This window comes from Lampris incognitus, chromosome 8 (assembly GCF_029633865.1).
Source record: "Lampris incognitus isolate fLamInc1 chromosome 8, fLamInc1.hap2, whole genome shotgun sequence".
In the NCBI taxonomy this organism is placed as follows: Eukaryota; Metazoa; Chordata; class Actinopteri; order Lampriformes; family Lampridae; genus Lampris; species Lampris incognitus.
In genome coordinates this window covers 3,728,494-3,991,543 of record NC_079218.1, presented here as the reverse complement: position 1 = coordinate 3,991,543, position 263,050 = coordinate 3,728,494, and the positions used below count along the sequence as shown (strand labels likewise).

General features: G+C 46.9%; 3 protein-coding genes across 3 annotated transcripts; 2 read left to right on the top strand and 1 right to left on the bottom strand.

Annotated features, from left to right (window-relative positions):
- Positions 1 to 5,227: 5,227 nt before the first annotated feature.
- tmem218 (transmembrane protein 218) lies at positions 5,228 to 18,473 on the bottom strand. Its single transcript, XM_056285505.1, has 3 exons — positions 18,091 to 18,473; positions 17,626 to 17,728; positions 5,228 to 5,808 (listed from the first exon to the last, which is right to left on the bottom strand). The coding sequence occupies exons 1-3, from the start codon at positions 18,198 to 18,200 to the stop codon at positions 5,674 to 5,676; spliced, it is 348 nt and encodes a 115-aa protein (XP_056141480.1). The 5' UTR covers positions 18,201 to 18,473; the 3' UTR covers positions 5,228 to 5,673.
- Positions 18,474 to 19,936: 1,463 nt separating this feature from the next.
- Positions 19,937 to 189,470, top strand: pknox2 (pbx/knotted 1 homeobox 2). The gene is made up of 12 exons (XM_056284506.1): positions 19,937 to 20,119; positions 51,102 to 51,183; positions 117,716 to 117,822; positions 125,166 to 125,302; positions 164,099 to 164,270; positions 170,200 to 170,385; positions 170,653 to 170,788; positions 173,499 to 173,596; positions 182,960 to 183,079; positions 186,123 to 186,199; positions 186,816 to 186,994; positions 187,234 to 189,470. Exons 3-12 carry the CDS (start codon positions 117,736 to 117,738, stop codon positions 187,488 to 187,490), a joined length of 1,449 nt encoding a protein of 482 aa, XP_056140481.1. The 5' UTR covers positions 19,937 to 20,119; positions 51,102 to 51,183; positions 117,716 to 117,735; the 3' UTR covers positions 187,491 to 189,470.
- Positions 189,471 to 206,466: 16,996 nt separating this feature from the next.
- Positions 206,467 to 223,542, top strand: panx3 (pannexin 3). The gene is made up of 5 exons (XM_056284507.1): positions 206,467 to 206,650; positions 214,236 to 214,378; positions 217,746 to 217,960; positions 222,220 to 222,971; positions 223,484 to 223,542. The coding sequence occupies exons 1-5, from the start codon at positions 206,467 to 206,469 to the stop codon at positions 223,540 to 223,542; spliced, it is 1,353 nt and encodes a 450-aa protein (XP_056140482.1).
- Positions 223,543 to 263,050: the final 39,508 nt, after the last annotated feature.

Genomic DNA, 263,050 nt, shown 5'->3' with positions numbered 1-263,050 from the left:
TGCATACCTCCACCTCTCCAGGCTCTCCTCCACCTGCACCCTACTCTCGCTACAGATCACAATGTCTATGCCCACATAGCAAAATTGCTGTGGCCCGGACCCGTCCCACACCCAACACCATCATCCGGCCCACATACCAGGTGGAATGATGGCACTTGGGCGGTCCACTCCTGTTTGCCAGATCTGGGCCAGAACCAAGCCACAGCAATGCTGCATGTGCCACATATTTGCCAAAGGTGGCCCATATTTGTTTTATGATATTTGGGCCATATTCACCATTTACCACACGGGCCACTTCAGGGTCACATCCAGATCACATGTTGCCCAGAGCACCGCATCTTTGCCAAAAAAGGCCCGCATTTGATTTGGCATATTTGGGCCATATTTGCTATTATGCATGTGGGCCACTTCAGGCTCACATCCAGTTTTTCAGGGCCAGAAGAAGACCACCAGTGCTGCACCACTGCCTGAAGTGGCCCACAACCAGATGCTATCTGGGAAAGAGCCTGTAAGTAGCCCAAAGTGTGCCCTAGCTCCATTTCCGTTTTAGTCCACTATATGTCCACTTCAGATTCACATCCATTTTGTCAGGGCCAGAAGAAGACCATCAGTGCCACATCAGTGCCTGAAGTGGCCCACATCCGGATGCGGGATATGGGTGGTCAGTCCCAGTCCCTTTTACAATAGTGGGACTCCCGCTATTGTAAAAGCCCCCTTTTGATCAACGTAGCCGCGGCCTCCCTACGCCTAACAGCTATTCGATCGCTTGTGCGGCACGGTCAGAACAGAACCCCCCATAGGGCCGCGTCCCAGCCCACAACGGGGCACCATGTCCAGGCAGCAAAAGGGCTATTGGCAAGCATCCTGACCTCTGAGCTGGTCCTACAATTTACCCCCGAGGAGATGAACCTCAGGGTAATTCCTCCCTGAGAGAGCTAAAAGGCCGAGGCAACACTTGCGCTTTGGATCTAAGATTTTACCCCCCCCCCCCCGCCCGGTGTGTGTTGTAGAGATAGCTCCCTCTGGCTTCTCACAAAGGGGCATAATGGAGTACGACAAGGCGGTGCTGAGAAAATCCACTCTTTTTTTTTGGCCTTAAAAATGCAGTTTGTTGCTAAGGCAACAGGGGCAAAAACTGCATTTTCACCTCCTGTCGGTTTCAACAGAACAGATCTTTAAAAGCTGTGAAGGTCAGCCACGTGACTCGTGGGGATTCTGCAGAACCTGACTTCTCGGCCAGTAAGCCCATGTTTCATTCAGGCTTGTAAGGAAGGGAAATCACCTCGAGTATTTTTGGCTGTGACCCCCGCAACGCCAAACGTTATTTTCCTACACACAAAATAGCAAAGGATATGCAAATAGCCCAGGATTCCCAAAACAGCAGAGGATATGATGCACTGAGCTGGGGCACCGCCAGCTGATCTGTTCAACATGAACAGAGCCGCATTTATTCGGGACGGACGCGGGACCTTTGGATACGATGTTGAGGCGATGATCGTTAACGGGATCGCCTGTTTGGCTACGGTGAGAGCTGAGGAGGTGTGTGTGTGTGTGTGTGTGTGTGTGTGTGTGTGTGTGTGTGTGTGTGTGTGTGTGTGTGTGTGTGTGTGTGTGTGTGTTGTTGTTGACTGCATCCATATCACAAACAGGGAGAGACGAGCGAGGATGTGAACGGCGAGGCAGGAGTTCTGCTTGAGTGGATCTCAATACGGGGGTCTCTACCGGGGGAGGAGCACGCCCCGTCCCCTCCTCTGCAGCTTCAAACCCGGGCACCCGCAGCATTTTGCTCACATCTCTTGGCCCTTGCATCTCTCCTTCTCTTTCTTTATCTCGCCCGCCCCCCATCTCTTTATACGTCCAGCTGGCTGCTCCACAAAGACCTGGGCTCTGAGCTCCAAATGATCCTCAAACCCCCACATGCTTTGTTCTGCCTATTTTCCCACTCCCCCCCCCCCCCAAAAAAAAGAGTTTAGTAGCAAAAATTAAAATGAGGAAGGGATAAAGTTGAGATAAGGAGAGAGGGAAGGATGGGGGAGTGAAGGAGATGGTGGAGTTGGGGGGGGGGTCAAAAGAATATACTGACATCTTTGGGAACCACGGGTTTGCTTGTGCCCGTCCCTGTACTGCAAGCCAGGGAGAAAGCCGACAGGGCTCGGACCCGGGCGAGCGTGCACGTCGTTTGCACGGGGACCTCGAGATACGACGTCTCGCAGAACACCGGAGCTAAAAATGTCCCGGTTTAAACCGTGACGGTGTCCGTTTGAACACGGCCCCCAAAGTTTCCTTACTCGTCAGGCCGCGCGGGGGCCGAGATCCTGTTCCTGCAAGTTATCACGCGGTCAATTACAGGCGTCAAGTTCCTGCAGGTTGAAAGGTTTCGGATCCCCCGATCCCACCCTGCCGAAACCCCCGCCTGGATCCCCAGTTTGTGTGAACTCATGCAACGGATTGTTGTGCAGAAAGAGGGCCGCTGTATGGAGATGTGGGCCGGAACTAATAGGATTGGTTTTGATTCATTAGATTCTCTTTCATCATCCTGGTTGGAATTCCACTCCACGTCTCCCGGGGCTTCACACTTTTAAAACGGAGGTGGGAAGGAGGGGGGTGGGGTGGTGCAAGTATTTATAATTGAGCCTCTAGTCTGCAAAGCCTTATTATTCTACATGGAATTATCTGTTTATTTATACACCATGGAATCGCCACCGCAGCCGCGTCAGCGCAGCAGTGTGTTTGAAGTCCAGGGAAGGACGACGTTCTCAGGGGAGATAAAGATTTGTTGTTTGGAGACGCTCACAACAGAAACGTACAAATGCAGAATATGACGATGCAACGGCTAACGGGCCCGTTGGTAAAATATCGGTGAGCAGACGGCAACTGTCGGTTAAAGGTTTTTAACTCCTTCTCTGTGAAGCAAATGGAGACATCTCCCCTTGCACGGCCGCTATGAAACACCGGGTCCTAAGAGGCGCACGGCGCTCCTGCAGAGCCCCAAATCCTCATCCGCACAACGGTCCCCAACACGACTTCCTCTAAAGGGGTCACTCTGCAGAGGTGGCTTCACCGATGCAACAGGTGGGTAACTAATTGCTTTTTTTTTCTGGGCGGGTAAGTCACATGTAAGACATCTGCAAAACACTGCAACCGCCAGCGGCTCTTTTTCCTTGAGAAGGAGCGAGCATATCATATGGTCCAGCTCACCCGGCAATCACACACACACACAGACGACTGTATGCACAACAGAAGGGGCGGCAACACCCACGTGGTAAAACGTCAGAAATGAGAAGTTTGGAAACCTCTTTACATGCCACCCAAATCTCCTAACGTCCTTCCATCATCCAAACCGCTCATCCTGCTCTCAGGGTCGTGGAGATGCTGGAGCCGATCCCAGCAGTCATTGGGCGGGAGGCGGCGAGACACCCTGGACAGGCAGCCAGGCCATCACACACACACACACACCCCTAGGGAAAATTTAGTACAGCTGATTCACCTGACCTACATGTCTTTGGACTGTGGGAGGAAACCAAAGCACCCGGAGGAAACCCACACAGACACGGGGAGAACATGCAAACTCCACACAGAGGACGACCCGGCATGACCCTCAAGGTTGGAGTATCCGGGGCTCGAACCCAGGACCTTCTTGCTGTGAGGCGACCGCGCTAACCACGGTGCCGCCTTGCTGCCCCGGAAGTAACAGTTTGACACATTTCAACGGGCTTCACCTCGACACCTGAAGCCGACTCCAGTCCTTGAAAACATCCATGTGCAGCGTTTTAGATATTCTTGATTATCCAGAGGGACAGTGACATGGTTTTATCCCTACAGCTGCAGATGAACAGGACGCATCAGGTGCTTTCTTAACATAAATCAAAGGGATGTTGGTCACAAACTCTCTGTTGGGGTGTTTGGAGACCTTAGCTGGGGCTTCAGGCAACTTGAATACCTGAGGACTGGCCAAACCGTGTGTGAGGGCTCATAAAATACTTGCAGGGCGTCAGTGTGTGCTGCCACAGTGCCTCTTAGCATTGCTCCCAATGGTTTGAATGGGATACTGTTGGTATATTAAAAAATATTATTTGAGACCTTGTGTAGCTGAATGCTTGCAAAAAAACAAAAACAAAAAGGATAACCAGACGGGTTAACTAGCGAAGCCAGAACGTGTGATAGAGAGCTAACCTGAGGAGTGAATCAGCTCATCTCTCTGGAAAGGCAGAAGCAGATGAGTGCTCCACATCTGGGTGACAGCCCACACTCATTCACTTCTTGTTGTCCCTCATATTTGATGCAACAACTGACAGTGGCAAATACGTTCTGGACTACCCGCCTTTAACAGACAAGCCTCTCCCCAGAGTCACGGAACCAAACACCGACTCAACATTCAAATCCTAGCTCAAGAACCATTTCTGACAGGACACGGAAGCGGGGCAGGCTAAGCTAACTGCTAGCCCATGCAGACCGGCAGTTCCGATAACACAGAGGGCGGTCTGGCGGCGGCGGCCTTGCCTGGCGTTGACTGTGGTGTTTTTGGTGTTGTCGTGTGGAGTGGGGGGAGGTGGGTCGAGGGTGTCTGGCTGGGAGAGCTAGTGCTGGATTGGTTGAGGGAGCCTGGTCTGCTGTGTCCGGTGGGCCCAAGGACCACGGCCCCTGCCTGGAGCCATGCCCGAGCAGGAAGCACCGAGGGCGGTCTGACAGGACACGGGAGCGGGGCGGGCTAAGCTAACTCATGCAGACCGGCAGTTCCGACAGTCATCCTGGCTGGCGTTCGCTCCCTTGGACAGTGATTTGTTGTTTAGTTTGGATATATGTGTTAGTATGTGTGTTCTTGAGGTTCTTGTAGTTTCGGATGCGTGGTTTTGTCTTTGTGTTGCACTGCTGTGGGCTGGGGAAACAACAAATAAAGTGTTCCTGATTTAGTGCACCTTACTATTCACCTTTACTGCTGTGACACCGGCTGACCTGCTCCGTTTCCTGCACTGAGAAGAAAAACCCAAATAAAAACCAAGAACAACGCGTGGGAAAAGTTCAGTTTCATTGATTAGACTGGTTTTAGCACAACATGGAGTGTATGGTCAAACCCTTACTTCGTGGGTACAGTACCTGTTTGGAGGATAGCTGACCAGCTGAGATGCATCAAGCACTGATGAAGGCCAACAGGCTGAAATGTTAGCACGTTTTGTTTTTTAGCAAGCAGTTCAAAATGAAAAGGGGGAAAATAATGCATCTTCCAGTTTGAAACTGTGTGAGCGCCTCCTTATGTTTTCTCTGTTGGGCTTCGTGTTTACCTTTTCAGTTCAGCAGCACTTTAAAGAAAGACTGGCGGATCTGGGGCTCACAATGCTCCAGAGATGACCCGTTGACACTGAATGAAGGATTTAAATGTCTAGAATTCATTGCTAACATCCCATTTTTACTCACACAACTCATAAAACCATAAAATATGTGTAAAAAAACAAAACAAACTGGCCTTGTTAGAGCTTTACCGTTAGCTGGAGACAGAAAACCTACAAAACAACAAACAACCCAAAAGGGAGGAACAAAACTGGATCTCCCCGTGTCGGAAACCATCTGTAATCCAGCCGAATGCGGGAGGGGGGGGGGGCGCTCTTGGTGGTGCTGCTCGTCTCAAACTGTCTACATCGATGACGCGGTCCCAGTGCCAACGTGACCCTGGCAGCTCTAGTGTGTTCTTACGGGCTTGGCGTAGACCGGCTCCAGGAAATGATGGGGGAGCAACATGAAGAGGGTCACCAGAAAGACGGCGCTCACCACCGACAGCAGCACGTAGCGTCCAATGAAGAATGTGTCCACTATCTGGGAAAAGGAAGACAGAACCCATTAAACCCACTGTACTGTTGCCGATCAGATGTGGGGTGTGTGCTGTTGAACATGTGTGTGTTGTGCTGCAGTTTAACGTGTACCGAAAACACATTCCACGAGCCTTGGTCATGTGGCTACTAAAACTATCTACTCTTAATTCCATCCATACGGTAACCATGACACCGACTGCAGAGTTAAGAGTTGTCATGTTTTCTCAACGTCCCCTAAAACAGTCAGCAAACTGTGTAGGGTAACGAACACGTTCACTCTACGTCGCCCACAGCCTGCAGGTCTTCCAGATCGCCCCGATTCAGGAATCATTCCACTTTTATCTGTTCACTTTACAGCTGAACATTTTGATAAAACCCCTTTAAAGCACAAATCTGTTTATGCCCCGCTATTTACCTGACCCCTTCACCCCCAATACACCCCGCGCACAATGTAGACCCGGTTAGATGCCGCTGGTCTTTCAGGGGTAATGTAACAGCCCTGCATGATTTCAGCTTGTCTCCATACGGCGCACACTTTTGAGAAATGCAGATGTGTAGACTGGAGAGTGATGCGGGAGAACGGGGCGCGTTTCTAAAACTGGCCATGTGGAGACGCACTTCTGACTCCTTGAAAATTTGTTTTTTTTTTTTAAGTTTCTGTCCACTGATGTCAGACTACCTCAAAATCCTCAGTGAAGCATCAGGGCTGGCAGTGTAGCAGGTGTGAACATTTCCACCGAAAGAGGGCAGCATTTATCAGTTTTCTTTTTCTCATTAAAAGTGGTCTGGTGCAGTTATTTTGGCCAGTGGATGGATGGATTGCATTTATATAGCACTTTTCTAGCTGCAACAGCCACTCAAGGGCTTTCTCGATGGGATAGGCGGTAAGCTTTACTAGCACCAGATCAGCATGCTCACAACAATAAATGGAACTGCACTATTCCAAAATGAAGGCTCTTAGAGAGATGTTTTTCTCAATAAATCAAACAATCCACATCAGGAAGTGCTCCTGCTTGGAGCCCAGTACAACGAGTTAACTGCTGGAAGAGTATTGCTGGGCTTTCCTCAGTTACGAGGCATATGCACATGTCTATATAAGCCCAACCGTCCAGGAAGTTGATTTGGGGCTTCATCGGGCCTACATTTTTAACTGTTCTTTGTTTTTGTTTTTGGGGCGGCACAGTGGTGCAGTCCTTAGCGCAGTCACCTCACAGCAAGAAGGTACTGGGTTCGAGCCCCGGGGTAGTCCAACCTTGGGGGTCGTCCCGGGTCGTCCTCTGTGTGGAGTTTGCATGTTCTCCCCGTGTCTGCGTGGGTTTCCTCTGGGTGCACCGGTTTCCTCCCACAGTTCAAAGACATGTAGGTCAGGAGACTCGGCCGTACTAAATTGTCCCTAGGTGTGTGTGTGTGTGTGTGTGTGGGGGGGGGGGGGGTTGTGTGATGGCCTGGTGGCCTGTCCAGGGTGTCTCCCCACCTACCGCCCGATGACTGCTGGGATAGGCTCCAGCATCCCCGTGACCCTGAGAGCAGGATAAGCGGTTTGGATGATGGATGTTTTTGTTGTTCCTTTTTTCTCATTTTTGTGCCTTCTGTTCATCTTTCTTGTCGTGATTTTTGAAAACGTAACTAAAAAACACTTTTCTAAGTTGTTTATTATTATCATTACAAAGTTCTTATTTACACGGTAAAAACGTGTATTTTGGGGAAACAATTCCTTCAGTTCGGCCTTTCCGGTTTGGGCCACTAGGTGTCATGAGAGAGCCGCTACAGAGCTTGATATGGGAGCAGCATGGGCTTCAGTAAGCCGTAGGAAAACCCAAGGCCACTTGTCACCTTGAAAGAGTAGTGAAAACGGTTCCAAAAGTAACTTGGTTAATTAGTTGTGATTATTTAAGTTATCTATACCCACTTGACTCCGCAGCCAACAGCTCGTATTTTCCAGGACGTAACTCCCGTTGATGGAATACACAGCAGTGAGTTCAGCCTCCATCCGCGAGGGGCGAATTCATATCGGCACACAGACAGGGGGTCTCAGAGGACACTGACTGACTGACTGTCTGGGACACAAGGTATTTCCATGCCTTCATGTAGCAAGAAATCACATCTCCCACTCACTCTCTGCTGCAGAATTTAAGCCAACTGACTGCCAGCTGGCAGAGTGACGGCGGGCCATACAGCATTACATCACATCAGTAGGACAGACGCATACATTAGCAGGCGGTGGGCTTCTTCCTCATTAGCATGCGACCGGCTTCCGACACTACCAACTATCAAACTTCCCCTGCAACAAACCGATGGATCCTGTCAGCACGCAGACAGAAAGAGTCTCAAGTACGGATGCGAAGTTACTGTGCGACTGAGAAGCGACTTGGGTTTTGGGGCTTTCGGGCGGTTCTGCAATGCTGCAGTTTTCTATTAAGTTTACGAGCCTGGTTCACTGAAAAGCCGCAGAGCCGTATATCCAAACCCGGTCAAAGGTGACCTTATTCTGCGACACGCAGAATTAAAAGCAATTAATGACTAATAAAGCGTTTTCGTGTTGAGTGTGGGAGGGTTGTGTGCAGCAGAAGGATAAAGGAGAGGAGAAAGACAGCTGCATTATTCATTCCACTTTCACTCACGGCCCGGCGCTCGCACTCAATTCAAAAAAAAAGAAAGAAAAAGCGAATACTAAAAGAAACTGGGTTCACATCCGACTGTCTTGACCTCCTTCGGGCAGATCAAAGGGGAACATAAACCCATCGCACGCTGTGACTTGTCCCAGTTGGCTTTAATGGATCTAATGAAAACAAGGAACCAGCTCATGACCCGGCCCAGAGGACGGCTGAGTCCCATCTTGTGCCTGGGTAACGGTTTTGTTTTTAGTCAAGACCCGTTTCTAGCGGTTACAGGCTTGCTTACAACGCATTTCATCCGATCACTCTGGGCCGGTGCACATGCTCATATGATTAGCCACTCTTGAAATAAAATGGTGGAGGAATACGGGGCAACTCAAACAACCCACACCGGGAGAAAAGCCCCTTTAAACCGCAAACAGCCGGACAAGCAGCGGTCCTTGTGCCAACTACAAACAAGAGCTTGCACAGGGAGTGTCATGGAATCTGAGCAGGTGTGTGTGTGTGTGTGTGTGTGTGTGTGTGTGTGTGTGTGTGTGTGTGTGTGTGTGTGTGTGTGTGTGACACATGCTGATGTACAAAGCAGTAGTGTGCAGTATAGCGTCTCTTATGGATGCATTTAACACATCTCACTTTATAATTTGCCAATTAGACAGCAAGCAGGAAGCCAGAGTGAGGCCATGTTTTATTAATGTGGCATTGAACGCCAGGCTGGGAGCAGGGTGGGAGCGGGCCAGACAGGCAGGGGGCTCTGTTACAAAACCTCCACCCTCCACCCCCCGTCTGGGACTGGCCTAATTGGCACTATGATATTTTACTTTTGTTAAACAGCACGGGGTTAGTTAGGTAGTTCTTACACAAATGAACGTGGGCATGTATGTACATGCAGGCGTGCACACACACACACACACACACACACACATACACACACACTGTAACAAAGACACACACACACACCCACCCACACACACACACACACACACACAAACACACACACACACACAGACACTGTAACAAAGACACACACACACACACACATGCAGACACTGTAACAAAGACACACACACACACACGCTCAAAAAGCAGGCAAACATATGCATACTGTATCCCCAGTAGTTTTTAATCAGGAATGCCTATCTGGTAACCATGCCAACTGCACAGCCAGCATCCTCCTTACATCCCCCTGCTAACCGGTACAGGCTAAAGCCTGGTGCAGTATCAATGGTTCATAAGCAGGTTCCCTGCACACTCAAACAGGACCTCAACAGGACAGACCTTCTGCGAGCACAGATGACTCCACCCACCATAAAGGACACGTCCGGCCTTCTTTACATACCGACCACACCGGCCGGGCCTGCTTAGATGCAGCTTCTGCATTATTACTTCCACAAAGGCTTTCTTTCAGGACATGAAAGGATCAAAATGCTGGGTGACCAAAAAAAAAAAAACCCAAAACCCAGCAGGAACTGAAGCCACAGTCCTGGCGATTACTGTTGGTTGATTTACTGACGCTTGTGGCGACAGACCACTGGTGACCGCACCGATGTCTGAACATCATATGTCAGAGACCCATTCCAAATAAGACATTCCTGATCACCACACCTAAACATGTAGCTACAAGGGGCGTCCTGGTAGCATGGTGGTGTATTCTGTTGCCTACCAACACGGGGAGCGCCGGTTCGAATCCCCGTTACCTCCGGCTTGGTCGGGCGTCCCTACAGATACAATTGGCCGTGTCTGCGGGTGGGAAGCCGGATGTGGGTATGTGTCCTGGTCGCTGCACTAGCGCCTCCTGTGGTCAGTCGGGGCGTCTGTTCAGGGGGGAGTGGGAACTGAGGGGAACGACATGACCCTACCACATGCTACATCCCCCTGGTGAAACTCCTCGCCGTCAGGTGAAAAGAAGCGGCTGGTGACTCCACATGTATGGGAGGAGGCATGTGGTAGTCTGCAGCCCTCCCCAGATTGGCAGCGGGGGTAATTGACCGGATATAATTAGGGAGAAAAGGGGGGGGGGCGTTACAATAGCCACAAAAACTGCTTCTTAAAACTGGCCAGTACAGCGTTTGTCTTGTTCATCCATATTTGGTTGCAGTGATAAGGAAGTAAAACTATGCACCACACATTTTTTACTGAGAAAGTCATACCAGACGCTAACCACAGAAATGGGCAAATACAGCAGCATTCCTGACTTGTGCACTTGAAAATTAGCAATGCTCTTGCACATACCAGTGACAGCAAGTATCAAACAGGATGTCGGTTTGCATGTGCATCTTCAGGTTGCAGCTTTAGAGACAGTGCATGATGTTGAACATTTTAAGGCATACAACTAAAATAAGACTTTCCTGTTTTCTAGTCTATGGACCTATGAGTACCTTTTCCAAGAAAGAACACTGGACTTAAAGCAAAACATTTGAATTTAATTGAAAGTAACGCCTTGAGATTAGATTTGGGCCTGACTGCCATCAGTTTGTCATCAGGCATGTATGTAGTAACCTGCTAATCTGTTTCAGCATCTCTGGTATATTCTCTGCACCATTGCACCTATCACCCCTCATTTCCCCTGTACAGGTCAACCCTCATGTATATACGTGAAGATTGTTGTGTTGTTATTCTATGTTAAGAACACTGAGAGAGCCACGAAACTGGAGCCACATTCCATGTACTATGTGCAAACCTGCATGGCCAATACACATGATTCTGATTTTTGAGTTTTAACTTCAAGCAAAGTATTGACCGTTTTCTGACTTTACCAGCTGGTGACGCTGATTAACTGCTAACAACGTGAACCTATCTTCGCTTGCTTGCCTTTTTTGGGGGGGGGGGGGCAGGATTTCTCCCTCTTTTTCTCCCCAGTTGTACCCAGCCAATTACCCCACTTGAATATAAACTCAGCAATGGCAATGAGTTTTTTTTCGCTAACACACGAGATAACTCTTGCATCACAAGTCATCCCCCCCCCCCCAATTGTACCTGGCCAATTACCCCCCTCTTCCGAGCCGTCCCGGTCTCTGCTCCACCCCCTCTGCTGATCCGGGGAGGGCTGCAGACTACCACGTGTCTCCTCCCATACATGTGGAGTCGCCAGCTGCTTCTTTTCACCCGTCAGTGAGGAGTTTCACCAGGGGGACGTAGCGAATGGAAGGATCACGCTATTCCTCCCAGTTCCCCCTCCCCCCCGAACAGGCGCCCCAACCGACCAGAGGAGGCGCTAGTGCAGCGACCAGGACACATACCCACATCCGGCTTCCCACCCGCAGACACGGCCAATTGTGTCTGTAGGGACGCCCGACCAAGCCGGAGGTAACACGGGGATTCAAACTGAAGATCCCTGTGTTGGTAGGCAACAGAACAGACCGCCACGCCACCCGGACGGCCTTGCTTGCTTTTTGAAGTACACAGATGTGTGTCACAGAAAAAGTGAATTCAAATCATGCCAAGTGAAATATATGATGAATTTGAACACGGAGATAAAATGTAACAAATGCAATAGAAGTTAAATTCAATTTCACACTACTACAATCAATTCCATGTTGTGAAACACTAATTTATATAATTGAGATTCTGGTGGTACGAACTTCCCAGTGACCACTTGTTTTGTTGCAGTTACACAACCGTTTTGAAAACAGGCTTGAATTGTTGATACAGGCATGATATAATTGTACCCAAAAGGCCTGCACAGAACCTGGGAAGACATGTTATCTTTCCCCCGAGTGTTCCTGTTTTTTCCTCTGCACAAAGGCTATAAAGCATAAGGTGGCCAGGACAAGGCTCTGCTGCCGTACTGCTTCTGTGGGGTGGCAGCCTGCCTGGCAGACCAGGCTGGCTTATTGGCACAACCTGGAGGCAGCATGGGGGTCTGTTTGTTCTGTGTCGCTGTTGGAGTAAGATAAAGCAGAGCAGGCCTGTACTACAAGCACCCACATGTGCACGCGCACACACACACACACGAAAGCCAACATTGCCATAGTTAACTTAACAAGCAACATAAGGTACAGAGTTCAAACATTTTACACCAACAATTTTCAACGACATTTCCATGGCGTTTCTGTGAAATTTAGCTCAGTTTTGATACCAGAAGAACCATTTTCTAGAGCTGCCACTGAAAAGGTGCGTTTTAACAATATACTTAAATACATATGTTAATTTCACAAGGCGTCACAGGGGTGCAGTGGTTAGCGCAGTTGCCTCACAGCAAGAAGGTTCTGGCTTTGAGCCCCGGGGTAGTCCAACCTTGGGGGGGGGGGGGTCGTCCCGGGTCGTCCTCTGCGTGGAGTTTGTATGTTCTCCCCGTGTCTGTGTGAGTTTCCTCCGGGTGCTCCAGTTTCCTCCCGCAGTCCAAAGACATGTAGGTCAGGTGAATCGGCCGTACTACATTGTCCCTAGGTGTGAATGTGTGAACGTGTGTGTGTGTGTGTGTGTGTGTGTGTGTGTGTGTGGGCCCTGTGATAGCCTGGCAGCCTGTCCAGGGTGTCTCCCCGCCTGCCACCCAATGGCTGCTGGGATAGGCTCCAGCATCCCCATGACTCTGAGAGCAGGATAAGCGGTTCATATAATGGATGGATGGATGGATGGATATTAATTTCCGCCTGTATGTCTATATTTCAAATACTGCTCTACTTTCAACTACTTACTTGTCCATTTGAAGACATCCATCCATCCATTCATTATCCATCCATTATCCAAACCGCTTATCCTGCTCTCAGGGTCGCGAGGATGCTGGAACCTATCCCAGCAGCCATTGGGCGGCAGGCGGGGAGACACCGTGGACAGGCCACCAGGCCATCACAGGGCCCACACACACACATTCACACCTAGGGGCAATTTAGTACTGCCAATTCACCTGACCTACATGTCTTTGGACTGCGGGAGGAAACCAGAGCACCCGGAGGAAACCCACACAGACATGGGTAGAACATGCAAACTCCACACAGAGGACGACCCCCAAGGCTGGACAACCCTGGGGCTCGAACCCAGGATCTTACTGCGAGGTGACTGTGCTAACCACTGCGCCACAGTGCCACCCCCAAGTGTCAGCTTTTACAAGCAAATTCTATTCAAAGGACAGAAATATTAAGTGCTCATGACGTATGAGCATATTTTGAATACTGCAGGGAAATAAGTAGGCTACTTTACGCTGGTGATCAGCTAACAGCACTCCATTACTGTGCAGTTTATGAGGGGCTAGTGTCACCAATGCCTTTTTTCTAGACATAGCAAAAAACCATGCCCGTCTGTTATGCATTTGAAGACAATGACTGTTGAAACTGCACTTGTCCGGTACACTGTAGACAAGCTAGCTAGCTAACTGACAGGAAAGAATGCCAGCAGAGACACATTTTCACAGACTGAGACAACCTGTTACATGAGCACACACAATGGAAATGATAAAACCTCACCACAATGGCTCAACCTGCTCTTTTGTTAAATTGGTCAACCAGTCTTTAAAACTGAGCTGATGCTGCTTTAGTTAGAGTTCCAAGACATTCACGAATTGTGATTTTCCAATACTTTTCCAGGGCCTGGAAATTTTGTTTTCAAATCAACTGTCTTTTCCAGGTTTTCCATGACTGTATGAACCCTGAGGGTGAAGAGAAACATGGCAATGAAACTGAATTGACAACATGAATGATCTTTGACAAGAAGACGTGCAGAGTTGCCAGCTCTCATGCACTGAGTGTGAGACCCGCACAAACGACTCCTTTCTCACGCCACACATAAACCCCGTGTCCCCCTCCTAAATTTATAATAATTACAACTTATGGCATCCGGGTAGCGTAGTGGTCCATTCCATTGCCTACCAAAATGGGGATCACTGGTTCGAATCCCTGTGTTACCTCTGGCTTTGTCAGGCGTCCCTACAGACACAATTGGCCGTGTCTGCGGGTGGGAAACCGGATGAGGGTATGTGTCCTGGTCGCTACACTAGCGCCTCCTCTGGTCAGTCGGGATACCTGTTTGGGGGGAGGGGGAATTGGGGGGAATAGCATGATCCTCCCACGCGCTACGCCCCCCTGGTGAAACTCCTCATTGTCAGGTGAAAAGAAGCAGCTGGCAACTCCACATGCATCGGAGGAGGCATGTGGTAGTCTGCAGCCCACTCCGAATCGGCAGAGGGGGTGGAGCAGCGACCAGGATGGCTCGGAAGAGTGGGGTAATTGGCCAGATACAAGGGGGGGGGGGGGGAAATAAAAATGAATAAATAAATACAACTTTATAATAATAATTCATAATAATCACATGTCCTGTGCTAATCTGTGGCTCCAAATTGCTTCACTGGACTTTGAGCGCACCAACAGGCTATGCAGGGAGTGCGACTCCTGCAAGCTGCTGCGTTGCCATGGTGACTAAATTCTGTGTGAGACGGTTCCTTGCTGGCGGGGAGTTGTGGGACTGGTGGGACACAGACAGCAACTGAATTCGGACTTTAGAACATAATGTTTGACGAGAGAAACTACATCCGGGGGGAGTACTATTATAACAGAGTTGCTTATCTACTAGTGACTACATACAATACAGCCTTATGCAATTTGGTCCTCTTGTACGCACTCATGCCACACTTTGCATTTGTTTCATTTCCAGAAACTACAAGGCCTAGTTTATCCCTGCTCACGTCTCCTGCCCAACTCCATTGCCATTAAAGGGGAAAGTTACCAATGGTTTTGTGTATGTGGAATCAGCACTGATGTGTAATGTGAAGGAATAAAATCCTTACCGCATACTATGTTGATGGAGAAATCGATGATCTCCTGCTCACAGGGTCTTTCCCACAGTGCCTACACGTACCAGAATGCACTGCATGTAAACCCCTGTATCGCCATCCATAAAATCCTCTGCGCTAATGTTGTGTGACCATCGAAAACATTGCTTGGTGGAGAGAATGAGGATGTGTTTTTTGAACAGCATGTTTAGAGCAATGTGGAAGCTCATTTTTGTTATAATCAAGGGCTTTCCTCCAGACAAGCAGGCACCGAGTTTCTGAGTGGCCACTTTACATAGCTGCTTTCTTGATTTGAGCCATATTGAGTTATCTGTCACTTGATAATTACTCCCTGGAGGATTCTTCCTCTCTCACCCTGTGAGACAATCGTCCTTTCTATATGCAAAGAACCCATATGCTAGCTACTCTTGTTTATGCAAAGAACGCTGGTCCATGTGCCAGGCCAAACCCAATGGCATTCAATGCTAATTCATTTACATTGTTTTCACCTTGCTGTTGGAGCCAGGAAGTCTATCATGCTATAGCGAATAGAACTGATACAACCCTGTGAATTTAAACTACGTCCTATGTGTATTTCTATTTGCTGTATAAAAAAGATTTTTCTACAGAAAATACATTTATACAGAAAGAACCAGTCCATCAGAACCACTGTAGCTACACCGCTGGTCTCCCTCGCCCGCAACTGCAAGATTAAAGCGAACTGAGCTTTTCACTCTACAAGCGTTGACTTGGAGAATTTATTTTGTTGTTGGAAAATTCTTCCACAGTAGATTAGAGTATTAGAAACCCTGCTAAACTGTAGTTTTTCTGGCTGCCAAATGACGGCACAACACGTCACTCGGAAGCCGGAAAAAATTCTGTTTCACTGCCGCCTCAGAGATGCAGGAAACAACTGCAGGTGTTTTTCATGTGCTGTCCATGTCGCAGATAGATGGAGTTAAGGTTGAGAATCAGTGAGTTTTCTCTTGAAGCGTTTGCAAAGGTGTGAGTTGTTGCTATGATTATGTTTAAAAAGAGCGCTTGTCTGTCAGAGCAATTCACCACAGGAACCTTTTGCTACACCGGAGACAGAATTTGACAGAAAGTAAAGAGGCAAGTTCACACCAGTAACTGTTCAAAGTTATACACATAATTAAAGATTCAGTGAAAGTTGCTTAGGAGAGAGAATATGCTCACCCCTTCCGCAACGGTAACCTGTAACCCCCCCCCCCCCCAAGAAATTTCACGCCAAGACATCCCTGGAAATTGGCAGCCCTGCAAGTACTGAGACCCATATATAATCACTTTGTCAATCAAGGACTTAAATTATTTACTATCTTTTTAAATGTACCATATTTTGTTGTCATTTAGTGCTGTATAACTCATTTTGTAATCATAGGTGACACTTCTTTTTAAGTGGAGGACATCTCATTTGTAGAGGAGTGGCTATTTCATTTGCTTTATAAAAAAGGATTAGGATGCCACGCTTGACTACTGGAAAGAAAATGCCACTCTGTTTTTACTCTCCACTATTTCCCAACAGGGATGTCGTACTTATCCTACTGGCCTTCCCTTGTATTATTTGAGACTGAAATTAATACTTTGTCAAATGAAAAATTGCTCCATAAATGACTAACACTCTCTCTCTCTCAAACCATATGAGCAATGAAATTCATGAGTACACATGCACAAGGTGGCTGTAAACTTCCAGATTGAGATTTTACGGTATATTTCTGTTATAGTGCATTACTCGGTTGTGAAAGATAGGCCTACACCATTTGTCCAACTTTAACCGTCTATGTGAAAGTGTTAAAACAATGTATATTGTATCATACCATCCCTGGTTATCCCATATGTGGCATAGAGACAGCAGAAGTTGCACCTCATTAAACTTGCAGCCTTTTTTGAAAGTAAAAATCTGAGGCATTTAATGACCATTCAGCTCAAGTTTGATTTTTCTTAGACTCTTTAATCAAAGGTCTTTGTGTCATGCCAACTGGCTTTTGTGACCTAAAATTGGATGTAAGCCTGCTCGCGTCATCAGTTATGTCCTGTTTCAGTTACCAATTATATGATGTTATTGAGATAATTCAGTTAATACCGTAATACGAAGCAATGTATTTATATCAATTTTAACGTAATATTTTGATATACAGGTTATCATTTGATTTGTAATTATCTGCCTGTAGTAAATAGTCTCATTGCCCTTTAGACTATTTTTACAGGTTGAACACCCCTCCCGGTCTTTTACTTACAGTTCAGGATAAGTGGAGAAAACCACTGCAGCGTCAGTGTACCAGCGTACATTGCTCTAGGTGAACCTATTCTTTCTCTGTGCTTTCTGAGGGTGTACAGAAGCTACACTGGACATGTGGTTTCAATGGCAGCATTCTTGTGCTTCATAGGTACACCAATAACACCTTGACCAGGCTAAGTGCTGGAAAAAACACAAGTGATGTGATGCGTATGCACATGTGTGTCCGTTTCATTTCTGCATAGGGCTCACCTCCATCTCTTTGAAGGGGGGGGTAGTCTCTGAACCGCGAGGGAAGAACACCAGTACCAGAGAAACGACGAGAGCCAGCAAGACAATGGGGACCACCCCAAACCTGGTAGGAAACAAGAAGGACATAAACAGAGATGAGGGCATGTTGCACGACTTGCTACCTTCAAATGTAGATTTTACTTCCTCTGGTAAAGACGACATAACGATTGGGGATGGCGACGGGGGTGGTTAATAACACCGTCCCCATTAAATGTCGCCTGTCCTGTCGAGCTGAGGGCAATTACAACCTAATCACCACCTCGGCGTGACAAGGGCTCCCAGAACAGTTAGATGGAGAAATCAGCCGGATCCTCGGAGACGTGAGTCAAGACAGGTGTAGTATGAAGTCGCTTTAGGGGAAACAAGGTGACTCTATTCTGACAGGAAACGGTGCAGGTCCAGTGTGCTGCAGCTCCTTCCACTCACTTTATCGGACCGGAAGCTCTCAGCAGTATTATCCCAAACACAAGAGCCAAAATCCAGACGAGCGCAACGAGGAACACGCCGGTGCCCACGCCCAGTACCGTGTTCGACATTTTAACAGCTTTGGGGGTGAGCCGCACATAGCCAGCTACTCACACAACGACGAGGGGCTAAGCCGGGCGGTGACGTCACCAGACTGAAAAACGCACAAAACGTCTGCAAACTTCCAGCTGTTAAGTGGTGGCGCGAACTCGGGACGCCAGTCCTCTCACACGCTGGCCGAGCGTGGGGAAGCTTCGGCGCTATCTTGTATGTTATGGGATAATGTACAGCTCAAAAACACAGTTTAACTACACGGCAGGGCATCGGCGCGGCTCAGCGGCGTCTCTCGGCTTCATGGCAACGACCGTTTCCGCATCGGCGACACAAAGCTACAATTTGATTGGGTGGCTGAGGCTCGACCAATCAAGCAGGCCCTTACTAAATTACGGGGCGGGTTCATGGGAACTCGAGTCCAAACGCGACGTCACGACCCGCGTGCGTCCTGCCTGAACGCCGTATCTCGGCGATTATCATTAATTTGATTAACAGCCTAATTAGAAACGTGAGCGCGCATTGTTTAGAAACCTCTCAAGTTTACCTTAGTTCCAGCTGTTTTCACTGAGGAGCCCAACGTAAGCCTGCTCACTGAGTAGATTAAAAACCCAATGCGTGGAGACGCCCACTGCACTGTATCTGTCATTAAAGAACATCACTCTATTCTGTTCTATTCTATTATGTTCTATTCTATTCTGTGGGAGATTTTTCTAATCTCATATTTTTGGCAATCGAGTATCTTCAGAGACAACGTTTCTCTCTGCCAACAGCCAGGAGACAGTATGTTTGGCCACAGTCACCGTCGCCTACACCCCGTTTACACTTGGTTTTAAAATGCGTTGTTTTTGTTTTGTTTTGTTTTTTTGCTATCGGGTCACAAGCGGACGGCGCTAAATACAAGCGTAAACCACCACCACCACAACGTTTTGTGAGCCGGTTTCTCAAACCACTTGCCGAGGCGGTCTGGGACGCATGTGACCACATGTCTTCTGTTGCGTAAACGCTAATGCGTCCTGACGCGTCCCCGACAAGGACGTAACAGGAAATACGTCATCAGCGCAGGATGTGGCGGTTGTTTTGGTACCAGCCGCCAACTTTGGGGAAAAAAATGGAGAGCGAGGAGAGTGTAGGTGGTTGGAGGACAAGTGAGACGAGATGGCTCATCTGCATCTGGGCAGAAGACTCGGTCCTGTCAGTCTGGAAGAGTCCGGACATGTGTATTAGTGCTGCTGGAAACGTCTTCAGACGCTAGCTATTGTTTCCACAGCTAGTCGGCAAATCTGGCGCTTGACTGAGGCCCTTTGACCCTGTAGCGGAAGTGACGTAAGAGGAACGCAACCTTTTCTTCTTCTGCTTCTTCTTCTTCTTCGGAGTAACGAAATCTGATCACAAGCGGTCAGCAGGGCGCATGTGGAGACGCACGACGGACACAGGCGTAAGCGGGATGTGTCCCGCTGGGAGCCCACCGCCCCGAACGCCTTCTAAAAGCCAGTGTAAATAGGCTGCTGTCCGTCACGCAGTCCTCGTCTGTGGCGCCGTCACGTTGGGGGGGGGGTGTAGTAATTCATGTGAACCGACAGGGGGCCGGCCAGCTCTACCTTTAAAGCGAGCGCGTCCGTGCGCGTCCGCTTATGTGCGCGTGTGCACCCCCCACCGATGCGTGAGCGCGTGTGTTTCGCGCGCGTGTGCGTGCGCGACGGGCGATGCCGCTGCCGGCGGCGCCGGTGCGCGTTTCTTAGCGGGGGACTCGAACCGGCGGCGCTCGCTGATTCTCTTCCTTTCTCCTTCCTCCCCCCCCCCCCCGCGAAACCACGGCGAGGGCGAGCGGAGGGGCTGGTGGTGGGAGGGGTCTGGCATGGCTGACGTCACCGCCCGTGTCGGGGAGTATAGGCTGTGCTGTCAGCCCGGTGTCAGTCTGATGAAGATTGGCATTCAGGTAAGCTGTCATTCATTTTCACTGTCAAGAGCGCGAGCGAGGGATAACGCTCCGGCGTCTTTTCCCCCCCGTTACAAAAGGCAGGCAGGGCATTATACACAGCCGGGCCGGGGAGAGAGAGAGGGGGGGGGAGGGAGAGAGGGAGGGAGGGAGAGAGAGAGAGAGAGAGAGAGAGAGGGAGAGAGAGGGAGAGAGGGAGGGGGTGTATGGAGGAGGAGGGGGGGGGAGGGAAAACGGAGGGGGAACGGAGAGGGGAAGCATTTTTGCTCCGGACCTGATAGCCCGCTGGATTTGGCTGCGGCGGCGCGGCGGCGGCGGCGGCGGCGGCGGCGGCGGGGGTAGTGCCGGTTATGGCAGGAGCGCCTCTTCCAGGGATGTATCCACAGCGGATGTTCCGCCGCAGCTTCCGCTTCGTCAGGGACCAACGCTGATTTGATCGGAGAGAATTTGTCTTAATTTTTTTTGTTTTTTTCGGCGCTCCGTTGACCCGTTCTGATGTCGCCCGCTTTTGGCAACATTGTAATTAATGCAGTCACGCCAATAAAGCGTCGTTGAATTGAACTGAACTCAGCTGAACTGAACTGAACTGAATAAACGAGCGCAATCAGGCGCTGTACGGGCTCGGCCAATTAGCGCCCGAACGGCACGCGCGCGAAGAGTCTTCTGTATCTGTGTTTTTTATTTAAATCAAGGAAAGCCGATAGAACCGCAGGGACGGCGGGACTCACGTTTACTGAGGAGAACTGTGAAGGAAAAAACAAACCGACCACCTACCTTCTGTTATAATACAGCCTATTGTCCCAGTTTGAGTTATTAAGAGCTCGACTGGACAAAAAAAACTTTTATTTTGTTAATTAATTGTGAAGCTGTCCCTTCAGCCTTGTTATCGTTTCGTTATAGCAACAATACTCGAACTGCAGTTTGACTGAGTGCTTTTCTTTCTTTTTTTGACCCAAAAAAAAAAACCTAATCGTTTGCTTGTGAGCGTGTGTCTCTGTGTTTGTGTAGGAGCGTGTGTCTCTGGGAGTGTGTTTGTGATAAAACAAACAGTCCCGACAATATCAGTTTAAGATGGAGGAATGTAATTGGTTAGAAAGTTTAAGTGGTTACATATAATAATCAGCTCCAGATTTCCAAACGCTCTTATTTATAGGAAAGACTATTCGGACCCAGGAGCGGTTTCCTACGGCAGGACACAACAGGGTTGAGTTATACACAAGACAGACAATTTGCAATTTATGACAGATATATCTGTCAAAAACCATGCATTTCCAACGTTTTATCTTATTTTGTGTCCACCTATCAGAGGGTTAGAGCAGGGTGTGTAAGTGCACAGTAATAAACGGTTGGGTCTGTACGATTCATTCGAGTGCTGCCCATTTGGAGTCGGTGAAAGCTGTTTGTAGCTTGAATGTTTACCTTCGGCCTCCCCTGCTCGGCAAGAGCTCCCCAGACTGTACACTGGCCCTCTTTGTTTGCCATTCACGTACCACCACCCTCTATTTCAGACGGCCGGGTTATCCCTCTATAGTATAAGCAAGTGTTTCACCGGGGGACGTTTGATTGGCATAAAACTGCATCAGTCTCATTACACCGACCCGCGTCTCTCGAGAAGCCTGTCTCGGGACACTTGGGGACTGTTTTCCTTTCAATTTAAGCGGGCACCGATTTAGAGGTCTTACGAGAGTTTTGTTAGTCATGACCCTTAACAAAAGCTAGCAAAGCCGCTCGGTCGCTGGAAGCCATTCCTTCCCCCTCGTCCGCTTCTGTTAAACGTCTCAAAACACAATTTTCCAAAGTCCTTAAAACACACTTGTGTGTAGAAATGGAAGAATCGGACATGTGACGCTTGAGAAAATGCAAAGCCTTTCTTTTTACTCTACTTTTCAAGTAGCCGACTAGCGCCAGACTAGAAGGAGCATTAGAACTGCAGCCTTGTTGTGCTGTATAATGTTACAGCGTGCACCGTAGACTGTACTTTACACCAAAGTGTGATGACATGTGACATCCAGCATGATGACGGTCTCAGTAGTGAGAGAACCTCATGTCCAAACCATTTATATGCTGTTCGCTATTCACCGGCTTCAGCGGGAAATTGCAATAATGATTCAGACTATTTTCACATTTCAAACATGCTGAATTGTCCCCCCCTGCAAAAATAAATGCAAATGCATTTAACGTCAGTGTGGCTGTCATTGGTTGCTGCAGGACCAAAACTAGGCCAATAATTTTAGGCTATTAAAATAATTATATATGCTTTTGTCATTGCTTATGGTGGTTAATTTAATTATGAAAGTGTATGGGAGATGCAGAAATGCACATGTGCTTACAAGTACACACACACACACACACACACACACACACACACACACTGACACTCAACATGTTCCTGAAAACATCCCCACCACGCATCCTGAGTGATGTTTGTACACCACACAGTTCTAAATATTACCGGGTAGGGATAACACCAATTTAGATGATCCCCAAACCCTGCTGAGATCTTAATTGATGATTTGTGTCATTGGACAAGAAGCCCGGGGGCATATTTGAGGCTGCAAAATACCCAGGCACTATTTGCATACTCCCATTTCTACTTTATGGGTAAATTACATTATGAGATGTAATGCTGTGCACTCCTGCAGCTTTTTGGGGATAATCACTAATAAAGTGATTCAGTCACACTAGATGGAGGGAGTAAACAGAGCGAGGCGAGCATATGTTGCAAACCAATTTAGGCATTTATGTATGACTATAAAGCAATTGAGGAAATTAAAGCACCAGTAAATGTCTTGCCGTTCCCTTTGCCTCTGCCTCTTAATACCACTCTTCACGGCGCTGAAGTAACAAATACATCATTTTTTGCTCAGAAGATGATCCAGGTTTCTGGGGGGTCTTGCACAACTAATAGGTCTAGTCTGCTGTTTCTTGGCAGTCAGATAGTGTGATCTTTAATTGTTTTCGGGGGCATTGCTTTCTTAATTCACCCTGGACAAGCGCACAAGTGTTTGGAATTATTCATAAGGCTTTAGTCTGCCGGTTATCCTCAGCGGAGTGCATCAAGGTCCTGATCCAGACCTGTGAGCAATGCAACGTGGGGCTGTTCCCTGATGCTCAATAGCACGGCGAGCCTTTACAAAACTGTGCATGTTACATGTGTTGGCTCTGTCTGGGCCATCACAGAGCATGTCCACTAAGCTCGGTTGATCCCTGTTGCTGTTAAGAGGAGCCAAGGAGACCTGTTTATGCCGACAGACAGCTCAGCTTAAGGACAGTCCTGCATGCTTACCCTTTGCTCATTCCACAGCCGCTGCTGCATTGGCATGGCTCTAAGTCAGCCACAAGGGACCGGGATTGGAGAGAGATGGATTGCCTTAATTTATGCTCCAAGACGAGCGCTTGGAAAAATTAACGATCCTCCGTACAACAGGCTTCACGTGTGACTGGCGAATCTGTCACTCCGAGAGGGCTTGGAGATGCCAGGCAAACACATTTTAGGCAGGGCTGTGCTGCAGAAGTTTCAAAAGTGCGGTCAGAGGCTGACGTGGATCGGCTTGAGATAACATTGCTACACCACCTGCCGAACATAATCAAACAAACATCACTTGTTTTGAGTTCAAACTGTAATATAACCCGAGAAACAGTCTGACTACATCATACGCTGAATGAGGACCACTAAGGTACATTTTAAGGAACATCAGGACAGCTGGTTTAGAGATAAGGATGCAAAAATGAGAGAAAAAAGAGAATTTTAGGACAGGGATTCTACTAATCAGTGCCCTAGAATTCTGTTGTAGCCCCCCCCCTCCCATCCATCCCTGTATGTTTGTGCTATGTTTATCTGTTGTCCTGTTTCACCCTGTTTATTGTAAAGCGACTTTGAGTGTTAGAAAAGCGCTATATAAGATTTATTTATTTATTATTATTACTAAATCATTATTAGCTGTGATTTCCCGGTTTGGGTCTTACAAGGACGTTCTTTATTTGACAGCTTATGTGCTGCACTCTGCAAATGAACTTTGCATTGAGTGATATTAATTGGTACAAATATAGCATGTTTGTGATGTGGTGGCCTGGCGGCCTGTCCAGGGTGTCTCCCCGCCTGCCGCCCAAAGACTGCTGGGATAGAATCCAGCATCCCCGCGACCCTGAGAGCAGGATAAGCGGTTTGGATAATGGATGGATGGAAATATAGCATGCTGCTTTCACAGTATACTCTTAAGAGGGTATTGCAGCACACTCATGCGTGGACTTGAAGACACACATACCTTGTGCTACAACCCATTTAGCCTCAATATGGCTTTGTCATCAGCGTATCTCCAAAATGTTTTGCATCGCAAAAATGTCTGGCTCCACGCGTATCTCGTTGATCGGGCTCGGCGCAACTGAAATTAATTGAACCCGTGTACCATTTTGTAATGAACTGAACATGATGCTGTTTGATCCGAGCCCGTTTTCCAGCAGGCGTTTTCCAAACAATAAGCAGAGATGACTGCCTGCATACGAGCCTGTTTAAGTGACGCCACAGCATGGGAGAAATCATACAAAGGCTTTAGTCATTAGGTAATGATTTTAGCATCAGCAAGCTGATTGCATTCCTCTTTTGAGGAAGAGGAAATGAAAACCCAGCGGGGAGACATTCCATAAACTATGTCGAAGTAATGGCACAGAATGGAACAGTCAAAGGCTTTAGTTACAACAACAGGCCGCGCAGGCGAACAGTACTTGCTACGAGGAGGAAGATTGCAGGGATGTGTGGAAAGCAGGGCTATTTTTGCACGGCGAAGCTCGCCCGATATTTGTTCAGCCTAAGCACGAGTTACTTTTGTCGTGATTATTTATTGCACCACAAACAATTAAAAAATATTATTTTTAGACATCTGAGGTTGTTATTCGAGGATCAAACACAAAATCAAATTAGCAACGGCTTATTATGAATTCTGCATTAAAGACCTCTAACAAGACGTTGAACCTCATTGTGCCTTTGGTTCTTATCTCTGGTGGAATGCAGATAATCCTAATAAATTAATACAGCTTCACACAGAGGAATATGAAGCCTGTCCGTAAATCCTGAATTTATTATGTTGGAGAGTCCTGGTAACAGCTGAGCTGGGGGGGGGGGGAGGAGTTCAAGATATTTTATTTGAATTCACCGGCAGATCAGAGCCGAGAAAATCCCACCAAGCACCGACTGGGCTGTGCATTTGCGCTTCCCTCTGAAATGAATAAATGTATGGGTCAAAATCTCTGGCAGTTTGACAGGCCTCGAAACTTTGTAAAGATTTGTGGCAACCAACAGAGGCTCATATTCACAGTTCCTGTATATCTGGCGGCGTGAAATGCCATTAAATTGCGTTTTGCTAAACAGGCCAACACATGGTGCCCCCCCCCACACCATGTATATATATATGTATAGTTATCATATCTAGACTGTTCCCAGATGTGACTCATCTACCTGGCATTTACAGCTTGTGTTATATGACCGAAGTACCACACTGGGGTGGATGAGCGCTCAAGCAAACTGTACTGCAGCATGCCGACTGTGCCACAGTTGTTGTTTTGACAGACGAATTAACGATCTCATCACAGTGTATATACACTTTTCTTTAATTTGATTTTTTCCCCCTTTAAAATCACCATACTAGGTGTCTGGGTAGCATAGCAGTCTATTGCATTACCTACCAACATGGGGATCGCTGGTTCGACTCCCTGTGTTACTTCTGGCTTGGTCGGCCATCCCTACAGACTCAACTGGCCGTGTCTGCGGGTGGGAAGCCGGATGTGGGTATGTGTCCTGGTCACTGCACTAGCGCCTCCTTTGGTCGGTTGGGGCATCTGTTCGGGGGGGAGGGGGAACTGGGGGGAATAGCGTGATCCTCCCTTGCGCTACGTCCCCCTGGTGAAACTCCTCACTGTCAGGTGAAAAGAAGCGGCTGGTGACTCCACATGTATGGGAGGAGGCATGTGGTAGTGTGCAGCCCTCCCCAGATTGGCAGAGGGGGTGGAGCAGAGACCGGGACGGCTTGGAAAATAGGGTAATTGGCTGTATACAGTTGGGGAGAAAAAGGGGGGAAAAATCAAGAAAAAAAAATCCCCATACTATGGAAAACAGGTGGTCTTTGGTGCCAGTGTGGTTGTCCGCAAGCTTCCGAAGAAGCCACTGCATGACTGCAATCTCCCCGTCCCTGACATGGGAAGACAACTTCACCAGCATCCAGAAGAAAGCTCACCAGAGACTCTTGGTTCTAAGGCAGCTTAGCAAATCTGGAGTGTTCAGGGTTGCAATGTCACAGTTCTGCAGCGTCGTAATAGGAAGTGGGCTGACTTTCTCAATAGCTGCATGGTTGGGCAGTTCCACAGCCCACGAGAAAAAAACTGCTGGACAGAGTCGTGCGCACAGCTTCCAAAATAATTGGCTGTGAACTCCCCACCATTTCTGAATTATACCATATCCGCATTCAGCGGAAAGGTTTTAAAGTTTTAAAGGACTCCTCACACCCGGCCAACCCCCTATTCAATCATCCCCCTTGGCGTAAAAGACTCCGCAGTATCAAGACCAGAACATCTCCCGTCCACAATAGCACTTACCCTGCAGCGAGCTGCACGCTAACTGCTTCACTGATTGCACAAGTAGAGTCTCCTTAAACACATGCACTTTAATTTGTCACTTTAAGGGCGTGAGACATATGGTTGCACTACCTGAATTATAGTTGTAACAGTATGTTTTTGTGGAGACCCCTTGTGTGTATTGTTAACTGCTGTTATCTTTGAGCCCACGGAAACAAATTCCAAATCAACTGTTAAGTTGATATGACAAATTGTTGAATCTTGCATCTTGGATCTTGTTGTACTTCTGGAGGTCAAAATAAACATGACGATGATTCAACCAAGCTAAAACCAATGCAAACACTGTTTGCAAAAGCGTCGGCTAATTTTAACTCCTTCTTATTCCAAGGTGGTTTTGCACTGAAAATGATTCCCACATCAGCTTAGGTATTGTTAGTGAGGACAAAGGATATACAGTTTGGGTGTGCAAAACCCACGGTACCAACTGTGAGTGGTGCCGTAAAGATGAGGACTATGCCCACTTTGTCAGAATGGTGGCGGATGGCTTTTGCCATCGCTTCACTTCTATTATCCGGAGGGAAGCCCATTGAAGTCTGCGACATGTGGAACGGAGATTCAAGGCCACGATGACGGCAACCCCTTGAACGTACCATTTATCGTTTTTCAAAGCTCCTCTTACGTGACATTGGGCAGGAGTGGGGCTCTTTCTTCCATTCACATCTTTTTTCAACACTTGGTGTTTTGCACTCCAGGAACAATTTGATTGACAGTTTTCTAATTCTCATCAACGCCGGTTCCCTTCCGTTCAAATCCACTTGTACATGTCGTATCATATCATATTGTGTTTATGGATGGAATTATGAAAAGCAAGCTAACAACTAAACAAGCATTTACAGCCTGCAAAATTGTATTTATTTATCTATGGGGGGGGGGTAAAACTATAGTTTGTCAAAAAAGCAACGTAAAGCAGTGTTTTGTGCATGCATTTTTAATCATCGTCTTTTTAACATCCGTAAACGGGTTGCTTCACGTAGTCTCTTCTGTTACTGTTTAAGTTCCTTTTTTTCTGACAACATATGGTTTATCTGAAGTGCATTTCAGGCTACACATTTTCCAGTGTTTTGTAACTTCTCTCCTTTAAAATTACTTTATTACGCTTTCATGGCTTTTGGCCTGTGCTCATTTGAGCTGCGTGTTGCTTTCCCGAGGCTCTGACATCTTAGACCGATTTCTGCTGAGATTTTGAACCGCGGAACAAGATATCATGTAACTCTTTAGCCAATAACCCTTAATTTAATAAGCTGCAAATGATGCATTAGAGCACGGATGCACATTTTACGTTCGTGATCAGGACATGATGTAGCATGTCAGCATGCACCTGGGGGCGCGTGTGGCGTATATATAATAGAATAGAATATTCAGCATAATGCAAGTCATATAAACCATCTCATGTGATCAGGTGAAAATAGTGCATATGTGCTGGTTCTACACTTCTTAAAAAGGTTTTTTTTTGTAAAATGTACTTGGGGTTGAGTGCCACATTTAGCTGTGGTAACCGTTGAAGAGTGAACTTTGTCAAGTTGAGATACTAGACGCAGTGAACTTGCTGCAGCTTGAGGTTCACTGCCTCACTCTTCTATTTTCCCTCTTGTCTGAGTCATATTTTTGTCAGCGTCGTTCCGTTGCATCCGCTGAACTCCACCGTTAATCTAGCGGAACACACGGATGTCTTTGCCTTATCTCAAGACAAATATCAAGCCAAACTGAATTTTGAGACATTCTTTTCCAGCATATTTTGTGTTTCTTCTGCTTCATGCTTGTCTTTTGCTGCACATTTATGCATCTCAGAGAAAAGTATGTTCAAATTGTTTTGGGTTTTTTTGTCCTTGTTATTTTTGTTTTTCTCATGTGACCCAGCCAGAGGTCCCCCGGTGCATATCACTGGCTGAATTATGATGCTGAGGAATTTTGGGATGCAAGGGAATGCTGGAGGTGAAGTCCTTGGATGAGCCCTAGCTGTCACTTGACTTTGTGTTTGAACTAAATAATTTTGACAATCTAATTTGTGTAGACACCCACAGTAAAGATGGCCATTAGCTGTCTGATCAGAATATATGAAACGCAATGGTTGCCATGTTGTCCGTATTTGTATTCCTCCTCTCCTCGCTTCATGAGGTCCAGATTGCAACGTTGGCCGTGTGCAGGAAAAAAAAGTGAATAAGAAACCAACGTTTAGCTTTAAAGTTCAAAGCAATAGCAGATCCCCATGCTCTAAGCTTGAGTAGCGGCTTGCTCCGTGGTTTTATTTACACTTACAACATGTGTTTAGTATGATCAGAGTACATAAATATGCATTTCCTCCAAGAAATTATGTTGTTGCTGTGCACCGTGTGAATTAAAGAAAAAAATCTGTCATTTTGTAAAGCAGTCTATGTTGGCATTGTTTTGTAGAGCTGGGCAGCAGTCTGGTAAATGTTGAAAAGAGCGAGTATGATGTAAATCCTTGCAGCCTAAGTGAGCTTTGCTTGCTTCTGCAAGTAATCACAAGTCCACCATGGCTGCTGCTGCTGCTGCTGCAGACAGAGAAGCCCGGGGTCCCGGGTGACGGGGGTCTCTGGGAGGGTTGTGAAGTTGCCCTGTATCAATCAAACCTTACTTTATTCAGACACACAGGTAGGTCCATATTAAAAAGAAAAATACAACACAGGGCAACAACACAAAAATATAGCTACAACAGCAGTTCACAAGTCCACAGTGATTAAAAGCTATACAGACATTTGTTCCAATGTTTCCAGAAACAAAAGAAGTACCTTGTGTCACTTTGCGTAGGCTCGGTTAAGAGCGTTATCGTTATATTTTTGGAGTCAATTAATCGACACATAAATTTGTACATAAATTCCACTTACTAGTCACATTACTAGTCACAAACACATGACTTGCACTTGTCCATCTTGGAAGCTTAAGCAAGACTCTGAATGCATCATTACATACATGCTACCTGCAGCTTTTTCAGTGTTGCTTGGCTGGGCTGTATAGAGGAGTACAGTAGGCCCTAAAAAGAGCAGTTTTAACATCGTTTGTACACATATGATATATACAGTGGTGGAAGAAGTATTCAGAACATTTACTTCAGTAAAAGTAGCAATACCAGTGTAAAAATATGTTGTTACAAGTAAAAGTCCTGCATTGAAAATCGTACTTAAGTAAAAGTACAAAAGTATTAGCATCAAAATATACTTAAAGTAGCAAAAGTGAAAGTACTCATTATGCAGAATGGCCCATTGCAGAGTCATATATCATATTATTGGACTATAATTATTGATGCAATAATGTGCCCATCACATTAATGTTGCAGCTGGTAAATGTGGCGCTAATTACAATTACTTTATATACTGCTGGGTAGCTTAACCTATAAAAATACATCATTATTAGTTGGTTCATAATTTGTATTAATAATGTAAATCTGCAAAGTAACTAGTAACTAAAGCTGCCAAATGTAGTGGAGTAAAAAGTACCATATTCCCCTCTGAGATGTAGTGGAGTGAAAGTGTAACGTAGCATAAAATGGAAATACTCAAGTAAAGTACAATTACCTCAAAATTGTACTTAAGTACAGTACTTGAGTAAATGTACTTAGTTACATTCCACCACTGGATATATAGCTATACTGCAGGGTCACTTTATACCTCCATTTCCTCACGTAGACATTTCCAAAAAGCGTCATTATGCAGTTTGTCCTTCTCAGCAAAACCCGTTCAAATCGCTGCGATTGAACTGCGCAAGGTTTAATTTGCAAAACCCAAGATGAAAATAGCTGTGGATACTGTGGGCCACCAGTCGTGTAGGCCCGGGTGGCGCCGCACAACTTGTCAACTCTAGTGGTGCTGCGTCGAGTATGTTTGTACAGTGTTTTTGGGCCTAACCACATGCCGGTTCTGATTTGAGAAATAATAATGTCTAACGACTGCCTCCCACTCGCAAAGTGCTCGATTCTTGCACACCACTCATTCATCTTAGTGTCCCTTTTCATTTGCTGCTTTCTGCTCGAGACCCGAGGCCTCGAGTCGTGTTGCCTTTCAAGTCGTAATGTAAACATGTCAGATTTCTCAGCTGTGTGAAGAGTCTTGGGGAATGTGTCTGTGTGTGTGTGTGTGTGTGTGTGTGTGTGTGTGTGTGTGCAGAATTATCATAGCAGACACATGATTGTAAATGGGATCTGCACACAAAGCAGTTGGGCTCAGCAGCATGGGCTGCACGGCATCGCAGGGATAATAGATTCGTTGTGTGTCTCGGTTTGACAGTTTTGTCATCTGTTTACCCATTTGCCATTTAATTCCCCCTTTAGTTCTCTCTTAACCTTCGAACCAAGGTTTCCATGTGGGTCGTCGTTTTATTTTTGCAAGCACTTTGCTGCAAAGGCCTCTGAAATAATGTAAGTCTTGATAACACTTTATAATAGCTACACACTCTGAAGCATTAGTTAAGTATTAGTAACTACTGAATTCAGCATTTGTAAAGTATTTGTAAAGCAAGACATGCACCAATGGTTAGTGTGTTAATAGATGTTTTATAAATACTTATACTGCAATTCATGATTAACTCAGGTAGTTCCTAGTTGTTATTTAGTGAGGACTATCTAGGCCTTACAAAGCATTTACACATGAGACTGAAAGGCCAGCAGCACCTCGAGACTCACAAAAGTCTAAAGGATCATAAGAGCCTTTACAAAGTGTAAGTACATGATTAACACACGACTTACATGTACATTTGTGCAGGAATTAATCATGAACTGCAGTATTAATAAGTATTTATAAAACATCTATTAACACACTCGCTAACCACTGGTGCTGTCTTGCTTTACAAATACTTTACATATGATGAATTCAGTAGTTACTAATACTTAACTAATGCCTCATAGTGTGTAGTTATTGTAAAGTGTAACTCAAGCCTTGGTAAAATAAACTAAAGCATTCATTTCTGTCATACTCTCCGGTTAATCAAGAAAATATTTCTGAAAATGATCTTGGAGTGCAGACATGATGCTACATGAAAACCACAGTTCTCCAAACTGACGGGAAAAGAAGAGGCGCGACCCCCCCCCTTCCCCGCCAAGATCTCTTTCTACTACAAAGAATAATTACTTCTCCCGACTCCTCTGCCCCATAATTGGTTACTACTCTTTTATCTTATCTGTGTGTGCATAATTATCACAGTCATCATATTAGATTATTTCATGCATAATAAATGAACTCAAACTGTGTGTGGGGTAATTAGCATGTTATGATATGTGCCACGATAAGAGGTTTGCTCTTCTAATGAATGCCTGCAATGACATTCCTGAAAAGTGAGAGATGTGAGGAGGAACTTCATCCCACTTAAAAGGGGGACGTGAGCATCACGTTAGTTCCAGGATATCCAGAATATTCTGTTTTAGCATGTTTCTTGAAGGGTCTGCGTCCTCCCCGATATGTGGCGATGCTGGTCCCGTGGCTTGGGTCCCGGGCTGTACCGGTGGCGTCTGTCCACTGCCTGGCATCCTGCACATTATATTCCCCATGAATTTTATAATTCTGTTCTCCTCTTTCAGTGTTGCATTGTGTAAATTGTGCGAGCGCAACATCGTTACACGTTGTCCATCTTGGGAGAGAGATCCCTCCTCTGTTGCTCTCCCTGAGGTGTCTTCCTATTTTTTCTCCCTGTTAAAGTTGTTTTTTATTTAGGGAGTTGTTCCTTATCCGATGCCAGGGTCTAAGGACTAGGTCTGTGTATTGGCAAGGATCTGGCGATGTGATGCATATCACGATACAGGGGTTACGATTCAATATACCGCCATATGTTGCCACACTGTAAGAAAGGTGATGTGTTGTGATTTCACAGGCCTGTGTTCTTCGTGCTTACGCTACTTCCTGTCTCAGTTTACCTTGCTGCGTTGGAGTGGAAGAGTAGTGAATTACAGCACTGCTATGTAGCGGTCATGGGGTTACACACAACACACAATGTTTGTCACGAACCTTTACATGTAAACAATTACAAATCGATGTGATAATAATAAATCAATCTTAAAGCGACTCAAAGTGGCTTTGCAATAAATGGGGTGAAACAAGACAACAGGTAAACATAACACACACATACAGGGCTGGATGGGAAGGGGGGCTACGAGAGGGATAGGGTGGGTTTGAGAATCGATACAGCATCACAAAAGATAATATCGCGATACTCGATTGTATCGATGTTTTCTTACACCCCCACTAAGGACAGGATATTGTGTTGCTGTGAAGCCCCTTGAGGCAAATTTATAATCTGTGATATTGGGCTATACAAATAAAATTGACTTGACTTGACTCATAAGCAAGAAAAATGCATCTTGCGCGAAATGATTTGCCTCACCACCTTCCTCTGCCTTCCATTTAGCCCTAGGAGAGCCCCTGTCTTACATGCCAAGGGGGGAGAGACCAGCAAGGCTTTAACACAGATGCTGATTACTTAGCTGGTGACTAGTTAGTTGGTGATTAGTCAGCTGGTGGTTAGTTAGCTGGTGATTAGTTAGTTGGTGGTTAGTTAGTGATTAGTCAGCTGGTGATTAGTTAGTTGGTGATTAGTTAGCTGGTGATTCGTTAGTTGGTGATTAGTCAGCTGGTGACTAGTTAATTGGTGGTTAGTCAGCTGGTGGTTAGTTAGTTGGTGATTAGTCAGCTGGTGGTTAGTTAGTTGGTGATTAGTTAGTTGGTGATTAGTTAGCTGGTGATTAGTTAGTTGGTGGTTAGTTAGTGATTAGTCAGTTGGTGATTAGTTAGCTGGTGATTAGTTAGTTGGTGATTAGTTAGCTGGTGATTCGTTGGTGATTAGTTAGCTGGTGATTTGTCAGCTAGTGATTAGTCAGCTGGTGATTAGTTGGCTGGTGATTAGTCAGCTGGTGATTAGTTAGTTGGTGATTAGTCAGCTGTGGTTAGTTAGTTGGTTATTAGTTAGCTGGCGATTAGTTAGCTGGTGGTTAGTTAGTTAGTTAGTTAGTGATTAGCAGCTGGTGATTAGTCAGCTGGTGATTAGTTAGTTGGTGATTAGTCAGATGTGGTTAGTTAGTTGGTTATTGGTTAGCTGGTGATTAGTTAGTTGGTGGTTAGTTAGTTAGTTAGTTATTAGCAGCTGGTGATTAGTCAGCTGGTGATTAGTCAGCTGGTGATTAGTTAGTTGGTGATTAGTCAGCTGGTGATTAGTCAGCTGGTGATTAGTTAGTTGGTGATTAGTCAGCTGGTGATTAGTCAGCTGGTGATTAGTTAGTTGGTGATTAGTCAGTTGGTGATTAGTCAGCTGGTGATTAGTCAGCTGGTGATTAGTTAGTTGGTGATTAGTTAGCTGGTGATTAATTGGTTGGTGGACTGTGCCTGCCGTCTGCTCGATAGATCAGGGCCATGTCATGTGAAAAATGTCCAACACTTCTGTCAGAAGAGCAGGCCTTGACTTTACATAGCATCACAGACGGAACACCGCTCGTCTTTGCAGGGACCCACCGTTGGTGAAAAGTCTAACCGGCCGCGGTGACGCTCGTCCGTCCTCACTTCACGGGTAATTCCGTGGCCTACCCAGAAGTTAATGATGAATTAGGAAATGAACTCCAGGCCCTGTGACTGACACTACAGTCACTCCAGTAATATAATGAGACTCTCCTGTATTTTTAGATTGTATTCATTGGACTTAATATAACTCCTATTCAAAGAAAATTGAAAATTAATAGACAGCAATGGCCCAACTAGCCATTAGCTCAAATCGGCTAAGAATTATGTCTATATTGATTGGACACAATAGGGTACATTGTTGGGCGTAATTTCATCACCAATTGCCAACATTATGATAATTAAAAAAGTGGACTTAACAAGTTGATTGATTTGATAATATAATAATTTCATATGTGTTGGCCCTGTGATGGCCTGGTGGCCTGGGGGCCTGTCCAGGGTGTCTGCCCGCCTGCCGCCCAATGACTGCTGGGATAGGCTCCAGTATCCCCGTGACCCCGACAGCAGGATAAGCGGTTTGAATAATGGATGGAGGGACTTTACGTAGCATTCAGTGTTCCAAGAAAACATCATGGCATTATTCTTGACTGGGAAAGTGGCGCTATTCAAAGTGGCTTACAATCCAAACCTATCAGGTGCTGGGGCTAATAAGTGCCAGATAGTTGTCTGTGGAGAGCAGAGAGAGGCTCGGAGATGGATCACGGTGAACACTCATGCACAGGAAGCATCACGTTGTAAATTGTCAGCTTACTTCCACAAAAAAAAGAAGAAAAAAGTCTGATGCCAAACGCTTCCCTTATTACAGTTTTTTTGGCCTTTGAGAATTATTGGCAGTAGTACTCTATCTTAGATGAGCCAAAAAAGGCTGTACAAAGTACAAACATAACGAGCTATAAATGTGAACATTTATTTATTTATTTATTTATTTATTTATTTATTCATTTCGACTTTCAAAGATGCTTGTGGGGAAAAAAACTGGAAAAAAAAATCAAATGGATGGTGGTAACTGCGATTTCTTTGATTCTAATTCATTGCACTTCTTTAATTATTAATTCTACAGTTCCTGGTTCGTATGCACTCACGGTACAATGATACAGTAGTGTAATGATCATTATAGGGAAAGATTCCCTCCACTTTTTATCTTTTCTGTTGATCGCAAGGTTAAAACTTTTAAGCTAGCCCTTTCCAAAGCTTGCATCTATCCCCTCACAGCAAGTCATCACAGGATAAAATGTTTGGCAAATGTTTTACCGTGGCCTGAATCTTGATATACATATGCATCCATGCATCATATAAACCACAAGTATTTCAGAGCAAAAAATAGAACTGTCGTAAAAATGACAGAAACTTTCTGTGATTTCCTTTCCTGGATTATTGAGCATGCATAAAGACATGTCTTAAAAATTCTCAATATCCCCTTCTTCATTCAAGGTTCAGAGTTTGCAGTAGAGGGTTGTACTAATTCTAGAGGGTTGTACTAGTTGTAGAGGGTTGCACTAGTTGTAGAGGGTTGTACTAGTTCTACTGGGTTGTACTAGTTCTACAGGGTTGTACTAGTTTCAGAGGGTTGTACTAGTTCTACATGGTTGTACTAGTTCTAGAGGGTTGTACTAGTTCTACATGGTTGTACTAGTTCTAGAGGGTTGTACTAGTTCTACATGGTTGTACTAGTTCTAGAGGGTTGTAGTAGCTCTACATGGTTGTACTAGTTCTAGAGGGTTGTAGTAGTTTCAGAGAGTTGTACTAGTGCTACATGGTTGTACTAGTTCTAGAGGGTTGTACTAATTCTAGAAGGTTGTACTAGTTCTACATGGTTGTCTAGTTCTAGAGGGTTGTACTAGTGCTACATGGTTATACTACTTCTAGAGGGTTGTACTAATTCTAGAAGGTTGTACTAGTTCTAGAGGGTTGTACTAGTTTGCATGTATTCAGCTTAATCACTGTCATCAATATTTGCTGCTCTTATAACAAACTTTAGAGGATATTCACTAGCTTTGTGGCCAAAGGTGCTATTTAGCCTTCAGGTTAGCGCTGAAGCATTTATACACCTTTTCTACGTTAAAAAATAATCACTCATGAATAAAAAGGGGTAAAAATATACATTTTGATAACATGTAATGTTCGTCACGGCTTCACACATGCTAACACGGGCAAGTAGCGCTGCAACTCCCTCCCGTATCTTCATAAATGTTCATCTCCAAAGGGCGATGACGGCCCTGTGCTAAAAGTGAGTTATAAACAGCTGCCAAACCGGGCACCCCCAAACCCACGGTGGGAGCAAATGTGACAGCATGGAGGTGATACTGTGCAACGTCTACCTCTGTGATGACAAGGTCTTTGCTGGGTGAGGAGAGAAATCTTTTTGCGATGGCAGCTGGTGCCGGCTGCCTCATGCCAGCGCTCCGTGTTCAAGGTCTGGATCGCGGCGTATAGCGTGTGCATGCCCACTTCCCTTAGCTGGCATGGGCTTGGCATTGCTGTGGTGTCAGTATGGTGTAAATGGATTCTGAAACCCGAGCGTGCGGCTGCTCCGGGGCCAGATTTGTTTGTTTAGTCTCAGCGGATAAGGTTCGAGGAGGGGCGAGGGGAAGCTTATCTGAGGGCAGGGCTGGGAGAGCTGTCAGTGGGACTATGAAGGTGAGACGTACCCTGGCAGGAGACGAGGCCCGACTCGCACCTGCCTCTTGACTCCCACTTCGTAAGAAATGTGTGTGTGTGTGTGAGAGAGACAGACAGACAGACAGACAGACAGACAGACAGACAGACAGACAGATGGAGACAGAGGGTAAGAAGGAGACAACATAATGAAAGTACTTAACGAATATTATCAACAGCATATGTGAGTCTTAAGCTTGTCCAGTGATTTGACCTCAAGACTTTGCGTGTATCTCTCTCTTTGTCTCTCTCTCCTCCCTCCCTCTCTCTGTCTCTCTCTCCCTCCCTCTCTCTCTCTGTCTCTGTCCCTCCCTCTCTCTCTGTCTCTCTTTCAAGTCTGTTTTCTGAACATTTTTTGTGAAATAAAGACTTGTTTTAGAAATTCAATTCTCTGTCTCTCTCTCTCTCTCTCTCTCTCTCTCTCGCTCTCTCCCCCTCCCCCTTCCCCCTCTCTTTGTCTGTCTCTCCCTCCCTCTGTCTCTCTCCCTCTCTTGCTTTTCCTCGCTGTCTCTCTGTCTTTCTCTCTGTCTCTCTCGCTCCCGCTCTCTCTCTCTCCCTTCCCCCTCTCTGTCTCTCTCTCTCCCTCCCTCTGTCTCTCTCCCTCCCTCTGTCTCTCTCCCTCTCTTGCTTTTTCTCGCTGTCTCTCTGTCTTTCTCTCTGTCTCTCTCGCTCTCTCTCTCTCTCCCTTCCCCCTCTCTGTCTCTGTCTCTCTCCCTTCCCCCTCTCTGTCTCTCTCTCTCTCCCTTCCCCCTCTCTGTCTCTCTCTCTCCCTCCATCTGTCTCTCTCTCCGTCCCCCCCCCATGTATGTGTGCCTGTCTGTGTCTGTCTGTGTCTGTGACTGAGCAGACTTCCCTGCAGTCAGTAATATTTATAATGCTGCTGACATGTAATGAAGATAAAGATAGCAGGCTTCCCAAACACATCTCTCTGTTCTTCAAGACGTCTTTGGACAAAGTCTTCTTTGTCTTTAACCGTCTGTGTGTGTGTGTGTGTGTGTGTGTGTGTGTGTGTGTGTGTGTGTGTGTGTGTGTGTGTGTGTGTGCGCCTGAAAACGAGTTGTTAAACAAGTGGGACCTTTGCGGCGTGCTGAAACACATGCTAGAAAAAAAAGTATAGGTAATTGCATTTAATTTTTTTTGTATTTTTGCATATATAACATATATAACACATATAACATATAAACTAAGAAACATACATAACCTATATAACATATAGCACATATACCCTATATAACATAGATAACATATAACCTATATAACATAGATAACATATAACATGGATAACCTGTATAACATAGATAACATAACATATAACATATGTAACATAGATAACATATAACATGGATAACCTATATAACATAGATAACATATAACCTATATAGCCTATATAACATATATAACATATAACATATATAACATATATAGCATGGATAACAGATAACATATAACATAGATAACCTATATAACATATATAACATATAACATGGATAACATAGATAACATAACATATATAACCTATATAACATAGATAACATATAACATGGATAACATAGATAACATATATAACCTATATAACATACATAACATATATAACATATAACGTGGATAACATAGATAACATATAACCTATATAACATAACATAGATAACTTATATAACATAGATAACATATAACATAGATAACATAGATGACATATAATATATAACCTATATAACATAGATAACATAACATAGATAACCTATATAACAGATAATATATAAAATGGATAACATAGATAACACATAACCTATATAACATACATAACATATACAACATATAACATGGATAACATATAACATAGATAACATAACATAGATAACCTATATAACATAGATAACATATAACATGGATAACATAGATAACATAGATGACATATAATATATAACCTATATAACATAGATAACATAACATAGATAACCTATATAACATAGATAACATATAACATGGATAACATAGATAACATAGATGACATATATAACATAACATATATAACCTATATAACAGATAATATATAAAATGGATAACATAGATAACCTATAACCTATATAACATATAACATGGATAACATAGATAACATATAACATATATAACCTATGTAACATAGATAACATAACATAGATAACCTATATAACATATAACATATATACCATAGATAACATATAACATGGATAACATAGATAACATAGATAACCTATATAACATATAACATATATAACCTATATAACATAGATAACACATAACATGGATAACATAGATAACATACAATATATAACCTATATAACATTGATAACATATAACATACATAACCTATATAACATAGATAAAATATAACCTATATAACATAGATAACAGATATAACATATATAACATACAACATATACAACACACAACATATGTAACATACAACATATACAACATATATACAATATATAATATACAACATATATAACAGATATATAACAGATATAACAGATATAACAAATAATGATTCACAGTCGTACCAGAGTCAACTCTACTTATGAGAAAGCAAAAACAAAACAGAATTGTGTGACAGACGGTGTTAAGCTGTGTAATGCTTCCACGTAACATTTCGGAGGAGCAAGCACAATGAGATGGAAGCGAGGCTCCCACACATCCGTCAAAGGGTTAACCTTTTCCCTCTCTGCTCGCAACAGGAGGGAAGAGGCAGCGAGAGGAGAGAGAGAGAGAGAGAGAAAGGTTAGCTTCATTTCAGACACTGACGGGGAATTCCTCGCTGTGTCTGAACTGCCTCGGCCCTTCTCTGCCAAGTCCATTGTGTTTCCTCCGGCCTGCCTCCCTCTCTGCTCTCCACGCTCCCCGGCTCTGATCTGGAAAATATCTGTCCTAATAAGGGATTTGGATTAGCTTGAATTCTTATAACAAGGAACATATCTGCCAGCGGGACGAGCTAATTCATTCAACAAGTTCCCATCACCTCCCACTGCTCCTTCTCCACTTGTTGTGCACAAACAAGAGTTTACTCCACACTATGCTACATGACTTGTTAAGGTGCACACTGGTGTGTGTGTGTGTGTGTGTGTGTGTACTGACAGCCCATTGTCGCCCATAAGATGTGAAACTGGTGTGTGTGTGTGTGTGTGTGTGTGTGTGTGTGTGTGTGTGTGTGTGTGTGTGTGTGTGTGTGTGTGTACAGCCTATTGTAGCCCATAAGATGTGAAACTGAATTGCATCTCGCCTGCTCGGAGAATGAAGGAAGGATTCCAGCGGGGAGGTGTTTTTAGTGTGTCCCTGGTGTGGATCAGTCCGTCTACACACAGCTATTATGCGATATCAAGACTTCCATCTTTCATATTTCTGTCACAGAGAAGAAATTAAATGTGTACTCAATGTCTTTTCCCTCCTCTTGACCTCGGATTGTGTGGATGTGAAGGTATACATTATACATATGGGTGCTTGCAGTGTGTGTGTGTGTGTGTGTGTGTTCACATGCATGGCTGACTGTATGTAGGACTGTGGCTGTAGGTGAAAGATGGGACAGCATCATGGTTGTGTGTGGTATTGATATGTGTATGCATGCTCTGTTAGCCTTGTGTTAAATAATGTAATTCACACTGTGAAAGAGGAGAGCCTCCTGTCCAGGGTCGGCGCCAGAGCATGAGGAACGGACGGGCAGCCAACTTTGACGGGGGTGGTGGGGTTTGTTCACCTCACATAGCTTTTAAGTGTATAATTAACATTATCGTGTTTCAGGAAATAAACTATGACAGAGAGGTAGGTGTGCTTGCACACTGTCACCACCTGCACAGAACCAGAGGTTATAAACTGAGATGCACAAGAGGAACCTCATCATACTGCTGGCCAACGTTTATATCCATCAGTGTAGGGTGTTAAAAATTAAACCCTCTTTTTGTACCTTTAAAAAGGAAGCAGAGGCCTACACTAGAGCATTATCTATGCCATGCAATAGAAAAGCTGTGAAAACCTTACATTTATGCTCCAAATGTAAACATATTAATATATATATATATATATATATATATATATATATATGTGTGTGTGTGTGTATATATATATATATATGTGTGTGTGTGTGTGTGTGTGTGTATATCTATATATATGTGTACATTGTGGTGACCCACATCTATGTAACGAGAGACATTCACCTAAGAGGACGGTGTACCTTTAAGGGAAGAGGCGAGGGGTCAGATAATGCACTTCCGCTTCCGGTTCACAGTTCAGTGTCATTGTCGAATGTATGACATGCTAAGTTGGAGCTAGTAAACTACCTCGACTACGTCTACTCTCACGTCTCTAACTCCACAACATATATATATATATATATATATATGTTGTGGAGTTCTCCCCAATTGTACTTGACCAATTACCCAACTCGTCACATCCGGCTTCCCGGCCAGTTGACCTTTCGCAAAGTCCCGCCCCCCCCTTAGTTACTGTTGCTATGCCCATCAAGCTTTTCCGAACCATCCAGGAAGTAGCTGGAAAACCCCAAAGCGTGAAGGAAGAAACCAGCGCATTCCCAGAGAAAACAAGTGATGGATTTGGAGTGATTCATCCTGAATATGGTCCCGTGAGAGGCAGGAGGGGTTACAGTACGCAGTAATGCATCACCGTACTGTAAGGTGCACGGATAAGAGGACACGCTGGCCGCCGGCTGGCGGGTCTGATTCTTTAGTCTAGCGGTTAGCGACGTCTCCTGCGGTGCGGGGGCGATACGGGTTCGCGTCCCGGCCGCGGCACTTCTGTGGTTGCGTCGTCCCCCGAATTCGCGATAGTACTATAGTGTTGATTTTGGCCAAGGTTCCCCATGGCCTTCTTTTATCCCGGCCTTTTCGGGGGTACTGTATGGGCTCCTGCGGGCCGGGAGAACCGCCCCATGATTTTTTTTTTGTACCTTCGGACCAGAACCGGTATTTTCAACAAAATAAGGCAAACGAGATGCCTCCGCGGGCGGGAGGACTTTTCCGAACGGCCGGTCCCCACCTGGAGCTCCCAGAGGGGGAGAAACCTTTAAAATAGGCCGGATATGAGGAGGTCAGACTAGCCAGACACCATCCCAGCCGAGCTTTCCCGCGGGTCTCGATGCTCTGAAATGAAAGGTGGAACCTGGCTAACCTGTGACTAGCATAACAAAGCTATGTTAGCGGGCTAGCTATCGTTAGCTTAATTGAGGTATCTCTGGCCACAGACTCAGCTGGTTCCGTTCATCAGGTACATTAACAATGTTATTTTGTTAGTCAGTAACACGTTGATATGTTGATAATGGTAATAATCATTGTGTGGGTAAAAGTAACAGTAATAACACGTTAGCTGTATGAGCTATCAATAATAGCTAGCAGCTAGCTTAGCTTGGAGCAGACAGGTATTTGTGTTGGTTTTGGGTGGATGAAGCTGGCCATGGGGTGGGTCTGCTATACTGCCAAATCCATTGCTCACATTGCGCTTCTTGTGTTGTGGGTTTGGGGAAGGGAAAGAAAACGACACCCCTCCAGACTTTTCAGAGGTCTAGAATCCGGTCTGCAGGTCCCATAGGCCCACCGTTCCAGCACTTTGCTGTCTGTCTGAGAGCTTTGTCTGAAAAGTGAGGGAAGACATGCAGGTGGCAGGTGTGACAGAGGAAGACGCAGAAGACAGGAGGAAATGGAAACGGATGATCCGCTGTGGCGCCCCCTAACGTCCTACTTTCACTTAAAGTTTCGTTCTCGTAAACGCAGATCAACAACGAGAACTTCAGTGTAAACAGTGGCTGCTAAGGCAAGCTGTCCTCCAACATGGCGGGGCTGTTCGTTGCCAATGAAAAAGTCACGTGATCGAGAAGAAGCCAAAGAAAGGCAGCGAGGGTACCGTTACCATGGAAAACGCCGGTTCCGGTTCCTTGACAGTACGCGCCGGAAGTCGCGCCCATAATTCACGCAAGGTATTGTAACGATCACGGATCAATAGGCTCGGTAGCCCTTGGCTAACGGGTCGAGCCCTTTAGTCGACTGGTTAACGTTGTCTCCCGTGGTGCGGGAGGCACGGGTTCGTATCCCGGCTGTGGCTGTTCTCGACTGCCCCCCCCCCCCCCCAGAGTTCGCTGCATTGGTGTCAGAAGTGGGATGCGCGCGAACGCGCTTCGGGAAGGCGGGGCGTAGTGTGCCGTGCATGGATAGGTACCCTTTAGTCGAGCGGTTAGCGATGTCGCACGCGGTGCTGGAGATACGGGTTCGCGTCCCGGCTGTGGCGGCGCTTCCAGCGCTGCCCCCCAAATTCATTGCAGTATCATGGGGGATAGGAATAAGGTGGATACTGCAAGAGGCAGTTCTACATAACGAATAAACCTTTACGTTGGGCCACCACCTTGACAGATTACACGACAAATTAAAGGATGAACAACATCCTTTAGGCCAGTGTTTCTCAACCGGGGGTCCGTGAAAATAAAATATCTTTAAAAAAAAGATCCTATGACATTTATAGAAATAGGATTATTTTACTCAAATGTGACTGAGACCTTTATCTACCTAAACTATAAAGGGTAACAGGACTTTTTTCTCTAATTACATCTGTTTCACAAGTGTAATTTATTGTATTTTAATAAGAGATCTCGCTCCTGTTTGCATTGTTAAAAGTTACTGCATAAAAACTCTGTCGTTACATATATCTGAAAGTTACTGAATACATATTCTGTTTTGTTACATATATCTGAGTTACTGAATACATATTCTGTTTTGTTACATATATCTGAAAGTTACTGAATACATATTCTGTTTTGTTACATATATCTGAAAGTTACTGCATAAGAATTCTGTTTTGTTAACTAAGTTACAACTGAAAGCTCTTATTTTTGCCCCAAAGAGTGAATAAATGCTATAATGCAATTTAAAATGCAGTTTCTACTGTTTCTACCAAATTGCAACCCCCCTCCCCCAAGATCAGGTGGAGGGGTCCTCAGGGTAGATCAAAAATACGCAGGGGGTCCAGGACCCCAAAAAGGTTGAGAACCACTGCTTTAGACCACACCAGGGACAGGTATGCATGACCATACAACCATATGCGTTCTCATCGAGAAAGTAGCCACAATTACAAAAGCGCAGACAATACCTCTCTTAAAAAGACAGTGTACAAAGCAGGGGGGACATTCTCCCATGGTGCATTAGTGGATTTATGAACTCACCACTAGAACAGCTTGCCAAGTTTGAGCTTTCTTTACCGCCAAGAAAATGTCCACATTAGTGCCGCCCGCCTACCGTCTCTACGTAACTATAACTTCAGTCTTGTAATGGTCGTGAAATGTGGATATGGTAGTTGTTTTTAATTGGCTAGGCGGGCGGGGGGGGGGGTATTGTTCTCATTATTATTATTTCTTTTTTTGGCAAGAAATGTTTTCTACCTAAATGCACGCTATCGTTGTTTTGTTCTTTATTTTGTATTACTGTTACTTTTTTCATGTCCAAATTGTATTAATAATTAATTAATTTAATTTATAGCTGTGAAAGGCAGTCTGACAGGATGCGGAAGCGGGGCAGGCTAAGCTAACTGCTAGCCCATGCCGACCAGAAGTTCCGACAGTCATCTTGGCTGGCATTCGTTCCCTTGGATGGTGATTTATTTTTTTTTTCTTTTAGTTTGGATATATGTGTTAGTTAGTGTGTTGTGTTCCTGAAGTTCTTGAAGTTTTTGGATATGTGTGTGCGTTTGTCTTTGTGCTGCACTGCTGTGGTCTGGGGGAAGCAATATTTCGTTCCATCTCGTGCACAGAAGTAGTACATGAAATGAAATGACTAATAAAGTCTTCCTGATTCCTGAAAAATATTCCAGTTTTATTTTTTTTGGGAGAGAATTCAGCTTAGGGAGGATAGTGACCTTATTGGATGAGCCTGGACCCCCCCCCCCCCCACACACACACAAGATGGGCCCATAACGGCGACGCCGTCCCTGTCATTGGTGACCCCCCCCTCTAAAGTGTCTAAATCACGAGTACGAGGACTGCTAGCTTGCATGAGGCCTATCTAACAGGTTAGATGTTTTTTTTTAATCACTTTTATTTTCAAATGAACATTCTCAAATTAGATGAACAATGTCGTTTTCACCTGAGGAGTGAGCTTGTTCAGTTCTCAACATCCAGACTACCTTATTTAGAACTGGAGCTTTCTATGAGGTTTTTTTTTTTCTTTTTCTGGCTCACCATTCATTTCTTGATCTGCTCACATGAAAGCCAGCCACATGGCCCGTTGTGGTAGTCACTGCTAAGTCCATTCGTGAGTCATAGAGAGGATAGTGTTTCCACCAGAAGGAGTGTAACCAACCTTTTCTGCTCTATTACACTTGTTTTGCAGTTAATGCATTTGACTGAGGCTTGTGCATGATCTCTGAGGTTGAGACTTTAGTCTTGGGCTTAGACTGAGGGCTTGCTAGGTCTACTCAAAAGCTAGGTCATCCTTTTGCTGTGTGTGTAAGTGAAAGACCATATGCATATAGAGACTCATTCTCACCAGAACCGAGGGGGCTAGAAGAGTGGCTGAGATTAGTTTTATATTGCATTTGGGATGTTTGAGCTGAAACTCAACAGCTGCACTGTGTGCAGTGATGAATCCAGTATAATGTGAAATAATGCAGAATTCTATTACACTTGGTGTTGTGACAAAGTGAAACGGTTGTGTCAAGATTGTTCATAGGAAAGCCTCAAGTCAAGTCAGTTGTATTTGTATAGCCCAATATCACTAACTACAAATTTGTCTCAAGGGGCTTTACAGCAACACAACATCCTGTCCTTAGACCCTCAGTATCCCTTAACAAATATGACAAAAACAGCATTGTTTATCATGAAAATGATTATTTTGTCACCAGTTCATATGTTATACTGAGGCTGAAAACAGCTAAGATACATGGCAAACATGGTCTACTACTACTACTTTCGTCTGCTCCCGTTAGGGGTCGCCACAGCGGATCATCCATTTCCATTTCTTGGCAAACATGGTAATGTGTCCAAACACTTGAAAATTACAAAACTTAAGACCAAGGTGATGCTAAAACCCACACCAGTCTAATCTGCTCCCAGAGTTTAGATGTAGGCTAAGCTAAACCATCCATTATCCAAACGGCTTATCCTGCTCTCAGGGTCGCAAGGATGCTGGAGCCTATCCCAGCAGTCATTAGGTGGCAGGCGGGGAGACACCCTGGACAGGCCGCCAGGCCATCACAGGGCTATACCCTTCTGCTAAAATAGGAAATGGTGACATGTCAAGTAACCGACCACACGTTGCTGGGATTAATAGATGGTTGCAGAGCATCAGGTCATATGCAGATCTAATGTGATGACAAGTTTGAGCTGATTCATCATTATGAGTTCTCAAATCAAATGGAAAAGACTGAAGCAATGACTTCATTTTGCACTGAGACGGGGTTATTCTGCCACGGTTTACAGAATGTATTTGGTTTTCTTCCTTAAAAGTGACCTCATACTAATTAATAATGTATTTTGGTTTTCATTCAGCTGCTTTCAGGCATTTATATATTCAGAAATAGAATTTAGGAACGTTCATCTGGACACTGAGTAAATGGCGTTGGCTGGCGTTGCAGAAAATAAAGACGTTGCACATCTCTGTTTGATGAAGTGAGGAATCCTCTGGTAGACTTGTTTACCATCTAAGGACTGAGATCTCTTTTCCAAGTCTTTACCAAAAAACCCAGAATAGAGGGTAAAAAAGAATGCTCTATTTTTGTGCGCGCTATCCATCTTGAGTCATCATTTGGGGGTTATTTTTAGGCTGAATTCATGGTCGGCTTTGCCCCTATTCACGAGGGGCGATCCTGTTCCACGATACGGGTGGAGATAATCGATGGTGGAAAAAACAGCCGACAGCGGAGTTGTCAGGAAACAAACCCAAAGTGTCTGGTACCAAGCTGGAAGATTAGGGCTGCTGGGAATGTGTGTGTGTGTGTGTGTGTGTGTGTGTGTCTTTGCAAGCGGCCAGATGTCTCAGGGAACGTGCTCATTTGCATATTTGTGCATACACTATGTGTGTAAGTTTAATGTGAGTCCTGTGCTTTGTCCACCACAGCTGCCTCTATCGGCTGCATGCTCATTAAATGCTGCACTTAAACCCGCTGTGACGCCATGCCGTCTCCAGTTACCCTTGTGGGAATACCTGCCATTGTCATCCTGAGCCCTTGTAATTCCCTGGAATTCAACAGTCGTTAGCTCCAAAGCACCCAGTTTAGGATTGGTTGGCCAAAAAGTGACCGCAAAGTACTGCGCTTAGAATAACTGTTAAGCACACACAGATATGAGGACCTTTGGCGTGTGCGTGGATTCTGAGTCGCTGCTCAGGTGTGTGATGATAGACGATGCAAACTAGGGGCGATGTGAAATATTATTAAGAGTCTGGAAGTGCATTCCTCTCTTTGGCTGTGATTAAAGGGATCTTTCTTTGGCACACTCTGTGCAATGTGCATGTTATTTAGACACGCACCACCCTGGCTGAGACCCCCGGTGTGGTAAGGGCCGGCTGACGCGCTCGTGTTCCACATCGTCGCATCGCCGCGTCGTCCTGTGTGCACAAAAGAGTGTAAGTCAGGTCGACTCAGCTTAGCCCCCGCATCGTAACGTGAAAATCCCTTTAGTGTCTGATTTGAATGTGGCCAAGTGACCTGATATCCTGTTTGTCCTGGGAGCAGGAATATTTCTAATTGTTACACATCCTGCCGGAGAGTGATCTGTGTCTCAGACAGCTGCCGGGCATGAAAACTTATTTAGCGCCTATTGTACGAGTCCGGAAGCACTCACTGTTTCTGAGGCAATTCTGGATCCGAGGGATCGTGTCTAGGTGTGAGACTGGTAGTTTATCAACTGCATGGGCGAATCCCCGAGTTTAGGGTGCATGTACTACACGCATTAATATGCAACATTAATTATTTGCCTCTTTTATGTTCTCTGAATCTTGGCGTCGTAAAAACCTAACTATGTTTTATGGAAATGACATTATGGTATAATGTCATTTTCGCTATTAGCACCCGGAGTCTGTGCATGTGAATTGGTCCTGCTGTTGTCATAGCAACGCAAAGCACTAAACCTCCACGCAGCTGTTGTTATGGAAGCCCTAGAACAGCTGGGGGGCTATAGCTGGTGGGGGATTGTGGGAAATGAGTCTTTTGGTCCTCCCTTCACACCTTGACCCCCAAGACTCCTGTATGCCAGAAGAGGAGCATTTGGGAATCCTGAAGGGGTCCATCTGGAGTCTTTGTGCTGCGCGGAGTCGCCATATGAATTGAGAAATTTGAGGGAATAAGCGGTGAATATTCATGTTCCTGCAGCTCCATTTTCCTCTAAACCTGTTGCCACGCATAGACGTGCTACAGCTGAACGGGAGAAATGAGCTGGATTCTCTCCTAGGGTTTGCCTGGAGCGTTCAAGCGTATCCCATTATTGATACGAGCAATTGTTGTACACGGGGCGATAATAAAATACTCCACTCACAAGACGCAAAACAACTTGTCATGGGAGCAGCACTCGCCGTGTCCAATTGCTTCAGCGTTAATAAAGTCAAAACGTAACCTGAGAGCAAGGCAGGCAGCCCGTTCCCCCACTATTTGATTTAAAGAAGGAATTATTGACTGAGTCTGGATGCATTGTGTGTACGTGAGTGTGTTAGTGTGTGTGTGTTTTAGGTGTTGTGCACATCTGTGTAATATCTGTTTGTGCAGCTATGTGAGAATGTGTGTGGGTGTGTGCATGTTTTTGTGCAGGTCTGTATGTGCACGGTTCAGCTGCCTCCGTTCTGCAGCGCCGTGTCCCTTATTGGGAGAAATTCAAGTTAGGGATCAGTTAAACGGAGAAAGAAAGTCCCTTTGTTTGGATGTGTACATGCATCTATACGTGTGTACACGCGTACATGCAGGGGGTTGCAGCATGAGTGGTGGTCTGTAGAAGCAGGAATGCTAATGCTTCCTTTGTGGGTTTTGTTAGGAACGCAGTGATTAGACCTCCAGCCCCCTGGGTGGAGCCCCTTGCTGAACCGGCCCGCTCTAATTCACTTTGACGTCAACAGGAAGGTTGGCCGGGTCCCAGAGGGGTCATGGAGAAATGTTTGGTCAGGGGGGTACTTTGGAAGGAGGCAGCAGAGACGCTACCCAAGGCTCCCAGATGGGCCTAAGGAACAGCCAAGGGAGGAAAGACCCGTAGAGCTTAGGGAGGGCTTCTGGAAGGATTACTGAGGAGCTAAAATGTTTTCTTTGTAGCTGGAAGAAACCTACAAAATGCTCTCAACCAAATCCCTCACGGTCTCGGAGGTATGATGTTTTAGAGGGAAACTTGGGCAAGGTCCCAGAGAGCTAAGACAGACTTTCTCTTACCTTTTTCATGTTTTTGCTCTCATCAACATACAATATTCTTCTGAGTTTGGAGGCCCCAAATCTCTTAAGGATACGAGCTGAGCTGGCTTGGTTGAGCTCCAACAACACTCCATTCATGTCCATACATTTTCACACAGATTAGAAAGATTCTGAATTAAAAGTGTTGTTTTTTTTCTCCCCAATTGTACTTGGCCAATTACCCCACTCTTCCCGAGCCGTCCCGGTCTCTGCTCCACCCCCTCTGCCGAACCGGGGAGGGCTGCAGACTACCACATGCCTCCTCCCATACATGTGGAGTCACCAGCCGCTTCTTTTCACCTGACAGTGAGGAGTTTCACCGGGGGGACGTAGAACATGGGAGGATCACGCTATTCCCCCCAGTCCCCCCTCCCCCCTGAACAGGCGCCCCGACCGACCAGAGGAGGCGCTAGTGCAGCGACCAGGACACATACCCACATCTGGCTTCCCACCCACAGATACGGCCAATTGTGTCTGTAGGGATGCCTGACCAAGCCGGAGGCAACACAGGGATTCGAACCGGCGATCTCCGTGTTGGTAGGGAACGGAATAGACCACTACGCTACCCGGACCCCCAAAAAAGTGTATGTGACAAATTCTCAGAACCCCATAGAACATTTGATTTCTGCAAAGCCAAGTTTTGGTTTGTTTTTTTGTTTTGTTTTTTTTGGGGGGGTGGGTATGGGGAAAAAATCGTTCAGTGACTACTGATTGACATGGATATATTGAATCAGTATTTTCCCCCCAAATTTAATTTAGAAGTAATAAAAGAATAAATACTTTGATGGTGTTTGGATCCAGTAAAAGCTTCCCGTGGAATATCTGTCCGGCATTGGTTCCCAGTGACAAATGAAATGTCACACTTCATACGGTGGTCTGCAGCACTTCATATATGGACTCTGCTTCATGTGGTCGATGAGCCACCTGTTTAGATTGTATTTCCATTAGTTAGCGTACGAGCATTTCTTCATTTTAGTCTTCAGACGGCATGAAAGAGGGCCAGCGCAAGCTGAGGAAAAGAAGGAGAAAACACTGCCAATTACCAGTCAGTTCCTGAATGCAGCTTTTTGACTCCCTTATTTTCTGGAATCACGCTAAGTCAGATTTTATTTTATTTTTGCAATGAGCTGTAAGCTCAGACGTCCGGACCCCAGGTTAGCTTGTAATATACGGTGTTATTATTGTCGCCGAACTTCAAGGAGAACACCAAGAAGAAGAGGGAATAAAAACAAAACAGATTTGAGTATTAAAACCACTCTCCACAGCTTTCCTTCCAGCCCTCCCATACGACCCCGAGCCCCTAGCAGTGCCTACCTACCTACCTACCACACACACACACACACACACACACGGCAGTCCCCACTGAGCCGTGCAGGGCTGGATAAATAGCTAACCTTCAGAGCCTGTGTGTTAGCAGATAGCTGGAGGTAGGGCGCCCGCTGTGAGGCCCTGCCACACTCCCACTGACTGCAGAGGGTTTAAGCGAAAGATCAGGTGTCCGGCCCTGAATGGCTGATTGAACTTAAATCTTTTACATGTGCGCCATAACTCCCCGACATTCAGGGCAGCTCAGGAAAGATGGCCAGCCCAGTCAACTGCTCAGAGGAATTTGAGTCACGGCAACTCCCTCAAGTCCCCGTTTTCACCCGTGTTGCTGTGGCTGGAAATTAAGATCAGACGCCTCTCGTACGCTGAAACCCTAAATTATTCCCTCGTACCGTATGTCAGATCAGTGTGTCACGAGGAAGCCCACCGTGCCTTAACTCGCGTCTCACGTATTGTCCTTTTTTTTTTCTTTTTTTTCTTTAATGTGTGTCTGGGACCTCGGTGAATTTGACAGCTAAAATAGCCTCTTCTGTGACCAGGTTTGGTGTGGAGAGCTGCACACGGGGCCTCGGAGCAGACGACAACACCCAAAGCTGCTGCGCTGCTGTGGGCAAGCCAACTGTAAGTTGTGTTATCTTCCTTTCAAACTGGAAACTGCTTGGATGAATCCCTTTGGCTCGTGTGTGTGTGTGTGTGTGTGTGTGTGTGTGTGTGTGTGACTATCAATGCTGGCCGCCTGGCCCACCTCTCGGTACTATCCAGGTGTGCATTTTGTCAGCACATGTACTCTGTCGTCATGCACTTGCAGCAGCGACACATCTTGCAGGCTGATGTGTCTCTGCAGCGGCGGTGTCAGTCTTTCATTCCACGTAACCACAACCAGTCAAACCAAGTCAAGTTAAGGAGGAATATGGCCCATTATGAGAAGAGGAAAGCTGAGGTGTGGGATATTTTTAAAAGTAGAACGGAAAGGGTGTCCAGTAGTGTAGCGGTCTATTCCGTTGCCTACCAACACGGGGATCGCTGGTTCGAATCCTCGTGTTACCTCCGGCTTGGTCAGGCATCCCTACAGACACGATTGGCCGTATCTGGGGGTGGGAAGCCGGATGTGGGCGTGTGTCCTGGTCACTGCACTAGCGCCTCCTCTGGTCAGTCGGGGCGCCTGTTCAGGGGGGAGGGGGAACTGGAGGGAACAGCGTGATCCTCCCATGTTCTAGGTCCCCCTGGTGAAACTCCTCACTGTCAGGTGAAAAGAAGCGGCTGATGACTCCACATGTATGGGAGGAGGCATGTGGTAGTCTGCAGCCCTCCCCGGCTCGGCAGAGGGGGTGGAGCAGCGATCGGGACGGCTCGGAAGAGTGGGGTAATTGGCCAAGTACAATTTGGGAGAAAAAGGGGAGAAAAAAGTGTAATGGAAAGAGATTTTAAGATGTTGTATAGTTATGTTAGAGAAGGAGAGTTTATTGGTGGAGTTGTGGAGGGGAGCACTTGTATTGTGTTTGGGGAAGGAGGGAGGGTGATGTTGGATTTTGGTTAAATAGTGTAGTGTGTGGGGTGAGATGTAGTGGAGATGGTATATGAATATTTTTTGTTTGATTTCTTTGAGGCGGCACGGTGGAGCAGTGGTTAGCGCGGTCGCCTCACAGCAAGAAGGTCCTGGGTTCGAGCCGTGGGGTAGTCCAACCTTGGTGGGTCATCCTGAGTCGTCCTCTGTGTGGAGTTTGCATGTTCTCCCCGTGTCCGCGTGGGTTTCCTCCAGGGGCCCCGGTTTCCTCCCACAGTCCAAAGACATGAATGTGTGTGTGTGTGTGTGTGTGGGGGCCCTGTGATGGCCTGGTGGCCTGTCCAGGGTGTCTCCCTGCCTGCTGCCCAATGACTGCTGGGATAGGCTCCAGCATCCCCGCGACCCTGAGAGCAGGATAAGGGGGTCGGATAATGGATGGATGGATGGATGGATGGATGGATGATGGACAGTCAAATCAAAATGCTATAAACAGGTTGCCATACCGGAATAAGGAATTTTTACATTCCCCCTGCTGCTGTTTGCTGAAGTCAGTCAAAACCAAATCATTTCAGTCATTTAAGCATTTTCTCACATCTCACCATTTTTCTCAGTCTATGATTTCATGTTGAGTTTCTTTTCTTTCAAAGATTTACGTGTGGAGCTTATTTTGCCTGTAATATTTTGATTACCGTTATATTCCCACTTCAGCTCGCTCGCTATTTTCATCTCGAGACGGGATGGAAATGAACGGGAGATGGTGGGAGATGAGAATAGAGGTTGCATGTTCGCCGCTGCAGACGCGAGGAGCAAAAGTCAAATTTCCCTTTGGTTCTCGGGGCCACAACTGGCTGCCATCATAACAGGGTTTTCTGGGAGTTTTCAGTGTCATTCAGTCTAATGCACTGATTATTATTATTATGCTTTCCGTAAATCTTTCAGCCATTCAAAATTGCAGAAGTGTTTTGTTGTGTGTTACTGCAGTTGTTTATTCAGAGAGCAGAAGATGGATTCACACAGGGACACTACATACTGCTTGTTGATATCTGCTGAATGAAGTACGCACTAGCTAAGGTACTACTACTACTACTACTACTACTACTACATTGTTATCTGACTATTATACTCTCACTCGATTATTACCGGTTTCAAGGCTAACATGTTCCAGTATACCTCTCACACATAAAAATGCAAACGCTGCTCATCAATAATTAGTCAATAACTTCAATTTATAAGGACACTAACACTGGAGACCATGTAGAGATGGGTTGTTAGATGGAATGAAAGTATGTTTTATATGCACGTTTGAGAAAACTAAATAGGTAGCTGTGTGTGTTGTGTGTGTGTGTTTATGGATTTGACCTGCTTTTTGACAATGACAATGGGAAAAATGTAACTTGGTATACTGATTAAATATTATTTTACCATTTTACCAGCAGTGAAATGAATCTATTAGGGCTGTTTTTAGCTAAAGGCCATGCAGTGTGTGTGTTTATGGATTTGACCTGCTTTTTGACAATGACAATGGGAAAAATGTAACTTGGTATACTGATTAAATATGATTTTACCAGCAGTGAAATGAATCTATTAGGGCTGTTTTTAGCTACATGCTACGCAGTAGTCACAATATAGAGTCTGGGGGACAGGTAACCGCCTCTCTGTTGCATTAAGGCCTGGTGCTGCTGCAGGCGGTGGTGTAATCTTGCCTAATGGATGGGCCAGCTGTGACTGGTTTTCTGAAGCAAACATAACATACAGCTAATTATAAATGGGTTGCATACTTTTGTGAAGGCCATATTTTCAACTCTAGGTCTCTTTTCAGCATGGAGCCGTTGGCCAAACAGCATGGGTTCACCAGCACCATTAAACCATTACTACATTATACGAACAAATATTTATAGTCAAGGTAGCTCATCCAAACACTCTGTGCTACCGGAAATCACTAGCTATTTGTTTTTTGAAAACCACATTTGGCAGAAATGCAAATATCAAAGCGGCAGTAGACAACTTTTTATGCTTTCATTTATCATTATGAAGTAAATGTTGATTACACAGTGGAACGGCCATAGAATAATGACGCCGTCGGCATTTATGCCCCTTTTCCACTACATGGTACCGGCTCGGCTCGACTCGTCCTGTTTTCGTTTTCCATTACTGGACAGTACCGGAATTTTGGTAACTGTTACCACGTTTTCGGTACCACCTTTGTTGAGGGTCCAAAAAAACCGGAGCGGGTACGACATCAATGCAGACCTCTGATTGGTCAGAGCAACGCCTCACTGCGTCGTTTTGCGTCATCAATGTGCGCATGGGATATCAGCCGGCCTTTTTAAATACCGAAGCGGTCAAAGCGGAGTTATCTTAAAAGTACATTTTGAAATTGAAAACAAGGCGTCGCCATGACGACCAGCCACACGGAGGGGGGGCTGTTACGGTCATGGAAAACGACACAGAAGCGAGTCGAGTTGAGCCGGTACCACGTAGTGGAAAGGGGGCATTAGACTTGCAAGCCTCGCTTTCACTGCGCAATTCTAAAGGCTGGATTTACGGCACAAAGGAAGTGCGTCAGCAATTACGCAACCAAAACAGGAAGAGGGTAGCGCTTTGTTTCCCCCGATGGCTATCGGTAGCTGTCCCCAGTAGCGGGGAAGACGGGCGGCCGGTGGAGCAACCGAAGTGACGGTGGAAACTCCACCCGGCAAGAGAGAACGAACCCCGAGGGAACAGGGAAAACGAGAGTAAACCTCGGACCGCTCCGGTGTTGCACCGAACGCTGTTTCCCCGTCGAGATCTGCCCCCCCCCCAGCCAGGCGAAAGTGTCCGCATTGAAACGGGTTAGCTATTGGTTACGGTTGGGGTAAGTTTAGGGCCTCTTTTATCAAAGCGGGGGCCGAGAGAAACTAGGAGCCACCAAGCCCACCCTTCCCACCAGTGAGGCACACACACACACACACACACACACACACACACACTGAATGTTTTCAATAAAAAAGAAAGAAATATTGAATAGTAATTTGGGGAAATTAAATGAATAATAAGAAAGAAAAAAATAGTAAAAGAAAGAGCTTGATGCATATTGCAAAGCACAAATGACGATGAATGTTTGGTTAATAAAAGAAAGAATATTGAATATAATACAAATGATTTGAAATGTCAGTTAAATTAATATTGCATTCATAAAAATAAGGAAATATCAAGAAGCTGTATGTTTGATTTTTTTATATTTGCCAGTGTAATTTAATTTTGTTAAGCCATGTCGCAATAGGGGGGGGGCAGCCAGAGGCCACGGCTATTAAGGGGTCCTTTGCATGGAAAGGTTTGGGAACCCCTGGCTTAGGGGTAGGCTGACGTTTGGTTAAGGTTAATCAAGCTTCCTGGTGAACAGAGCTCAACGGGGAAACAGAATTCGATACAACACCCGGGACGTTAGAGGGCTCCAAACCGACATTCAGCTGGCCTGCTTTCTACTGGATCGGTAAGTAACACATCCTGCCTACTTATTAAGGCTAGCCGATGTTTACTCTGCCTTTATCAGAGCGCCGAGATCAGGGCTTCTAGCCTTAATTAGGATTCTTACGGGGGTTTTCTGGCTTTGGACGGCAAGCAGGCTGCTAATGAACGGAAAGCGATCCGGTTGTCTTTGCGACAGCGGCGCAAACAATAACACTACTTGGGGGGGGGGTTTGAAAAACTGTCTGCAGCCACTTTAAGTGCAAGAGAAACGTCGAAATAAATCCAGAACAGAAATGTAAAGCTGGTGGTTATATTATCTACTGTTTGTATCGTGATGATAGTGAATCTCGTGTTTACTTGTCGTTAACTGGCTTTTTGTTGTTGTTAAATGGATGCTGCCTTTTGGACGTTAACAGACCACATCTTAACCAGTAACCCTCACAGGAAAATGAAAGGATAATTGGTGGGAATTGCTGTATGTGAGTGTATGTCTCTATGGTTCAAAACGAATTCGACAAAGTCAAGTGTATTTGTATAGCTCTACTATGCAATGCAACTTGATTGATTGATTGATTGATTGAGCCCAAATTCACGAGGTAGTCCCAAAAGGCTTTACAGTCAGTCCTTGTGACATACGACACCCTCTATCTTTGGACAAGAAAAACTTTATCAGGAGAAAAAGTATACGGGAGTAATCTCAGCAAGAGCAACAGAGGAGGGATCCCTCTTCCAGGATGGACAGACATGCAATCAGTGTCAAATGCGCAAAATGCACAAAAATAACAGAATTATATTGTGTTCTCTTGCATGCTCAATAATCCCGGTAAGAAAATATAAGAAGGTTGAATCAGTTCATCTGGACACAACGTTTATTGACAGATAGGTTTCACCATCATCTAAGGGACCTCTTCAGTCTCAGCTGACTGCAGGTGTCCCCCCCCCCTTGGAAACAACACAGGGGTATAACGACCGAAACCAACGATCGGCTTCATATGCAAATATGGGCGTGACCATTAACTGTCAGTATCAATGGCCATGTGTAGTATTCACAGAGGGTTTGGGAATGGTAAAGGCCATCTATGTTAGGAGGGAACGACTATCCTTGAACTGGGGGGGGGGGGTTAGAGTACATCTCTCGCCATCTTACAATGCTGTGATTGCAAACATTCCCAAATCTTCTGTGAATGGTACACATGGCCACTGTAACGCTAGTTAATGGTCACGTCCATATTTGCTTGCGAAACTGGTCGCTGGTTTCGGTCGTTATGCAACTGTATTTTTGTTTTTTTTTGAAGGGTAGGGATACCTGCAGTCAGTTGAGACTGACGAGGTCACTTATGTCCCTTCCCCACTACACGATACCGGCTCGACTCGACTCGCAGAGTGCCGTTTTCCATTCCCCTTTACGTCAAACTTATCCCATCCCTTGTAAATGTCCAGGCTCGCCCATTCATCACCAAAAGGCTGGCTGCATTGTGCAAAACACAAAATATGTCGAAGGCGCAGCCAGTTGTAGTATGAATGTATAGTTTAGCTGTGGACCAGCTACCTTTTGTTGGTTTGGGTCGTTATGCAACTTTATTGATTATAAGGGTGGGGATACTCGGAGTCAGTTTAGACCGAAGAGGCCACTTAGATGAGTGACGAAACGTACCTGTCAATAAACGTTGTGTCCAGATGAACTGATTCAACCTTGTTTGAACAGAATTATAACAACATCATAAACTGCACAGAGCGACGTAATGTAGAATACACACAGTTAAGGCATAAGATTTAGCAAATCGAAATGTGCCTGGTAATAAACTTGTAAAGAGAGTGCAAGGCAAAATTAGTGGGTCTGTGACCATCCAAGACAATGACAGGGACCCCACAGATGCACTCGAGCCGGCGGGACCCTGCGCCACAAGTCAGCTCCGCTCAGTGGGGCCCTGCAGAGAGAATAGACTTCGCATGCACACAAGAAGCCAGGTAGACTTCGACACAGAGAGGCATGTAGCACAGAGAGAGAGAGAGAGAGAGAGAAAGACAAAGAGAGAAGTGATGGGAGTGATGCAGTTGTCATCGCTAAAACAAATGTGATAAAAGAAATTTTAAACAAAAGCAGCACAGATGTTTGCATAAATCTCCAGGAGGGTGGGACTGTGACCAGGGGGAAAACCAGACGCATTACAGACGGGCTCCAAAGTCATCAGGCGGTTGAAAGAGTGAGAGAGAGGAGAGAGATGATCCATGGTCATCAGACAGTCCATAAAGGAAGGAAAATGGACTCCATGCACTCTGTTCTCCCTGCTTTGAATTAAGTGCAGATTGATTTAAATTTGAAAGAGCTATCGTCTCTGTTGGTGATTTTAAACATATTTTTTAAGGACATTTTTTTTCTGAGGTATGTGTGATGATCCCGTTGCGTGGCCCCTGGATTACGGACTTTTGAACTCATACAGTGATCACTGTCATTATCAAACTACAATCCCAAGTAGAATTCAACTCCAGTGTGTTCAGATTTTTCTGTCTTGAAAATAAGATCTTCAATTTCTGTGGGACTTCCTGGTTAGATGCATACTATGCACAAACTCTATTTTTTGCAGGCGGTGACAGGATAAAGTACACAGTAAAGTCAGTCTCTTTAACTGAGCATTGAAACGGCTGTATTTTGAATAATATGGGCCTTCTGAGCGGTCGCCCGTTCTTTTAACACTGGGTAGACTAGCTGAGTTGCCCATATCCACATCCCTTCAGCCCTTGAGTGTTCCTGACTCTCCCGTCAAGAACTATCAAAATCCCAACCAAGGATAGTTTTACACTTAATTTTGTTAGACCTAATGAGATTTCACTAATTAAATCTCGTCTTGGTTGGAGACCCCCCACTACATTTCTGCTAGGTCCCCTGTCCTTTACTCCTGGTGCATGGAGAGATTGCTTGTAGACTTGTTTTAGGAAAAATAAACATTTTCATTACAAGGGCTGGGGACAAAGGATTGCACAAGGAATGGTCTGTGTTTCCCTCCGGCCTTCCAATTTCGTGCCAAACTGCTCCGCTGCACTTACGATAGCCCTCAGGTTTTCACCTCGGAGAACCTCTCAAGTGTGTGAGGCCGGAAGCAGCCATCTGCATCTGGTTGCCTCTGTCCGAAGAAGTCAGCCAAAATCAGTAAATGGCTTCTCCCTCCTCCCGCCGTCACCTTAAACTGACTCGTTTTTCTTGTTATTGATGGAGGGGCAAACAGAAGACCTCAACAGGGGCTGTTTCTGGGCAGTGTTAAGTCACAGCAAAAAAACTGATTAAAGTTTAAAGGGGCAAGCTTTTTGGCTGGTTTGTCCCTTCTACAAGCACATCAAACCCCAATTACTGCTTTATTTGTCAATTAAGAAATGCTCTTGATTAATTATTACCATTTTATAATAAGCCATAAATTATAGAGGGTCAATACATGGTTACTGAATTCCTCAGTAAACCTTAATAACTCATTTATTAATGAGTTATAAATCAGTAATGAGATTTTATATCCCCTTAATAGAAATACTTTTAGCTTTTTGTGTTTTCCAGAAAAGTGTTTGTTAGTGATCAAACTGAGGGCGGCACAGTGGCGCAGTGGTTACCGCGGTCGCCTCACAGCAAGAAGGTCCGGGGTTCGAACCCCGGGGTAGTCCAACCTTGGGGGTCGTCCCGGGTCGTCCTCTGTGTGGAGTTTGCATGCTCTCCCCGTGTCTGCGTGGGTTTCCTCCGGGGGCTCCGGTTTCCTCCCACAGTCCAAAGACATGTAGGTCAGGTGAATCGGCCGTACTACATTGCCCCTAAGTGTGAATGTGTGTGTGTGTGTGTGTGTGTGTGTGTGGGCCCTGTGACGGCCTGGTGTATGTGGGCCCTGTGACGGCCTGGCAGCCTATCCAGGGTGTCTCCCCACCTGCCGCCCAATGACTGCTGGGATAGGCTCCACCATCCCTGCGACCCTGAGCAGGATCGGCGGTTTGGATAATGGATGGATGGAGGGATGAAATACTTCTTCAGTTGCCAGATTTGGAGCTCACATTATTTCAATAACAGAGAGTCTTCTTAGACATTCTCTCAGAAATCATGTGACTAGCGAGAACTCCCATCCTCGGAGAGTGGTTGCAAATAGCACGTCTGGAAAATGCCATGCAATGCATACGCAAAAGTCCATTTTCCCACCGCGGCGATGGCAACTACAGTTGCTGTCATATACAGTTATTAAGTCGTTAAGTTTTAGGATAAACTTTCGGTAGTGGTTAGCGAGGCTGCCATACAACGGTCAGGTTATCCTTGTGTAATCACGAGGTTTCCAAGAGAATATCTGGAGAGTCCCCACATGGGTTGCCAACCTGGAAACCCACAAATTATTTTTATTAATGTGTTATAACGCTTTATTACTGATTCACAATGCATTAACAAATTAGTTATTAACATGAATGTGATAATTAGTAACCACTTATTGACCCATTTAAAAAGAATGCCATATTGTAAACTGCTAGCAAATAAAGTTATCTGCATGGCATAGTGCTCAGGGCGAAATGACAGAATTAAAAGGGCAGGACTTCAATGACAAAACACATTTCAGTTTAAAATAGATATCCCTGATAATGATCCCTATATTAGGTGCATTGCGATGCTAAAGGGGAAGTGCTGATGGGTGGGGCTATCTGAGTTAAAACAGCAAGACCTTGGAGGTCATTGTTGACAGCAGCCGCTTGCCCTGCTATTGTGGATGACCCTCTGGGACGCTTTCCCTGACTATTGTGGGAGCTGGCCTCCTGTTTCCCGTTTGGGCCCTGCACACCCGTGCCAGCGCTAATGCTCGTTTCTTCAGCCAAAAGGTCCATTACCACCACCGCCCTCCCAACTCCCTTGCCCTGGCCCCTGCTCCATTGTAGCCTAAATCCCCCCCATTCCCTGCTGTATTTTTGCTACCCCACCACCACCACACACATGCACACACCCACCCACCAGTGCACACATACATACGCAATGTACCCGTCCTCAGAAGCCCCTGCCCTGTGGATGAGGGGTGGGTGGGTGGGTGGGCAGCATGCCCATCTCAGATGGTAGTGCTTCCTTGATGGAGGTCTGTGCAGCTCAGGTTTCTGCCACCTGTCAGTCAGCTTAGGAGGGAGGTAGAGGCAAGAGGGGAGTTGTCGAGGGTGGAGGTGGGGGTAAAACACTGGGGTAAAGAGAGGGTTAAGATGAGAAGGGCCACGGCAATCTGGCACCAACCCCAGGCCTGGTGTTGTTACTGTAGCTTCAGCGCCCGCATAGTCATCTTTAGTGCTCAGTTTAGAGATTTGAAAGTGGACTTTTCAGTTTATAAACTGTGGTAAACTTGAAGTAATTCAAGTTGACTCGCTCATTTATTTCTCAGCCAAGTGTTTTACCACTGTTCATACACCACATGTTTCGTTCAAAGAGAAACAGATAAGATTTTAAAATAGAGGGCAACAAATCATAAGACTACTTTCAGCAAAGTGTCGTGCTTCCTCTGCTATGGCTGCTTGTGTTAAATCCTCCCTGCTCAAACTGAATTTTCCAAGGTGAAAAGTAATGTTAACACCGGTCATTTTTTTTGGGGATTTTTCCCTTTTCTTCCCCAATTGTAACCGGCCAATTACCCCACTCTTCCGAGCCATCCCGGTTGCTGCTCCACCCCCTCTGCTGATCCGGGGAGGGCTGCAGACTACCACATGCCTCCTCCCATACATGTGGAGTCACCAGCCGCTTCTTTTCACCTGGCAGTGAGGAGTTTCACCAGGGGGACGTAGCGCATGGGAGGATCACACTATTCCCCCCAGTTCCCCCTCCCCCCGAACAAGTGCCCAGACCAGAGGAGGCGCTAGTGCGGTGACCAGGACACATCCAGCTTCCCACCCGCAGACACGGCCAATTGTGCCTGTAGAGACGCCCGACCAAGCCGGAGGTAACACGGGGATTCGAACCGGCGATCCCCATGTTAGTAGGCAACAGAATAGACCGCTACGCTACCCGGACGCCCTAACGGCATTCATATTTTGTGACATTAATTGTTCATAGTTATTGTTAAAAAATATAATTACACTATAAGACATAAACTCCCAAACCTAGATTTTTCCCCCCCTCAGCCGCTCCGTATTTGCATGAGTCACAACATTTTTTGCAAGAAATAGATTTTACAGTCTAGATAGTCCATTTTCCTGTTAGATTATTATTTTTTCATATCCATGTAAAATAACTGGTTTTGATTAGTTCATAACAAAAAGGTCAACTCACAATCATGGCTCGTTATTATAACACATGCCAGTCAGTTCTGGTAGAATACCATTAAGGGCCTTTAAGGATTTGCGAGTGGAATCCATGCTCCTTCTTGGCTCTTGGCAGACTGTCGTTGTTTTCTCATTTGGGATTTGAGTTTATATTCTCACCTCAGGTGCGTCTGACAGAAGTTAATAGTTTTGAAAAATTGTTTCCCTGCACAATGTTCGTGCAAGACGTGTTTTACATTAAGTGATGTTTCGGTTAAGCTCAAACTTCATCACAGTCCTCTGATGAATCGATGAAAACATGTCCTGTTAAGTTTACCATCTGCTCACCTTGTGTGATTCTAGCTGGTCCGGGACTCTATATCCAGGTGACAAAAAAAAAATCTTTATGTACTTAAATTTTCTGGAATATAAATCAGGCGTGCTTTATATTTTTAGCCAGTTGCCTAGATGCAGTTCTCCCTGGGATAGATAACCATAGGAAATGTGTAGCATTCTGCAGAACAGCGGTGCAGTGGTTAGCACGGTCATCTCACAGCAAGAAGGTCCTGAGTTCGAGCCCTGGGGTACTCCAACCTTGGGGTTCGTCCCGGGCCATCCTCTGTGTGGAGTTTGCATGTTCTTCCCGTGTCTGCGTGGGTTCTCTCTGGTTTTCTCCCAAAGACGTGCAGGTCAGATGAATCAGCCGTACTAGATTGTCCCTAGGTGCGAATGTGTCGGTGCTGTGAAGGACTGGCGGCCTGTCCAGGGTGTCTCCCTGCCTGCCACCCAGTGACTGCTGCGATAGGCTCCGGCATCCCCGTGACCCTGAGAGCAGGAGAAGTGGTTTGGATAATGGATGGATGGATGTAGCATTCTCATATTTACCACGGAAACAGTTAAACGTGTTTAGAAATCATGTGGGCTGCCATTTCCAATTTCCCCAGGGGAATAAGTGAAAACTGCAGTTTAACTCATTCGTCCTTTCCTGCCTCGGTAAATATCATATCATTTTGTAAGAACCTGTAAGGGTCCACAATCTGGCCTGGACTATTGAGTAATTTCAGCAGTGGCAGTTCTAGCTTGTATGGTGCCCTGGGCGAGGCCCCCCTTCAGTGCCCCCCTACGCCCCTGCACCAACAAAAGTCATGTGTCTGTTTAACCCCCACAAACAGAAAAAAGCATCACTCTGCACTAACAGTAATTTTTATTCAGACAGCTTGAACAACACAAATAAAGAATAACATTTAAAACTATATGAATATCAAAAATATACAAAAATATGTCATAAATATCAAAAATAAATAACAAAGAAAAATAGAAACAAATTGTAGCATATAAACACAAATAAAAAGAGAATCAAATTATTACGCTACTGCCCTATTGCTAACACACAAAACTACTTTACAAAAAACCTTATAGCACACGAATACACAAGTAGAATAACACACTAATAAAGAAAAGAATCTGAATGTCATACTATTGCACTCCAAACAAGTAACACACAAACTAAATTGCACGACTACCTTCTAAACCCTGACCTTTCTCCCTGACCTTTCTTGCCTTCCTTAGTGCAAAGTCATCAGTTACATCGTCATAAAAAATCTGCCCAGCTATCGCTGCTGTGCATAACTGTAGTCCACTGACTTCCGGTTTCTGCTGCAGCGGTCATACCAGTTTCCTGTTTGTTGGCGCGTGCTGTTGACAGTGGCATATTTTTTCGCGGTGCCTGCATGTTTTACCACGGATAAATGTCAACGACATGCACACAACTGCCGACAAACTTTCACCTGCGCCTGCCAGCAAACGGGTGAAAAGTTTCAAGTTGCACATATCAAGTTACGTCCACAATTATGGCAATTGTTGACAATTCTTTGCATGTGGCTGAGATTTATCCATGGTAAATCTTGCAGGCATCGCAACAAATATGCCATTGTTAATAGCACACACCAACAAACAGGAAACTGGTATGACCGTTGCAGTAGAACCTGAAGTCAGTTGACTACAGTTATGCACAGAGTGGATTGCATGGTTAATATCGATGACATGTTGTTGTGATATTGGGCTATACAAAAGAAATGGACTTGACTTGACATCATGGCCACTAAGGTGTTCCTGAGACATGGTGGACCTCAGGTACGATTTGATGAGCCTGGTAGCATTTGGTAGTGTGAATGATTTCCCTAATTGCATTAGTACTGTACAAAGTTAGAGGTGCGCTATTTGATAGATTCCCCCACTCCCCCTACCTCGGGCCTCCAGCGGGGAGCCCCGAGGTCACCCTACTCCCCCACTCCCCACTCCCATTTCGTTTGGCCAATTCATATAGAAAGCATTTTTAGAAGCGTTTTTGATGTCCATCACTTGTGGGTCTCACGGATACGTTTCCATTTAATTAAATCTATCAGTCCCATCCACACTGACTCCGTGAAATGCACGTCTTGCTTCGAGTCTATTGTTGTCACATTTAGTGAAGCATAATCTGCACAGACAGCTGTTTAAATCACACAAATATCCTACTTTCAGTATTTTGTGAACCTATGTACAACTAGCTATGATGTCCCTCCGTTTCATCACAGACTTTCTGGCTTTTCTCCAAGTGGGAATGGGAAGTAAAATAAGTAAAACAATACGTCAAAAAAAAAAAAGAGTTAATTTTCCTCCAGTAAGGGCTACCTGCCTTGAATTCTACTTGAATTGTTTTTGCTTGTTTTTTCTTTTTTCTCCTGTATGCTACTAGTGCTGCCTTGGAGATGCTTGTACGTTTGACAGGAAGTTATGTGGGAGCGAATCAGCGGTGCAAAGCATTTATCCCATATCGAGCGAGATGGACAACGTGGGTTAGGAATACAAACAAACATCTGTATTAACAGTATGTTGAATTGTGGGGCATCTGGGTGGCGTGGCAGTCTATTCCGTTGCCTACCAACACGGGGATCGGTGGTTCGAATCCCTGTGTTACCTCCGGCTTGGTCGGGCGTTCCTACAGACATAATCGGCCGTGTCTGCGGGTGGGAAGCCGCATGTGGGTATGTGTCCTGGTCACTGCACTAGCGCCTCCTCTGGTCGGGCGCCTGTTCGTGGGGGAGGGGGAACGGGGGGGAATAGCGTGATCCTCTCATGCACTATGCCCCCCTGGCAAAACTCCTCACTGTTGGGTGAAAGGAAGCGGCTGGCAACTCCAGATGTATGGGAGGAGGCATGTGGTAGTCTGCAGCCCTCCCCGGATCGGCAGAGGGGGTGGAGCAGAGACCGGGACGGCTCGGAAGAGTGGGGTAATTGGCCAAGTACAGTTGGGGAGAAAAAGGGGGAGAGAGAAAAAAAGATATGTTGAATCAAAATTTTACATTTATAGCAAGAATAAACAAAGCTTTACCATCTTTCCATGACGCTTCACTGCTAACAGTTGTACTTCCCAGAACAGTCGTCAGCATCCGGTTAGGTAGGTGTTTACGGAAGATGGAGTCAGTGTGGATTGGATGGCAGAATGCTTAAGGCCACTGCATCCCTCTGTGTAGCATCTATGCCATGGGTACAGCATTTGTACAGCGTAGCTGCGTACCCTATGCCATAGGCCAAAAGGCTGATTGGTCAGATTGGTCGCGTCGCATTTCCTCTTACGCATTTCCTCGTCCATGTCTCTCAGTCACCGGACGGGCACAGAAAATCCACCCTCAATCGGCCTCAGTTGGTTCAATGGTCGTACACTCCATCTCCTCCAACGTCTTCTCTCTTTTCTGCACTGCATGCATTTCAGTAAAACAACTGTTGTTCAACATTTATTCCCTCCAACTCCAACATGACTCGTTCAGTTTCAGTCGCCGTTGTTTGAAGTACGTAAAGAAACGTCTTCTGCTGTCTCAACACAGTGGCATAGAAACCCCAATGCCAGCTAGCCTTTTGGCGGTCTAATTGTACAGCAATGCAGATACACCAACTATCAAGTATGAATGCTCACAACAGCATAGGCCAGTTGCGTAGGCTACGGCATAGACTCTGCATAGATTCTACACAGAAGGATAAATCAAGCTTTACGCGCCGGCGACTCACGTCTGGTTTACATCTCACCTCCAGTGGGGCTTTCCAGTGAGTGGGAGACCTTCCCAGGCTGTAACCTGCCTAGCTCAAAAACTAGAATCAGTGCGCCCACTCCAACCAGCTCAATTGATCCACATGGTGACATGATATCATTGATGTGACTTGCAAATGAGCGGTAGAAAACTGATCACGCAAATGTCACCATTCCCCAATTTTTCTTGTGTGGGCACCCTGTGCCGCCCCCGGCAGGATGCCACCCTGGGCGGCTGCCCATGTCACCCATACCTAAATCCACCAGTGAATTTCAGGCTCTAATTTGTCAGCAGGATATAAAATTCAAATTTCAGCAAAAGAGAGGATGATAAATTGGGGCATGCCAGCATACATACCCCTTATGACCCTTCCTAGCTGTGATACAGTTTTGGGTTCATGCTTATGCCCTGTGTTATTAGCTTCAGTATCCTGTTCCACTTTTCCCTCCATCGTACCCGTGATAACTATCCCTAACCATCACCCACCAATCCATCTATATCCATTTCTCCCTCACCCCAGCGCTTTACCCCACCAACCCTAATTGTAATTATGTTGATTTAACTTAGACACATGCGGCTCCCTCCCTGCCATCTGAAGGGAAGCCTATTAGTTTGAATATTTTTTTTATATTTATTTATTCCCATTTCTCAGGGCCCCTGTCGGCATTTCCAATTACTCTTGTCGCACGGCTGTAATTGCCTCCATGCTAATGGCCGCCAGACAATCGTGCTAAATGAGGTGAGGCAGAGAGGCTAGGAGCCTGACTTCATTAAGAGCTAATGGGATTTTATAGGGGGGACTGAAGACCCAGCTCATCAAAAAGATGGAGATGGAAGGAAAACAAAACAGATGGAGGGGAAGAGCCAAATCCCTACTCTTCTAACTTAGGTTGCTCCTTTTACTAGCAGTCTGATTTTAAAATAAATAAATAAATAAATACAAGTAGAGCAGGTCACTCTTTTTGCTATACAGCTAGTGCCTCCTCCCTCTGACTAAGTTTTTGTGCAGGTAGAAAACAATCCAAAAAGTTGTAGTGACTTACAATTTAAAAAAAAAAAAGGTTACACCAATAACCATGAATGGTTACTCGGTTCATTAAAATTAACAAGAAATTAGGGGAATTACATGCATCCCAGACTTCTTTTTTTGGGGGGGGGGGTGGAATTTCCCCTTTTTCTCCCCAATTGTATCAGGCCAATTACCCCGCTCTTCTGCGCCGTCCCGGTCGCTGCTCCACCCCCTCTGCTGATCCGGAGAGGGCTGCAGACTACCACATGCCTCCTCCGATACATGTGGAGTCATCAGCCGCTCCTGGCGAAACTCCTCACCTGACAGTGAGGAGTTTCACCAGGGGGACGTAGCGTGTGGGAGGATCACGCTATTCCCGCCAGTTCCCCCTCCCCCCGAACAGGCGCCCCGACCAACCAAAAGAGGCGCTAGTGCAGCGACCAGGACACATACCCACACCCGGCTTCCCACCTGCAGACACGGCCAATTGTCTGTAGGGACGCCCAACCAAGCCGGAGGTAACACGGGGATTCGAACCGGCGACCCCCGTGTTGGTGGACAACGTAATAGACCTCCACGCCACCCGGACGTCCCTCGTCCCAGACTTCTAAGCACTTTTTACTTTAAGTGGAGTGTGAATGACTCCAAGTTTGCCTTATTTTCTCTCAACTTGTGTTTTGATGGTAAGGCACAGATGTGATTAATTAAGAATGACATATGTGAACATGAATTTATCCTACAAGTTACCGTTTAACATCTCTCAAAGGTCCTCTTGCTTTTTTTGTTGATCTTGTCTTTGTGGTTGTCTGCCAAATTGTACCAATTTTTGTCCAACATAGAGAACTTTAGAAATACAAATGATGCGGGAAAAATGTTCAGTTCTCATATTTGAAGTGAGAGGTATGGAAATAAGCGGGCAAGAGTGGCGCTATGTATGAAAAGCATTCCCACCGAATTACATTTAGATCACTAGCTGCTCTGCCACTGCTAGCAGCTTAGTTGATGTGGTTAGTTGTCTTTAAACGTTCTTCAGTGAATTTTTTTGCTCCTTTTTCAAGGAGGTAATAAATCATGATTCTGATAAAAACCAGTTCTACAGCAGCACTGAAACTGACCTCCACACACGGCCGTTGTTGTTTTCAAAGAATGACGCTGCTCATTGTTGTCATCATCAGGAATCAAGAACATTTATTTGTCATTTCATTCCATGCACCCGCGCTCATGAAATGAAATGAAATGCTGTTTCCCCCGGCCCACAGCAGCGCAACACAGACAAAAACACCTATCCAAACTGCAGGAACACATGGTATATCCATACTACAGAAAAACTACAAAAACACATATATCCAAATAAAAAAAAACATTTTTTTTTTAAAACATTTTTTTCACTGTCCAAGAGAGTGAATGCCAGGATGACTGTCGGAACTGCCGGTCTGCATAGGCTAGCAGTTAGCTTAGCCTGCCCCGCTTCCCTACTTCTTTGAATCCAAATGGATGCTTTTCAGACTAATATGTCATGTCGTGAAAACTGAAATGACAAGATTCGGGTTGGCTTCGCAGGGCTAAGGACCATCTCCTGATTGAGGGTGAATGAAGAATTTTCTTTCTCTTCATGTTCCAGTAGTATACGGTGCACTGTATAGTATAAGACTATGCTGCACAGAGACAAGAGAGCTTTAAATGCAACAATGCTAGTAGGAGATGATTTTTCAGATGATTTAGATCTGATCATTTCAGTTTGGGAGGATTTTAACCTGTTTGATAAAGGAGCTTAAATACCCTTTCAGGTGTCTCTGTTTGTTTCTCTGCATGTGTGCACATTTGCGTATATGTGTGGGTCCACAGTTGTGCTCGCTCACCTGTGTCTTCTATAAAATTCTGAGACACGGGCATCCGGGTAGTGTAGCGGTCTATTCCGTAGCCTACCAACATGGGGATCGCCGGTTCGAATCCCTGTGTTACCTCTGGCTTGGTCGGGCGTCCCTACAGACACAATTGGCCGTGTCTGCAGGTGGGACTCTGGGTGTGGGTAGGTGTCCTGGTCGCTGCGCTAGCGCCTCCTCTGGTCGGTCGGGGGGCCTTTTCGGGGGGGAGGGGGAACTGGGGGGAACAGCTTGATCCTCCCATGTGCTACGTCCCCCTGGTGAAACTCCTCACTGTCAGGTGAAAAGAAGCGGCCAGTGACTCCACATGTATGGGAGGAGGCATGTGGTAGTCTGCAGCCCTCCCCGGATCAGCAGAGGGGGTGGAGCAGAGACCGGGACGGCTCAGAACACAACCTAGCTTGTCTTCATTCAAACCATTCAGCTGACCCTGGTAAAAATAAATAAATAAATAATGATCCTACAGTGACCTACCTACCCTGGAAATACAGGGATTACAGGGCGTACATCTCAAGGAACCCCCTCTGTCCCCTACTGGAATAGTCACATTGTGTGCTCTGTGACTGCATATCAGTTGGCCATACTTTAATTTGCCGCGCCATCTTAAAGCTGACACGGTTTGTCTGCTGTGAGTTTTCAGCTCAATGGCCTTTTTGGCTCCTCTGAATGAGAACCCTGCCAAATTCTATTACACGCTGAATAAACCAGTGTGTTCACCTGTGAGTAGGAGTATTCGGAGTCAGTGGGGTAATGGATACTGTAAAGTAAGTGTGTCTGCTACTACCACGTCTCCACTTCGTACCCTGGCTGTCGAAAAACCTGCGGTCTTGTTTTCTGGGACCAGGGTGACTGGCAGGAAAGGTGCGGCCTCCTCAGAGTTGTCTGTTTGAATCAAGCCATTATAAGTATAGTATGTCTATTAGCCATTTTTGAGGTGCATTTAAGCATATTATATCAGAACACATCAGCCGTAATGATAATACTACGCTGGAAACCTGCAGGACAGTCAACTGAAGAACATTTTCCTGACCTTTTGTACTGACCTTGCTAGAATTCCTGATGGCTCTAGGGCCTCAGTATACAGCATTTCTTCTGTAGTTGTTTCATCATACATCTGATATTTTCTTAGCATGTTTCCTGTCATTTATACCTTTTTTTTCATGTAAGTGCTGTACAAAGAAAATCAAAGAAAATCTTAATTTAAGAGCCAGGTCAGTTATAAGGTCCATTGCATTATATGGACCTAAGAAAAGGTTAGCCTCGGCAGTACATGGCCCATTTTTCCACAGCAGGGCCAAAAGGGAAGTAATCCTCTCTTTTTTGAGACAACATATATAATTAAGAATCACAGTGCGGTTTCGACGGGAAACTCCGTGACATGAGAAACTAGTAAACACCGACATGGTTTGTTTGGCCCTCCAGTGGATATCCTCAAATCTGTTGCAGGCAATGAGCAATTTGTTCAAAGTTAGGGAGGGTTAGAGTAGGCAACGAAAAACTAGTTTTTCACGCACACTCACTCACACACACACACACACACACACACACACAAATTGTTATCCTTAACATCTATAGATAGCAACAGGGATGCATTTGATAAATTCGCTGGTGAGGTGTTTTTCTCTCTAGGCCTGATGAGGAGGTGGGGTGATGGATTTGAGACTCGGGCCTGGTCATAACAGCTGTCCTACAGCTGCCATCCCTCTCCTGCTGTGTGTGTGTGTGTGTGTGTTGGGGGGGTGGGGGGGGGGAGAAAAACAGTCCCAAACCTCCTGGGTCAGAGCCCTGGTATGGCGGTCTCCCTGGCAACTGGAGCTGAGTCTGTGTGGGGAGAACAATCTGGCCAGTGAGAAACAGAGAGCCGGGGCCAAGGGTATAGAACCGATCCACTCTCCACCCCCCACCCCCCTCCCCCTCTCCCTCTCTCTCCTAGCTCAACACAGGGGAATGTGGGGCTCCCCAAGCATGGTGAGACATTGAGAGAGAGGGGTGGTGGTGGGGGGGTGGGGGGGTTGATGCGGAATGTAAAAAGCAAAGAACGCTGAGACGGAGAAAGAAGGAAGAGGGGCGCGGTGGTGAGAACAAGAGGGAACGGCAGAGAAGATGGGGGGTGGAGAAAAGGGGGGCTCATGAGACGGGAGGAAAAGATGGGAGGAGAGCGGATGAGCAGAGTTTAGAGGATACGTGGAGATACTCAGGGCAGCGTGGAGGCTGTCATGCTAAACCAAACCCCCCCCCCCCCATATTTGTGTGCACGCACACACACACACGTTCTTATGAATTTTAGTAGTTAAGATTTATTTTATTACTCCGGTAAACAAATGAACTTTGCCTCTAACAGTATTTCTCCATTATAACTTCAAAATATTTATTTTAATGAAGGGTAATTGCGTTAAGTAAAATGTCACATTAAAATGCCCCCCTTGACTCCTGCACAGATTCACTCGGGGGGACGTATGAAAGTTAAGCGTAGTTCAGTTTTGCTGGGGGTTTTTTTTGTCTCAGTTCGGGTCCAGCTTGCCTGCTACTTGCCTGCCGACTTTTTGTACACAGAAAACTTGTGCAGCAGTTGGCAAGGTGAGCAATCAGCTGTTTCACTTATTTTCACCGAGAATACAATGACCCTCAAACTTACGCAAGAGCTGTTTCCAGGCTGAGGTACAGCGTGCATCCCAACACGCTTGCCAGATAACGGCACAGAAACAGGTGTTTTATGGGCCACGTGAGCAGTTACATTGGATGATGCTGGTGTCAGAAGATTGTTTGTGTGCATGTGTGTGTGCGTGTATAGAAAAACAGAAAAGGTGATTTTTCTTTTCTGCACTGTGTCTATTTGTATGTACAGCGCTAGCTGCATAATTAGCCGCGGGTATTTGGGCTGCAGCACATATTTTAATAGGTGTACAGTACAGGATGTGTCCTACCTGAAGAAAACAAAGAAATCAAGAGTTGTGTTCCCAAAATGAGATATCCTTTAGTCTCACCTGCTTTCTGTACAATAGTTGATAGGACATGCCAGAGTACAACAATCTTAACATTTTCTCAATTTAAGGAAGCTAAGCTAAGTAGGATAAATGACTTGGATAATGGATTGATGGATGGATGGAACTTAAGTCTTCTTCTTCTTCTTCTTCCAGCTTGTTCCCTGTTTCCCAGGGGTCGCCACAGTGGATTTTGATAGTTTCCATCGGTACCATGTGAGGGCACGGCACCGATGGCAGTCTTGTCAATCCCTATAATGATTTGGCAGTGATTTGGATGGAACTTAAGTAGTTTGGTCAAGTTATGTGACTTTTAAAGGCTGGGTTTTCTATTTTTTAACAGATATTTAACAATGAATTTTTTTGTTAATCAGTAAATTTTACGTAATGGAAATGGAAGCTCGGTTTGGATAACCCTCGGGTGACCGTGATGGGTTTATTGGGTTTATTGGATGACACTTGGTTGAGTTTAGCTCATTCAGTGAGCCCTCTACACAGCGCTCTGCATCACTTTCTTGCATTGAAACATAGAAAAAAAAATTGCAAGATTTCAAATTAAAGTAATGACTGTGGGCTCAAACCATTTACAAGAAAAACATTTTTCGAAAAGATTTGGATACACGGACAATAGCGAACGTCTTGCTGGTGCTACCCAAATAAAAGCTGGAATTATTAAAAATAATAATAAGAGTACAAATAAAATATTGAAACGTGCAGTGTTTTTCCTCGTGCTTACGAGTCAGACAGTTTTTTGGCTAACCAAGGTAAAAAAAGGCAAATGTTGAGGGCCCGGACATTGTTGCCATAGTAACAGACCTCATGCGAAAAGGTCACTGTCAGAGGTGTTGACGGGAAAAGGCACAAGGATTACGGCAGGGTGGTGGTGGAAGCGGGGGGTGATTCAGATGAGAGCTAGAAGGAAGAAAAAATAACAGTTTTACTCCCCATTTTTCCACATACTTTTATTTACCCACCCCCCCCTCCCGCAAATATTCTAATGATGATAAAAATGTTGGATTTAACTAGCGCAATTACATGGCTCCAAATGGTGAGAGGGCCCCTCTCTTATTATTATTACTTCTTTATTCTCTTTTGAAGTCAGAATTGAAAAGGGAGAGTGGTCGACAGCTCGCGCGATGCCTCAGCTTTGTGTTGGGTGCAGATACGACGCCCGCCTGCCCCCTCAATCACTGGCAGCGCCTTCCTCTCTCCCCTCCCTCTCAAGTCATTTTAATTAAGTCCGTCTCGCTGGCATGGCAGGCAAAGATAATTGGAGAGGGTTTTTGGATGCCATTTACTCTAAATGACGCCTGTTTCTTTCCATTCGCTTGCTTTTTATTTTTTTCTCTTCTCCCTCCAGACCCCCCAACCAACCCCCCCATCTCTCTCTCTCTCTTCATCTCCTTGCAGGAACTTACCTATCTCCCCCCCCCCCCTTCTCCATCTTATATTCAGACGTGAAATATGGATTAACCTCCTCTGTGTGGTTGGGGTACGGCTTCTTGTGAATTGCAAATTTTGGCCAACACTGCAATTTATTTGAAATGGCAAATCGGGCAAAGCAATTTACTCGAGATGTGTGGATTCTTTGAACTTTTACTTTCTCTGAAAAGTTTTTATTTCCTTATCAAATAGAAAGCAGTGACAAATTGTAGGATAGAATTGTGTATTGTACTTTCATGAGAATTGCCATTCCGGGGAAACAAGATGTAGTTTGATGAGCCTGTCTGTGTTTCTGGCTGGGGATGTATAAGACGGGGACGCTTTGATGATCGCAGCAGAGTGTTTTTCATGAACCGAAAAGTCTTGTGTTTGCCTTCATGTTATTTCAATTTGTCAAGTGTGGTTATACTTATATGCCAACCACTCCAGTTCACAAAGTTCACAGTTTGTATGTGTTGGTTAAAGTTCACAGTTTGTATGCGTTGGTGACTTTGCAGGCCGACGTGGCGGCACTGAAGTCATCAGTATAGTGTGTTCCTGAGATTGTAAGGATGAGAGACGTGTTGTGTGGTCCAGCTGTGGATTATCTATTTACCTACATGATGTTTATCAAGTATCCAGCATATATGTGTGTGTGTGTGTGTGTGTGTGTGTGTGTGTGTGTATATACATATATATATATATATATATATATATATATATATATATTTGGAGTGAGTCAAGTAAATTCCTTGTGAGACAGTACAAGCCTGTTTACTCTGGACTATTTTGCTCCTTATTTGTTGAGCACTCTCCCTGCCGTTGAGTGTTTCTTTAAAAAAGTGTTATATATATTATATTATGGGATGAAACATACCACTTATATACATTCTCTTAACAGTAAATAAAATCCATGTTGGCGTTTTAGTAGCACGTGTGCTTCAGAGATAGTGTGGTCGGTGTTAGCATGTCAGCTGTGGGATATACAGCTGTGTGTGTGGGGGAGCGCTAAGTGCATGTGTGTGGGGCTCCCCCCTATCAATCAGGTAGGACCGGGCCTGTCGCTGAAAGCGGGCTACAGCGGGCCACCCATCCAGCTAGCCGCTCTGGGGAGATCCAATGTCCTTAGTGCTTTAATGCACTCCAGATGTCCACACAGCCAAAGGGGAATGGAGACGGAGAACAAGCAGGCCGAGCTCTCGCTCATGCAGTTCTGGTTTGTCAGACTTGCTTTTGGACGAGAGCATTTAGTCACATTTATACTGGTGGAGGGGGTGAGGGGGTTGACCTGCGGGGTTTTTTTTGACACGTCGTATTTGATAAATACGGGAACTTCATCACAGCTTTTTCATTCATTCAGCCAAACATAGTTAACGTCTACACCGATCAGCCAAAACATTAAAACCACTGACAGGTAAGTGAATAACATTGAACTCGTTACCATGGCACCTGTCAAGGGGTGGGATATATTAGGCAGCAAGGGAACAGTCAGTTCTTGAAGTTGATGTGTTGGAAGCAGGAAAAATGGGCAAGCGTAAGGATCTGAGCGACTTTGACAGGGGGCAAAGCGTGATGGCTAGACAACTGGGTCAGAGCATCTCCAAAACGGCAGGTCTTGTAGGGTGTTCCCGGTATGCAGTGATCAGTATCTATCAAAAGTGGCCCAACTGATGAACCGGCAACAGGGGGAATGGCGCCTAAGGTTCATTGATGTATTTGGGGAGTGAAGGCTAGCCCGTATGGTCCGATCCCACAGCAGAACTACTGTAGCTCAACTTGCTGAAAAAGTTAATGCTGGCTATGATAGACAGGTGTCAGAACACACAGTACATCACAGCTTGCTGCATAGCCACAGACGGATCAGAGTGCCCATGATGACCCCTGTCCACTGTCGAAAGCACCTACAATAGACACGTGAGGGTCAGAACCGGACCATGGAGCAATGGAAGAAGGTGGCCTGGTCTGATGAATCATGTTTTCTTTTACATCATGTGGATGGCCGGGTGTGTGTGCATGGTTTACCTGGGGAAGAGATGGCATCAGGATGCACTATGGGAAGTTGGCAGGGAGGCAGTGTGATGCTCTGGGCAACGTTCTGCTGGGAACCGTTGGGTCCTGGCATTCATGTGGATGTTACTTTGACATGCACCACCTACCTAAACGTTGTTGTAGACCAGGTACACCCCAACTTTCAAGTTCACTTTATTGTCGTACATATAAAAAGTACCATGTAACTTCAAATGCAATGAAATGCATGTATGCCCTCAGTCTCTCAGCCCTTAAAACTATATATAAGGAAATAATAAATGATAACAGAAAATTAAATAAGAAATCAGAAATCCCACAAAATAATAAATCAGTGGCACCTACTGTTCATTATTCTGACCTCCTGGGGGTAAAACCTGCGTTTGAGGCGGCTGGTCAAAGCTCTGATGCTCTGTAAGCGTTGTGCTGAGGGAAGCAGGAGAACAGACCATGTGCTGGGTAGCTGCTGTCCCCCATTATACTTAGGGCCTTCCTCCTGCAGCGGGTGGTGTACATGTCCTGAGGCGGTGGCAGTGCTGTTCCCATGATGTTTGAAGTTGTTTTTATTGTCCTTCTCAGTTGTTTGTGGTCTTGTTCAGTCAGGTTGCCAAACCACACCAGTGTGCTTCCAGTAAGGATGCTCTCTATGGTAGTCTGGTAGAAATTGACCAGAGTTTTTGTGGACACTCGGAAATTTTTAAGACATCTCAGAAAGCATAGTTTCTGTTGTGCCTGCTTAATGACATAACTGGTGTTTAGAGATCAGGAGAGGGAGTCTGGGATATGAATGCCTAAAAATCTGAAGTTCTTCACAACTTCAACTGGGACGTCGTTGATGTGAACTGGTGTCTGAACCATGTTGGACTTCCTAAAATCAACAATTGTTTCCTTTGTTTTCTCAACATTTAGGAAGAGGTTGTTATCTTGACCCCATGTGGATAGGTCCCTCACCTCCATCCTTTAGGCATCTTCATTGTTGTCATTTATCAGTCCAATTACTGTGGCGTCATCTGCGAATGTCACTATGCGGCTATGTGTGAACATACTGTAAAATAAGGGACTTAGACAACAACCCTGCGGTGCTCCGGTGTGGAGAACTATGGTAGACGAGTAGCTGGTAACCGCTCTCTTTGTCTGAGGTCTGCCTGTCAGAAAGTCCTATAACCACTTACAGATGGAATTTCAAAGATCAAGGTCCGTAAGCTTTAACACCAATTTAAACAGTACAGTGGTATTAAATACAGAGCTATAGTCAATAAACAACATTCTGACATAGGTGTTTTTTCCCTTCAGGGTGTTTTAACACAGTATGCAGAGCCAACACAGCATCTTCCACACATCTATTTGACGGATGAGCAAACTAGCGGGTCAAGGTTTGCTGGAAAGTTAATATTTGTGTATGTCTAATTTTTCACAGCACTTCATTATTACTGAGGCCAAAGCAACAGGTCTGTAGTCATTAAGGCAGGATACAGGTGATTTTTTTTGGGTGCAGGAACAATAAGGGTTTTCTTAAAGCATATAGGAACCACACAGTGACAATGACTGGTTAAAAATGTCTGCAAAAAACATTCGATAGCTGACTAGAGCAGGTCTTAAGGACACGAGATGGGATACCATCTGGGCCGGCAGCTTTGCGTGCTTTGACAGATTTAAAAACCTTACACGTGTCTTCATGGCAACGGTATTCCCAGATGGCAGTGGCCTCTTTCAGCAGGATAATGCGCCCTGCCACACTGCAAAAATTGTTCAAGAATGTTTTGAGGAACATGACAAAGAGTTCAAGGTGTTGCCTTGGCCTCCAAATTCCCCGGATCTCAATCTGATCGAGCATCTGTGGGATGTGCTGGGAAAAAAAGTCCAATCCATGGAGGCCCCACCTCGCAACTTGCAGGACTTAAAGGATCTGCTGCTAACGGCTTGGTGCCAAATACCAGAGGACACCTTCAGAGGTCTTGTGGAGTCCATGCCTTGATGGGTCAGAGCTGTTTTGGTGACACGAGGGGAACCTACACAATATTAGTCAGCTGGTTTTATTGTTTTGGCTGTGTTTGTGTGTGTGTGTGTGTGTGTGTGTGTGTGTTGTGTTTGTGTGTGTGTGTGTGTGTGTGTGTGTGTGTGTGTGTGTGTGCTCTTGTACTTCTGTCTTTGTTATAACCAATTTGAGTTTTTAACCATCAGAGTAAGGCCATTATTGCAAAGTGAAGCCATTTTTGCTGGTCCTCTCTTCTTTAAGGATCTATTTTAGGGTTACGATCTGGGTTTATGGTTAGGGTTAGAATTAGGATTAGGGCAAAGTCAGGGTCAGGGTTAAGGTTAGGCATGTAGTCCTGATGGTTAAGGTTTAGGGCTAGGGAATGAATGTAGTCAATGAGCGGTCCTCACAAAGACAGTTTACAAGTGTGTGTGTGTCTGTGTGTGCGTATGTGTTCATGCTTGTGTATGCATGGCTATTCCTTGCTGTCAGGAATAATGTGTAAAGCCACCTCCCACTTTTTGGGGGGGATTTGTTCCCCCTTTTTCTTCCAATTGTATCTGGCCAATTACTCCACTCTTCTGTGTCGTCCCGGTCGCTGCTCCACCCCCTCTGCCGATCCAGGGAGGGCTGCAGACTACCACATGCCTCCTCCCATACATGTGGAGTCGCCAGCCACTTCTTTTCACCTGACAGCGAGGAGTTTCCCCAGGGGGTCATAGCACATGGGAGGATCATGCTATTCCCCCCAGTTCCCCCTCCCATCAGAATCAGAATCATAATGCCCCTTCTGCCTCGTGCTGCGCTATTAACCAAAATCTTCATTTAATTGTTGATGTTTGAAAAACTAATTGATCGAGATCATTTCAAATGTTAGAAACAGTGAGACTCATTTAAAGCGGCGGTAGGCAACTTTTTTACTATGACTTATTATGAAGTAAATGTTGATTGCACAGTGTAATGGCTATAGAATAATGACACCATCAGTGTTTAGATTGGTTCTCTGTAAGCCTCACTTTCACTATGCAATTCTGTCTGCTGCCACTGGGTACGATCTCGTGGGAAAATGAAGGCTCGATTTATAGCACAAAGGAAGTGTGTCCACCATCACGCAACCAAAATAGGAAGAGGATAGTGCTTTTGGTTTCCCTGGTAGCTATCGGTAGGTATCCCCAGTAGCGGAAATGATGGACGGTGGAACAAACGAAGTGGCAGTGGAAACTCCACCTGGCAAGAGAAAAAGAACCCCGTTGATGAAGGAGACGAAGAAGGTGAAGAAGGCATGATTCACTCAATGGAGCGAGCTCCGGTGTTGTATGGAACTCCGTTTCTCCATTGAGCTCTGTTTCCCCCTAGCCAGTGGAAAGTGTTAACATAGAAACAGGTTATCGACCGGTTATGATTAGGTTAAAGTAAGCGTTAGGTTAAGCTTAGGTTAGGTTGAAGTCTGGTTAAGGTTAATCAAGCATCCTGGTGAACAGAGCTCGACGGGGAAACAGAGTTTGATACAACACCCGGGACTTGAGAGGGCTCCAAACCGACATTCAGTTGGCCTTCTTTCTACTGGATCAGTAAGTAACACATCCTGCCTACTTATTAACACTAGCGGATGTTTTACGCTGCCTTTATTATAGCGCTGAGATCAGGGCTTCTACAAACCTCAATTCCAATGAAGTTGGGACGTTGTGTAAAACGTAAATAAAAACAATACAATGGTTTGCAAATCCTTTTCGACCTACTATATTTAATTGAATACACTACAAAGACAAGATATTTAATGTTCAAACTGATAAACTTTATTGTTTTTGCAAATATTCCCTCATTGTGAATGTGATGCCTGCAACACGTTCCAAAGAAGCTGGGACAGGGGCATGTTCACCACTGTGTTACACCACCTTTCCTTTTAACAACACTCAATAAGCGTTTGGGAACTGAGGACACTACTTGTTGAAGCTTTGTAGGTGGAATTCTTCCCCATTCTTGCTTGATGTACGACTTCAGTTGCTCAACTGTCCGGGGTCTCCGTTGTCGTATTGTGCGCTTCATAATGCATCACACATGTTCAATGGGAGACAGGTCTGGACTGCAGGCAGGCCGGTCCTGTACCCCCACTCTTTTACTACGAAGCCCCGCTGGTGTAACACCTGCAGAATGTGGCTTGGCATTGTCTTGCTGAAATAAGCAGGGACGTCCCTGAAAAAGACGTCGCTTGGATGGCAGCATATGTTGCTCCAAAACCTGTATGGACCTTTCAGCATTAATGGTGCCTTCACAGATGTGCAAGTTACCCATGATGCCATGGGCACTAACACCCCCCATACCATCACAGATGCTGGCTTTTGGACTCTGGGCTGATAACAATCTGGATGGTCCTTTTCCTCTTCAGCCCGGAGGACACCACGTCCATGATTTCCAAAAACAATGTGAAATGTGGACTCGTCAGACCACAGCACACTTGTCCACTTGGCGTCAGTCCATCTCAGATGAGCTGGGCCAGAGAAGCCGGCGGGTGGTGTTTCTGGGTGGTGTTGATATCTGGCTTTGGCTTTGCATGGTAGAGTTTTAACTTTCACTTGTAGATGTAGTGACCAACTGTGTTAACTGACGAGGGTTTTCCCAAGTGTTCCTGAGCCCACGTGGTCATATCCTTTACACAATGATGTCGGTTTTTAATGCAGGGCCGCCTGAGGGGTCGGAGGTCACAGGCATTCACTGTTGGTTTTGGACCTTGTCGCTTACGTGCAGAGATTTCCCGGGATTCTCTGAATCTTGTGATGATATTATGGACTGGAGATGATGAAATCCCTAAATTCCTTGCAGTTGTACGTTGAGAAACGTTGTTCTTAAACTGTTGGACTATTTGCTCACACAGTTGTTCACAAAGTGGTGACCCTCGCCCCATCCTTGCTTATGAACGACTGAGCCTTTCAGTGAGGCTCCTTTTATACCCAATCATGACACTCCCCTGTTTCCAGTTAACCTGTTCACCTGTGGAATGTTCCAGACAGGTGTTTTTTGAGCATTCCTCAACTTTCCCAGTCTTTTGTTGCCCCTGTCCCAGCTTCTTTGGAACGTGTTGCAGGCATCACATTCAAAATGAGTGAATATTTGCAAAAAACAATAAAGTTTATCAGTTTGAACATTAAATATCTTGTCTTTGTAGTGTATTCAGTTGAATAGAGGTGGAAAAGGATTTACAAATGATTGTATTGTTTTTATTCACGTTTTACACAACGTCCCAACTTCATTGGAATTGGGGTTTGTAGTTCAAATTGGGATTCTTACGGTTGTTTCTTGCTTTGGACAGTAGCCAGGCTGCTAATAAATGAAAAGCCATCCGGTTGTCTTGCAACAGTGGCGCAAACAATAAAAACACTTGAAAACACTATGGGGAAAAGTTGAAAAGTTGTCTACGAGCGCTTTACATTCTTTTTTTTTCTGAGCTTGATCAGGAAGAAAACGACGTGCAGTGTGTACTATTGACTGTGGAGCCTGGCAGTAGGTCTTGCAGCATCTAGCCTGCTGGAAATCATTGTTTCAAAAGTGAAATATTGGGCATCCGGGTGGCATAGCGGTCTATTCCGTTGCCTCCCAACATGGGGATCCTGGTTCGAATCCCCGTGTTACCTCCGGCTTAGTCGGGCGTCCCTTCAGACACAATTGGCCGTGTCTGCGGGGGGGAAGCTGGATGTGGGTATGTGTCCTGGTCACTGCACTAGCGCCTCCTGTAGTCGGTCGGGGTGCCTGTTCAGGGGGGAGGTGGGACTGGGGGGAATAGCGTGATCCTCCCACGCGCTACATCCCCCTGGTGAAACTCCTCACTGTCAGGTGAAAAGAAGCGGCTGGTGACTCCACATGTATGGGAGGAGGCATGTGGTAGTCTGCAGCCCTCCCCGGATCAGCAGAGGGGGTGGAGCAGTGACCTGGACGGCTCGGAAGAGAGGGGTGATTGGCCAAGTACAATTGGGGAGATAAAGGGGGGGGGTGAAATATTAACAGCTCATCGTCACAGTCACACTACTGTCGATGACTAAAAGACACATCACACATTGGCTTTTTCCAGATTTCGCAAAGCCCTACTGCAGGAGGTAACGGACTGAGCAGATGTGTCATGGCGGAAGGGAAGTGAGGTGATCAAGAAACATTTGGATTACTCATGATGGTTGCAGTTATTGGCCAAAAATGGTGGTATGTTGGTGGTATTCGGAACTTTTGATGTTGAACAGTGGTTTTGTTTTGTATGTTTCGCCTGTCATAGTCAAAATACGTAAAAAATATTTGAAATCGACGTTTCTTTCCAAAACCAAGTTGAAATGACACTGAACTCTAAAATCACTCGAGGAGAGAAAACGGTGAAGCACCACAGCCGTGTCCCTCCTTCTATCTCTTTCGTCCTCTCTCTCGCTCCGTCCCCCCCCCACTAACCGACCACCTCGGTTTACCATGCATCACTCCTGTGTGTATACACAGGTCACTCTTACCTTCCTCACTATTCACTCATCTGCAGCCTCCCATAAGCTTCTCCCTCACCTCCCGTCTGACCTCTCCTCTCTCTGTTTCTGTCTCAGCTTTTCCCCGGCTCCTTCCTGCTGTACACAAGAAACTCTCTCCCCGCACACACACACACACACACACACACACACACACACACACACACACACACACACACACACACACACACACACATTACTGTCATTTTCCGGTCTCTGTCTCCCTCCTTCCCTCTGTTTTGATCTCTCTACCCTCCCGCCCTTCACTTAACCCTTTTCCTCTTCTCTCCTGCTCCCACCATACAGCTCCTCTTCCTCTGTACATCCTCTCCCTCCCTCCCTCCCTCTCTCCCTCCCTCCCTCCCTCCCTCCCTCTCTCTCCCTCTCTCTCCACGCAGACGCACACACACACACGGACACATGCTCCACGCCTCTCCCCACAGTATCTCAGAGGAAATTTAATATGGGTTTGTTTGGTGTTTCCAAGAATTCCATTTGTCTGCTGGCTCTCTGTGCCCCGACTCTAACACAAACAGGAGCTGTGCAGCCAAGAGCAGCAAACACCGCTGGCGTAGGCCTCATTATTTGGTCTTCTCATTTCGGAGGGCTCCGGCCCACTCCATTGTCCGCTTCTTCCCGATTTCTGTCCAAGATAGCTTTAGCGTTGGGACTCTGTTTCATCTGCGCAGACAGGGAATCGTCTTCGACACGGCCCGCTCTCGGAGCAAAACACGCTGATGTGATTTAATCAATATCGAAATCTTCTGGTGGCATCGAAACAGCGTTTATCGTCCAAACTTTCCCAATAACAAAGACACGCCGCACAACAACGCAGTAAATAGACGTTTACTGCCTCGTAAATGCACTGTCGGTGTCTTTGCGTGACCAAACCAACTAACAAAGTGGTATTTCTTTAATATGTTGTTGGAAGTCCATCAATATTGTCCCTCTCCCAGATTACGAACTTAAATGATGCCCGTCTCCGCTCGCTGCCCTGCAGAGCTAATGAGAAAAACACACCAAGCTGCTCCCCACTAAAGGCTTGCTTATTTCATCTTAAAAAAAACTTTTTTAAGATGAAATAACAGCAACACTTTATAATAAGTACACACTCTGAAGCATTAGTTAAGTATTAGTAACTACTGAATTCATCATTTGTGAAGCATTTGTAAAGCAAGACATGCACCAATGGTTAGTGGGTGTTAATAGATGTTTTATAAATACTTATTAATACTGCAATTCATGAGTAATTCAGGTAGTTCCTAGTTGTTAGTAAGTATTGTGTGTGAGCTCATCTAAAGTGAGGACTATCTAGGCCTTACAAAGCATTTACACATGAGACTGAAAGGCCAGCAGCACCTCGAGACTCACAATAGTCTAAAGGATCATAAGAGCCTTTACAAAGTGTAAGTACATGATTAACAAACCGTTTACATGTACATTTGTGCAGGAATTAATCATGAACTGCAGTATTAATAAGTATTTATAAAACATCTATTAACACACTCGCTAACCACTGGTGCTGTCTTGCTTTACAAATGCTTGACAAATGATGAATTCAGTAGTTACTAATACTTAACTAATGCTTCATTTGTGTAGGTATTATAAAGGGTTACTGAAATAGCTTGCTTATTTAACTTTGGGTAAATGTTGATCAATTATGACGGATAATCTTAGTCAGTTGATGATGAGATAATGATTCCTGACACAAGATGAGGTGTTTCCGCGTGAGTTTAATACTGTGAGCTTTGTCCAGATGTACAGGTTTTGCAGAGCCTTCCACGTGGTGGGCTAAAAGAGGGTGACTCACCGCTGCCTCGTCTGGGCACTGTTTGACCGCCTGCCTACCTCGCCCTGACAACACAAACCCACCCCACCCTACCCCCTACTCCCCCACAGTATAACTCTGCTGACTCTCAAGAGGGTAAAACACGCACACACACACACACACACACACACACACAGCCACCCACCTGCTAATCCCCCTCCTCATTAATCCTCGCCACTCTCCTCAAATATTCCCATTGTGAGGGAGCGGGGGAGTCGGGGATGGTGCAATAGGACCCTCTGCAGATGACTGGGTCCACTTAAAGTGATATTTCAAAACGGCTCAGCATTTCCAATATTCAGTATCCACACTTCCATAGCATTTCAAGAGCATCCACCCTTCTACATTACCTGCTCCCCAGCTCTGCGTCCGGCAGTTCTTATAACTTCTCATTATAACCTCAGACAGGCAGATTTACTCGCTGAAAAATCAGATCCAAGTCACGTATTGAATAAAATCACCATTAATTGAACTTGTTTATAAGCGTGGGACTTTTTGGCTGCTCCACAATGAAAGACAGGAATGTGTCGACCAGAAGCCAGTTGTGTCTTGGCAGCTGGATGCCGGTGAACTCCCGTACAGATGTGTGCATTGTGACCGGAATGTAAACGTTCGGCCAAAGTGACAGGTCATTCACAAGCTCAAGTCCCTAGAGGTGAGTGAGTACGTAAGTACATGTTAAAAAAACATTTGCTGAGCGCTAAGAAACCCCGTTTGTGTCACCCATGTATATTGATATGCGGCGCTGTACACTTTACTCATATTTTACAAGTACTGTACGATTTACAGGTCGTCCCGAGTTACAAACGAGTTCCGCTTTGAGTCCGTTCTTATGTGGAGTTTGTCAGCAAGTCGGAGCAGTCCCGTACAGTTCTCGTCTTAGTATATAGTATATACTATATTTTACCTAAAGCATCTTAAATATAATAATACAGCGGTAGTGGGTTTAGCTTGTCGTTTGTATGAAGCTGACGTGCTCAGGTTAAGAGCGCCGTGTGGTTGGGCGGGTGGTGCATATAAGGAAATAAACTACAAGAAGAAGAAGAAGAACACGGGGTGGTGGTCAGAGGGAGGTTGTTTGAGTCTGTTTTGTCCCACCGTCCACACGGTAATGACAGTACATCTAACTACAGTCCAGTATTTAGAACTGAGAGAGGGAAGACTTGAAAGAAACGTGTCTTGCATTTCAAACTCCCCACCCGCCGCTGTCCAGGGGGCAGGTCGTGAGCGGCGGAGGCCGTGTGGTGTCAGGAACGAGAGCCGGCTCGGGGCTCGCCCCACCGGGTAAGTGGAAAAAACGATAAGAGCGTTTCACCTCTCTGAACGCTTTATTGTTTCCACTTTTGTTTCCGCCATGATCGTTTTACTTTTCTTCGGTGCTCCACCACCACTTGCATCCAGTGGTGGATCTAGAGATTTTTTCCTGGGGTGGCAAGACTGTGTCCCAGAGGTGGCAGTTGCCACCCCCTTCTGTTTGAGATGAGTTTGGTGCAGGTCTCATTGACCTTCACCATGCATGTACATAAAATATACTTTAAAAACACATTATCTGATTTATAAATGGGGTGGCAAGACTGTGTCCCAGGGGGGCAGCTGCCACCCCTGTTGCCACCCTGTAGATCCGCCCCTGCTTGCATCACACTTACGCTTTGAAGCCACCGTTACGAGGGGAAACACACGACACATTTAAGTCGAGACACAACGCACACAACAACGTTGACGCGGTCCGACTTAAAATGGTGACGACGGCATGGCGTGCTCCCTCGGGCCGACGAACTGCCCTAAAAGGCGCCGGGTTTTTCCCCCCTCCGCTCCTCCGAGCCGTCCCGGTCTCTGCTCCACCCCCTCTGCTGATCCGGGGAGGTCTGCAGACTACCACATGTCTCCTCTGATACATGTGGGGTCACCAGCCGCTTCTTTTCACCTGACAAGCGAGGCGTTTCGCCAGGGGGAGGTAGCGCGTGGGAGGATCATGCTACCCCCCCCCCGAGTTCCCCCTTCCCCCCGAACAGGCGCCCCCGACCGACCAGAGGAGGTGCTGGTGCAGTGCATCCGGCTTCCCACCCGCAGACGCGGCCAGTTGTGACGTCCGACCAAGCCGGAGGCAAGATGGGGATTCAAACCGGCGATCCCTGGGTTGCTAGGCAACAGAATAGACCGCCACGCCACCCGGATGCCCAAACGCGCAGTGTTTCGAGCGTCGCGCAAAGTAGTCTGTCCGTTCGTTAGTACGAACCCTTGTGTGTAACTCTGTTTTTTAAATAATAGGCTTTACGGAGGCCGGTGGATAAGTACGGGAGTTTGTGTGTCGGGTGTTCGTAACCCGGGGACTACCTGTAATACCTTTCCCACCGCTTGGCAAGTGCCTCGGATAACCCGCTGAGGAGTCGGCGCCGATGTCGGCGCTGTCAGCCCGACGCGCTGGACTGTACAGCGGGTCGTCCCGCATCAGCCGGGCTTGTGTGCAAGATTTACCTCCTTACAAGGCATTTGGCCGCTGAGCTACAAACGTTAAGGAGACTCCTTCCCCTAAGCCTGGGCTCATACGCAGGTATAGGCCCCCCCCCCCCCCCGCACCCCGTGTCGTTCAGCTAGCTGTCAGTATCCCCGGCACCGCGCCGAAGTTGATCCGGACTCACACAAATGGCAGTCACTTGCACTGTGATGGAGGTATCCATTTTAAAAGAAGAGTCTCGCAGATGTAACAGCAGATAAAGCACACAATGTGTGTGCCGGCAAACATGACGGCGGAGGAAGGAGGAGGGGGTTGACACCGGGAGGGATGAGGTAGGGGAGAGAGGAGCGTTTATTTGGTGGAGCAACTCTTGCTAGATTACATTTCCTCTCTCTGAGCTCGGCGGTTCCATTTTCAGCCAGTCTTTTTTTTCCACCTTCAGTGTTCTGATGGTTATCAGCCTAGAGGAGGAAATGCTACTGCTGCGTGTGTGTGTGTGTGTGTGTGTGTGTGTGTGTGTGTGTGTGTGTGTGTGTGTGTGTGTGTGTGTGTGTGTGTGTGAACCACAAGACAGGCAGTTAGTCCTGCACCACCTTTCAACATCAAACCACCTCAGCCGCCACTGTCTTTGTATCAGAGCTTCTGCAAATCCCCAAGTTTGTTCTTTTTGTTTGAAAAGGATATTGAATTTGCATGGTTTAAAAAAAATAAAATAAGCGGATGACTGAACTGACAGCTAAATGGATAATAAAGCTGGCTGGGAAACTTGTAAGCACAGACAGGTCTGCAACACTGGGTTTTTGCTTAATAGTGCTTAGTGAGACCAGCTGCTATGTTGTGTGGTTTGGAGACGGTGGCACTGACAAAAAGAGCTGGAGGTGGCAGAGGTGAAGATGCTAAGATTTTCACTGGGAATGGCGAAGAAGGACAGGACTGAGTATGAATGAGTGCTGAACATGACATGACATGACATGACATGACATTCCAGTCATTTAGCCGACGCTTTTATCCAAAGCGACTTACAATGAGTGCATCATTTAACGTAGGAGATCAGGTGAACTACTAGTCATCAGAGGTCATAAGTGCATCTTCTCTCTAAACAAGCATCTCAGAGCAAAACCAGTGCTAAAGGAAAAGCACAAGAAAGAGGTTTGTTTTGTATTTTAAACGAGTGAATACAAGAAGTGGTAAGAACAAGTAACAGGGTAGCAGTTCTTAAAGAGGTGAGTTTTCAACCTGCGTCGAAAGATGGGCAGCGACTCCGCTGTCCTGACATCAGTGGGGAGTTCAGTCCACCACTGTGGGCCAGGACAGAACAGAACCGGGACCGGGTCGATCGGCAGCAGGGGCCTCTGAGCGAGTACATTAGAGGGGCAGCTCAGGTTGGACGGTTTGGTGACAAAGCAAGAGAGGCAAGATGGAGATGGTTTGGACATGTGTGGAGGAGAGATGCTGGGTATACTGGGGGAAGGATGCTGAATATGGAGCTGCCAGGGAAGAGGAGAAGAGGAAGGCCAAAGAGGAGGTTTATGGAGGTGGTGAGGGAGGACATGCAAGGGGCTGGTGTGACAGAGGAAGATGCAGAGGACAGGAAGAGATGGAAACGGATGATCCACTGTGGCGCCCCCTAACGGGAGCAGCCGAAAGTAGTCGGAGTAGTAGTAGTAGTAGTAGTAGTAGTAGTGGTAGTTGAACCAGTTGCACTTGGCCAATCACCCCACTCTTCTGAGCCGTCCCGGTCTCTGCTCCACCCCCTCTGCTGATCTGGGGAGGGCTGCAGACTACCACATGCCTCCTCCCATACATGTGGAGTCGCCAGCCGCTTCTTTTCCCCTGACAGTGAGGAGTTTCACCAGGGGGTTGTAGCACATGGGAGGATCACGCTATTCCCCCCAGTTCCCCCTCCCCCCGAACAAATGCCCTGACCTACCAGAGGAGGCGCTAGTGCTGTGACCAGGACACATACCCACATCTGGCTTTCCACTCGCAGACACGGCCAGTTGTGTCTGTGGGGACGCCCGACCAAGCCGGAGGTAACACAGAGATTCAAACTGGCGATCCCCGTCTGGTAGGCAACGTAATAGAGCGCTACGCCACCCAGACGCCCCTAATATGTCTTTTGTTTAAAATATGACAGTGACGCTGTTGTTCGGGTTGCGGTGTTTGATGCACTGAAAAGGAATTGCACCACCCTTGATCGAGTCTCATTTGCTTGAGCGGGGCTGTAAGCATTCAAGATGTCCAGACAGATGTGTTGTGAGTAAGGCTGTCTGGATCAGATAACTGTGGACATCAGGGTCAGTCGTCCTAGATGAGTTTCTAACCTAACCAGCATTCCCTTATAAATCGCAGCCCCGATCTACAGCTAGTAAACATAATCTACTCCCTGGTCTTATTATTGGGTTTTTGCAGCTGTGGGCCCAGGGACCGCGGCCTTGCCCGGAGCTGCACTCGAGGAGGTAACACCGAGGGTGGTGTGACAGGATGCGGAAGCGGGGCAGGCTAAGCTAACTGCTAGCCCATGCAGCCCGGCAGTTCAAATAACACCAAGAGCGGTCTGGCGGCGGCCTCACCTGGCGTTGACTGTGGTGTTTTTGATGTCATTGTGTGGAGGGTGTCTGGCTGGGAGGGCTGGCGCTGGATCGGCTGGGGGGGGGGGCTTGGTCTGCTTCGTCCGGTTGCCACAGGGACCACGGCCCCTGCCCGGAGCTGCGCCCGAGGAGGAAACACGGGAGGGCGGCCTGACAGGACGCGTAATTGGGACAGGCTAGGCTAACTGCTAGCCCGTGCAGCCCGGCAGTTCCGACGGTCATCCTGGCTGGCGTTCGTTCTCCTGGACAGTGTTTTCTTTTTAGTCTGATGTGTGTGTTAGTTTGAATGTGTGTGTTCTTGTAGTTCCTGGATGTGTTTTTGTCTTTATGTTGCACTGCTGTGGGCCGGGGAAACAGCATGTCCTTTCATTTCCTGTGCTTGCACACAAGAAATGAAAGGACATGCTGTTTCTGATTCCTGATTCCCGAGTCCCGAGTCCTGAGTCCCGATTCCTGAGTCTTGAGTCTTGAGTCCTGGGTCCTATTCCTGAGTCCCGAGTCCTGAGTCTTGAGTCCTGAGTCCTGATGCCTGAGTCCCGAGTCCTGATTCTTGAGTCCTGAGTCCTGATCCCCGATTCCTGAGTCTTGAGTCTTGAGTCCTGAGTCCTGAGTCCCGAGTCCTGACTTTGTTGGTGGGATTTCGTTTCTGGGAAACGACGCAGCGCCAGTGTAGGTGAATATGTCCATCTGAAGGGAGAAGTGAAAGTCGAACATCGGTTCACAGACAAAGTCCCGTTGCCTTTTCCCTCTCATGCGTTGTGTTGGCAGCGTGTCACCAGGGACATCGTGCTGCGTGGTTGTGTTCCTATTAGTTGTTGATGTGGGTGGGAGATGCAGAATGTGTGAAAGCCCTCTGAGAGGCAACAAAAGTCCTGTTTGGCTTGCACGTCCAGTGGTTTATATGGAAATGCTTTCAGTTGTGTGTGTAGATTTGGCCGCATGGCTAATTACTTGTTGCGCTGTGTGAAAAGGCACGTAGGTTGGTGTGATTTCTGAACTGAAAAGCCTCCCGAGACTGCTATTGTGTCGGCTTTATGGCGTGTTTTTCAGTTTGACACCTTTCTCGTAGTTAAAGCCAAATTGTCACTTGTCACAATCCAGCCAGTGTGAGAATGTGTTGTGATTTTTCTCTCTGTTTTCTTCTGTTGTACATTTGGGATGTGCACCGACTGCCCTGCATCCAGCTAAGATGCTATATCCAATAGTCCTCTCCACATAGTTGTTATTTCAGAGCGGCGGTTCGAGTCAGCGTGCTGAGCAGACGCACGAGAGCGGCTGTGAGCGTTTTTCTGTCTTTTTTGCTGTTTGTTCCTTGTAAATATTGTACATAGTGTGTTTTGTAGGGTTACTGGTTTGGTTTGTGTATCTAAGGGGGTTTCAAGGGGTTTTGTGTGTGTGCGTGTTTGTGGTCAACCAGCGCCTGCTGGTCGGCGTGCTATATGGAGTTTACCAAACTCACCAGAGAACATGGTCTTAAAGTCTCACCTGGTTTTCCTTGTTGGGTGGAGGACTCTGCTTTGGCAGTGGCAGAGGTTGTGGGTCACAGCAGCGTTAAATCTGCTGCTAGGGGGCGCTGTGGTGATTTTTGTCAACGCTGTAGCCAAAGCACACAAAGTGGTCGAAGCAGCATCGTTGTTGATGACAGCTTCGTGTCGGTGCCGCTGCTCACCACGCCGTCGACTAGAGTCCCCATTTCAAACACGCCGCCGCCGTTCATCTCCGATGATGTTTTGTCCAGAGAGCTGTGGAGGTTTGGAAAAGCAGTTTCACCCATCAGGAAACTGTCGCCTGGCTGCAGGCCGCCGCTGGTGAGACATGTAGTTTCACACAGACGACAGGTTCAAATGATCCTGAATAAGAAAGACCAAGACTCGGGTGTAGCTTTTAGGGTGGAGGTGGATGATTTGGACTATGCAATTTTTGTAAACTCCGGGACCTTGAAGTGTTTCGGCTGTGGAGGAGAGGAGGCTCATCTGGTTCAGACCAGTCCTGAGAACCACTCCTCTGATGACAAAACACAGAGTGAAGAAGAGAAAGGACACAAACAGTGTGAAACCAGGCAGAGCAGTGAAGAGACAACAGAAAACAAACAGAGTAAAACCAGGCAGAACAGTGAAGAGACAACAGAAAACAGTAAAACCAGGCAGAACAGTGAAGAGACAACAGAAAAGGGACAGAGTGAAACAGGGCAGAACAGTGAAGAGACAACAGAAAAGGGACAGAGTAAAACCAGGCAGAACAGTGAAGAGACAACAGAAAACAAACAAAATAAAACCAGACAGAACAGCGAAGAGAAAACAGAAAAGGGACAGAGTGAAACCAGGCAGAACAGCGAAGAGAAAACAGAAAAGGGACAGAGTAAAACCAGGCAGAACAGTGAAGAGACAACAGAAAACAAACAAAATAAAACCAGGCAGAACAGCGAAGAGACAACAGAAAAGGGACAGAGTGAAACTAGGCAGAACAGTGAAGAGAAAGAGTGAAACCAGGCAGAACAGTGACGAGACAACAGAAAACAAACAAAATAAAACCAGGCAGAACAGTGAAGAGACAACAGAAAAGGGACAGAGTAAAACCAGGCAGAACAGCGAAGAGACAACAGAAAACAAACAAAATAAAACCAGGCAGAACAGCGAAGAGACAACAGAAAACAAACAGAGTAAAACCAGGCAGAACAGTGAAGAGACAACAGAAAAGGGACAGAGTAAAACCAGGCAGAACAGTGAAGAGACAACAGAAAAGGGACAGAGTAAAACCAGGCAGAACAGTGAAGAAACATCAGAAAAGGGACAGAGTAAAACCAGGAAGAACAGTGAAGAGGCAACAGTAAAGGGACAGAGTAAAACCAGGCAGAACAGTGAAGAGACAACAGAAAAGGGACAGAGTAAAACCAGGCAGAACAGTGAAGAGACAACAGAAAAGGGACAGAGTAAAACCAGGCAGAACAGTGAAAAGACAACAGAAAAGGGACAGAGTAAAACCAGGCAGAACAGTGAAGAGACAACAGTAAAGGGACAGAGTAAAACCAGGCAGAACAGTGAAGAGACAACAGAAAAGGGACGGAGTAAAACCAGGCAGAACAGTGAAGAAACAACAGAAAACAAACAAAATAAAACCAGGCAGAACAGCAAAGAGACAACAGAAAAGGGACAGAGTAAAACCAGGCAGAACAGTGAAGAGAAAGAGTGAAACCAGGCAGAACAGTGACGAGACAACAGAAAACAAACAAAATAAAACCAGGCAGAACAGTGAAGAGACAACAGAAAAGGGACAGAGTAAAACCAGGCAGAACAGCGAAGAGACAACAGAAAACAAACAAAATAAAACCAGGCAGAACAGCGAAGAGACAACAGAAAACAAACAGAGTAAAACCAGGCAGAACAGTGAAGAGACAACAGAAAAGGGACAGAGTAAAACCAGGCAGAACAGTGAAGAGACAACAGAAAAGGGACAGAGTAAAACCAGGCAGAACAGTGAAGAGACATCAGAAAAGGGACAGAGTAAAACCAGGCAGAACAGTGAAGAGGCAACAGTAAAGGGACAGAGTAAAACCAGGCAGAACAGTGAAGAGACAACAGAAAAGGGACAGAGTAAAACCAGGCAGAACAGTGAAGAGACAACAGAAAAGGGACAGAGTAAAACCAGGCAGAACAGTGAAAAGACAACAGAAAAGGGACAGAGTAAAACCAGGCAGAACAGTGAAGAGACAACAGTAAAGGGACAGAGTAAAACCAGGCAGAACAGTGAAGAGACAACAGAAAAGGGACAGAGTAAAACCAGGCAGAACAGTGAAGAGACAGAGTGAAACCAGGCAGTACAGTGAAGAGACAACAGAAAAGGGACAGAGTAAAACCAGGCAGAACAGTGAAGAGACAACAGAAAAGGGACAGAGTAAAACCAGGCAGAACAGTGAAGAGACAACAGAAAACAAACAAAATAAAACCAGGCAGAGCAGTGAAGAGACAACAGAAAACAAACAAAATAAAACCAGGCAGAACAGTGAAGAGACAACAGAAAAGGGACAGAGTAAAACCAGGCAGAACAGCGAAGAGACAACAGAAAACAAACAAAATAAAACCAGGCAGAACAGTGAAGAGACAACAGAAAAGGGACAGAGTAAAACCAGGCAGAACAGTGAAGAGACAGAGTGAAACCAGGCAGAACAGTGAAGAGACAACAGAAAAGGGACAGAGTAAAACCAGGCAGAACAGTGAAGAGACAGAGTGAAACCAGGCAGAACAGTGAAGAGACAACAGAAAAGGGACAGAGTAAAACCAGGCAGAACAGCGAAGAGACAACAGAAAACAAACAAAATAAAACCAGGCAGAACAGTGAAGAGACAACAGAAAAGGGACAGAGTAAAAGCAGGTGGAACAGTGAAGGGACAGAGTAAAACCAGGCAGAACAGCGAAGAGACAACAGAAAAGGGACAGAGTGAAACCAGGCAAAACAGCGAAGAGACAACAGAAAACAGAGTAAAACCAGGCAGAACAGTGAAGAGACAACAGAAAAGGGACAGAGTAAAACCAGGCAAAACAGCGAAGAGACAACAGAAAAGGGACAGAGTAAAACCAGGCAGAACAGCGAAGAGACAACAGAAAAGGGACAGAGTAAAACCAGGCAGAACAGTGAAGAGACAACAGAAAAGGGACGGAGTAAAACCAGGCAGAACAGTGAAGAGACAACAGAAAAGGGACAGAGTAAAACCAGGCAGAACAGCGAAGAGACAGAGTAAAACCAGGCAGAACAGCGAAGAGACAACAGAAAAGGGATTGAGTAAAACCTGGCAGAACAGTGAAGAGACAGAGTAAAACCAGGCAGAACAGCGAAGAGACAACAGAAAAGGGACAGAGTAAAACCAGGCAGAACAGTGAAGAGACAGAGTAAAACCAGGCAGAACAGTGAAGAGACAGAGTGAAACCAGGCAGAACAGTGAAGAGACAGAGTGAAACCAGGCAGAACAGCGAAGAGACAACAGAAAAGGGACAGAGTAAAACCAGGCAGAACAGCGAAGAGACAGAGTGAAACCAGGCAGAACAGTGAAGAGACAACAGAAAAGGGACAGAGTAAAACCAGGCAGAACAGTGAAGAGACAACAGAAAAGGGACAGAGTAAAACCAGGCAGAACAGTGAAGAGACAACAGAAAAGGGACAGAGTAAAACCAGGCAGAACAGTGAAGAGGCAACAGTAAAGGGACAGAGTAAAACCAGGCAGAACAGTGAAGAGACAACAGAAAAGGGACAGAGTAAAACCAGGCAGAACAGTGAAGAGACAGAGTGAAACCAGGCAGTACAGTGAAGAGACAACAGAAAAGGGACAGAGTAAAACCAGGCAGAACAGTGAAGAGACAACAGAAAAGGGACAGAGTAAAACCAGGCAGAACAGTGAAGAGACAACAGAAAACAAACAAAATAAAACCAGGCAGAGCAGTGAAGAGACAACAGAAAACAAACAAAATAAAACCAGGCAGAACAGTGAAGAGACAACAGAAAAGGGACAGAGTAAAACCAGGCAGAACAGCGAAGAGACAACAGAAAACAAACAAAATAAAACCAGGCAGAACAGTGAAGAGACAACAGAAAAGGGACAGAGTAAAACCAGGCAGAACAGTGAAGAGACAGAGTGAAACCAGGCAGAACAGTGAAGAGACAACAGAAAAGGGACAGAGTAAAACCAGGCAGAACAGTGAAGAGACAGAGTGAAACCAGGCAGAACAGTGAAGAGACAACAGAAAAGGGACAGAGTAAAACCAGGCAGAACAGCGAAGAGACAACAGAAAACAAACAAAATAAAACCAGGCAGAACAGTGAAGAGACAACAGAAAAGGGACAGAGTAAAAGCAGGTGGAACAGTGAAGGGACAGAGTAAAACCAGGCAGAACAGCGAAGAGACAACAGAAAAGGGACAGAGTGAAACCAGGCAAAACAGCGAAGAGACAACAGAAAACAGAGTAAAACCAGGCAGAACAGTGAAGAGACAACAGAAAAGGGACAGAGTAAAACCAGGCAAAACAGCGAAGAGACAACAGAAAAGGGACAGAGTAAAACCAGGCAGAACAGCGAAGAGACAACAGAAAAGGGACAGAGTAAAACCAGGCAGAACAGCGAAGAGACAACAGAAAAGGGACAGAGTAAAACCAGGCAGAACAGTGAAGAGACAACAGAAAAGGGACGGAGTAAAACCAGGCAGAACAGTGAAGAGACAACAGAAAAGGGACAGAGTAAAACCAGGCAGAACAGTGAAGAGACAGAGTAAAACCAGGCAGAACAGCGAAGAGACAACAGAAAAGGGATTGAGTAAAACCTGGCAGAACAGTGAAGAGACAGAGTAAAACCAGGCAGAACAGCGAAGAGACAACAGAAAAGGGACAGAGTAAAACCAGGCAGAACAGTGAAGAGACAGAGTAAAACCAGGCAGAACAGTGAAGAGACAGAGTGAAACCAGGCAGAACAGTGAAGAGACAGAGTGAAACCAGGCAGAACAGCGAAGAGACAACAGAAAAGGGACAGAGTAAAACCAGGCAGAACAGCGAAGAGACAGAGTGAAACCAGGCAGAACAGTGAAGAGACAACAGAAAAGGGACAGAGTAAAACCAGGCAGAACAGTGAAGAGACAACAGAAAAGGGACAGAGTAAAACCAGGCAGAACAGTGAAGAGACAACAGAAAACAAACAGAGTAAAACCAGGCAGAACAGTGAAGAGACAACAGAAAAGGGACAGAGTAAAACCAGGCAGAACAGTGAAGAGACAACAGAAAAGGGACAGAGTAAAACCAGGCAGAACAGTGAAGAGACAACAGAAAAGGGACAGAGTAAAACCAGGCAGAACAGTGAAGAGACAACAGAAAAGGGACAGAGTAAAACCAGGCAGAACAGTGAAGAGGCAACAGTAAAGGGACAGAGTAAAACCAGGCAGAACAGTGAAGAGACAACAGAAAACAAACAGAGTAAAACCAGGCAGAACAGTGAAGAGACAACAGAAAAGGGACAGAGTAAAACCAGGCAGAACAGTGAAGAGACAACAGTAAAGGGACAGAGTAAAACCAGGCAGAACAGTGAAGAGACAACAGAAAACAAACAGAGTAAAACCAGGCAGAACAGTGAAGAGACAACAGAAAAGGGACAGAGTAAAACCAGGCAGAACAGTGAAGAGACAACAGAAAAGGGACAGAGTAAAACCAGGCAGAACAGTGAAGAGACAGAGTGAAACCAGGCAGAACAGCGAAGAGACAACAGAAAAGGGACAGAGTAAAACCAGGCAGAACAGTGAAGAGACAACAGAAAAGGGACAGAGTAAAACCAGGCAGAACAGTGAAGAGACAACAGAAAAGGGACAGAGTAAAACCAGGCAGAACAGTGAAGAGACAACAGAAAAGGGACAGAGTAAGACCAGGCAGAACAGCGAAGAGACAGAGTGAAACCAGGCAGAACAGCGAAGAGACAACAGAAAAGGGACAGAGTAAGACCAGGCAGAACAGCGAAGAGACAGAGTAAGACCAGGCAGAACAGCGAAGAGACAGAGTGAAACCAGGCAGAACAGTGAAGAGACAACAGAAAAGGGACAGAGTAAAACCAGGCAGAACAGTGAAGAGACAACAGAAAAGGGACAGAGTAAAACCAGGCAGAACAGTGAAGAGACAACAGAAAAGGGACAGAGTAAAACCAGGCAGAACAGCGAAGAGACAACAGAAAAGGGACAGAGTAAAACCAGGCAGAACAGCGAAGAGACAACAGAAAAGGGACAGAGTAAAACCAGGCAGAACAGCGAAGAGACAGAGTAAAACCAGGCAGAACAGCGAAGAGACAGAGTAAAACCAGGCAGAACAGCGAAGAGACAACAGAAAAGGGACAGAGTAAAACCAGGCAGAACAGTGAAGAGACAACAGATAAGGGACAGAGTGAAACCAGGCAGAACAGCGAAGAGACAACAGATAAGGGACAGAGTGAAACCAGGCAGAACAGCGAAGAGACAACAGAAAAGGGACAGAGTAAAACCAGGCAGAACAGCGAAGAGACAACAGAAAAGGGACAGAGTAAAACCAGGCAGAACAGCGAAGAGACAGAGTAAAACCGGGCAGAACAGCGAAGAGACAACAGAAAAGGGACAGAGTAAAACCAGGCAGAACAGTGAAGAGACAACAGAAAAGGGACAGAGTAAAACCAGGCAAAACAGCGAAGAGACAACAGATAAGGGACAGAGTGAAACCAGGCAGAACAGCGAAGAGACAACAGAAAAGGGACAGAGTAAAACCAGGCAGAACAGCGAAGAGACAGAGTAAAACCGGGCAGAACAGCGAAGAGACAACAGAAAAGGGACAGAGTAAAACCAGGCAGAACAGTGAAGAGACAACAGAAAAGGGACAGAGTAAAACCAGGCAGAACAGCGAAGAGACAACAGAAAAGGGACAGAGTAAAACCAGGCAGAACAGCGAAGAGACAGAGTAAAACCGGGCAGAACAGCGAAGAGACAACAGAAAAGGGACAGAGTAAAACCAGGCAGAACAGTGAAGAGACAACAGAAAAGGGACAGAGTAAAACCAGGCAGAACAGTGAAGAGACAACAGATAAGGGACAGAGTAAAACCAGGCAGAACAGTGAAGAGACAACAGAAAAGGGACAGAGTAAAACCAGGCAGAACAGTGAAGAGACAACAGAAAAGGGACAGAGTAAAACCAGGCAGAACAGTGAAGAGACAACAGAAAAGGGACAGAGTAAAACCAGGCAGAACAGTGAAGAGACAACAGATAAGGGACAGAGTGAAACCAGGCAGAACAGCGAAGAGACAACAGAAAAGGGACAGAGTCCAGATTACACCGACAAAACTGAGCCACCCAAACAGAGTGGAGAGTCTAAACAGGGACACATAAATGTTGAAAAAGAGGCACAACTTGAACAGGCAATGGCATCAAACACTGCATACAGGTGGAGCTGCAGAAGGTGTGGTGTTGAGCGGTGAGGAGGACTTGATGGAGGAGGAGAAAGTCTGTAAGGTCCCTTTACTGAAGAGAAAGCAGTCTGCTAAACCGAGTGGCTCTCAAGCCAATAAAGGAGCATTGACAAGGGAGAGGAGCAGGCAGTACGAGGAGCACCTGTCTGGGGATGAGTCGAGTATGGAGGAAGAGGAGGAGGAAGGGGACTGTGGTATAGACAGCCGGGTACCTGTATTAAAGAAGAAGCAGCCAGAGGTACAAATGTCTGAAGATGAGTTTGAGGAGGACGGGTGGTGTAGACAGCCAGACTCACACTTCCTCCCAGTTGTCAGGGGTAGCAAAGCAAGAGTGCACGGCAAATTAAGAAATTCTGGCAACAAACAAATAATTTGAGAAATGTCCAACTTGAGGACTTCTTTGCAGACAAAGAATTGTCTCTGTACTCTGTTAAATCTCAGATGAGACACAAAGAAGAAAGGGGCTACACTGATCAGGAGATATACAGGTTAAGGAACATAGTTCAGAAAATTAAACAAGAATTACAACGTGAAGAGTCAGAGGCAATATAAGACAAGTCATGTCCCGTCCTGGTCCGTGTTGTTGATGGTGTTTAAGACCAGTCTGGTTGACGAGGGTGTTGCACCGGGCGTTCTTCCTCCTCCTGCTGCTGGAGGAGCCACTGATACATGGAGCCAGGCTAGTTGTCTACGACTGGTGCCCTCCAGGATTTCCCAGAAACTGGTTTCCTCCACGACCATCACCCCACAGTGCATAGTGGCTGCAGCAGGTCTGGGACTCAACAACACCGAGGCCGTAGCTCAGCTGCTCAACATGAGGTCTTTTATAGCTACGAAGTAAAAACTGTCTGAAGGAGATGCTTTTTTTTACAAATACTTGTTTAGTCTACTCAATGGTTTTTGTTTTTCCCTGAAACTGTTTTTTTTGTATGAGCTGGATTATAAAGAGATAATTGTGTTTGGGTATAAGCTGTTGGACTATTGGACTGTAGCGTATTTGGAATAAATGTACTTTTTAAAAATCAAGTCTCTCTCTCTCTCTCTGTCTGTGAATGTTCTCATTCATCCAGGTCGTCATGGTTCTCCAAAGGAGTTGAATCAAGTGCAACTGGACTTGGTATACACTACCGTTCAAAAGTTTGGGATCACCCAAACAATTTCGTGCTTTCCATGAAAAGTCACACTTATTCACCACCATATGTTGTGAAATGAATAGAAAATAGAGTCAAGACATTGACAAGGTTAGAAATAATGATTTGTATTTGAAATAAGATTTTTTTTACATCAAACTTTGCTTTCGTCAAAGAATCCTCCATTTGCAGCAATTACAGCATTGCAGACCTTTGGCATTCTAGCTGTTAATTTGTTGAGGTAATCTGGAGAAATTGCACCCCACGCTTCCAGAAGCAGCTCCCACAAGTTGGATTGGTTGGATGGGCACTTCTTTGAGCAGATTGAGTTTCTGGAGCATCACATTTGTGGGGTCAATTAAACGCTCAAAATGGCCAGAAAAAGAGAACTTTCATCTGAAACTCGACAGTCTATTCTTGTTCTTAGAAATGAAGGCTATTCCATGCGAGAAATTGCTAAGAAATTGAAGATTTCCTACACCGGTGTGTACTACTCCCTTCAGAGGACAGCACAAACAGGCTCTAACAGGTACTATTTAATGAAGATGCCAGTTGGGGACCTGTGAGGCGTCTGTTTCTCAAACTAGAGACTCTAATGTACTTATCTTCTTGCTCAGTTGTGCAACGCGGCCTCCCACTTCTTTTTCTACTCTGGTTAGAGCCTGTTTGTGCTGTCCTCTGAAGGGAGTAGTACACACCGGTGTAGGAAATCTTCAATTTCTTAGCAATTTCTCGCATGGAATAGCCTTCATTTCTAAGAACAAGAATAGACTGTCGAGTTTCAGATGAAAGTTCTCTTTTTCTGGCCATTTTGAGCGTTTAATTGACCCCACAAATGTGATGCTCCAGAAACTCAATCTGCTCAAAGAAGTGCCCATCCAACCAATCCAACTTGTGGGAGCTGCTTCTGGAAGCGTGGGGTGCAATTTCTCCAGATTACCTCAACAAATTAACAGCTAGAATGCCAAAGGTCTGCAATGCTGTAATTGCTGCAAATGGAGGATTCTTTGACGAAAGCAAAGTTTGATGTAAAAAAAATCTTATTTCAAATACAAATCATTATTTCTAACCTTGTCAATGTCTTGACTCTATTTTCTATTCATTTCACAACATATGGTGGTGAATAAGTGTGACTTTTCATGGAAAGCACGAAATTGTTTGGGTGATCCCAAACTTTTGAACGGTAGTGTATATCCGTGAAGATGTTTCGCCTCTCATCCAAGAGGCTTCCTCAGTTCGTGCCTTTCTGACTAGACCAAGCTAGTCTGACTGGCTGGTGATGAGACTCAGAATTTATCCTCTAGGAGTCGTTGTCAGAGCTATAGATGTCCATGGCTCTTTGTGTCCCGATGTTTACCAACGCCCGTCGCTAACAGAGCCATAGATATGAGTGGCTCTCCTGTGCTCCGATGTCCAGCCGGGCCCGTCGCCATCGGAGCTGTTGATTTGCATTTGTTTAGCAGCGACGGTGGTTGGGGGTGTTAGTTTCGACTTCATTATTCAGTGGTCATGAGAGTGGTTGGAGCCGTTAGTGAACGACTGTTGTTCTTGGAGGCTAGGCTTCTTGAGTCTCCTGGGTAGAGATGAAAGGACGGCATTGTAAGTGGGAGATAGGTGGTGTAGCAGACCTCCTCCTCTGTTGAGGGATGGTTTTTCCAGTTTCACATACATGGCTTCCTTCACCCCTCTTTCAAACCATCTATCTTCTCTATCCAAAATGTGTACGTTGCTGTCCTGGAAGGAGTGTGTCTTCTCCTTTAGGTGTAGATAGACTGCTGAGTCTTGTCCTGAGGAGTGTGGCCTTCTGTGTTGGGCCATCCGTTTGTGTAGTGGTTGTTTGGTTTCTCCTATGTATAGGTCAGTACAATCCTCATTGCACTGTATTGTTCAATCATTGCATCTCTCTTTCACTCTGATTCTCACTGTGTCTCTCTGATTCTCCCTCTCACACTCTGATTCTCTGTCTCTCTCACTCTGATTCTCACTCTGATTCTGTCTCACACGGATTCTCACTCTGATTCTCGATCTCTCACTCTGATTCTCACTCTGATTCTCATCCGATTCTCTGTCTCACTCTGATTCTCACTCTGACTCTCATCTGATTCTCTCTCTCTCTCTCTCTCACTCTGATTCTCTGTCTCACTCTGATTCTCACTCTGATTCTCATCTGGTTCTTATCTGATTCTCTCTCTCACTCTGATTCTCTGTCTCGCTCTGATTCTCGTCTGATTCTCTCTCTCTCTCTCACTCTGATTCTCTGTCTCACTCTGATTCTCACTCTGATTCTCACTCTGATTCTCATCTGGTTCTTATCTGATTCTCTCTCTCTCTCACTCTGATTCTCTGTCTCGCTCTGATTCTCGTCTGATTCGCTCTCACTCGCTCTCTGTCTCTTTCACGCTGTCTCTCTGGTTCTCTCTCTGTTTCACTCTTATTCTCACTCTGGTTCTCTCTCTGTCTCTCAACCTGTCCCTCTCACTCTGATTCTCCCTTACTCAAATTCAAATGGCTTCATTGGCATGATGTAACGATGTGCATATTGCCAAAGCAAGCGTCCAAACATTGAAAAAAGCCAACTATCAACTGGAAAACACCATTGAAAACAAACACACAAAGAAACATCTGCACTCTCTCTCTCTGTCCCTCTCTGTCTCTCTCTCACTCTCTCTCTCTCTCTCTCTTACTCTCTGTCTGTCTCTCTCACTCATTCTGATATTCTCTCTCTCTCTCTCTCTCTCTCTGTCTCTCTCTCTCCCTCTCTCCTCTCTACGTCCCTCCTCTCTCACACTGTCCACACAGATACATTATTTTACAAATACGGATGTCGTACAAGTGAAGTGCAAGGGGCAACTGCAATAAAATGAGGCAGATTGCCTGCAGTGAGTTTAATAATTGCTGCATAGTACTGCTGGCAAATAACAGGCCTGTGGAAAACATGGAAACACCATATAGAAAACAACCTTTACGTCTCGTATTGCTTTTTATTTTCTGTTCTCAGAATTAATTGCAGGTTATGCAGTGATTATTTTGGCACCATAAATGCTTGACGAACGTCAGTGAAATATGAATTGTTGTGTCAGGTCTCTGAAATGTTGTCATTGGCTCTGGATTAACTTTGTCCACTAACTAAAATGCATTGGCTATAAGTACATAAGTACTACATTAGATATAAAAAGTTGTTTAGTGTCGCATCGCGGTCTATTCCGTTACCTACCAACATAGGGCTCGCCAGTTCGAATCCCCGTGTTGCCTCCGGCTTGATCGAGCATCCCTACACACACAACTGGCCGTGTCTGCGGCTGGGAAGCCAGATGTGGGCATGTGTCCTGGTCGCTTCACTAGCGCCTCCTCTGGTCGGTTGGAGCACCTGTTCGGGGGGAGGGGAAACTGGTGGGAATAGCGTGATCCTCCCACGTGCTACGTCCCCCTGGTGAAACTCCTCACTGTCAGGTGAAAAGAAGTGGCTGGTGACTCCACATGTATGGGAGGAGGCATGTGGTAGTCTGCAGCCCTCCCCGGATCAGCAGAGGGGGTGGAGCAGCAGAGGGGGTGGAGCAGAGACCGGGACGGTTTGTAAGGGTGGGGTAATTGGACAGGTACAACTGGGGAGAAAAAGGGGGGAAATCCAACAAAACAAACAAAAAGTGAACAACCACAGCCGTGTGCGTTGTGTGGGGCATCAGAATTGGGACAGATTAGGAAAGTGAGTTCCAGGACAGCGGCTCCGTGGAAAGCCGGGGAGGAGTGGACGCTACATGGTCACATGACTTTGATATGTTTGAGGCGTTATGTTTGGTAAGTGTTTGAATGGGTATTTGATTTAATGTGTTTTTCTTTTTGATTTTTCCACTTTTTCTCCCCAATTGTATCCAGCCAATTACCCCCCACTCTTCCGAGCATCCCGGTCTTTGCTCCACCCCCTCTGCTGATCCGGGGAGGGCTGCAGACTACCACATGCCTCCTCCCATACATGTGGAGTCACCAGCCGCTTCTTCTCACCTGACAGTGAGGAGTTTCACCAGGGGGATGTAGCGCATGGGAGGATCACGCTATTCCCCCCAGTTCCCCCTCCCCCCTGAACAGACACACTGATCGACCAGAGGAGGCGCTAGTGCAGCGACCAGGACACACACCCATGTCCGGCTTCCCACCCACAGACACGGCCAATTGTGTCTATAGGGACCCTCGACCAAGTCGGAGGTAACATGGGGATTTGAACCGGCGAGCCCCGTGGTGATAGGCAGTGGAATAGACCGCCACACTACCCAGGCACCCTGTGTTTTTCTTCCATTTCAAGTGACTATTAATAATCACCAAGTCAAAGAGATTCCCTTCCACACCCCTCCATCCTACATATAGACACCCAGTTGCTTCATTAAACAGGTCACTAACTTCATAAATATGAATTTAATTAGCTAAGGTAAAAAAAAAGTTTTGTAAAATGAGGTCTCTTCTCATATATTTGTTTGTAAAATAAGTTTTGCTGTGGCTTGAATATCTTTTACATCTGCCTTAAATGTGTAGCCTCCTCAAAAAAACACCTAATTACAATAAGAGCTTTTAACTATGCTAATAAGGTTATTTGCATGCAAACCGTCTGCCCCCGGGGAATTGCAAAAATTTTACCACACTGTAGTTTTACCATCACCCATTTTTTCTCCAGACTTTAATCTAATTTTAAAAAGCACAGCAGAAAACAATCAAATTGGAATCTTTAATATCGAAATAAGGATTTGCATAGATACAAAGAAAACAGGGATTGGAGTCAGATTGGACCACCGGTGCCATTGTCGGCAGCGGGAGAGACAACGACAAACCCTGCACACGGCCTTACCCAGGGGAAGTCCCGGCGTCTTCATTATGGTTCTGGGGCACATTTGAATATGCGAAGGACACTCATTAAGACGTTGAACTTGAAATAGTTTATTGGAAAGGTTATAATTTTAAGCCCAAGCATGAAATGTCATGGAAAAAAAAAAGAAGAAAGACACTTTATTTGTCGTTGTAAGCAAGCATACAACAAAACTCCTCCTCTGCCTTTAACCCATCCTGTAGTATAGGAGCAGTGGGCAGCAAGCCTGCAGCAGCAGCAGGGACCAAGTCCACTTCTGTTTAGCCGTCATCTCGGTCAGAGGGGCACACAGGAGTATGAACCCTAACGTGCATGTCTTCGATGGTGGGAGGAAACCGGAGCACCCGGAGGAAATCACGGTCGTCTTTATTGGCCATGTAGGTTTGCACGTGGGCAGCACGGTGGTGCAGGGGTTAGCACGGTCGCCTCACAGCAAGAAGGTCCTGGGTTCGAACCCCGGGGTCGTCCAACCTTGGGGGTCGTCCCGGGTCGTCCTCTGTGTGGAGTTTGCATGTTCTCCCCGTGTCTGTGTGGGTTTCCTCCGGGGGCTCCGGTTTCCTCCCACAGTCCAAAGACATGTAGGTCAGGTGGATCGTGTGTGTGTGTGTGTGGGGGGGGGGGCTCTGTGTGATGGCCTGGCGGCCTGTCCAGGGTGTCTCCCCGCCTGCCTCCCCGTGACTGCTGGGACAGGCTCCAGCATCCCCGGGGCCCTGAGAGCAGGATAAGGGGTTCAGATAATGGATGGCTGGATGGATGGTTTGCACATACATGGGATGTGACTCCAGTGTCGTGGCTCTCTCAGTGTGCTTAACATAGAATAACAACACTACAACACAACACACTTCACATTTAAACACAAGGACTGACTTACACAGGTGAAACAAGAGGTGATGAGGGGCAGTGGTGCAGAGAATATACGATCAGAGATGCTGAAATACATGTTAGCAGCTTACTGACATATACATGCCTGAGGTAGATGACATGACAGAGTGTACCTGCATACTTACAGTGTGCAGTACTGTGTATACAGCATGTACAGTACAGTATATACAACATGTACAGTACTGTGTATACAACATGTACAGTACAGTGTATACAACATGTACAGTACTGTGTATACAACATGTACAGTACAGTGTATACAGCATGTACAGTACAGTATATACAACATGTACAGTACTGTGTATACAACATGTACAGTACTGTGTATACAACATGTACAGTACTGTATATACAACATGTACAGTACTGTGTATACAACATGTACAGTACTGTATATACAACATGTACAGTACAGTATATACAACATGTACAGTACTGTGTATACAACATGTACAGTACAGTGTATACAACATGTACAGTACTGTGTATACAACATGTACAGTACAGTATATACACCATATACAGTACTGTGTATACAACATGTACAGTACAGTATATACAACATGTACAGTACAGTATATACACCATATACAGTACAGTGTATACAACATGTACAGTACAGTGTATACAACATGTGCAGTACAGTATATACAACATGTACAGTACAGTATATACAACATGTACAGTACAGTGTATACAACATGTACAGTACTGTGTATACAACATGTGCAGTACAGTATATACAACATGTACAGTACAGTATATACAACATGTACAGTACTGTGTATACAACATGCACAGTACAGTGTATACAACATGTACAGTACTGTGTATACAACATGTACAGTACAGTATATACAACATGTACAGTACAGTATATACAACATGTACAGTACTGTGTATACAACATGTACAGTACTGTGTATACAACATGTACAGTACAGTATATACAACATGTACAGTACTGTGTATACAACATGTACAGTACAGTGTATACAACATGTACAGTACTGTGTATACAACATGTACAGTACAGTGTATACAACATGTACAGTACTGTGTATACAACATGTACAGTACAGTATATACAACATGTACAGTACAGTATATACAACATGTACAGTACTGTGTATACAACATGTACAGTACTGTGTATACAACATGTACAGTACAGTATATACAACATGTACAGTACAGTATATACAACATGTACAGTATTGTGTATACAACATGTACAGTACTGTGTATACAACATGTACAGTACAGTATATACAACATGTACAGTACAGTATATACAACATGTACAGTACTGTGTATACAACATGTGCAGTACAGTATATACAACATGTACAGTACTGTGTATACAACATGTACAGTACAGTATATACAACATGTACAGTACTGTGTATACAACATGTACAGTACAGTATATACAACATGTACAGTACAGTATATACAACATGGTTGGATTTATTGACAGTGTTAAGTGTTTATTTGAATGACAGCCTGCGGAAAGAAAGTGTTTTTATACTTGGTTGTTTTGGGGTAGGGTGCTCTGCAGCGCCTACCAGAGGGCAGAGTTGGAACAGGTTGTGAGCAGGGTGTGATGGGTCTGCAGTGATGTTGCCTGCCCACTTCCTGACTGAGATGTGTAACCCCCGAATGGAGGGCAGGTTGGCACCAATGACTGAAAAGCACCCAGACACGGGGAGAACATGCAGACCCCACCCAGAAAGGAGCCGGGGCGGCCTGGGGTCCGAGCCCGGGACCTTCTTGCTGTGACTGGGCCACCAGTACATACAAGACAAAGGAACGTTTTGATAACATGTATACATATAACATGTATGGGAGGAGGCGTGTGGTAGTCTGCAGCCCTCCCCGGCTCGGCAGAGGGGGTGGAGCAGAGACCGGGACGGCTCGGCAGAGGGGGTGGAGCAGAGACCGGGACGGCTCGGCAGAGGGGGGTGGAGCAGAGACCGGGACGGCTCGGCAGAGGGGGTGGAGCAGAGACCGGGACGGCTCGGCAGAGGGGGGTGGAGCAGAGACCGGGACGGCTCGGCAGAGGGGGGTGGAGCAGAGACCGGGACGGCTCGGCAGAGGGGGTGGAGCAGAGACCGGGACGGCTCGGCAGAGGGGGTGGAGCAGAGACCGGGACGGCTCGGCAGAGGGGGGTGGAGCAGAGACCGGGACGGCTCGGCAGAGGGGGGTAATTGGCCGGATACAATTGGGGAGACAAAAAAAGGGGGGGGGGTCAATAAATACACAAATAAACTGCTAAGTTAGCGAAACGATATCTGAGTTGTTTATTTCGGTAGGGCTGAAAAAAGACGGCGATGACCCGACGAGCTGGTTTCCTAGGAAACATCACAATAACAAACTTTGTCATTAAGCGTCAAACATGTGATGGAAGTGTTCTCATTGTGTTTGGGGTTGTTGTCCACACAGTATCTCGCCTTGGTTCGGTGTGTGTTGGCAGAGGCGAGTCTCTTCGTCCAGTCCCCGTGAGGCGCTCTGTTAATGTAAAGTTACCAGAAGGTGAGAACTGCTGTTGTGGTGCAGTGGTTAGCGCGGTCGCCTCACAGCGGGAAGGTCCTGGGTTCGAACCCCGGGGTAGGTAGGCCCAACCTTGGGGGGTCGTCCTCTGTGTGGAGTTTGCATGTTCTGCCCGTGTCTGCTTGGGTTTCCTCCCACAGTCCAAAGACGTGTATGTGGTGTGATGTGGGGGGGGGGGGGGCGGGGGGCCGGGCCCTGTGGCGGCCTGTCCAGGGTGTCTCCCCGCCTGCCGCCCAATGCCTGCTGGGATAGGCTCCAGCATCCTGTGACCCGGAGCGGGATAAGCAGTTTGGATCATGGACGGACGGATTTGGTGAAATATGAGTAACCCGTCTCGAGGAAACCCCTCCCGGGGCGTCGCCATAATCCCGCCGTTTCAGAGAAGCTCTCTGCTCGGAGAATCGGGCGGGGATCGGAGGCGGTGTGCTGCAACAGTGGCGTGATGCGTCTGTAGCTCAACAGCCACACTCTGCCATTAATCCTGCACATTAAAACTCGCCGGCCGGGTCGAAGTCGGTGGACTTGATGTGTAGAGTTCAACACGCCACACTGCCGCATCTCGTCACCGCCGCCGCCGCTGACGTGTCCTTCACCAAGGCCCCCGGTCCTAAAACACGGCGTGTCTGGCAGCGAAGCACCGCCCCCATCGGCGGGAGCAGGCGAATGAATGACAGTGGTAAGACTTGTGAGTGTGCGCTGGTGTGCAGCAGAGTGTGGGGTTGTGAGAGGCTTTCTAGCAGGGGTTAATGAAGTGGTGTGGGAGCGGAGTGGTGGAGCTCGCTGTGTGAGCAGCCTTGTCTTAGCCGGGGGGCTACGGCGCCGTAGGACCACCGCTGAACCGGTCTTCGCCTACAGCTCTCTGTGTGTGTGTGTGTGTGTGTGTGTGTGTGTGTGTGTGTGTGTGTGTGTGTCTGTTTAGGTTCTGATCTGTGTGTTTTCTGATTTCTGTGCAAACGACAGGCTGACCGCAAGTGTGTACACAGACACCCCCTTCCCCCAGCCTCATTACCACGCCGCCCTCCCCTCCGCCGCTCTGCCCGCCGCCGCCTCGGCCTCCCCTCCCGTGTTTGCATTGCAAATCGCTGCTGACAATGATACGGCCGTTAGATCCTGCACATATTCACAACACCTGATTTATTTATCCATCCTCCCCTCGTGCCGCCGGCCCGGGGTATTAAGATGCAGATGAGCCGGGCCGGGGTGATGTGCCCACATCCGAATGGGACTCACGGCATTTCCAGGTCCTCAGTACGTGTGGAATCAGGTTGTGGATCGGATCTGGCCGAGGATTTGGAGGAGTGCTTCCCTGCCCTTAACGCCCCCATGCGGGGCATTCAGATGGTCTGAACGCCTGTGAATTAGGCATTTCAGCAGGTCACTATGGTTACACTTTTGATAGGTTAACAACTGTCTGGTGTCTATGTGAGACTGATAACCCCACCCTGCACAGAGCCACAGAGACTGGCATGTGCCATTAATGGGTTGTTTTGGGGTTTTTTGTAAAAGCACAAGATATATATATATATATATATATATAAAATATATAAATATTTATATATTTCTAATTTACTTATTTAGTTATTTACCCTCCCTTTTTTTTCTCCCCAATTGTATCCGGCCAATCACCCCCCTCTTCCGAGCCGTCCCAGTCTCTGCTCCACCCCCTCTGCTGGTCCAGGGAGGGCTGCAGACTACCACATGCCTCCTCCCATACATGTGGAGTCACCAGCCGCTTCTTTTCACCTGACAGTGAGGAGTTTCACCAGGGGGACGTAGCGCGTGGGAGGATCACGCTATTCCCCCCAGTTCCCCCTCCCCACCGAACAGGCGCCTTCACCAACCAGAGGAGGCGCTAGTGCAGCAACCAGGACACATACCCACATCCGGCTTCCCACCCGCAGACACGGCCAATTGTGTCTGTAGGGACGCCCGACCAAGCCGGAGGTAACACAGGGATTCGAACCGGCGATCCCCATGTTGGTAGTGCAGCGGAATAGACCGCTACACCACCCGGGTGCCCAGACATGCACAAAGCTATCTGACTCTTCTTCTTTTGATTTCTGTGAACTTGGCCACAGCCCCTCGTCAGCTTTTTAGCAGATGTAGTGCAGACAAACGAGGATTGGAATAACTTCTCTCCACTTTGTGCACTATCTTAGTCAAACGTACCATTCACACTGGTGCAACAGCTAACACACTAGCTGATTAGTTGAGTGTTATGCAAACAGTCTTTACTGAACGATTAACAGTCATGGCTTTTCGTAGCACTGCTGACAAATTCTGGAACTTTCTGGAAACAGCCAGACAGAAGGCTGGTGAGTGAACAACACTAATTCAAGTAAAAAGAGGGGGGGGGGAACCAGATGAGACTGCTGCACATATGTTCAGTTAGGTTTTTTTAGGAGACTCTTGGAGAAACTCAAATGATGAGAGAAGGGACGGCGACTCAGATGACCCGTCAGTATACACCCACAACCTTTAGCTGTCCGCTGACCGCCCTGTCTCTTAAACCAGAGGCAGTACTGCTAACGAGGGCTGGGCGGTCATTCCTTACCGTCGCTGTTCACTGTCTTTCAGTGGTAGCATGTCAGGATGAAATTTGAGAACGGACACATCGTGATGCACAATTCTGTTGTCTAGATCGGCGATGATGGGAGTTAATCGTCTACTGTTATCACAAGCTGAGGTGTGAAATGGTTGAAAACCAGCTTGAGGTTATATTCGCATGACCAGACGGTCCAGTGAGCCACATGTGGATGCTTCAACGTGCCGTTGTCAGCACATGTTGTGATGATATAGTGTGTCAGTATTGTGCAAGAGTGCCGATGATCATCGTGACGAGGTTTCCCGTAGTGCCTGGCACGGCTTCTAACACATTCCTCAACCGCACACGTCCTCACAGAAAGATTCACACAGCCACTAAAAACTTCCATCCATCCATGCATCCATCCATCCATGCATCCATCCATCCATGCATCCATCCGTGCATCCGTGCATCCATCCATGCATCCATGCATCCATGCATCCATCCATGCATCCATTGATCCATCCATGCATCCATCCATGCATCCATCCATCCATCCATGCATTATCCGACCCGCTCATCCTGCTGTCAGGCTGGCGGCATGCTGGGGCCTATCCCAGCAGTCACTGGGCAGCAGGCGGGGAGACACCCTGGACAGGCCGCCAGGCCATCACACAGGGCCCACCAAAAACTTGTAAAATCAAAACCAGAGCACAAACTGAAACATGAGGTACCGAGGCTGTGACGCAGGAAGTATTACTGTACACACTGTAACGTGCTCCAAGAAAACGATGCAAGACGGCCCGTTGTGCGGAATCACACCGGAGTGGAAAGAGAAGGGTAACAGAAGAGGGCTGTTGCAGTGACATGTGTTTCCCTTCACTTCTTGGAAATTGTGCGTGACTGCATTAGTGCAGGCCTGCGTATAAACACTTCCCCGGCCACGCTGGCTCACCACATCCCTTTGAGTCCAGTCATCACCTGGTTTTGGTTTGGTCCCGTCTGCCGGGAAGGAGAGCCGTGTGGCGCGTCCGCGAGCGGAGCACGGGGACGACATAATCACATGCAGCGGTGCGGCGGTGGCGGTGACGCCGTGGCCCCGTCCCTCTGATCGCTGACACGTGCGTGGTCCGGTTAGACCCGCAGGTGGAGCAGCTGTGAGGCGGTTGCTCACAGGCCCAACAGCACCGGCCACGCCGGGAACCAGCATCTGCACAGCCGTTCCGTTACAAGAGCTGCTCAACTTGTGCCGTGAGTTGGAGCCACGTCAGTGCCGCCTCGCCTGTGTGTGGCTCATTAGACCCCCCCCATTGCTGCAACAGGGGAAGCGGAGCGGCATGTTGACCCATGAACCGTGAGGCTGGCGGGGTGTACAGACTAACAGACAACGTTACACGCGGGTTTTGAGACTATGTATAAGTTACCAGGCGTCCTACACAGGCAGGACGCTGCTGTTCCTTTCCTTCCTTGTGCTCTTTTTCTTTTTGTGGATTTCCCCCCTTTTTTCTCCCCAATTGTAGTCGGCCAATTGCCCCACTCTTCTGAGCCGTCCCGGTCGCTGCTCCGCCCCCTCGGAAGACTACCGCCTGCCTCCTCCGGCCGCTTCTTTTCACCTGACAGTGAGGAGTTTCACCAGGGAGACATAGCACATGGGAGGATCACACTCCCCCCCGAACAGACACACTGATCGACCAGAGGAGGCGCTAGTGCAGCGATCAGGGCACATACCCACACCCAGCTTCCCACTCGCACACACAGCACATTGTGTCTGTAGGGACGCCCGACCAAGCCGGAGGTAACACGAGGGTTCAAACCGGCGATCCCCATGTTGGTAGGGACCGGAATAGACCGCCACGCCCCCTGGACGCCCCCTCCCTTGTGCTTCTGTTCAGTGTGACACTGCCGTCCCTGTGTCGAGGGCAAAACAGCAGTTGGACAGGGGTGAGAACGTGGGGGTTAGTCATTCAGAGAGAATAGGGAGTGCATCCTCCAAAGATGAGTGTCTCTTACTGTTACTCTGTGTGTGTGTGTGTGTGTGTGTGTGTGTGTGTGTGTGTGTGTGTGTGCGTGTGCATGTGTGTGTGCGTGCACAACTCCCGCGTGGGTGTGACGTACCCTCATGTCTGTTTACCCTGAGCAGAATGTCTCCTCGCCCCGACCGCTTCCTCCGGGGTCTGAGGTAAAGGGAGGGTCGGCGACCCCCTTCTCACAGCCATCATGACACCCTCTCCGGAAAACGCCTCACACACAACGAGAGGACAGGACGCACACAGAGAGGCTCGCCGGGGCCCTCTGAGGCAGCGAGGGCACCGCGGACACGGCAGAAGCAGGAGGGGAGGGGCGGCCAGATGTGGCTTTCTGGTGGTAATCCCACCAACAACCTTGGAATTAATACAGAATAGGCCGATTCCACGCCTGAGACCGGTCGGAAAATTAAATTCTGACAAGAATTGTTTCTCGCTACACCGGATCCAAAAAGAGTATGACTGCCTCCAATCCACATTCACAAACCCCTTTGATGTTTTTTTTTTTTTCTGGGATAATTTTATGCCTACTTCTCATTTTCCATTTATGCTCACTTTTGAATTTTGATGGTGGCTGCAGGCGGTTTCCAGCTGATATGCATTATGGATTCTGTAATAATTCAAAGTTCTTTGTTAAGGAACAAACTCGTCATTTGGCCTCAACACGAATTTTCTAACTTATTGTGTTACCCGGGTTCCTTCTGTGAGCTCGGTGGGAGTTGTTGTGGGGCTAATCTCCACGCTTTTGGGCTACGCCAGGGTTAGATGCAGGTTAATGATCGCACTTCTTGTTTTGTCAGAAGTTTAATTGGACCGCTGAAACGATGCCGTTGCAGTGCGCCGGCGTTTCCGCTTGTGTATCTGTGTGGCTGCACGACTGCCTGCTCCAATCTGGTGTTTGCTCGGCTTATTCCTTGAGGGATGGTGAAACTTGAGAGGCCGCCTAAAATACTGTGCAGTAATTGGAATTGCGTTATCTTTAGTCTCATCAATTAATGTGCAATTTTCCATTTAATCACTAACACACTCGCTGCATTTGCAATTAAAATGAGGGCTGATAAGGAGAAGATGCCTCTCAGCTGATAGCAGCTGGAAAGGAACCAGGAGACACAACCAGTACACAAAATTACTGCAGACTTGCACCTATACGACACAAACAAGTGTGAATGCACAGCACACAGTCAGGATGATACTGTAATACAACGCTTATAAATACACACACACCTTACATGCACACACCTTACATGCACACACCTTACATGCACACACCTTACACCCACACACCTTACATACATACACCTTACAACCACACACCTTACATACATACACCTTACACCCACACACCTTACATACACACACCTTACACCCACACACCTTACACCCACACACCTTACATACATACAACTTACATGCACACAACTTACATGCACACACCTTACACCCACACACCTTACATACATACAACTTACATGCACACAACTTACATGCACACACCTTACACCCACACACCTTACACCCACACACCTTACATGCACACACATACATACACCTTACATGCACACACCTTACATACACACACCTTACACCCACACACCTTACATACATACACCTTACACCCACACACCTTACACCCACACACCTTACACCCACACACCTTACACCCACACACCTTACACCCACACACCTTACATACATACACCTTACACCCACACACCTTACATGCACACACCTTACATACACACACCTTACACCCACACACCTTACATGCATACACCTTACATACATACACCTTACACCCACACACCTTACACCCACACACCTTACATGCACACACCTTACACCCACACACCTTACACCCACACACCTTACATGCACACACCTTACACCCACACACCTTACATGCACAGACCTTACATACACACACCTTACATGCACACACCTTACATGCATACACCTTACATGCACACACCTTACATGCATACACCTTACATACACACACCTTACATACACACACCTTACATGCACACACCTTACATGCACACACCTTACATGCACACACCTTACATGCATACACCTTACATGCACACACCTTACACCCACACACCTTACATACATACACCTTACATGCACACACCTTACACCCACACACCTTACATGCACACACCTTACATACACACACCTTACATGCATACACCTTACATACATACACCTTACATGCATACACCTTACATGCATACACCTTACATGCATACACCTTACATGCACACACCTTACATACATACACCTTACACCCACACACCTTACACCCACACACCTTACACCCACACACCTTACATACATACACCTTACATACATACACCTTACATGCATACACCTTACATGCACACACCTTACACCCACACACCTTACATACACACACCTTACACCCACACACCTTACATACACACACCTTACATGCACACACCTTACATGCATACACCTTACATGCATACACCTTACACCCACACACCTTACATACACACACCTTACATGCACACACCTTACATGCACACACCTTACATGCACACACCTTACATGCATACACCTTACATGCATACACCTTACATGCACACACCTTACATGCACACACCTTACATACACACCTTACATGCATACACCTTACATGCATACACCTTACACCCACACACCTTACACCCACACACCTTACATGCACACACCTTACATACACACACCTTACATGCATACACCTTACATACATACACCTTACATGCATACACCTTACATGCATACACCTTACATGCATACACCTTACATGCACACACCTTACATACATACACCTTACACCCACACACCTTACACCCACACACCTTACACCCACACACCTTACATACATACACCTTACATACATACACCTTACATGCATACACCTTACATGCACACACCTTACACCCACACACCTTACATACACACACCTTACACCCACACACCTTACATACACACACCTTACATGCACACACCTTACATGCATACACCTTACATGCATACACCTTACACCCACACACCTTACATACACACACCTTACATGCACACACCTTACATGCACACACCTTACATGCACACACCTTACATGCATACACCTTACATGCATACACCTTACATGCACACACCTTACATGCACACACCTTACATACACACCTTACATGCATACACCTTACATGCATACACCTTACATGCACACACCTTACATACATACACCTTACATGCATACACCTTACATGCACACACCTTACATGCATACACCTTACATGCATACACCTTACACCCACACACCTTACACCCACACACCTTACATGCACACACCTTACATACACACACCTTACATGCATACACCTTACATGCACACACCTTACATGCACACAACTTACATACATACACCTTACATACATACACCTTACATACATACACCTTACATGCACACACCTTACATGCACACACCTTACATACATACACCTTACATGCATACAACTTACATACATACACCTTACATACATACACCTTACATGCACACACCTTACATGCACACACCTTACATACATACATCTTACATACACACACCTTACATGCACACACCTTACATGCGCACAACTTACATACATACACCTTACATGCACACACCTTCATGCACACAACTTACATACACACACCTTACATGCACACACATTACATACACAGTGAACACAAGACAACAGCTCAATGAGGGGGGGGGGTGCAAATTGAAAGCTTGGCTAATTAAAATCATACCCCACCACTTTACTTTGGTTAAAGGAAGTTTTAAGGATGTCCAGGTAGCACAGCGGTCTACTCTGTTTCCTACCAACACCGGGATCATCGGTCGAATCCCCGTGTTACCTCCGGCTTGGTCGGGAGTCCCTACAGACACAATTGGCCGTGTCTGCTGGTGGGAAGCCGGATGTGGGTAAATTGTCCCGTTTAAATTGTGGAGGGGTCTTAACTGGCATTGTTGACTTTTCCACTAAGAGGGATTGCCAGGTTCTGGGTTGCAATGAAAGATGAGCTCATTGGCGATTAACGTCTGTCTCTTGTTGTTCCATGTCTGGAGAAAAGGATGAGTCGTTCACTTCCTGCCTGACACTAATGACCCAAGAAAAAGATGAGTCCTTCACTTCCTGCCGGACACTAGTAACCCAAAAATCTAACTTAGAGAGGATCCTTGTGTTTGGGGAATGCCGGGCACGGCAAGCAAACGTGTGAGCCTACAGGAGCTACCTACAGGAGTTGCCCCACAGTAGGGTTTTTTTACCGCTGCAGAAAATAGCCTTGTATTTTCGCCTTACTCACTGAAACACACATTATGTACCATGTAATTAATTATGTCATGCTGCAAATCCTGGGCTTCAGTGGGAAAACTGATTTAAAGCTGTTCTGATGTTCTCCGGCAGCCCTGTAGCTCTGCTCTGCCTCTGCACCGGGAACCGAGACCTGCTCCATAATGAACCTGCTTCTGCAGCGGAAACCGAGACCTGCTCCATAATGAACCTGCTTCCTCCAGGTTAATGTCATGTGCTCCAAGTGCACGGGTAGACAGGCGTTTGCCGCCTCTATTTTATAATTGTGCGGAGCTTTGTGCGACATTAGCAAGCAACTGGTTTGTCGATCTACCTTGTAAATTTGTTCTCACACCTGTGAGTGCTTCAGAGCCATTTCTTCCAAGCGTTTACGTCCTTATTTGGAGTGTGCCAGGTTGAAAGAAAACTACGGCGCTGTTGAAGAGCAGTGTGTGTGTGTGCATGCATGCATGCCTGTGTGTATTTGTGGTGCTTATTTTTAGTGTGCTATTCAGAACTGAAATCCAGACACTGGTGTTGACTCTGTAGAAGAGGATGTGTAATGGTCCTGTGTTGACAAAGGAAACGTAATGATGATGACGTAAAACACAAGTTCCCACCAGAAACTCTGCACCATACTCTTCCTCGTAAGTGATTTTTTTTATAGATGAGCAATTCAGAAGAAGATTCCTTCTCAAGACCAGTGGAAAAATAAAATGAAGGATTTAAAGCATTGAAACATGTCATTTTCATGTAGCGTGCTCACATAGGGGGCGGCACGGCGGCGCAGTGGTTAGTGCAGTTGCCTCACGGCAAGAAGGTCCTGGGTTCGAGCCCCAGTAGTCCAAGGTTGGACTACCCACAGTCCAAAGACATGTAGGTCAGGTGATTCGGCCGTACTAAATTGCCCCGAGGTGTGAAGGTGTGTGTGTGTGTGTGTGTGTATGGGGGGGGGGCCTTGTGTGATGATGGACTGGCGGCCTGTCAGGGTGTCTCCCCGCCTGCCGCCTAGTGAATACTGGGATAGGCTCCAGCATCCCCACGACCCTGAGAGCAGGATAAGCGGTTGGGATAATGGATGGATGGATGGATGGATGCTCACATAGGTTACATGTAGCTTCAGGACGGAGCACCTGCTGTCTTGTAGTAAGTTAGGATGCAGGTAGGGGGGCTGCGTCTCCGGCGTGTGCATGTGGGTGTGTGTCTGTTCTGTATGTATGAGACGTGTGCATGAAACATACCCCCTTAAATGAACCAATTAGCTCCCGGGTGTGGGTGGGGGTAAGGGTGGTGTCGGGGGGACTGTTCCACAGGGTACAGCCCTCCGCCGTGTGGGGTCCCATCCAGTGGCAATTAGCCCACAGACAAGAGCCCCAATTAGCCCCTTGATTGACCTGTTGACAGAAACAACACCGGGAGCAAATGTGCAGAGACTGCTGAGGGGCAGTTGAGCGCTGCCGTGAGCGGCGGCTGGTAAGCAGGCGTAGCCATCTGTAACAGGTAAACGAGTCCGTTTGGCGTGAGATGAGATCGTTATGGTCACACTTGTACATGTTCGTGAAGTCGTGACAGAAAGACCACCTCGTGACTGGGCTTGTAAATGAGCGGATGCTGTTATCTCTGTGCTTCATAAGGGTTGTGTGTCACTTAGCATGAAAGAGAGGGGTAAAAAATGAGTCGAGGGAAACGGGTTGACGAGAAAAAGAGGAGAATCGGACAGCGGTTTCAAGGCCGGTCTCCCTATTATTTAATAATAGCAGCACCTGGTGGCTGGTACGGATATGGAATTTGCATCATTGCTTGCACTTGCCTCGGTCCTGGACCCTGCAAGGCCTCGACGCATCACAGACTGGTCACGTGTTGCCCCTCCAGAGGTTTCCTTCATGAACAGAAACAATGACTTGTCACCTCGTGTTGTTTGATTACTTTATATCGTCTTAATCTGTGTTCAGGCATTTACAGCCTCGTTATTTTTTGTGTGTCTTTGCAGTCTCAATGTGAAGCTATCCCATGATGCAACATGTGTCCCCAGCACCAGCAGTGACAATGATGGCCACCCAGAGCGTTCCTCCACCGTCCTATCAGGAGAGCCAACAGGTCAGTTTTCTTGCTCGGTGCTCATCCTGCACTATGAAGGACGAGGGTATTCTCAACACGAAGTTGCACCGGGGTGGCACAGTGGTTAGCGCGGTCGCCTCACAGCAAGAAGGTCCTGGGTTCGAGCCCCGGGGTAGGCCAATCTTGGGGGTCGTCCCGGGGTGTCCTCTGTGTGGAGTTTGCATGTTCTGCCCTTCCGGGTGCTCCGGTTTCCTCCCACAGTCCAAAGACATGTAGGTCAGGTGAATCGGCCCCACTCCACTGCCCCTAGGTGTCGGCGTCCGGGTGGCGTAGCGGTCTGTTCCGTTGCCTACCAACAGGGGGCTCTCCGGTTCGAATCCCCGTGTTACCTCCAGCTTAGTTGGACGTCCCTACAGACACAATTGGCTGTGTCTGCAGGTGGGAAGCCGGATGTGGGTATGTGCCTGGTTGCTGCACTAGCGCCTCCTCTGGTCAGTCTGGGCTTGGATAATGGATGGATGGATGTAGCGCCACACATCTAAGACGGTGTCTCTTGTTGAAGAGAGGCCATGTAGGGTGATGACAGCGGTACTCCGCTCACCTGTGACCCTTTGTCACCGCCGTCACCACGGGCGTGAGAGCGGTTGCGTCCGCTGTCCTCGCCAACCTGGATGTTAAACGATATAAGTGTGCAAAGTGAGAAAAGGGTCAAGCCCCGGGCTGTTATATGCAACCCGACACACAGCGCCACCAACAGGTCGTGCGGTCAGTGGAGCGTAACTCAGCCGGAGCCCTGCCACAGGAACGGGGTAAATAAATGAATAAATAGTTAAATAAAACGTTGTCCGGCATGGCAGCTTTCCCAATGATTGGAGGGAGAGGGGTTCATCAGACTGCCTCACCCTCCTCCTCCCCCCCCCCCCCCCCCCCGTCCACACCCGCTTCCGTCCTCTTTTGCCCAGAGGATTAGTGCCGGGGGAGAGCTCCTGAGCTGCAGTCTGCACTCGGCAAATGCAAATGAGAGCTAGTTAAGTGTGAAGAAGCTAATTTATTTCCCATTTGGTGCTGGGATTAAGACTTGAGGCTTCCTCTACCCCCACCCCCCACCCTACCCCGCCTCTCCCACCTCCAACAACCACCTCAAAACTGGTGTTGAGGGGGGTTAGTCTTATTTTCCGTGCGAGAGAGAGACAGTGAAGGGGAAATGAGTGTGGGGAAGGGAGAAGGGGGGGGGGTAAAAGGAGGGAGACAATAGTCAGAGCTCATAAAGCATGTCATTTCACCAGATTGCAACTCTCAGTCCCCTCAGCTCGTTCAACACGACAGATAGCCCCCGAAGAAGTTAACCGGTTGCATAGTGGTTTCATGTCGAACCCGGTGATGCTTCCAGAGTACAGTCAATTCTTCTGGTTCCTCAAAGAACCTTTGATAGCAACCGACTCCCACGCAGTTAGCAGGGAGGGGGTGTTAACGTGTACATCTGCAACCAAATTAGCTGCTGGTGACTCAGACTGCAATATTGCTCTCAGTCACAGTGGTGAGTCTCCGCTGTGATCACGCAGAGCTTTCCCGATCATTTCCATTGATGAGGAATCTGTGTATGACCTGTGTGTAAATCATTACATCAGAGAATCTACCCCGTCTCACTGTGTGTAAATCATTATATCAGAGAATCTACCCCGAATCACTGTGTGTAAATCATTATATCAGAGAATCTACCCCGTCTCACTGTGTGTAAATCATTATATCAGAGAATCTACCCCGTCTCACTGTGTGTAAATCATTATATCAGAGAATCTACCCCGTCTCACTGTGTGTAAATCATTATATCAGAGAATCTACCCCGTCTCATGTGTATAAATCATTATATCAGAGAATCTACCCCGTCTCACTGTCTATAAATCATTATATCAGAGAATCTACCCCGTCTCACCGTCTATAAATCATTACATCAGAGAATCTACCCCGTCTCACTGTGTATAAATCATTATATCAGAGAATCTACCCCGTCTCACTGTGTGTAAATCATTATATCAGAGAATCTACCCCGTCTCACTGTATATAAATCATTATATCAGAGAGTCTACCCCGTCTCACTGTGTGTAAATCATTATATCAGAGAATCTACCCCATCTCACTGTATATAAATCATTATATCAGAGAGTCTACCCCGTCTCACTGTGTGTAAATCATTATATCAGAGAATCTACCCCGTCTCACTGTGTGTAAATCATTATATCAGAGAATCTACCCCGTCTCACTGTATATAAATCATTATATCAGAGAATCTACCCCGTCTCACCGTCTATAAATCATTACATCAGAGAATCTACCCCGTCTCACTGTGTATAAATCATTATATCAGAGAATCTACCCCGTCTCACTGTGTGTAAATCATTACATCAGAGAATCTACCCCGTCTCACTGTCTATAAATCATTATATCAGAGAATCTACCCTGTCTCACTGTGTGTAAATCATTATATCGGAGAATCTACCCCGTCTCACTGTGTGTAAATCATTATATCAGAGAATCTACCCCGTCTCACTGTGTGTAAATCATTATATCAGAGAATCTACCCCGTCTCACTGTGTGTAAATCATTACATCAGAGAATCTACCCCGTCTCACTGTGTATAAATCATTATATCAGAGAATCTACCCCGTCTCACTGTGTGTAAATCATTATATCAGAGAATCTACCCCGTCTCACTGTGTATAAATCATTACATCAGAGAATCTACCCCGTCTCACTGTGTATAAATCATTATATCAGAGAATCTACCCCGTCTCACTGTCTATAAATCATTATATCAGAGAATCTACCCCATCTCACTGTGTGTAAATCATTATATCAGAGAATCTACCCCGTCTCACTGTCTATAAATCATTATATCAGAGAATCTACCCCGTCTCACTGTGTGTAAATCATTATATCAGAGAATCTACCCCGTCTCACTGTGTGTAAATCATTATATCAGAGAATCTACCCCGTCTCACTGTATATAAATCATTATATCAGAGAATCTACCCCGTCTCACTGTGTGTAAATCATTATATCAGAGAATCTACCCCATCTCACTGTATATAAATCATTACATCAGAGAGTCTACCCCGTCTCACTGTGTATAAATCATTATATCAGAGAATCTACCCCGTCTCACTGTGTATAAATCATTATATCAGAGAATCTACCCCGTCTCACTGTGTGTAAATCATTATATCAGAGAATCTACCCCGTCTCACTGTGTGTAAATCATTATATCAGAGAATCTACCCCGTCTCACTGTCTATAAATCATTATATCAGAGAATTTACCCCGTCTCACTGTGTGTAAATCATTATATCAGAGAATCTACCCCGTCTCACTGTGTGTAAATCATTATATCAGAGAATCTACCCCGTCTCACTGTGTGTAAATCATTATATCAGAGAATTTACCCCGTCTCACTGTGTATAAATCATTATATCAGAGAATCTACCCCGTCTCACTGTGTATAAATCATTATATCAGAGAATTTACCCCGTCTCACTGTGTATAAATCATTATATCAGAGAATCTACCCCGTCTCACTGTATATAAATCATTATATCAGAGAATCTACCCCGTCTCACTGTGTGTAAATCATTATATCAGAGAATCTACCCCGTCTCACTGTGTGTAAATCATTATATCAGAGAATCTACCCCGTCTCACTGTGTATAAATCATTATATCAGAGAATCTACCCCGTCTCACTGTGTATAAATCATTATATCAGAGAATCTACCCCGTCTCACTGTATATAAATCATTATATCAGAGAATCTACCCCGTCTCACTGTATATAAATCATTATATCAGAGAATTTACCCCGTCTCACTGTGTGTAAATCATTATATCAGAGAATCTACCCCGTCTCACTGTGTGTAAATCATTATATCAGAGAATCTACCCCGTCTCACTCTATATAAATCATTATATCAGAGAATCTACCCCGTCTCACTGTGTATAAATCATTATATCAGAGAATCTACCCCATCTCACTGTGTGTAAATCATTACGTCAGAGAATCTACCCCGTCTCACTGTGTGTAAATCATTACGTCAGAGAATCTACCCCGTCTCACTGTGTGTAAATCATTATATCAGAGAATCTACCCCGTCTCACTGTGTATAAATCATTATATCGGAGAATCTACCCCGTCTCACTGTATATAAATCATTATATCAGAGAATCTACCCCGTCTCACTGTGTATAAATCATTATATCAGAGAATCTACCCCGTCTCACTGTGTATAAATCATTATATCAGAGAATCTACCCCGTCTCACTGTGTATAAATCATTACATCAGAGAATCTACCCCGTCTCACTGTGTATAAATCATTATATCAGAGAATCTACCCCGTCTCACTGTGTGTAAATCATTATATCAGAGAATCTACCCCGTCTCACTGTATATAAATCATTATATCAGAGAATCTACCCCGTCTCACTGTGTGTAAATCATTATATCAGAGAATCTACCCCGTCTCACTGTATATAAATCATTATATCAGAGAATCTATCCCGTCTCACTGTGTGTAAATCATTATATCAGAGAATCTACCCCGTCTCACTGTATATAAATCATTATATCAGAGAATCTACCCCGTCTCACTGTATATAAATCATTATATCAGAGAATTTACCCCGTCTCACTGTGTGTAAATCATTATATCGAAGAATTTACCCCGTCTCACTGTATATAAATCATTATATCAGAGAATCTACCCCGTCTCACTGTGTGTAAATCATTATATCAGAGAATCTACCCCGTCTCACTGTATATAAATCATTATATCAGAGAATCTACCCCGTCTCACTGTGTGTAAATCATTATATCAGAGAATCTACCCCGTCTCACTGTATATAAATCATTATATCAGAGAATCTACCCCGTCTCACTGTATATAAATCATTATATCAGAGAATTTACCCCGTCTCACTGTGTGTAAATCATTATATCGAAGAATTTACCCCGTCTCATCATTATATCAGAGAATCTACCCCGTCTCATGTTGTAATTAACCACTTTATTGCTAGGCTGGTGTCAGCCAGCAGGGCTTCCTTCCAGCAATTTATTTTGTTTGTTTGTTTGGATTGTTCCCCTTTTTTTCCCCAAACTGTACCCATCCAATTACCCCAGTCTTCCGAGCTGTCCAGGTTGCTGCTCCACCCCCTCTGCTGATCCGGGGAGGGCTGCAGACTACCACATGCCTCCTCCCATACATGTGGAGTCACCAGCCACTTCTTCTCACCTGACAGTGAGGAGTTTCTCCAGGGGGACGTAGTGGGAGGATCACGCTATTCCCCCCAGTCACCCCCCCAAACAGGTGCCCTGACCAACCAAAGGAGGCGCTAGAGCAGCAACCAGGACACATACCCACATCTGGCTTCCCACCCACAGACACAGCCAATTGTGTCTGTAGGAATCGCCCGACCAAGCCGGAGGTAACATGGGGATTTGAACTGGCGATCCTTGTGTTGGTGGGCACCAGAATAGACCACTACGCTACCCGGACGCCCCTTCCAGCCATTTTGTAAATTGGGGGCTGTGAGTATAAGCAACGTTGTGGCGCACCCTGATGATGAAGACACACGGGGAAGCCTGTCTAACATACGGGTGTGTGTTTATGACGAAGCGGTACACTTTTGGGGTTTGGGGGTCTTCATGAAAATGTTATTGCTGGCAGCGATGATGTTCAGCCAGTCTGGAAAAATACCTGCCCACAAAAAGATGTTGATGCAGAGCCAGCATCTCAGCCTGGACACCAGAGATAAAGCGGCCCGTTGTCCAAAGACGGACACGGAGGGGCGGGACTCGCGAGGCGGGAGATTTGCGAGGCCCCTCATGTGAACTCAAAAGGGGAAAATTAGAAAGTGTCTCCCTGATTTTCATGCAGGTAAAATCCTTTGCAGGTTAACTAACATGGTTTGACTTGGTTCCTTTATCCGGGCGTGGCACAGAATTATCAGAGCTGCAGTAATGAGCAGAATTCTACATAACCACTGTTTATTTTCTTCTGGAAGACCCAGGTGGCTCGGCGGATTGTAAATTATGCACAACCCAAGAGCAGTGCTGCGAGATCCAGCCCCGGTTGTCTGTGATTCGCTCCGGTGTTGTTGTTTAAGTTCAAAGTTTTGCCCAACAGGAAGGAGTATGTGATATTTATATTTCCCACGTACCCGCTGCGTTACCATGGTACACATACTAATGACCGAGCTTGATGGAATCAGTGTCGTAGGTACCGTGCAGAATCCAAATGCATGTCCCCGAGTTGCTTCGCTGTTGCTGAATCCATCGAGGAGGTAAAGCGTTACTGTTTTGTGTTTTTTTATTTGTTGTGCACAATTGTTGTCATGCAATTGGGTGTCTTATGACACGACTTTTTGTCATGATGACACAAGCGGACCGTTGCACCGGGCCGTTGTGGTGAAGAAGGAGCTGAGCCGGAAGGCGAGGCTCTCCATTTACCAGTCAGGCTTCATTCCAACCCTCAGCTGAAATGAGTTTCCTCCGTAGGGCGTCTGGGCTCAGCCTTAGAGATAGGGCGAGGAGCTCGGACACCCGCAGGGAGCTCGGAGTAGAGCCGCTGCTCCTTCACATCGAAAGGAGCCAGCTGAGGTGGTTCGGGCATCTGGTCAGGATGCCTCCTGGGACGCCTTCCTTTGGAGGTTTTCCGGGCACGTCCAACTGGGAGGAGACCCCGGGGTAGACCCAGAACTCGCTGGAGGGACTCCATGTCCAGTCTGGCCTGGGAACGCTGCCTGGAGTGCCCTACTTAGCTTGCTTCCACCGCGACCCGCCCCTGGAGAAGCAGCTGATGATGAGATGAGATACAAGTGGGATTTCCTCTACTGCCACATCCTGTCAACATCAAGTAGCTGAAGTGTGTCAGTCATTTTGTGGATGGTGCAGAAAATTCTCCTCATCTAAGAATTTACAACTTCTTTGGTGTTTTTTTTGTGTGTGGAGAGTTTAGGTTAGCGACTGTACAAAATCTGTCTACATCCTGGTTTGGTCATTGACGACTTCACAACAGACTGCTCACATTGCGAGCAATTACCCGTTGCTGAAAGGACAATCTGCGTCAGTTTTATTTTGTTTAGTTTAGGCAGAAGAATCGTTATATTTCTTAAACTTTTAAGTTGAAAAGCAGGTACTTCACATCAGAACTCAAAACATCAGTGGTAATATTGCATAGTAACACTGAGATTAGCGGTGTTACTAGGCAATATTACCATGGGGCAGCGACCGGGACGGCTCGGAAGAGTGGGGTAATCGGCCGGATACAGTTGGGGAGAAAAATGGGGGAGAGAAAAAAAAAAGTAAGCAGAGTGATCTTTCCATGCCTCCCCAGATGACGGGTACCACCCAGCAGACCACCAAGACCCCGCAGGTCCATATCCCAGCTGCCCCGGCGGCAGGAAACACCCCTGTCAGTGTGACCCTGGACCCCCAGGCTCAGCTGGAGTCTGACAAAAGAGCCGTTTACAGGTAAGGCAGTCCATTAATGGCTTTGAGGTGTTTCGTATATGCAGCAGCCTTTATGTCTGGCTGGGCTGGGGGAGGGAGGGAGGGAGGGGAGGGGGGGGGTTAAAAATCCTTCCAAGGCTTATGCAAGTTATCACACAATTTGCCCAAAATATATGCAAACATTGACCCAGATACTGAAGGGGCTCCGCTGTCTCGGTCGTTTGGCTCTGCAAACAGCAGATGGCTGCAGCTGAAAAGTGAAGCCGATGAACCTGTTGGCATGCCGTTGTTTCTGAAACTCCTGGTATGCCAACTTCCCTTCCAACCCCGGTGGAAAAAAACAAAACAAGACGATGAATTATTAATGCGTATACACTCACCCGCATATGCATTTAGCATAGAAACATAAAAACACCTGCATATGTCCAGATCTTGCTGCCCCTTCCCACAAAAATAATGATAAAAAAAATGCAAATGTTTGAAAATGAGTCAGCTGAGCCCCAGTATATCCTATTAAGTTTAAGAAAAGGCCCTTATAGAAAGGATTTGTCTTCGGGGGACGGGGGCGTCCAGGTAGCGTAGGGGTCTACTCCGTTGCCTACCAACACGGGGATCGCAGGTTTGAATCCCCGCGTTACCTCCGGCTTGGTCGGGCGCCCCTACAGACACAGTCGGCTGTTTCTGCGGGTGGGAAGCCGGATGTGGGTGTGTGTCCCGGTCGCTACACTAGCGCCTCCTCTGGTCGGTTGGGGCACCTGTTGAGGGGGAACTGGGGGGAACAGCGTGATCCTCCCACGCGCTACGTCCCCCTGGTGAAACTCCTCACTGTCAGGTGAAAAGAAGCGGCTGGTGACTCCACATGTATGGGAGGAGGCATGTGGTAGTCTGCAGCCAGAGGGGGTGGAGCAGAGACCAGGACGGCTCGTAAGAGTGGGGTAATCGACCAAGTACAATTGGGGAGAAAATGGGGGAAAATAAAATAAACAAAAGGAGGATTTGTCTTGAGGGGTTCGTAAACAGAAGATTAGTTTGATTCTGTCAGCATGTCAAGCAGTTGATTTTTGCTTAACGAGCAGATGCAGTACAATTTCACTCTCCTCAGCAGTGCCAGAATAATGGGGCTTCTGGGAGACGGGTTAATGGTCAATTCTGTTATTTCAGAGAAGTCGTGAAAAAGAAAACACACATCTCAGGACGGCAACAAATTTGTTCTTGAGCACATTTATGAACAAATTTGGCTTTGAGCTACGAGTCAATACCAGAGGCTTGTGTGTGCTATGCAAAGCGGGGGCAGTAGGTTTGGCGATGTTATGACCGTGGAAATATCTATACAAATCTCATTGCTGAAAACCTTTTATGATAGCGCACAAGGCCAGCAAATAAACTGTCAACATTAAAGTCACCGAGGGCCGTTAGACCCCCAGACTGGGAAGTGAAAATCAATCTGGCCTGCTTTAAAAGGAGGGTTATTGCAGATCAGTGTGGCCAAGGGCAGCAAAGTGGGTCTGAAACCCAGTGTGCATGTTTTATGCATATCTCCTTCCAAGTAACTGGAATACTGGCAGGCCCGGTCCGTGCTGCAACCTGCACGCTGCAGCAAAGATTTAAATATCCTCAGAGTCTTACACACACCCTCGCACACCCACACCCCGCCAAAATGCAGATTGATGTCGTCAACTTAATGTGGCAAAGAAAGATGTCGGGAGAAAAATTGGTCCTGAAATAAGTTCAGGTACCTGCAGTTTATCAGGGGGGGCATTTTATTTTATGCTTTGAGCTCTCCCTGCCCAGGAGATGGGTCAGTCACACCTTCGATGTTACGGCGGGCAAAACATTTCTCTGTGCCAGATGACGTAAAACGCAGTCTTGACTGGCGGGAAGCCGACGCGATGGGGCGATGAGAGATCATTTACTCTTCTGTGAATCTAATTTTTACCCCCCCAGACAAGTTCTGAAGATCATGGGTGGTTAAGATGTGGGACAAAGTCAGTTGGGTCAGAGGTGTAGCAGATCATCCATATATTAATGGACGGTTTCAGTTAACGTTGTTGAGGATCGTTTAGGATTTTACAGACAAAACTTCAGTGACCGCTTTGGTATTGAGGAACTTTCCGTCGCCGAGCCTTCACGCTGGGTTTCAGCTGGTCCAGTGGGGCAGTTGTTATTTCAGTCTTTTAAATTGAAGGACATTTCGGTTTGGAACTACTTTTTGCAGTTGACTCACCCGACATCCAGTAAGCTTACACACTTAAAGTCATTTGAACTTGATAGAAAGCGTGGTTTGTGGGGCGTCCGGGTAGCGTGGTGGGCTTTTCCGTTGCCTACCAACAGCGGGATCGCCGGTTCGAGTTGCCATGTTACCTCTGGCTTGGTTGGGCGTCCCTATAGACATGTTTGGCCGTGTCTGCAGGTGAGAAGCCGGATGTGGGTATGTGTCCTGGTTGCTGCACTAGCACCTCCTCTGGTTGGTCGGGGGCACCTGTTGAGGGGGAACTGGGGGGAATAGCGTGATCCTCCCACGCGCTACGTCCCCCTGGTGAAACTCCTCACTGTCAGGTGAAAAGAAGCGGCTGGTGACTCCACACTTATTGGAGGAGGCATGTGGTAGTCTGCAGCCCTCCCTGGATCGGCAGAGGGGATTCGAACCAGCGATCCCGCTGTTGGTAGGTACCGGAATAGACCACCACGCTACCTGGATGCCCCCATTTTATTTTTGTTTAAGCGCTTTTGAATAAATCTTGGAACGGCATGCTGGGGGAGGAGGACAGACATGCAAACCTGGGTGTGTGGATGCACCGACACGGTGTTCAGGCATGAATACAGACACGCTGAGGTAGAAATGAAACGTCAACTCTGTCTGTAATTACTCTTCTGATTCATTTTTTAAAGAATTTAAACAACCCGGGCTATTAAAAGCTGAATGGATGATGAGTTGTCATTGATAAATGAGACTTGCATTTAGGGTGTCGGTGGAATTTTAATTTAAAATCCTGCTGCCGGTAGACTTTTGCTTTTGCTCTTTGTCGTGTTAACCCTCTACTCAGTGGAGGGTTAGGGTTAGGGTTAGGGTTAGGGTTCGGGTTAGGGTTAGGGTTAGGGTTAGGGTCTGCTGTGTGAGGGCAACACAGTGCAGTAGACTCTACTGCACTGTGTTGCCCTCACACAGCAGCAGGTTTTCTTAAGCCCCCTGTCCAGGACATGTTCCCTGGAATGATTGCAACCAACCCAAATGGTCAAAAAAGTGCCAAAGAACAGTCTGATAAGGTGTGGGAATCACTACCAGGCATCATTTGAAGGTGGGACTTGCTTTTCTGACACACGGTCACAGGGGCACATGGTGTGAGAAGAAGGTGAGGTTATTTCCTTCAGTAGTCTTATTGAAAATGACATGACCTGTTAAGGCGGCACGGTGGTACAGTGGTTAGCGCGGTCGCCTCACAGCAAGAAGGCCCCGGGTTCGAACCCTGGGGTAGTCCAATCTTAGGGGTCGTCCCGGGTCATCCTGTGTGTGGAGTTTGCATGTTCTCCCCGTGTCTGTGTGGGTTTCCTCCGGGGGCTCCGGTTTCCTCCCACAGTCCAAAGACATGTAGGTCAGGTGACTCGGCCGTACTAATACTAAATCCCTAGGTGTGTGTGTTAGTGTGTGTGTGTGTGTGTATTGGCCCTGTGATGGCCTGGCAGCCTGTCCAGGGTGTCTCCCCGTCTGCCGCCCAATGACTGCTGGGATAGGCTCCAGCATCCCGTGACCCCGATTGGGATAAGCGGCTTGGATAATGGATGGATGGATGGATGGACTGTTGATAAAAAAGATGTGTGCGTGCATAAAGGTGTAGAGAAGCCCTTTGTCAGGTTTTATGAAGTTTATTTATTTTGCATGTTCAGAAATTCAATTTTTTCTCCATTGCCTCAGGGCGATGAAATAAAAAGGAGTTACATTGTGTCTTTGTGGAATTTGTAGATTTAGAGAAAGCATACGACAGGGTGCTGAGAGAGGAGGTGTGGTATTGTATGAGGAAGTCGGGAGTAGCAGAGAAGTATGTAGGAGTGGTGCAGGATATGTATGAGGGCAGTGTGAGAGTGGTGAGGTGGGTGGTTGGAATGACAGATGGGTTCAAGGTGGAGGTGGGATTACATCAAGCATCGGCTCTGAGCCCTTTCTTGTTTGCAATGGTGATGGACAGGTTGACGGACAAGATCAGGCAGGAGTCTCCATGGATGATGATGATTGTGGATGACATTGTGATCTGTAGCGGGAGTAGGGTGCAGGTGGAGGAGAGCCTGGAGAGGTGGAGGTATGCACTGGAGAGAAGAGGAATGAAAGTCAATAGGAGCAAGACGGAATACCTATGTGTGAATGGTCAGGATGCAAGGAGTAGAGGTGACGGAGGTGGATGAGTTTAAATACTTGGGGTCGACTGTCCAAAGTAACGGGGAGTGCAGGAGAGAGGTGAAGAAGAGAGTGCAGGCAGGGTGGAGTGGGTGGAGAAGAGTGTCAGGAGTGATTTGTGACAGAAGAGTTAAAGGGAAGGTTTACAAGATGGTAGTGAGACCAGCTATGTTGTATGGTTTGGAGACAGTGGCACTGATGAAAAGACAGGAGGTGGAGCTGGAGGTGTCAGAGATGAAGATGATAAGATTTTCACTGGGAGTGATGAAGAAGGACAGGATTAGGAATGAGTATATTAGAGGGACAGCTCAGGTTGGACGGTTTGGAGACAAAGCAAGAGAGACAGGATAGAGATGGTTTGGACATGTGTGGAGGAGAGATGCTGGGTATACTGGGAGAAGGATGCTGAATATGGAGCTGCCAGGGAAGAGGAGAAGAGGAAGGCCAAAGAGGAGGTTTATGGAGGTGGTGAGGGAGGACATGCAGGTGGCTGGTGAGACAGAGGAAGATGAAGAGGACAGGAAGAGATGGAGACGGATGATCTACTGTGGCGCCCCCTAACGGGAGCAGCCGAAAGTATTAGTAGTAGTAGTAGTAGCAGCAGTAGTAGTAGTGGTGGTAGTAGTAGTAGTAGTGGTGGTAGTAGTAGTAGTAGTAGTAGTAGTGGTGGTAGTAGTAGTAGTAGTAGTAGTGGTGGTGGTGGTGGTGGTGGTAGTAGTAGTGGTGGTGGTGGTGGTGGTAGTAGTAGTAGTAGTAGTAGTAGTGGTGGTGGTGGTGGTAGTAGTAGTAGTAGTAGTGGTGGTGGTGGTAGTAGTAGTAGTAGTAGTAGTAGTAGTGGTGGTGGTGGTGGTGGTGGTGGTGGTAGTAGTAGTAGTAGTAGATTTCCTCAGGGCAAAGTTGTACGATAAGGGGAGGAGGAAGCTGCGGCCCACGGCTCCCATCCCTAAACAGGATGTCCACTTGGACAATACCTCACACTGGCAAATAATGTGGGCCAAGAAGGGAAGATGCAGGGTTCCTGGGTGCACAGAAACACCCAAAGTGAGGTGTAAAAAGTGTGATGTACACCTCTGTTTCCCAGCGCAGAAGAACTGCTTTTAGAAGTGGATCAGGAAGGCTCCAGCGAGGCTGCATCGCTGCAGCGGCTCGTCGGGCAGCGCAGCCAGAAAAGACACTCGATGTGCAGCTACAGGCAGAAGTCGAGCGGTCTGGAGCCTCAGAACGGACCTTCGGTGGTGCGAGGCCGGTTTTCAGTGCTTGTGTCTCCGCTAACAGCTGTAGTGCAGCCCGGTGATGGAGGGACAAAGACACCATTGTCGCACAACGTTGTCCTTAGGTGATGAAAACATATTTTGGGGTGTAGGGGCGGGGGGTGTCCCAAAAAAAAACCATCAATAAAATGTCCCAAAATGAACCAAGAAATGACGTAGAATAATTTGTATCATGGACCATCAGAATGTGTGCAGTAGAGGGTTAACAGGGCACTTGTGTCTGTAGTAGTGGCTGATGTAAGACATGCCATACCAAACAACAAATGGTCCGGATGAAGCATCAAATGAAAACGTGCCGGTGGCTATACATCCTGGGAACATCTTACCTCACACAGAATAACTGTGAGGCCTGTCTGTCAGTTGTGAGCCAACTGAAATGCGTCAGGTTTACATCATATGCATGTTAACTCAGCAGTCAGACAGAAGTCACCTGATCCCACGTCCTCTCCAGCCAACCCCCCCCCCCCCACTTGACCAGGAATGAGTAAAAGACTCCAGACTATCCACACTAATCTGAGCACATGTTCTGGAAAACCCAGTGTTGACACCCCCCCCTTTTTTTTTCTCTCCAATTGTACCTGGCCAATCACCCCGCTTCCTGAGCCGTCCCGGTCTCTGCTGCTCCACCCCCTCTGCTGATCCGGGGAGGGCTGCAGACTACCAAATGCCTCCTCCCATACATGTGGAGTCACCAGCCGCTTCTTTTCACCTGACAGTGAGGAGTTTCACCAGGGGGACATAGCGCGTGGGAGGATCACGCTGTTCCCACCCCCCCCCGAACAGGTGCCCCGGCCGACCAGAGGAGGCGCTAGTGCAGGGATCAGGACACATACCCACATCTGGCTTCCCACCCACAGACACGGCCAATTGTGTCTGTAGTGACGCCCGACCAAGCTGGGAGTAACACGGGGATTTGAACCGGCGATCCCCGTGTTGGTAGGCAGTGGAACAGACCGCCACGCTACCCGTGGCGGTCTAGAAAAGACCAGTGCAGGTCCAGAAGAGTCAGAATTGTTGAGTAAGTTTCAGGTCGGCTCTGCGTGTCGGTAATGAGAACAAGGGAGTTATCACCGCCGTTGTCGGGGTGCTTCACATTCGGGGTGATTTTTCTTTCCCAGATCCAGAACGGTTTGCTTTTATTGTTTGGAACATTCAGTCAAGTTTGAAAGCTGTTTTGAATTCAGGCACGCACCACAAAAATGATTGCCGAGTCCGCTTTAAACAGGGGTCTAGGGTACGCTTGGTGTAAATTGCAGTTCGGTTCGTGGTTGGTATGAAAAGCAGTCTGGTCTCATTTGAGAAAGGGAACGGCTGTTGATGATGTATATTTTAACGGACTGTCACCCAAACCCGTTATGTCCTCTGAAATGGCCAGCGAGGCCCAGCTGGGGTTGTGGATGATGTGCAGTGTTATGTTAATGCCACGTCGTTTGACGGGACCGTCAAACCAAAGCAACTTTGAGGACCAGATGATCTCTGCTCCTCTGCAAACCGTTGTCGGGGTGTGAAAACAGCCTGAGCCCTCCTGTTGCAGTGTCTGAGTGCTCAGGACACACATATGTTCATTCCTGTGGCGGCTGGCCAGTACAGGGCGCTGGGGCGCCGCCCCCTTCAAACATCAAGAGATGAAAATCTACTTAAACATGTTAAATATGATTTAGTTGTATGATGCAAATAATGATGAAATAAGAGTGTTGTCAGTCTGTGAGCGCCTGTCAGCAGCATTACATATTGGTTCAAATGGTGTTTGGTTGGTTTCTGTCTGAATACATATACTTCCTGTCTGAATACATACACTTCCTGTCTGAATACATACACTTCCTGTCTGAATACATATACTTCCTATCTGAATACATATACTTCCTGTCTGAATACATATACTTCCTGTCTGAATACATATACTTCCTGTCTGAATACATATACTTCCTGTCTGAATACATATACTTCCTGGGTGAGGGGCGCCGGCCAAACCATACCTTATGTAAGCCCTCAGACTTGTGGCGAGCAGGTGACCTGAGGCTGCTGTCTGATTGGTTTCTTCAGATTTTCCAGACACCCCCACTTTTATTGGCAGTGACTTGGTATTGTTTTAATGTTTTTTGATCGAATGTGATTGGACAATTCTCGTGGCTGTCAATCATGTTCACACCCACCACCACGCCTCTAGTCAACTGTCAATCATCCACCGTCTACCAACCCTGATAAAATCTATAGGCCACATTGTCTTTCTTAATAACTTGTGTGGACATTAGGGCAGCAGTCAGGTGGGCTGCTCCAAGCTCAATTGCCCCCCCCCCAACATTTCTAGCACCAGCCGCCACTGGTTCGTTCATAGTCAAATGAAAGGGCAGCCTTGACGTTCTAGTAACTTATGATGTGTCTTATTTGAGTCAGTTATCGTTTCGTACACGGAAGTGCTCTGGGTTTATCTGCGGACAACTTTCCCCTGTCCTGCTTCCTTCACGGCCTCCACAGAAAATGGTTACTCACTCAAAGCGTGGTCCGGGCCAAGGCCCGACCTGCTGAAGGAAAATGTCTCCCTGCAAACGAGAGGGATTCCCCGATAGTATCAGGGAAAACAGGCTCGTGTCCTGGAAGACAGAATGTGAGTGTATGTGTGTGTGTGTGTGTGTGTGTGTGTGCGATGGGAATTGCATGATCCTCTTTCCCTTCCTTGGCTCATGACATGGACTTCAGTGATTTGATTTTGATACTGGAAATCTGTTTTGCATCGGCACAATCATTTCCCACCATAAACCCAGAAAATTACTTGGCAACACTGATGATCCGATTTTCGTTCCAAGACATTCCTTAAGTAAGTCTATGTGAACTTGTGAACCACACAAGACTGTGTTGCATTTGAGTTTACAGATGCTTGATTTCTGACTAAAAACAATCAATTTGCCAAGATTGTACTCAACAGTCTAGATTGTTTTTTCTTTTCTTTTTTTTGTTGCTATGAGTAGAGACCTTCTTTTTTTTTGGGACTTTTCCCCCCTTTTTCTCCCGGGTCGCCTCTGTGCATCACTGTAGTCCACTGACTTCTGGTTTCTCCTGCAGCGGCCATACTGGTTTCCTGTTTGCTGGTGTGTGCTGTGCTATTGACAATGGCATATTGTTCACGATGCCTGCAAGATTCACCGTGGATAAATGTCAACCACATGCACAGAGTTGTCGACAAACTTTCACCTGCACCCACCAGCAAACGGTGAAAAGTTTCAAGTTGTACACATCAAGTTATGTCCACAGCTATGAGGATGACGGTTTGTCGACAGTTGTGTGCATGTGATTGACATTTATCCATGGTGAATCTTGCAGGCATCGTGAAAAATACATTGTCAACAGCCCACGCCAGCAAACAGAAAACTGGTATGACCGCTGCAGGAGAAACCGGAAGTCAGTGGACTACAACTACAGTTACACACAGAGCCAATTGTACCTGGCCAATCACCCCGCTCTCTGAGCCGTCCCGGTCTCTGCTCCACCCCCTCTGCCGATCCGGGGAGGGCTGCAGACTACCATGTCTGCAGCCCTCCCCGGATCGGCCTCCTCCCATACGTGTGGAGTCGCCAGCCGCTTCTTTTCACCTGACAGTGAGGAGTTTCACCAGGGGGACGTAGCACATGGGGGGATCACGCTATTCCCCCCAGTCCCCACTCCCCCCTGAACAGGCGCCCCAACCGACCAGAGGAGGCGCTAGTGCAGCGACCAGGACACATACCCACATCCGGCTTCCCACCCACAGGCACAGTAGGGACGGGCGACCAAGCCGGAGGCAACACAGAGACCTCCTTGAGCAATGGTTGTTCTACTGCCCTTAGATGAAGCGTCCCGTTAGACTGGGTGCATATTCACTAACGGAGGCTGTCTGGTTGGGGGGGGGGTGGTTGACGTCATACATAAGAAAGGGTTAACTTGTTCTTCCACCCTGAGTGGTCACTTCCCATCATTCGAATATGTCAGCTTTTAGTAAATGGTAAGGTGCCCTTGCTCTGCATACTAATTAATAGATCCAATAAAGTGAAAAATAGATCATTAAGGAATTGTCTGAACGATTATCTTATTTTATGCCGGCTATGACAGATTTATTTTCCTAGGGTATTTCAATATCCAATACCCAACCCAGATGTTCACTGCGGGTTTTTATGATTTCATCTTGAATCTTGTTCAATTTGTACAAAATCCACCGCATGTTAAGGGACACTGCCCTGGTGTTTGTTCTGTTATTCAGTCTCACTCTCCAGTCTTGAGACACGGCGAGTTTGGGCATCAGACCACAAATCCGCTTTATTCGACGCATTTTTACCCCTCCCAACCTCCCGACATGTGCACGGCTATCCAGCCTCTTGCTTTTAACCATGGCCCTGCTAATATATTTTTTGGATGTTTTTATGGCAGCTGTTCCATTTTTAATGCTGTACGTAGCTCTGCAGTCTAATGCTGCAGAGATGGTCTTCCCTTTCAGTAGCGAGTGTGTCCTCCCTACATCCACCAAGACGAGAGTGTAGGAGAGCCGAGAGGAAATGGAAGTCAAAGAAGACAGAAATATATTGTCACATATTGAAAGTCCTTTATGTAAAATTAGCAGAGGGCAGTCAAAGACGCCAGATTGGCTTACATCTCTTACCTGGTTTATATAAGTGATAATACATAGCTGCTGGTTCAATACCTTGTCTTACACTATTTGCATTTTTCAGAATCAGAAACACTTTGTGTCATTTCATTTCATGCACTTGCGCGAAAGAAAAACGAAATATCATTTCCCCCAGCCCACAACAGTGCAACAAAAAGACAAAAACACATATCCAAAAACTACAAGAACACATATACCCAAACTACGACATATATCTAAACTAAAAAAAAAAATCACTGTTCAGGAGAACGAACGCCAGCCAGGATGACTGTTGGAACTGCCGGTCTGCACAGGCTAGCAGTTAGCTTAGCCTGCCCCACTTCCGCGTCCTGTCAGACCGCCCTCAGTGTTTCCTCTTCAGGCACAGCTCCGGTCAGGGCCGTGGTCCCTGGGCCCACAGGATGCAGCAGACCGGGCTCCCTCGGCCGATCCAACGCCAGCTCTCCCAGCCAAACACCTTTGACACACCTCCCAATGCCCCAGTGCATTACTACTCTACAGAACAGTGACGGGGACACTTCTGTGGGAGGTGCCGTCCTTCAGATGAGACGTTAAACCGAGGTCCTGACTCACTGTGGTCATTCAAGATCCCACGGCACTTACCACAGAGAGTAGGGGTCCCCGGTGTCCTGGCAAAATTCCCAACCTGGCTCTCTCCATCTGGCCACCTCATCATCCCCCATGTAATTGGCTCAATGATTCCTCCCTCTCCACCTCAAGCTGATGTGTGGTGAGCGTTCTGGTGCAAAATGGCTGCCGTGCATCACCCAGGTGGTGCTGCACATTGGTGGTGGTTGAGGTGAGTCACCCCCTTCACTGTGAAGCACTTTGCATGTCTAGAAAAGCGCTATATAAATGTAATGATTATTATTATTACCTCCCCGCACTCCGCACGACGACACTAAAAACACAGTCAAGGCGAGGCGAGGCCGCCGCCAGACTGCCCTTGGTGTTAACGGAGGTGCCCGTCTGTGTGGGCTAGCAGTTAGCTCAGCCTGCCCCGCTTCAGCGTTCTGTCAGACCGTCCTCGGTGTTTCCTCTTCGGGCACAGCTCCAGGCAGGGCTGTGGTCCCTGGGCCCACAGGACACAGCAGACCGAGCTCTCCCAGCCGTCCCGCACCAGCTCTCCCAGTCATCAAACGAATACACAAACTTAGACGCAGATGTGGACAAAGACACTTCGTGGACGGTACAGGGTGAAGCTGCCGCAAACATGAATTTGCGCCGCCATCTTCCCACACCGGTACTGGGTGAGGCTGGTGCAAACGTGAATTTGCTCCACCATCTTCCCACACTGGAAGTGGTGCTAAATCAAATCCAAAAGGTTTCGAACTTAGATTTTAATAATACTTCTAATGACAACGACCCATCTATAAAAAGTAGAATTTTGACTAATTCTAACCACTTTGAACCCTTTTCCCCCTAAAGTCTTGCATGACATCCACTACATGTCTTAACAATGTAGACTCAAACCTTTTGACAGTTTGTCCAGCTATTCTTGTGTAATTTATAGTTCTCCAGCAACCATCGCTGTCACTTATGGTTTTAAACAAGCGGTGGTGCAGAGCCCTACCTGAAAAACTGAACCTAGCCGGTGCTGACCAATCTCCACATGTCCCTTGTTACTAACTTTTAGCATTTTACCCTCATGAATCATGACAACGCCTTGGACAAACTACAGTACACCACTCCATATCACGCTATGTAGTACTGTGAATATCAGAGTTACTAGTGACCTTCATGCCCGAGCCTTGGCCTCTGCTGATAGACTCAGTGACATTTCAGACTGGGAGAAGACGTGTGTGCTGTCACTTACGTATTAGGCATAAATTGGTAGAAATGGGCGCGCAAATAAGAGATGATGAAAGACCTGTCAACAAGCTCTTCCTCTGTTTCCTCGTAACTGATCAGCCCTAATGAACGTGTAGATAAAGGAACCCTCACAGCAGCTCTGGTCTTTGGAAGAACACGAAGGCACATATGCACGTGCAGAAACAGTTGTCCACTCTGTCGGTATTCCTCTCTTTAAAGAAATGTGTCGAGGGCTACGTGTTAAAGCAAACAAAAAAAGTATACACACACACGTCATTATATCAATTAAAACATTTTCAGTAAAGTGTTTTTGTATGAGCGCTGAGCCGAGTGCTACGGAGGCCCAAAGCTCTGTTTGTTGGCCTGGGTTCAGATCTTACCTTCAGATTTAGAGTTTTTCCTTTTCGTCTCTCAAAAAAAAGAGTTATTTATGACTATTGTTGCCAATATGTGTCTTTCTGTATTGACTGAGCTTTGAATGTCCTGGCATTGTATTGGCTATATCAGCCTATAAACGGGATACGCTCTCAGCACCGCTCATGCGGGATCAGACTACACAATTTCAGCCCGGTTTTGACACGATTTTGTCATCGCCGACAGATTTCCAGCGTCGGGCCCAATGGGGAATGATGAACAGGTGTCTTTACCCTGTGTAGTGTGACATAATTGAAGAACAGTGATGTGGCGTCTGGGACGCCCCACGACACCCCGACGACAAGTCCAGCATGTCAGAATTCTTTGTATTTCCTGCCTAGTCCACAGAATAGAGATCGTATCTCTAGGATCTCTATTCTGTGACCTGATCCGAATAAGATGACAGCGTGCTCTCTGGTGCACATATGAAACATGGCTGTTGCTGCTGTCAGGCGGAGCGATGAAACCGAGGAAAGGTTGGTTGAGCAGTGGCGACAAAATACCCCTGTCAGGGGCATCTGGGTAGCGTGGTGGTCTATTCCCTTGCCTACCAACATGGGGATTGCTGGTTCAAATCCCTGTGTTACCTCCGGCTTGGTCGGGCGCCCCTACAGACACAACTGGCCGTGTTTGCGGGTTGGAAGCCGGCTGTGGGCATGTGTCCTGGTTGCTGGACTAGCGCCTCCTCTGTTCAGGGGGGAGGGGGAACTGGGGGGAATAGCGTGATCCTCCCACATGCTACGTCCCCCTGGTGAAACTCCTCACTGTCAGGTGAAAAGAAGGAGCTGGTGACTCCACATGTATGGGAGGAGGCATGTGGTAGTCTGCAGCCCTCCCTGGATCAGCAGAGGGGGTGGAGCAGAGACCGGGACGGCTCAGAAGAGTGGGGTAATTGGACGGATACAATTGGGGAGAGAAAAGGGAGGGGGGGGTCAAAGGAGGAAGAAATATCCCTGTCTTTTTGACCTTTCCTCGAGGGAGGACCATGACAGTCAAAAAAGATAGGCTAAATGCAGGCGAGAAATAGCGGAGACACTTCAGCAACCCGGTGAGCAGCTGGTTAAGCTATGCTAGGTTAGCATTCCCCAGTAGCACTAGCCACAACAGTGTCCACCGTCTTCTTTTCCTTCCTATCTTCTTCGTTTCGGAACACAAGACGGCCAGCATCATGATACATGGCATTTCTGGAGCCATGATGGACAATTTCTTGACCCTCCTCCCCGATGACCTATGAACTCTCACAAGCTCGTGAAAGGCAGCATGCGATGATTGGTCGGGGTCATACGTGTAGTGTTGCCAGTCTCTTGGCCAAGACACGGCAAGAATTTATGGCACTATGATTGACTAATCTGACACGGTGACCATCGTGAAAGACCAAAATATCGTGCAGTCTGATCCCAGTTTAAGGCTTCAGCATCCAAAGGCTGAGGTGACGTTACAGCGAGAGGCCAGTGTTTTGGAAACATTAACATTTCCACCGATAATCCCAAAAAATAGTAAAAATTGGCATATCAATCAGCATGTCATGTTCTGGGACTTTAAGCAGTTGTACTTCTGTTCCATTTCAATTTAATACTGCATTTGCAAGAATTAAAAAATAAGCCATCTTCGCTGTTTCATGCTTCATTTGCACATTGATAAAATAAATATGAGGACGTTCCTTCACATCGTTTGGAAGGACTCCGGGAGAAGAGTAAAAATGATAGCTCACCGTGGAAGTAAAGCCTGCAGAGCTTTGCAGAAAATTGCCGAAGAATCTTCAAAGTGTAAAAACATGACATTTGGGATGGGGCTCGTTAGCGGTGGTGGTGTAGTAGTGGTACTACTGGCAGTATACTACCAATCGTACTGATAGTATTTGTTGTTGTAGCAGTGGTAGTATTTGTCAAGGAATCTAGTTGAACTGAGCACAATATTTCAAAGTGATTCTAGGTTATTAAGAATTTATGCAACTTTCCAATTTAAAAAAAAAATCTGGGAGGTGCCGGTAGCGAAGCGAAGCGGTCTATTCCGTTGCCTACCAACATGGGGATCGGCGGTTCGGATCCCCGTGTTACCTCCGGCTTGGTTGGACGTCCCTACAGACACAATTGGCCGTGTCTGCCGGTGGGAAGCCGGATGTGGGTATGTGTCCTGGTCACTGCACTAGCGCCTCCTCTGGTCAGTTGAAGTGCCTGTTTGGGGGGGGGGGGCTGGGGGAATAGCGTGATTCTCCCACGCACTACGTCCCCCTGGTGAAACTCCTCACTGTCAGGTGAAAAGAAGCGGCTGGTGACTCCACATGTATGGGAGGAGGCATGTGGTAGTCTGCAGCCCTCCCCTGGTCAGCAGAGGGGGTGGAGCAGAGACCGGGACGGCTCAGAAGAGTGGGGTAATTGGCCGGGTACAATTGGGGGGGGGGGGGATCTGCACACATCTTATCATGCTATAAGATTAACAGACAGTCGGTTGAACTGAAATGTATACAGTTAGTAGAGGTTTGAATGTGACCTGCAGATAGCTTTTCTTTTCATTTCAACAAGAAAAAAACCAATGTGTTGTGTTACATTTTTGGTTCCCCCTTTTTTTTGATCATCAGTCTTCACACAAGGGACATCGGTCCCAAATTGTACACTTATGTCCAGTTATGTAAATGCCCTCAGTAGCACATGGCGTTTATTGGCATAAAAAAATAAAGGACTAATAAGACACGACTGACTTCTACATCAGCGGAGACATCAAGTGGAAAAAAATCCTCCTCGCCCGGCTCGCTCCTCTGCAACATTGATGCGTGCTTATAATGAGCTTGTATCATTTATGTATGAAGTAAATTATTCAAAATACAGGCGTCGTAATTGAGCCTGGCAGTCTCTGGGTGTGATGCAGCGCACCGACAACAAACCGCCAGATTTGTCAAGCTAAGAGACACGAGCTGCCCTGCAACGCTGTGCTCAGTCAGGCCTAAACCCGTGACAGAGCTCTGCCCCGGCTTCCTGGCGCCTCCTTCCCGCTGGCGGGTATCCACCGCCGCTGTCTCGGTCGGTGCTCAGCCCCCGTGCTCAGCCCTGAGGCACGCTGCTGTAAAGTCCTCACCAGGCCCAGGGCTGAATTTCTAAGCTCCTCTGAGATGGAAGGCTTTCTTTGATGTGAGCAGCCATCTTTGGAGTGGCTGCGGGTGGTAGAAGGCGAAGAGGAGGGGTGGGGGGGGAAAGAGTCCAATTCACTGCTTGCCCCCCTCCCCCCCCGCCCCCCCCCCTGCAAGATGCACACTGCTTTTTGGAGCTCCTGAGGCTTTTCTCCTCTTCCTTCCTGACTCGCTTGCACGCGGGGGAGAGCTAGTTTACAGCACCTCGCACGCACACACACACACACACACACACACAGACACACACAACTGTCTATAAATTGAGACGCAAGCCTCATTAAATTGCTGCACTTGTAAAGGTTTTTAATAGATTTTCACCCTCCACTAACGCCCCTTTTCCACTACATGGTACCGGCTCGGCTCGGCTCGGCTCGACTCGACTCGACTCGCCCTTTTTTCGTGTTCCATTACTGGACGGTACCGGCATTTTGGTAACCGTACCGCCTTTGTGGAGGTTCCAACAAGACTGGAGCGGGTACCAAGATCAATGCAGACCTCTGATTGGTCAGAGAAACGCGTCACTGCGTCATCAGTGCGGGCATGGGATATCAGCCGGCCTTTCTAAATACCGAAGTGGTCGAAGCGGAGTTATCCTTAAAGTCCATTTTGAAATTGACAAAAATGGAGAGCCGACATGAGCAGCTACACCGGGGGGGGGTACTGTTACGGTACTGGAAAACAACACAGGAGTGAACCGGGTCAAGTTGAGCCGGTACCGTGTAGCGGGAAAGGGGCGTTAGAGAAGTCGGTCCGTGTCCAGGCTGGTTGAGCTTCACAGAGATGTGTCTTGGCTTTACCCACTCGTCTCTGGCGACACAAAAGCATTTTGAGTCAATCAGCCTCGACTCAAAAAGGGACTTGAAAACTTATAACACGGTTGTTATGACAACCAGCTGGAACACGTGTCCCGTGTGGCTTTGGGTCAGCACACAAAGGTATTTCTGTGGCAGTCCATGTCTTGTCAGATACAGCATGTGAGGCACAGACTTGGGCCAAACAAGTCCGGTCTCTTGTCTGCAGCCCCGACCCCTGCAGGATGGACCGCCTGGTCAGCCGAAGCAGCGGCGCTCTGGGAGAGGTGTCAGAATATGCTCGGAGTGTCTTTATTAGACACATCTAGAAACACTCTAAGCTTGTCGCTCCACATTGTCTGAATCAAAGCTGGCTAGCCTCTTCAAAAGTCTCTGTTTACCTTACTCCTGCATCACCGGGTCTCCACATGTCTTATGACAGGACTAGTCCCTGTTTACCTTACTCCTGCATCACCGGGTCTCCACATGTCTTATGACAGGACTAGTCCCTGTTTACCTTACTGCTGCATCACCGGGTCTCCACATGTCTTATGACAGGACTAGTCCCTGTTTACCTTACTGCTGCATCACCGGGTCTCCACATGTCTTATGACGGGACTAGTCCCTGTTTACCTTACTCCTGCATCACCGGGTCGCCACATGTCTTATGACAGGACTAGTCCCTGTTTACCTTACTCCTGCATCACCGGGTCGCCACATGTCTTATGACAGGACTAGTCCCTGTTTACCTTACTCCTGCATCACCGGGTCTCCACATATCTTATGACGGGACTAGTCCCTGTTTACCTTACTCCTGCATCACCGGGTCTCCACATGTCTTATGACGGGACTAGTCCCTGTTTACCTTACTGCTGCATCACCGGGTCTCCACATGTCTTATGACAGGACTAGTCCCTGTTTACCTTACTCCTGCATCACCGGGTCTCCACATGTCTTATGACGGGACTAGTCCCTGTTTACCTTACTCCTGCATCACCGGGTCTCCACATGTCTTATGACAGGACTAGTCCCTGTTTACCTTACTGCTGCATCACCGGGTCTCCACATGTCTTATGACAGGACTAGTCCCTGTTTACCTTACTGCTGCATCACCGGGTCTCCACATGTCTTATGACAGGACTAGTCCCTGTTTACCTTACTCCTGCATCACCGGGTCTCCACATGTCTTATGACAGGACTAGTCCCTGTTTACCTTACTGCTGCATCACCGGGTCTCCACATGTCTTATGACAGGACTAGTCCCTGTTTACCTTACTCCTGCATCACCGGGTCTCCACATGTCTTATGACAGGACTAGTCCCTGTTTACCTTACTCCTGCATCACCGGGTCTCCACATGTCTTATGACAGGACTAGTCCCTGTTTACCTTACTCCTGCATCACCGGGTCTCCACATGTCTTATGACAGGACTACTTTTTCGTGACAGCTTTATGTTGTGTGTCCTCCAAAGCAACCCGCTGCTAGTGGAGCTGACAGTGAACTGGCTCCCCTGTTGGTTTATTTGGATATTCTGATCAGATGTGTCTGCAGATTTATTGGAAGGATTCAGTTGGACTATGAACAGTATGAGGAGTTGAATATACTAGTCTTATTCCTCCTTTAAGTAAGAACATCTTTTTTTGAGGGGGGTTGGGGTTTCCCCCTCTTTTTCTCCCCAATTGTACTTGGCCAATTGCCCTATTTTCTGAGCCGTCCCGGTCTCTGCTGCTCCAGCCCCTCTGCCGATCCGGGGAGGGCTGCAGACTACCACATGCCTCCTCCCATACATGTGGAGTCACCAGCCGCTTCTTTTCACCTGACAGTGAGGAGTTTCACCAGGGGGATGTAGTGCGTGGGAGGATCACGCTATTCCCCCCAGTTCCCCCTCCCCACTGAACAGGCACCCCGACTGACCAGAGGAGGCGCTAGTGCAGTGACCAGGATACATACCCACATTTGGCTTCCCACCCACAGACACAGCCAATTGTGTCTGTAGGGACGCCCGACCAAGCCGGAGGTAACACGAGGATTCGAACTGGCGATCCCCATGTTGGTTGGCAACGAAATAGACCACTACACTGCCTGGATGCACCAAGAGTATCTTTCTGAGTAGGATACCGCCTTATGGCACGTTTCATTTGCAAAAGCAGTGATGATTTTCAAGAACAAAAAGCCCGAACCAGAGGAGGAAAACACGAGTCCATATTGGGATGTATGTGTAGCAGAAGCTGTAGATGTTGTGCGAATGTGTAGCAGAAGCTGTGGATGTTGTGCGAATGTGTAGCAGAAGCTGTGGATGTTGTGCGAATGTGTAGCAGAAGCTGTGGATGTTGTGCGAATGTGTAGCAGAAGTTGTGCTAATGTGTGTCGTGGCATTTATAATAATCTGTTATTACTTGATGTTCAAAAACTTTTAAATTTTAATGCATGTAAACAAGTAGCCTATCAAAATATTTCAGTTTTCAATTATTAATGTGCAAATTGCATCAACATACTAAGTGTGTGAGTCCCCCCGCCCGCCCCCCCCACCCCCCGATATTCTGCATTGTATTTAATTCAAACCAGCGTGTCTGAACCAGTGCTAAAAACAAAAGTACTATGTGCAACACAAGGATGTGTTTCCATTTGCCTCTCAAAGTGTAATTGTGAACAAGGTTTCTGTAACTTGTAACTGTTGTGGTGCACACAACTAATTTGCAAATGGCGGCGTGTTCACTGTCGGTGTGCCTGCGAGTGGGGATGTTGTCAGGGGGCTCATTTATCAGCTCGCAGGACTTAATATTGGTCTCTGCCAATTCAGTTCTTCAGAATGATCAGTAGAGTGAGGCATCCATAAATAAAAATCATAAATGGACGTCTGGAAAACAAAAGATACTCAGAGTTTTGAGAAGACCGGTGAGTGATGTAAGGATTAAAATTGCCGACACGCTGACGTTGAAACTTTCAAAGTCAGCGTGTCGCCGGTTAGCTGATCAGAGACATTATGAAAAATGTGCACTGATCAGCCAAAACGTTAAAACCACTGACGGGTCAGTGATCAACGTTGATTATCCCATATTTAAATTGTGCTCAGAGGACTATTGACCCACCCAAGTTAACAGAGAAATATCTATATCATGGTAAACGGACTACATGTATACAGCACTTTTCTAGTCCCACCACCCACACCACTCACGGGGCTTCACTGTGTACGCCTCACATGCACCCATCTCACACCCATCACACACATCCACACACTGATGGCACCACCCTGCTCATCAGGAGCAGTTAGGGGTTCCGTGTCTTGCTCAAGGACACTTCGGCACGCTCTCTGCAGGAGCCGGGGGTCGAACCGGGACCCTTCTGATTACTAGACGACCCGCTGTGCCTCCAGAGCCATGCTGATGAGAGGTGTTTCCAGGCAAGGTGCACTGCGGTGCATGTGGTCAACACGGGCTAAACTCAGGAAGAACGTTCGTCAGCGTTCACCGCTAGCAAACCGTTGTCAAAGACAAAGTTGTGTGTGTGTGTACCTACACAGCTGACAACAAACAAATGAATAATTGAATAATGTGTGGGCTAACCGGTGAACTTTATTCAGAGTACAGACTCAGCTCTCAGGAGTCATTAGCTCCCAGAAAGTGAAAAACAATGCAAAGGCAGCCTGCTGCAAGCCTATCCCTGTGAAGGAAGAGGAGTATGGAGAATTAGTGTTTTTAATTTTAGTTTCTCTTTTTTAATCAGGAGGCCTTTGTGGGCTTTAGTGCTCCTTTTTAATAACTGATTGAATACCAACTTGGTGAGATGCTCAGTTTCCTTCATCTTCAGACTCGTAAACAGTGAATGAAGAAATGAGCGAGAAGATAATTAGCCAGTTGAGTTGAGACATTTCAAAGACCCATCTAGATTGTGTGTCTTACGGGGATCTTGGTAGGGACGGTTGTTTTTGGACTTTCTGCTGTTATGTGCACCACTGGTAGAAGCCGAGTCTTCCTATAGATGAGCACAGGAAGATGGATAGGTTTTTTTTTTCTTTTTTCAAAAATGTCCAAGTTAATTTGGGTTAACTGTTTTCCACCCGTGTAAGTGCTCAACATAAAGAATCGAGACATTGAACGTTTACACCGACCACATAAGAGCCATACTCAGCTCATTCACACAGGCCAAAGGGTGTAAAGCAACATTTATTAAAGTGTCTTCTAAATTCCTTTTATTGTTCCACTTCTGGTGTGGGAAGTTGGCAGAGCCAATCCACGTTTGCAGCGGCCTCCCCCGATACCGTCCATGCAGTGTCTTTGTCCACATCTGTGTCTGGGTTTTGTCTTCGTTTGATGGCTGGGAGAGCTGGGGCTGGATCGGCTCGGGGAGCCCGGTCTGCTGTGTCCTGTGGGCCCAGGGACCACGGCCCTGCCCGGAGCTGTGCCCAAGGAGGAAACACCGAGGGCGGTCTGACAGGATGCAGAAGCGGGGCAGGCTGAGCTAACTGCTAGCCCATGCAGACCGGCAGTTCTGATAACACCGAGGGCGGTCTGGTGGTGGCCTTGACTGTTTTTGGTGTCGTCGTGTGGAGTGCGGGGCGGTGTATCGAAAGTGTCTGGCTGGGAGAGCTGGGGCTGGATTGGCTGGGGGAGCCTGGTCTGCTGTGTCCTGTGGGCCCAGGGACCACGGTGTTGCCTTGAGCAGGAGGAAACACCGAGGGCGGTGTGACAGGACGTGAAATCGGGGCAGGCTAAGCTAGCTGCTAGCCCATGCAGACCGGCGGTTCTGATAACACCGAGGGCGGTCTGGTGGTGGCCTTGACTGGTTTTGGTGTCGTCATGTGGAGTGCGGGGCGGTGTATCGAAAGTGTCTGACTGGGAGAGCTGGCGGATCGGCTGGGGAGCCTGGTCTGCTGCGTCTGGTGGGCCCAGGGACCACGGTGTTGCCTTGAGCAGGAGGAAACACCGAGGGCGGTGTGACGGGACGTGGAATCGGGGCAGGCTAAGCTAGCTGCTAGCCCATGCAGACTGGCGGTTCTGGCAGTCATCCTGGCGTTCGTTCTCTTGGACAGTGATTTTGTTTTTTGTAGTTTGATTTGTGTTCTTGTAGTTTTTAGATATATGTTTTTGTCGGGGCGTCCGGCTAGCGTAGCGGTCTGTTCCATTGCCTACCAACATGGGGATCGCCGGTTCGAATCCCCATGTTACCTCCAGCTTGGCTTAAATGTATCTTGTGTTCAGCGATATTGGAACTAGCATGTCCATGCATTATGCAAATTCTTTTTTTTAGACTTATTAAAGCTCTGCACTTTATACCCTTCATTTTTGTACGGACGTGAACAACGGGCTGTTTTGCATATTCCTGTACACAAAAGGGTGTGTATTGCTGTCAGGTTCTGGTTTGACGTGGTGACAAATCCAATATAGGAGAAAACCGTCGATTTCTTAAACAGCCTCAACACCACGCTCTTCCAGAACCAGACCCGTGTGCCGCACAGGGCCCGGTCTCGACACGTCGCTTAGCGGTTAAAACAAACATCGATGTGTATATTTTCTTTACAGGGTTGCCAAGTATGGAAACAACAAAAACAGCATTCACAGAGATGGGATTTATTGACTCCCTTGACAGTGGTGGGATCCTTTTATAAACAGGCCAATGTTTTGCTGCAGAGCCCCATATGGGGCTTATTATCATTGGCTCCCCCCCGCAGCGGGCCTGCGCTGAAAGCATCTCTCACGCTGGTCAGCCATGTCTTCTGCGTGGAGACAGGGTTTTAGTGTGTATGTGTGGGGAGGTTAACACGCTTTCATGCTGACATTTGCTCAACCCCTACAGACGGAGGAATTCGAAGGGACCCCGGCGTGTTTGTGTTTATGGGTATGCGCTCGCTGAGGGAGGGTAGTCATCAAGGGGAGATGTGTTGGGGCGTAGAAAGGCGAGAGGCGCTTCCTCGCCAGCGGATTTTGATGCGGACGTGCCCGTGGATGGTGTTTCCAGCGGTCGTGTTTGCCTTCGCGCATGTCCGCCCGAGTAATGTGCTGTAAACCCGCGCTCCGACCGCGCCGTGCGTCCCGACCCCTCCGCCGCTTCCCCGAAGGCCTACTGGCCCACACTGTTTGATGGGCTTCCAGCGGGCCGCGGCTCGTCCGTTCAGCGGGTCGGCGTGTGTTGCTGTTCAGCCTCCGCTCGGATGCAGGAAACTGTGTCAAAGCTCAAGTGGTTTATTGGCTGTTTCTTTCAGACGTGCACTTTTATGGGTTTCCTCACTGCTTGGCTTCAGACGAGAAAGGAGGTCCACACACATTTATGTTTCTGTTTGCACAAGATCGTTGGCCATTTGTGTTTTCTTGTTTTCGCTGTCTTTTGTCAAAATAAAGACTCGAGTCCACTTCACCACTGTTATTAAAAAACCTCCTGGAAAGAAAACATCAGCCATCGATTCTTATTCCCCCCCCCCCAATTACCCCACTCTTCCGAGCCATCCCAGTCGCTGCTCCACCCCGATCCTGATGTGCTGATCCGGGGAGGGCTGCAGACTACCACATGCCTCCTCCCATACATGTGGAGTCACCGGCCGCCTCTTTTCACCTGACAGTGAGGAGTTTCACCAGGGGGATGTAGCGCGTGGGAGGATCACGCTATTCCCCCCAGTCCCCCTCCCCCGAACAGGGCCAAACTGACCAGAGGAGGCGCTAGTGCAGCAACCAGGACACATACCCACATCCGGCTTCCCACCCGCAGACACGGCCAATTGTGTCTGTAGGGACGGTAACACGGGGATTCGAACCGGCGAGCCCCGTGTTGGTAGGCAACAGAATAGACCGCTCATCCATTGATTTTGATGGTTATATGACCTTTTATTTGCACGTCAACATGAACACTTCAGTAAAAACCAGAGTTCTGATTGGACAGAGGAACCTTTATTTTTACAAGCAGTAAATGTGAAGGACCAACCAGCAAGACTCGGAGAGACCACGTTCATCACCAAAACTGATGTGACCGATGGGTTACGTACGCGACACCAGGTGTGGCGACGGAGAGTTCAAACTGCTTACACGCTAATCTGCCTAAAACTGCCTCAGACTTCAGCCAGAGGTCCACTCCAAGTTCACAAGATGTCCAGTCCTGCAAGGACCATCTAGCCTGCGCCGATGGTGGCCAGAGGAAGAATGTAGGGGGTTTGTTGTGGGGGATGTAGGGGGTTTGTTGTGGAGGATGTAGGGGGTTTGTTGTGGAGGATGTAGGGGGTTTGTCGTGGAGGATGTAGGGGGTTTGTTGTGGGGGGTGTAGGGGGTTTGTTGTGGGGGATGTTGGGGGGTTTGTTGTGGGAGGTGTAGGGGTTTTGTTGTGGGGGATGTAGGGGGTTGTGGGGGATGTAGGGGGTTTGTCATGGAGGATGTAGGGGGTTTGTTGTGAGGGATGTAGGGGGTTTGTTGTGGGGGATGTAGGGGGTTTGTTGTGGGGGATGTAGGGGGTTTGTTGTGGGGGATGTAGGGGGTTTGTTGTGGGGGATGTAGGGGGTTTGTTGTGGGGGATGTAGGGAGTTGTGGGGGATGTAGGGGGTTTGTTGTGGGGGATGTAGGGAGTTGTGGGGGGTGTAGGGGGTTTGTTGTGGGGGATGTAGGGGGTTTGTTGTGGAGGATGTAGGGGGTTTGTTGTGGAGGATGTAGGGGGTTTGTTGTGGGGGATGTAGGGGGTTTGTTGTGGGGGGTGTAGGGGGTTTGTTGTGGGGGATGTAGGGGGTTTGTTGTGGGGGGTGTAGGGGGTTTGTTGTGCAGGGTGTAGGGGGTTTGTTGTGGAGGATGTAGGGGGTTTGTTGTGGGGGATGTAGGGGGTTTGTTGTGGGGGATGTAGGGGGTTTGTTGTGGGGGGTGTAGGGGGTTTGTTGTGGGGGATGTAGGGGGTTTGTTGTGGGGGATGTAGGGGGTTTGTTGTGGGGGATGTAGGGGGTTTGTTGTGGGGGATGTAGGGGGTTTGTTGTGAGGGATGTAGGGAGTTGTGGGGGATGTAGGGGGTTTGTTGTGGGGGATGTAGGGGGTTTGTTGTGGGGGATGTAGGGGGTTTGTTGTGGGGGATGTAGGGGGTTTGTTGTGGGGGATGTAGGGGGTTTGTCGTGGAGGATGTAGGGGGTTTGTTGTGGGGGGTGTAGGGGGTTTGTTGTGGGAGGTGTAGGGGTTTTGTTGTGGGGGATGTAGGGGGTTGTGGGGGATGTAGGGGGTTTGTCATGGAGGATGTAGGGGGTTTGTTGTGAGGGATGTAGGGGGTTTGTTGTGGGGGATGTAGGGGGTTTGTTGTGGGGGATGTAGGGGGTTTGTTGTGGGGGATGTAGGGGGTTTGTTGTGGGGGATGTAGGGGGTTTGTTGTGGGGGATGTAGGGAGTTGTGGGGGATGTAGGGGGTTTGTTGTGGGGGATGTAGGGAGTTGTGGGGGATGTAGGGGGTTTGTTGTGGGGGATGTAGGGGGTTTGTTGTGGGGGGTGTAGGGGGTTTGTTGTGGGGGATGTAGGGGGTTTGTTGTGGAGGATGTAGGGGGTTTGTTGTGGAGGATGTAGGGGGTTTGTTGTGGGGGATGTAGGGGGTTTGTTGTGGGGGGTGTAGGGGGTTTGTTGTGGGGGATGTAGGGGGTTTGTTGTGCGGGGTGTAGGGGGTTTGTTGTGCAGGGTGTAGGGGGTTTGTTGTGGAGGATGTAGGGGGTTTGTTGTGGGGGATGTAGGGGGTTTGTTGTGGGGGATGTAGGGGGTTTGTTGTGGGGGGTGTAGGGGGTTTGTTGTGGGGGATGTAGGGGGTTTGTTGTGGGGGATGTAGGGGGTTTGTTGTGGGGGATGTAGGGGGTTTGTTGTGGGGGATGTAGGGGGTTTGTTGTGGGGGATGTAGGGGGTTTGTTGTGAGGGATGTAGGGAGTTGTGGGGGATGTAGGGGGTTTGTTGTGGGGGATGTAGGGGGTTTGTTGTGGGGGATGTAGGGAGTTGTGGGGGATGTAGGGGGTTTGTTGTGGGGGATGTAGGGGGTTTGTTGTGGGGGATGTAGGGGGTTTGTTGTAGGGGATGTAGGGGGTTTGTTGTGGGGGATGTAGGGAGTTGTGGGGGATGTAGGGGGTTTGTTGTGGGGGATGTAGGGAGTTGTGGGGGATGTAGGGGGTTTGTTGTGGGGGATGTAGGGGGTTTGTTGTGGGGGATGTAGGGGGTTTGTTGTGGGGGGTGTAGGGGGTTTGTTGTGGGGGATGTAGGGGGTTTGTTGTGGAGGATGTAGGGGGTTTGTTGTGGAGGATGTAGGGGGTTTGTTGTGGGGGATGTAGGGGGTTTGTTGTGGGGGGTGTAGGGGGTTTGTTGTGGGGGATGTAGGGGGTTTGTTGTGCGGGGTGTAGGGGGTTTGTTGTGCAGGGTGTAGGGGGTTTGTTGTGGAGGATGTAGGGGGTTTGTTGTGGGGGATGTAGGGGGTTTGTTGTGGGGGATGTAGGGGGTTTGTTGTGGGGGATGTAGGGGGTTTGTTGTGGGGGATGTAGGGGGTTTGTTGTGGGGGATGTAGGGAGTTGTGGGGGATGTAGGGGGTTTGTTGTGGGGGATGTAGGGAGTTGTGGGGGATGTAGGGGGTTTGTTGTGAGGGATGTAGGGAGTTGTGGGGGATGTAGGGGGTTTGTTGTGGGGGATGTAGGGGGTTGTGGGGGATGTAGGGGGTTTGTTGTGGGGGGTGTGGGGGGTTGTGGGGGGTGTAGGGAGTTGTGGGGGGTGTAGGGGGGTTTGTTGTGGGGGATGTAGGGGGTTTGTTGTGGGGGATGTAGGGGGTTTGTTGTGGGGGGTGTGGGGGGTTGTGGGGGGTGTAGGGGGTTGTGGGGGATTGTGGGGGTGTAGGGGGTTGTGGGGGAAGGGGCCCTTAAGAAGGTTGAAAGAAACATGAAAACTTGCATTCAGGACAAGACACGAGAATGAAAAAGGAAGCCTGAACGGTTGAGCGAGAAAGACAGAATTCATTAAGATGTGCTGCTCGGGGCTGTGTGTGCGTGTGTGTGTGTGTGTGTGTGTGTGTGTGTGTGTGTGTGTGTGTGCGGTCACGCACCCTTCTCTTATACAGGGTGTGCTTCAGACAAGTAGCCTGGGGAAACGGAGGTCTTGTCGGGAACAAGCACAGCGTGACTCCACCACAAACTGGTTTGTAATATGCGGGTATACAGCAGCTCTGATTAGGACGGCAAACAGCGGAGAGCACAGAGGGAGAGCAGCTCCTCCAAAAAACACTTTTTACTCTCTCCCTCTCTCTCTCACACACAGATATATACATATATATATATATATATGTAAAATCTTCAAACCCCGCCCTTGCCTTGCGTCTCCCTCAGCACCTCCTTGGTGTCCTGCCACATAATTACAAAAGGAGAGGCAAACTGACCTTCCTTGGACATCGATTATGAATTTCGCAGTTTTCAGAGGAAAACTGCGAAAAAAAGTCTCATTTTACAGATGCAAAATCTGACATGACGCAAATTAAGTTATCCTTCTAGCGAAACATCTGAAACACGTCGCACGTTTACCTGTGACAAGTGTGCCCTGCAGTGCACGCCCATAAAAGACCAGGGGGGAAAAAGAAACTGCGCCCTATTTCCTCCTGGAGGCTTCGATATGCCGACGGTACAGCAGATGGCAGTAAAACTGCCGCGTCCCTCTCCTTCATGTTTAAGTCATCAGGTACCCTGCTGCCGTTTGATTCATCATTTTGGGCTTTCTGTTGGTGACCCAGCACGGTGCAGTGCAGGAGGGTGGGGAGACCGTGCTGACTCCACTCGCTTGCTGTCCTGTAAATCGCTCTTTTATGACCCTTGTAATGATCCCCCAGTTGGCAGTCTCCACTCCGTCGCACTGCAGATAGAACCCGGTGCTTTAGGCACCCAACATGCAGGGAATCAGAGCGCTTAGAGACAAAAGCTGAATTGCAAGTACACACACACACACACACACACACACACACCAGCACATGCAGGCATGTTCATGTTCATGTTCATAAAAATGCATGCCTCACACACTCCATCTAGTTTAATCCTGACTTCCCTTGTGGAGGTCACATTGAAGTGCTGAAGGGTATTGTTTTCACCTCGTGCCAAGCTGGTTGATGTCTAGCTGTCAATGTGAGATGTTGTCAGTGTACCACCTTATCTCTCGCCACCATTATTGATGTTGTATTACGCTTTGCATCGATCCTTCATCATTTATACTCTGCATGTTAGAGGCAACAGTTTGATATCACGAAAGAATGTAAAAGAAATCCCAGACTTTGATGATATAAGACATGCCATGTTCACGTTTTAGCCTAAAAACAGCCACGATCAGTGTGCATGCAGCATTACAGTCAACTGCACCGACAAATTGCCTTCTCTTTGCCAAGGTGGTTTCATTCCATGCCCAATTTTCCAAAATAAACTGATCTGTTAATTAGTATTGTGTGACTGTTGAGTTGACCAGCCATCCATACCCTCTTAATCCAATTCATGGTTTTGGTGTGCTGGAGTCTATCCCAGCAGGCATTGGGTGGATGGAAGGCAGGAGACATCTTGGACAGGTCACCGGTCCACCACAGGACCCTGACATATTGTTATTTACATACCATTCACACCCATGGCCAATTTATAGATTCCAGTTCACCCTATATGTATGTCTTTGGACTGTGGGAGTGAACTGGAATACCCAGAGGAGACCCATAAAAACACAAGGAGATCATGCAAACTCCATACAAATGAGCTAGAATCAAACCCGGGACCCTCTTGCTGTAAGGTGACAATCCTAACAAATCATGGTGCAGCCCCTGTAGACTTACTGTCATGTCAAAATGTGGAAAGGTATTATTTGTAGGGAAATATTTTGGGCAGAAATTATTAAATGATTTCCAAGCCAAATCAACTGGAAACCAAACAGGGAATTAGAGTAGCTCAGCCAAACCAAATTTGGGGGTAAATTGTTTTCTTGCAAATGAAAATGGACAGATAGAAGGAGAAACTTCTCATTTGCTTATTCAGTACTTCCTTTGTTTTTAGGAGAAAAATGAGTCGTTTCATAACATCCATTTTGCTAGATATTTTGAAATCCGGTTTGTCCTTGTTCGCTTGACTGAAGGCAAAGGTTGGAACAATTCAATTTTTGTTGCCAAGTCCCATCCCTATGTGCGAGAAGCAGGACTTTGAAAAGAAATAATATCAGCTTTCAATCTGTATGGCACCCCAGCAAAGCCCATACTGTTTTCTTTCAAACAATCATCACAATTCACCCTTCCAGGCAGATTTTCTCAAGGTGCTGTGAGTATGGAGCCTCTTGAGAGCAATGGTCAGAAAAAAAGAAAAAACACTGAATAGTTTTGTGTTTCTTCACACTTGTTTTGGGTGTCCTTGCCATAGTTTTACATATGGAAGACTTCTCAGTGAACTGTGCATGGCAGTTCACAGAATCCCTTTCTAGTCTGCCCCATCGAGTCCATAGTCAGGTTTATTCCCCATGTTTTCCTTGTCTAATCACCAAATGGGAGAGACATGAAGGAGTGATGAAAGTTTTATCAGGCGCAGGTGTGAAATGTTGACTAGCTGGGCTGCACCTTATGGCACCTTTAAAACGGGGTTGTGTTTAACATGCTCGCTAGAAGAGTCCATATTAACGACTACTGTTTAGGTATTCATGGCTTCAGAAGTTGCAATTCTCTGTTGGTGCCGAGCTCACGAGTTACACGATTCTCACGTTATTTCTAAATGGTGAAACCCGTGGACGTCCGTTTTGCAATGGTATAATTATATTGTCGTTTTCGTCGTATCGTTTTTGAGCTTGCTAGTAATCTTTGTCCTTATTCTACCTTTGCATTGGCCCACTCTTTCCACAGTAGCTAAGAGATTGACCCACTAGCTGCTAGGCTAGCTAAATTGTTAGACTGTCTCCACAACCCAACATTTTACCACTTGCCGAGCTACAGCGTTTTCACACTTTTACCAATTGAATGGCCCGTGTGTCCTGTCCTCGACATCCCTTGTTGAAACTGTAGGTGCCAAATCTTTTTTTTTTTTTTCCCAGGAAGTCCTTCCTGGGAGTTACTGTGGGAATGACGAGCTACAAATGTGGCGGTGGTGGTTTGGATATTCATAGATCAACATTGATAGAAGATATCAAATGAGGCATTTATTTGCATGTAAATCTTTATGACCGGGGGGCGTCCGGGTAACATAGCGGTCTATTCCATTGCCTACCGACACGGGGATCGCCGGTTCGAATCCCCGTGTTACCTCCGGCTTGGTTGGGCGTCCCTACAGACACAATTGGCCGTGTCTGCGGGTGGGAACCCAGATGTGGGTATGTGTCCTGGTCACTGCACTAGCGCCTCCTCTGGTCGGTCGGGGCATCTGTTCAGGGGGAACTGGGGGGAATAGTGTGATCCTCCCATGTGCTACGCCCCCCTGGTGAAACTCCTCACTGTCAGGTGAAAAGAAGCGGCTGGCGACTCCACATGAATCAGAGGAGACGTGGTAGTCTGCAGCCCTCCCCGGACCAGCAGAGGAGGTGGAGCAGCGACCGGGATGGCTCGGAAGAGTGGGGTAATTGGCCAAGTACAACTAAAGAGGGGGGGGATTCCACAAAAACAAAATCTTTATGATTGCATCTTTTTTTTTAATAAATTTATTTCTGATTTTTCCCTTTTTTCTCCCAATTTAGTGGCCAATCGATCCCTATTTTAATTCAAACACCCACCCTCGCACTGTGTGCGTTCGCCAACTGCATCCCTCCGGCCGGCAGTCTCGAAGGAGACCGCCTCGCCACTTTCGTGACAAGGTGACTCCAAGCCGAACCACTGTTTTTCCGACACACACAGAGACGCATTCACGTGACGAACACAAGTCGACTCCGCCCCCCTCCCGAAGACAGCGTTGCCAATGATCGCTGCTTCGTGGAGTCCGGCCATAGTCGGATCTGACGAGTATGATTGCATCTTTAAGATGATTTTGAATGTGCCATGACACATGTTATGAGTCAGTTGTCATTTTGAGTTGAATGTAACTTACACGTTACATATGTAAACCTGTCACATGTTACACATGTAAACCTGTCACATGTGTAAATCTGTTACATGTGTAAACCTGTCTCATGTTACATGTGTAAACCTGTCTCATGTTACAGGTTACATGTGTAAACCTGTCACACGTGTAAACCTGTTACATGTGTAAACATGTCTCATGTTACATGTTACATATGTAAACATGTCTCATGTTACATGTTACATGTGTAAAACTGTCACATGTTACACCTGTAAATCTGTTACATGTGTAGATTTGTCTCATGTTACATGTTACATGTGTAAACCTGTCACACGTGTAAATCTGTTACATGTGTAAACCTGTCTCATGTTACATGTGTAAACCTGTCACACGTGTAAATCTGTTACATGTGTAAACCTGTCTCATGTTACATGTGTAAATCTGTCACATGTGTAAATCGGTTACATGTGTAGATTTGTCTCATGTTACATGTTACATATGTAAAACTGTCACACGTGTAAATCTGTTACGTGTGTAAACCTGTTACATGTGTAAGTCTGTCTCGTGTTACATGTTACATGTGTAAACATGTCTCATGTTACATATTACACGTGTAAACCTGTCATATGTTACACATATAAACCTGTCACATGTGTAAATCTGTCACATGTGTAAATCGGTTACATGTGTAGATTTGTCTCATGTTACATGTTACATATGTAAAACTGTCACACGTGTAAATCTGTTACGTGTGTAAACCTGTTACATGTGTAAATCTGTCTCATGTTACATGTTACATGTGTAAACATGTCTCATGTTACATATTACACGTGTAAACCTGTCATATGTTACACATATAAACCTGTCACATGTGTAAATCTGTCACATGTGTAAATCGGTTACATGTGTAGATTTGTCTCATGTTACATGTTACATATGTAAAACTGTCACACGTGTAAATCTGTTACGTGTGTAAACATGTTACATGTGTAAATCTGTCTCATGTTAATGTTACATGTGTAAACATGTCTCATGTTACATATTACATGTGTAAACCTGTCATATGTTACACATATAAACCTGTCACATGTGTAAATCTGTTACATGTGTAAACCTGTCTCATGTTACAGGTTACATGTGTAAACCTGTCACAGAGAAAGCATCGGTCATTTTTCTCTCATTTGTTGGACTTCCACGTTGATGTGGATTGCTGCCGTTTTAGTTGCAGTTGTGTATTTCTTCTGTATTTACTGCGTGGCTGCAGGTGTTTGTTGTTACAGACTTCAGTGTGAGTATTAAGCGGCCCATCAGCATGGTGTGTTCTCTCCTTCACTTATCACAACGCCCCACAGTCCCCCAGGCCCACACCTACCATCTGTGAGATTCAGGTGCATGTGTGTTTGTGTGTGTGTGTGTGTGTGTGTGTTTGTGTGTGTGTTTGCGTATCTGTGCGTTGACATGAGGTCATGACCATCAAAGTCCAAGAGGGGCTTGAGAATGATATCAATTTCCTAGAGTTACACAAAAATGTTGAGCAAAAACACTGAGAATGAAAGACAAAGTGCTGTAGCATTCACTAGATACCTCTTTTAGAGCGTTTTATTTGGCATACTGGTGTTCCTCCAGTGCTCAGTTTCATGGTTATGCAGTCTACTACCACTACTACTACTACTACTACTACCACTACTACTTTCAGCTGCTCCCGTTAGGGGGCGCCACAGCGGATCATCCGTTTCCATCTCTTCCTGTCCTCTGCATCTTCCTCTGTCCCACCAGCCACCTGCATGTCCTCCCTCACCACCTCCATAAACCTCCTCTTCGGCCTCCCTCTTCTCCTCTTCCCTGGCAGCTCCATATTCAGCATCCTTCTCCCAGTATACCCAGCATCTCTCCTCCACACATGTCCAAACCATCTCCATCTTGCCTCTCTTGCTTTGTCTCCAGACCGTCCACCCTGAGCTGTCCCTCTGATATACTCCTTCCTAGTCCCGTCCTCCCTCGTGGCTATGCAGTACCAGGAGGTGTGTGGTAAAGTGAATCTGATGATGTTTAACCATTAGAGGGGTGATGAGAGAAGACAGAAAAACACATGGGAAGTGAACATGAGAAAAGTAAAAGAAACATAGCGCCTAGGTATCCCGACTTCCCATCTTCTTTTTTCTTCCCGTCTTTACTTCACCTTTTTCTTCCATCCATTTTTACTTTATCCCACCACCTTTTCTCCCTTCGCCCTCATCCCACCTCACGTGCTTGAATCGGGGGTGAAACACGACACTGAGACATTTGATGATCAAATAGGGAATCGCTGCTGGAGAACCTGGTTAAAGAGGTGGTGCCATGGCCTCCCCTCCCTTCCCCTCCCTTCCCCTCCCTTCCCCTCCCTACCGCCGCATCCAGCTGACTGGGTTCTTTTTTCCCCCTTTTTCTCCCAATTGTATCTGGCCAATTACCCCACTCTTCCCGGTTGCTGCTCCACCCCCTCTGCTGATCCGGGGAGGGCTGCAGACTACCGCATGTCTCCTCCCATACATGTGGAGTCACCAGCCACTTCTTTTCACCTGACAGTGAGGAGTTTCACCAGGGGGACGTAGCGCGTGGGAGGATCACGCTATTCCCCTCCCCGAACCGGCACCTCGACCGACCAGAGGAGGCGCTAGTGCAGCGACCAGGACACATACCCACATCCGGCTTCCCACCCACAGACAGGTAGAGCAGGTCTTATGGTGACTGGAGAGTTGTCGGTTCGTTCCTTGGCTCCTCGTTGCAAAAATGCCGAGGTGCCCCTGAGCAAGACACCGAACGCCTAACTCCTCCCGATGAGCTGGTTGCTAGCTTGCATGGCTGACACCACCGTGGGTGTGTGCGTGGGTGGATGGGAGGCTTTCATTAATTATATAAAGAGCTTTGAGTGGCTGTCGCAGCTAGAAAAGCCTTATATATAAACTGCCGTCCATTCATCTTTTTCCCTTTTCTTTTTTTTTGTCCAGAGTAACTTTTACTGCATATTAACATTGACATTAAGTAAGACAATTAACAGCAGACCTATAGCCCATTCCCCGAGTCATACGTACCATATGTAACGCTGCTTTTTTCTTTTCGCAAAAGCTCTGCTCTTGTTCCTACTCATTTCCTTCTGTCTCCCTCAACCAAACCCATTACTCAGTGTGTGCACGCACACACACACACACACACACACACACACACACACACACACACACACACACACACACACACTTAGCCAGACGGGACCGAAGCTAGCTAGCCACCGTGCATGTGACTCCTTTTTAGTATTCCTGCCACGTCTGGCTGAGGGAGCAGCATTAAATTGGGATCAGGCAGATTAGAGTATAATATAGATGACTATTAAAGGCTGCAAATGAGAGCCATGGGTTAGAACTTGAGCAGGGGCTCAGCCAGCTGCCATCCCCGTGCAGAACACCGCAATGCACTTTTCCATCCTCACTTTTCAAACTCGCACACATACACAACCACATGCCTGTGTGCATCCTTTACCAAGGCGAAAACAAAAACACATCTGTCCCCCCCCCCCCCCCCCACATCTCATCTTGTTGGGAGCTTTTCCTGTTGACAGTATCACTTTTATCACGAGTAGTTAGAGCTCCTGCAGGCTACTGGTGACTGACACGGCCTATCCATACGGGGCACAGACGATGGCGTTAGATGAGAGGAGATGATGATGACGGATGAAATCTGAGAGGTAATCGTGTGTCTGCTCATCAGTCCAGAAATTCCAGTATGCCGGCACAGTATCAGAATAATCTGGGCTAGCATTCGATAATTTGCCACTAGACAGGATGGCTAGTTCCTTGCTTGACAGCAGTACCTGTACGGACAGGTGATTTGGATCCGGGCACGTGGGAAGATGTGTTAAGTAGGGGGGCTGCCAGCTGAAACCAAAAGTATGGTGGTGAGCCGGCGTGGAAGGATGAGCCGAGAGGCAGAGAGATGTCTTTTTAATCGCAACTCCTGTGCCCCATACACCGCACCACCCTGGGACCCAGATAGCAAAACCTGCTGTGGCCCGGACCCGTCCCACACCCGACTTTCATCCGGCCCACATACCAGGTGGAATGATGGCACTTGGGCGGTCCACTCCTGTTTGCCAGATCTGGGCCAGAACCAAGCCCATAGCAATGCTGCATGTACCACATATTTGCCAAAGGTGGCCATATTTGTTTTGTGATATTTGGGCCATATTCACCATTTACCACACGGGCCACTTCAGGGTCACATCCACATCACATGTTGCCCAGAGCACCGTGTCTTTGCCAATAAAGGCCCACATGTGATTTGGCATATTTGGGCCATATTTGCTGTTATACATGTGGGCCACTTCAGGCTCACATCCATTTTGTCAGGGCCAGAAGAAGACCAGCAGTGCTGCATCACTGCCTGAAGTGGCCCACATCCGGATGCTGTCTGGGAAGTGCTCTTTTAGTCACACCGGACAGAATGGACCAGAACTGACAACAACGTAACTAGCCCCCCCCCCCCCCCCAATGTCCCAAGTGGCGACATCAGTCCCAGTCGTGGTCCTACAGTCAGTTAGTCAGTAAACGGTCTCCTACTTAGTCTGAGTCGAACCTCCAAATCAACAACACAAGAATAACCACAACATGAAGGCCACGTCATTACAACACAATTCTAAATCTAACATTAACAGGCCCGTCAGCCACCGCGCTCCCCAGCGCAGAACCGCTGACGGTCAGAGCGACCGCCTCTGGACTGGAGTGCTTACTCACGTTGTTATTGACGGTGTACGTTCCCCACAGCCCCGCCCACTGCTTACAGTAAAGCTCTTCTATTTTTTTGCATTTGTAATTTAGGAAAAGTTAGGCATACTGTTGGGTCTAAGATGTTACACAGCCACCTGCCACTACTGGGGGGCTGCACCCACCACTAGGGGGAGCTCCAGCCCCCCCCCCCCACACACACACACACACACACGCTAATGTTTGGATTATGGAGTGTCTGCTAAACTAGGGGGAAAGGAGGGATAAACAGTCATTCGAGATCAGTTTACGTGTGGGTGTCGAGGTGGCGTGGCGGTCGGTTCCGTTGCCTACCAATGCGGGGCTCGCCGGTTCGAGTCCCTGTGTTGCCTCCGGCTTGGTCAGGTGTCCCTATAGACACATTTGGCCGTGTCTGCGGGTGGGAAGCTGGATGTGGGTCCTGGTCGCTGTACTGGCGCCCCCTCTGGTCAGTCGGGGCATCTGTTCGGGGGGGGGCAGGGGGGAGTAGCGTGATCCTCCCACGTGCTACGTCCCCCTGGTGAAACTCCTCACTGTCAGGTGAAAAGAAGCGGCTGGTGACTCCACATCTATGGGAGGAGGCATGTGGTAGTCTGCAGGCCTCCGCGGATCAGCAGGGGGGGTGGAGCAGAGACCGGGACGGCCCGGAGGAGTGGGGTAATTGGCCGGATGCAGTTGGGGAGGAAAAAAAAGGGGTAAAAAATCTTTGCAACAAAAAAAAAGATCATTTTACATGTTAAGATTTTTCTCTTCTCAATTCCCCCCCCCCCCCTAATTGTTCTTGGCCAATTACCCCGCTCTTGCCCACGTCCGGCTTCCCACCCGCAGACACGGCCAACTGTGTTGGTAAGGACGCCCGACCAAGCCGGCGGTAACACAGGGGTTCGAACCAGCGATCCCCATGTTGCTAGTCAACAGCATAGAGCGCCGCACCACCCGGATGCAGATGTTGAGATATTTGAATGTACATACTCAAACCAGCGCTGTCCGTGTCAGGGTCCCATCCCGCGGTGAGAGACGCACACCTCCATGTCCATCGGTGAGGAGTGTCCATGTGCACCGGGGCAGTAGTGCGGTGTGGTTTGTGTTATGGCCGCAGGTGGAAAGCTGGAGCTCCATCTCTCGCACCCGCAGCACACCTGCAGGTCTCGCTGTGTGAGCGTGTCTCTGCAGAGGGACTATGAGAGGCAGAACGAGCTGTACGCAGCACACCTGAGGGCAAGTATAGGAAAACAGGCCTGCGTGTCCACTCTGAATAAGAGACATGGCGATAAGGTGCACTGTGAATGCCATCGTTTGTGGCGGTTGAGTCAATAACAACTCATCCAAATATACATTCACATCCCTCCTGCAGCCATATGAGCCCTGCCAGCGTAGGCCGCACCTTTAAAGCAGCTGCAGCTGGGAAAGTAATAAGCAGCCTGCCGGGGTAATATTGTTTGTCCTTATCATAATTCATTTGACAATACGGTAGAGGAAGTTTTGTACGAGTGCACTAATTAAAGGGAAAGGTAAGTCGGAGGGTGAAGTTGCTGAAAGTGGACGTTTGGACTGTGAAATCCAGCTCTCTGGGGCAAAAATACTTCATGTGTACACAACATCATAGGTGTCCCGTTTATATATAGCAGGTGCAGCCAGTACAACGTCATATCACCCCTCAAACCCTCGTCCCTCAGCTGGTAATGGGGAAATTTGGCTCGCAGATGCAGGCCAGCTACTCAGAGGTCTGATAAACAGCCTATAATTACAGATGAAAACAGTGCTGGGTTGAACACGGCCGAAGCGGTGCAGAATAGGGCTCACACTTCCTGTTCCTGTACCGTTTGCATGCACATACGACAGTGTTTTCATGGTCGCTTGCACTGCAAAGCCGTTGTTCAGCTGAAATGCGTGGACTGCATGGGCGTTGGGCGGCACGGTGGCCCAGTGGTTAGCGCCGTCGCCTCACAGCAGGAAGGTCCTGGGTTCGAACCCCGGGGTTGCCCAACCTTGGGGGTCGTCCCAGGTCGTTCTCAGTGTGGAGTTTGCATGTTCTCCCCGTGTCTGTGGTGGGTTTTCTCCGGTTCCCCCACCATGAAAAAGGCTTGCATGTTAGGGTCAGTAGTCCTGTCTGGGTCCCTGGCCGAGGCAGGGCAAGTCCACCTGGGGTTGGTCCCCGGGTGCTGGACGGCGGCTGCCCGCTGCTCCTAGCTACACAGCTAGGAGGGGTTACAAGCAGAGAGTAATTTTGCTACGGGAATTAATAAAGTATCTCAAAATCAAAACAACATTTCAGGGTGTGTGGGTAGGGTAGCGGTCTGTCCCGTTGTCTACCAACACGGGGATCGCCGGTTCGAATCCCCGTGTTACTGCCGGCTTTGTCAGGCACCCCTAGAGACACAATTGGCTGTGTCTGCGGGTAGGAAGCCGGATGTGGGTTTGTGTCCTGGTCGCTGCACTAGCGCCTCCACTGGTTGGTCGGGGTGCCTGTTCGGGGGGAGGGGGAACTGGGGGGAATAGCGTGATCCTCCCACGCACTACGTCCCCCTGGTGAAACTCCTCACTGTCAGGTGAAAAGAAGCAGCTGGTGACTCCACATGTATATGGGAGGAGGCATGTGGTAGTCTGCAGCCCTCCCCTGGATCAGCAGAGGGGGTGGAGCAGAGACCGGGACGGCTCAGAAGAGTGGGGTGATTGGACGGATACAATTAGGGAGAAAAGGGGGGGGGGTCAAAAGGGAAAAAAAAGGAAAAAAATTCAAAAATCAAAAATGTGAATTTATTGGTTAGACCCTCAAACTAGAGGAGGTGGTGTTGCAGTCAGTCGTGTGGCCCACGTCAGAGGGAGCCGCGTGGTCTCATTCAGGTGTGGAGCTTTTCTTTTACGCTCATCCGCCGGTCGCTTTTCTGGCGTCAGTGCAGCGCCGCCGCCACCTTGCACACTTTGAACAATGGCACGGAGCCTTTCTGACGTGTTAACATGCTGTACAACGGGGCTGCCCAGCACAGCCTGCAGCGCTGCACAGCACATCCCAGGGTGTGAGTGACACCACACACACAAGACAGGTTGCCGCCATCTGGACCATATGTCCTCCAACCGTTACGACGTAGATATGCCTGTGTTATCCCTGCCCCAAACTTGTCTTTACCTGCACTGTGTCCCTTAGGGAGCGTCATGGAATTGTTCACGCTATTAAAAGGAAAAGCGATGGAGGGTCACTTCTGTGTAGTGGAACAAGCCATGTTTCAGTTCAGTTTACTCGACGGTAGAGGGGGTCATTCGGACTACAGCTATGCAGTCACCTTTTTCAGAGGAAATATAGATGGGGTAAATTCATAACTATGGCGGTGCTCATACACCCTCCTCTTAGAGTACCGTGGTGATCAAGGTTACACTGGCAAATCCAACTGTACTGAAAGTAAACACTCTGCTGAACAGGGTTTTCAAACCTGGTGTGTGTGTGTGTGTGTGTGTGTGTGTGTTATATTGACATTCTCAAGCTCATAAACCTGCCGTTTAATGCTATAAACAATGCAATAAATGACACTATAACAGTATTACAGTTGAGTAATAACATAAACTATAAGGGAAAATGATCAGTATCAACTTCCAGCAAAAAACTGCATCAAGTATGAACCCTTTCTTCTGGACTGCCCTCCCCTCCATGCTCTCCCCTGTCTCTAGACACCCTCTGTTCCCCCTGCTGGCGTTGCTGTTTGAGAAATGCGAGCAGGCCACACAGGGATCCGAGTGCATTACGTCAGCCAGCTTCGATGTGGACATTGAAAACTTTGTGCACCAACAGGAGCAAGATCACAAACCCTTCTTCAGTGAAGACCCGGAGCTGGACAACCTGGTGAGTCCGTGACTCATTGGCGAGCAGCTGACTCAGCCGCACTCCTCTGACATGTAATGGATAGTACATTTACGGTCACATTTACACTCATTTTACAGACACTTTTCTCCAACATGGCTTAAAAGAGTCAGCAGTTAGGGTGTCCGGGTGGCGTGGCGGTCTATTCCATTGCCTACCAACACGGGGATCACAGGTTCGAATCCCCGTGTTACCTCCGGCTTGGTCGGGCGTCCCTACAGACACAATTGGCCGTGTCTGTGGGTGGGAAGCCGGATGTGGGTATGTGTCCTGGTTGCTACGCTAGCGCCTCCTCTGGTCGTTCGGGGCGCCTGTTCAGGGGGGAGGGGGAACTGGGGGGAATAGCGTGATCCTCCCATGCGCTACCTCCCCCTGGTGAAACTCCTCACTGTCAGGTGAAAAGAAGCGGCTGGTGACTCCACATGTATGGGAGGAGACATGTGGTAGTCTGCAGCCCTCCCCGGATCAGCAGAGGGGGTGGAGCAGAGACCGGGACGGCTCAGAAGAGTGGGGTAATTGGCCAAGTACAATTGGGGAGAAAAAGGCAGAACCCCCCCCCCTCTCAAAAAAAGGGGCTGATGAGAGATTCAAATTACAAAATAGATGCACAATCCCATATGTCTTTATCACAAACTTCATAGTCCTGAGTGCATATCATGTCATATCACGTCATAACATTTCATATCATGTCATAACATATCATATCATGTCATATCATATCATGTCATATCATGTCATATCACATCATAACATTTCATGTCATGTCATAACATATCATATCATGTCATATCACGTCATAACATTTCATATCATATCATAACATATCATATTGTGTCATATCATGTCACAACATGTCATGTCATATCACATCATAACATTTCATGTCATGTCATAACATATCATATCATGTCATATCACGTCATAACATTTCATATCATGTCATAACATATCATATCATGTCATATCATAACATATCATATCATGTCATATCATATCATGTCATATCATGTCATATCACATCATAACATTTCATGTCATGTCATAACATATCATATCATGTCATATCATGTCATATCACGTCATAACATTTCATATCATGTCATAACATATCATGTCATATCATGTCACAACATATCATGTCATATCATGTCATATCATATCATGTCATATCATAACATTTCATATCATGTCATAACATATCATATCAGGTCATATCATGTCATATCATATCATGTCATATCATGTCATAACAATTCATGTCATATATCATATGATATCATGTCATAACATATCACATCATGTCATATCATGTCACAACATGTCATGTCATATCATATCATGTCATATCATATCATGTCATATCATGTCATGTCATATCATATCATGTCATATCATGTCATAACAATTCATGTCATATATCATATGATATCATGTCATAACAATTCATATCATATCATATCATGTCAAATGCAGGTAGTGGAAGATAAACAGCAGTATGCCTGGTTACCTTTCATATTTGGTCATGCTTTTTTCATAGTAATTCTGTGATTGTTGTTTGCCTTATATTATATGCACAAATAAGTCCCTGAAAAATTGACGTGGGCCTGATTCAGGCTAAGTTATGTGTAGCTTAGTGGACTGAGACATGCACCATTAACCTGCATCTGTTCAAAGCTGGCCTATGCAATGTGCACAATGGGGATTTTTGGCAAATGTTTGGGTTGGTTTAAAACGTTGGCTTCTCGTATGTGGACATTCTACTTTTTACTCGCCTTTAACTAATGGAGTACATCTTTTGTTGTGGGTTTTTGTGCATCTGTGCAAGTCTGTGTGAGTGCGTTGCCATTAAGAACTGTACCAGGCACTGGGACACCAGGACTGAAATATTCCCACAACATCCTCAGACACCCGCCTGGCTGACTTAGGCTACCTGGAGAACATTGGCTGTGCAGCCTTGCACTGCAAATCACGACTTGAAATATAGCACAGGAAAATGATGAAGGACCCATCCAGGAGCCGCTGGATGCACAGACTGTCTGTTAAACTCAGCACATTTCAGCAATTTCTTGGCACCTTCCATGCGCCCCTGTAGCACACACCTCCCTTTATAGTGCCTTCAAATTTCATACGCATAAAAAGCGGGATGTATGGCTTTGCTCTAGAGAGCCATCAAACTACTTTAGATGCCCTTCCTGCCGTTTGGGGATCAGTCGCAGCCATGAACAAATCCATTTCCTGCGAGTTATTCTGATACTGCGGCTCACATGCCAGGTTGCATCTTTGGTGCCAGAGCGCCGTAAGTGCCCAGATACTTCCTCGCAAACCGTCATGAAACCAGCGAAAGTGCTGCACTGTTGCGGGGTTTCTGGTGCGGGTAGAGGGATTCTGGTGCAGGAAGGGGTACGCAACGTGTGAATTGTGACGTGATAACAAATACGCCTCGACGGACAAATCGATTCCCAAGAACTGAATGACTATTTTCACGGGATGAAGATGATGAAAAAGGGAATCTGTTTGTCTAGCAAGGAGGTATGGCCGAATAAGCTCGTAAAAGACCTTTACGACCAGATACTGCAACATCAGCAGCTGAAACCCAGGTTCAGCTATTTTATTTTTAATCATTTTGCAGTGGAGAAGGTGTAGTAGCATTGGCAGCAGTTTCATTTCGAGCTGATCTCTGGGATCTCTAGGGGGCTTAGACGCCACTACAGCTGCTAGTATCACCGCGGGTGTCAACAGGTTCAACAAAAACAATAACGTCCAGGAGGTGTGAGGTATTTAAGCAACGTTGTAAATTCATAGGTAAAAGCTGCTAATTAACCTCCACTGATTCCTTTTTCTGTTTCTCTATATCCCGTCTTTACCAGACATTACCCCGGTTCATTCAACCTCCCCCCAAACGACACTTTCAGCAACAGCTTGCTGTAATTAGGAATCAGGTGAAAAACGGCGCTGATCACGTTCTCTCAGATTAGCGAGGGGGGCAGTTGCAGAGAGACAAAGACGGAGTCGGGGGGAAAAGCGAGGATAAAGAGTACTCCTACCATTATGTGGGATGGCTGGCCGACAAGTACTGAACAGTCAATTAACCCTGCATCTGTGCAGTTTATGAGGCACTGGGTTTGGGCAGTCCTCCCAGTGGGCACTAACTCTTCCACAGGGCAGTAATGTTACACAGGGCCTGAGTGGCCGAGATGGGCACAAGAATTACTGGTCCCCTGATTAAACCAGCGTAGCTTAATTGGCTGATTTATCTCCTCCTTGGCCAAGCACTTTCCTATCCGTTGCAGTGACCTTGAGTTGTTAATTGAGGGAGTGCACCACAGTCTGCGGCATAGAGGAGAAGCCCACTTGTTGGTGGGCATGGGAGCTGTTTCGAGAAGACGGAAAAATCTGCTTAGTGTGGGGTTTTAGGTCAAATGTGGGGGGGGGGTTGTTTTTTGTTTTTGTTTTTGGAATTTTCCCCCCTTTTCTCCCCAATTGTATTACCCCACTCTTCCGAGCCATCCCGGTCTCTGCTCCACCTCCTCTGCCGATCCGGGGAGGGCTGCAGACTACCACATGTCTCCTCCCATACATGCGGAGTCGCCAGCCGCTTCTTTTCACCTGACAGTGAGGAGTTTCACCAGGGGGACGTAGCACATGGGAGGATCACACTATTCCCCCCAGTTCCCCCTTAACAAGCGCCCTGACCAACTAGAGGAGGCGCTGGTGCAGTGACCAGGACACATACCCACATCCGGCCTCCTACTCGCAGACCCAGTCCATTGTGTCTGTAGGGAGGCCCGACCAAGCCAGAGGTAACACGGGGAATCGAACCGGCGATCCCGGTTTCGGTAGACAATGGGAGAGACCACCATGCTACCTGGATGCCTTGTCAAACACGTTTTTAAAGGAATGATTTCCAAAAGCCAAGTTGAAATGGAAATTGATGTCACTTTCAAAGCCTCGCTGTGCGGCAGATGCTGGACTCACATTGGGCAGTCGTTGTTGGCCATGTGGTTGTACAACATCCTTTCCCTAATGGATTCATCCACAATGCAACAGTCACCCGTCACCACCAACCTCCACTTCTCCATTCAGCAGGGCAGAGTTTTGGTAAAGTTTGGCATTGGCTAGCGGTTAGGTTAAGGTAAACTGAGGTCACCCGTCAGTATTTCCTAAACCCTGATCTACAAAAGTTTATAGGTTTGAAACTGCTGTAAGCCGTGTCTGAGCTCTGCCGGTGATCATTAAAGGGAGACAGACATTTTGGAATTTGTAACATTAGCCTGGCTGTTTTTAATGGATGTGAAGGCATATCTTGTGTTTAAAACATTGGTAATTACCATAAAAAAAAGATAAATGAGGGATTTCAGCTCGTGTGCTGAACTCCAGTCAGGGCAGTGAGCTTCAGATGACTATCAGTGGAGAGGAGCCCGGATTTATTGCTCGACATTACATTTTATGGGGCTTGGTTTTGGAGTTACTTCAAAGAATAAGATATTCACTTGCTTATGGGTGCAAAACTTTGCGCAGGGTTGCCAACTTTGGGTACCTGGCTGGAGTGATGTTTTGATGCCGTGGGCTTAATCGCATGTACGTGCACGTGCACTTCATCACGTGCACATATTTGGACTCAATTCACCATCAGGGTTTTAAAAAGTGTGCAGCTTATGGCAGCTTAGGTCTCAGATTTAAGGATACAGCCTGACTACGCATCCCCCCCCCCCCCCGGGACGGCAGTAACAAGGGTTTACAGCAGGGGTGTCAAACTCCAGGCCTCGAGGGCCGCAGTGTCTGCAGGTATTTGTTGCAACCGTGCACTACACCACCTGATTTAACTAATTAGCTCACCTCCTGGATCAAGGAGGGAAAGGAACTAGTTTAATCAGGTGGTGTAGTGCACGGTTGCAACAAATACCTGCAGACACTGCAGCCCTCGAGGCCTGGAGTTTGACACCCTTGGTTTACAGGAAGAGGAAAATCAGAATGATGGGTGGTACAGGGGCTAGCGTGGTCACCTCACAGCAAGAAGGTCCTGGGTTCGAGCCCTGGGGTAGTCCAACCTTGGGGGTCGTCCCGGGTCGTCCTCTGTGTGGAGTTGGCATGTTCTCCCCGTGTCTGTGTGGGTTTCCTCCGGGTGCTCCGGTTTCCTCCCACAGCCTAAACACATGTAGGTCAGGTGAATCGGCCGTACTAAATTGTCCCTAGGTTTGAATGTGGCGGCCTGTCCAGGGTGTCTCCCCACCTGCAGCCCAGTGACTGCCGGGATAGGCTCCAGCATCCTGCGACCCTGAGAGCAGGATAAGCGGCTCGGATAATGGATGGATGGATGGATGGTTGGAGAATCAGAATGGTAGCAAGAACCAGAAACAACACAATAATCTTTCCTACTCCAGACACACACACACACACACACAGTGAAATCTTACCTTGGCTTGGTTCATGCCAGGTTAGTTGGAATGTGACTTGCTTGCTTGAACGCCATTCAATACGGCGTGAACTTGAGCGGCTGTCCAGTCAACAGGGAGATAAGAATCGAGCACCAATCAGAGAGTAATTCAAGATGCAGCTCCATGGAAACCCCCCTCTGTAACCCCTGGTTTTTGAATACTCAGCTATCTTCTGGAGCCAAAGGCGCTGGTTTAACCATCACTCTGCCAGAGAGACTTGGACCATAGTGCGCTCACCTGTTCGTGTGTTACTGTCGCGGTGTGTTGGTGTGAGGATTGTTTGGGCAGCATGAGGATGCAGAAGACAGCATGTCACAATGCATAGGCGTGAGAGTTGGCAACCCTGCGTTGCCTCTGATTTGCAAGGCATTTGTAAGCTCAGCGGGGCAGATGGCTGGCAACTCTTGCACCCGCATCAGTTGCCTCTGCTCCAAGTAGATCCTGTGCATTTGTATCTCTACGTCCATTTCCTTCAGATGGTGAAGGCGATTCAGGTCCTGCGCATCCACCTGTTGGAGCTGGAGAAGGTTAATGAGCTCTGCAAGGACTTCTGCAACCGCTACATCACCTGCCTAAAGACCAAGATGCACAGCGACAACCTGCTCCGCAATGATCTAGGAGGACCCTACTCTCCCTCCCAGACCTCTCTCGGCATGCAGCAGGTTAGCGATCAATACTCTGCGGGTGACATGCTTCACCCATGTGAGGTAACGACATGGATTTTATTGCATTTTAATTAACCTCCAAACACACAGCTAGCCAGCGAGGGTCTGGATGTTGTTGCTGATGAACTGGTGGAGAAAAAAAACAGAAACGCATTTACCGTCACACAGCATGTGCCGTTGGGAGTTTTTTTTTTCTCCGAACGAGGAAGGACAGATATTTGCTGTTTCGTATTTGCTCACTGGTGTCTCTCTATGATCCCCCAGGAACTAATTCAGACCTCCTCTCCACCCATGACTTCTGTCTCCAGTTCTGTTAACCCTTCAGGGATTGTGGTGCCTGCTGGGGCTCTGCAACAGGGCAACGTTGCCATGACTACCATAAACTCCCAGGTGGTGTCAGGTGAGTGAATGCACACACACACACACACACATTGACAACACAAATGTATAAAACACAAATATATGCAAAATGATAGACTTTTGTGTGTTGGCTTGTGATATTTTTCTTTCGTATTTCTAATTTTCTGTTTTCCAAAATGGATTATTTGGGCTCGTTAGATGTATGCATGCACATTTAAAAAACATTTTTTTTACATTTTGGGGGGGTTTGAATTGGCTCACTGCTGAATTTAGCCTCCAAGCATCTGCTAGCCAAGCAGATTACAGTCCACATTTGCAATTAAATCAAATACTTGAATTATTCTGGTGGCACGGTTGAGCAGTGGTTAGCGCGGTCGCCTCACATCAAGAAGGTCCTGGGTTCGAGCCCTGGAGTAGTCCAACATGGGGGCAAGGGGGCGTCCCAGGTCATCCTCTGCGTGGAGTTTGCATGTTCTCTGCGTGTCTGCATGAGTTTCCTCCCACAGTCCAAAGACATGTAGGTCAGGTGGATCGGCTGTACTAAATTGTCCCTAGGTGTGAATGTGTGGGCCCTGTGATGGCCTGGCGGCCTGCCCAGGGTGTCTCCCCACCTGCCACCCAATGACTGCTGGGATAAGCTCCAGCATCCCTGCGACCCTGAGCAGGATAAGCGGTTTGGATAATGGATGGATGGACTTAAATTATTCTAATAAAAAAAACAAACAGTCACAGGCAGATTTCCTTTAAAGATGCACTCACAGTTAGCATGCTGTGAGCGTGCAAAATAAATCATACAATCAAACTCTCCTCAGAAACCTCTTTTTAGCCACTAGACAGGTTTTCACAGTAACCTGAAACAACAGTGGCTGGCAGCTGGTCTCAGCAACCCCCTCATGTTTTCTCTGCAGCCTCTCGTCTGAGTGCATGACTGAACTGCGTTGTAATACGGAGTGATTTATTTTGGATGCACCACAAGTGGCGATGCTGGTACTAAAAAGCAAATGATGGTGTTAGGAATGGCTGCCAGGGGAGGACAAAAAGCTGCGTGGGAAGGTACAGAAATGATCTTTGACAGCAAAAGCTGGTCTTCACACTCATCGTATTGAGTGTTGTGATGATACAGACATCATCGAGTCAAGCTGCTGCACAGGTCGGTCTCTGTCATTCCTGTGCAGTGAGACCTTGAAACTACTCCTATTCACCCCCCCCCCCCCCGCTTTGGTAACTGTCATCAATCTATTCACATCTCAAGTTTTAATACGCTTCTTTTTTGGGGGGGGGGGATTTTTTTCCCCTTTATTCTCTCCAGTTGTACTTGGCCAATTACCCCACTTTTCCGAGCCGGTCTCTGCTCCACCCCCTCTGCTGGTCCGGGGAGGCCTGCAGACTACCACATGTCTCCTCCCATACATGTGGAGTCACCGGCCGCTTCTTTTCACCTGGCAGTGAGGAGTTTCACCAGGGGGCGTAGCGTGTGGGAGGATCACGCTATTCCCCCCCAGGTCTCCCTTCCCCCTGAACAGGCGCCCCGACCAACCAGAGGAGGCGCTAGTGCAGCGACCAGGACACATACCCACATCCGGCTTCCTACCCGCAGACATGGCCAATTGTGTCTGTAGGGACTCCTGACCAAGCCGGAGGTAACAGGGGGATTCGAACCGGCGATCCCCACGTTGGTAGACAACGGAATAGACCGCTACGCCACCCGGTTGCCCCATATGCTTCTTTTATATAATGACTAATACCCGGCCTTGTTAGTGGTGCTACCAGTGGGTTTTGGGAAACAGTTCAGAAGTTTGCGCCCCATCTCAGTCTGTTTGAGAACATCTCGCCACACAAACGCCCGGCTCCTCCCGAACATTACAGACAGGTCTCACAGACATCCATCTGACCACCCTGCAGCCATTCAGGTCGTCACAATCAGATTGGATTTATGGTGTGAATTTGGTCGAAAAGTAAAATAACCACACGTCAGTGTGGGCTTCCGGGCAGGGTTACACACAGAACCTGCTAGAATGAATAAATTGTGCGTTCATCATGTTTCGTCTCTCACAGACCCCGGTGAACGAGCGTTTCATCATCGACCCCTGTGCATTTTAAAGCCTCCAGCGAAAAGTCATTGTGCACAGTGATAAGCTGGGTTGTGGTGATAATAATTATAACAAAAAGAGAAACAAGGGTGCAGATGTCTAATCGAGTTTGATTTACTGAGCAGAGTTTTCTTCTCCCAGCGATCATCGTGACATGACCGATTCTTCCCGCGGTAGACCCATTTGGATTACTGGTTGACTTGAGGTGGAGATAAAAAGAGGTTGTCGACTCTTGTTTACAGACGTAGCAGCGAGCCGTGTTTGGCGTCCCGACGCAGAGCAATGGATGGATAGGTTGGTGTAATGTCGAGCCAGTACAGTAAAATGTTAATCCTGCCCCGTGGAAATCCCTCTTACCCCAAAATAAATCAATGTCCTCGCCTTTGATCGCTACACATTCACCGCTCAAACAGACTGCGATAAGAGGGCCTTGATCACCGCTAATTAAGAGCGTGGCAAAGCAGCGCTCTTGTCTTCTCTTTCTGGGTTAAAGGAAGAGACAAACCTTGACTTAATGGCATCCCTCCCTCGTTTACGTGGCGTCTTCTCTGGGCTGATGGGAAGTGTGCTGAAGTAGAAGACCCGGCTGCACTGAGCAGTGCCACTACGGAGACGCCGCTTGATACTCATGAGGCCAAATTCTCCCCCCCCCCCCCCCAGGTGGGACGCTGTACCAGCCGGTTGCCATGGTGACATCGCAAGGGCAGGTGTTAACTCAGACGTTGCCCCCAGGAACTATCCAGATCCAGAACTCGCAGGTGAGCCTCCCATCCGCTGCTTTTTAAGGCCAGCATGGCTTTTCTCCCACCCTATCAGCCTTCACAATATGTTATTTTCTTTAATGGCTCCCTTCATATTATTTTAAACCCCCCCCTCCCCATTTTTACTGCCCACCCGCTGACAGACACAGTCCCAATGTGTTCTGGATAACCTGGGAATTTATAGACTAGTTTTCCAGCTGTGGAAAATTCCTTGAAAAATGCTAAAAGAAATGATCAGACATCCTGGAATTATTGTTGAAGCCATGGAAAAATTGTAAAGTTAGAATATCAAGTGATGCTGCACGTTTTCAGCCATGTTTTCAGGGCCGGGAGAGTGCACGTCCGTGTTTGAAGTTTGGGTGGTGTGCTGTGTTGGTATGTTCTGTGACCAGCTACATGTTACACAGTCCTGTTAGGGACTGCTGGTGTGTTTAGTATGCTGTTGTGTCCAACCTCACAGCGTTGCACCTGCATGAACATACATACCCCAAGTTCACCATCTCACCACGTTCACCATCTCACCACGTTCATCATCCCACCACGTTCACCATCTCACCAGGTTCACCATCTCACCACGTCATAAACCATCTCACCAGGTTCACCATCTCACCACATTCACCATCTCACCACGTTCACCATCTCACCACGTTCACCATCTCACCACGTCATAAACCATCTCACCAGGTTCACCATCTCACCACGTTCACTATCTCACCACATTCACCATCTCACCACGTTCACCATCTCACCACGTACACCATCTCACCACATTCACCATCTCACCAGGTTCACCATCTCACCACATTCACCTTCTCACCACGTTCACCATCTCACCAAGTTCACCATCTCACCACGTTCACTATCTCACCACGTTCACCATCTCACCACATTCACCATCTCACCACGTTCACTATCTCACCACATTCACCATCTCACCAGGTTCACCATCTCACCACGTTCACCATCTCACCACGTTCACCATCTCACCACATTCACCATCTCAGTTCCCAACTTGGTGAGAAATATCACGTTACAAATGGAACAACTGTTAATTGTTTGAGGAATTGTGTGTGTGTGGGGGGGGTGAGGCTTCCACCAATAGTTGATACTGAATGAATAGTATGACCGTTTGTGAGCAACAGCTGTATTCAAGCAGAAGTGGTGGAAAATAATTTCCTAGAGAGAGTGGGAATCCTGAAGGAATCACTTTGTTCCATGTTTACAAGACTTTGTGGAGATGGTCCCGTCACATTTGGCCATTTGAGCACATAAAGACAAATGCAAACACCATCCTGATTTTGGGAATGTGCATTGAAATCTAACACAAATATCCCAGATTTTATGTTTTTCACAAAAACCTTTTGTGAGGAGTAAAATTGGGCAACTCCTGCACATTGTGAGCAGAAACGGGCACACTGCAAGCAAGGAAGGAGGATGTAAGCGAGGAAGGAGTGTGTAAGTGAGGAAGGAGTGTGTAAGTGAGGAAGGAGGATGTAAGTGAGGAAGGAGTGTGTAAGTGAGGAAGGAGTGTGTAAGTGAGGAAGGAGGATGTAAGTGAGGAAGGAGTGTGTAAGTGAGGAAGGAGTGTGTAAGTGAGGAAGGAGGATGTAAGCGAGGAAGGAGTATGTTAGTGAGGAAGGAGTGTGTAAGTGAGGAAGGAGTGTGTAAGTGAGGAAGGAGTGTGTAAGTGAGGAAGTAATATGTAAGTGAGGAAGGAGTATGTAAGCGAGGAAGGAGGATGTAAGTGAGGAAGGAGTGTGTAAGTGAGGAAGTAATATGTAAGTGAGGAAGGAGTATGTAAGTGAGGAAGGAGGATGTAAGTGAGGAAGGAGGATGTAAGTGAGGAAGGAGGATGTAAGTGAGGAAGGAGTGTGTAAGTGAGGAAGGAGTATGTAAGTGAGGAAGGAGTATGTAAGTGAGGAAGGAGGATGTAAGTGAGGAAGGAGTGTGAAAGTGAAGAAGAAATATGTAAGTGAGGAAGGAGTATGTAAGTGAGGAAGGAGGATGTAAGTGAGGAAGGAGTGTGTAAGTGAGGAAGGAGTGTGTAAGTGAGGAAGGAGTGTGTAAGTGAGGAAGGAGTGTGTAAGTGAGGAAGTAATAGTAAGCGAGGAAGGAGTGTGTAAGTGAGGAAGGAGTATGTAAGCGAGGAAGGAGTATGTTAGTGAGGAAGGAGTGTGTAAGTGAGGAAGGAGGATGTAAGTGAGGAAGGAGTGTGTAAGAGGAAGGAGGATGTAAGTGAGGAAGGAGGATGTAAGTGAGGAAGGAGGATGTAAGCGAGGAAGGAGTATGTAAGTGAGGAAGGAGTGTGTAAGTGAGGAAGGAGTGTGTAAGTGAGGAAGGAGTAAGTGAGGAAGGAGTATGTAAGTGAGGAAGGAGTGTGTAAGTGAGGAAGGAGTAAGTGAGGAAGGAGTATGTAAGTGAGGAAGGAGTGTGTAAGTGAGGAAGGAGTGTGTAAGTGAGGAAGGAGTGTGTAAGTGAGGAAGGAGTGTGTAAGTGAGGAAGGAGTAAGTGAGGAAGGAGTAAGTGAGGAAGGAGTATGTAAGTGAGGAAGGAGTGTGTAAGTGAGGAAGGAGTAAGTGAGGAAGGAGTATGTAAGTGAGGAAGGAGTGTGTAAGTGAGGAAGGAGTGTGTAAGTGAGGAAGGAGTGTGTAAGTGAGGAAGGAGTAAGTGAGGAAGGAAGATGTAAGTGAGGAAGGAGTGTGTAAGTGAGGAAGGAGGATGTAAGTGAGGAAGGAGGATGTAAGCGAGGAAGGAGTATGTAAGTGAGGAAGGAGTGTGTAAGTGAGGAAGGAGTAAGTGAGGAAGGAGTATGTAAGTGAGGAAGGAGTGTGTAAGTAAGGAAGGAGGTTGTAAGTGAGGAAGGAGGATGTAAGTGAGGAAGGAGTGTGTAAGTGAGGAAGGAGGATGTAAGTAAGGAAGGAGTGTGTAAGTGAGGAAGGAGGATGTAAGTGAGGAAGGAGGATGTAAGTGAGGAAGGAGGATGTAAGCGAGGAAGGAGTATGTAAGTGAGGAAGGAGTGTGTAAGTGAGGAAGGAGTAAGTGAGGAAGGAGTATATAAGTGAGGAAGGAGTGTGTAAGCGAGGAAGGAGGATGTAAGTGAGGAAGGAGTGTGTAAGCGAGGAAGGAGTGTGTAAGTGAGGAAGGAGTGTGTAAGTGAGGAAGGAGGATGTAAGTGAGGAAGGAGTGTGTAAGTGAGGAAGGAGTGTGTAAGTGAGGAAGGAGTAAGTGAGGAAGGAGTATATAAGTGAGGAAGGAGTGTGTAAGCGAGGAAGGAGGATGTAAGTGAGGAAGGAGTGTGTAAGCGAGGAAGGAGTGTGTAAGTGAGGAAGGAGTGTGTAAGTGAGGAAGGAGGATGTAAGTGAGGAAGGAGTGTGTAAGTGAGGAAGGAGGATGTAAGTGAGGAAGGAGTGTGTAAGTGAGGAAGGAGTGTGTAAGTGAGGAAGGAGGATGTAAGTGAGGAAGGAGGATGTAAGTGAGGAAGGAGGATGTAAGTGAGGAAGGAGGATGTAAGTGAGGAAGGAGTGTGTAAGTGAGGAAGGAGGATGTAAGTGAGGAAGGAGTGTGTAAGTGAGGAAGGAGTGTGTAAGTGAGGAAGGAGTGTGTAAGTGAGGAAGGAGGATGTAAGTGAGGAAGGAGGATGTAAGTGAGGAAGGAGTGTGTAAGTGAGGAAGGAGTATGTAAGTGAGGAAGGAGTGTGTAAGTGAGGAAGGAGGATGTAAGTGAGGAAGGAGGATGTAAGTGAGGAAGGAGGATGTAAGTGAGGAAGGAGGATGTAAGTGAGGAAGGAGTGTGTAAGTGAGGAAGGAGGATGTAAGTGAGGAAGGAGGATGTTTGAACAGATTATCTGGAAGTGTCAGCATCACTTCAGGACGAGCTTTAATAAGTGTTTAAGTTAAAGTGAAGAAGAGGAGCAGGATGACAGCATGTGGTTTTGATGCCAGCACTATGACCACTCCTCTCTTGGCCCAACAACTAACAAGCGACACCCCTTTAAAAGGAAATATGGGGGAAAGCTTTACAGTGGCTAAAACCCCACTGACCAAGATGCAGAGCTGGGAAGTACCTGGTAAGATGTACCACCACCAGGTCAGAAAAGGGGGGAAGAATATTCAGGTATAAACGTTCAGAGGACCCTTGCTTGCCTGAGCAACACTAGAGGACGGCCTTGGGTATAACAGAAAACCAGGAGGTGGAGTAACCCTGCGAGCCAGATAAGCCTCACACATCAAACACGCCGGTCTTTGCTGCCGATAGGGAGATTAGATGATTTCAGAGTCGCGGGTCTGTCCAAAGCGTACTTGGTCCATGCCCTCTTGGGATGGGTCCGGGGGGCTGTGCAGCTCAGATATGGCCCAGCAGAAATGGTCACGGAAGCAGTTGTGTTTGTTGTGTTTGTTGTGTTTCTAATTACAGCGGCAGCGGAGAGACACTCGTGTCAACAGCCACTGTATCTGCCTTAATGTGACTCGTTTTCAGTGACATGTCTTCCTCCTCACAAGTACCTTTGTCATTCACTGCTGCCGCCATTGTTTAGAAGTGTGCTGCTCAGGTAGCCCCCCCCCCCCTTTGGCTCGGTCTCCAAACTGTGACTGAATCGTCCCCATTTCAGCTTCTCACCTTCAAGGCCCTTCATAGCCCAGTAACATACTATGTACCCTGGCTCTGCTGAGTGACGCAAGCTAAGGAGGTGTGGGCTTGGCTAGTACTTGGAGGGGAGACCTCATAGGAAAACTGCCCAGTAGGGGGCAGTCTCCCCTCTGGTCCTAATAAAACAACAAAAAAGCCAATACTCCAATGCAGTGACGGGGACGTTGTGGTGGAGGAGGTGCTGTTCTTCGGGTGAGACGTTAAACCGAGGTGCTGACTCACTGTGGTCATTAAAGATCCCGCGGCACTTATCAAAAAGAGTAGGCCCCCCCCCCCCCCCCCCCGGTGTCCTGGCAAAATTCCCAACCTGGCTCTCTCCATCTGGCCACCTAATCATCCGCCATATAATTCACTCAACGCTTCCTCCCTCCCCAACCTCAAGCTGATGTGTGGTGAGCGTCCTGGCACAACATGGCTGCCGTGCATCACCCAGGTGGTGCTACGCACGGGTGGTGGTTGAGGTGAGTTTCCCCCTTCACTGTGAAGCGCTTTGAGTGTCACTACTCAAAGTTTTTCATGTCAAAGTTGGAACTCTGTAGAGGGATGATTTCTGGCTCGTCGTGATGACTGGAAGCTCATGTCGTAACTGAAACCCTTATTTGGACAAGCCCGGTCCAGCCATGCACTCACCAGGTCCACGGGGCGAACTAGAAAGCAGCTACGACTGGGCGCTCATCGTACGAGCTATACTAGCACAGTGTGCCGCCATATTAGCTGCAGACTTCTGCCAGTCACTGCACCTCAGGAAATGTGGACGACTTGATCGACAATACTCTGATACCTTCTAGACACGGTTGGTCGCACAACGTGGTATCGTGAAATGTGGAGACCATACGAGCATAGATTCTTTTTCTTTATTTGTTCTCTACATTTATGGACCTAAAACATAAAACTAGTACTGGTGGAACTCCACCTATGCCCCAGAGCAGAAAGGAATAATGGGGTGCAGCACTTGACCATCTGATTTTATTGCCGTCTTTTCAATACGATACAGCTTAGCAAGCACAGTATTAATGATGATGACTGCTGGCTGATAGCAAGGGGGCAGTTAGGGGCATAAATAGCAACATGCAACAAAGGGATGATGAGATTTAAAAGTGTTCCCTGCAGTGCACCATGAGCTTATTGTCTGCTTACCTTTTTACAAACGTGAATAAAACCCTCACCTTTGTTTTCTTTTTTTGGAGCTATTACCTTCCCTGTTGGACCGTCTTTTTTATTTTTATTTTTTTTACTACTTCATTAATCCTCTATCCTAGGTGTGTAGCTAGGAGCAGTGAGCAGCTGCAGCGCCCAGGGACCAACTCCAGTTGGTCTTGCCATGCCTTGCTCAGGGGCACAGACAGGACTACTGAGCCTACCATGCATGTCTTTTTGATGGTGGGGGAAACCGGAGCACCCGGAGAAAACCCACCACAGACACGGGGAGAACATGCAAACTCCACACAGAGGACGACCTGGGACGACCCCCAAGGTTGGGCGACCCGGGGTTCGAACCCAGGACCTTCTTGCTGTGAGGCGACAGCGCCGACCGCTGGGCCGCCGTGCCGCCCATCATTAGCCTTGCACATACGTCATTTGCAAGCCAGAAGCTTTGCTGACATTACCAACATCCAAACTCTGTCGTTGGCATGGTTCCTGTGTTGACCCCACCTTGATCGAGCAAGACGTCAACGCTACGAAATGATCCACAGACTCCACCCATGTACACTGTGCACTCCCCTGCCAGCTTATTGTTATCGGTGAGGAGATATCAAAGTCATGCTTTAATGTGGAGTCGAGAGAAAGAGTGATTCGGTTTCCTTTCTGGCTCCCTGAATGTGAGTGGATACGGCAGCATGGCTGAAACATACCCGTACCCAACACCGTGTTGCATGAGGCGGGGAATGCCACCCTTAACCGAGTCTGGTAAAATGTAGTTACTCATTCAACCTCTTCTGTGCAACATCTCTGCTGCATATGCTTCATGATAAAGAGGCAGGAGTGACTTGTGATGCAGGCGTCCGGGTGGCGTGGTGGTCTGTTCTGTTGCCTGCCAACACGGGGATCACCGGTTCGAATCCCCGTGTTACCACCGGCTTGGTCGGGCGTCCCTACAGACACAATTGGAAGCCGGATGTGGGTATGTGTCCTGGTCGCTGCACTAGCGCCTCCTCTGGTCAGTCTGGGTGCCTGTTCAGGGGGGAGGGGGAACTGGGGGGGAATAGCGTGATCCTCCCATGTGCTACGTCCCCCTGGTGAAACTCCTCACTGTCAGGTGAAAAGAAGCGGCTGGTGACTCCACATGTATGGGAGGAGGCACGTGGTAGTCTGCAGGCCTCCCCGGATCAGCAGAGGGGGTGGAGCAGAGACCGGGACGGCTCAGAAGAGTGGGGTAATTGGCCGGGTGCAATTGAGAGGGGGAGAAAAGTGACTTATGATGCAAGAGTTATCGTGCGTTAGTGGGGGGGGGGGGGGAGCTCATTGCCATTGTTGAGTTGATATTCAGAGAGCATCATTTCAGAGACTCGGAGTATATCTGCATCCCGCTAATCAGATGACCTACCCAGGTAGACCGAAGGACCGGTGATTAGCTGGCCTCGCCACCCCGTCTGCAGAGCTGCAGATTTGAACAAGAACTTTGGAGCGGGGGGGGGGGGTTAGCAGTGCTGGATTAATGGCGGCATTAGTGGCAGGAGTGACCCGGCGTCAGGTTACTTATTCTGTGCTTTGACAGACACGAGGAGGCCTCGGTGAATACCTGAGGGAGGCGGGGCGCGACACGCCGACTGGGAATATAACACAGACCTGTAGCTACCTCGCCAGCAAGCTCCCAGGAATGGTACTTGTGCTCTGTGCCATCAATTAATTCAGCCTGGCTTTCTGGGCTGGGGGGGGGGGGGTAGGGAGCGGGTTAGCCACGTGACGCCCCAGCTGCAACTATAATGAGGCTTGTTTTGTGGGAGTTGTGCGGATCGTGTGTGCAAGTGGGATCTGTGCTCTCGTGTTTATGGGCGTTGTGGGTTGCAGGGGTTTGTGTGCGAGCAGGGTGTGTGTGTGTGTGTGTGTGTGTGTGTGTGTGTGTGTGTGTGTGTGTGTTTGTGTGTGTGTGTGTGTGTGTTTTGTTTTCTTGCATGTGGCTCGGTGTTTACGTGCCTATCTGTGTGTGGGTCATGTGTCTCCGAGCGTCGGTTCCTCATGTATCTTCTACAACTGCACTTTGCATGAAATTAATTCAGATGTATTTCTTAAGCACTTTTCCTTATTTGTTTATTCATGCATTTTGTCCTGCCTGTAAACAGGAAGTTCTCCTGTTTTTTGGCTTTGAAGTGTTTTAGCCATCACAAATTGGGGGGGGGGGGGGTCATTAAGTGTCCCCACTTCTACCGGTACTGTTTGCTGCAGTGGTACACAAGTACTGTTCAGTTTAAGTCCTGAAGTTGTGGTTGTGGTAGAGATCATCGGGTAATTGTGTGTGTGTGTGTGTGTGTGTGTGTGTGTGCATACTGACATGTGTGTCCATAAAAAGCAGAATATGATGCACAAGATCTTTGCAGATGGTGTCAGAGTAGATGACATAGGAATGCTTTATTACTGACTGCCACATATCTGTATATCTATTATATATCTATTATTATATATTCTATATATATTATACATCTATTGTACCTCTATTATATATCTATTATACATCTATATATATCTATTATATATCTATTATACATCTATTCTATATCTATTATACATCTATTGTCTATCTATTATATCTCTATTATACATCTATTATACATCTATTATATATTTATCATACATCTATTCTATATCTATTATACATCTATTGTCTATCTATTATATCTATTATACATCTATTATATATTCATCATACATCTATCATACATCTATTGTATATCTATTCTATATCTATTATACATCTATTGTATCTCTATTATATATCTATTATACATCTATTATTTATTATATATCTATTATACATATATTATATATTTATCATACATCTATTCTATATCTATTATACATCTATTGTCTATCTATTATATATATATTATACATCTATTATATATTTATCATACATCTATTATACATCTATTATATATTTATCATACATCTATTATATATCTATTGTACATCTATTATATATTGTTATCGTACATCTATTGTACATCTATTATATATTTTTATCGTACATCTATTGTACATCTATTATATATTTATCATACATCTATTATACATCTATTATATATTTATCATACATCTATTATATATCTATTGTACATCTATTATATATTGTTATCGTACATCTATTGTACATCTATTATATATTTATCATACATCTATTATACATCTATATTTTCAGTTTATTGTTCAACTTTTGATCAAAGGATTGCCTAACCCTACTTTTGTTCTATTTACTCCCCCCCCCCCCAGGTTTTTACATTTATTCAAAACGTTTGGATTTTTTCATCTGTTATTCAGACTACTGACCTCCTTGTGTCTCACACAGTCAAGGGTGCTTCTTTTTTATATTTTAAGTATCATTACTCAAATTCCGTTACCATGGTGACACTTGGGGAGGCGTTTCTGCCCTTGCCAAAGAAAGACAGGTAATTGGCACTCTCCTTTGTTTCCGTGGCAACAATAACCAATTCGTCATCTGCTCCTTTTGTTTTTTGTTTTTTTTATCTCCCTTTTGTGCCCCCGGTGTTGATTGAGAAGGTAAACGTAGACCTATCGTCCCTCTTGGACAGTGAAGACAAGAAGTCCAAAAACAAGAGAGGTGTCTTGCCCAAGCACGCCACCAACATCATGCGCTCCTGGCTCTTTCAGCATCTGATGGTGAGAGGGGGGAAAAGATGAAATGTATGTGTGTGTGTGTGTGTGTGGGGGGGGGTTCCTTTTCAGCTATATTTTGAAGACCACTTTGAATTTTTAACCATCAGATTGAGGATATTAGGATAATATTTGCAAGGGGAGGGCACTCTGGCCCTTCCTCACTACTTCAGGGGGCCATTTTAGGATCAGGACTTGGTTTCAGGGTTAAGGTGAGGCATGTAGTTCTGATAGTTGAGGACAGTCAGCTGCCAGCACAGGGTTGTACCAGTCATTATATTAAATTTGCCACTGAGTTTACGTATGAAGTGTTTACTAAGTTCATAGTATTAGCTAGTAAGTCGTAAACTAGTGCTTTGCTAATTTGGGTTGCACCATTCAAGCGTGAGGAGAGGTGTAGCTGGTAAAACCTTAGTAATATGTAAATCAGTTACTAGGCAAATGTAACATAAATCAGTTGCCAGGCAAATGTAACATAAATCAGTTACCAGGCAAATGTAACTTAAATCAGTTACCAGGCAAATGTAACATAAATCAGTTACTAGGCAAATGTAACATAAATCAGTCACAGGGCAAATGTAACATAAATCAGTTACAAGGCAAATGTAACATAAATCAGTTACAAGACAAATGTAACATAAATCAGTTACCAGGCAAATGTAACATAAATCAGTTACAAGACAAATGTAACATAAATCAGTTACCAGGCAAATGTAACATAAATCAGTTACCAGGCAGATGTAACATAAATCAGTTACAAGACAAATGTAACTTAAATCAGTTACCAGGCAAACGTAACATAAATCAGTTACAAGGCAAATGTAACATAAATCAGTTACTAGGCAAATGTAACATAAATCAGTTCCCAGGCAAATGTAACATAAATCATTTACCAGGCAAATGTAACATAAATCAGCTACAAGACAAATGTAACGTAAATCAGTTACCAGGCAAATGTAACATAAATCAGTTACCAGGCAAATGTAACATAAATCAGTTACCAGGCAAATGTAACATAAATCAGTTACCAGGCAAATGTAACACAAATCAGTTACCAGGCAAATGTAACATAAATAAGTTACCAGGCAAATGTAACATAAATCAGTTACCAGGCAAATGTGACATAAATCAGTTACCAGGCAAATGTAACATTAATCAGTTACCAGGCAAATGTAACATAAATCAGTTACCAGGCAAATGTAACATAAATAAGTTACCAGGCAAATGTAACATAAATCAGTTACCAGGCAAATGTGACATAAATCAGTTACCAGGCAAATGTAACATAAATCAGTTACCAGGCAAATGTAACATAAATCAGTTACAAGACAAATGTAACTTGAATCAGTTACCAGGCAAATGTAACATAAATCAGTTACCAGGCAAATGTAACTTAAATCAGTTACCAGGCAAATGTAACATAAATCAGTTACTAGGCAAATGTAACATAAATCAGTCACAGGGCAAATGTAACATAAATCAGTTACAAGGCAAATGTAACATAAATCAGTTACAAGACAAATGTAACATAAATCAGTTACCAGGCAAATGTAACATAAATCAGTTACAAGACAAATGTAACATAAATCAGTTACCAGGCAAATGTAACATAAATCAGTTACCAGGCAGATGTAACATAAATCAGTTACAAGACAAATGTAACTTAAATCAGTTACCAGGCAAACGTAACATAAATCAGTTACAAGGCAAATGTAACATAAATCAGTTACTAGGCAAATGTAACATAAATCAGTTCCCAGGCAAATGTAACATAAATCATTTACCAGGCAAATGTAACATAAATCAGCTACAAGACAAATGTAACGTAAATCAGTTACCAGGCAAATGTAACATAAATCAGTTACCAGGCAAATGTAACATAAATCAGTTACCAGGCAAATGTAACATAAATCAGTTACCAGGCAAATGTAACACAAATCAGTTACCAGGCAAATGTAACATAAATAAGTTACCAGGCAAATGTAACATAAATCAGTTACCAGGCAAATGTGACATAAATCAGTTACCAGGCAAATGTAACATTAATCAGTTACCAGGCAAATGTAACATAAATCAGTTACCAGGCAAATGTAACATAAATAAGTTACCAGGCAAATGTAACATAAATCAGTTACCAGGCAAATGTGACATAAATCAGTTACCAGGCAAATGTAACATAAATCAGTTACCAGGCAAATGTAACATAAATCAGTTACAAGACAAATGTAACTTGAATCAGTTACCAGGCAAATGTAACATAAATCAGTTACCAGGCACAAGACAAATGTAACATAAATCAGTTACAAGACAAATGTAACTTGAATCAGTTACCAGGCAAATGTAACATAAATCAGTCCCCAGTTATGACTCTTTCCCCTGTTTTCATGTAAGAGTTACAAACAGTCTAAGCCGGCTGTTATTAAGTTTGTCGTAGTTTAAATTTGGTCCGTTAGCGTTATTGCTGTCGTTTTACGGCTCTCCATTAGTTAACTCCAGTGACGACTCCTCCTACTTAGTATGTGTAAGAATTTAGTAACAACTAAGTTCTCAGTCATGACTAGCTGGAGTGGTGCAACCCATTTGTATCTGTTGTGGTGTAATTTCTGGCTTAATAAATACCTACATGACAACTAGACTTAGTAAGGACTTACAACTGGTGCAACTGGCCCCGGAGAACGACAGTAGTCAGTAAGGGGCCCCATAACTAGAGAAACGTGAATGTGTATGTGTGCGTGTGTGTGTGTGGCTTTAAAAACAGTCACTTGCTGAAAAATTGATGCATGTTGGATGGCAAGTTGGTTTCTAGGTCAAGGGAAGTGTTAGGGTTTCATGGGTGGAGATGAAGGCATGGAGGACGGGGATTAGCTGCTTCATACTAGCAGAGGTTAGAGGACGAGGCGCAGCATTTCACAAAGGCCAGAAAGAAGAAAACGTGGAGTTTACAGTCAGTCTGTACAGCTGCTGGACCCAAGAGTGGCTAGGGCGAGCGGCATTAGATACAACTAATAAAGTGACCCAGAGTCACCGCTGTGTTTTCTGATCCCTGCAGCATCCCTACCCGACAGAAGACGAGAAGCGGCAGATTGCGGCACAAACAAATCTGACCCTGTTACAAGTGAACAACTGGTAAGGCGCTGCAGCTCTGAGCGTCCGTATGGTCGTCTGTCGGTCTGTAGAGGGAGACCCTGCATGAGGCCTGTGGTGTTTTTGAGAAGAGGTTTTAGTGGCTTTAACCTTAAACAGAGCACTCTGTCAACATTGCCGATGTTGTGGCGCCATCTTGTGGCTAGCTAGGTCAAGTACACCACAGACCTAAAGCGCAATAGTCACACAGTGAAGGAGGCAATAGAAGCCCTGTTAGGCTAAAACTGGTATTTCTGACAGAAAACAACATCTAGCAAGCTGTGTTTTTAATAACTACTCACGAGGTAAAGCGTCTAGTGCATCTGATGAACTGTATAATTTAGTCTGATTTAATGACTTCTTGGACAACTTCCCTGTCTAAGATCACCCAAATCACTGCTGGAGTGATAAATTCTTTGCCAGTGTAGCTTTGAAAGTTAAAAGCTACATATATCTGTTGAAATCATATAAATCCTTTCCAGTTCTTGAATATCACAGCACATATCGCAAAACAAAACAACAACAAAAAAACCCCCCAAAATTCCCCAGTGCTTTAAACTAAGCATCTGGGCGCTCCATGCCAACCTCCTCCCTGTGTCTCTCTGACTCTTTGTCCAAGGTTTATCAACGCTCGTAGGCGTATCCTCCAACCCATGCTGGATGCCAGTAACCCCGACCCGGCTCCTAAAGCTAAGAAGATGAAGTCGCAGCACCGTCCCACGCAGCGCTTCTGGCCCGACTCCATTGTGGCCGGAGTTCTGCAGACGCACAGATCTCAGTCAGGCAACAACTCAGACAGTACGCTGATACTTTCAGTATCCCCAAAAAGTTTGTTTAGGGGAAAACACAAGTTCATCTTATCTGTGCTTGATTTTTATTGATCTCTTTCTCTCCACAAGTGATACATCTCTCCCTGAGTTACTGGCTAGACGATCATTTCGTTGGAATGCATTACGTTTGTTACTGTATTTATATTTTTCTAATCTACGCCATGTGTATATCCCAACACCTCACTGACTATCCTTATGCACCCCCAGACCCCCTGAACATGGACGGCCTTCAGCCACTGTCCTCGGACTCAGCCACCCTGGCCATGCAGCAAGCCATGCTGGGAGCCGATGACTCCATGGACGGCACCGAGGAGGAGGAAGAGGAGGAAGAGGAAGAAGATGATGAAGGGATGGAGGAAGAGGAGGAGGAGGAGGACGGAGAGGAAGATAACAGAGGGAGACATATGGCTGGTGGGGGAGGAAGGGGAGATCTGAGTATGGAGCACAGAGAAGAACTGGAGTAGTTGTAGAGAGGGAAACGGACAATATGAACTTTGACCTCCATGTCTTCACAACACAGCAAATGCTGTCCCCCCTTTCAAACTGTGCCGGGCCGGCTCTCATGTCAAACTAGTGACACTAAAGAGCATTTAAGGGCGTGTTAGGTTTTCTACAGGTTTGTCAGAAGACGCGAGAGACTCGTTTGAGGAGCCATTATGGAGTCTAGTCGAACGCGATGGCCACCGTAACAATAACTGTAAAGGACAAATATGAGTTTCACGATGAATGTGTTGTATCATCATACAGTAGTACTTACCCAGACAGTGAGCTTCATAAATATTTGGTTAGCACCACTGTTGTTATTTTTTGTTGTTGTTGTTTGTTTTTTTCTGCGTTATACTCATTATGTTTTTGCTCCATCCGATTTGTGACGTTAATCAGCGCGGTGATTATGAGCTCTAAGTGCAGACGGACAGATTCGGTTTGGTGTTTTCAGCCATATTGGATAAACAGTCGACCGAGTATATGAATAATGTACAAAAGGTGAAGACAAACATCCTCTCGTAGGACAATAAAGTATTTATCCATCTAATCTGATGGTTAATTCTGACACACGGTTGAATACCAAAAGAGGTGGAGAGCCAAATTTAGAGAGGCTGGAGAGAGAAGCTGGTGGAGATTTGAGTTACCCAGGTGGCGCTGATGCACAAGAGACGTTTAGAAATCATTGCACGGTAGCAATGTGCAGGACTACTTTATTCAAGGTGATCATCTGTCCATATATATTTGCCATGATCTATTTTGCAAAATATGACTGCAGCTCTAACTTTTAATTTATGACAGCGGGGGAAAAAAACATGTAATATTATTTGACCTCATTGTTGGGGACATTTTGCATCCCAAAAAGAAACCCAAAACAACAAAAAACCAAGAAAAAAGGACGATGTTGCTTTGCAGGCGTGGAGGGAGCTTACTGTACACCTTTCAGACATCCTGCGTCGCCTTCACACGCGGTTACATGACTCGTAGGTTCTCAGGTTAACGCTTCATACCGCTTGTCGAGAAGGAGACACTGTCCGTCGCTGCAACACACCTTCTGAAGCATGACTTTTGAGATAATGCTAATGTTTTCTTTCTCCCATGAGCAAAAAAAAAAACAATGTGTGCCGACTGCACAGAGTATGTATATTGGATTTCCCATTATGTTTTGGCGCTCTGCTGTTGAAAGTTTTGCATATTTATTCAGGTTTTTGTTTGTTTATTCTCAGAAGGTGAGTGAAGGAACAGCTTCACTGACAGACGATGAGCGCTGCATCTGCTTCACAGGCGTTCCGGATGAGCAGGTCTCTGGATGAGGCGTGTTGCCGACCTTGCCGGCGGCCACGCCGACACTTGACCTCAGTCATTAGGAGCTGGTACACACACGCCTGTGCATTTCTGTGACTCGGGATAATCACGTCCTAGGAAAAGGAGCTTGGCAGCACTCTGCCACCCCCTGCAAACTTTCTCATCAGGATCTCAGCGAAGGAGGAAATCACACAGGCATTTGAGAGACGGTGACTCTGGAGACCCCCCCCCCCCCCAGCTTACACGACAACTCAAAGCTTGTCGAGGGTGACACGAAAGGCGACGATGTGGAGGCAGACGAAGAGAGAGAGAGAAAAACAATTCAATTCCGTGAGTCAGGCCTCTTTCCACTTTGTGTGAAGGATTTTGAAGAAACTGTGAAGACAATTTCAGCTCTCCGTTGTGCGCTAAAATGAAGGAACACAAAATAGAGTCGCTCATTTCTAATGTGAAGGTGTGTAGAAATGAAAACCGTGCTATTGAATGTTCTGATTGTTCATTGTGAAGTATGTCCCACATTAATATTCTTTCCTCGATTGTTTTTTTAAACAGATCTTCCAGAGCAGGTGACAATAGGGAATATTTTTATTTTGTTTCTACACTTTGTTGTCATAATCTATTGTGTTTCAATAGACCAATTTTAATAATTAAAACATGTAAAGATATTGATTTTGACTTTATGTCACGACAGTGTTGTATATGTGGGTAAGACGCCTCTGGGGATACAGTCTGCCGTACAGACAGCATACAGCAGGGGTGCCCAACTCCAGGCCTCGAGGGCCGCAGTGTCTGCGGGTATTTGCTGCAACCATGCGCTACACCACCTGATTTAGCTCCCCTCTTGGACCAAGGAGGGAAAGGAATTAGTTCAATCAGGTGGTGTAGCGCATGGTTGCAGCAAATACCTGCAGACACTGCGGCCCTCGAGGCCTGGAGTTGGGCACCCCTGGCATACAGGGTGTCATCGCGAGCATGGGTGTATTACCGAACGGGCCTACCGGGCCCAGGGGCCCGAGGGCTCAGGGGGTCCCCGAAGCTGGGATCAGACTACACGCTAGTTTTGTCTTTCACAATGGTCACCATGTCAGAAGGCGATCACGGTGCCATGAATTGTTGTCGTGTGTCGGCCGGAAGACTGGCAACACAAGTAGGACCCCAGTCATCGTATGCTGCCTTTAACGATCTTGCGAGAGTTCACAGGTCGTTGGGGAGGAGGGTCAAGAAATTGTCAATCAGGGGGCGTCCGGGTAGCGTAGCGGTCTATTCTGTTGCCCACCAATACGGGGCTTGCTGGTTCGAATCCCCGTGTTACCTCCGGCTTGGTCGGGCGTCCCTACAGACACTATTGGCCGTGTCTGCGGGTGGGAAGCCGGATGTGGGTATGTGTCCTGGTCACTGCACTGGTGCCTCCTCTGGTCAGTCGGGGCGCCTGTTCAGGGGGAGGGGGAACTGGGGGAATAGCGCTACGTCCCCCTGGTGAAACTCCTCACTGTCAGGTGAAAAGAAGCGGCTGGCGACTCGGAGGAGGCATGTGGTAGTCTTGGCCGAATACAAGTGTGGAGAAAAAGGGGTTAGGGGTTAGGGGTTAGGGTTAGGGCTAGGGCTTAGGGTTCGGGCTAGGGGTTAGGGTTCGGGCTTGAGCTTAGGGTTCGGGCTAGGGCTTAGGGTTAGGGCTAGGGGTTAGGGCTAGGGGTTAGGGTTAGGGCTAGGGCTTAGGGCTTAGGGTTCGGGCTTGAGCTTAGGGTTCGGGCTAGGGCTTAGGGTTCGGGCTAGGGGTTAGGGCTAGGGGTTAGGGTTAGGGCTAGGGCTAGGGCTTAGGGTTCGGGCTTGAGCTTAGGGTTCGGGCTAGGGTTTAGGGTTCGGGCTTGAGCTTAGGGTTCGGGCTAGGGCTTAGGGTTCGGGCTAGGGCTTAGGGTTAGGGCTAGGGGTTAGGGTTAGGGCTAGGGCTTAGGGTTCGGGCTTGAGCTTAGGGTTCGGGCTAGGGCTTAGGGTTAGGGCTAGGGGTTAGGGTTCGGGCTAGGGTCATTCATGTCAATAGCAGAGCCCCAAAAGTCCTACTGAACAACTGAAGGGAACTGCAGGTGAATGTGTGTCTTAGTTAATATGCTGTTGGTGTTAATTGTGTGTCTGTGTGCTGTAAAACCTGTTGAGGTACAGGTGAAGTTAGTTATTGTGCTGTTGACTGCAAGTCAGTACACCTTCCTGCCCTGCTTAGGGGGAGGTGGGGGTGGGGGGGCTTTTACACAGCTGTGCCCTGGGGCCCATTTTCTCACAATCCGCCTATGGTCTCACACAAAACCAAAAAACGAAGAAAGTGCTTCGGATTAACAGGAAGACAGGTGAGTCTTGAACTAACAGGTGAGAACCCAAACGCACAACTCACACAGGGAGATTCAGTAACACTCAGTTTAATGCACAAACAATCTGTTACTTGCCAAAGGTTTGGTACACAGGTCAGTCAGAGCTGGCAACCTAAATGCAGCAAGGAGAAGAGAAAGCTGAGGTCAGGGGAGACAAAAGCTGTGACACAAGAAAAGAAAACACCAGAAACGAGACAGTCGGAAGAACAGGCGGAGTCGCCAGACAGGAAACAGACAAGACAAACCGGCACGGAGTGGGGAGATCCCACAGACTCAGTACACCAGGGCAGTCATTCCCAAACTTAGGAATGCCGCGGCCCAATGTGAAATCCCATCCCTGTAATGCCAACTCTGATCAACACACGAGACTAAGATTTGTATTCCATAAACAGAGCAATTCTGTGTTTAAATGCAAATATTATACATAAATATTTTGTGGTAATTTCAAACTTAATTAAAACATTGAAAGTTAAAAACCTTTATTTATTGTTGAACGACCTCTTGCGGCCCACCTGCAGTACCTTCACGGCCCATCAGGGGACCGCGGCCCACACTTTGGGAATCCCTGCAGTAAATGAGGGAAGGGGAACAGGTGTGGGGTACAGGGAAGACATAGGGACAAATGCAGGGGCGGGAAACTGACACGACGCAACAGCTGGGAGCGTCAAAGTAAAACCGGAAGAACAACAGACAACGACTACTGCAAATAACCGACAAATAACCGACAAATAAACTGGCAGACATCTACTACTACTACCACTACTACCACTACTACTACCACTACTACTACTACTACTACTACTACTACTACTACTACTACTCTACTACTACTACTACTACTCTACTACTACTACTCTACTACTACTACTACTACTCTACTACTACTACTACTACTACTCTACTACTACTACTACTACTACTACTACTCTACTACTACTACTACCACCACTACTACTACTACTACTACTACTACCACCACTACTACCACCACTACTACCACTACTACTACTACTACTACTACTCTAGTACTACTACTACTACTACCACCACTACTACCACTACTACTACTACCACCACTACTACTACTACTACTACTCTACTACTACTACTACTACTACCACCACTACTACCACTACTACTACTACCACTACTAGTACTACTACTACTACTACTACCACCACTAATACCACTACTACCACCACTACTACTACCACTACTAGTACTACTACTACTACCACTACTACTACTACTACTCTACTACTACTACTACCACCACTACCACTACTACTACTACTATTACCACCGACACTACTACCACCACTACTACCACTACTACTACCACTACTACTACTACTACTACTACTACTACTCTACTACTACTACTACTCTACTACTACTACTACTACTACTACCACCACTACTACCACTACTACTACTACCACCACCACTACTACTACTACTCTACTACTACTACTACTACTACCACCACTACTACCACTACTACTACTACCACTACTAGTACTACTACTACTACTACTACTACTACCACCACTAATACCACCACTACTACTACCACCACTAGTACTACTACTACTACTACTACTACTACCACCACCACTACTACCACTACTACTACTACCACCACTACCACCACTACTACCACCACTAGTACTACTACCACCACTACTACTACTACTGCCACCACTACTACCACTACTACTACTACCACTACCACTACTACCACTACTACTACTACCACTACTACTACTACTACCACCACTACTACCACTACTACTACTACTACTACTACCACTACTACCACCACTACCACTACTACCACCACCACTACTACTACTACCACTACTACTACTACTACCACCACTACTACCATCACTACCACTACCACTACTACCACTACTACTACTACTACCACTACTACTACTACTACTACTACCACTACTACCACCACTACTACCCCTCTACTACTACCACTACCACTACTACTACCACTACTACTACTACTACCACCACTACTACTCTACTACCACTACTACCACTACTACTACCAGCACTACTACTACTACTACCACTACTACCACTACTACTACTACTACTACTACTACTACCACTACTACCACTACTACTACTACTACCACTACTACTACTACTACCACTACTACCACCACTACTACCCCTCTACTACTACCACTACCACTACTACTACTACTACCACCACTACTACTCTACTACCACTACTACCACTACTACTACTAGCACTACTACTACTACTACTACTACTACCACCACTACTACTCTACTACCACTACTACCACTACTACTACTAGCACTACTACTACTACTACTACTACTACTACTACCACCACTACTCCTCTACTACTACCACCACTAATACCACTACCACTACTACTACTACTACTACTACTACTACCACTACTACTCTACTACTACTACCACCACCACCACTACTGCTACTCTACTACCACTACTACTACCACTACTACTACTACTACCACCACCACTACTACTACCACTACTACCACTACTACTACTACTACCACTACTACTACTACTACCACCACCACTACTACTACTACTACTACCACTACTACCACTACCACCACTACTACTACCACTACTACCACCACTACTACCACTACTACTACTACTACCACCACTACTACTACTACTACTACTACTACTACTATTGGCTGCTCCCGTTAGGGGGCGCCACAGCAGATCATCCGTTTCCATCTCTTCCTGTCCTCTTCATCTTCCTCTGTCACACCAGCCACCTGCATGTCCTCCCTCACCACCTCCATAAACCTCCTCTTTGGCCTTCCTCTTCTCCTCTTCCCTGGCAGCTCCATATTCAGCATCCTTCTCCCAGTATACCCAGCATCTCTCCTCCACACATGTCCACACCATCTCCATCTTGCCTCTCTTGCTTTGTCTCCAAACTGTCCAACCTGAGCGGTCCCTCTAATATACTCCTTCCTAATCCTGTCCTTCTTCATCACTCCCAATGAAAATCTTATCATCTTCATCTCTGCCACCTCCAGCTCCTCCTCCTGTCTTTTCATCAGTGCCACTGTCTCCAAACCGTACAACATAGCTGGTCTCACTACCATCTTGTAAACCTTCCCTTTAACTCTTGCTGGTACCCTTCTGTCACAAATCACTCCTGACACTCTTCTCCACTCACTCCACCCTGCCTGCACTCTCTTCTTCACCTCTCTCCTGCACTCCCTGTTACTTTGGACAGTTGACCCCAAGTATTTAAACTCATCCACCTTCATCACCTCTACTCCTTGCATCCTGACCATTCTGCTGTCCTCCCTCTTATTCAGCATAGGTATTCTGTCTTGCTCCTACTGACTGAACCGGGAGACGTCGTAATCAAGGGCGTCGGAACCGGGGGGGGGGCGGACCGTCCCCTTCAATGTGGGGGGGTAAGTGAACCCCCCCAATAACAAGAACATCCACTACTAGATGTATGAATAAATATACATATAATATTGGATATATACTTCCTGTATGTGCCAGCATTCATGTCATTCCCCTCCCACAATATGTAAAAGTATTAGTAACAACAACAACAACAATAACAACAACAACCCCCCCATGTGTTTGGTGCTGGCGGCGGCCCGCTGACACGTGACTGCGGTGACGTGGCAGTGACGCTCATGCCTTGTTTTGTTTTTTCAGACCCGCATTCCGGGAACTCTGCCTCTGATTGGCTAGTACCCGTTGCCTCCGTTGATTAGGTTGGTCGAGGTTAGGGATAGGGTTAGCCAATCAGAGATAGAGTTAGGGGCGGGTCTTCCGGGAATCCCGGCGGGAAAGGTAATGACGCGGCGCTCTCGACCCTCCAAGGCCGCAGCGACGAGTCCTGCTCTGTTCCCCATCGCCCGCAGGTTTGTAACCTCCCTCCCGGACAAAGTGTGCTTACCCATTTAGAAGATAAACGCGTCGTTGTGACCAAACCTGCGGATGAAACATACGTATTTAATGAAGTACATGTGTTTTTGCTAGCTCCCGTCAATGCTAGCCAGCGAGCGGGAAGGCTAACTTTAGCTAGTACAGACGCTGTGGAGCCACGCGCACATAAACTCTAGTAACGGTTATAACGCTGATAGGAGCGGCTCACAGCGAGCTTATCGTGGATGCTGTGTTCTATACAGCGTGTACATTGGTTTCAGAGTACTGTGTTGTGCTAGTGTGGTAACTTCATGATGCGTCGCTAAGCTGGTGGGTAACCTTGCTAGCTAGCTTAGCTCAGTATGAGGAATGAGAACGCTGCATGCGGTACAGCAGCCGGACCTTGCCAAGCTGTGCAGCATTGACGGTGTGCAGCATTACAGGTAGGGGGCAACACGTGTTGGGCTGCGCGTTGTTGCCTGTTGCTTTCTTGTGCTGTTGTCCACTCTTTGTTATCAGTACAGGGAGGCCTTATCATATGGCCATGACACATGTTTCTCTTTGCTGACAACTCTTGTACAATGGCAGTTTAAAACCGGGTTTTTCTTTTTTTATTATTTCTGGGGGAGCGTGCCCCGGACCCCCCTACAGGGTTTTGTGCCCCGCCCCCATAAAACTACGCCCTTGGTCGTAACACTGAAAAATGTAACGTCAACTTGTTGTTCCATGCAGCTGTGTGATGCAACTTGGTTTGTTAAGGAATTAGAAAGCATTTAACACCGCTGCGTGGAACCACTTGACGTAACACTTTAAAGTAAATCCAACATTTCACTTTTCTGCGTGTCCTACGGCAAGGGGTTGTGACGTAAAGTGTATAAAGTGACGTAAAGTGTCCAAATGTCAAAGTAGGTTACATGGGTGATACTCCCATAGTTTCCTTCGCTCCCCGGGGAGCCATGGCGTCCTGCCTCCCTTGTAAAGTATGTCCAGATTACAGAGTTGGTGGTCCAAGTATTTTAGCATCCCTCAATTTTCCCTCCTATGTGTTTAGCTTCCCACCCACTGGTTATTACTCATGTGGAGGATTTCAGCTCGCCGAGAGGCGCCACCCAAAATTTCCCAACCTTTTTCATCTGGTAAGATAGAAAGAAGACAAAAGGAGAGAGAGAGAGAGAGAGAGAGAGAGAGAGAGAGAGTGAGAGAGAGAGAGAGAGAGAGAGAGAGAGAGAGAGAGAGCTCAACAGAAGGGTCCACAAAGGGATGTCACACCACAGCCCAGCTTCCTGTACTCTGATCTGGTATTTCACAGTAATAACGCATGTCATTACAGTAACAATTCATTGTTGTGGCGCTCGTTTCTTCAACACCCCACATGCAATGCATTTATCCCACAATCGTTATTCTAAATCCACTGGATATCATGTACATAACCTCGTACCATCTTCTGCTCCAGACCCAAACTCTGATTACAGTGATATTGATCTGATGTCTATATCACTGGGATAGTGGTCATGTAGGGCTCGGTTAGGATTGCTTTCCCTAAAAGCATGTCACCCTTTCAAAATAATAATAACAATAATTTCAGAGTGTCAGAACATCAGAATGTTCCTAAGCTATTAGAGCGGTTCAATGAGGAGTTCGGGAATTTTGTTGACTTTGCGCCCTCCTGTGGACAAAAGCGATAGTGTTTCGCAGAAGAGCAACTTCATTTAGTGCATGCTTTCGCTTTGCCATAAGTGTGCCGTACATCGTTTAGACAAATTTTATGGGGACTCCGACCATGGGACAAGCATTTCAGTTCATTATATGACAATATCTAATCTTCTCACCGATGTTCTCATCGGGTTATGTAGGCCACACATTTCAATTGAGAATGATCAGTGAAAAAACTCCTCGCAACAGCTCCAAACTTAAAATGTTGGTTGCACTGATTAAGAAATAAATGGTGGTCCTTGGTCAAGGTTACCATCATTTTAAGATTAGTATTACAGATAAAATACATATGTTCGGAGATATATCTCAATACAAAAGTTGACCAACTGACTGTTTAGCCTCTACTTGTTGGCACCGTGTGCACGATCAGCTGTCCCGTTGGTCTGTTGTTGAGATGATGATGATGGGTGTCAGTCACACATGTTGACATATTGGAAGTTAAGTGTGACCCCAAACAGATAGAGGTACAGTGCAATAGAAGTGGGATCAGTGCAAGGGGCATGTATATAAAAGGTGTTTTGACACAGACACCTTTTTATACACAAAGGGAGGTCCAATTCAGAATGAATGTTTTGTTTAGATTAAATGTAGGCTGTAAAGTAAAAAAAAACAAAAACACATGAGAGTTGCAATACTCATAAGAAAAAAGATTATTAAGATGTAATGACACAGAACTCAAAACACACCGTAGCATAGACACACCGGGTGACTAAAACGTAGCACGCACACACCATCGGCAGTCACTTGGGGTCAAGTATGACCGTCCTCCTTCTGGGTCCCTCTGGGTCCTCGGGTGGGTGTAGAGGCCGATCCTGGATCTACATAATGGGAGGATGCCTGTGTGTGACCGCTTTTTACGTGGAGTGGCTGATGCGCCTGCAGCCACTACATGGTCCTTGGCAGGGGGTGGCCAGAATCCAATGACATGGAGAACCAAGATGATTGGGGACCACCCTCTGTTGCAGCCTTCATCCGCCTTCACTGCCGCTGTGACCTGGAGACATCTTCCACCAGTTCGGCCGTTGAGGTCTTGGATCGTGCTCCGTCTGGAACCTTCCCCTTGACCTATCCACCTTGAGTGGATCTACCAGGAGCCAAGATCCGGACAGCATAGCTCTTGGGATCATTGGTACATGCAAGCTTCTCCACCATGGCAAGGTGGCGAACCAGGAGAAGTACACACACAAACACACAGCAGTGCAGATACATGTGTTTAACCTGTGAACCAAGAGAGAACGGCTCCCCTTGTTTTACATGGCCCCACACTCAACAGTCAAACAAAAGAAAAGTGTGTCTATCAGGAAACAAGACAGAAGTAACGTCAACAGTTGGGCTATGGCATCAGGTCAAACGCAACTTTCAGTACACAATAATGTGCAAAATGCGTACAGGCATACAGTAAGATCAACAAACACCACAATACCGGCCTAATGGCAACCCGATCCACAGCACACTGGCAGCTGACAGCCAATGAGTAGGTTGACACCACGCCCACCGCCCGGTTCTCTCTGCCTATGGCAAGTTAACGCATTTAGTTCCGGTGTCATGGCGGAGTCAAGACGCGGACTCAAGCGCGCCTCGCGTATTGCTGATTTAATAACTTACATCGTCAACTTATTTTAACCGAACACTCGAGCTTTTTTCCTTTTCCTATTTCTTTTTTAACAAGAGTTTGGTGTAAAATGTGGCTAACACTGAAGACCGCACGGTGAGTGGTCAGCCCAGTACGAGAGCAGCAAACCCGAGCAAACATGCGGCCTCGGCTAACCATAACCACACCACGGCCAGCCACAGGCAAAGCTACAGAAGCTAATGCTAGCCTGAAAGCTACAGAAGCTAAGCCTGAAAGATACCCACGCTAAGGCTAGCTGAAAGCTACCGATGCTAATGCTAGCCTGAAAGTTACATAAGCTAATGCTAGCCTGAAAGCTACCGATGCTAATGATAGCCTGAAAGTTACATAAGCTAATGCTAGCCTGAAAGCTACCGATGCTAATGCTAGCCTGAAAGTTACATAAGCTAATGCTAGCCTGAAAGCTATCGATGCCAATGTCGCAGCGGCTAACCCTCGGCAACTTGTTCTTCTTTTCCGACGATATAAGTTTACGCCTCCATTTCTGGTATTTAGTGAGGAGTGCCAAGATGCAAGAGCGTTAGGTTTAAGGCATCTTAAGCGGTTGTGTACTATGTGGGGCTTTATAGCACTTAGCTTGGGTAAGTGCTATGGGGGGTGGGGGGGTATCTTGTTTGAATTTTGTTTATCTTTTCGTAGTTTTTTGTTTTGTATTTTGTAAAGTTCACCATTACAACTTCAACCATCCTCACCTACGTCAATCTCTCGTTGAGCAAAAGGCTTTTCCTTCCCTGGATCTAACCAAGCTATATGGTTCCACTGCCCTCAATAATGAATAAGGTTAGGAATAGAAAGCTTAATCTGATCTCTTGGAGTGTGAAGGGCCTAAACAACCAAGTGAAAAGAAACAGAGTACTAGCCCACCTCTCTCAGTTAAACGTGAGTATATCATTTCTTCAAGAAACACACTTCCGTAACGCGGATGTCAACAAAATCCGGAAAAGCTGGGTGGGGAAGGTTTTTCATTCGAGAAATAAATCAAGGGCCAGGGGAACTGCTATAATTATACACGAAGATATTTCATTTGAAACTGAAAAGTTGTAGCTGACCCGAATGGTAGATGTGTGATAGTTACTGGCAAACTTTTAAACAAACCCGTAATCCTGGCAAACATATATGCACCTAACTAGGACGACAGTGCTTTTATTATTTCTTTTTTCTTGGTTCTACCCGATGTGGACAGCCATTTTTTTAATTATTGGTGGAGACTTTAATTGTGTCCTCAATCCCGCGTTAGATCGCTCTGCCGCCACACCTTTACCACTGTCCAAGACAGCCAAAGTAATTAATAATTGCATCGAACAATATGGGTTATTTGACCCCTGGAGGTTTAGTTTCCCAACCAGAGGAGCATTTTCCTTTTTTCTTGCCGGTTCACCACACCTAGTCCCGAATTGATTATTTTCTTCTTGACACTTGGCTTATACCCGTCACTGACCACATTAAGTATAATAGTATTGTAATTTCTTATCATGCCCCCTGTCCTTTGAATTGTCTTCCCCTGAAAAACCCACGCCATGCAGAGCATGACGCCTGAATTCTCTTCTACTCTCAGACTCTAAATTTGTTAGGTACTTGAGCATGCAGATTAAGTTTTTTATTGAAACAAATGCTATACCAGATATCTCCCATGGAACTCTCTGGGAAACTCCGAAAGCCTACCTGCGTGGCCAAGTTATTAATTTCACCTCACATAATAAAAAAGAAAATATTTCCAAACTAGAGGAGCTCAGTGATAACATAGCCCAATTGGATGCACAATATGCCACTTCACCTAACCCAGAACTTTACCAAAAGAGGATCCATCTTCAGACAGAATTTGACTTAGCTTCAACAGCTAAGGCTGAACATCTTCTTTCAAGGGCTAAATACACTACCTATGAATTTGGGGACAAAACAGGCAGATTCTTGGCTCACCAGGCACGCCAGGCATACGTGTTGCATCAAATTACACAAATACAGACCACTTCAGATTCCATGGTTACAGACCATAAACAAATTAATGATACATTTGCTAAGTATTATGGTAAACTATATACAGCCGAGTGTAATAACAGTCCTGATGAGTCAGATTCCTTTTTTCGAGGAATGAATTTACCTACACTTAGAGATGCAGAAAAGTCCAACCTTGATAGCGGTTTGACGGTGGAAGAGGTTCAGGAAGCCATCAAGTGTATGCAGTCGGGGAAAACACCTGGGCCAGAAGGGTTCCCAGTGGAATTTTGTTTTAATTTCTCAAATGAACTCTCCCCATTACTCCTGCAAATGTATAATCAATCCCTCTCGGATGGTCAGCTACCACAGACACTGAAGCGAGCCTTAATATTTCTCATCCCCAAAAAAGATAAAGATGCCCTGCGCTGTGAATCCTATAGTCCAATCAGTCTCCTTTAATGCGGATTTTCAAATTCTTGTGAAATGTTTAGCCAAGTGCCTTGAAGGGGCTCTCCCAGCCCTTATTTCACCCGATCAGTCAGGATTTATTCAAGGTAGGCATTCCTTCAGTAATGCTGATAAGCTTTTTGATGTAATATACACCCAGTCGAAATCTGCTTCACCTGAAGTTGTAGTTGCCTTAGACGCAGAGAAGGCTTTTGATTGGGTGGAACGGGGTTTCCTTTTTGACGCGCTTTCAAAATTCGGCTTTGGACCCAACTTTATTTCTTGGGTTAAATTATTATATAATGACCTCTTAGCATGTACCTCATTAGCATCAAACTAACGAGGTACAATCAAGATATTTCCCTCTGTATAGGGGAGCAAGACAGGGTTGTCCACTCTCCCCGATGCTTTTTGATTTAGTGATCGATCCACTTGCAGCTTCCTTACGACAGTGTGGCTCCTTTGAAGGGATAATCCGAGGTGATAGGGTACACAAGGTGTCATTGTTCGCTGATGACCTCTTATATATCACCAACCCTGAACTTTCTCTTCCCTCTATCCTATCTAAGCTGGAACAAATTGGGAATCTCTCCAGATACAAGTTGAACCTGCAGAAAAGCGAAGTTTTCCCTTTGAACCCTACGACCCTTGGTATCCCTGCCTCTGTGTTCCCCTTCAGGAGAGTGACCTCAAATTTCAAATATTTAGGGATTACAGTTCCTCGCTCCTTTCATCTTTTACTCAGACTAAACTTCTCCCCTTTAATTGACAAATGCAAACAAGATATGGTGCACTACCATTATCAATGGCTGGGCGCATTAGCTTGCTTAAAATGAATATTGTCCCTAAGTTCCTGTATCTTTTTCAGAACATTCCTACATTCATTCCAAAAAAACAGTTTAGCTTTCTTGACAGAATGTTCTCTAACTTTATCTGGGATGGCAGACAGCCCTGGATATGCAAGGACTTCCTACAACATGCCAAAACTCAGGGAGGGGGGCTATGCCCAATCTTCTTTACTACTGTTGGGCTAGTAATATCCAGAAGGTTGTCATGCATATTCAAAGCAGCTTGCTTGAACATACACCTGAGTGGGCAAAGATAGAATCCCATGATCTTCCTATTCATTCCTTGGTCATTTCCCCACTACCAGTGGTAATTGGCACACCACACAAAAATCTGGTTACAGCTCATACAATCAGAATATGGACTCAAGTTAGGAAAACATTTGGTCTTGTCACAGCCCGGCTCATAGGCTGCGAAAAAGACGGGAGACCAGACAAGTCTGCTATTTGCCCAAGCACATTTATTTACAAAAACGATAAAGAACAACTAAATAAACGCGATGGTCAGTAATCAGTGGTGTGAGCATGTATGGATGTGTGTGTGAGTGTCTGCAAAAAAACAAAACAGCCGCCGCCACGATGGAAGAAGGAGAGAGAGCGCGGACGGGGGTGCTCTGTGGACAAGCGTTGCTTTATAGCAAACCACACTGGGCCCAGGCGTGGCTCATAAGCAAAATGAGGAGCCTCCGTCCCCGACCAGGATCCTGCAAAACAAAGAAGAACCAGGGAAAAGAACACAAAACCACAGGCGTACCTAGTGGAGCAGAGGGGTCGTCACCCCCCCCCCCCCCATAAAAACGGGATTCCCACCGGGAAACCGGCAGACCCACAGCTACTTCAAAAATCAAAATACTCAATAGGGCGATGCGCCTACATCACTTGCATCCACATGCAGCCTGAAGGGCCGATCCATGCATGGAGCTGCACGAACGGGGTGGGTGAACAAAGAACAAATTTAACATCGTCAAAGACATGTTTACAAGAAATTGACCAAATAAACTTTGCCTTGCTTTTAAGCAAATCTGTCAAAGGAGCTACCACAGTCGAAAAGTTTTTACAAAAACTGCAGTAGTAACCCTCAAGACCCAGAAAACGCTGGAGTTCCTTCTTGGTTGCTGGCACTGGATACTGCTCAATTGCAGTCACTTTTTCCTGTACCGGACGCATGGTCCCCTGCCCAACTACCTTACCAAGGTAGGTCACGGTGGCCTTAGCAAACTCACACTTTGCCAAGTTAACTGTCAGGCGTGCATCACTCAGATGATCGAACACTTTTCTGATACAAACCAAATGTAGCAACTTCAGGGGGAGCCGGGAACTGCCACAGCTAGGGACGCGAACCCGTGTCTCCCGCACCACGGGCGACTACGTCAACCAGTCGACTAAGGGTCCAACCCGTTAGCCAAGGGCTAGCGAGTCTACTTATCCGTGGTTGTTACACTACCCCCCTCCTTTGGGAACCGTGTCCCCATGCTTCAACATATCAGCTCCCTCAGGCCTCTGGGCGCATGCGCTTCCGATGGCCTCACAGTCTCACCATCTCACTTCTGACACCAATGTAGCGACTTCGGGGGACAGCCAGGAACCACCACAGCCGGGACACAAACCCGTGTCTGCCGCACCACGAGTGACTATGTTAACCAGTCGACTAAAGGGTCCGACCTGTTAGCCAAGGGCTAGTGAGTCTACTTATCTGTGGTCGTTACAGTCTGCAAAAAGCCTCCTTAATGGCACCCATTATGTCAAACCACCTCTTTACCCCTGCCAAGTTAGATATGGCTTTTTGAGCATGCCATGGGAATGGAATTCGATTTATAAAGGATTTCTATTTTGATGGGATATTTGCTTCACTCAGTCAATTGGTAGAAACATTTAACCTACCCCACTCCCACTTCTACCGCTATTTACAGATTAGGCATTTTGTTCAGAAGGGTTTCCATCCTTTCCCTGAGATACCTCTGACAACATCAACCAATACACTTTTAGCCACAGAGGCTAGTCTCAAGGGCACCATCACAAGGATCTATAATAAACTAGCCACTATAAATCCTCAGCCAATGGCTAGTCTTAGAAACCTCTGGAAGCAGGATCTTGCTACTCCTCTCCCCGATGATCTGTGGGATGCAATTTTGGATCAGGTACACGCTTCCTCTTCATGCAATTGATTTGGGCTCATTCAGTTAATATTGTCCCGTGTCCCCCTTACCAAAGCTAAATTGGCCAAAATTTACCCCAACATCGACTCTACTTGTGACAGATGTAAACATGCGCCAGCTACCCTGTTGCATATGTTCTGGACATGCCCTGATCTACGTAGGTACGTTTTGGTCAGCGATATTTAAATACTTAAGCGAAATTTTTAGTATAACTATTGATCAGCATCCTTTAATTGCCATACTTGGTGTGAGACCAGAGGACTGTGACCAGCCATCTAACATGTATAAATTGGTGGCCTTTACTACATTACTAGGTCGGCGCCTAAATGGGAAGCGCTCAAGTCCCCCATCCCATGTCAGATGGATCAGGGGTGTTATGTTCATCTCAAGTTGGAAAAAATAAAATGTACCTTAAGGGGTAACAGGGACAAGTTCAAGAAAGTTTGGATGCCTTTTCTGACTTACTTTGACACTTTAACCAGTATAACAGACTGGGATGCCTCTTGACTCCAGTCAGGAACAGCCCGACTAGTATAGACTTTAAAACGAGAGATTTTTTTGTGTATAGGTGAACCATGCTGATTATTTATTTTTCTTGAACTGTTTTTTTTGTGTGTCTTTGATTAAGGTGTATGTCATTTCATTATTTCTTTGTATTTCTCCTTGAGGATCAGGGAATGTTGGGTGGGGGGAGGTGGGGATTTTATTGTATTACATTATTCAATATGTGACTTGTTTAATATGCTAAAATTGTAAATGCCGATAAACATATTTTCAAAATAAATAAATAAGCAGCACATGAATGTTAGCCAAGCTATCATGCAATACCTCAGTTCTGGTAAGATGAAACGCTGGAGGCTGTGTAACTGAAAGGAGAATAACTTTAAAACCTAATGGCCGATGCTATGTGGAATGGCAACCAGTGTCCTGCTAATCTCTTCTTCTTCTTTCAGCTTGTTTCCTGTTTCTCAGGGGTCTTGTCAATCCGCGTACTGATTTGGTAAAATTTTACATCAGATGCCCTTCCTGACATGACCACTAACCCTATGGATGGGGGCACAGGTAAAAGCGCTGGATGCCATCACAGTATTCATGGACTTGCGCCCATGCCTGTCACTAAGCATAGTATATAAATATATATCTCAATGGAAACACAGACCATTAGCAACTGTGTTTTGTCACCTATTAAAAAAAACGCTTCTATTTAGCCAAAACTGCAATGGAAACCCGCCTAATGAGAGTTGTGTCTTGGACCAGATAAGTGCTAGAGAGCAGTCAATCTAAAGCTGCTGAAGTCTGAGCCGGAGTCAGAGAGGAGGCTGAATGGAGGAGAGGAATAAAGTAACTTGACCCAAAGATTGCCCTGCTAATATCAAAGGTAAAACACAAATCCACGTACTTCCAGTCTGCAGCCAGAGAAACACATGAGGGGGAAGACTAACCTGGGGCTTATAGGGGTAGTGAAATTTCCTGAACAGGAAAGACCACCTTACCCTGGGCTCGATTCAGCGGTCATGCTGCAGGTATGACCTGGTACAGTCAAAGTAGCTAACACAGTTTCGGTTTTGTGTCGACTGTCTATCAACCAAAGTAGATTTAAGGACCTCGTTGTGCAGCATGCAGAGATGTTTCTCAGAGTCATGTTACACACAATCTTTGAAAATCGGTAGTTTCCTCTGAACAGTTCCTCTTTTGTGCATGACTGTAAAGGTCAGAAACAGATTTTGCCTTTTTCAGCTGCTAACTTTTGCAGAGGATTGTATCCTGGCTAGCGGCAGATCCGAGGCTGGAGTGCAGTAAAAATAGGCTTGGAATGACAGAGGCTGCAAAAGCCACTGGCGGTGGCTCACTTGTTTGAAGTGGGCGTGCTCAACATTATGGCTAACTGGGGGGGTAGGCCAATGACCCACACACACACACACACACACACACAAGTGTAACGTCCCAGTGCTCAGTACTGGATGTCTGCTACCAGTGCCATCTGGGCGCCGACATGCTCCCAGATGTCCTGTCTTTAATTAGGGACCGACCCAGTTCGGCCTGGTCCAGCCCAGATCCAACCTCTCATTTAGCCAAGGCCCTCCCTGCTACTTAAAGCCCTCTCCAACATCACTCGGGTCTTACAAGAAGGTATTTTAACTGGGAACTTTTTTTTTTTGGTGTTATCGTATCTTCAGAAAGAGCTGGAGGACTACAGGTAGGGTGGTAATTTCAATCCTCATGTTTAAAAGTGCTTGAAAGGTTTTAGATCAATTTTAATGTGAAGAAATATTTCTTGTAATGAAGTCGTTGAATGGAACTTGGACTGGATAATGGTTCTTGTTGGTCAGCAGAGGTAAAGGAAAAGAGAAATGGGATGTATTTCTGCTTTGTTAGACACCTTATGGAGAAAATAGAGTGAGGAGAAGTTTGGAAAGAGAACGGGGGGGGGGGGGGGTGTAATGCAACAAAAGGTTATTAGTCGGATCGAAGCTGCCAACATTGTGAGGACACGGTTGGCTTCCTTAGTCTGCCGGGCTGCTTCCTGATTCGGTCCTGACAAAAGTGCTCTTTCTGTGATTTCATTAAAGACACGGAGGGGAAAAAAACAAAAACGTGTGGCTTATCTCTGGGCAGGTGTGGAAATGTCCATCGCTCAAGCGGCCGCCAAGGCCATGCTATCAGATGCCCTGCTGCAGGAGGGCTCTGCAACCGGCCGGCTTGCCCACCTGGAGCTGGAGCTGCCGCTGGACAAGGTCATCAAGTACGTGTCTGTGGGTTTACCGCTGCTGCTGGTCTCCATGGCCTTCGCTCGGGAGATCTCCCTCGGTGAGCATCTGTGTGTTAGTTTTACAGACATGTATAGGATCATTACAAAAGAAAACGTGTGTATTATGTCTGAGGCATCTGCAGCCTACTGCAGATGTTGGTGCAGAATGGGACTTGCAGGACTTGCAAGGTTAGTTTTAAAGTATAGTTGAGTGGACGGTCCTGAACCATAGCTTATGTCATGCTCTCTGAAGGTTTGTGTCTGGACACTGACAGTTATGTGTCACTATGCAATAGGATGAATCTTACCGCATGTGGACGACTCATCGTAAATCGTCGTTACTGGGTGGAAATGTCTGATTTGTGTGGTTGAACAGTAAACTTTTTAAACCATCGGTACAGCTGCAAAATGTACTTGTACATCAAGTAAACACACACTCCACTAGTGTGGCACTTTCCATAACGTTAACATAATGAAAATATCACTGTTATTGAATTGAACTTCATTTAACAAAGTGCAATTAAACAAGCAGGAAACAATCTTATAAACAAAAGTAAACAAGAAAAATGTATCTATAACTCACCCACACCGTACACCACTTAACGTTCACTTGAAAGTGACTGTTTTTTTTTGTTTTTTGGAACTTAATTTTTTGTTAGTTTTAAACAATATTACAACATATTACATAAAGTGACTGTTTTGACGCCACGTTTTGGGGATTATTCACAATTATGAATAATTGTTCAGCCATTTTCCTTAAGTCTTCCGCAAAACCCTCAGGAGCAGAGGAAAAACTTGAATACTGAACCATTTGTAGTAACGCAGTGGCCCTTATTACACACACACACACACACACACACACACACACACACTTGACTCTGAGCAGACTATTTCTCTGCAGACCTGGTGTGCAGTCTTGATGCTAATCGTCGGTGGGATGATTGAGAACAGCGCTCACCAACTCCGCGCCCTGTAATTACAGACAGGCCTCCTCTGTGGCACGTCCCTCTATTTGAGTCAAATTAGAGGATGTGTTGATTAACCAGCAGGCGCGAAACGTCAGGTGGTGGTGGGCAACGCGACTGAGCCAGGCTTGGCTGCCTGTCGTCGGTCGCACAACGGCTCCTGATTGCGCTGTCTGGCGTCTGGCTGGTTTTGCACCTGGATTCCCAGCCAAGATTTCCTCGCGCGGAGCACAAATATGAGGATGATATGCCAATATTAGCTGGGAGTGGGTGTACGAGACCTGAGCGGTATAGCGGAGATTTCGGCACGCTTTGTTTTGCCAAATCGCTCACAGGAAGGAACAGTTGAGCGGGTGAATATTTTACAAGATAATAAAAAGAGCAGAGAGAGACAGACGGCGCAGAAATCTGTAGAGGTTTCTCTCAGAACATGTACTGCCATTTTTAAGAAAAATTTTTTTTAGATGGCTTGTCAACATGCATTCGCGCACGCACACACACACACAAAACACAGTTAGTTTATATACGTATAACTGGGCCCTGTAGAGGATCTGGGACAAGGATCTGATGGGATACTGGGAACAGAAGGAGAGGGAGAGGGGATTAAAATCCCCAGGAAGGCTCTCCACTTTCTTAAGCAGCACAACGTTGATGGGTAGAATGTCCATCCATCCATCCATGATGTGAACCGCTTATCCTGCTCTCAGGGTCACGGGAATGCTGGAGCCTATCCCAGCAGTCATTGGGCGGCAGGCCATCACAGGGCCAACACACACACACACACACACACACACATTCATACCTAGAGACAATGTAGTGCGGCTGATTCACCTGACCTACAGGTCTTTGGACTGTGGGAGGAAACCGGAGCCCCCGGAGGAAACCCACACGGACACGGGGAGATCATGCAAACTCCACACAGAGGACGACCCAGGACGACCCCCAAGGTTGGACGACCCCGGGGCTCGAACCCAGGACGCTCTTGCTGTGAGGTGACCGCGCTAACCACTTCGCCACCGTGCCGCCCTGGGTAGAATTTAATAGGGTAAAGTGACACGATGTTGCACACTCTTGTACAGTAGGTGGCGGTATGCATCTTAACATTGTTTGTGATCCGCCAGTAAACCGAGAGAAGTAGTAGGAGTCGTAGTAGTAGTAGGACAAGGATTACACAATCAGTCAGTGCGTTTACATGTTAGAAACGGTGGATTTATTGTGGTAGTCCGACTAAAACTGGACCTTTAAAATACACGTGAACGTGTTGGTCTGACTGAAATGGTACTAAATTGAATTTCTGGAAGTGGGACTAACACACCTAGATAATGAGGCTGGGGATCAATTTACTCTGGCATGTATACGCTTCAGTCGGCCCCGGACTGGCCTGGGCGTTCTGTGTGTGATCCATAGGTCCCAAGGAGGTCTTTCATCCAATAGCAACCAGCTTAAAGGGGGCATATCGCCACCTACCGTACCGGGGTCGGACATACTTCCGTCAATAAATCGATTCTCCCCCAGGTATGAGACATTCGATTTCGGTCCTGAGATGGACGGGTGACCTGTCCAGGCTGTTTCCCCGCCTTCCGCCCTATGACTGCTGGGACAGGCTCCAGCATCCCGCAGCCCTACTTAGGATAAGCGGCTCGGAAAATGGATGGATGGACGATTTCAGTCGGACTAACACGTTTACACGTGCTATTTTAAAAGTCCCGGTTTAGTGGGACTAACACAGTAAGTCCACTTTTCTAACACCATGTAAACGTACGGGGAGTTGAACTGGCTCATGGGCCTCGCGTCCCCACAGAGAATCAGCAGCAGTACGTACGTTGCCACCGGGCAGATGTTGTGGCTTTCTGTAAATAGAAGCCCTGTATTTGTCTTGTAAGTCTCTGAAGCAGAGAGAAGGGGGCACACCCATGCATGTTCCCTCCCAGCTTCTCCCCCCTCCAGGCTCTGCCTCGCTCCTCTTGTCAGATGAGAAATGGGTGTGGAGCGCCGGTTGAAGCGGCTAGACCGTTTGCGGGCAAACCAAGGTGAACTAATTATACGGCAGACGTGCCCAGTTTTAGAATGCAACTTTCAAATGCCAGGTTGCCGTTTGGGAAACATGTGCTTTCCACTTGTGTCTCTCGAAAAAATGTCCGCAAAATTCAGTTGAAATGGAAAAGAGAAGCACATGCAGGAGAAGCACAGATGTCTCGGTGGCCCACCCTTACCCTGAACAGGTCTCCGTCTGTCTGTCTGTCTGTCTGTCTGTCTGTGTGTGTGTCTGTCTGTCTGTCTGTGTGTGTGTGTGTGTGTGTGTGTGGCAGCTGCTGAATGGTTCCTCACAGACGGAAGAACACCAGTCACACCAGGAATCAGGATGTGCACATTTATTCTAAAGAAAGTCGCATGGGGCACAGTCGAGTCACACAGTGGCAGGCTCAAGAGCCGCTCAGCGTTTTATTATTTATACTAAGATATGTAAAACAAAACACAACTAGAAACAAAATGTGTGCACACCAAAAGAACGTCTGCCCCCACCGTGGCCACACATGTATTCGAACTCAGCAGTCAAAGCAAAAACGAGAACAATCAACAAGCAGAGCTATGTTAGGCCACTCATTCAATGCAGTTCTTCCATAGAAGTACACAAGAACAGCAGCGTCGTAGATGGGGGGGGGGCTTCTAGGGCCCAGAGGGAAGGGGGGGCTTCTAGGGCCCAGAAAGGGGGGGCTTCTAGGGCCCAGAAGGGAGGGGGGGCTTCTAGGGCCCAGAAAGGAGGGGGGGGCTCAGGAAGCCTGGAATTAAAAGTTTGTTTTGGTTTGCAAATTTTTATTTCTAACTAATTAGTGTCATAACTTCACTTAAAATTGGCTCAATACATCAGTTGAAGGACTTAAAGAAACTAGTGGAGGCTCTCTGGGGCCCCTCTCACCCCTCTCTGGGGCTCCTCTTACCCCTCTCTGGGGCCCCTCTCACCCCTCTCTGGGGCCCCTCTCACCCCTCTCTGGGGCTCCTCTTACCCCTCTCACCCCTCTCTGAGGCCCCTCTCACCCCTCTTTGGGGCTCCTCTCACCCGTCTCTGGGGCTCCTCTCACCCATCTCTGAGGCCCCTCTATCCCCTCTCTTGGGCTCCTCTCACCCCTCTCACCCCTCTCTGAGGCCCCTCTCACCCCTCTCTTGGGCTCCTCTCACCCCTCTCTGAGGCCCCTCTCACCCCTCTCTGGGGCTCCTCTCACCCCTCTCTGAGGCCCCTCTCACCCCTCTTTGGGGCTCCTCTCACCCGTCTCTGGGGCTCCTCTCACCCATCTCTGAGGCCCCTCTATCCCCTCTCTTGGGCTCCTCTCACCCCTCTCACCACTCTCTGAGGCCCCTCTCACCCCTCTCTTGGGCTCCTCTCACCCCTCTCTGAGGCCCCTCTCACCCCTCTCTTGGGCTCCTCTCACCCCTCTCTGAGGCCCCTCTCACCCGTCTCTGGGGCTCCTCTCACCCCTCTCTAGGGCTCCTCTCACCCCTCTCTGAGGCCCCTCTCACCCCTCTCTGGGGCTCCTCTCACCCCTCTCTGGGGCTTCTCTCACCCCTCACTGAAGCCCCTCTCACCCCTCACTGAAGCCCCTCTCACCCCTCTCTGGGGCTCCTCTCACCCCTCTCTAGGGCTCCTCTCACCCCTCTCTGAGGCCCCTCTCACCCCTCTCTGGGGCTCCTCTCACCCCTCACTGAAGCCCCTCTCACCCCTCACTGAAGCCCCTCTCACCCCTCACTGAAGCCCCTCTCACCCCTCACTGAAGCCCCTCTCACCCCTCTCTGAGGCCCCTCTCACCCCTCTCTAGGGCTCCTCTCACCCCTCTCTGAGGCCCCTCTCACCCCTCACTGAGGCTCCTGTCACCCCTTACTAAAGATCTAATCAATGACTTCACAAACAAGAGGTCCGGTCAGCGGGCATTTCCTGTGGGGTAAACGTCACGGGTGTCAGCATCAGTACCCTGAGGTGCAGCCAAGTTTGAGGTGATGCTATACATGTTATCAGTCACTGCAAGATGGTTAAGTTAGGTTAAAACAGATGGATGTACTGTGATAGTAAATAATATACCCTACCCTGGAACACCATAAAGTGATGCGTGAGAGACACAAGAGGAAAGGGCCCACAGAGACTGCTTATGTATAGGGCCCAGCATGTTGTGCAGCACCCCTGCACAAGAATATCCCGAATAACAACACCACAACGCAGCTAAAGGAAGTAGCCCGGTCAGCTCACACGGCGGCAGCTGTCTCTCCTCCCCCGCAGCGAGTCAGGAAACGAACAAACGGTGTAAAATCTCCCACAGACTTGACAGGATGTAGCGGTGACCGACCGAAGCCAACGGCAACACTCACAAACGCGTTCGCCCCGACCCGGTGTTACGTTTCCGTCCAGGTCAAGCCAGGACGTCTTACTGTTACCGCGCTACACAGACAGCGTCACCACACCACCTTCCGCTACAAGGCCGCCGCTGCTCGACGTGGGCCGCCGAGCCGCAGCCACGTCACTTCCCCGTCTCTTGTGTGTCACTAATTGAAGCCCCCCCTTGATGCAACGGGTACACCGGAAGTACATATTCATTTGTTAGCCATAAGGTCGGTGATATACATACATACACACACACACCCACACCCATATATATATATATATATATACACTACCGTTCAAAAGTTTGGGATCACCCAAACAATTTTGTGTTTTCCATGAAAAGTCACACTTATTCACCACCATATGTTGTGAAATGAATAGAAAATAGAGTCAAGACATTGACAAGGTTAGAAATAATGATTTGTATTTGAAATAAGATTTTTTTTACATCAAACTTTGCTTTCGTCAAAGAATCCTCCATTTGCAGCAATTACAGCATTGCAGACCTTTGGCATTCTAGCTGTTAATTTGTTGAGGTAATCTGGAGAAATTGCACCCCACGCTTCCAGAAGCAGCTCCCACAAGTTGGATTGGTTGGATGGGCACTTCTTTGAGCAGATTGAGTTTCTGGAGCATCACATTTGTGGGGTCAATTAAACGCTCAAAATGGCCAGAAAAAGAGAACTTTCATCTGAAACTCGACAGTCTATTCTTGTTCTTAGAAATGAAGGCTATTCCATGCGAGAAATTGCTAAGAAATTGAAGATTTCCTACACCGGTGTGTACTACTCCCTTCAGAGGACAGCACAAACAGGCTCTAACCAGAGTAGAAAAAGAAGTGGGAGGCCGCGTTGCACAACTGAGCAAGAAGATAAGTACATTAGAGTCTCTAGTTTGAGAAACAGACGCCTCACAGGTCCCCAACTGGCATCTTCATTAAATAGTACCTGTTAGAGCCTGTTTGTGCTGTCCTCTGAAGGGAGTAGTACACACCGGTGTAGGAAATCTTCAATTTCTTAGCAATTTCTCGCATGGAATAGCCTTCATTTCTAAGAACAAGAATAGACTGTCGAGTTTCAGATGAAAGTTCTCTTTTTCTGGCCATTTTGAGCGTTTAATTGACCCCACAAATGTGATGCTCCAGAAACTCAATCTGCTCAAAGAAGTGCCCATCCAACCAATCCAACTTGTGGGAGCTGCTTCTGGAAGCGTGGGGTGCAATTTCTCCAGATTACCTCAACAAATTAACAGCTAGAATGCCAAAGGTCTGCAATGCTGTAATTGCTGCAAATGGAGGATTCTTTGACGAAAGCAAAGTTTGATGTAAAAAAAATCTTATTTCAAATACAAATCATTATTTCTAACCTTGTCAATGTCTTGACTCTATTTTCTATTCATTTCACAACATATGGTGGTGAATAAGTGTGACTTTTCATGGAAAACACAAAATTGTTTGGGTGATCCCAAACTTTTGAACGGTAGTGTATATATATGTGTGTGTGTATGTATATATATGTGTGTGTATGTATACATACAGACACACATATACATACATACATATATACATACACATACACACATACACACCCATATATACACACACACACACACACATACACACACACACACTTATAGTACATACATATAGTACATACATATATACATACATTGTTAGCCATAAGGTCGGTGATGTGCCGGCTATAACAGGAAATGTTACAGACAGGTTTTGGGGCTGTCCAGCAAGAGGAGGAGCCATGTTAAATAAAGACAGCAGGAGCAGCAGCTGCCTCGGCCACACGTGCTGAAGGGTCTACCGGGCGGCAGGAGAGACGCGGAACACGGCGGCTGACGCGTGTTTGGCTTTGGGTTTTGTACTCTGATGCACAAGATTTCCTCTTCTTCTTCTTTTCTTCCTTCCTTTATTGTTGCCGTTGCTCTAAATTCAAACGGTAACTGAAGGTTGACATGTAGGGGTGGTAGTGTCCCCCCCCCCCTTCTTGTTTTGCTTTCCTTTACCTTGGATTAAGTGGCCTTCTCTTCGCTGTTTGTTTGTTTGTTGGTGTGCTTTTTGTACACGTGTGTTCTAAAAGAAAAAGTAAACAACGACAATTTAAAAGCTACACATGCGTGTGTGTGTGTGCATGTGTGTGTGTGTGTGTGCGTGTGTGTGTGTGTGTGTGTCCATGTATGTGCTGCTGCTGCTGCTGCTCAGGGAGCTTGCAGTACTCGACAGCGGAGGTTTAACTGAGCAGAAAGCTAGCCCCTATACTGGCTGATCTCCTAACAAATCCATCCTTGTTTGCTCTGCAGGGCCTCAGATCAGTTGTTTCCCTCCCAGCAACTTCAGCATCAAGCAGGCCGGCTATGTCGACACGTACTGCTGGGACTCGCTCATGCACCACGAGTTTGACAGCAGCGGCAACTTTGAGGAACGCTCTCTCTGGGTGCACAAAGTAAGTTTCAGCGACTTCAGCTAAGGTTGCTCGGCTTGTCGTGTGTCTGAGACGGTTACTGTACATTTTGATTTTCTTTTCTGCTTCTTTTTAAAGATTTATTTGTTTATTGACAATGCACCAAACAAGTGCATTGTCATTTTTGTTTCAAGTGCAAAATAGAACAACAGAAAATAGAGAGAGAGAGAGAGAATACCGAGAAAAGGGAAAGAACAAAACAAAACCAAATAAGATAAACACACCCTCCCACCCGCCCCATCCCAACAATGCTGCAATGCTCAACATCATTCACAACTTCAAGTCCTTTAAAGATGTGTTAAGGAAATAAATAAATAAATAAATAATACAACAGCCGTTCTAATAAGTGACTCGACTAAGTGGATTTATTGAAGGGAGAGACTCTCTCGTTCTACTTTTGTTTAACCAACTCCACGCCACAGTTAGCTCAGGCCTCCATGGGGAAACACGGCTCACAAAGCACTTGCAGAATCGCTGTACTGCAACGTTCCTCCTATCCTGGGACGTGTGAAACTGGAGTTTGAACTGTCAGAGTGTCGGTTTTAATGCCAAATAAGTTGTTGTTTTTCATTGCTGACACCACTCACTGTTCAGCTCAGTGGCGTCCAGTATTTTAGACCCAGTCATTAAAGCTGAAGTCCGCGGTTTCCTGAACTGTCCCTCCTTCTGGCAGCAGGAACTGCACATAAAGCGCAGCAGCCATTGTTGCTCATGTCCCGTCAGCTCAGCAGGAGACACTTCCCGTCTTAAAAAGAAAAAAAAGGCACCGTCGGACCCGAGCTAACAGATATTGTATGCTTTACAAGCCACGTGGGAACACTAGTACTGTATACCGATTGCAGAATTGGTAGATTATCTGTCCAACAGAAGTGTCTCCACATCACCATCACATTTCAGTCATTTTTCCAGTTTGAGTAGGAACACGTTTGCTGCTGCACCAGTGTTCGCCCCCCCCCCCATATACCCCCCATATACCCCCCATATACCCCCCACCTTTCCCGTGCATAACTGTAGTCCACTGACTTCCGGTTTCTACCGCAGCGGTCATACCAACTTCCTGTTTGTTGGCGCGTGCTATGGACAATGGCGTATTTTTCACGATGCCTGCAAGATTCACCATGGATACATGTCCACCACATGCACACAACTGTCCACACACTTTCACCTGCCCCTACCACCAAACTTTCACCTGCCCCTACCACCAAACTTTCACCTGCACCTACCAGCAAACCTTCACCTGCACCTACCAGCAAACTTTCACCTGCCCCTACCACCAAACTTTCACCTGCACCTACCACCAAACTTTCACTTTCACCTGCACCTACCACCAAACTTTCACCTGCACCTACCACCAAACTTTCACCTGCACCTACCACCAAACTTTCACCTGCACCTACCACCAAACTTTCACCTACACCTACCACCAAACTTTCACCTGCACCTACCACCAAACTTTCACCTGCCCCTACCACCAAACTTTCACCTGCACCTACCACCAAACTTTCACCTGCCCCTACCACCAAACTTTCACCTGCACCTACCACCAAACTTTCACCTGCACCTACCACCAAACTTTCACCTGCCCCTACCACCAAACTTTCACCTGCCCCTACCACCAAACTTTTACCTGCACCTACCACCAAACTTTCACCTGCACCTACCAGCAAACCTTCACCTGCACCTACCACCAAACTTTCACCTGCACCTACCACCAAACTTTCACCTGCACCTACCAGCAAACTTTTACCTGCACCTACCACCAAACTTTCACCTGCACCTACCACCAAACTTTCTCCTGCACCTACCACCAAACTTTCACCTGCACCTACCACCGAACCTTCACCTGCACCTACCACCAAACTTTCACCTACACCTACCACCAAACTTTTACCTGCACCTACCACCAAACTTTCACCTGCACCTACCACCAAACTTTCACCTGCACCTACCACCAAACTTTCTCCTGCACCTACCACCAAACTTTCACCTGCACCTACCACCGAACCTTCACCTGCACCTACCACCAAACTTTCACCTACACCTACCACCAAACTTTTACCTGCACCTACCACCAAACTTTCACCTGCACCTACCACCAAACTTTCACCTGCACCTACCACCAAACTTTCTCCTGCACCTACCACCAAACTTTCACCTGCACCTACCACCGAACCTTCACCTGCACCTACCACCAAACTTTCACCTACACCTACCACCAAACTTTTACCTGCACCTACCACCAAACTTTCACCTGCACCTACCACCAAACTTTCTCCTGCACCTACCAGCAAACTTCCACCTGCACCTACCAGCAAACTTTCACCTGCACCTACCAGCAAACTTTCACCTGCACCTACCACCAAACTTTCACCTGCCCCTACCACCAAACTTTCACCTGCACCTACCACCAAACTTTCACCTGCACCTACCAGCACATGCATGAAAAGTTTCAAGTTGTACATATCAAGTTACGTCCATAACTATGAGGATGGACGGGCGGAATTGTGGATGTACCTTGATATGTACAACTTGAAACTTCACCCTGGTAGGTGCAGGTGAAAGTGTGTGGACAGTTGTGTGCATGTGGTTGACATTTACCCATGGTGAATCTTGCAGGCATCGTGAAAAGTATGCCATTGTTAATAGCACACGCCAGCAAACAGGAAACTGGTGTGACCGCTGCCGTAGAAACCGGAAGTCAGTGGACTACAGTTATGCACAGGGTCGATTGTACCCGGCCAATCACCCCACTCTTCCGAGCCATCCCGGTCTCTGCTCCACCCCCTCTGCTGATCCGGGGAGGGCTGCAGACTACCACATGCCTCCTCCCATACATGTGGAGTCACCAGCCGCTTCTTTTCACCTGACAGTGAGGAGTTTCGCCAGGGGGGCGTAGCGCATGGGAGAGGATCACACTATTCCCCCCAGTTCCCCCTCCCCCCTGAACAGGCGCCCAACCGACCAGAGGAGGCGCTAGTGTAGCGACCAGGACACACGCCCGTGTTCCGGTCCTACCCAATCAAACCCTACCCAGTACCCTACCCAGTACCCTATACCAGTGTTGGTCCTACCCGGTCCAACAGTTCAGTAGCAGTACTATCGTCTCCAAACCATGGCAGAGATGCCAGTCTGTATTATGTAACCTGACTCCAAGTTCCAGATGGATGAAATAACGATTTATTGGTAGAGAGAAATCCCAGAGTTCAACCCAGAGTTATTTTGTAACAAGTTTATTTACAAACAGGACGAGCAGGAGTCAAAGTGGGATTTCTGAGCCTTCGTTTTCTTTCGTGTCTTAGTTTTCTTTACATCTGTGTGCGCTTTTCTCTCCTTCCACCTGTCCATCCAGATGTTCCCCTACTCTCTCCTGGCCATGGCTGTGCTGATGTACCTGCCTGCTCTGATCTGGCGCCAGCTGGTCATACCCACGCTGGGCTCAGACCTGCTCTTCATTATTGACGAGCTAGACAAGTCTTACAACCGCTCAGTCCGACTGGCCCAGAGCATCCTGGAAATGCGCCAGAGCACCAAGAACCCCCTCACTTTTCAGGCCGAGCTGGAGAGGTGAGAGAAAGTCCGTATATTTTTTGTGGGGGTCCTGTAACGAGAAGGTTAAATGGTCAACATTTCCGAGTTATAAAGTTGTAAAAATCAGAAATCAGATTTAACTTCTTCTGTCTGAAGACCTTGAAGATGGTGTACTGAAACATTCAGCCGCAAATGGGTTTTATTTGTAAATGATGGATAGGCTCCAGCACCCTGACAGCAGGACAAGCCGTTTGGATCATGGATGGATGGATGATGTTATATTTCCTATATCTTTATATCTGACCTCCATTGTCCCAAGAACTGTGAGGGAGTGGTCTAGTCCTCATTCATATTCATGAGATGACGTGAGTGATGACTACAAGAAAATGTTGGTATAGGGGGCGGGGTTTCATATTTTGATGATTTAATCTGATTGGCTGTATGTAAATGTGGATCTGATGACGTCGTGCATATCAGAAAAAAGATCAGCTGAGAGAGTTCTTTAAAAATGAAAAGTAAGAAAACTGAATTCTACCTTTTCTCATTTTCTCACCAGAGACCATACAAAGTAAATGACAGTTAAAGTAAGAAGCCACGTTAGAAGATATTAGGAATTCAACGTCAGTCCGATTCTAAGGGGAGATTCTGCTCATTTGATTTAACGATATGTTTGATTTTGTGAAAAAAAGAAAACGTGTGGCAGAGTTGCGCAGCATGCTGGCTTAGTGGTTTGAAGAGTTGTGTCACAGCAAGTGGGCCCAGAGTTCAGTCCAGCCCCTTCTGGACCAGGTTTTCTTCTGCCCACGTCTTTGGCATGGCTTTCCTCCTGTTTCTCTGGTTCCCCAACCCCCCCCCCCCCCACAGTCCAAACACACACACACAGTTCAAACACACACACACACACAGTCCAAACACACACACACACACAGTCCAAACACACACACACAGTCCAAACACACACACACAGTTCAAACACACACACACACACAGTCCAAACACACACACACACAGTCCAAACACACACACACACACAGTCCAAACACATACATGTTAGGTGAACTGCAGTGTACATTTTTGAGCGGTGTGTGTGTGTGTGTGTGTGTGTGTGTGTGTGTGTGTGTGTGTGTGTGTGTGTGTGTGTGTGTGTGTGTGTGTGTGTGTGTGCGTGCATGTGTGTGCTGTTGACTTGTCTCTATGCCTTCCTGCCCAATGCCAGCTGATAGATTCTAGTTCCTGTGACCTGAGAGGAATTAGTAGTTATACTGAATGATTCAACAATCAGGGGAACCATAGGTGGCGCTAGAGCATCAGGCACGGGGAAGCTGAATTTCCGAGGATTTTCACAAGACTAAATTAACTTAACCCAACGGCTCGACTGCCACTTACTAATAAGAAAGTCCTCATTTTGCTGAAATACGACTCCATCAACCTTATTCAGCTGTGAGCATCTGCCTCAAACTCACAATCCTATTTCCTATTAGGCCTGCTAGTACTACTACTACCTCTACTACTACTACCACTAGTACTACTACTACCTCTATTACTACTACTACTACAATTACTACTATTACTACCTCTACTACTACTACCTCTACTACTACTACCACTACTACTATTACTACCTCCACTACTACTACTACTACCACTACTACTACTACTACCTCTACTACTACTACTGCTACTACTACTACCATTACTACTATTACTACCACTACTACTATTACTACCTCTACTACTACTACTACTACTACCACTACTACTATTACTACCACTACTACTACTACTACTACTACTACTACTACTACTACTACCACTACTGCTACTACTACTATTACCACCTCTACTACTACTACTACTACTACTACTACCACCACTACTACTACTACCACTAGTACTACTACTACCTCTACTACTACTACTACTACCACCACTACTACTACTACCACTACTACTACTACTACCTCTACTACTACTACTACTACCACCACTACTACTACTACCACTAGTACTACTACTACCTCTATTACTACTACTACTACTACAATTACTACTATTACTACCTCTACTACTACTACCACTACTACTATTACTACCTCCACTACTACTACTACTACCACTACTACTACTACCTCTACTACTACTACTGCTACTACTACTACCATTACTACTATTACTACCACTACTACTATTACTACCTCTACTACTACTACTACTACTACCACTACTACTATTACTACCACTACTACTACTACTACTACTACTACCACTACTGCTACTACTACTATTACCACCTCTACTACTACTATTACTACTACCACTACTACTACTACTATAACTACCACTACTACTACTACTATAACTACCACTACTACTATTACTACCACTACTACTACAACTACCACTACTACTACTACTACCACTACCACTACTACTACTACTACTACTACTACTACTACTACTACTACTTTCGGCTGCTCCCGTTAGGGGGCGCCACAGCGGATCATCCGTTTCCATCTCTTCCTGTCCTCTGCATCTTCCTCTGTCACACCAGCCACCTGCATGTCCTCCCTCACCACCTCCATAAACCTCCTCTTTGGCCTTCCTCTTCTCCTCTTCCCTGGCAGCTCCATATTCAGCATCCTTCTCCCAGTATACCCAGCATCTCTCCTCCACACATGTCCACACCATCTCAGTCTTGTCTCTCTTGCTTTGTCTCCAAACCGTCCAACCTGAGCTGTCCTTCTAATATACTGGTTCCTAATCCTGTCCTTCTTCATCACTCCCAATGAAAATCTTATCATCTTCATCTCTGCCACCTCCACCTCCTGTTCTTTTCATCAGAGCCACTGTCTCCAGACCATACAACATAGCTGGTATTGGGCCTGTGAGTTATTATTGCTGGTGTCATAAAACTGAGAGGGTGCAGCAGAATAATCGCATTCATTCTTCACCCGGATTAACATTCATTTATCCTGAGGTCAGCTTGCCTTTACCAGTCAGAGGAGTTTGTTTTCTTATTATTTAAGAGGACCCCGGTCATACATCTCAGAATGAAAAGCATGCTTGCGTGTGTCTGTAAGCTATGGCTGGTAGACAGAGGATCGCAGACCCATATTTATTATAACCTTTTTTCTCACGGTGCTGCGCAACTGCCACCATGGGCTATGCGTCACAAAGTGTGGTCACTCACTCACGGACAACCCAAGAGGGACGCTTATAGTAGGATGCACTCGCATCAGGTGCGGCGTGGGTCTGGACGGCTCTGTGCTTGTTATTTTACAAACACATTACAGACATAATTCATATTATTATTCATCATCCATTATCCGAACCGCCTGTCCTGCTCTCAGGGTCGTGGGGATGCTGGAGCCTATTCAGGCAGTCATTGGGCGGCAGGCAGGGAGACACCCTGGACAGGCCGCCAGGCCATCACACAGGGCCGACACACACACACACACACACGTTCATACCTAGAGGCAATTTAGTATAATAACATAATTCATAGTGAGGTGAAAATGTATTAGTATCCTTGAATACACCAGATACGATAGTCTTCGTTGGTTGGCATTGAAATAGAAGAGCAGAAATAAAATTTGTAACAAGAGCATTCAAAAAGCAATATTCATGAATTTTGAAATAATACTGTAGCGAATTCAGGGGGCAGCTGGGAACCCCGGTCTCCTGCACCACGGGCAACTGTGTTAACCAGTCGACTTAAGGGTCCGACCCGTTAGCCAAGGGCTAGCGAGTCTAGTCATCCGTGGTCGTTACACTACCCCCTCCTTTGGGAAGCACGTCCCCGCGCTTTAGCATACCAGCTCCCTCACGCCTCTGGGCCACGCGCTTCCGACGGCCTCGTGGTCTCACCATGCCACTTCTGACACCAATGTAGAGAATTCAGGGGGCAGTCAGGAATCCGCCGCAGCCGGGACGCGAACCCAGGTCGGACCCTTTAGTTGACTGGTTAGCGCAGTCGCCCGTGGTGCGGGTGACCCGGGTTTGCATCCCGGCTGCAGTGGATTCCCGGCTGCCCCCTGAATTCGCTACAATATTCATGTCCCTGCTTCTGGACCTCCAGGCTGCAGCTTTCCCTGATACGCACAGCAGTGAGTCTGAATGTTTGCCAGTAGTTACTGACCATAAAGAAATCATGATTTTGTTCAAGGGTACATTTTTTTCAGTGATAATTTTGGGGAAGATAAGCTTCCCCTAGCCTCTTAATAGCACCGCCTATGAGGCGAAGCTTCCTTTTACACCAATATTCACTGAATTCCTCTTGCCATTGTTTATTTCAGGGCCAAGAAGAGACGTTACTTCGAGTATCCACTGTTGGAGAGATACATGCAATGCAAACACAGCTCCTACTTCCTGGTTAGCATGCTGTTCTTGCGTGGCTTCCTGCTGCTCATCTTCATGACTGCCGCCTGCCTCTATCTGGCCTACTTCCACCTCTCTGCCTTCCTGCAGGATGAGTTCAGCTGCTTCGTCCGTACAGGCATGCTGCGCGATCAGAGCTGGGTACCTGAACTGGTCCAGTGTAAAATGACCGGCCAGTTGGTCTTCCAGGTGATAAGCGTGGCGAACGGTGCCATCTATGTCCTGTTGGCGCCGATTGTCCTCTTTAGCCTGGTCCGGCTCTTTGTCTGGGACACCACCTTCCTGTCTGTGTACGAGGTGCTCCCCTCGCTCAGCCTCATTGGCAGTCGTAAGCTGGGATGTCCTCTGAATGACCTCAATGTGCTCCTGCTCTTTTTGCGTGCTAACGTGGCACATCTGAGGTCGTTTGGGAAGGTCAGGGCATTGTGCTCCCTGGCGCCACCACAGGTGGGCAACGCCACGGCAGGACAGGGTTTGAACGCCATGCTGACCCAAGAAGAGATTCAGGAGCGTGAAGAGGCAGCAATGGAGCTGAAAGAGGAAATAGAGGAGGCAAAGGAGGAAGGAAAGCTCAACTTGGTGGATATCATGACCATCCTGGGAGCAGCTCAGGGGAAAGTGGTAAACTGCAGTGAGCAGAGGCCTCTGGTGGAGGAGAATATGACCCTTGGTACCGTAACGCTTATCTACATTCTCAAACGCATTCTGCTAGTGGCTATTTTTGTCTACATCATCTGGGATGTTCAAAAAATTATTACTTGACAATCTCTTTGAAATGAATAACATGCTCTAAAATGAAAAGCAAACACTCTTAGGGGGTATAAGGTGCACTGTAACTTAAGTTACATTCAAATGGACTTGAGGAAGCAAACTTGCAAAGCAAAACTGAAAATGAACAGTTAGGGTCATTGGGAGTGATTGTAATGTTGACGGTCAGATTACAACAGAACACAAAAATGGAAGTTTCTTAAAATGGACAAGGCTTTTGCACACATTAACTGTTAACTGGTGTCTTTTGTTCACATGTTTCACTGCCTTAATGTCAAAATCAAAACGAATCAGCAACTGTACATTTCTAAAAGAGTCTTTTGAAAGCAATGCCTTAATTTAGGAAAATAGATTTCAGTCAAATAGGTTTTGTGGTACTTCCTAGCCCTAACTGCCCTCTCTGTCTTTTCACAGAGCCAAACCTCCAGGGGTACCATGAGTTGAAGGAGACTCCACCATTTAGTCATTATTAGGCCCACCTATGGACTGAATCGGTGTGAAATAAGTGGTGAGGTTAGGATGCTATATCTACATTAGGTCCATGAGAGCTCTGTAGTCCCAGAGGCCGGAAACAAATCAAGGTTGTTTTCTGGCATAACGATTTTTAAAAAGCCTCTTTTAGAATTACAGGGCAAATGTGTTTGGGAGCGTCATGGGAAGGTCTATAAATTTCACATCCACACATCCACATGTGCTTATCACCAGACAACTCTGCCAGTCACGAGTCCTGGGGCGCCACAGCCACCACTGTCTTTGTGTATCTCTTGCTTCGTTTCCATGCATTCACAGTCAGATAGCATAAACATTTTTACATCTGACAATAGATCGAACCAGGGAATGATCTGGTGACACTGTCCTCGATAGATCGAACCAGGGAATGATCTGGTGACACTGTCCTCGATAGATCGAACCAAGGAATGACCTGGTGACACTGTCCTCGATAGATCGAACCAGGGAATGACCTGGTGACACTGTCCTCGATAGATCGAACCAGGGAATGATCTGGTGACACTGTCCTCGATAGATCGAACCAGGGAATGACCTGGTGACACTGTCCTCGATAGATCGAACCAGGGAATGATCTGGTGACACTGTCCTCGATAGATCGAACCAGGGAATGATCTGGTGACACTGTCCTCGATAGATCGAACCAGGGAATGATCTGGTGACACTGTCCTCGATAGATCGAACCAGGGAATGATCTGGTGACACTGTCCTCGATAGATCGAACCAAGGAATGACCTGGTGACACTGTCCTCGATAGATCGAACCAGGGAATGATCTGGTGACACTGTCCTCGATAGATCGAACCAAGGAATGATCTGGTGACACTGTCCTCGATAGATCGAACCAGGGAATGATCTGGTGACACTGTCCTCGATAGATCGAACCAGGGAATGATCTGGTGACACTGTCCTCGATAGATCGAACCAAGGAATGATTTGGTGACACTGTCCTCGATAGATCGAACCAAGGAATGACCTGGTGACACTGTCCTCGATAGATCGAACCAGGGAATGACCTGGTGACACTGTCCTCGATAGATCGAACCAGGGAATGATCTGGTGACACTGTCCTCGATAGATCGAACCAGGGAATGATCTGGTGACACTGTCCTCGATAGATCGAACCAAGGAATGATCTGGTGACACTGTCCTCGATAAATCGAACCAGGGAATGATCTGGTGACACTGTCCTCGATAGATCGAACCAGGGAATGATCTGGTGACACTGTCCTCGATAGATCGAACCAAGGAATGATCTGGTGACACTGTCCTCGATAGATCGAACCAGGGAATGATCTGGTGACACTGTCCTCGATAGATCGAACCAGGGAATGATCTGGTGACACTGTCCTCGATAGATCGAACCAGGGAATGATCTGGTGACACTGTCCTCGATAGATCGAACCAAGGAATGATCTGGTGACACTGTCCTCGATAGATCGAACCAGGGAATGATCTGGTGACACTGTCCTCGATAGATCGAACCAGGGAATGATCTGGTGACACTGTCCTCGATAGATCGAACCAGGGAATGATCTGGTGACACTGTCCTCGATAGATCGAACCAAGGAATGATCTGGTGACACTGTCCTCGATAGATCGAACCAAGGAATGATCTGGTGACACTGTCCTCGATAGATCGAACCAGGGAATGATCTGGTGACACTGTCCTCGATAGATCGAACCAGGGAATGATCTGGTGACACTGTCCTCGATAGATCGAACCAGGGAATGATCTGGTGACACTGTCCTCGATAGATCGAACCAGGGAATGATCTGGTGACACTGTCCTCGATAGATCGAACCAAGGAATGATCTGGTGACACTGTCCTCATTATATCCAGGGTCACACTTTCCAGCTAAAGGGTTTGTGAACAATACATGAAGCTTGCCAGAAGTAATACACGACAGTGTGCATGCGATATTTAAGGTCATAGTTATGGTGCACGAGTCAGGTCAAACTATCACTCAGCTACGGTCATCGACCTCGACTCCTCGCTCTTCTGGTGGTTTGCGTGGATGTATGTAGACTAAGCGAGACAGACAGAAACAGGAACTGTATATCAGTGTCAGTTATGCACACCTGTGTCAGTCATTGGCTTTGAATGATTGCTCACACACTGGGGGCCGTGTCTGAAATCACATACTACTTGCTATACATACTACACGTGTACTATCGTCTAACGCACTATTAGTAGGTGAGTGAAAAGCACGAGGGCTGGTCGGACATGTTACGTCATCGCAGAGCCACACCACTTCCGCTCGGCGCTTCGGCTGGTGTGCTTTTATTTTGTAAACGTAAACATAAACACGGTTTCCCCCCACTTCCTGCTTAGCGCGGTGAAAAGTAATACTTAAATACACACCGGCGCCGCCTGCCGGTGTGGTTGTGTAACGCCCTTCGCCACCGTTGGTCGTGTGGCAGTGCATTGTGGGATATTTATGCTAGCGTGTCGTCCGGCGTTTACATACTACAACATGGATATTGCGCAATACCAGGAAAGCCGCAGCGTGTCGACCTGCTGTAAACTACTAATAAGACCCACTAGGGGGTCCCGCCCACTAGGGGGTCCGACCCGTTAGTGATGCCGCCTTGTGGTGCAGAACACCCCGTGTCGAATCCCGCACCGGGCGAGGGAACAGCTCGGTTACGCTGCCAACAGGGCGTCCTGTGCTTGAGTACTCGCGAGTTCGTTCTTCCGAGGACACGAGACCCTCCTGTGGCGCGAGAAAGACTCGGCGGCTCTGCAGGTGGGAGGACAGGCTCGTGTTTTTCGCGTACTACTTGATGCGAAGTGTAGCGTGCACGGATAAGAAGACACGCTGGCCGCCGGCAGGCGGGTCTGACCCTTTAGTCTAGCGGTTAGCGACGCCTCCTGCGGTGCGGGCGATGCGGGTTCGCGTCCCGGCCGCGGCAGCTCCTGCGGTTGCGTCGTCCCCCCGAACTCGCTGCATGCTAAAAGCCCCGGCGTGCGGGTCTGGAGTACTGGATAGTGTGCTAGTATGTGATGTCGGATGCGGACTCTGGTCAAGGTAAGCTCGCTGAAGGGTTGCCTCCTATTTACCACCCCCCTTTCACGTCCACCCCCTCTTTGTCGCCCTTTACCTATTATTTAATACGTCAGCAGATGGCATGTCCCCTGGTTGTGTCTTTGTGTGAATTGTGAGAACTGTGTTGAGCATGATCCTAAATAAAGGTTGTGTACCGTGTTGTACCAGGCGTTTCCTTTACTGAGTAGTGGGCACACACAGGAGGCGCTCTTTCCTGATGAGGGCTCGTGTCGTGTGGCAGGTATCAGGAAAAGCACCGAGCCTTCAATGCGGCGCCCTGCCCTCTCATGATGACACCAAGGGCATCTCAAGGTCCGTCCAACATTTGCCAACTTGTTGCTGATTAAAGCGGCAGCAATTTGTGAAAAGCTGCAGCATCTCTCTCAGTCGGTTGGCTATGAAGCCCGCCTCTGTGCAGAATGAGTAGATCAGGACGTACAGCTGGTTTTGTGGGATAACATCTGTTTGCAGGAGGGCTGGAACTGCACTTCTTGATGTTCTGGTGCAACAGGGGCCCTGTGACGCCCCGGACAGGCCGCCCAATGGCTGCTGGGACAGGCTTGGATCTATAATGGACGGATGATGCAAGTTTCAGCTTGCAGCCAGACTGTGTGGTTATTTAATCCAATATTTTATGTTCCTGGAAAAGCACAGACTCGGAAAGATGGTGTACATGTATCCCAAGCAGACGATAAGTAGCCAATTATAATGATGTTGAATAAATATTATGACAACCACTAACCGAGTGCTCTGAAGAGTGGTGTGCCCCCATGGACCCAAATCTCATATCCTGTCTAAAAGCTGCTTAGAAAATATGGCCATGCAACTGACCCCCACACCTCCACCCTATGGATGAACCAGTGCTACGGTGAAACATGTTTCTCAGAGATGCTCCACCTCTGATGCCACGTGTCAGTGTTGTCACAGGATCAAATGAGCATGGACTCCCAACAGAGCAAACACTGTTATTTGGATGTGCTGCAAGACAAAAGGCAGACAGGTTGGCTGTTGGGAGGCGTGGGAATAATGGCAGCTACTGGAGCAGAGTGGGAATAATCAATGCAGAGTAGAGCCTGCTGTAGCTACCAAATGACGTCGCTCTTAGGAAGTCCAGTTATGAATGGTAGCAGTCGATTCCCAGTGCAGAGGATTTCGTCATTATGACTTGATAGATTATTCTTCAAAAATGCAAGAGATGGGAGCTATTGAACGTTGTACAGCAGAGTCATTCTGGTGTGCCAGATATTTCAGTGTCTTTGTTGTACTAAATAGCTGGCTTCTTTTTGTAGCGAAAGAAAAAATAACTGTCTTGGACAGCTATAACAACATAATATGACATTATTACTCTAAAAACCGTCTCCCCTGACTTACCATTGATGATGCTATCTAAGCCAGAGAGGGAAGGGTGATGGTCCAACATTCTTGCTCCATTCTGGCTTGCACAACTGCTTGTCTGGTATACAACGGGTTGCACAGAGACAGGAACTAAAGTTGTACGATATTCATTTATGGCATTGTTTCATCAAATTGACTCTTGTTATTTTGCTTCCGGCCACTTGAGGGCATCATCGAGTCATAATGGAGCCAGCGGTACCTTTTCTTTTTTTTTCCTTGTTCTTTTTCCATTTGGAAGCCACAATGTGACAACTTATTACTGCAAACAATATTAAATAAGGATATTATAACGTATCTTCCCCGACAAAAGACAACACACGTTCATTAAGGAAGCTGCTGGTTCTTGCACACTGAATTCAGCCACGCCAGTGGCAGGACCGACATCCCCGCTCAGGCGGCGAGTGGCGTGTGTGTGTGTGTGTGTGTGTGTGTGTGTGTAGGGCGCAACGGGGGGGTGCAGAGGGTGCAGAGGGTGCAATGCACACGGGCGCCGAAACAGCGGGGGCGCCAAAAGTACAGTGTACGGTAAACACTTTCAGGTTACAGGCCCGTTTGTGTTTTTAAAAGTTTAATACTTATAAATGTTGTTACGTAGATGAGAATTGTGGATCAGAATATATAGTTACATGTTATATTTCTTAATTATTATTTTTTTGCGTATGGTGTTTTGGCGCCCTCGCTGATGCGACGCATGTGTGCATTGCACCCTCTGCACCCCCCCCCCACACACACATTGCACCCTCTGCACCCCCCCCACACACACATTGCACCCTCTGTACCCCCCCCCCACACACACATTGCACCCTCTGCACCCCCCCACACACACACATTGCACCCTCTGTACCCCCCCCCCACACACACACACATTGCACCATCTGCACCCCCCCCACACACACACACACATTGCACCCTCTGCACCCCCCCACACACACACACATTGCACCCTCTGCACCCCCCCACACACACACACATTGCACCCTCTGCACCCCCCCCACACACACACACACACACATTGCACCCTCTGCACCACCCCCCACACACACACATTGCACCCTCTGCACCCCCCCCACACACACACATTGCACCCTCTGCACCACCCCCCACACACACACACATTGCACCCTCTGCACCCCCCCCACACACACACACGCATTGCACCCTCTGCACCCCCACCCCCACACACATTGCACCCTCTGCACCCCCCCCCACACACACACATTGCACCCTCTGCACCCCCCCCACACACACACATTGCGCCCCTGCGTGGGTGTGGGTGTGTTGGGGGGGAGGGGGGAGGGGGGCTGAGAGTGAAGGTAATGCATCCGGTTGTGTATGGAAACACATCACTGCTAGCCATGGCTAGTAATATGGAGATTGGCCACTAGCCAAGTTCTGCAAACTCTTTTGGGTCGCCCTGAACAAACTCTGACATAATGACCTTGTGCCAGCGACACTGTTGTTCGAGTAATACACCGTCTTGTGAGCTGGAACCCTCCTCTCATCGGTCCGTTTCCGGTCTGCCTCTGCTGTGGCTTTTCTTACCGGAAGCTGTCTGTGCGCGCGCACACACACGCGGGGCGTGCCAAGATGGCGGAGCGAGCGGTCGCGCTTTTTGCAAGGCTCCGAGACCACTTAATTAAAAAACCTTCAGAACTTCAAAAACTTGCAGTCAAACATCACAATTACAGCGTTGCCTTCTTGTGTTCCTAAAAAATGAAATAAAAAACCTGAAAAAATGTGCGCACATACACGCGCGCGCGTGCGTGGAATAGCTGCTGCCGCTGCTGTTCCGTCTTGTTGCTTCTTCTTTGTTGTGTAGTCGGTTCATTCATTGTTCATGCATTTGCAATACCACCACGCCACCAGAGGGCGCAGTAGCCTAATGGTTGTTGCTGAGTGTAGTACGGCGCTGAGGGTGATGAAGAAGTGAGATAAAAAGAAAGGAGTTGAGAACGTACGGTGCTCGTCTCTTGCCTCGTTATTATGTTACAGCTATACTAATGTGATAAAGTCTAGTATAGGACATTCTTCTTCTTCTTGTGTTTCTTCTTCTTCTTCTGCTTCTTCTTCCTCCTCCGCCTCCTTTTTCTTCTTCTTGTGTTTCTTCTTCTTCTTCCTCTTCTTCTTCCTCCTCCGCCTCCTTTTTCTTCTTCTTGCATGTCTTTGGTGGTGCGCCACTAGGTCCGCTTAGACTCAGTGCTGCCTCCAGCCGGCCGAGTGTAGCTAAACACAGAACAGTAGCGGACACGCGGCTCGCACCTGTATGACGGGTGATTGTTTTGGGGGGGGGGGGCAGATTTCCCTCTTTCCTACTGTAACGTGCACGGTGCGGGGCTGCGGGCGGTATGGCGGTTCCTTCGGCTGCCCGGTGGACCGGCGGACCGCACCGCCTGTACCTGATCTGATCACGGTTATCGTGTTATTTGCACCCCCCTCCCCCCTCCCCCCTCCCAGCTCATTTGAGAAGAATGGAGGATGAGAAGTTGCTCTCCAGCCTCCTTCCCGTTCGGGCCACGTCTCCCATAACGACGCTGGGGGCTTGGTGCTGCATCGCTGCAGGCTGACACAGCCCACACATGCAGCCTGACACAGCGTTATCAGCTATGTAGTAGTGTCATGCGGTTTGACAAGTCTCTGCCCTTTCCTTCCCCCACATGGAGCGATGCCTCGTGTGACCAATCTCCTCACGGGCAACGGGCACCAGCACCCAATTATCCTGCTCCGGCCCTCTGTCTGCCTGCCTGCCTGCCTCCCTGTGTGGCGATGGTCTGTGCTTTTAAGGGGCTGCTTTGTGACGGACTTCACTACCGGCTAATTAAAACTGACACCCAGCTTTGCGGAAAGAGGAAAAGACGACGATGTTTTCCTTTTTAGGGGAGACAGATGCTGCTTTCCTGGCCAAAACAGGGAGGCGGAAGCAGGGTCCTGCCCTCCGGGCCCGGCTGACGGGAAGACGGCCGTTGTTTGTGGTGGCGGCGCCCACAGACCGGACTCGGCCGTCTGCGGTGGCGGCGCCCACAGACCGGACTCGGCCGTCTGCGGTGGCGGCGCCCACAGACCGGACTCGGCCGTCTGCGGTGGCGGCGCTGCGGAGTGCTACAGGGACATGACAGAGGCTGATCTATGTACTGAAGCATTGAGCACAGTGGAGGTGACCTACAGTTCATGGTGCAATCGATAGATCTGACCGCTGTTTTCACAGAACCGCTTAATGAAGACAGACCCTCAAATTAAATACTCTTGTGTGCAGAAGCCAAGAAAACACTCAGGCTCACACCCAGCCAACGCCTCGCCCCGGCGTGGCGGTGATCATGGCGGTGCTGAGAAGTTTTACTCTGTCAGCGGAGGTTTTCTGAGACTTAGCAAAGAAAGAGTGTAACACACCGCTAATGAACACGTTTAGTTATCAAGTCCACACTCTGTGATCTTCACACACCGCCCGTCCAACATTTAGTCTGATCACAAACCCAGTGGAAGACCCCACCTCCTGACGCAGCATCAGCATGCTGCTGCTGCTGCTGCTGCACCTCCAGGTGCTGAAGAGGAGTACAGCGGTCACCGGCTGCCGGGCTGGGACATGTCACAGTAAATACAAAAATAAAAAAGGTGGGGGGGGGCGATGAAAATGAAATGGCATATTCACTCACCTCTGTCAGATGTGACACTGAATATGCCATCCTGGAAACATGGAATATGTCTGTCCTGCCCCACCGCCAATGCAACTGCCATGTAAGCACCAGGGTCTGATGGGTATCTATCCATCTATCTATCGATCTATCTATCTATCTATCTATCTATCTATCTATCTATCTATCTATCTATCTATCTATCTATCTATCTATCTATCTATCTATCTATCTATCTATCTATCTATCTATCTCTCTATCTCTCTATCCATCTATCTCTCTATCTCTCTATCTCTCTATCTATCTATCTATCTATCTATCTATCTATCTATCTATCTATCTATCTATCTATCTATCTATCTATCTATCTATCTATCTATCTCTCTATGTATCTATGTATCTATCTATCTATCTATCTATCTATCTATCTATCTATCTATCTATCTATCTATCTATCTATCTATCTATCTATCTATCTATCTATCTATCTATCTATCTATCTATCTATCCATCCATCTATCTATCTATCTATCTATCTATCTCTCTATCTCTCTATCTATCTATCTATCTATCTCTCTATCTCTCTATCTCTCTATCTCTCTATCTATCTATCTATCTATCTATCTATCTATCTATCTATCTATCTATCTATCTATCTATCTATCTATCTATCTATCTATCTATCTATCTATCTATCTCTCTCTCTCTCTCTCTCTCTCTCTCTCTCTCTCTCTCTCTCTCTCTCTCTCTCTCTCTCTCTCTGTCTGTCTGTCTGTCTGTCTGTCTGTCTGTCTGTCTGTCTGTCTGTCTGTCTGTCTGTCTGTCTGTCTGTCTGTCTGTCTGTCTGTCTGTCTGTCTGTCTGCAAAACACCATGTTTCAAGTCAGGGCAGCACGGTCACCTCACAGCAAGAAGGTCCTGGCTTCAAGCCCCAGGGTAGTCCAACCTTGGGGGTCGTCCCGGGTCGTCCTCTGTGTGGAGTTTGCATGTTCTCCCCGTGTCTGTGTGGGTTTCCTCCGGGGGCTCCGGTTTCCTCCCACAGTCCAAAGACATGTAGGTCAGGTGACTCGGCCGTACAACATTGTCTCTAGGTGTGTGTGTGTGTGTGTGTGTGTGTGTGTGTGTGTGTGTGTGTGTGTTGGCCCGGTGATGTCCAGGGTGTCTCCCCGCCTGCTGCCCAATGACTGCTGGGATAGACTCCAGCATCGCCACGGCCCTGAGCCGGATAAGCAGTTTGGATAATGGATGGATGGATGGTTCAGGTTCTGAGGTACACACACACACACACACACACACACACACACACACACACACACACACACACACACACACACACACACACACACACACATGTGTGTATATGACCTGACTGTGTGAGTAATGTGTATTTGTACTTCAGATCACAAGCCAATAACTCATGTAAGTGGATCCCAGCTTTGTGAGGTGTAAGTGGGGCCACTGAGGTTGTGCAGAGCTGTGCAGTAAAAGTGTGACACCAGTCTTGCAGCATCATTCGGTCTGCAGACTGAGCGAGCTGTCCCTCGGCGTCTTGCTGCGGCGTTTGCTCCGGAGCAGCTCACGCTGACTGGAGGACGTCCCGCAGCTCGGTGTACGCCAGGCGGGGGGCGTGCTGGATAACGGCACGTTCGTTTCCCCCCAACTCATTTGCATCTCGGAGACAAAGGAAACACTCTGCAGTCTCTCTTGCAGCTGTGATGTCCATGTGGGACAACGGCAATGTCTGTCTCCTCTGATGCTAAAGTGACCGGGACCATGTTCGGTGGCTCGTCCTGCTCTCATTTGTGATAGAATATCACTTTAATTAGCGTCCGCACCACGGCCAGACACTCCTGGCTCCCGCGGCCTTTATAAAGGTGCACTTCGGCTCGTCTGAGAGCGAGGACTAACTCCCACCCGCTCCGCCGGAGTCGTCCAGCAGCCGGGGCAGAGGACAGTAGCTGTGCCGGGTGGCTACCGGAGGGGAAGCTGATTAGCAGTGTGAATATCAAGCAGGGCATGTGCCGGGGGGCAAGCTCGTTTGAATTTGCCACGAAGTTGAAAAAAGTAAAAGAAGAAACTCTTCCTTATTGGTCCCCGAGGGGAGATTCCTCCTCTGCCTGCAGCCCATCCTAGCCGGGTAGCTAGCAGCAGCGGGCAGCCGCCCTGCAGCGCCCGGGCACCAAACCCAGGTCTTCTCGCCATGCCTTGCTCAGGGGCACAGGCGGCAGTACTGACCCCTGACACGCATGACTTTTGGATGGTGGGAGGAAACCCGAGCACCCGGCGGGAAGTCTCGCGCACCCGCGGAGGGCATGCACGCTCACACAGAAAACACACAAGTCTGGTCAATTTTATTTGTGTAGGCCAATATCACAGATTACAAATGTGCCTCAGGGGGCTTTACAGCAACACAACATCCTGCCCATAGACCCTCAGATCGGATAGGGAACAACTCACTAAAGCCTCTAACAGGGAAACAGCCTGGCGGCCTGTTGCCCCGCCTGCTGCCGCCCAGTGACTGCTGGGAGAGGCTCCAGCAACCCCCAACCCTACTAAATTGTCCCTGTGTGTGTGTGTGTGTGTGTGTGTGTGTGTGTGTGTGTGTGTGTTGGCCCTGTGTGATGGCCTGGAGGCCTGTCCAGAGTGTCTCCCTGCCTCCTGCCCAGTGGCTGCTGGGATATTCTCCAGCATCCCCACGACCCTGAGAGCAGGATAAGTGGTTGGGATAATGGAGGGATGGAGGATTATGCACCCCATGGATCCACCACCCACGGGGATGAGCACCGGGGTAGGGCACAATGCAGGGCAGGTGGCAGGTAAAGGCGGGGCCCAGTGCGGGCCGACTTCTGGCATCGCAGACTGGCCCAGGAGGGCCAACTGGGAGGAGACCCCAGGGTAGACCCAGAAGTCGCTGGAGGGACTGTGTCCATTCTGGTCTGGGAGCGCCTTGGGATCCCCCAGGAGGAGCTAGAGGGCGTTGCTGGGGAGAGGAACATCTGGAGTGCCCTACTGATGTTACTGCCACCGCGACCCGACCCCGGAGAAGCGGCTGATGATGAGCGTGAGAGATAATAAGGTTATGGTCAGCTTGCTAATGGTTGAAGTAAGGTGACAATTGTCTCTTGTACATCTCATCATAAACCATAACTGGCAAAATTGTCGGCGTATTTGATTTTCTACCTATTCTATTCTCGACCTCCGTAAGATTGTGTGTTGTGTTCATTGCCATCCATCTGACTGTTGCATCTGGCTTGTTTCTGCAACATGGAAATATTGTTTTCGGAGCACGATCAAGAACCTGCCTCAAGGCACATCTTCTAAAATATAACCAGCTAAACCAACTGAAGAGTTGCATAAACCACCGTCATAGACCAAAAACAGCAGATGCAGCGTTCCCCATGTCTGCATTGGGGATCAGCTCCCATGGCTGTCAAGTAATGATGCTATCTGGGTGCCCCAGACGCTGTCTGGAGCCGGGCTGCTTTCTGTCCAATCATTAGCTGTTATTTTCATTTATTTTCATGAATCGTGTAGGTCAAATTGAAAACTAAATTAACCAAAATGGTATGCAGGTCAGTTTAACTGACTTTGGTTGCAGGATTTTGCTTGACTTGAGAAAATTGAAGGGGTGGAGAAAATAACAAACACCTCATGAAAAACGACTTTAACTTCGAAGTAATAATCCGCAATTGCAAAGACAGCCATGCGGTTGAGTCATATTAAGTTGAATGCCAATTAGTACATGTCTGCTACAGAAGAGGTCTGACAAGACACACTTTACGAGGGACTGGGGACAGGAAGTTGTATTGCTGTAAAACCCCCTCAGGCGAATTCGTGATTTGTGATATTCGGCTGTACAAATAAAATGGACTTGGCTTGACTTGACTTTACTGTGAGTGTTCAGAGCAGCTCGAGGCAGCTAATAGAGTTCAAGAGTCGGTTCCCTAAAATTCGGGTGAATCAGTCACACAGACTGCAAAATTCCTTTCATGTGGCATCTCTCCAAAATCCCGATACCACCCACCACACATGGACAAACTACATCAGCAAAGAGGAGCAGTGGTCTCAAGTTGAAGCTCACCAACAGAGAGAGACGGACGGACGCTTCTTTTTTTCATCCCCCAATTACCTCCCCAATTGTATCGGCCCTGTGGTGGCCTGGGGGCCTGTCCAGGGTGTCTCCCCGCCTGCCGCCTAATGACTGCTGGGATAGGCTCCAGCATCCCGCAACCCTGAGAGCAGGAGAAGCGGTTCTGATGGATGGATGTATCTGGCCAATTACCCCACTCTTCTGAGCCGTCCCGGTCTCTGCTCCACCCCCTCTGCCAATCCGGGGAGGCCTGCAGACTACCACCTGCCTCCTCCCAAACATGTGGAGTCACCAGCCGCTTCTTTTCACCTGACAGTGAGGAGTTTCACCAGGGGGACGTAACGTGTGGGAGGATCACGCTATTCCCCCCAACCCCCCCCCCCCGAACAGGCGCCCTGACCGACCAGAGGAGGCGCTAGTGCAGCTACCGAGACACATACCCACATCCGGCTTCCCACCCACAGACACGGCCAATTGTGTCTGTAGGGACGCCCGACCAAGCTGGAGGTAACACGGGGATTCGAACCGGCGATCCCCCTGTTGGTAGGCAACAGAATAGACCGCCACATCACCCGGACACCTGAGAGACGGACACTTAACAAGATAGATATTAAATACGAGAAAACTACAACCTCACCAGTTATCACAGAATGGACTCAGCACCTCTGTGACTCACTCTCCACAAAAACTGAATGTCGTGCACTTCGCAAAGGTGGAGTTTATGGCAAGGCTGCTATTCACAAACTGCTTCTACTCAAGGCCAACACAAAAAGATGCAGAACCAGGTGTCACGAGGAAAAACCCCGGGCCCCTGAGCAATAGAAAAATGTAATATGGCCTTATGAGTCATCTTTCACCCTTTTTCCTACATTGTGGCGGGTTAATGTTTGGAGATGCTTTCAACTCGTGATGTCTGCTGCCAAATAGCAAACACGGTGGTGGATCCGCGATGGTATAGGCAGCCACGTCATGGGAGTTATAAAGTCAGATGGCTGCTCTGTGGGATTGGTTGAAAGGCTGAGGAAGATGAGGCCATTTTACAAGACCAGGTGCACCCTATGGTGCAAGCCCTCTGCCCTCATAAGCCCCCCCTCCCCATACAAATTGGTTAATAAACACCAGGATGGAGTCAATTGTCTTCCAATCCCTGGAGAACTGGAAGCGTTTCTTCTTGAAGAACAGGCTAATATCCCACTACACACAGTTCAGGATTTGAATGACATTGTTCTAAGAAGGAGCAAAGCTGCTCTGAGGGCAAAGGGTGGTTCTACTCCTTATATGGTACTCAGTATTCATTTATTGTTAGCTGTTTCAGGTATTTTGTCCAGCAGCTGTACTGGTACCTACTTTGACTTCTGCAGGAGTACGCGCATATTTAAATTAATGATGATATATAAGAAGTTAGGGTTAATACTCCTGCCTGTGCCCCTGAGCAAGGCAATGGAAAGAAGAACTGGAGTTGGCTCCCGGGTGCTGCAGCTGCCCACTGCTCCTATACAATAGGATGGGTTAAATGCAGGGAACACATTCATGGCAAAAATAACATTTGTTGTGAGAATACAATGAAAAAAAAAGTGGCTTCCTTTCTTTCTGCGTGGTATTTGATCATTTTTCTACTTATTAGGAGAAATTACCAAAGTAAAAATGTTCATTCAGCTTCTTAGGCAAGTGTGGTTTGGGCAATAATAGGATCCATAGTATAAAAGCATAAAGTGTAACAGTTGAATTGAATTAAGTCTGCACTATGTTATACTCTCCCATCGATCCTGTTGTATTCAGAAAGGGTGTTTGCATCTTGGAGAACGTATCTAAGATCACGACTCCATTGGGGGGGGGGTATGAATGGTAACAGCTAACATGCTACGTTTCAATACAACGACATGATTTGCAAAGATAGAACAATTGCTAAATACTGAAAAAACTTATGCCAAAGAAAAAGACAAAGGAAGGGTAGCAGCGCCCCAATTTCCCACCATTTCCCAGTGCATTTAGGAAAGCATCTGCTAGTGGGCATATTGGGTAGTGAAGTTTCAGTTAGAATAGTCCTGACACTAGTGTCCAGCCAAGCTCCAGCTCAAAACATTGTATAATTTGCTATCACAGCTAAGTTCATTATGATAAACGATATATCAATGACCGAATGTTGAAAACAGCCATGGGCAGTGGAGGTTCTCTGCAGGCTGAAGAGCATAACCCATTCAATCTCCAACTAAGCAGTTGGAGATTGAATGGTTCAGCAAGTGGAAGAAGAAACGAATATCAGTGTCGTAGTTGACGGTTCAACTGAATTTCAAACGCACATTTCTGAAAAAATTAAAAAAGCAAACTCTATGCTGGCGATAATTAGAGGAACTTTTCTAAATTTGGGTATGGAAATAGTTTTACCATTATATAAAGCCTTGGTGCGATCTCATCTTGAATTTTCCAGCTCAGTCTGGTGTCCTTATAAAGTAAAATATATAGAAAAACTGGAGAAGGTTCAGAGAAGAGCTACCAAACTAATCCCAGGTCTGCAACAGATGTCATATGATGGAAGTCTATAAACTTGTATACAAAATATATGATTTCACAACCGAGCCTGTTGTCTATTTGTGGAATAACAGGTATGAGTTAAGAGGGAACTCCTTAAAATTATTCCTGTTAAAGCGTCACTCGGAAAAGAGAAAAACATCTTTACAATTCGTGCTGTGAGGGCATGGAAGGAACTTCCAGAGGACGTGGTGCAGCTCCTTCACGTAACGCTTTTAAAAAACAGATTAGATACATTTTGGTCAACAAAGGACTTTTTATACCATTATAAAGCTGAGTTGTGATCATTGCGAGTATTGTGTGACTATGATTATTTGTGAGACTAATGTATTTGAGAGACTAATGTATTTATGTGATTTGTGATTATTTGTGAGATTATTGTGATTTTAATACCTGTATTGTGTTTCATTTTGTATGGTTGTTTGTTTTAATTTGTCGATTCTGGTGTAGAGGATTTGTATCCTGTGCCAGAAAGATTTTCATTAAATTTCATTAAATAACAATGGAATATGAATGACTTTCCCAAAATTTGTTATGAATATGAAATTTACCAACTGGTTTTTAGGCAGGCTGAGGCGTGATGGGATGGCGGTGAGCTTCTTTTGCTGCTGCAGACAACTTGGGGCCAAGTGTCTGCTCGTGGAAGAGCAGTCCAGAGGATCTTCCATCCATCCATCCATCTTTGCAAGGTTGCTGAGCCAAGGCGTGTGATATCTCTGGTTTGTTTGTTTTTGGTGGGAGATGGTTCTTGACTGTTTAACGGCATGTCTTGAGTGACACTGATCATGCTGCCATGGTCTTTCATGTCCTTTCAGAGCCTTGTGATGATAGTCTGAAGCCCTTCACAATCACAGTGATGGCATCTTGTCTGTAGCCTTATGATGAAGTCACCCTCAGCCAAAAGCTGAGGTCAGACAGTCCCCGAAGACAGGAGTTTACTCAAGTATAAAGAGTCAGTATAAGAATAATAAACCACAGAAAAACGCTGGGCACCACACAATGCAGAGGGGCCCAAATGGAGCCATCCGGATTAGTATAGTACAGACATAAGGATCAGATGTAACCAGTCTCATCCCAAAAAGTCCCATCATCACTCCCATTGTCATGCTTTCTTCCACATACTGGCAAATGGGACATTGGGGACCAGCAATCAAAGTGTGATATCTATTCATCTACATAGAGTAGCCCCTCTCGATAAAGATATTTTTGTTAGACTTTTGAGATCTAACAAAGATCTTTGAGAGAACTCATGCCTAAATCATAACTTATGCCCCTTGGGATGCCCTTAAAATGTCACTCTAATCTTTTATAATATTTGTACAATGGCTTAAAATGCTTTTGATGTGCTTGTGGTACTTGACAGGAAGTTCAGTTTGATATTTTGCACCTCATAGTATTTCTTATCATTGGTTTATATTAATAGAAATTACTTGACAGCTTTGTTGTGTTATTTTGTATAGTTGGGGGCTTGAGGAGGTAGGAGAAGGTGGAGAACAGTTTGCAGAGGGACTGCAGCATTGGATAACTTGCTCTGATGGGATGTTTTGAGCAAGGTTGCATGTAGAGGAGTATAGGAGTGATCAATGATGTTAATAAATTATTGCGCCATGTGCAATACCTGCATGTGCCATATTCTCTCAGCTACCTGAGGCTTGAGGGACCTCCCTCAGAGCCATGGCCAGGGAGGTGTAGCTCTAGTTGGTTTAATAGCAAATGGGCAGACATTGTAAAGCACTGGGGACGGGATGTAGCGTCAGGTAACGTAATCCAGATGATATACTGTGTTACTAATAATTTGATTGAATGAAATGGCTCAGTAACAATATCCATCCATCCATTATCCAAACCGCTTGTCCTACTCTCTGGGTCGCGGGAATACTGGATCCCATCCCAGCATTCATTGGGTGGCAGGCGGGGAGACAGACTGGACAGGCCACCAGTCCGTCACAGGGCCACAGGGCATATATAACAATATAGATAATACAGACAAAATAGACAATAATATAGATAAAATAGGTTAAATAAAGTTATAGTTACAGTTACAGTTACATTTATAGTTATAGTTACAGGTATAGTTACAGATAAACAGTTATAGTTATAGTAAACAGATAATAAAGATAAAATAGACAATATAGACAATAATATTGTAACATGCATGGAGTAACGGGTCGGACCCTTTAGTTGACTGGTTAACGTTGTCGCCCGCGGTGCGGCAGATACGGGATCGCATCAAAGGAGCTCCGCGAGATTGAAGACTTCATAGGGCGTCTTGAAACAGAACTTCCCCCGGTAGAAGAACACCGACGTTCGAAAGAAGAGGCCCCGCGGAGGAAGGGCTGACGGAGCCAGCGCTCCCCGTCATGAGGGGGCCGGCCGGCTCAGCGTCTCATCGCCGGCCGCCGGGCCTCCGCCCATCCACTACCAATCGCCGCCATTCTGCCGCCGACCGCCGCCATTAAGTCACCGGTCACCGTCACAACTTCGCTGACCAACGTCACTACAACCCCAGCACCCACTGCTAATGCAATGCTGCCACCACCAATGATCTTCAAGCTCCCACGGTATTCTGGCATCTAGGCCCTGGAGCCATACCTAGCTGAAGTAAATCTGGCAGCAAGGCACAACCAGTGGAGCACCCAAGACACTGCTGCTCATGTTGCCCTGGCGCTCGAAGGGAATGCGCCGCAGGTATTGCTCGACCTTATGCCATCAGAACAGCAGGATTACAAGACACTGGCCGCTGCTTTAGAACGACGCTTTGGTCAACAGGTCTCTACTGACAGCATGCGAGACCGACTGGCCCACCGGCGCCGCCAAGAGGGCGAGACCCTGGGAACCTATGCAGCAGACATGCACTTCTTTGTACATCGTGGATACCCCACCTTTGATCCAGCAGCTCGTAACGAGTTAGCCCTGAGTGCCTTCATCCAGGGGCTCACCCCAGAGGTTGAAGGAGCACCTCCGTATCACGGCACCTATGACCTTCAAGACTGCGTTGGAAGAGGCAGAGAGGGTGGAGGCTGTGATGGCCAACAACCAACCAAGACCCTGAGTGCATCAGACTGAGGTCCATGAAGATGAGGGACACGTCGAAAGAGGGGTTGTCTGTGAGGCTCATCCATCACCACGCCGAAAGCAACCAGGCCGACGCCAACCACCCTTCAGACCCTGGACGCCTAATGAGCCATGCTACCGCTGTGGAGAAGCGAGGCACAGGGCCCATGACTGCCCTGCCCCTGCACCATGACACCGTAGCGCTCCCCAGTCGGAAAACTAGAGTGGGGTGGCACCGCGGGGAGACTGCCACCCAGCCATCCGTCCATATTCCCCATTGAGAACTCTTCCCAGATCGGCAGAGTGGGCCATGCACACGGCCTCTACCTTTGCTGCTCCATTGATAGACACCGCTGCTGGGCCCTTGTGGACACAGGGTCCACCATCTCCATTGTGCGTCCAGGGGTGCTGCCAGAGACAGAGTGGAGGTCCACCACCTGTAAAATCAGAACTGTGACCGGGGAACTAACCGGCATCCTGGGGAAGAGAGAACTGCAGGTGCAGGCAGGGAAAGCCGCAGCCACCCACGAGTTTTGGTTGGCTGAAATACAAGACCTCTGCATCACGGGCTGGACTTGCTGACTTGCTGGGGGACTCTGGTCGATGTGTCGAGTAATGCCATTCACCTTGGCACAGAGACCCTGGCCCTCCAGTGCCATCCAGAGAGGAAGATGGGACGTATCCTCATCCAGCCAACTCCACCTGTCACCATGCCGCCGCTGCCCCCACCACTGCCACCACCACTGCCACCCGAGGTGATGACGACACTGCACGGCCCACCAACAATGATGACAACCCCCACTGAGGCTACCATTCCTCAGACACCCTCACTGGATACTGTTGCCGCCATCCAGGATCTGTATCAGCGCAGCAGTGAAGGGCTGGACCCTCAGCAGAGCCAACAGCTGAGAGACCTGCTCCAACAGTTCACTGAGATTTTCGCTGCACGTGAGAAGGAGTGCACCCAGACCAACCTGGTGCATCACACAATCGACACTGGCACAACCCCGCCCATTAGACTGCGACCCTACCGGTTAGCGCTTGCCAAGCGTGAAGCTGCAGAGCGGATGATTCTAGAGATGGCTGCGGCCGAGGTGATAGAGCCATCCAATAGCCCTTGGGCTGCCGCTGCCATCCTGGTCAAAAAGAAGGATGACACCTGGAGGTTCTGTGTGGACTTTCGTCAGCCGCACAATGCAGCTCGTAAGGACTCCTACCCCTTGCCCCGCATTGACGACGCTCTGGACCACATCGCAGGGTCACAGTGGTTCAGCTCACTTGACCTACAGAGCGGTTACTGGCAGGTGGAGCTGGCACCAGAAGCCAGACCCAAGACGACCTTCACCATCGGCCAGGGACTCTGGCAGTTTTGTGTGATGCCCTTTGGTCTCTGCAATGCCCCCGCCATGTTCGAGAGACTAATGGAGAGGGGGCTGGCTCACATTCCCCGCAACCGGTGCATGGTTTACCTTGATGACCTTCTGGTTCATGCAACTGACTTCAAGCTGGCTCTAGAGAACCTCCGTCAGGTCTTCCAAGCCATTCGGGGGGCGGGCCTGCGCCTACACCCCAAGAAATGCAACCTCCTTCGATGTGAGACCAAGTTTTTGGGCCGTGTGGTGGGGGCAGAGGGCGTGGCCCCTTATCCTACTAAGGTGGAGGCGGTCGAGAAATGGCCAGTTCCGCGAAATGTGAGCGAGGTTTGCAGCTTCACGGGGCTCGTCTCTTACTACCGACATTTTGTCCGCAACTTTGCCTCTATTGCCAGTTCCCTACAACGTCTCACCGAGAAGGGACGGGAGTTCAACTGGGATGACAACTGTGCAGCCGCCTTTGCCCGGCTCCGCACCGCCTTGATCACTGCACCCACCCTGGCCCTTCCCGATCCTAAGTGCCACTTCATCGTGGACACAGACGCCAGCAATGTGGGGCTGGGGGCCGTCCTGTCTCAGGAGGTTGCTGGGGGGGAGAGAGTGGTGGCCTACTACAGTCGTGTCTTGAGCCGCCCCGAACGCAATTACTGCGTTACACGACGCGAGCTCCTGGCGGTGGTTGTGGCTTTCGATCATTTTCGTCCCTATCTCCATGGCCAGGCCTTTCTCCTGCGGACGGATAATGCAGCCCTGATCTGGCTGTTCAGCTTTAAGGAGCCCAAAGGCCAGGTGGCTAGGTGGATTGAGGAGCTGCAGAGCTACGATTTCGAGACCCAGCACCGAGCTGGGCGCCTGCACAGGAATGCAGAGGCCCTCTCCCGTCGTCCCTGCAAGGACTGCAGACACTGTGAGTGCCAGGAGGAGCGAGACAGAGCAATCCTCCAAGTGTCCACCACGCGGCAGGTTGAGCCAGAGGAGGCGTGGCTGATGGCAATGGACAAGCAGGAGTGGCAAGCAGCGCAGGATAGTGGGTCGACGCCAAGGCACGACCCCACTGGCAAACTGTCTCTGCCATGTCGGTGGAGACCAAGGCCTACTTTTCCCAGTGGGCCACCTTGGCCCGGTGTGACGGACTGTTGTACCGGGTCTGGCAAGCGCCGGGCCGGGGGAGAAGTGTGTGGCAGTTACTGGTGCCCAAGGACTGGCGCCAACGAGTGCGACGGGTCGAACCCTTTAGTCGAGCGGTTAGCGACGTCTCCAGCGGCGCGGGAGATACAGGTTCGCGTCACGGCTGCGGCGGTTCCTGCGCCCCCCCCCCCCTAATTCGCTACAATACAGAGCATCAATAACAATATAGATAATAAAAAGGAACTAGCTTAATGATGATATGGATAACAAAAATATAGAATAAGGTACCTTATGAATAACATGATATAACGGTAATTAGAAATTAATGATCTAGAACAGTGTTTCTCAACCGGGGGTCCGCGGACCCCTAGTGGTCCGTGGTGTAATTGCAAGAGGTCCGTGAAAATAAAATATCTTTAAAAAAAAGATCCTATGACATTTATAGAAATAGGATTATTTTACTCAAATGTGACTGAGATCTTTATCTACCTAAACTATAAAGGGTAACAGGACTTTTTTCTCTAATTACATCTGTTTCACAAGTGTAATTTATTGTATTTTAATAAGAGATCTCGCTCCCGTTTGCATTGTTAAAAGTTACCCCATAAAAATTCTGCTGTTACATATATCTGAAAGTTACTGAATACATATTCTGTTTTGTTACATATATCTGAAAGTTACTGAATACATATTCTGTGTTGTTACATATATCTGAAAGTTACTGAATACATATTCTGTTTTGTTACATATATCTGAAAGTTACTGCATAAGAATTCTGTTTTGTTAACTATATCTAAGTTACAACTGAAAGCTCTTATTTTTGCCCCAAAGAGTGAATAAATGCTATAATGCAATTTAAAATGCAGTTTCTACTGTTTCTATCAAATTGCAACCCCCCTCCCCCAAGATCCGGTGGAGGGGTCCTCAGGGTAGATCAAAAATACGCAGGGGGTCCAGGACCCCAAAAAGGTTGAGAACCACTGATCTAGAATACTCAGAAAACGCGCTATATCTGCCGGTGAGGCGCAGATACACGGCGAAAATAAATAACCCAATTAGAATAGGAAAAAAGTTCGACCATGTCAGTTCAGCCAATCATCAACCAGCTGGCACCGATTAGGCCCGCCCTGCCCTGGAAGCTAGCCTGCGGCGCCATTTTGTTTTCGAGACAATAGGTGATGCAGGTGGTGGAAGGGATGTGGAGAGGCTAACAACAGTCGGTTTTAATGAACCTATAAATATTTGTAGGATGTTACGCCAGCGGTTTAAATTGGACGTAGCTAGACTAGATTCCTGATTAATTCAGATACTTTTGAGTCGCCTCCAAGGTTTTTTTTGTTGCTTTCTGCGATTACCGCGTCAATCGAGGTAAACTCCGCAACATATATTTTCCTTTATTTCGGTAGAAATTAAAAGCTAAGGCTTTTAAACACATTTTGCTATAACAACCCCTTGGTTAATTTCGACGAAAACTTTGGTATATAGAAACACAGTTTTCTTGTTGGATGACCTTTTGAACAGACGGCAAGCCTCGCCGCCAGGACATGGATGACGTCACTCCCCTGCGACCCGAGGTCTGCTGCGGTCTTAGGTAGGTTTTTTTTAATAGCGACATTTCTGAACTTACAAACATTATAAGAACAATGAAGAACATGATGAAAAATAGATACAGTGAAATAAGTAAAGAAAGGAAAATTACCGTAACATGCCCAACAGGGCTATCAATTCTATTCCCATAACAAAAAGTTAAATAAAGTCATTGTTTTCACAGCCTTCATATTGTAATTTAGATATTGTGTCCATGTAATGTTCCAAGTCCTTTGTGGAACTCTGTGAAGAGGAGTCCGTTTAGAAAACTTGCATGGATGAACGTGAAGCCAGAAAGAGAAAGAGGTCAATCACAAAAGCACGTTTTTCCCCAAAATTCTTATCCTGAGTATGAAAACCAAGCGAAATATATTTATAAAATAAATCAAAGTTGTCCAATAGCTTCTCTCTAATGAACGTTGATATGTCTTGCCACAGTTTTTTCTTGTACCTGTCAGCACCAAAAGATATGTGACATTGTTTCTGGATGGAGAGAACTAAACGAGCATAATGTATATGTATATGCTTAGCTGGATAACGCCTGAGAATCATTTTAAAGCAACCCAGTGGACTACAGTTATGCACAGAGTCGATAGGGAAGAAGTTTGACCATGTCAGTTCAGCCAATCATCAACCAGCTGGCGACAATTAGGCCCGCCCTGCTGTGGAAGCGAGCCTGCGACGCCATTTTGTTTTCGAGACAGTAGATGACGCAAGTGGAAGAAGGGATGTAGAGAGGCTAACAACAGTCAGTTTTAATGACTCTAAATATTTTTAGGATGTTACACCAGCGGTTTAAATTGGACTTAACTAGACTAAAGTCTTGATGAATTCAGAGGACTTTTGAGTCGCCTCAAAAGGTTTTTTCTTTCTTTCTGCCATTACCGCCCCGGTCAAGGTAAATTCCGCAAAATGTTATTTCATTTATTTCGGTTGAAATTAAAAGCTAATGCTTTTGATATTTGTTGTTGCTATAACAAAGCCTTGGTTAATTTCGACGAAAACTTTGGTATATAGCAACACACTTTTCTTGTTGGATGTGACCTTTTGAACAGACGGCAAGCCTCCCCGCCAGGAGATGGATGACGTCACTCCCAGACCCCTCCCCCCGACTCAAGCTCCTGCTGCGGTCTGCGGTGCGGTGAGCCCAGCTATCGCAGTGTTCCTATTTGTTTTGTCTTGTGTTTGGCTTATTGTGAGCTGTGGTGAAATTGAAAACTTGAGTTTGTTGTGAACATTTTCATTATAATTTAATTAGCCCTTAGATGCAGGGGTGGGTCAAAAATGACCCAATGATGTCGTTTTTTTTTCTTGACAAACGAGGCCTTTATTTAAGTGAAAAAGAAAACCGTAGCTTCATTCATTATGATTCTGATTATGCAAAATTAATAAGTTTTGAAGTGCACACTTCAATCTAAAGTAACTTATTTGTAAATATAAGGTCAGGGAGTTGATGATTAATCCCTGTATACACACAAGCCTTTGATGAAAAACATTTTTTTATTTTTTTATTTACCTTTTCCCCTTAAAAAGGGTCCAAGATGGTTTTAAACACTTGGGAATTGAATGTAAAAAAAAAAAGAAAGAAAAAAAGAAGTCCACAATGGGTTATTCTCATATTACGTCACATATCACGTGACAGCAACACATCCGCCATGTTGGAGGACAACGGCTCCAATTCATAGAATACTGTGTTGCTCTCACTGCGATGCTAAACGTTTTCTAAACAGGCGGAGTAGACAGAATTTGATTCAAGGTTTGATTCATACAGAATAGCTATCGTGGTTCGATATTTTACAGTGGTTAATTTCTGCGCTGTTTTTGGTTGTTCCGTTTGGTTGTTGGCCTAGTACGGAGAAAATTTACTATAAATGTACAGACTACCTCAGTAATAAGGATAGTGCTGGTATGACAACAGTGGATAAAATTGCCTTGGTTTCTTGTGCATTGACAAATGTGCGTGATTCAGTAGTTCCTTCAGACTGATACCACGACTTTCAAGTTATATATTCATTGTGTAAAACTGTTATACTTTTTTAAGAAACAAAAGCATTTAAAAGTAAAGAACATTTCAATTTTACTAGACATTTTTCTATTGTGTGTCAATCATCAGCAGTTATAAGCTAAATCTTAAAATTACATGGTTTGAATATAATTAGTACAAGAGGGAGAGAAACTGCTTTTGTTTTGTAAATTTGTTAACATATCGGTCTAACATTGATAAGTGCAAGTTTTTCCATATATCGCTCCTTGATTTTTCAATCTAAAGCTTGTACATAATTCTTGATCGAAGCCATCGTGGAATTGCATGAGATTGGCCTAACAGCCGAAAATCCTCAAATCGAATGTGATCCTTTGCGCCGTTAGGCCAGAACTTTGTAAAATGTATTTTGCAAACTGTTTTTCGAAGCGTGTATCACAACTGCGATGTTTTATTTCCGTACGTTTGTCCAATTTTCGCTTTAAATTTTGTTCTTGTAAACACAGATCGGCAATGAGAACTTCAGTATAAACAGTGGTTGCTAAAGTCTAGCTAGCTGTCCTCCAACACAGCAGAACCGTTCGTTGTCAATGAAAAAGTCACGCGATTGAGAATAACCCATAATTGTTATCATTTCATATTCCAGCTATTCCTCAAAAAACATGTTTTTGTTATCATGCCATTTAAATTTTTAACTTTTATACATTTTAAGAAATTGTAGTTTTTGTATTACTACCCCAAACTTCCATAAGTGGGTCAAAAATGGCCCGCATGCATTTCCTATGGAATATCATGGGAACCTTTGATTTTTATCAACTGTGGCTGTCAGGAATATATTTACTGTGGACCACACAGACTATATCAGAAGTGTCACCCCTCAGGGAGATTATTTTACACAGCAAAATCTGATACATGTAAGTATTATGCATCTCTTCGGCCGGCAGTCTCGAAGGAGACGCCTTCCCACCTTCCTGACAAGGTGAATCCAGGCTGAACCACTGCTTTTTCCGACACACACAGAGACGCGTTCATGTGATGAACACAAGCCGACTCTGCCCCCCTCCTGAAGACAGCGTTGCCAATTATTGCTGCTTCATTGAGTCCGGCCATAGTCGGATCTGACGAGACCGGGGCGCGAACCCCGGTCCCCAGTGGGCAACTGCATTAACACAAAGCTGATGCTTAGACTGCTACACCACCGTGGGCCCCTTTCTTCTTCAACTTCCACCATTTGATCCTTGGCTCAGCCTTTTTGGCCTCCAAAGTCATCCTACACACCACCATCCGATGCAGCCTAGCTACGTTTTCCCCTGTCACCACCTTGCAGTCTCAAATCCCTTTCAGATCGCGCCATCTACATAAGGTCATGTATCAACAAATTAGCCTATTTTATAGTTAGCTAACATTAGCTAGCTAACTAACCTATCTAACATTGCTGTATGTATTGTGTGTGTGTGTGTGTGTGTGAGATTTATGAATATTGTGTGAAAGAGTATGTTAGAATGTATCAACAAATTAGCTTACTTTATAGTTAGCTAACACTAGCTAACTAACTAAGCTAGCTAACATTACTGTATGTGCTGTGTGTGTGTGTGATTCATAACTATTGTGTGAAAGAGTCTGTATCCTGTATCAAAAAATTTGCCTATTTTATAGTTAGCTAACACTAGCTAGCTAAATATCACTCGATAGGTTTGCTTATCATTCAGAACATTCTCTTCCTTTTATGTTTCCTCATTCAAGGTGTCATGGCTGCCAGGTATACAGCCGAAATGGTCCTACAGATGCTGGATGATGGAGAAGCAGTTATAGGGTTGGACTCAGAATCTGAAATCTCATGTGATGAGGACCCAGACTATTGTCGAGGTGGAGATGTTGGTTGTCCACTTGGAAATCCAACTTTACTAACAACATGATCAATCAGACACTGAAGATTCTTCTTGCGAGTCCTCTGAAGAAAGTGAAGTCCAAATCACGTCCAACAGAATGAGTCGTAAGGGCTCTTACTGGAGTGAGTTATCTCCCACCCAGAGCAGAACAGCAAGCCACAATATCCCCAGAAGTCGGTCAGGGCCTGCACCAGGGTTTACTACCACTGTCTCACCAAAAAATGCATGGGAGCTCTTTATCACTGATAATATTATACAAGAGTTGATGAAGTGCACGAACTTGGAGGGACGGAGAGTAGCAACAGCAAGAGGAAAAGAGTGAAAAATGTCAACAAAGATGACTGCATGGCCTTCATTGGATTGCCCCTTCTTGCAGGAAGTGAGAAGAACTGGGATGTATCAGTCCGTGAGCTGTTTGGAAGTCCTTTACATAATCCCATATACAAGGCCACTATGGCTGTTGGGAAGATTTGAAGAGATTCGCCATGTCTTGCGCTTTGATGACAAGAGGACCAGAGCCGTCCGACTGGAAACAGACTATATGGCAGCCTTCCGCTACATATGGGACCGTTCCTGTTCAGCTGCAGACAGTGATTCATCCCCAGTGATTTTGTCACTGTGGACGAACAGCTTGTGCCATTCAAGTGCAAGTTTCTTCAGTACGTGCCAAACAAGCCCGCCAAGTACTGCGTAAAGATCTTCTGGGTTTGTGACACACACACATCACCTACGCAATAGATGGGATGGTTTGCATGGGGAGACAGCCAGGGGAAGAAGTTCAGAAGAATCTGGGGTAAAACATTGTCCAGTAGTTGTGTAGTAGATTCGGAAACACAGGTTGCAACATCATTACAGATAACTTTAGTGTGCCTCTTGCGCAGCATCTCCTAGAGAAAGATCTCACTATTGTGGGGACTCTACAACAGAACAAGCCAGACATCCCTTCTCAGATGAAGGTTTCCACCTCCAGGGAGGTTCACAGCACAGAGTTTGGATTCACTGGCAGCCTTACCATGGTCAGCTATGTCAGAAAGAAAGGAATGACTGTTGTGCTCCTTAGCACGATGCCCCACGACAAAGTGGTGGATGAAAATAGCAGAAAGAAAAAACAAGAAGTGATCACATTCTACAACAAGACTAAAGGAGGTGTAGACACCATGGACCAGATGGGTGGCACCTATACCTGCAAGCGCCAGACACAGAGGTGGCCCATGGTGCTGTGGTACAACATCCTTGACATTGCCACCCTGAATGCCTACACCTTTTTCACGGCTCAGCACCCTGAATTCCAGAGTGGTATCCCCAATGCACGGTGGCTCTTCCTCAGTGAGCTCTCAAAGGAGCTTGTCACACCACATAAGGAGTTGACTGGAAGGCTGCCCCCAACTGCAAACCGCCATAACCCAGCCACAGGAAAGAAGCAGACAGGGCCAACCAAAGAGAAAGAGGTGTCAGATTTGCCCAAGTAACAAAGTCAACAATCGGTGTGGGAAATGCAGTTTACCTGTGTTCAATGATCACAGCCAAAACGGGTAGTTTGTCACAACTGCTTACGGTGAGGAAACAAGAAGGCAAAACAGGAACCATCACATCAAAAGCTTCAGCAAACACGGTCACTTACCTGCAAGAAAATAGAGAAAAGATAGAGGAACTGTCAATGACTGGACAGTTAGACACGCACATGCACGCATAAAATGGATGTTGACATTTTTCTATTGCTGTTCTCTACAATTTTTTTTAATTCTCTGTAATTTATCTGTAATTCTCTTTTTCAATTATCAAAATGTTTGAAATGTTTTCAAAATGTTAAAAGTGAAAAATAAAAATGTTTAAAACATGAAATCATTCTTGTGTGGACCAAAATATAATACAAATAAGTATTCTTAACATAAATGACAAAAATGGCGTAAAAACACTGATTCTAATAAGGGTCATTTTTGAGCCACTTATGGAAGATTGTAGGGTCCAATCACTCGTGCAACTGAGGGTTAGATTCAAGTTGTAGAAAGGACACGCCCAAGATGGAACTCATTATCCAGATATAAGGATCTTGAGATGGAAGAGAATTGATTGTGAGCCTTATATTGATGGTATCAGATTTAGTTTGTGCTGTTGAATTTGTATACACTGCCAAAATAATTTACAATTTTGAGGTAGTTGAGTGTGTATTGTGCAGCACGACTTGCACTGAATTTGAAATGTACAGCGGGAATTACGTTTGAAATGTATAGTAGCTGATTTAATTTAAGAGTAGATGAGAAGGGGTAGGTAAAAATAAGTGTATACTTCCTCCTACTTCTTTTTGAACATGTAACAGATCGGATGCATACAGAGATTTGTTCACTTGAGTTTGATGTGTGGATTTGTTGATCACTTCAGATTATTGGAAGTGGCTTATCTGTATGTTACAGTTAAGATCAAAATTATTAGCCCCCAAGGAACTATGGAGCATTTCCCTAAAATTCTGCCTAATGTTTGCATCATTCTTAAAACTTTACATAGTAAAACATTCATCAATGTTAAGGCCCCTACTTAGTACATTTTGGAATGTAAAATAAATCTTCAGGTTTGCTTTATACCAAATGTAGTGAAAATTGAGGTGGTGAAAATTATTAGCCCCCATGTGATTTTTTTTCCCTTTCAAAACACACCTGAGCAATCAATCAGCGTTGAACTGTACTTAAGGGACTCCAATGAACAGGGCTAGTGGCACTTGCACACTTGATTGAGAGGGACTACTCTTAAATTCTTGATAAGAAGTAATTTCATCATGCCAAAAAGTAAAGAAATCATTCTGGAACTCAGAAAGGAGATAGTGGATGCTCATCTTAAGGGGGAAGGCTATACTGCCATTTCCAAGCATTTCACTGTGTCTAGAACAGCTGTGCGTTGCATCATTGCAAAGCACAAGGAGACAAATTCTGTTAGAAAAAAACCTGGGCGTGGTCGAAAGTGCAAGATTTCAAAAACTTTGGAGAGGAAAATTGTCAGAGATGTCAACAACAATCCCGGATTTCTGTCAAGATGATTGTTGCAGAACTGGCCTCTTCTGGACTTGATGTTTCAAGGAAGACTGTTGTGAGGGCTCTTCATCATGGTGGGCTTTGAGGTCATCGTCCAAGAAAAACTCCATTGCTCACACAGCGGCACATCAAAGCCAGACTGAAGTTTGCCTGTGAAAATTTGAAACATGGGCATGAATTTTGGAAGTCTGTCCTTTGGTCTGATGAGAGTAAACTTGAGCTGTTTGGGCACATGGGTGTTGCTTTTGTTTGGCGAAGGAAGGGAGAGGCCTTCAGCCCTAAAAATACAGTTGCCACAGTTAAACGTGGTGGTGGAAGCATAATGCTGTGGGGCTGTTTTGCTGCTTCAGGCACAGGGAACCTTGTTGGGGTGCATGGGATCATGAAGAAAGAAGATTATGTTGACATTGTGAAGGATAACGTAAAGAAATTTTCTGCCAGTCTAGCTTTAGGTCGCTGCTGGGTCTTGCAGCAAGACAATGAACCGAAGCATACATCCAAGTTGGTCCAAAACTTTTTGAAGGACACCAAAATCAAGGTCCTAGAGTAGCCCTCTCAGAGCCCAGATCTCAATCCTATTGAGAATCTGTGGCAGGAGCTCAAGGTTAATGTCCATGCTGGAAAACCACACAATTTGGGTGAGCTGGAACAATTTGCCATGGAAGAATGGGCTAAGATCCCTCAAGAGACATGTGCCAACCTAGTTAGGAACTACCATAAGAGGTTGTTGTCAGTTGTGAGTCAGAAAGGTTACACTATTGACTATTAATTGTCAGAGGGCTAATCATTTTGGCCTTGTCATTTTTGTTTTTTCTTGTTTCAATTCAGTGCATCAGTAAAATATCTTAATCAAGCTTCGTGGAGGTTTTGTCTTTGTTCTTTTGGAAGCAATTAAACTATAAACACTTTTGGTTATGGTAATTTCCATGGAAAAGTTAAGGGTTTTGTTTAATTTCATAAAGGGGGCTAATAATTTTGACCTTAACTGTATATCCTTCTTACTTACATGTTCGAAATAAATCATCATTCATTCATTCAATTTCATAGTGGTTGCACAAAGTACTCGAGTATTCGAGTTCTCGTGCAGTTATATCAGTTCTCAAGTTTCTACATTAACATCGAGTACTCTTGCGTGATGCTAGATCCTTGCCCAAACTCCTTTTCCAGTTAGAGCCCTTGCTTAACAAGAGGAAGGAGGTTCTCACATCGTGGATTACCAAATTTGTGTTTGCTTTATTGTTGTATTTCACTGTGCACATTTTCTTTCCCAACCGTTGTCGTGATGTAATAAACATGCAACAGTTGTGAGTTGTAGATGGATTTCCCAAGGATGGCTTTCACATCGAGTCTGTCATATAATAGACTAGGCTACTACAGTAACGTAGCTAAGAAATTAATGTTGTAAAAAACAGATCCAAGCAAATATAACTAATTTCATTTTTAAGTTGGTTAGGCTTACTTATGTTGACCAGGTTTCACTGAACTTACACAAAACCCCCCCCCAAAAAACCCAGCTGCTATATCTAAACGCAATAAGAACACTGTGAGAACAAATGAAATTTTTTGACTGAACTTCTGTAGAATGTTGGTAACAATAACGTTAAAATATTGTTGGTATTATCCATACTTCACCATTGTGTAAGGTAAGACCAAGTGTTAATCTTCATATCATATCATTAATTTTATGCTTTGCTCTATATGCTGAGACCAACCCATCATGGTTGCATAGTGTTTTACTTGATGACCCCCCCCCCGCCAACTACTCGGAACTCGAGTTTTTCATAGGAGTACTCAAATTTTAAAAAATTTTCATTTGTGCAACCTCCGATACATAAAAGCATACATTTAAAGCTACACCTTTAAGCATTCCACTTTACTCTAGCAGTCCAACCTATTGGCCTGTCTGATTTGTAGTTCCTGTAGGCAGAATAAGTTAGTTTTATCATTGTAAGTGCTACAGTAGCAGCTGCACAGTCAGGTTCAAGAGCAACAAATTTTTGTATTCAAGATAGGTTGGCAGAAACTGAAGCTGACTGGCTGGTGGGAGACAGGTAGTGGAGGTCACAACAGGGGGGTGATAAAGATAGGTGGAAAGGAAATGGGAGAATTGGCAAAGGAAAGAGTGAGATGTGTGAAGGGAGGTAAGTGAGAGGTTTGACGCAACACAGTTACGAGTTAAGACGATGTCAATTTGTTTACCTGCCTTTTTTACCTTACCTGGATTGTTATTGACTTAATTTTTGCAACTGTAAATATAGAGGAAAACTTACATCACATCTTCATATAGTCTAGATTCAGTCTAGATACTATATAAACTAATCAATTTTTAAAACTACCCTATATTTAAGCAACCTTTAAGCCATAGCATTTATCGATTAACATGAATTCAAACCTTCATGTGTAAATCCAACATGCCTTCAAACCAACTGTTGAATGCCAAACTTTTCTCATATAGACGCAATATTTAGGAAACCATGTTGGCCACTTTCATTGCCATAAATTTGGCCAAAAGGTTTTCCCCCCATTTGTCAATCCATTGCTTAATGGTCCCCCCATATGGCTCTGGCATTAATAACGGTTCAAGGGAATCATTTTGATAAGCAGCTGTGTTTTTAGAGTGCAGTGGTTCTTGTATAACATTTCTGTCTTGTTTGCATGCTCTATGTAAGTCTTGGCATTCATTATTGGGTTCATTATGATAGTAATCCTTTTCATCCTATGACAGCCTATTGAAATCAGTGTCATAAACTGGAGTCACATTAATTCATGTACAGGGATGTGATTCTTCCGTCTTAAGACAGAAATCCATGTTTTCAGACCCAAATTAATGACCCACCTGAATCGTGGAGATCCGTAAAAAAAATATTTGGGGGGGGGGGGTTCTGTTGGACAGGTGTATCGATGGTAGCTTTTTTCAATACTCTCTGGTAGTAGTTTAAGTAATTTCTTTATCATGTCATCACCAAGAAAGCCTGCCCTCTTTGGATCCCTTCGTAGTTGCTAATTGGTTTAGATTTCTAATGTCAAGCCGTGAGCGAACCTTTTCAAGTTCAGTCCAACTCATCGTCGAGCAGCTCGCAACACTCAACAGAGGTTTGACATCGGCTGTGGTAATGTTGACCTCAGGTAAGAAACTTTAATTTGATCCATTGCTAGCTAACGTTAACATTGTTGTATTTATCATGAAATCACTGTTTAAAAAGTCATGATGGTTACTAATATAACTAGTTTGATAACTAACGTTAACATTACCTAGCTAGCTAGCTAACGTTATTAGAATGCTAGCTAACGATAAACCGGGGGGGGGTGCTAACTTAATGCTACCTCCGGTCCCAAAAACGGAACATATTGGCCAAATATAGACGTAGCATTATAACGTACTAAGCCTGTAGCCTATAGCTTTCCGAAACTGTTCCCGTTTTTCCGAAGTTGGTTTACCTACATTAGCTAAGTTCACGCTGGCTTGCTTGCTTTTTCTAATATTAGATAGCTAGCTAGCTATCGTTAGCTAGCTAGCTAACGTTATCGTTATCTTATTTGGGAGAGCGGGGGTAACGTTAGCTAGAGCTAACCACTCGAAAATGTCGGATTATGTTCTGTAATGCTTCTGTTTTGTGACATAATGTGTATTAATGTCAGGAAGAGTTGCCAGTTAGTCTGATCTAATTAGCTGACGTTGCTTCAATTCATCTTCCACAGATGGCAAAAATACTACCAGCCAACGACCCTGCTGCTAAAGAGCTGGACAAGGATCTCAGAAATAAATTAAGATAGAGCTGGCTGGGGAAAGCGCAGGCAACATTCAATTTGATTGCTTTGTTTTGCACTTGAAGAGCCATTTCTTGAGTGTGCGGCTAAGTCTGTCATCATGCAGCTTGGAAGGAAGCACCCGCTAGTGACTGACTACATGGCCAAGGTCTTCAAGGCATATGCAAATTGTGCCTCTTCCCTGCAAACCAAGCTGCCGCTGGACAGCGACAGCTTAAGGGTACTATCGTGTTTGGATCCAGAAGCAAGAGGAAATCGTCACATCATGCCTTTCTTGCAAAAGCTGCCAAAAATGTTTCCAGCTGTGCAGCTAACAGAAACGGCTGACTTTCTGCATGAAACATACAGGTAAGAGTAATTAAGCTGAACATAGAAATTATTTAAAGATAATTTAACTGTATTTAATAAACTTGTGATTGAGTATGACTTTGATCAGGTAGGCCTAACTGGCTGAATTGCAATGAGAAGATTTTTGCTTTTATACTAAATACTAGTAAGTGACCCGCAACCAAGTTGCGGTGTGGTTATCCACCCGTCTAAATCTCCCTCCTCTTCATCCTGCCAGCTAACTGCCTTCCCCCTGCCCCTAACCCCCCCCACTCCAACTCCCTCCCCCAAATGCTCAGAATCATCTGAAATGCCGAGAAGTGGTTTTTAGCCATTTTTAGAAAAATGCATATTTTGCATATTTGTGCATAATTATGCATAATTTTAAATTTTTGGGATTTTCCCTTACTCTCTGAGACAATACCTACCACCTCCAAAAATAATTAGGATCATAAATGCTTTAGTTTTCGGTCCCGCTATCTACACTAACACACACACACACACACACTAACACCACACACACACACATTGCGAAAATATATGAGTAGAAGGTGTGAAAGTCCCCACACCTGTACGACACGTCACAGAGAGGACACATACCACCGTCTCTTCAGTTTATTGTCTTGTAGAGCCAGCAGGCAAGAGCATGTCTTCCTCGTCGTCAGTGTCGGACGCCATGACAGAAGAGCGTAAACAACACGCAAGCATTGTGGGTAATGTAGTGTTTCACGGACAGTTTTACAGGAAACTACAACGCGGAAGTGCGCTCGACTATGGAAGCCCAAATGACTGCGGACATTCCTCGTGGAGTCTGCTCCGCGTACGTTCCGCCCGAGTATGTTTGGGCCTTTAAATCTGATTCATCAGATAAGACACTCAGACACTTGCATGCGCGCAACAGCGGCCAACTTTATTGTTCGTCAGACCCGCCAAAACCCGAACCGCCCGCACGCGCTGATTTACATTCAAAAACAGAACACTTTATTGAGTTCACTTCACGTGACAGCCGCCATATACGCCCGTGCTCAACTCATGCAAATGCGACTCTGACGTTGTAGCTTATATTTCATGGACGCTTTGTATTTCCAACGCTGCTCGCTGTCTCCGCCCGCCATCCAGTAACCCGTTAAGAATGTGAGGTTTGTGCGAACGACGGAAAGAGCCGAGGCGTGATGTAGCCAGAGCCCGCCATATTGTTGAACTGCTCAGGATTCTGAAGGGTTTCCACGTATTTTATGCATATTCCACATATTATGCATAATTTTAATGTTCTGCTATTTTTTATAGGTGCCCCCGATCATCCCCGATAACCGCCAAAAAGAATCGCGGCCCCAAGTGCTTTAGTTTGGCCGTTTATAGACTCCCACACAGACAGACACCGGACACACATTGTGAAAATACATGAGTAGATAATTTTAAACATTTTGTCTTTAGGTATGCAAGTGATATGGGGCTGCCAACATTTCCTCCACGAGCCAGAGTGGATGAGTGGTGGAACCAGGTCTGGAAGAAATACCCAGCGCTTACAAAATATGCACTTTCAGCCTTGACTCCATTTCATGGTCCACTAGTGGAGTCTTTATTTAATGTCATGGGAAACATTCTCCATGCAAAAGCAGCCAACACAAGTGCTGAGACGTACGATTCCTACCAGGCTGTCAAGTACCATCTCAAATCAGTCAACAAGTCTGCAACAGAGCTCTTCTCACAAAAGGACAAACACAGTCCACATCTGTGCTGAAATGTAAAACTCTCTAGTACCAAATACAGGCAGAACCTCAAGAGGAAACTTGAGAAAGAGACGGTCCTTTCCACAAAAGCACCACCAGCAAAAAAAGTGCAAATGATGCAATTGCCAGCACATCCTTCTGCAGCAGACAGGAGTTCAAGAGAAGGCGCTTGCTGGAACTGAAGAAGCTGACTTCGAAATACAAAGCTAAAAGGAAGTGATAGTCCATTCTGCTTAAGACACATATACAAAACACCTCACAAGGTTTTAGTCATGGAATTAATGTAATTAAATCATTTAATATAATAAACATTCAGTAACACTGGTGTTTTGTCATGTTTTATATTGATGCTTACTTTTTATAGTGCTCTGTTGCTCATGCGTAACTATATGTCAAGTACAGTGTAACAAGTATTGAAATTACTAAAATGTAATTGGTAGACTATACCCATTGGCATGTAAAAACAAAGTTATTTTGGCTGTGTAATGTTTGCTATTTTGATTGTGGCTATTGAAACCACCCAGATCTGGTGGCCATTTTTTTTTCCTCTGTCTTTTTTTTTGCCGAGCTGATCACATCCCTGATGTAAGATTTTACCATTGGCCAAAATTGTCTGAACTTATCGCTGTTTTCACTTTTTTATTGTGTCTTTGGGGTATGTCAACATCTGGAATGTCCTGCACTGTTTCTTGCAGAACTCTCAAAAATGGGTACTTGTCTCTGTATCATCCCATACATAGCCTTACTTAATGTGGTTCTCTCTTCCCTCATTTAGTTGGCTCTGAAGGGGCCATACTGTTCCCGGATTTTTATTTATAATTAAAGATAACAGAATAGGATTCTTTGAGTGGCAATTATATAAGCAAACAAAAGGTAAAGTGGAAGCAATACCATACTTTTACACGTGTCTCTGGTTTCCAATTATATATTGCACTGTGCACTACAAGCTAGCAAGCCTTCAAGGGGGATGTGGTGTTTAACTCTGCAAATGCGCTGCTGTGTGAAAGACATGTTGGGATTATAGGGAAATTTCATAATGGGAACCCAGGAAGTAGTGATCATCTATATTGTCTATTAAAACTTGAACTGCTTTGGTGTAACTCATATTAACAGAAGAAATGGTCTTCCTCTGTTCAGAGAGTCTGTCGTGCAGTTACTACATGTACGAGCAAGCATTGTGCGAGTATGCTGCTGCAGTCGTAATGCTTCTAATATGTCTACAAACTCTCTCTTGAAAAACAAAATAGCCTAAAACTTAAATGCACAAAATATTGCATGCGCATTTTCATTGTTACGGTTTAATTGTTTGTTTATTTAATGATGAAAGTCGTAGAAACACAGGGACTCAATTTCTGATGGCATAGTAGGACATTTATAAACAGACATCACCAGTTACTGAAGCTGGCTCTGGCTGCTAACTCCTCCCGCTCACTGTCTGTACAGTCACTGTAGCGACAGCTATTGTATTTAGAAATCACGTCAGGACACAGCGCTGTCACTCGACACAACCTCTACGTTGCATTCTTTATTGAGACTAACACAGCATCACAGGCAGACCCGATCAAACAACCCAGAGCCCCCAGGCGTCACCATTCGATCCCAGCACAATAGAACAGCACCAAATCAAATGCAGCACTGTCGATGTGTGCAGACATAACACCCCCCCCCCCCCCAGCAAGATTTCAAACATGAAAGGTTGACACAAAGTCCTCTAGGTGGCCAGGGCGTAAATGTGTGCGAATAGGTCGTGGGGCGGCCTGAGGCTGGGCAGGCCGAGGTGGGGAGGGAGAAGGCAGGGGCTGAGGCCCAGGCAAGCTGAGGCCCAGGAATGTCTGGGGCCTGTGTAGGACCTGCATGAAGCCCTGGGGCGTCTCGCCATGCTGAGGGAATGGCTAAGGTTGTGTCACCAGCTGTGTGTGGCGGAGCTGACACCTTCCGTAGACGACTGGAGTGCCACCGAGTGCCATCGCTGAGGAGGTAGGTGGCTGGGCCCAGCTGACGGGTGACTTGGAGAGGAGAGGACCAGTATGAAGCCATTTTATTGTCCCTGTGGGGCCTGTGGACCCTGACCCAGTCTGACGCATTGATGTCTGGCACCCTGGTTCGTTTTGACTGGTCAAACCGTTGCTTCATCCGCCTCTGCTGACGAGTGACTGAGGCTCTGACCACAGAGGGAGGTGCCTGGGGTGTGGAGGGGCGGAGCCTGTCAAGGGGCATGCACAGTTCCCTGCCTAGCATGAGAGAGGCTGGGGAGACGCCTGTGGTCGAGTGCTGTGTGGCCCGATAGTGCAGCAGAGTGTGACGGATGGCCTGCGTGAAAGAGCACCCTTGGGCCATGTGTGCTCTGAGGCCGTTCTTCATTGACTGGTGAAAACGTTCAACACCGCCATTGGCCTGGGGGTGATAGTACGCAGTGCATATATGACGGATGCCTTTGTTTCCGAGATAAGCAGTGAACTCAGCAGAGACCAGCTGAGGGCCGTTGTCAGTGGTGATGGTCTTTGGGAGGCCCCAGCGAGAGAAGAGAGAGTCCAGGAAGTTGATGATGATCTGTGAGGTCACAGTGCCAGAAGTGGTGAGTTCAGGCCATTTTGAGTGTAGATCGTAGGCGACCACCGTGAAGCGTTGGTGGTGGGGAACTCCATGGATCTCACCACAAATGTCCAACTGCAGGTGTTCCCAGGGCTGAGAGGGCCAGGCGCGAGGTTGCAGGGGTGGGGGAGCCTGGTGGCCAGTCTTGCCACTCACAAGGCAGGCAGAACAGTCCTTCACCAGAGCCTCAATATCTCTGTCTATCCCCGGCCACCACACCAGGTCTCGGCAGCGCTGTTTCAGTTTCACAATGCCCAGGTGGCCTTCATGCGCCATATTCAAAACACGCGCACGGAGAGCAGCTGGGACCACTGTGCAAAACCCACGTGCCACGCAGGTGTCGTTCCAGCAGGAGAGCTCCTGTCTGACTCGGGCGAACGCAGCCAGCTCCTCTGGGACCTTGTGAGGCCAGCCGCTCTGGATGTAGGTGCGGAGCTGGGAGAGGACAGGGTCCTGTTCGGAGGCTGCCCTCAGCTTCTGCAGAGAGACAGTGGCCTGAAGGGGTGTGTGTAGCATTTGGACAATGTCCTTTTCCACACAGTCAGTGTCCGTCTGTGGAGCTGGGGTGGAGACAGAGCGAGAGAGCAGGTCGGCGACAACATTGTCTCTGCCTGGGGTGAACTGCAGGCTGAAGTTGTACTGGCGGAGGCGGTCAGACCAGCGGTGCAGCCTCAGGGGTTTGTGGCCTGTCCCAGATGTGGAGAGCAGCACTGTCAGGGCCTGGTGATCTGTCCTGAGGGTGAAGGAGCGGCCATAGAGGTAGAGGTGCCACCTTTCACAAGCCCAGATACAGGCTAACACCTCACGCTCACCCACGGGGTACCGCTGCTCGGTCAGGTTGAGGGCACGGGAGGCGAAGGCGATGGGCTTCTCCACACCGTTCTGGGTTTGAGACAGCACAGCCCCTATCGCTGTGGCTGATGCGTCACAGGTCACAAAGGTAGAGCTGGAGATGTCGAAGTGAGCCAACACTGGTGGTGAAGTCAGTTGAGTCTTGAGATCACGCACAGCGTCACTGCATGCCTTTGACCACACCCATGGCTCGTCCTTACGCAGCAGCTGGCGCAGGGGGCTGTGGTTGCAGAGTACCGGGGAAGAAACCTCAGGTACTTGTCATACCCAGGAAGGAGGCGACCTGGGCGGCCGAGCTGGGCTCAGGGATGGCCTGAATGGCGTCCATGTTGGATTGTAGTGGAGTTACACCGCTCGCTGACAGCCGGAACCCCACGAACTCGATGGCTGGCACAGAGAGGACACATTTCTCAGCATTGAGAGTTAGCTTGTGCTTGGACAGGGCTGTGAAGACCATGTTGAGGCGCTTGTCATGGATTTCATTGGTAGGCCCGTGTACCACTATATCGTCCAGATAAATGGCCACGGCCAGTATGCCAGCCAGCACGGAGACCATGATTTTCTGGAAGCAGCTAGGGGCGGAGCTGAGACCGAAAGGCATCCTGGTGTAGCGAAAGACTCCTGCATGTGTCACAAAGGCTGTGAGGTTTCGGCTGCTGGGGTGGAGGGGCACCTGTAAGTACCCCTGTCTGAGGTCGAGCTTGTAGAACACCTCAGAGCCATAGAACTGAGCAGTGAGTTCTTCTGAGGTGGGCAGTGGATACTTATCAGGGACCACTGCCTTATTTACTGCACGTAGATCGACGCAGACACGCAGGCCCCCCGACTTCTTTTTAGCCACCACGAGGTTTGAGACCCAAAGTGACGCGTCCACCGGTTCAATGATGCCAGCTTTCAGCAGTTGTTGCAGCTCGGCGGAGACCCCATCACGGAGAGCCAACGGGACGCGGCGCAGTGGTTGGATGACAGATTTCACAGCAGGGTTGAGGAGAGGTTGATGGGGGAAGGCGGAGAGGCAGCCCAGCCCCATAAACAGCGATGGCCACTTCTGCTGCCAAGACGTGGCAAGTCAGGATTGCTGCCCCCCTTGTGTCTAAGAGGGAGAACCCCAGAGCGGAGAACAGGTCCAGGCCCATCAGGCTGGCCCCACGGCATGCCACATGAAAAACTGCATTGGGCACCAGCTTGGTTCCATAGCGGACAGTCACTTGGAGAGAGCCAACCAGATCGATTTTGGAGTCACCATACCCACAGAGGACAGCTGAGGGTGCAGACAGTGGCAGTGAACCGAAAAATTGACTGTAGGTATCAACACTCAGGAGAGACACACCTGCACCGGTGTCCAACAGCAGGGGGATGCACACATCATTAATGTTGACTGTGCATGATTTGAATGACACTGGCCCAGAGCTCACCTTGTGAATGATGGCGGTTGAAGACTGGGGGGTGTGGCCCTCTGACCCAGCCGGGGGAGATCGACA

Coding starts and splice junctions, on each gene's coding strand:
- tmem218 (XM_056285505.1), bottom strand. CDS start 18,200: ATGTCGAACACGGTACTGGGCGTGGGCACCGGCGTGTTCCTCGTTGCG. Junction 17,729..18,090: donor AGAGCTTCCGGTCCGATAAA/GTGAGTGGAAGG, acceptor GTTTCCTACCAG/GTTTGGGGTGGTCCCCATTG. Junction 5,809..17,625: donor CCCCCTTCAAAGAGATGGAG/GTGAGCCCTATG, acceptor TCCTTTTCCCAG/ATAGTGGACACATTCTTCAT.
- pknox2 (XM_056284506.1), top strand. CDS start 117,736: ATGATGCAACATGTGTCCCCAGCACCAGCAGTGACAATGATGGCCACC. Junction 117,823..125,165: donor CCTATCAGGAGAGCCAACAG/GTCAGTTTTCTT, acceptor ATGCCTCCCCAG/ATGACGGGTACCACCCAGCA. Junction 173,597..182,959: donor TCCAGATCCAGAACTCGCAG/GTGAGCCTCCCA, acceptor TTGATTGAGAAG/GTAAACGTAGACCTATCGTC.
- panx3 (XM_056284507.1), top strand. CDS start 206,467: ATGTCCATCGCTCAAGCGGCCGCCAAGGCCATGCTATCAGATGCCCTG. Junction 214,379..217,745: donor GCTCTCTCTGGGTGCACAAA/GTAAGTTTCAGC, acceptor CTGTCCATCCAG/ATGTTCCCCTACTCTCTCCT. Junction 217,961..222,219: donor TTTCAGGCCGAGCTGGAGAG/GTGAGAGAAAGT, acceptor TGTTTATTTCAG/GGCCAAGAAGAGACGTTACT.